Source organism: Drosophila eugracilis, unplaced genomic scaffold (genome assembly GCF_018153835.1).
Source record: "Drosophila eugracilis isolate 14026-0451.02 unplaced genomic scaffold, ASM1815383v1 contig_2154, whole genome shotgun sequence".
Classification (NCBI taxonomy): domain Eukaryota; kingdom Metazoa; phylum Arthropoda; class Insecta; order Diptera; family Drosophilidae; genus Drosophila; species Drosophila eugracilis.
In genome coordinates this window covers 7,713,443-7,949,056 of record NW_024573038.1, presented here as the reverse complement: position 1 = coordinate 7,949,056, position 235,614 = coordinate 7,713,443, and the positions used below count along the sequence as shown (strand labels likewise).

Genomic DNA, 235,614 nt, shown 5'->3' with positions numbered 1-235,614 from the left:
CAGCGCTGGGCAGGACAACTGATGCTCCTTGTCGTTGATCCGCTCGGCAAGTCCTTGGCAGCAGGGCCAAAAAAAAATCCAATTAAATGAAGTTCTTTTTTTCTAGTGTCCTTTCCTCTTTTCCAGCAATTTCATTGTGCTTTCACTAGCAGGGGGAAAGTGCATCAGCGATGAACAAGAAGCTTAATGCACAAATTCCCATTCTGACAATTCCATAATCCAAGGATTCAGCCAAATACAGTGGCAGCGAAAATTAATACGATAAGTAAATCACTTCACACCTGCAATTAGTCCTCTAAATGACATCGCTGGATTAGCGTGTAAGTCATGGTTCAAGGTGATTATAGAAAACCAATTGAGCAGGAAATATATTTGGTTGAAGAAGAGTAGTATTCTTATAATTTCATAGAATTTGTTTTTAAGTTGTGCAGTTAAAAAGACTAAAGCCTATAAAAGCAACAGTCCATATTTTGAAAATAACTTAACTCGTTGTGATATCATTTACCTAAAATGGAAGTAAAGTTATATTAAACTGCATAGATAATAAAGCAAAAACTACTATTTATTCGAGTCATGCTGAAATTCTGGCATTGACTAACACAATTAACATTTGTTTATAGATGCCGTTCATCAATTTGACTTTTCAAAATGGGATTACCGAATTTCCGGGATTTAATGTAATTACCAAATTACCATCCATCAATTGTCGCTAATTTTGCAGAGATTTTTGTCAAATATGGTCCACTGCCGGGTGGGGCCGTCATGGCATTCATTATCATTGACCGGAGGAAATAGACTATCGATTTGCTGCCCCTTTCCCGAATTTCCACTTGCTGAGATTAATTGAGCATAAATTTTTACTATGCTTCGTTGGAGTTGCGTGAATTGTGAAAAATGTAAAGCGAGAAGGGATGCGGGGTGTCCTTGAGAAATGTTTAATAGACTTTTAAGTCATTTTTTGTTGCCCGTATAAAGGGTCCCAACTAGGAAGCTCCTTAAGGACCTCCTTCTGAAGGACCCAGTCCGCTAACTGCTGTCACCTGCCGGCAATCACGGTCATTAATCACGATTATTTCGAACTGAAATCGTCGAAGGACCCACAGTCTGTTCGCAATATATATATATATACCCCTCAGTTCGACGCTATTACTCACATTAATAAGTAATTATTTTAACTTGCCTGGCACAATTTCATCGTTTCGAATTGCTAGGAGATGGTGGAGTGAGGTGTGCCGAATCTGGGCCACGATGTGATGGGATTTGCCATATTTGATGGCCAAATTTTCACACTTCGACACGCACGGAGCACGGTTCATTTAGTCAATACTTGATGCGAATTTAGTTGCGATATTAACATACATAGTTAATCTTTATTTAAATTGAAGAATAACATTTTCATATTAGCTTATCTTTTATTATTTTACTCATTTAGTGATAGTTTGAAATTTTTAAAAATAATAAAAGAAAAAGTTTTGTAAAGTTCCAAGACCCTGCCATGCGACGTGCCCAAATGCTATGCTTGATAAACAGAAACACTTTAATCCCCATTAGATGGTCCCCAGTCCGGAGTCTGGATGGAATCCCCGGGAGGTTCTCTGGTCACCCCAGCGATTAAAACTTTCTGCGGCTGCCCCTGTTTCTGTTTCAGTTTCAGTTTTGTGCTTCTGTTTCTGATTCTGGCCCTGACTTCGGCAGGCCCACAAACAGTTGGCCAAGTCGAAAGTTTCTTCTCTGTGGTTAATTCGTTTTTATTTTCAATGGGCTGTGCGATTGTTTAACCGAAAGCCTCAAAACCAACTGGCGCCAGTCTGTCCCGCTGTCCACTTTCCCATCCTGGCCACAACAAGTGAGATGTCAATCAATAGTTCTGCAGCAAATGGATATGGAAGCTGAGGAACTTTCCCCGCCGGAATGAATGTGTCTCCCCAAAACAATAAAAAGAAAGTCAGATGTGTGTCTACCCTTCCACCTACCCGTATGTCACGAAGCAATTTTTTCAGCCAGACAGTCAAGGAACTTTAACCTTTTTTTTTGTAGTTCTTACTGGCCACGCGATTTACTCAATTTTAAATCACATACTGAAATCTTTAAAAAATATTTATATATTACCATATATGGCTATTTTTATTTAGTCTTATTCATATATTTTTTATAATATATTTTAAGAGCTTTTTGAGAATTAAAATTAAATATTTAATATATTTAATTTTTATTAAATCAATAAAGAAATAGGCTTTGAGATTGATTGCCCGACTTCATTTCATTAAATTGTTTCTTTTTTTTGACTTCATTAAATTTAGATGCATATTTAAATGTTTTTTTTTAGTGCACAAACATATAAGTGTTAATGTATAAAAAATATGTATTAAATATGTTGTTTATTTATATGAAAATTGAACATAAAAACGTGTTCACAATCATAATTATTCATTACTGCCCCTTCCTTACAAAAAGTCAATGAAATTCAATTTATCAAAAAAAATCATGCAAAATGCAAAATAGGCCCAAAAAGTTAACGCTTTCCCTGGACATTTACAGACAAAAATACACCTATTTATCTACAGAAATGGTTTTGTGTGATAGAAAATCAATTTTCTGGGGCAGCTGAATCGCCTTAGGACAGTGAGTGAAAGGTGTATGAGATTGTGCATTGTCCTGCATGAGATATCTTGCAACTGCCGCCCCGGAAACTAACTTTCTTGCATCAGAAAAACTACTGAAATGCGTAAACAATGAGAGTTATGGAGAGGCCATGTGTGTGTGAGGCAAAAGAAAAAATCCCTTAAAATAATGGAAAACAGCTCACGTATCCGCAGTCTTGGCCAACATGCCGTGCGTTTTGCACAACCTTTTCTCGCAAGAAGAGTCAACAAATGCAAACCGACCTCTGGGGTCTTGAAGTCTGGAAGTCCTGAAGTCCAGGTAGCAGGACAATGGACTTGCAGCCATACATACAAATTGCATTTTGAGCGCGAGCTCGTGCTGCCTGCAACTGCAGAGCTAGTGAGGGGATAAATCTGGTACCTAAATATAAATTACATTTATTTTTCTATAAATTCGATTCAGTATGAGCAATTCTTTACCATTAACCTTTATTAACCCAAAAAAATGTTAGGGAATATGTAGATTTCACATTGTAAATATAATTTTTAGGTATTTATTTTCTTGACTCTGATCAAGGTACATAAAATAGTTATACATTCAACATCACTGATTTAATTTGGGTCAACGAACCAAGATGTCCATCAGCCGCCCGCCATTCTCCTCTTGAGTATACGGCCGTGTTAGCAGAACAATGCCAAAACTAGGAGTCCTGCGGCGCTTTGTCTTATGTTCTAAGCATCTGCAGCGCCGCCGACCGAGGTTATACCAAGGCGTTTTCAACCAGAAAAGGCGCTTAAAGAGCACAACCTTTGAAAAATTCCACAACTTAACCCAAGGACAAAACGAAGATATTCCTACATTGGCAGAGATAACAACCTTTTTTGCACTTTCTAGTTTTTAAAAATATTCGATAAAAAACGAATGAAATCAGATTATTTTATATAATACAAAATTATGAATGGTGAATGAAAGCTAATGTCCAAGTCCATTTTAATAGTTTTATTATACCAGATCAATATAAACTCCAATAGCGGTTTGATCATAGCTATTGTATTTAATGTGACAAAAGAAAATTATTTACGTGCAATTTAAATTACCCGCCCAGATAGCTTTACCAACACTGGCTCGATCATTAGTGTACTAAAATCGCACTAACGCTTGACATTTACGGTCACATTGTCAAGAGCATCGATAGACGCAGAAAGTGCCGATAGTTCGATATTGCCATCCCTACCATTTACGACGTGTTGACCGGGAAAAAATCAAACGAAGCCAGCAATTGCTTTCGAACCGCGATCCGCCAAACACGTAAAACAGTGAATATTAGCTAAGTCAAAGTGAGCGTAACCAAACAAGGAAACTTAATTCCAACGCTCCTGTGACGCAAAATGCTATAGAAATTAAAAGTCAAATGAATTGTGTACAAAACTGTGTGTGTGCGTGTAATTTGAACGTCAATTTGTTCATGATAAAATTTGCCTGCGTTCATTTGTCATATGTGTGTGTCGTCGTTAAGCATATGAGGAGCCTTTAACTGTGTGCGTGTGTGTCGGTGTAGCGTCAAGCATAAGAAAGCAGCACAAAACGACAGTAACAACAACAACAACAGCGACGCTTGGCGAAAGAGAAAAACAAAGAGAAGATCAAAAGCAGACTCCATTTTACAAGGCGAAGAAAGGAATAAAAAGGAACACGAGATGGCCACTTTCCATATCCACCAAGATATAAGCAACAAGGAGAATCCGGGTAACTTGATTACAGCCGGAGTCAAAAACGCCAAGCAACCGCTGGCCGTAATTGGGAAATCGGAGAAGAATGCGCTTGCGCCGCGGGCAAACTTTGCCGTACTCAATGGCAACAACAACAATGTGCCGCGTCCGTCCGGGAAAGTGGTAAGTACCGTTCCCCGTTTTCCCGTAACTATAGTCTAATTCCAATGCAGCTGCTGTTTCTTTTTTTATTATGGTGGTGGTGGGATCTTCACATAACTGCGCCTGTGCGTGTGTGTTAGTGCGCGCTTAGTGGTGGTGGTTTCCTCTCCTTTTCCCACTTCTTTTCCTTTTTTTTTTGATTACTCTTTTTAGATAATCTTTGCTAATTATTCGCGCCTAACCTAGAAAGTAAACTAACCTAGAAAATGGCACAAAGCCTTGCAATTGCGCGCCTTTTTCAAACAAATGCAACAACAAATCAGCGGTGTAAAGGGGAGAGCAATAGCAAATGCAATTACCCACGCACATACATACACACACAAACACATTATGGGAAGCCAGGGTAAGGCGCGCAACTACATAGAAGGATCATTTTATGGAAAAAGGAAGGGGACAATTATTAACACTTACTTCATCCACACACTGAGAAAAATTTTGTTTTGCATTAATTGGTTTTATGGCTTACATATTCTTATGCTGTTTTAGTATGCTTTAAAAATATATTTCTTAAATACGAAAAAAATAATATTAATAATTAAAGAATAAAACCATTTTTTCGTTTGTTAAATCATTTCAGCAAGTTTTCCGTGACGTAAAGAACCACAATAACGATGAAAATGTGGGTAAGAAATCAAATGTGGTCCCGGTGGTGGAGCAGTTCAAAACCTTCTCCGTATACGAGGATAACTGTGACACCCAGGTTGTACCATCTGGGAAATCGCTGGCATCTGCAGCCGATAAAGAAAATCAACATGCTGCCATTAGATTGTAAGTTTCCATTGCTTTTCTTAATTTTCTGTTTCACAGAAAAAATGTGTCTTTAAAAATGCCTTACAGCGATGCGGGGGAAAAGGTGGTTTTAACCTACGATCTGGATTCCACGCCAATGTCCGTAACGGATGTCCTATCACCTATGTCCGTGGACCGTTCCATTCTCGGTGTCATTCAGTCGAATGATAGTAATGACCCGATCACGGGTGCTACGCCAGGTGGACAAGTGAAAGAGCTGCCGCCGCGAAATGATCGCCAGCGGTTCTTCGAAGTGGTCCAGTACCAGATGGATATACTGGAAAACTTCAGAGTGAGCGAGGTAAGTCCTTATCAACATGTTTTACATATTTTCATTGAAATTTAAAACTTATCATTATTATTAACTTTAAAATGTGTCTGAAAGATCCATAAATGCATTTTAAGGCAAACATTTAAGATGGTAGGGAGGTATTGCTTTAGAAATACTATTTTAAAGCAAATGCAGACAAGATTTTTGTCGTGATAGGAAAACCCAAGATAAAACGATAAGAAAAACGAGCCTGGTAGGGATTCTCCCCTTGAATTGTTTGCTTTTTCGTTATGTTTTTTGTGTATTACCCCCTGTCAATTCCTGTGCCATGTGCATTTCATATTTGTGTGCAGACACTGTCGTAGTTTCTCTGTTCACCAAGAGAAGGAGGAGGAGGGGTAAGAGAACAGGAAGACGGACCCTGTCGCACCCTAAAGTGGCGTTCCCTTCACGCAACGATGCCTGTTTCTGGGTCCGTAGGTTCTAGTTCCCTTTTCTTCCCCCTGCTCGTCGGCACATGTTTATCGGGCGGGAAACGCTCGCCGGCATCTCATCCTTCGTTGCTATTATTGACTCCTACTTTTTCTCGTTTTTCACTTTTTCTTAGGACGCACGTAGAGCTGTCTGCACTAATGGAATTTGACTTTCAGCTAATTGCTGTTGTTTTGCTTCTTTCGTGCTAGTCAAAGGCAAAAATTCTCTTGAATATAGTGGACACGTTCTGCTCCGATTCTGTTTGGCTAGCGTTGGAAATATTTTTAGCACATTAATTTTTTCTTTATATAGTTTAATTTACAAAACCAATGGCATTATACGTTTTTATAATTTGTATTTATTTGAATTTTTGTGCGTTGAACATGAAACATTAGAATTTATCTGTAAGTACTTCCAACGAAGAAATGTACTGAATACGTTTGGAAAATTGCTTCACATTGAAGCTTGTAAGGCAGCTTCCCAATCGCATAGAGGTCATTATTCTTCAAACCGATTAATAGGGAACAAGAAGTTGATGAATCTAACGTGAGTTCTTGTTGAACTGATCGTAGAAATCATCAGAAACGGCATTACTCAAGCTCACAAGAGCATCCTTACGTTGCTGATCTTGTTCCACGGCCAGCTTGGAATTAGCACGCATAAGTTCATCGAATTCCTCCTTGCGGCGGCGATCGTCCTCGATCTGACCGAGCACCAGGGTGCGATCCATATTGATGGCATATTGCTCCCATTGTTTATCCATCATCTGAGCTTCTGTCTTGCGCTGCGTGGCCAAACGAAGCTGTTGTTCCTGTCCCAAACGGAATATACGAAGCTCTTCTGGTGTCATTCCGCGGTACATAAAGGCAATCTTCTTGTTCGGATCGGTACGCGATTGGGCCACATCCGGATTTTCAGTAAGCATATCGCTGGAAAGCATATTGTAGATTTCGGCCATGTCATCGTCGCGTTTTTCTTGTTTTTCCCGTTCACGTTCTAGTTGCTTCTGCTTGGCCATGTTAATGTTGAACTGACGCACACGATGGATCACCTGGTTTCGCATCTGCTGATCAGACTTGGCCATCTCCTGGAGATGTTTGTCCCGACAACCGACATTATCCATCAGCATATTATCGGCCAGCTTACGAGCATCCTCTGCCTTCTTTCGTTCCTGCACTTGCTGATCTAGCCAGGCACGTTGCTGTTCCCGCTGACGTAACTTCCGTTCAGTATTGTACAGATCCTCGCCTTGGAATATCTGTGCACTAGATACGCCAAGCGTGATGTCATTGTCGGCAACTCGGGTTGGACGTGCCTTCTTTAGGAAATCCGGATCGTTCAGATCGAATTCGCGACGCTGCTCCTTGCGTTGATAGCGACAGCGATAATAGTTTAGATCCGAATCCACTACACGCTGCTTTTTCTCTAGTTCCTTTTCCTGAGCGGTTATCAGGCGCTTTTGCAGCTGTTCCTGCTCTTCGAACTTCTTGTCGCAGTCTATCTGCTCGGCTCGCTGTTTCTTTTTCTCAAGAATTTGGCGATCCAGCATTTCAATATCAAGCTAATAGATATGGAATAAATCAGGAAATCTGCTTATCGATCCTTTTGATGAGTTCTTACCCCGTAGAGCCGCTGCTTGGCATTGAAGATGCGCAGTTTACGTTCCTCCTCGTACTGCTCCCGCTTTTGCAACTTCATCGCCTCGTCGAGATCCTGTTTCGTGCATATTCCGATTTTGAGCGTCATCCTGTCTGTTTTATATAAAATATATTTTTATGTTCTATAAATCCGTTTGATATGTAAGAACTGAAAAATGTCTGCCACCTCCTGAAGGTAAAAAGTGAATATTTTGTGTGAGTTCCGGTTGAGTTTCCTTGCCTGGTTGCTGGGTGCTTTGTTTATTGTTTGTCTCTACTAAATACCACTTGTACAGTCTGACTTTCTGGGTGCAAAACGAGTTGCCTTTAAAACTTATTGATTTTATATATAGTTATATGGTCAACCTTCCCTTTTACTTACATTCTCCGTACTTGAAAATAAAACCAATTTACTTACCCATTTTCATACCAATTTAAAACAAAATGGTCTTAACCTTTTCTCCAATTTCGCCAGCCATGGCGCTTGACGTGTCCAATAATCGTTAAAGCGGCCATTAAATAAACACCTAATGTACATATTGGCCACATAGGCGTTTTGGCAAAGATTTTCACGTTTGAACTGTGAATTCTGATGCGACTCACGTACCACGAAATAACCAATAAACAAATAAAAATTGGTAAACTTCCCTCGCTTTTGCTGGCCACTTCTCCCATGGGATTCGCTAAATTTGACTGGATTAAATTTGGATCCCAGTGTGGGTCATCGAGTTTAGACATATTTGTTACCATTTAGGCTTTAAACCGAATAATTTTTAAATATTTATAAAGGAAAAAATAAATTACATTTAAGAGAAGTTTAATAGTTGCTTATTTTAAATTTTTGCCAAAAGCAAATAAAATTCAAAAAATAATATAATGTTTAGTGAGAGACATCAAGCGTTACCCAATCGTTTAGAAATCTATAAGCGATAACCACCGTAATGCTTAACGAAAGAATTAGTATCCGTGGCTAAGCAAAGTTAGCTTAAGAAATTCTTTATAAGTTGCTAATTTGTTGTCACACCTATTATTTGCATTTTGTAGAAGAAACATCGCCCGAAGCCAATGTATATGCGCAGGCAGAAGGACATCAGTCACAATATGCGGTCCATCCTAATAGACTGGCTTGTGGAGGTTTCGGAGGAGTATAAACTAGACACGGAGACACTGTACCTTTCTGTCTTTTATTTGGATCGCTTCTTGAGCCTGATGGCGGTGGTGCGCTCCAAGTTACAGTTGGTGGGCACAGCAGCCATGTATATTGCCGCGTAAGTATATTTGGTAAACTTCCTTACGCATATTTTTTCTTCTTGGAGGTATTCAATTACCTAATAATTAAATATTTCATTTTTCAGTAAATACGAGGAGATCTATCCCCCAGAGGTGGGTGAGTTTGTCTTTCTCACCGACGACAGCTACACCAAGGCGCAAGTGCTGCGTATGGAGCAGGTCATCCTGAAGATTCTCTCCTTTGATCTGTGCACACCGACTGCCTATGTCTTTATCAACACGTACGCGGTGCTGTGCGACATGCCCGATAGGCTAAAGTTTTTGACCCTGGTATGTCCCTATAAAAAAACAAGTACCAACTACTTTCCTAAATCAATTCCAAACGCATATATAGTACATATCTGAACTGTCGCTAATGGAGGGAGAAACCTACTTGCAATATTTGCCCTCACTGATGTCGTCTGCTTCGTTGGCATTGGCGCGTCATATTCTGGGCATGGAGATGTGGACGCCACAACTGGAGGAGATCACCACCTACAAGATAGAGGACCTGAAAACCGTTGTTTTGCAGCTATGTCACACCCACAAAACGGCGAAGGAGCTCAACACTCAGGCCATGCGGGAAAAGTACAATAGAGACACGTGAGTATTCAATTAAAACAACGAAATTATACCATTTGTAAATATTGTATTTTCTAACAGGTACAAGAAGGTTGCTATGATCGAATCTATTGAGATGAGCCAGGACGACTTCGATCAGCTCTGTCAGGCTTACAACGCCAAGCAAAACGAGAAACAGCAGCAGCTGGTTAAGAATTCTAAATCTAACGTGAATTTGTTTTATGAGTTTTAAGTGTTTTTGAACCTCTGCCATGGTCAAATTGTATTTTAGTTTGTACTATTTCGTAGTTTTAGATTTAAATGTACACAATGGAGGAATAGCAGTTCGGTGCCACAGAACAAATTGTATGCATAGCTCGGCATTTGTTGGTCATTTTGGCAAGCTCCCGTAGAACGTATTGGACAATTTTATATGTAAGCCATATGAAAGATTAGTTGCCAACTAAGTACGTAAACTTTTCACACCAGCATTCACGACGTCTGAGCTTGCCACGCCAAGCGTGAGCAGTAAGAAACGCGGTAGTCTTAAAAAACTAACCGCCAAACAAAGAGCTAAACGAAAATGAGAAACTCACCCGGCTATTGGATCTTTTATATTTTACGTTACAATTTCATAATCTGTTCTCCTATGTATTTTTATGTATTTATAAATTGAAACATATGGATGTATACAATGTGTCTTTAGTAGGAACAGCTAGTATGGATAATTATTTTACCTAAACATATTTATAAACTAACTATTAGTCCATGAATGTTCTGTGAACCACGAAACAAATACATTTGTCAATTTTACAAAAGACACATAAGCCGCCTACCAAACACCCAAACTAATAGAGAACACCCAATAGCAGCATAGCCGATCTATACGATCTGATCCAAATGGCAGACACCAATTTGTTGTTAAACTCGTGTATTCATATTAATCTTATGACGCTTACTAAATATGTACTAAACTTAGTCTAATCCGTCATGTCAGTAGGTGGATTGATGTTGCTGAGAGCATAAACCGGGCGCTAGCTAAATGCAGAAACCGAATTGACGACGTGTCCTACGTTAACATAACTTTTATGATTTTACTAACTATTCAATGTAATTCGATAATAGCATTGCCGAGTGTGTCGTGCTCGCAAGCCCTATATTCCATATACCTATTGTATTCAATAAAATTGTGAAAGACATGCACAACAAAAAAAATCTGCGAACAATACTCTTGGTTTAATATTCATTTAATCTATGCGAAATATGGGGTGTTATGCCGGGCTTTCCCTTCTGCTTTTTGGGATCAATAAAACCGAAATAAAATAAATACATTTTTAGATCCAGAATCGACTCGCTTTTTCTTCAACACATGTGTTTATTATAACAAATCATAAAAAAGAGCTTCAACATTCAGCATTGATTCGCTTTGCGTTCAATCACATCGATATAGAGCCGCAATTTCGGAGGAGTTGTGGGGATTTAGATGAGCTGGTATGGAGCAACAGATAAACACGGAAAATAACATAACCGAAATGCAAATTTTTTGTTCGTTCCATAAGTTTACTAGTAAGCGAAACGTGTATCGGGATGGTAGCCAAGCTTGTCCAGAGCCGGATTGCAGGCAAAGTTGATCATGGGCGGTGGGCCACACAGCAGTACAATAGTATCGTCCTTAGCGGGAAGCAAATGGGCAGCAATCATGTCCTCATTTATGAAGCCAACGCTATATGGCCAACCTAGATTAAAAATATTAAAAAAGATATTGTTAAAAATTGATTTCCAAAGTTAACAGTATCTAAGTAAGACCTGCTGCACCCAATCTCTCCCACTGTTATGACATTGTGAAATGAGAGCAAAACAGAGGGATAGTATCTAGTTATGTCAGCTGGAGCTAATCCTAATAGCTAAACCGCTGCTCGGCCCGATGGCCAAGTCGCTCCAAGCCCGGAATACACGTATAATTGACCATTGGTGGTGGACCACACAGCAGGCACAACGTGTCCTCAGCCGGCGGATAGAGATGCTGCTGCATCATATCGTCGTTCACATGACCAGTGTTGTAGGACCAAGCTACGAACCGCGCGTTTCCCGTTCGCGGTATCCGTTTGAGAGCAGCATGGGACGAGGGGCGGACACAAGATTCTTAACATAATAGATGCTTTGTCTAAATAATTCTCCATATGCTGATGAGGATGCTGAATGCGAATGAGCCTGTCCCGGATGGTTGAATATCAAGTCAGAATGACAATTTGGTAATTAATGAATTAGTCTACAAAGATCCTAATCTTTAATAAATATCGTGCTATTCACGATGATACAAATCGGAACTGTTAATTTAATGGAACTCTCACGGATTAGAATAATAAATTAGATAAGGCTTCTAAACAAACAGAGAAATTTAGTCGAAGAACGAAAAATTTTGTTTGGTTTGCTATGTACATGTATCTAATAGTCGATGATGTTCTAAATTAACGATTAATTGCAAACTGCCCTGAAACACAACTATTTCCTATCCAAAATTTAACAATTTGAAAGCCATTTTAAAGTCTGAATAAAATGATACGTCCTGATGAGCGCGATCATGTGGTATATGCAGTTTTAGCCATGCTAGGGCAGCAACTCACCTTCTCCGGCCTTATCGACTGTGTACCAGACCTTGAACTGGTCGGGATGTTTCTGGGCAAGTTCGTCCAGTTCACCGCGCAGCAGAATGTCCTTTTCGCTCTTTAAAGAAGAAAATATCAAAATATTAAAATGTGAGTCCACCAATAGTTCATTTTTATCACATACTTGATTGGCGAACAGCAACGCCAGTTCAGTCTTGTCCTTATCGCTGCGCTTGAGCACTTCTCTGGCCAGTTGGAGCATTGGAGTAATGCCAGTGCCGCCGGCAATCATGTTCACCCGCTTGGCGGTCACATGCTTGGGCGGATCCTTTCGCAACTTCTTAATGGAGAATGTGCCGTTGCCGAGATACTGTAGTCGTCCAGAGGGACCGCGGAACGAGATCTTGTCGCCCAATTCCAGCTGTTCAAGGTGCTGTGTCATCTTGCCACCGGCAGGGAATTTCGGATGAGAATCCTTGAAGTAAACCTTTACCACTAGGTCGACATAGCCCACATCCTCATCGGATGAGATGGGTGTGTATGGACGAATGACAAGCTCATTATCGATAGTAGCAATCAAATGGATGTGTTGCCCAACGGGCAGACCAAGAACATGCTGCTTAGAGGGCAATCCAAAACGGAACCGCCTGGTGTCGTGGCTTAGATTTTCCTTCTCGATGAGGGGCAGTAGGTATTTGTCATTGGGATCAACCAGAGTGCGCAGGCGAGCCGTGCGATTGGGTTCCCGACGTGGCTTTGTGGACTTTTTGTTTAGCAGATAATGCACTATCAAGGCTCCAGCGACTACGGCAACCACGCCCACGGCTATTGGCACAAACTGCAAAAGAAAATCAAAAGGAAAGATTAGGTAAAAACCATTAGATTAACGGTAAATATAATAATATATAAGTGATAATTCAATCAATCTATCAACATAATTTCTCTCTAACGAAAAATCTTGTTTTGAATTTTAAAACAACCCAGGAAGTTGACCCTTAGGTGGTTTTCGTTTCGCTGATTGGAAACATTTTTCAATGGAACTTTTTGCGTTTTGATTGTAAATATAGCTTAAACGATTAATCTTTCAGATTTAGAACATATTATAATTTACAGCTTTTTATAGATTGCGTTAAAAAACTTGTTTACGTAAGTAAAATGTAAATGCCCATTTGAGATCGTGGGAAAGGGAAAAATGCATGGGAAAGAAAGGAAATGAAGGTATTAAATGAAATATGATAATTACAAAAAAGGTTTTAGGCTTTAGGGATACATTGAGATCTTTTCTTTATAATGTGATTACTTAATGAGTGAGGTAAAACTTAGTATTATTATTAGTATTTAAATGGCCTGATTTTGAAAAGATCACGATGGCTAGTGGAAACTGCCGCCAGAGATAACAAAACTCCAAAAACAAAAACCACAGAAATCTGAGGCAGAGATTTTTTGTATTTGAAACCGATATTCGTGACTGCAAAGCCTTTTTAAAACCGGCGGCTAATTGGGGTTACTAGCTTGAAGCACCAAACTTTGGCCCCGTATCACAGTCGACCTTGAGTTATACATATGTATATTTTTTGCTATGGCAACTAATCCAAAACTTATTAGTCACGACGTCACAAACATTGCTTAGATAAACAGAGAGCCGGAATCGTAAAAGAGAAATGTAAGCTGGCAAAGAGAAAGCTTTCACTTGAACTTACATCAAATTCCGTCATTTTATTACAAAACACTTGTTGTAAAAAGGCTAATTTGTTATTTGAATTGCACACCGAACTTGAAAGCAAGCGAAAACGTGCGACCGCGTGCCGCCGCTTCCAATTTCCAATTGAAATGAAGTGAAGTCGTCGCGTGAAAGAGATGCCTCTCTCTTTTATTCTCTCTGCGATTAAGATGCACAGTCAGCACGAGTCAGCACAGTGACTGTCGAAAGTATAGAGTGACTGGTTTTAGCAGCAGTTAAAAAGATCACAGCTAAGGTGGTTGTTAATAAAAAACTACTTTAACTAATTAGCAAACGAACAAGCCGAATGACAATTAGTCATCATCTATTACATGCTTGTAAGTTTATTTTTAATGAAAAAATCGAGTTGGAATCATAACTGTGTTGAGAAAATTGAAATGTTTCAGCGGCATATCAAAAAGAGAGTTCAGATACGTCTACATACATTAAGAGAGCCAGAGCAAACGCCAGTAAATAAAAATCTACCTGAGTGTGTTTTAACTGCGTACATCTGTACACATTTGTGCATACATATATTTTATTGATTACGAGAAAAAGAGTAATGTGGAATGGCAGAGTTATGGTTTAAGAGTGTTTGGGTGGGTGTTTGACTAGTTGCAACAGCTGATTTTCGCTCTCTATGAACTTGACATTGTACTTAATCTTTGGAATAGGATTCACGCGGAGATTGCATCACAAAAAAAACTGACGGCATCGCTTTTTTTGTCTCTTGGGCTGGGGTTTGGTGTGTAATGCCTGCGCTTCGAACACCTCAAAACTGAATCCTCCGCCAGAATTTAGACGTAGAATAGCCGCCTTGTTACCGCAGCGATAACAATAGTTGGGCGCAGACCAAATGGTCACAAGCTTTTGACCAAAATGCCATCGAAAGCCATCCTGGGCCAACTGATGAGACCTGCATATGAGAGAGATTCCATTGCTTCGGCTAAACTTTTCTACCACATCGCCACCAAAGAGTTGTCCATGTCCCCGTGGCGAGGCAATCCATCCGTTTGCTTCCTGGGGGTCACTCCAAAGGAGGTCAGCAATGCAGCCGCTTGGCGGTATCTCATGGCAGCGATCTAGCTTATGGAACTCATCCAACTGTCTAATGTCCGGCGACAGGCCGCCATGAACACAAAATGTTTGCTCATCAATGATCGCTGCCAGGGGCAAGAGATCAAATACACGGCAGCACATATTCCATACATTAGGAGATCCATACTGGGCCAGGCACTCCTCATAGAACCCGTACGATCGTGTGGCACTGCGGCATTCATGATTGCCCCTAAGCAGGCTCACTTGCTTGGGATTTTGGACTTTGAGAGCAGCCAAGAGTATGAAAGTCTCCAGACTATTCTTGCCTCGATCTACCAGGTCACCCAGGAACAGATAGCGATGTTGCTGGACCGATCCGCCTAGGTCCAGTAAGTGCAGCAGGTCCTGGAACTGCCCATGAATGTCGCCGCAAACGATCTGCGGACTCTGCAGGCTCAGCAGGTTGGCCTCGCTGGCGAGCAACTCACTCAGGGATCGGCATAGCTGGCGCACCTCCAACTCCTTTGGCAGACGGACGGGAACCTTTCGAAGATTGGCCACCAGACGATCAGCATCACTCATCTCCTCAGGTCACTAGGCAGACATCATATCTATTCTTAAACCGGCGACGTCACTAGCCAATAGTGATGGGAAAGAAACTGTTTTTGGTTATTATAGAAGCCATTCTAAACAATGTACAAAATATTTGTATACCGGGTAAAAATAAGAGCCTCATTAGATATGAATGAATATTTTAATTTAATTATTCATCTTATTAATGTTTACCAAAAATAGGTACAACTAGAATAATAATATCTTATTAACTAACGTATATAGTTAAATGTACCAAAACTGGCATAGCAAAATAAGTACCTAGTTTGCATCTTGGTAAAGAAACGAAGTTTTAGATAAATAAAATCGCTTCTTTAGTTAGTTCCCATCACTGTTGGCTAACAATTAAAGCAAAAGGAAAGCCACAGGGACGTTTGGTCAAGAGAAAAACAAAAGATCAGCACTGACAATTATGAAATGGCAGATGGGAAGAACAAGAAGATAGTGGAAAAAGATTGGGGTGGCGAGGCAGAGGATGCAAAACGGGAGTTATGTAAAAACACCAGTGAATGGATTTAATTGCAATTAACTTACATTGCTCTCGATGAGACGGGCCATGGCCAACGGAAAATCAATGCAGTCGCGGCTCAAATCCCTTATATAATCCGCGAAATGCACTTATTTAATATCTACCACCGAAATGCCGACTAAACTAATATGCAGACTAAACGGCGAGATAGTGAAAGCAATGTTTTCTTTTCCACGCACTCTCAGTGGCCGAAAGAGAGCGTTGAGATTCCCTTCCGTTCTCTTTATGAATTTTCTCCTCTCTGGAACTGAACTAAAATAAAAATCCCTAAGGAATAGTTACTTAACATAAAAAGTAAATGTACTTACACATTATACACATGAGTGGCAATACAAAATTTCTACAGCCACAAAAGAAATGAACTACAATTTTAATAACAATTTCTTTAGCTCCAAACAAAGCCGCAATTCCAGGGCTGCCAAACTGTATTGGATGAAGACAAAAAATCGGGAAATAAAACCGAACACTGATGTTAATCGAGTGCCATCGTGATTGGTATGTAAACTAAGAACCCATTTCCTCCCACTTTCCGAAAAATATTTCTAAATGAAATGTAATTATATGTAGTATGAATTTGTTAAATTTGTTTCCTATATAATAGCAATAATTCTCCTAAAAATATTATTCGATTAGATTTAGGAATATCCCTATTACCATAATTGTGATCGATACTAATCGTACACCGATATGTGTACATCGCTTTTGGTGTGTCAGCATTAAGAACTCATTTCCTCTTTCTTTCCAAATTTTGACGGCAAACGGTCGAGATGGCGTAAGTAAAATCTTTAAAAATTACAAACATCTTAAATTTTGTAAAATGTATTGGACCTAAGGGCCTTAGATTAAAGTTCAACGAGCCCAAACTAAATAGTTTTGGCAATCAGAAACCAGCTTTTTAGACCTTTTTCCATGTCCATATCAGTTTGGAAATGATTGCAAAAGAAAATGTGATTTTTGTGCTAAATATGCAACTAATATGTGGGCTGTCATCATTTGCGCATTAGTTCGACAGTTACTCTAATATTTTAAGTGAATAGTGCAGTTTTCCTTAGAATTATGGTTAATAATAAAAAAAATTTTAATTTAATCTTGCAGATCGAAAGTTTCGCGTGATACGCTGTACGAAGGCGTCAATGGACTCCTTGATGCTTCGGCTAAGAAGAAGCGCGGTTTCCTTGAGACTGTGGAGCTGCAAATCGGCCTGAAGAACTACGATCCCCAGAAGGACAAGCGTTTCTCCGGCACCGTCAAGTACGTTGGCTGAATCACCTGCGCACGTGTTTGTTGACAATTTCCTTCGGGAATAGAGTCCACCACGGCATCAGGTAGTCGAGCACATGTGGCTGCCACATCTCGGCGGACCTGCACTCAGGGTCTTAAAAATTTGAGTAGGTCTCCAGCAATGGACACCGCCCCCCCTTTTTAATCATAACGAAAACGTGCTCCCATGTGTGAGCCTTGTAAGTTTTCCCTTCGTCCCTGCCCCTTTTCCTTTAATTTTATATTTTGAAACCTTATATAATAAGATATTATTTTTCTTGTTATTCATTAGGTTGAAGCACATTCCCCGTCCCAAGATGAAGGTGTGCATCCTTGGCGATCAGCAGCATTGCGATGAGGCTAAGGCCAACAACGTCGATTTCATGGATGCCGAGGCCCTGAAGAAACTGAACAAGAACAAGAAGCTGGTGAAGAAGCTGGCCAAGTCCTATGATGCCTTCCTGGCCTCCGAATCGTTGATTAAGCAGATTCCCCGTCTGCTTGGCCCTGGCTTGAACAAGGCCGGCAAGTTCCCTGCCCTGCTGTCGCATCAGGAGTCTATGATCGGCAAGATCGAGGAAGTCAAGTCGACCATTAAGTTCCAGATGAAGAAGGTTCTGTGCTTGTCCGTCGCCGTCGGTCATGTTGGCATGAAGTCGGACGAGCTGGCCCAAAATATCAACCTGTCGATTAACTTCTTGGTGTCGCTGCTGAAGAAGAACTGGCAGAACGTGCGCTCTCTGCACGTCAAGTCCTCCATGGGCCCACCCCAGCGTCTGTACTAAATAACGCTGCGTTTATTTTTTAACATCTTAAAATAAATGAGACCTTACATTTTTATAATGTAACTAAATTTGTATTTATAATTGAAATTATTTAGATTTCAGTTGAGCTTATAGTTCTGGCTAGAAAATCTCGCACTTCTAGTGCAGCACGTGAATCTGCGTCCTTGTTATTTGTATCTGTTAGCGGCTCTGCCCGGAACTTGGACACATCCACTGAATTTCCCCACTCCAGCATGTGAGGTTCGCTAAGTTCCTCTAGTAAATTATGCAGCACGGCGGCTGCCGTGATGATACAGGAAGCAGTGTGAAAGCTAATGTCTAACGGCTGGCTAAGAAAACTCCAACGCGACATGAGTCGATGTAGGGCGCAGTCACTCGACTCCTGTAGATGCTCGGCTACCTCGTTGAAGTCGTGTTCATGCGGGGCAATCGGATCGGCATAGCGCTGCAGTAGCCAAGGACGTAGAGGATAATTTTGGTATAGCGGAGCCAAAACAAAAGCCGGAATCTGGCGGGTATTTATGCGGAACTTCGGCAGGGAGGAGAGAGTATTGGGTGTGTTTGAAAACATGGGAACCAGTGCAGACCGCAAGCCACATCCCAATTGCAGTTCCCGGAAGAGCATCCGATCGTCTAGCAGATACTCCATGCGCAACACCGAGTGCTTGGCATCGCCATTGGCCCTGATGGGAATGGAGCAAACGCCCAGAACGCCGACAAGGGCGGCGGGCATGTTGCTGTCGCGATGAAAGCCTTCTGCCACATTGTTGCAGTCCACTGGGTGCTGCGGCAACTGGCGAAGCGCTCGGCCCAATGTAGACATTACGGAGTTGCAGAAGACCTTGAGGCACTTAATGGTCCTTGGACGGGGTAGCGAAAACCGCTCGGCAATCAAGGATAGCCGCTCACCGCTGGCCAGGAAGAACAAGGCCAAAGCCACGCACTTTTCGGGCGAAATGGCAGGCAATCGTCTAGCCAGTTCATCCGCAGTCCGGAGAGTGGGAGCCAACTGCTTGCACAGGGTCTCGAAGGTTTCCCGGGTCACGTGAAGTGTGTTAAGGAACTCCTCCTCGCTTAACTCTGGTATCACATGCTCAAAGAAATGGGAATCGAAACTGGGAATGTCTGCCTGCTTGTCAGATTCCTCTTTGTGTTCTACCTCTTCATCGCTAGCCTCGGAGTCCATTTGTTCGTTGTTGGAATGCTTCAGGCGCAGCATAGCGTACATCTGCAGATAGTTCGAATGCATCTCCATCATCTGTCGCATGAAAAAGGAGCGCAGCATCTTAAAGCGCCGCCTGGCCCTCTGCTGTGACCTCCGTCTGTGGGTAACCACCGTGGTTTGGACATGCTGTAAATGCAAGCGAATCAGCCGGGCCATCTTCTCCTTGCGACATTGCAGATCATCGCTTTTGCTGCTTTTCAACTTGACCAGGGCCTTGTTTAAATTGCAATTGATTAATTCTAATTCCGCGTCCATTCTTATGAGATTTTTGCTCATATTAGGGATGAGATGAAGTCGTGCCGTCATTAGGGATGAGCAAAATTTACTGTCACGAAGTTTAAATACTCAACAATTGTGAAAAGTGATTTGTGTCCGTGCTCTGATAAAAATATCGGTCACTATATTAACAAGCCCCGTATATTTCGGGGATTTTGATATTTTGTAAAAATGAAAAAGGTAAACTATTTAAAAACTTTAATTGCATTAACATTTGATAATACGGTAAATCTGGCGTAACTCTAACCACAACATTAAACTTATCTTTTAAACTTCATATTCACGTAAAGTAGCGTTAGAGAGGTATTCAAAATATTGAAATGCAGATTGGGAGTGTGAATATCAAATATAAATTGAGAATTTCCAATTCTTTGTTTTTTCCATTTTTATCTCAATAAATATAAGAGGTATTAAATAAAAAACTCTTATAAAATTCTGTAATAAGAATAATACCGTAGTTGCACGGATATACAGTAGTATTTAAAAATTCGTTTTATTGAGTAATAACTTTAGAATCAATATTGCGCTTCAGTATAAAAGAAGTCCAGAAGCTTTTAACTTAAATTACTTATATCAATCTTAAACCCAAGTCCATTAAAATTTTGTGATTTTTTTGCAACTATAATAATGTTATTTTTGGCTGTTTTATAATCCTCTGGAATTCTCGATCCACAGATGGTTTTCAGAAGTCTGCGACCGTTTAAATAGTTAGCGTAAATTTTTACATTATCCAGATCACAATTGGTTTCTGAGCCCATGTCGAATTCTAAAAGGTAAACAGTTAGTATTTAAAGGTAAAAATATAATGAAACATTAGTTCACCCGGGAAACTAAATCGCAGAGTACCGCCTGGGGGTACAGATATATTCCAAGTGCATAGTGAACTGTTTCGACCTTCATAGGGGGGATTTTCCAGGTAACTAGCTGTTGAGCCACCGACAGCTAGTTGACCACCACATCCGCTGGGGAACTGGTTGCTAGTGGAAAAGTAGAAGAACTTAAGAGCAGAAACTCCAAGGCTATCTAGGCGCAATTCGTTGGTTGTCGTAATCCGTGCTATGTTTTCCCATTGAGTCTCCGAGGTGGTAAAAATAGTTTTGTTTGAACTTAGATCCGTCACCTTTATGGGTATATATTAAAACTATTTAATGAATCCAAAGGAGTGACAGTGACCAACTTACATTAAAATATTTATGACCTGGAGAGTCAAACAGTATAGAAAATATGTACAGTGTAATACTGTAACCTTTTGGAACTTTTATATATTCTGTGCAGTTTGTCAGAGAATTGGTATCAACCACTTGACTCAATTCCGTGTAGTTTCGATTGCAGTCTGCAATAAAAAATGTTTAATAATTTGCCAAAAGGTATTTAACAAGTTTTTTTCGTACTTGATTTTCGTCGTATGATAACCTCAAACCCTTGGGATTCCTCCAATAAAGCACTATGGAAGGTCAGTTGCAGGTTGGATTCATCGATAGCTTCAATCATCTTGAAGCTTTTATCGTACTGACCGCAATAATATCTGGTGAACTGTAAAAAGATTAAGGCTTTATGCAATTATCAGCATCAATAATCTTATTCTATATTACGTAAGGCTTGGACAGTTTCAAGTAGTCTTCGCATTTCCCAGTCCGCTGAGATACTTCCTTAAGCCGAAGCTTCTGGAAATCTATTTCCACATCTCCTTTTCCTTTAATTGTCCAAACACAGTGAAAACTTCCCTCGAAGCTCTTTGTCCTGTTGTCGTACTGCAGACCCAATGTAATGGTCTATAGCCAAAAAATAAGATTACAATGTAAAAGATTATTTTAAATTTTAAAACAAAGTTTTACCTCATTCAATTGCATGTCGTACTCCGTTTGACCGCATACAGTTCGCTCCATTTGCAGGATCAGCTCGAAACTGATGTTTTTATTGGATGATCTGGTCTTGGCACTCAGCTGGAAAGCCATGTCCGAATAGGAACTGAACACCTTGGCCCTGTTCGAGTCCATAGTGGTTCCATAGTACCTACCGAGACTCTGTTCTTCCGCACCCTCGCTGTCATGGATCTCTAAGTAGCTGCAGGTGCTACAGGCTGCGTCGTTAAGTTTTAGCTCACGCACCTCTAAGGATATTCGGTAATCCGAAGGAACTCTGGCCTGGAAGTAGCACATCAGCGCTTCAGTGGCATTGATCGTGTATTGGCGCATGAAGTTCGTGCGTGGCGTTTCCAAGTCAAGCGAGACCTGCTCGTTGCAATTAGGTGTAAAGCGTACACTGGCCAGAAAACCTCGGTAACTATTGGAGCTGTCTGTAGATAGGGTAATCAGTGCCTCGTTACTGTTCACCATGATAGTAGGTGGACTTGTCAGGTTGCCGCAAAGCAGATCTGTCCTCTGCTCCTTGATGGCAATTTTACCACGATAAATCCTTACGCTGTCGAATGCACAGTTTGCATTATTCTCCATATCAAAGTATTTAAACTCTATAACAATGGCATGCTGTGGCGGTGCGGTAACCCTCCATTCACATTTCTGATCATGGGCGTAAACACCGGATTCTTCACCCTGCGGCGGACGCAAAGTAAAGGGCTTACTGTGGTTCCCACCACATCCAATTAGATGATATTGTAGCTCAAACCAACGTGACAGTGGGGAAGTATATTGCAGGCGAACTCTTCCGTAACCATTAACCTCGAATTCCGGACAGAATTGGCCGATTCTCTCCTCCACATCTCCATCGCCTCGGCGATAGGCCTGGAAGTAAGATCTGCTGCATACAAACTTTGCCCATGTTCGTCCTGGTTTGGGCTTTACACTGACCACCAGTTGGTGCTCGCCATTCGTGAAAATTGTGTAGCTGCAGTTAAACTGCTGTCCACGGATAGCCGCCCAATCGGGGCTGCTAAGGGTTTGGATTTCTGTTTCTGCCTGGAGTACTGCATCACAACTAGGTGATACTTGGAAACTGAAACCATCCCCCGTAATATTCGAATTAGTTCGGAATATCACACGCATTCGGTGGGATGGCACTAGAATATCGTTGGCAGCTTGTCTGCCACATAGACTGGTCACTTCTATAAAATCTCCCGTCGTCCGATCGTAACGCTCAACAGTCAATCGATCGTCCGTGCAATTGGGTGAGGTCACAATGAAGATTCGTTTCAGGAAATGTATTTTCAGGGATAGTCCATCATTGGTGGCAAATTCCCATATGCGCCCTTTGCTTTGCAGGTAATCTTTGCTCTCAACTGTCACTGGTGGCGATGGTCGATTGTCAACGCGTATTACATTGCCATTAGAGACGGGTCTACGTGCTTGCAGGGTGAACTTGCTGCGCTCAAGGAATCGTGTTTCCGAATGGTAGAGTATCTTTGAGAACGTCCGCTCCAGCAAAGTGCTATTCATAGTCATACCCCGACAAATACGACCAACTTCCACTTGTCCACTGAAGATCACAATGTACTCCCGATCGCAACGGTCGGTTAGAGTTACATTACCCTCCAACATATACCCATTACTATTGCTCAAGGTCCAAAGACACTCAAGTTCACCGTAATCCTCATTGAGGATATTCAGAAGTTCAGGGGACTCAATGGTAATTCCCTCAGCGGCCTCCAACCGGCCACCGCAATTGTGTCGCCGATATGTTGCCCGGAATCGTTGCAATTTAACGTTTTTGCTATTCAGAAGCGTTATTCGTCCAGCTGTGGTTGCCATAGATACAAAACTATTTGTGACATTGGCGTACATAGCCTTAATCGAACTTCTGAGGACATCATCTCTAAAAACAATTGCTGGACCCCCAATTGTTTGGAATAGATACTCTTCGATCTTAAAGGTAAGCGTTGTACTTGCAGTACCCACAAATTGGATTGTACAATGGTAGTTGGGCAGCTGGAGGAGAGTTTGTATGGATAGTGATCCCGATGCTTGATCGCCAATATTAGGTGGGCAGACCGTTGCTTCATTGGAGCTGTATCGAGCTCTCAGTGCGGTGGTACTTAAATCCAACTGATTAGCCGACACAACGACGAGCATATAATTGTCTGTGGAGGTAATGATTCCACTACCATTGTACCCATCGATCCGGAATTCGGTGATCTTGGAGAGTGAGTTGGCGTCATTGTAAAAGGCGAAGTGTGCAATATTTCTTAAATGCGTTCGTAGTCTTACAGATCTGTAATATATGGTTTAATACATTTTAAAATATTATTAATTTAGATCAAAGTTGGAATTTTTGTTTGATATATACGAGTATTACTCACTGGCTTGTGGTGTTCCGATTGACAACACGCATATCAGCAAGATTAAGAAGATTCAATCGCACCCGCTGTCCCTTTGGTACGTTTATAGTTATCCGACAAAATCTCATCCAGGTTGTCTCTGGCATTGGTGGAATCACAATGTCCCCTTCAACACCATTTACATCCCTCGAACAAGATCCGAGAACCCGCTGATATGTTAATTTGAAGCCCCGATATTTATTTACATTATGAATTGCTACGAAGCGTATGGTAGCCGCATTGGTATTAAGGGTGACGATAGTGGGTGTTACTGTACTGCCATCTAAAACCAATAGCTCTTGGGTTGGGTCAGCGAAGTCTACGATTTCCAGGCGATCGCTAGTGCTCTTTGAAGAATTCCCATTTGGATTGTACGGCAGGTGAAGATCCGTGATGTTTAATTTTATGAAAGTTTCCTTAGGCAAACGAATGCTGTACTCGCACACAGACGGCTTGGGATATCCGCCCAGATGTGGATAATTCTCCGAATTGAAGGACCCAGACGAACCGCTGAACTGACCTCCACATGTGCTCAGTGATAGGTTTAATCGGAAACCTCCATTGGGTTCATTGAGCTGCGACTGATAGTGTACAAGGAGCGAGCTGCCGGAAGTGCGAAGCGTGGCGTGGGGCTTGCGGCATGTGCGTAATAAGAGACGGGCCAGGTTAGTGGAGCCATCAAAGAACTCCACGTTCTCTTTGTCGCACATCCGAGAACTCAACTCGAATTCATCGAAATTGACTGCTATGGACTCACCCATCGGTGCGAGGACCAACCACGTACACTCTGAATGCGGATGCGGTAGATACGGATATCCCGGCGACGTTACCACAAACTTTGGAGCATTCTGGGTCAATTGAATTTCTCCATTACATTCATTAAACTCTCGGTAAGTCAGAGTCCAAAGGCATCCGTCGTTAGTACTTTTACTGCCGAGATAGTATTTTATGTAGGCATGCGAGCTGCTCGTCCGGAATGCTATCTTCCTTATATCCCTTTGGTTGCCGAACTTACTATGTTGTAGCAATGGCGAATGTTCATCTAATCCATCGTAAATAAAACCGTACTGGCGACAGGTGGAAGAAGGAGGACCATCATAATTTATGGTAATGTCGATTAATCGACCTGGGCGAACATCGATGTGCCAGGCGCATTCTCCACCCTCTTTCATCTGGGGAATCGTGCCGACTGTTCCCGTCATGTTTGAGCCACACGATGAGCGAAGTCTTGCCAAAAATCCAGTACCATTAATGGATACATCACTATGGAACTGCAATCTCAGATTTGGCGTTCCGTGAATTGGTCGATTCGGAGTCTTTGATTTCTGGCAAGTGCGAACCTCGTCATTCCAGTGTTGAAGGTCATGTGAACTCTGAATTTTAAGATAGTCGGCTGCACAATCGTTGAAGTTCTCCAAATCCGCTTGAAAATAGTATGCAGTGATATGTTGTGAAGGATCCTCTGGCTTAATGGTCCATTCGCAATCTAAATAGGGAACGTAGCCTTGCGGATATCCCGGCGAACTTATTTCAATTATGGCAATGTCGCTTAACGTTAATTCCTGTATACACTCCTTGGATGACAGGGTAACGTTACCCTCTACTAGATCGCTATCGAGCACGTGCCACTTTAGTCGAAAATAACTTAGTTCTGTATTAATCGTTTTTAAGTAGACAACATTACTGCTCGAGGTGAACGTCGAGGGACTGGCATCTATATTTACTGCCAAAGCGTTATCATCATAGCCATTATAAAGCTGAAAAATTATATTAAAATATTGACATAATATTAATTCATAAAAACTAGTTGAACTATTATGAATTGCACTTACTGAAAGACCTGAAATATATTCCTCAAACTGCAATACCAAAACGTTTCCGCGCTCTGCGAAAATGCGCCAGCTGAAGGGCTCATCCTCGCCCCTAACAAAAAGCGGTGGAGCAGGCTCAATCGTCCCATTGGTACGCATTGTAATTTCAACATTGTGCACTGCAAATAGTTAATATTATATATTTTTTTGATTCTTATAAAAATCACTTACAATAATTCCAACGTAATCGGAAACCACCGGCAGTGTTGCCCGGTCTGCTACGGAATTTTATCCAAAGCTCAGATTGCTCCACCAAAAAACTCTCTGGTAATTTCTTGTCGCAGAACAAACCCAAAAGATGACCCTGGGCGCCAGAGCGTAGTTCTAGGAAGTCCTCGTTGCAGTGCTCGGAGTGGACTATGTCCATGGCTTCAAAATTAATTTCCAAAACATTTCCAGGCTTTGTCTTGATGGACCAGACGCACTCTATGTTGGATGGATAACTGTCCGGGTAGTTTGGCGAACTGAGGCTGCCACGGGCGGATGTGATATTACCACCACACGAGTTCTCAAAAGTACTGAAATGGGCCTGCAGCCTAATACCTGCGGTGAGGATGCGCACATTGTTGGCGGGCACAATCAAATTGACAGGATGATCCCGGCATAACTGGTAGAGCACAACCTGATCGTTGTCGTTGAGCAGTTTAAGACTCTCTGTGCAATTGCCAGAAGGTTGGGTACATTTTGGACATTCTAGTTGGTTTATATGAAGACTCAGTTTGCTGCCCTCGGGCGAAGATATCAGCCAGTTGCAGTCCTCGTCTAGGCGGGATTGTATATAACCCTCTCCGGAATAAAGTGGACCACCACACTGACGCGCAAAATACATGGCGAACCGACCCCAAGTTCCGGCCTGGGACTTAAACCGAACACGCAGTTTCTTTCCATGAACTAAGCGAATCATTGGTGAATCTTCGCCACAGGCCCTCTCCAGGAATCGTTCACTCCCGTCCGCCTCCAGCTTTGTTAGTTCAACAAAACTAAGCGAGCAGTTCGCTGAGTCCGTGAGGTTGAACTGATCAAAACGCGTCCTGATACCATAGCCATTTGTTACCTAGAACACAGGGGGTTATGTTAAATGCTATTATTTGTTATCAAAAATATACTTATATATGTTCTTAAAAGCATATTCGAATAATCTGGGGTATATCTGATAATTTTGTATAAAACTTAGTTTGAGAAAGTACCATTTTGTTCTCTAATTATCTTACCTCCACAGTCCATACACACTCTATATTAAGTGTGTTATTCGGGACATTGCTACTATCTACTAGATTATGGAAGTCGGGAGAAGCTATGACTCCGCTGCTGGCGCTTAAGTATCCCCCACAACTGGCTGGCACCTGGACGTAACTGGCCTTGAAGTACTTCTTAGCCTGTGCAGAAGTGCTGATAAAGCGCACAACCAGCTCATTACCTGGCGAGGTAAAGGTTTGCGTTTGCGTCTCCTCGTGGCAACTCTGGTACAGTACTACAGAGGAATTAAATCCACTTGGTGCGATTACGAGGAGCCTAGATTCCGAGTCGCTGCACTCAATCTGGGATGTCTCGAAGTAGACCTCATGAAGCAGAAGACGGATTTGGCTGCCCTCGGCCGCTGATATGACCCAAACGCAGTCCATGTCCACGCTGAAGGGAGCTTTTGGCGATTCAAAGTTTCTGCCCATTTCGTGGAAATGTTCTCCACATCCTAAACGTTTGTACTCGGCACGGAATCCTTGCTCCTCAATCGAATAATCGCTTGTGAATCTAAGGAGGAAACGATTACCAGCCGAGGTGATTGGGGTCAAAGCCTCGTTGGTGCAAAGATGCTGCTCGCTGAGCTTTTGGTCGTCCATCATGTCCACAACGTTTATGTAGTCTATATTACATCCTTCTGTGCTCTCCAAAGTCAGATGTGAGAAGACGAGCTGTAAGTGATTTGTCCGTCCACCAGCTCGAATATCCCATTCGCAATTCAAATTTGGCGGGTAGTTGTCAGGAAAATTGGGTGATTCGATGGCACCCTGCAGACCTTCCAGCCGAACTCGACAAACTGTTTGATAGTTCAGTATAAAGTCAGTGCCGTCGGGGGCTTCTTTACCCACATCGTAACGGATAAGGACTCGATTACCGGTGGACAGCATCGGTTCACTAATCGTTCTGTTACAGCGAATAACCATTGGAATGCTGGCGGTGGAAGGGCCATCGTATATGGTTAGTTGGCCACTACAGAGACGCTCGTCGCTGCTTTCAAGCCCTAGACTCACTCTGGATCCCTCGGCGACGACAATCTGCCAGTCGCAGGCGAGAACACCACTACTACCCTCTATTATATGCGGTGAATGAATGCTACCCGTGGACGAGGTCAGCTTGCCACCACATCCTTCTCCGATTTGCTGCCAGTTTAGAAGGAATCCATCTAACTCAAGAGAGTAATCTGAATTGTATTTAAGGTATAGGGCATTGCCAAATGAGGGCAGCCTGCTCGGAATGTTTTTCCCGCAATATCGTCCAATTAGCGGCGATGTTTCAGAATCGCCATTTCTAAATCAAAAACATAAAACAATAAATTTGCGATTTCTTACACAATAAATTAGTTAGTTCACCTAATTTCTAGCCAGTCTGATTGACAAGTACCGTCGTATTCAGTGTCTTCCATCGTAAAGTTATGCACCACTAATTCCAGGCGATGGCCAAATGGAGCTTTTATGATCCACTCACATTTTTGGGATGCTCCATACTTTTTTGGCCAATTTGGAGACTTTATGTAGCCAAAACGTCCTGTGTATGTTCCTCCACAACTATCTGATTGATAAAAACACAATAATTAAGTTTGTTAGTTATATAACAGAAAGAGGTTATATATTAGATGTATTATTTATATATTTAATGGTATATAATCTTACCTGGATCAATAATTTCAAATTTAATGATATAAAATCCATAACCCTGATCTGTAACAAAGTTTATTGTCAAAAGATCACCATCGAAAACGTCGCTCATGCTCGCTGAATAGCTATAACGATTGTATATTTTATATATATGTTTATGAATTTTAAGATAAAATGTTTCCAATTATAAGATAAACACGTACCTATTTAACAATGTTCCTGGGCTTGTACTATTGTCATATATGAATATATTTCCGTTGGAAAGTAATTTATGAACAGAAATTCGTTTTCGTCCTGGCATGTCAATAAACCACTGACAGAATTTGGTGCGTCTAACGTGACTTCTGCCGGGCTCATTAAGAAATCCGCCGCAACGGATTGGCAAAAAATTATATTCCAATCGCATTCCTCGGCCACTACCTGACCCTCGGAAGACCACGCTTGCCTTATTGGCATGTGACAATAGGACCAGATTTTCTGTTGACTTTACAATATGCCGCTTTTCTTCGCGTGATAAATATACCTAAAAAGATTTTAACTTCGTAAAAAGGTTTTAAAAGTTATGAAAATATTACGCTCACATCCAAATAAGATGTTTCATTTTCATTATTGGCTGTGCCCAGAGATAAGTCTGTGACTTTAATTTGAGCCGCCGTATTAACCGGCCCAGTCAAGTTGTATGTGCAGGTCATGTCACCGGGATATAAGCCCGGATAGTTAGGGGTACTAATGATTCCCTGGGAATTTACAAAGCTACCAGTACACTCTGCAAAATAATTTTAAATATTATTATTATTTCAAAATTTTGTATATACTAAAAAAAAGGGAAAATTAGAATAAATTACGAATTAATGATTGCGTAATGGGTAAAATACTGTGGGTGGGAAAAAGTAAGGTGAACTAAGTATGACTTACCTCTCGAATAAGTTAATTCAAAACTTCTTCTTAGCGTCACACCACTCAACCTGTATTTATAGCGCACTAGAATCGTATTTCCCGTGGATATCAGCGGCTCCAGTTCGCGTTCTTCTGCTTCACGGCAGATTGTTTGCATTAGCGGCGAATCTGGTGTTCTTCCGTCAAAAACCTCGATCTTCTGAAAGTAACAGGACTTCACAAGATGTACACTATCGAACACCAGCTTCACTTGAGTCCCCCGGGGCTGTTCAATTAGATAAGAACAGACATCGCTGTCCATGTCAACTATAATGTGTCCGTGGGGCTCCGTGAAAATTCCTCCGCATCCCGGCTTTCCCGGTATCACCTCGTAGTGCACCTGAAAGGAGCTATCCGAACGAAATTCGTTTGTATGGAAGTCCAGGCGCAGGCTATTGGAAAAGCTATACAACGGCAGAGGCTGGATGGTTTCACAGGTTCGCAGCAGCTGGCGATTTGAGTCGGAAACAATAAGGGTATTATCCTTGTCGCTACAATTGCGACCGGTTGGTTGACTACTTCCCAGAGATATATCGTAGAACCGAAGGACTAGTCTAGTGCCAAAAGAGGCCGTCAGTTGCCAGCGACAGTCGAGTCCGGGTCGAGCCTGACCTGGATAGCCGGGAGATCGCAGTACGCCAGTTTGTGCCAATGTCAGGTTAATAGTTTCCCCGCATGAGAATGGAAGAGAGTTCCAGATTACATGGAATCCCTTTCCCTGTGTCTCGTTGTCGGATCGGAACCAGAAAAAGGCCTGCTCCTGCGTGGTAATGATACTACCATTTGTGAGAGGCAAACGAGAACCACAGAAGCGGCCAATCATACGTGTCTTTAATGCGTTGCCATCGTGCAGCTGTAAAAAGTCAGCGGTGCAGTCGGTACTGTCCTGAAGCTCAAACTGAGTGAAGGTTAAGTTTAGCACCATATTTGGAGATCTGGTGCGTATAATAAAAGGGCAACGTTCGTTCGCTTGGTAGTCACCTTCGGCTGTGTTGGGCGGGTAATGCAGTTGGCCAGAATCTCCAAGGATTGTGCTTCCACAAAAGAAACGATGATGGGAACATGTGGTGCCTGTGTAGCTGGCTGGGCAAACGCATTGATACGCATTATTCGGCAACAGTCGACAGGTTCCACCATTTAGGCAGGGACTTGGGTGGCATGCATCTGACGAGTTGCACACGGCGCCCATATAACCAGGTTGACAAATGCAAGTAGTACCCCGTCCATTCTGAATGCAAGTGCCATTGTTCTTGCACGGATGCTGGTCACAAGGCAACCGGTTAGAGTCTGTGGTACATCCGTCGGCACCGTAACCATGTCCAAAACTGCCCAGAGGACAGGTGCAAACCACCGCATCGGATATGTACTCGCACTTGGCTAGAGGATGACAAATCCGCTCGTTGTCGCAAGAGTTAGAATTAGATGCTGTACATGTCCGTCCGTCGCCTAGCCAACCTGGGGGACAGCGGCCACATCGATGTGAACCCTCCGTGTTGGTGCAGGTCACGCGTGGCTGCTGGCTACATCCACCATTATCATCTTGGGCGCACTCGTCTATATCTCGGCAAAAGCGTCCGTCACCCGTGTACCCCGGTGGACAAGGTCCGCAGCGAAAGCTTCCAGGTAAATTGATGCACTTATCGTGGCAAGGATTCACGCGTGGCTCACACTCGTCTACATCCCGGGTGCAGGCACTTGGACTGGCGCTAGTCACATTTGTATCTGCCCATGTCCATCCTTGATCACAAATGCACACATAGCCAGCGGAATTGGAAGCCTGAATGCAGGTGCCGTGATCACCGCATAGTTCGTGGGATCCACTGCCCCAGCAGGAATTGTGCTTGAGGCGACAGTGGGTTCCGGAAAACCCATTCCGGCAAACGCACCTAAAATAAGGAATCGAAGAAACATTCAGATGCGCTGAACTTTTCCACTTACCTGTAGCTCCCGGGTGTGTTTATGCATTGCCCATTGTTCACACAGCCATCCAGATCTGTGCCGGCTAAGGTAAGACATTCGTTTACATCTTCCTCACAAGTTTCGCCCTAATTTAGAAAGAATCTACTAATTACTTTTTTGTTATTATCATATTTAATAGTTTCAAAATTTTTAAATTAAAAGTACTCAAAAAATATACATGGAATCATAGAATTTATTATCATATCCGGATTTTCTTTGCTTGTGAAAATACGCCCCCAATGTCTGAGGAGACGCCCCCGCGTACTCACTTGCCAACCCGCAGTGCATTCACACTGGAATCCCTTGTACGCATCGTGGCAGTATCCGCCGTTCTGGCATGGACTCGATTTACACTCATTTTTAGCCAGATTCGCGGATAGGGTCAGCAGAATTCCTGTAACGCGTTCTACACGTTGCAATTGTCGTCGCAGGATGCGTACATCAAGTCCATTCCGTCTCGTTGAGTTCCTCCCATTTAAGACCCGTCTCTGAATCCGCGTCATCATGCGCTCCACATCCCTGAATTGATCCTTGACGACCTCCATCGAGAGGGGTTCCCTTTGAGCCGCCGCCTGGCGATCGGCAATAATCTTTTTCCGCCGTCGGAGCACAGTCATCATGTCCAAATCATTGATTGTTACGGTGGCCGATTCGCCCATTAATCTCAGGGTAACATTTTGATCCCTGCCTGCCGCGAGAAGCAGATTATCGTTTGATTGTCTTACGAGCTGAGCACGGTGCTCCAGATTATCACGAGATCCTTTCGAGGAAAAGACTTGCAAGCACAGCACCAGAAAAAATATATAATTTACTGGCTTAAAACGCATATTTCTTCATTTCGTTAATCACAAGGTCACTATTTAAACTTTTTGGTTGAATACTTCAATGTTTAACTTCACGGATAGTTTGGAAACGATTCGAACCACACGGCAGGCAATGTCCACGGATACTGGTACCAGACAGAGTTTGGGATCGCATTTTATACTACCAAAAAGTGGGCGTCTACGATACTGGTATGATCTATGGGAAATCATTTCTATTGATGAATCGCAGCTATCGATGTTATTTAGATCGCTTCTAACCTTATAACATTATTGAAAATCAAAATGTAGACTTAAGATTTATTTAGCCAAGTCTTAAGGGTAAATAATTTGAATGCGGAACTTCGTTTTAAAAGTTATATAGCTTACAAAATTAAAGATTTATTTTATTATTATTTTATTTCCTCGGATTCCGAAATCATTTTTCCTATCCTGTTATTTTAAAAGAAGGACGATAAATTCGGTTAAGAATTATACTTAGTTATGTTTGTACATATACTAATCACCCTTCTATCATTTTTATAAAATCTCTCTGACTCCTCGATCTAATTATATTGACCTATGAATGGGTGCATGATTACATTTCACTGATAACAAATGTTTTCTATAGCTAAAGGCAATTAAACAACGAATTTCGTTTCCAAGCCGAATATTAGTTTTAATTAACTAATTTCGGCAGCCGAACTTCAGAGGTTCTATGGTGTAATGGTTAGCACTCTGGACTTTGAATCCAGCGATCCGAGTTCAAATCTCGGTAGAACCTGATATGGAAATATTTTATTTTATCCTTTTTTTTTTCTTTTTTTTATCATAAATAATAATATTATAAAAATAATTTATAATATTTAAGGTATATAAATGTTAAGTTTGTTGATTGCTTTAAAAAATCTTAAAAGGATTATACACGTGTATTATAAAAACTGTAAAAGTAATTGTCAGGCAAAAGTGAGATTATATCAAACCTATTTTTAATATTAAAAAAAATTTTAATAAGCCTACTTTTCTGATAGTTATAGTTTGATTTATTAGTCTTTTTACAATATTTGCAGATAACTTTCAAATTGCATAAAACTGAAATGGAATCAAAACCTAATAGACAATGACCTTCACAGCAATTTGCAAAATGTTTGAAATTATCAGATAAGCAGATACATTTGTATCTGAATGGCGCTTTATTTGTATATGTCCTAAGTAAATACGCCTCCATGACAACGCAAGTGAAAGCAAATTAAATCAATTTAGTTAAAACGAAAGCCAGCCGTAATGTACATATTTGCTTGTGAGGGATACATAAATACATATAGGCATATATACTATTTATAAGTGAAAAACAAAAATCAGCTGCTTGCAGTGCGAGCCCCCAACTAGGGGCGACTTGTTTCCATGTCTGTCTACGTCGACTGGTTGCTGTCATTTAGTCGAGAGCGAGTCGTCGAACGGATCTGGACACCAGCCAGCCGGAAAATATATATTCGCGAATATTAAAGATATATATAAACTAGCGGCATTATGTCAATTATCTCAAAAATATCAATTATTCGAGGAGGTAATATATATTTATTTATGAATTTTAATCACTAATGTTAAGCCTGTTGAAAATACTTATATATATTAAACTTATTATTAAATATGAATCCCTACTTTATAAATTCATTTAGCAAAAAACTTGTGATTTATAAATACTTCAACATATTTGTTTAGAAATATGTATAAAACGTATATTCTATATAAAGCATGTGCATTCATACATATGGTACTAGTAGTATTTAAAAAGTGAATTATTGAAAAATTTTAGTTACTAGACCTTAAACAATGTTAAATTGTTTCAATTTTTACCATACTTTAGTGGGGGGACGTCATTATAGTGCTGTTGCTCAGACTCAGCTGAGGGAGATATTAGGCACCCAGCTGGCTGGGATCAAGGAAGCGGGCACCTTTAAGGCAGAAAGAATCATCACATCTTCGCAGAGCACCCAGATAACAGTAGAAGGCAGCGATAAGAAGATACTTAACTTCTGTGCCAACAACTATCTTGGGCTGGCGGTAAGGTTAAAAATTACAAGTCTATTGGTATTAATTGGTATTAAGTTCTTTTGACCAACAGAACAATCCGGAGATCGTGAAGCACAGCCAGCAGCTGCTGGAGCAGTATGGCGCTGGCCTGAGCTCGGTGCGTTTCATTTGCGGTACCCAGGATATACACAAGCAGTTGGAGAAGAAGATAGCCCAGTTTCATGGACGTGAGGATACTATTTTGTATGCTTCCTGCTTTGACGCCAATGCGGGGATCTTTGAGGCCATACTGACGCCGGAGGATGCAGTGTTTTCTGATGAACTAAACCACGCCTCGATCATCGATGGTATCCGGTTGTGCAAGGCCAAGAAGCAGCGCTACAGGCACCGGGATTTAAAGGATTTGGAGGATCAATTGAAGGCGAGTGATGCCCGGCTTAAGCTTATCGCCACCGATGGTGTATTTTCCATGGATGGAAACATCGCACCTTTGGCAAAAATTGTTGAGTTGGGCAAAAAGTACAATGCCCTGGTGTTTGTGGATGAGTGCCATGCAACGGGGTTCTTTGGCGACACAGGGCGAGGAACCGAAGAGTACGCCAATGTGATGGGTGAGGTGGACATAATCAACTCTACCCTGGGTAAGGCTCTAGGTGGAGCTTCCGGTGGTTATACTACAGGTCCCGCCGAGCTCATCTCGTTTCTGCGACAGAAATCCAGGCCATATCTCTTCTCCAATACCCTACCGCCAGCAGTTGTGGCGGTTGGTTTAAAGGTCATGGATATGCTACTCCAATCCAGCGAACTAACCCAGCGCGTTCAGAGTAACACTCAGCGTTTCCGGAAGGCTATGACCAAGGCTGGATTTACCATAGCTGGCGAGAATCATCCCATCTCCCCCGTTATGTTGGGAGATGCTCGCCTGGCCACCAAGTTTGCGGATGAGATGCTGAGTAAGTTGATATCTTCCCTTTAATCAACATATTTCTATAGTATATTCAATTTGAAATTGAAATCCAGCACGTGGCATCTATGTCATCGGCTTTAGCTACCCAGTGGTGCCTCAAGGAAAGGCCCGAATCCGCGTTCAAATCTCCGCTGCCCATACTGAAGCTGAAATCGATCGAGCCATTGATGCATTCATTGAAGTTGGTCGCTCTCTGAAAGTAATCCAGTAAACTACAAGGAAAAGAATATTGCCAATTATTCCAAGTCCAATTTTGCATTTACATTAAAACCCTGCATTTATCTATTAAATATTATAGCTTGGATTCTTTTAATTTAATATTTAAGAAAGGGCTTGATCTCTGTTCTCTGCTTTATTTGGTTCATAATATTAACTAAAGACCATTTACTAAGTAAATAATAGACTGTAGCAGTTGGGTTTAACTTAAGCTTAGATTGCACGATAGAAGTCAGATAAATGCACTCGGCAACTGAACAGAGCACAAACATAAAAATCAATAACAAATAATTCGAGTCGAGTAACAAATAAACGTAAAAAAAATTAACGAAAATATGGGGTGGTACAACCAAGTCTCTTAAAGCATGTGGCATATACTAAAATGGAATCGAATAGTTCAGTTCTGAAAATGTCTAAATAGTTAATATGCCAATACTTTAAGTTGGCCCAAACCAAAAGGAAACTTTTACAAAGCGCGAAATGTGAATAGATTCGGCTAGGATTATCGAGGTGTACATATTGCGATGACTATGAAATACTTTGGTTAGTGTTGTGCTTGCATGATAAATGGTTATTAGATGCAATTCGATTCGATTCGAGTCGTTTGTGATTATTTGTTGACCAGGCCGCGTGCCTTGGGGTAAGCCGAAGCCGGCTTCTTTGCCGGTAAACGGCCCGTGGGCGGACGTCGGTTGGAGTCCAAATTGGAGGCGGCACTTGGCAATCCTCGGCTCGACTTAATGTTTCGGACATTGGGAATGGAGCTACCCACGACTGTGCTAGCACCAGGACCAGCTCCTACGTTGGCATTAGCATTGATTATGTTCTCTAGACGGCTGCGCAGTGAATTTGTGTGTGAGTCCACAATGTCGATATCATCTCCACCTGTTTGCATAGCTTGGGCGAGAACCGCTTGAAGCGAGGCCGACACCTTGGGCGTACGATACTCCTGTGTAGTGCGGCACGGCATTTCCAGTTCGTAGTTCACAATGTTCTCGCTCTTAAAACGCAGGGAGCTCGGTGCATTCGATTTGGCTTCCTGCAGAGCGTACTCGGAGGTAGGCCTTCTGCGCTGTGGATGTGACACCGGTCGCTTGCTGCTAAATTTTCCATCTCCACCAGGTGGTGTGGGCAACGACATCGAGGAAAACTTCCATTCCTCTTGTTCCTCGTCGTACTTGGCCTGCGTGTAAAGGCGCTGCTTTACTTCGATGGGCACAAAGTTGTCAATTATTAGCAGCTGGCGCTTTAACTCCTTGACCAGCTCGTTCTGAGCCATCTCGAGTTCTCTAAGGTCCTGGTTGTGGTCGGACTTACAGTCGTTGAGTTCCTGCTGCAGCGCCAAATACTTTGCATAGCACTTGGAGAGCTTTCGCTTTTTAAGCTCGACCTCTTGCTCGAGTGAAACGTTCCGTTCGCGAATCTCCAGCGTTGTCTCCTCCTGCAGTTCCAATTGCTGTTGGATCTCGATTTCGCGCTTCTTGCGTTCCGCGATCTCCACCAACTTCTTCTCTAGTTCAATTTGTCGTTCACTGTATGTGTCTAGCAAGTTTTTGCCACCGCGCACCAGTTGACCTTCTAGTTCGGCAAGTTTGGCCGCCAGTTTTGAGTTTTCCACACGCTCTCGTTCCAGTTCCTCGTTTGACTTGGCCACCTCGGCCTCGTTTTCCTTGTCCGACTCGGATTCTGTGCCCTCGGGATCGCTTTCCTCTTCAACCGGCTGTTCAATGGTGGAAACCTGGAGGGAATCGGACAATTCCTTGGACACAGGTTCTTTTTTGGGCTTCTTGACGCGCTGCTTTTTGGCCGTGACCTGCTTCTCGCTGCGTTGCTGCTGTTGTGGAGCAATAAGACGTTTTAATCGCTCTATTTCCGCTTGGTACTCCTTCAATTTAGCGTCTTGCGGATCCTCATTCTTGATTGGCTGGTTCTGGATGGACTTGGCTCGAGAGGCGTAGCGTAAGGTGGTAAGCGTTTCATTGTAATTGTAGTTCGAAGGTCCGATGTTGGCAATCATAATAGTCTTGGAATTGCCGCCTAGCGAATCCTGCAACAATCGGGTCAACTTGGAGTCACGATACGGAACGTGCGGCGAACTCTCGGCCAAGGCGGAGATAACGTTGCCCAAAGAGGACAGTGCCAGGTTGATTTTACTGGCTTCCTTCAGGCGTTCTGCTGACGCTCCAGTCTTTGACTGCCTCTCGCTACCTGCCAAATCTATAAGATTCAGTTTGCCCACCTTAATTGTGTTAGTCTCTGTATCGCACATTTCGATTTTGATCATAAAAATTGCATGTGATCTGGAAGAAAAATGTATATTTTAGATTTTTCTAAGTTCTAGTTATAGTTGTTACTCACCTTGAACTATGCTCATTCATATTGGTGAATCCCACGGTGCGGTTCTTGTTGCCCACCTGCATCACTTTGACCATGTCGTCGACACTTTTGCAGTTGATGGCATGCAGGTTGGGTACATAAACGCCTGATCCCCGCTCCCGAACTTCCAAGTGCTTGGAATTTGGCTTCAGAAGATCGCGCAGCTCCTCCATGTAGATTTCTAGGTAGGATACATCCACCAGAAACTGAAAATTTTCAGTGCGATTGATGTGTAGCCAGATCTGTTCGAAGGTTCGGGGTATGATGCCCATAAGTTCATCATTTCCACGCACACCCTCCATGGTGAATGTTTTGCCGGTGCCCGTCTGTCCGTAGGCGAAAATGCAACCATTGAATCCCTCCAGAACGGAACTGACCAAAGGAAACACGACCTCGTGGTAAAGAGTCGTTTGCGAGGCACTCGCATCATAGGCAGCATCGTAGGTGAACACCTTGCGCTGCTCTTTGTTGGCATCCACTACATTCTGCAGCTCTACAACTCCCCTGTTTGGATATACGTTAACCACTTCCGGGGATCCCTCCGAGCGTTCCCTGTTGCTCATGGGCCTACATCTGACCACCACTTGTACGCACTCATTGGGCGTCTGGCTGCTGCCAGTTCCAGGTCTCCTGGTCTTGGCACTCATCTTCAAGTTTTCCTTGATTTCTGTATTTATAAGTGTGGTGACTCAGGCCGCCTCCCCCTCAAAAAAAGTCGAGTAGCTGTGGAGACCAAAAACAAATGACGAATAAAATCAATAATTTCCTCCTGACGCAACCATCGATTTTTTCGTTTCGTTGCCAGTTCTTTAGCAGTAGTCTTCAATTTTTTTGTCACTTCAGTTATAGGGGATTACGATTTGGCAATCAACTATTGTTACCTGTTATTTTGAAGCCAATTACTTCACCTTGAATTCGCCTTTTTTTGTCTCAGCTGCGGTTAACAAAACTCAAACATTTAGTGTGCCCAGGTGGACTTACTAAGTAACCACCAAATGTAAGCTACACACTAGAAATAATGGCAAATAGGCGCGAAATTTAAAAGTTACTAAGCAGGGTTTTCTTTCTGGAAATCTTGTTTTTGTAATACAAACACCTTTCAATGTGTACCATATCTTGTTCATATTGCTATAACATCTATATAGCATAGTGAAAGTCCGCCATGCGCGCTATTTTGGTTGTGTTATATTAGGTATTTTTTTTTATTTTGTTAAAAATATTTTTATTTAGTATATTTGCTCAAAAATTACGTTTACTTGTTTTTGATTTGCTAGATTTGCTAGAATCAGTTTCTCCCCGTTTCCGTTTATTTAAAGGATTTCGGGGATCGTAAGCGTCGTACCAATCGTCACCCTTTTTGTTGGCATCTTTTGCCAAAACTGGAGCCGTACTGTTGAAGTTTAAGGTGTGCGACAGCCAGTCGTCGCCGATAATTTCTTGTTCAACCGAACGATCATCCACATCCTTGACTTCGGGCTCACAATCATCCGAGTTTGACTTTTGCTTCAGATTGTCCAATTTTGTGCGAAATTTGGAGAGTAAGCTCAGCGTAAAAGCCTCCCTAAAAAAGTTAAAGCCGTTCTTAAGTTTTAATGGTCATGAAAAGACTGACTATTACGCACCTTGACTGCCCTTTAGGTTGAAGTTTAGTTTTGGCCGTATACTTCTCCTTAGACTCTATAAAATCGTTAATGTAATGGTTTTCGCTGGACCCCTTTATTTCGGTCGATTTTGTTGGTTTTTCCTGACCGAGAACTAGTTTATCTTTGCTTTGCTTATCCATTTGATATTGCTTTTTAAGGGAGGCGATTTCTTCTCTGATCTTGGATCTAAAATGCATTTTTTAAATAAATTGGCCATTATCATGTTAATATTACAATATATCTTACTTTTCTTCTAAGACTTTCCGACTTTGTTCCTGCTCGCGTGTCATCAGAACATCCTCTTCGTCCTCAGAATCAGTCTTTTCTTGAATAGGCTTCGTTTTTTTTTCCGGACGATTTTTTGTATGCTTAGAAAGTTTCATTTTGATTACATCCGAACTGGCAGGGGTTGGTTTATCGGTGTCAATATCTTCAAGGCAATCGTCCGACAAGGGCTCCTCGATTTCGATCTTTTCACCTTTTGGGGCTTTAGGTACGCGTATAGGTTCTTTGCTCAGTTTTGGATCATCTGTTACGTCGTGCAGGGATTTGGCTTTACCGGCGTTCTTTTTTACATAAACGTTGGTCTCCTCCTCATCACCCTCGGCTTCTTCACCAAATGAAAGCAGGCCGAAGTTTCTGAAAAATATTTAAAAAGGTTAGTCATAGCCTCCTAACACGAATTGCAGCCGAACCAAATGAATTATATATGGTTACGTTTAAATAAAATTATTATTAGAATAAAAAAGTAAATAGGAACGATATCATACTTCACTCCTTGTCGTTCCTTTTTGCTCTTTTTGCTTTTAGTAGACGGCTTAGCTAAAACGCGAGGTACAATGTCATCGAAGGGATTTGAGAGGACCTCCGTGGAAACAATGCGATGTGCGTGCATGGGTCGTTCCTGGTGGTCAACGATGCCCTCTTCCAGCTTGAGCATATTGTAGATGGTGTCACCAGTGATCTTTCCGAATAGTGTATTCTTATTCTGCAACTCCGGCGTGGGTGCAAATGTGAAAAAAAACTGGGAGGCATTGTCATCCTTCCCGGAATTGGCCATACCCACGAGACCACGACGTGTGTACCGAAGTCGGGAGTGAAACTCATCCTTAAAGGGCTGCCCGTAGATGGACTCGCCACCGGTACCATCTCCATTTGGATCGCCTCCCTGGACAATAAATCCCTTAACCAGGCGGTGGAACTCGGTGTTCTTGTAGTATCCCTCTAAACAAAGTTGGATGAAGTTTCGGCAAGCCTTTGGACACTCGCGAGCCCACAACTCGATGTCGATGTCACCCACGGTGGTTTTCAAGAGTACCTTTCCCGTTGTGGGCGGCTCTTGGATGTAAATATTGCTCATTTCTGCCAAATATTAAAAATGTTTAATTTTTGTCAAAACAAGACTGTTACCGATAACCCCAGTATTGTTATTTGAAACAACAATCGATGACTTTCTCGGTGTTGGTAAACGCGAATACGCAAATATTTTATATTAAATAAAAACTTTTATGATATATTTTTATTATATTTATTATAACTTTTTTTAAATAACTGGAATTTTTTTGTTCACATGACAACAAGATTTAAACATTATAATAATTGTAAAGGCAAATTAAAGCATTTTAAATGTTAAAGGTAAATAATAAGAAATTTGTTTTCGATGTTGATTTGAATGTATGTAAAAGATTTTCACATATAAATTTATTGAATTATTAATTATTATGTATTTAATACTCCTTAAAAAATAATAGAGGCATTGAGCGTTTTTTTCTTTTAGTAAAATTTTAATAATTATTAATTAGGAACATTAAATGAACATTAAAATGGAATAATGTTTTCTATTATGGGCGTTACATTTTAAACTCAAACTTAATAGACCGACCATATTTTTAAATTAACTTTTTTCGATAACGTTGCTGTAGACATTTAAAATTGGTCACTAGGCAACCGTTGCATTGGTGTTTATAGACTTTTACCGTAACGCTCATTTTTCATTGCCTTTATCATGAATTTTAACGACGATCCTCTGGCGGAGCTGCTGAGTGATAATAGCCTGGATAATGACAACTTTTTCGACACTCCTGGTGGAAATCACAAAAAGCCTGCCAAAATGGGAAAGCCCAAAGGAAAGCTCGAGGATTTGTTTGGCATTCAGGAGGAGACGGAGGCGGATGTGCAGGGGCAGGGGTCAGGAGCTAGGAACAAGCCCAACGCTACCAGCACGCCAAGAATTGTTAAGCAGAAGCCTTCAATATCACTAGATGATGGCGATATTGCCGAGGATGATGACTTGGGTTTTGATCCCAAGCGACCAAAGAGCGGAGGCGCTAAAAGAAGTTTGTTTGATGACCTGCTAACCAGTAATCCAGAGCCCAAGAAGAATATCTTTGACGAGATTCTGGCGGGAGATGCCGGCAAACGTCCTGCAACAGCAAAGCCATCGATGTCCCGCCAATCTACGGACACAACCACGGATAACTCGCAGGCAAGACCCAAGACTTCGACAGGAAGAAGAAGTTCCGCGCAATCGGCCACCATTAATATTAATGCCGATCCTTTGGGACTTTTTGGCAGGGATACGAATGCCACCGTTTCGGGTATGTCTACGCCCGTTTCCCGAAAGCGGGGAACCACCGCGGATTGGTTAGGTCTTGAGCAGGATCAGGAGCAGGAACAGCAACCCATCACGCCTAAGCCCCAGACACCTAAAAAACAGCCCTCCAATGAGGATCCGCCGAAAAGTACAGCAGATATACTTCGCCTTCCCGACTCCGATGAGAACGAAATGGAGCAGGAACCAGAAATGCCTGTCGTGTCCGCTTCATCCGGCGTGACTGCTTCCACCCAGAATATTCTGATGTTGAGCAATCTTAATCTGGAAAGCAATCACAAATTCAATGCCTTGCAACAACAGGAGGCGCAATTGGTTATTGCCGCGCAAATGAAGAACCAGGAGAGAACACTACTAGAAATGCAGCGTCGCCAGGAGAACCAGGATCAAAAGTTCCAGGCCCTAATCCAACAACAACTGCAGCGTCAGCAACAAATGGAGGAGCACATCAAGGGGCAACAGGAACGGATCAATATGCACATTCAGCTGATGATGTCACAGCCTGTGCGTGTTCAGGAATTGGTCTCCAACCCCGCGCCCGTGGATAAACTAGAACCAGAAACAAAGAAAGACAACAAGGCAGCGAGCCAGGAGCAGGAACAGTTGCTCCTACTCGAAATGGATGCCAAGAGGAATCTGCTGGAGAAACAGCGACTAGATGAGCTGGTGGCCAACATGAAGGTTAACTATGAGCAGGAAATCGAAATGATAGACACCTCTTATAAGTAAAATTTAAAATAATATTATTTTCTAAAACAATTAAATATTAATATTTTCAGAAAACAAATAAAGGTACTGGAGGATCACTTGTCCGCCGTAGAGGATCGTCTCAAGCTAGAGAACACTGAACTGCGACAGTACTATACCGACAAACTAGAGAAACAAAAGGAGGACTATGTGGAACAGATCTCCAACCTAAGGCAGGATCACGAGGATGAGGTGCGCAAGCTGCGGCAATCCCATGAAATGGACCTTGAGGGGATTCGTCAGGCAAAAATGCTAGAGTTCTCAGCGGTACAGGATCATGGTAACTATCTGGAGACGCTTCGTTTGGCCTCCAGCAATCTTCAAGAGCTTCGTAACGAGATGACTGGCAACCATGAAAAAGAGCGACAGTTGGAGGCACGGGAACGTCGATTGGCCGATCAGGAAAGGCGTTTAAAGATCGACGAGGAGACGGCCGACGAGGAGAAGCGCCGCCTGATGGAATTAGTTAGTACACTGGAACTGCAGCTTGGTCGTCTGTCCAAGGACTCTGCCGAGGAAAACTGGCAGTTGCGCCAGCGAATGTCCAGCTTGGAAGCGGAACGCAAGGCTTTCGAGCGCGAAAAGGACTTCCATCGCGAGCAAATAAAGCGGGACGAAAAGCGTGTTGAGGAATTGAAAACCCTTCAGCTAGCCGAGACTGAGCGATTGCACCACGATCTCCAGCAGGAGCGCAATCAACTCGCAGTGGAACGCCAGCAAATTGAATTAAAACAGCAACTTCATGAACAAGGCGACCTGGATAAGGATCGCCGGGAATTGGAGGCCCAATTGCAGGTGGCCCGCGAGGCCATTCGACGGGCGGATGAGGAGCGGGACCGCTGCAATAAACTCCAGCGTGAAGTGGAGCAACGCAAGCGCCTCCTTGTGGATAAGGAGAACGCCTTGAATGTTAAGGAGGACGAACTGGGTCAGGCCACCGGCGCCTATCGCCTGGCCACAAGTCGCACACATATGGCCGAGCACAAGGCTCGAGAGGCGGACCAGCTACTCCAGGCCAAGCTAAAAATAATGGGTAAACGGGCTCAAGATCTCGCCGAAAAGGAGGCCCAATTGGCCCAGGAACGAATGCTTTTGGCGCAGGATCGTATCACCCTGGTTAATCTGAAAAAGCAGATTCTACGCAGCAGGTGTGCCCTCTGCAAAATGGGTGCAGAGACAGCTGAACTCACTCTTCGAAGGGGCAATGGTAATGTTAATCCCCTGACAACAACCGATCTTCAACTGCCTCAAATGACGGCCAACAATGCGGAGCTCCTGCTGAAATTGTCTGCCCAAGAACCGGGACAGGCTCAAAGCGATATTGTGGATCGAATGCTGGACGAGAATATCGAGGCTTCCTACCGCAGGATGTATAATGTACCAACTAGCAGTTCTCTCGATGATCCCGACTATGGACTGAATTTGGTTGGTGGACTGGACGATGACTCCAAAGTGGCTATGGATAACGGCAGGAACCTGGATTTGGATGAGACATTTTTGTATAACTATAAATAGAACATTTATAATGAAAAATCCAACTATAAATCAAAGTGAAACGCATAATATAACATATACATATTTTTAAAGAAATATAAAAAGAAAATTGAACACTTGTTTCAGTTTTTACAATAAAAAATTATAGGATATGAATATAATTTGAACAAAAATTTAAATTAAGAGGACGTTAAATGAAACTTGGGTGAGTGTTCGGGACGCAAACCATTATAAGCAGTGGCATTAATCGATGGATGCCGAAAATTATCGAGTTTAGTTCCATCTTTACAGCTTGTTGCATTCCGTTTTCTTCGTGTTATTCGTGTGTGAAGTTGTCGCACAAAAAAATAAGCTTTTTAATGTAACTCAAACGATATGTTTAAAATTTGTGATAGTGTTAAATAATAATCTAAGGAAGGACCAAATTTGTTCAGTATTTTGGTGTTTTGCCTATTCCGTTTCTTGTCACTGTTTTCGTTCGTGTGTGTTTGTATGTTCGTTTCGTTTATGTGTGTGTGTCTGTGGGTGTAGGAGTGTAGGAGGAGAAACACCTCGCCTTCTAAAAACAACAAAAATTATTAGGAAAGTTACAACCATTCGGTAATTATAACGTACAGGCGTGGAAGCAAGTAAAAAGCAAGCGCCTTACCGGATGATTTTAATTCGTACTGCGGCAAGTAAAAAACGGAACCGAAAAGAAATCAGCGGAGGTGACACCCCAAAAAGCGAGTAAGTTGGCAATATGCGAATGAGAATAACAAAGAAGAAGACAAGTCTGCATATTTAATGACTATCTCCATTATCATCTACGTTTCCCCTTCTATCGAAGTTCGCTGTTTTAAAATCTTCTCTCTATGTTTCTCTCCAAAAAATTGATAATCAATTGAGTTGATTTGTTGTTCATAAATACTTAACTAACTTGTACTTGTTGTAATATATTGATTTACCTTAACCTTTGCGGCATATGCCTCAACCCCCGATCTGGTTTCTCTCTACCTCCCGGCCGTTCATTTCCTTGCCGGTTCGTATTTTCTTATCTTCCATTCCCTCTCCTTTTGCCATATACGCACACAGACAGATGTCGTTTGTGGGTGTGTTTATGTTGAACAGCTGTTTCCTATCTGCATACGCGAATGGTTTCAATGGGAAAAAATCGGAACGCTTCCCTTGCTGATATATATATTGCACATATGCATATATATATGTATGTAGATGCATATACGTGTAATCGGCATTCGCAGCATTCATTCACGCAAATTGATGCCGACGGTATTGTTTGTATTTATTTATTTATTTACAATTGCGCGCTCAATTGCGCCTTTTTGCGCCACTCGTCTGTATCGCAATCACAAATTGGAAACGATTGAAATTGGTTTATACATATATACATTGTACATTGTTGTACATATGTTGTTATTATGTAGTTTATATGTACATGTAATATATACGATAACAGAATAGAAATTTGTTGTTTACTTATCAGACTTTAATAGTGTTAGTACACGTCCCTACTTTATAAGTACAAAATTCGATATTTCCGGAAAACTTTCTAAGTTTTAGTTATTTAAAAACGTTGTTTGGAAATAAATTCTTAAAGAAAACTTCATCAGAAGGACCTTTTGAAAATTAGATTTGAAATTTAAAATAAGTTCTGTTAAAGAAATAATATACATATGTACATATTTAAACCGCAGTATTATCTTTTAAAATATGTATGTACATGTTTGATTGAGATAATGTTAGTGACGTTTAACAAAACTTTTTCAACGTTCAATATGTCTTTGTCTGGTTTATGAATCACTCAATTGGTACCTGGTACTCTTTTGGAACTATACATATAAGAATCTACCGTTTGGCACCACCACCTTTTCCAAAGGGGTGTTCCCCTCATCGAATGGCTTTTCACTTGTTTTTCTTCGTTTTAATTCTCATACCACTGCACTTTACACGGCATAATCACTTTTATCGCTGCCTGTTTGTTATCGCAGAGATAAGCGAGTCGAAAAAGCAAATACCTTTGTTCACCACGGGCATAACAAATAAGCATTGAAAGGGAAAATACTGAAAAAATATAACAAAATTTGAAAATATCTCATTTTCTGTGCTGGTTGCCATTTGCAGTTCAACGGTACGGACGCTTTAGAGGGGATAATGTCAAATCAGGCGCAGATCGACTACGACAAGCAGTTTCAGGATGACCTGGCCAAAGCGACCGCCTTGAGCCTGGAGCAGCATGCGCTCGACGACTACCGGCGTAACAAGAAGTACGGCTCCGGATCAGGTTATCAGCAAAGCTCATCCCATGCTGGACGGGATTACCAGGCGGCGCAGCGTAGTCTGAGCGTTAATCAGCCGCGACGTCACTCGGAGGTCCATCAGGTGGTCATCAGTCCGGGAAATGTGGAACGATCTCGCACTCCGCCTGCTCAGGGGTCTGATAATGATCTGATCTGCTTCGCTAGTCCCACCAGCAAGCAGCCGGAGAATAGCAGTCCGTTTGGCAAACTCATCGAGGATCTACAGCGAATGCATCCAACTAATCCGCAGTCGGCTCTTGTGCCCGTGGGACCTGTGGCGGCGGCATCGGTTCCAGCTCAATATGGCTATCCTCATCAGCAACATTCAGCCTCGGTGCAGCCTCCACCGTATGGCATGGTGGCAGGAGGAGGAGGAGCAGGCGCTTATGGTGACCTGCAGCTTGTACCCTACCAGCCCGCTGCCCAACAACAGAGGCCATTGAACAACGAGGAGATTCAGCGGCTGTACAGCATGCCGGCCCAAATGGCCGTTGCTCCGGTGCAGCAGCCCAACGCCTATTTGTATTATCCGGGAGCAGTTGTAACACCCTATACGGCACCAATAGTTCCCGGATCCGCTGCTTTTATGCCTCCGCAATATCCGTCACAGGGATATGGTTTTGGGAACGCTTACACACATATGGATTTGCGGCGCCCACAATCGCAACCAACTCCTCCAGCACCGCTACAGAGTCATCACAGTCAACCGTCCAATCATTCCGTTCCCAGTTCCGTGGATGCCAATGGAGTTGCCTTCCAAGCGCGTCGGCAAGTTCCCTCGACTGCCAGCATAAGCTCCAGTAGCCAAATTGGAAGCAATGGTCATTCCTCTGGCCCACGCAGGGGCAACGATTTAATAGACCTCAACCACGAGGATTAGTATGTATCACTAACGTACAAATAACGATTAGTTTCTATCTCTAACGTAATGTTTTTTCATATTTAGCTCTCGTGTGAGTGTGCTGGAAGCTTTCGATCCCCTGCTAAACGACAATACTGGTAAGCAACCGCAATGTTGTAATTAATGTGTAGCTTCCGGACCCTCGTCAAGATCCCCATAGATTTTTCGCACCGTAACTAAAGTTTGAAATTTAGTCTGAAACTGGAATGTTGCAACTTCATGCCAGAGAACTGTTCGTAATAAACCTAATTGGCATTATTGCATTCTCCTGATAACTTTATTAGGATTTTTACTTCAGCTTTTTTATCTAAGATATGGGATAAATTATTTTATTGAAGTTGAAGAGAAGCAATTTTAGTATTTTCTGGTTAAAATTCTACACATTATTGTTAATTTAAAAGTAGATGTAGATGAAAATTTATTGTAGTTTTGGCTGTAATGAAGTATCTAATTTACTAACAGTATTATTTGGAGAATATTTAGCTTAAAACCATTATTTGACCTCGTTAATTCTGGGTAGATACTAGCCTTTTTTAGTAGCAATTCGTCGCTCGCCTTTAGTTAAGAATTAAACTGAATGTTTTTGTTTCTCTATATTGCAGTGTCGAAAAAGTAATCCATTTTAATTGCAAAACCTCTACTACTATCAGTACTACTACTACCAAAAACTGCAAAAACAAAAAAAAACAACTACTTTACACCCACAACAACTACACCATCTAAAGGGTTTCGGGTCGGTTTGGTCCGTTTCGGAGGCAAAGACAAATTAGTGTCTATAGCAGCACATACTTAGAACCACCTAATTACATGCAAAAATACTAATGTTAAATTAAACATATATGTGCCCTCATATCGAAATTTGTGCCTTCCGTTATCACCGGAATAACTTTGAAGACAGCTAACAAATCGGTGTCCAAAGTATCGCATCGTAACATTAGTGCATAATATTTGGAATTGGTATTTTATATTTTTACTGCACTAATACCGATTAAGATGTACTGAATTTTTTTTTAAAAAGTTTAAAAGAATTTAACGACTGTCATTTGGATGAAAAGTGATCAGATGAGAAGATTTAGTCTCTTCGTTTTTTAAAAAATGTATTACGAAATGAACACATTGTGATTTGCTGCTACATATATCCATTAATACACATATATATACAAAAATAAATACATACATATGTTTAATTCTATCGTGTATCATTGTGAGAGAACAAATAAATAATTTTCTTAAACAAATTGTAGTCTGTGGTTGTTTTATTAATCGTTTAGTCGCTTGTCTCTAATTCTAATTCGCTTACCCGAATTAATAATGCCTGTTCACGCTTTACTAAATAATAATTGTCATTAGATTTGAAATTTTCAATCTTTTAAAGCATATGTATGTATTTATTTATTACATTCAGGGTTTAGTTGGGAATGTAACTAACTTGTTAAAGGGTATCTTTTTTATGCACTTATTCTGAATAATTTGTAATTAAATCATTGCTAATATTCTAATGCCGTCTGTCATTAAGTTTCTAAAGTATTTTGGGATGATTGACCACAAATGGAATCACCAAGGGCAAGGGCTTTTAAAATTACGAGGTCTTTTGAGAAGTAGCTTTCCCTTTTGTTGAAAATGAAACAGATGTAATGGCACTAGAAACGACAGATTGAGAATGAATATAAACAAAGCGATTTAAAAATACTCACATAGCTACAGTGGGCATTCGGTTGTTGAATTAGTTCATTTGATTCCTATGAAACAACTTTCTTTTCAAATAAAATACAACCTAAAATAAATAAAAAATATTTTGACAATTAACTTTAAACTTTAAATTATATATTTAACTAAGTACCAGGTTTTGGTTTTTCTTTTCTTTTTTTTTTAAATTAACTTAGAATTTAAATTGCTTTGATTTCCCTTCATAACAAATATCGATTACCCACTGTACTGGACCAGCGTGGGCGACGTATGACAGCAATCACAATTAGCTATTAGCGATGGTAGTCGCCTCGCTGTCCGACGGATTTGTTAGCGTAGATTTGCGAAGCGTTCTCGCTTTGCCAGTGGTGCTAGTTTGTCCGATCCACATTGCTCTGCTTATTGGGCTCTTTGGGGCCGTCTCATTTATTTTTGGCCACTCGATGTGATGTGCCCGGACTCTCGCAATAGTAGGCCTCGGGTCTCGAGCATATTTGCATAACTACTGGCGAAATTCGGAACGGGGTCTGGGAACTGGATTTGAACCGGAACTGATCATGCACTCGCTACTTGCAGGAAACGACAGCGCTTCTGACAGCACCTCATACTATGCGGAATACGATCCCTTTGACTTTCTGTACAGCGGCGATGCGGGAACCCAATATTCCGATCCAATGTACGAGGCGGTCAATAGGTGGGACAAAACTGCGGCAACTGTGAGTCCGAACGTCGGTTTTATCGGTTGGCGGCAAGATTTTCTAAACCAGCCATCTACATCTTCCTCGTGTTATGGAGATGCGCCACCGGAGGAGAGCGTAAAGGTGTCGGAGAACGGATCCGGTAGTATATCCCCTCCTCCACCGTTGCCGCCAAGGAACCAGCAGCTATATGAATCAAATCAAGCACCTGTGCCGGCCTCGAAGCCTTATCAATCTTCTCAACTGACGGATAGTTATACCTCAAGCATTCCGGCCAATGTGGTTCTAGATCGACGGAAAACCTGTACGCGTTTGTACGAAGTGATCAGTGACCAGCGTACGGATGATCCCGAGCTTCTGGAGTTTTATCATATGGTCAAGGAGCTTCGGGCACGTTACCCACACGACGATACGCTCACTAACGTGGGCCATGTGGTGGCGGCTGAGTTTAATTACCACTACATGATGGACACCAGCATCAAGGTGATTGTGCATCCGGCTCTGAACACTCTCCAATCAAATGTTATGGCCTCCTCCTTGGCCAAGGAACAGGTGAAAGGCTATGGAATGCCAGTTACATTCACCTGTGACAGTAAGTTTGATTTTAAGTAGCATAAAGGCGTATCTGATTTTTGAATTCTTCCAATAGTTGATTCAGTCGTGGCACAGGTGGTGGCTCAGGCATTGGCAATGCTGGAGGGACAAGTCAAAGGGACTGTCACAGATTACGCAGTCAAGGTTGGTATGCTTAAATATAGCGAAATTTACCAAGTCTAACTACAATTTACTCACTTACAGCCCATTGGTCTCTTAGAGTGGCTGGCACCCACCTCAAAACTTAGTCAGCTCGAGTGCGTGCATAATAGTTTCCAGTTGGAGAAGGACGTACATTTGGGTCTATGCCTAAGTACGGCGGCTAACATGCAGGCGATTGCACGAACAGAGCGGGATGATGAACACGATGCCGCTCTGCTACCGGAACAGTTGCTGCCCAACGAGGTCGTCCCGATTGTGACTTACGACAACATGATGATACTCATTGAGACCTTAGAGATGGAGATCGACAAGCTCGAGTCGGCGGCAGATGGAGTGCCTGGACGAAGTGTCGTGAGCTGTTCGGGAGTCGTGCAGGCTGTGAAGGCCATTTGCGCCCTGCTCGGTTCAATCGACACAATGGAAATTGCAAGATGCGTCAACGATCTAAAGCGCATCTGCGAAGTGGAGCAAAAGAAGTACTCTACGGGTGCTAGTAATCCGGAGATTGTTAGTGACTATGGTGATTACGCTCAAGTTGTTCTCCGACCACGGTCAATGCTGGAGCAAATCAAGGTCAAGTGCAATGAGCTGCGAGATGCCGTGCAGGAGCTGGTTGAGCTCTACGCAAATGTGTTCCGGGTTGCATTCTCCGTTAAGACACCGGATTACTCTACAAGTAAGTAGCTGATTGATTTGACTGAATGTAATATCTTAATCGAAATGTTAACTCTTACAGCTCCCATACCCATCTCTTGTGTGTCCAAACCAATTGTGGTCTGCATCAACTGCCTACATAGGCCACCGCCTAACTGGAAGTTTGACGATTACTCTCTGTGCGTTCAGATTGTTTATGGAACACGTCTGCTGTCCAAGCCAAATGTCTTGACCTGTTCGAATGATACGAGTGGAGGCCTGTTCCCTCGTCTTAACTTTAGCGCCTGGCTGACTTTTGATCAACATCCCATTTGCACCTTGCCCAGGGAGGCCAGGATCACGTTTGTCTTGTATGGCAAACAAGCGGCCAGCGAAGGCGAACCAAATGCGGAACAAAATGGAGAGAGGCGTCAGGTTACCACTGAGCTGGGATGGTGTTCCATTCAGCTGTTTGACTTCAAGCGTGTGATGATATGCGGCCCTTACCTGCTGTCCTTATGGCCCCCAACCACTGATAAGATGCTGGGACCAGCCCCGGCGAGAGGTTGTCACCCGCATCCCGACTTTTGTCCTGTTCTGAGCATTGAGGTTCCTCCATATGGAGGTCGTATTGAGTTTCCCGAGCATCAGGAGATACCAAAACCTGCACCGCAGTGAGTATTAGTAGTTTTAGGGAGGGAATAAAGTAATGGGATATTACCTCATAATCTTTCCCAGCTATGATTTTGCCTCGTTGGATGCTAATCTGCAAGAGGAGTTGCTGGATACTGCAGAGTTGGGTTATACAGGAGCCACTGAGCGACGTGAGGTGTTCTGGGAGAAACGACTCTATCTGCAGAACTATCCAAATGCCCTGCCTAAGGTTCTTCATGCCGCCCACAGTTGGGATTACGCCAATCTAATCGATCTGCATGCCCTGCTTCATTCCTGGGCACCATTGTCGCCTTTGCAATCCTTGGAGTTACTGCTACCCCGATATCCGGATGCCAAGGTTCGCGAAAAGGCCGTGGAGTGGATCTCCAAGCTCCCCAATGACCAGCTAGTGGACTTCCTGCCTCAATTAGTGCAAAGCTTAAAGCATGATACTTATGAAGGCTCGGCAATGGCTCGATTTTTGCTATCCAAGTGCCTGGAGTCACCTCGCTTCGCTCATCACATGTACTGGCTTCTCGTGCACAGTCTACCGGATGATCCACATAACTCCATTGGAGCCGCAATGGTGGATCAGGAGTGCGACGAGTCACAGGTGACTCAGGCACGATATTATCGCCGCAACAAAATGATGCTGCGCGCTCTGATGGCTATTTGCGGAGAAAAGATGCTGCAGCGGTTCATGTATCAGCATCGAATGTGTCAGGTATGATTAAATTATTAAAAGGAAATTGTTTGAAAAAGATCTTTAAAATATCTATAATAATATTTTCAGAAACTTACCACTATAGCGGAGTCTGTCAAAGAGGCTAAGGAGTCTATGAGGCAAAAGAGTTTGGCAGCAGGCATGGACGAGGTACATCAGGATTTGCTGGAGAAGCCCACATGCCTGCCCTTGGGACCAGAACTGGAAGTAACTGGAGTGAGTGTGCGAAACTGCAGCTACTTCAACTCCAACACACTGCCTTTGAAGATTAACTTCGTAGGACCCGACGCCGAGTCCTTACCAGCTATCTTTAAGGTAACTTAACTGTATAAGCGATGAGAAGTATTATGTAATCTTACAAAAAAAATTATTTTTAGTGCGGAGATGATTTACAGCAAGATCAGTTGACCATTCAGCTGATTCGGATTATGAACAAAATGTGGTTGGCTGAACGTTTGGACCTAAAAATGGTCACCTTTAACTGTGTGCCTACGGGATACAAGAGTGGAATGATTGAGCTGGTCAACGAAGCAGAAACATTGAGGAAAATCCAAGTAGAATGCGGACTGACGGGGTCATTCAAGGATCGTCCAATTGCCGAGTGGTTGGGCAAGCAGAATCCCAGTCCGCTTGAGTATCAGAGTGCTGTGCGAAATTTCACTTTATCTTGTGCTGGATATAGTGTAGCTACCTATGTGCTGGGCATCTGTGATCGGCACAATGACAACATAATGCTGAAGACTTCGGGACATTTGTTCCACATTGACTTTGGAAAGTTTCTTGGCGATGCCCAGATGTTTGGCAACTTCAAGAGGTATGGAAAATAAGTAGTTATTAAATATGAGTTATGATATAAAATATATTTACTATATTTACAGAGATCGCACTCCATTTGTCCTAACTTCCGATATGGCCTATGTCATAAATGGCGGAGACAAGCCCTCGACAGATTTTCATTATTTTGTGGACCTTTGTTGTCGTGCCTTCAATATTGTGCGGAAGAATGCTGATCTTCTCCTCCACACTCTGGCTCACATGGCAACAGCCGGGATGCCGGGAGTTAATTCCAATGCTGTGCAGTATGTGCGACGTGCCTTGCTGCCATCTCAATCAAATCCCGAGGCAGCTGCCACCTTTGCCAAGATGATCCAATCGTCGTTGAAGAGCTGGTTCACACAGTTCAATTTCTTCTTGCACAATCTGGCTCAGATGCGATTTACTCCGGATGAGGGAACCGGAGAACTACTGTCGTTTGTTCCTCGCAAATATACGTGAGTTTGTTTTATCATTTAGATAAATTATTATAATAATTATAATTTCACTCTGCAGGATGCAGCAGGATGGCCGTTTAAAAATTGTGAAGGTGGTGTGCTTTCAAAAGCACTATAGCATGGAGAAGTTCTATATGTACATTTTGGAAGTGACGCGACATGGACAGCCCGATCCCACACATTTGTTCCGCTCATATCGCGAGTTCACCGAGTTCCATCAGAAGTTATGCATGCACTTTCCTCTGGTCAAACTGCACAGGTGAGTGAATTATCCTTTTATAAGTTCTTTATTTTGTTTAATTAGAAAATAGATAATTCGTAATAGATTTTTATGAAATTAGTTCATTTCTTATCAATATCAACTCATTGTCAGACATAGTTACGTCCAATTGTTATCATGTGGCTTATGTTTACCTTCAGTTACTGACTTATATCTATCAAAAACTTTATCTAGACATTGAAGAATGAAAAACGCACTCGCTCTACTATCAATAATTGCAAAAAATGTACTTCAACAATTTTCATGTTGATTAATTTCCCCTTTAAGAGTTCCTTGGAATGTTTTTCAAATTTTGATCTTATCTTCAATGGCTTTCCTGCTATAATTTTATTATTATATATAGTCAACATTATATGGCAACTTAACAGCGATAGATATATGTACATAAATAGGTCATAGCCATTTGGCTAACATTAACATATAGAATACTGTATTTGCTAAGGAAGTCAGGAAGTGCGGCAGCTGGCCATCTTCGAATTAGGCTTCTGTATCGTTCCGAAGAGTGTTTACCCTCAGTGCCGCCGTCATGGAGCGGTGTTGGCTGATAGCACGTCCGAAGCCATCATCGTCATCGCTGTCTTCCTGAGAGACCTGGGACCCGAAAAGGCTGGGTACTACTCCATTATCTCTTGGTTCGAAAATTATAGAGCGTTGCATGGGGGTTGGTTGAGGCATTGGCTCATCCTCTTCAGACTCTTCACTCGATGTAACGACTTCGGCTGACTGGTAGTACCGAAGGTTATCCACATCAAAGCGGACTTTTAGTGATTTAAGATCACGCTTGGCAGGTTCTGGTACAGATCGGGCTCCATTCTCCCCATCGCTGTCACTGGAACTGGAGTTGGGTAGCTCTTCTGGTTGATAGCACGCCAGGGGAGGTGCATTCCCTCGAACATTAAGAGTACCTGATTTTGTGGCTCTGGGTGCAGGTTGAGGAACTGGACGCATTGATGGCACAGCCATCTCTTGGCATAAATCTTCAAAATTATTAATGCCAGTGCTTTGATTATTCTGATGTCCGGTTGTCTCCATGTCATTAACTTCCAGATCAGCGTATAGATCCTCTATACTACTTACATAATTGGCTTTTTTTGACCTTTGTTCCATTACCTCTGTATATTTGGGCAAGTTCTGACCGTTCTTTGCGTTATCCAACTGCATCAGGGATTCGTAATCGGGTAGATAGGGCATCCCAGGGTCGTAGGGCGGTGGATCTACTATGGGCACTGGCGGTTCTGGTTCGAAGATATCAAGTCTGGGTTCGATTAACTCTAGTTGGTGGAACAGACCCTCCACCTGTTCCACATTGTTTAATCTGAGGGTAGCCTCACTTAGCGTGGTCTCCACTGTGGGCAATTGCTCTAAGCCATTTGGATGCTGAGCCCAGTTAGGTTCTGGTACTGCCTCAACGGCGTCAAGGTTTGCAAAGTTTTCCCAATCCTCGTCGATATCCTTTCCAAATCCTGGAGGACTACTGGCTGCCGGCAGCTGCAGCTGATCCAAATCCAGGATGTCCGCCTCGTTCATTACGAATGAAGAACGTATCCGTACAAAATCACTATCGTGCTCACCTTGCGGTAACTCAAGGTCATCGAATAGAGCACTTTGGGAGTTGGGCTTTATATTAGGAGTCGTTTCTATTTCCGGACTACCCGCTATTATTTCCACCACAAAAGCTGAGTCTGCACTGGTAGGATCCTCAAAGGGATCAATTGGTCTCTGAGGTTCCAATTTCAGTTCTGGCTCTTCCTTGGGTATTGCTCCCCTGTGGACCACAGCTGTTACTGACATAGCTCCTCCCAGACCGTCATCAGGTGTCAATGGCTCTGGAACGGGATCTTCGGGAGTGAGTATTTCCGGTACATCATCCACTCTTTCAAACTTGACATAACGCCCACTGTTCTTGCTCTTCAGCTGGGTTGGTCTCGTGACCTCTGTCGTTGTTTTTACACTAAACAGATCATATTTTTCGGCGAAGTGATCGAAGTTGGGCATTCCAAGTTCGCTAGGAAGCTCTGAGACTGGATCGAGGGAGGATGGAGGCAGAGATTGGTCGGATGATGTAGCTGGAGGAGTGGTTTTTCGTGTTGTTAAAGCTTCAGTTGTGGTTTTTGGTAACGAAGCAGGCAGGGATTCTGGAATCTTTGATTGTGAAGCTACCGAAATGGTTTCGGAAAACATTTTTGATTGTATAGGAGGAGCAGGTGGCTTTCGGGTAGGTGGAGCGCTGAAGAGTTCATATCGTTCACTGTGCACCTCAAGGCGATGATCTCTTTGTGCCTGTGATCTCTCCCGGTAGGACACTTTTGTTCCTTCCGCTGTTCTTGTCTCCCTTGGACTGGCGCCATATAATTGCAGATTTGGAACACTGCCAGTTATGTAGTTGATTCCTTTGGAATAGGTAGAACATTTTAATAGTAGTAAAATATTTTCGATTGAATGATTTCTGTTTGCTATCTTCACCTGTCGCTGTTGATGCCGGTGGCCATGGGCTTTCGAATTCCTCGAGATTGCGACGTCGGAACACTCCATGCACAGCGGTATCGGTGCCGTTTACCTGTGGAAATTACAAAAATTGCATTTTATGGTATTGCGATATTCTGAATTATATTAACTTGGTTGCCCATCAGCTGTTTGGGGTAACTTTGATTTGTCAGTAAGGTAAAGTCAAAATATCTTACACATGACCACAGACACGCTAACTCAGACGAATATGAGAACACGTCCATGCGATAAGGTGTGATTTCACTCTTTGTTTCGAGCTGTGAAATTATAATTTCGATAAGCGATTCAGCCTTCTTGGCTTATTAAACCTGTTTTATTTAGAAGAGGAAGTTGAAAAGTACTCTCATAGTTTGAAATGTAATCATTAAGTAAGTTAAATATTAATGAGATTGTGATTGGAAACAAAGACAGGCATTCGACTTAAAATTCAGATCATAGCTTAGCTTTTTATGGTTTGAGTTCTTTAATATACACCTCAAATGAAGAACTCATTTCTAGCCAAGATTGAAGTAAAGTGAAAGCCAAATTCTTTTGCGATTTGCATTCCTCACGCCCCCATCGCTATCTTCGATCCAAAAACTTACACACTCTCTAAAATGATATAGTCACAACACCTGCGAATGTTTGTATTCGTATTTGCCCTGCCTTATCAGAACCACTCGTCGTCGGTGGATCTGTGTTCGTATAATACATATGAATATTGGTATGGGTTAAGCCAGTGGTGGTGTCGGTATCACATTAACCTTTATTAACTGCGTGCATCGGCTGTTAAGTTCTTTTGATTTGCATACGCACCTGTGACTCGAAAGCTGCGTAACGTGGCGCTGGCTGTTGATATTGCTGTGGTTGCTGTTGCACTTGTGATCGATCGAAAGTCAAACGCCGCCGGAAGCCAAAGATCTTGATACCCAGCAAGGCGCAAACTAAACCGATGAGCAACATGACCGAGGCGAGCATTGGGCCAACAACAACGGCCTGTTGACCTGTAAAAAAGTGGGGATTATTGGTTAGTAAAATATCCATGGATCTTTTGATGACCACCACCTACCTTGGCCCTCATTTTTAAGCTGGGCCATGTCTTCTTGTCTCACCAGCAAATCTGTTGGCTTGGCATTCTGACAAAACTCGATGGTTTTTCGCAGTACCCCCTTTGTTTTGGCCAAAAAAATATAATGAAACTTCACCACGTCGCTAATCAAACCGCTCTCGGCACCGCTCCCCAGCTCGCTCGTCGACTGATTGAGCGCTGACGTTGCCGCTACCGCTTTTGGCAGAGCGTTTCCCGCTTATCGAAGCGATTCGGCCCGATATCGTTTACTCGGTCCGCTCTTCTTTCACCCACAATATTGAGCTTACTCTCGATCTCTCTCTCTCTCCGGTTCTCTGTTTCTCTGATTTTGGTGAAATCAGTCTGCCTCATTCGTCGATTTATCAGCTATTAGCGGTGTTACCTCAGAGTCATGGACTTTGGGGGGAGACACTTTGCCAGCACTGATAAGTAATCACAAAAATGTGTACCATGATTTGTCAACGCACCACGACAAACCGCTGTCTACCTAAACACCATTAAATATAATAATAGCTTTTCGATTAAAAACTACTGAACCGTATCTAAGGCGATAATGGCCTCTATGTAATTATGGATAATCTGATATTGTTTACACTCAATTAAAAGCGATTTTATCGATTTGTTAGTATTAAATAGTTTTCTATAGGAGATTGTTGTCGTGGGTGTTGATATCTATGATCTATTTGATATTATTTATGGATATATATTTGTAAAAGTTTATATCATGATTTTTTAATGGTCACTTATACTTTCTTATACTATTTCTGAATCATTTTAGTTTACCTGCTGGTGTGCATGTGGGGCGTTCCAATATCAAATCTGTGGCAGAAAAACGACTTCCTCTGATACAGCGATTCCTGAAATCATTGTTCGACGCATCCGAGGAAATAGCGCATTCCGAGCTGGTTTATACATTCTTCCATCCTCTACTGCGCGACCAGCAGGAGGCCAAACTTGGAATGCCAAAGATTAAGGGTAAAGCTCTATTGGAAAAATGTAAATTTTAAATTGAAATAAATATATATATTGTTGTTGCAGAGGTGAAGCGACAACCGTCGCGGGATAATCCCAACGAGATTGGCCAAATTCGACTATCGCTGCAATATCAACGCGGCGTACTTACTGTGATGGTGAATGACATTAGATAATATATTGATGATAAATAAAGCTAAAGAAGGGTATACAATTTGCAGATACACCACGCCAAAGGGCTGCCCATGTTACAGGGCGGTCAGGAGCCCAACACCTATGTGAAGTGCTACCTAAAACCGGATCCCAAAAAGGAGACCAAACGCAAGACCAAAGTGGTGCGCAAGACCTGTGTACCCAGTTTCATGGAAACGGTAATAATAAGTTATTCTAGTTCTGTGAGAAATGTCTTAATAATTATATATCCATTTATTTATAGTTGGAATACCGAATGCCACTGAATATTATTCAAGAGCGTCGACTGCAGGTTACCGTCTGGTCACACGACACCCTGCAGGAAAACGAGCTGCTTGGAGGCTTCGAATTGGATCTGTCGAAGTATGATCTGCACCAGGAGCTCTGCGATTGGCATCGACTGGTTTCGGTGCCAAGAAACTGACCAGATATGAGAGATGACATCTAGTTGGGACACTCTGCCGCCTACCGACAATCAGGCCTAGGATTATGCAATACTTATATATATATGTTTGTGCCTGTCTCTTGATCGCAATAATACTTACCTACTCGAAGTGATTGTACATTCCATATACAAATATTATATATAACTTAACTGACAGTAGTAGTATTATTTCTATCAATTTGTGCCTCAAATGTAAATATTTTATACCAACTACACACGCAAAACAAAAACATTCTTTGGACATTTAAATGTAATCATAACTCTAAAGTTGAACTTTGCACGTATTTAGGTACTTTAATTGAATTTGGAATTATATTAGATTTTATTGTCAACTTGGGAATTCGTATATATTGGTAGTTGTTAGTTCGAAACATTCTGTTTCCGGGAGTAGTTGAAAAAAGTTCAGTATTATGGCTCAAGAACTATTTTTGCAATAGAGCTGTTAGAGATTATATATATAGCCCGATTCTTCAAATTTTTCAAATCAATTTATAGATGAAAGTCTCTCTGTCCACTCTAAAACTTACAAATTGTAACTCAGATTATGAAATTAAATTAAAACAACTGCAAGAAAATATAAAACTAAAATTTCTAATTCGAAATGAGTTACGCACATTTAAAAAAAAATAACTTACTTTTCACTAACTTGCTTTCAGTATCTCAATGAGATTGCGCCTATGTTTGGGTCTAAACTCAACTCTTAACTATTTTAAACAAATTTACAAAAAATAACTATCAGAGAGAACAAAAGAACTAAAAGTGTCTTAACAAATTAAACGAATATTGTAAAAAATATATATATAAGAGCATACACCGCAATCTACAGATTATATTTTTATATAAAGAAACATTTTAAAGCTACATCTGCCTGAGAATTTTAACTAGTACTTCGATTAAACACTTTATCTGTAATGTATCTAATGTTTTTTATAAAAAAAAAAATAACAAGGCTAAGAACAAATTCAAATTTGTTTGAGTGCTGAGGGTGTTGTAAAATTTGTAAACTGGTGTAATAATCATTTTTGGCACAAATATATAAGCATAAATTAATAAAGTCCTTGAAGTTTGATTTTAATAATGGGCCTTATAAAGAATTACTTTTCTGATCATAAACTTATAGCAAGTTGATTTTGTTTTTTTCCACTTAATAACAAGAAGCTGGCTTTGCCCTTTCTGTCCTAGTCCCGCCTAAACCTAAAGCGTTCAGATTTGAGAAATATATTTATAAAAATTCAAATTGTTCATCCCGTAACGACCGAAATGGCTGCCACCAACATGGAGAAGGGGGAGCTGATAAGCCAGGTGAAGCAGCAGATCGCTCTGGCCAATGCCCAAGAGATGCTCTCGAAGATGACGGAGAAATGCTTTAAGAAGTGCATCCAGAGGCCTGGTAAATCCCTGGACAACACCGAGCAGCGTTGCATTTCGCAGTGCATGGATCGCTTCATGGACGCCTGGAATCTGGTGTCGCGCACCTATGGCAATCGCCTGCAAAGGGAACAGTACAGGACAATGGACACGGTGGACATGACTAACTAGGAGATGATTTCCGGTCATCTTGTAATTAAAACGGATTTAATTTATTTCTCAATTTAATTTTGAGTCGTTTTTAATCGGATGTCAACGCGATTCTTAGAATGCTTATCGCTACTAAAGTGATAACCGGTGTGATTATATTGAATGCAACTGCATGTGAAGACCCCTTTTGAGGGTTTGGGGGTTGTCTTCTATGGGTGTAAAGCCATAGTCGCCAACTTGATATGTGCACTTTTCCTGATCGTTATCGTGTTTGGAATGGTCTCGTTAGCTAACGGATGAGCCAGTGCTCGGCTCACTGGCCCAAATGCAATTTGCACTGCGATGCTGGTTAACCAAGTACTGAAAAGTGTAGTTTCGAGACCACTCTAATCCATTGCAGCATTTCTCGCTGTATGCAAATTCATCTCAATTATCTTGCCAAATCGATAAAGCTTTTTTATTTTCCTGCTAGTTAGAGGCGTTTTGGTTTAGGTTTAAGTTATAACAATTTTTTAAAGCATTTTAAAGCTACTCAGAGACACTAAGATTAATTATATATTTTAGTTTTTATTAAAGAAAGTCGCAAAATTGGTAATTTATTGTTCTTTTTTTTTGGACAGTAGATTTATATTTAAATTAATAAATACTTACAGTATAATGATAAACGGAACAAATATTGATTTGTTTCTCAAACAAAATAGTTCGTTTTCCGCATATAAATACTCAAATTTGACATGATCATGATCACATTATCACAATTAGCATATTATAAATCAAAAGTCTGAAACAACAACCTAGACTTCCTTTTAAATAAACCAACTTAACCCACTTAAATCACAATTAACACTACCTTATGCATTTTTGTTGGTATTCCGAATTAAGCAACGAGACCTTGAAGAGAAGCTATCAAAAATCGCTGATATCAATGCCGGCAAACATACGGACATTGGAAATTACGGCGATTTTAGTGGGTACAGATGACCCCGTGCACTGGACACAAAAAAAAGTGCTGCAAGTAATTCAAAAATTAACAAAAAACGAAAAAAACGAAAAAATCAAAAATAATAAAAATGCAAAAGATAAAATGCGAATTCGTGGCCGAACTTATTGGCTCGAATACCAGAGGTAACAAAATCCAACACGGGATCTTTCCTCAACTAGGTACATTCGAAGCCACACAAGTTACGATAAGAGTGCGGGCCAAAACACTGCTATATGGTGACTCCATGCCCGGAGCTTGCTGCCGTCCAAAGCTTTCTATCAATCTAAAAATAGTTATACCGCCCACTTGTCCCACCGCCGCCCCTCCCAAAAAACACAACAACAACAACAACAGCAAGTGTGTCCCGGGGTTTTGAGTAATCATTGCAAGAATACGGGTACGATAACTGCTGAGACGGCACCTTATCTGAACAACTAATCGGAAATGTTGGACCGTGAAGGGACGTTGGGTGGGTGCGTTGTTGGGTATTAGTTGGGTGAAGGTGAATGAGTTGGGTTATGGCAGCCGTTACACTATCGCCCGCAGGTCTCCAACGGTCGACATTGGCGTCCGCCGAAGGTGAGCCAAGATAAAGGCTTGCTGACAGCCGCATTATGCGCCTAGATTATTAAGATTTTAGATTCAAACGAATGAGCTTTCTAAAGACAATATAACCGCTAATCACAAGCTTAATTAATCTTAGTTAGTTTATAAATCTTATTTGTGATGGTGATAATGGAAAATCTCTTTAAGTTAAAGAATGCGTAATAACCTTCTTAAGCTCTAACACTGAAAGCCAAAACAGAGTTAATAAAATGACTAAATGAACTTACAATTTTTGATTATAACAGTTATTGGGAATTCCAAATTGTGCCAAACCATTGTTATTTATAAAGAGGTTTGTTTTTAACTTCTTGGGTCGTAAAATGCTTACATCACATTCCGCAAACTATTTCCGAGTACATTAAGGGACATATGTAGCACTCGAAGATCATTAGTTCGTGTTTAATTTATTTAAAATACTTGTACCTTACTGTACTTTCTATAAACATTCCACTTCAGATTGCTTACTTGTTTTTCCGAGGAACTGAAAAGTATAAAATGCCAGAAATTAGACAGCCCCGTTTCATTTTTTTCAATGTGCTTTTAAAATGCAAGTCGGTGAGTAGTAAAGAAAGTGTTAAGCAAAATGGATAAATCAATAACAATTATTTACCAGTAAAAGTCCTTTGGGCTTTTCTATGGATCCTACCACAGGCCCTGGCAAAGGATTCCTGCGCAGGGCAATCGTTTGGATCCAGGGCTATTGACTCCAAAGATCCTCATTCGTATTATCTCTGCCTGGGATTCCTTGGGAGCATAAAAAGTTCGTGTGATAATGGAGACTTATTTAATTATGAAACGCAAGGATGTAAGTCAGCCGTAACTGCATTTAAAACCCAAAAAAAAAATGAAGCCAAAAAGGAAATTAACATTAAGCAAGATGTGAAAGTGGACAGACCTGTTATATTCAACATCTTTGGAAACTTTAATTTCTTTGCAAGCCTTTGGGGTAGCTCCCAGGAAACGACTCCTACACCCCTAGAATCCAGCCCACTTGCTCACGTGCATTTGTTACACAGCGCTGAGGAAGTTGAGGGTTTGTCTTTAAAAAATCCGCCCAGTTCTGCAAGTCAAAATGTTCCGCTAACATCAAATGATTCTCTTTCAAGTACTACTGAGAATATCATATCCAGTTCAGAAGCTTTAGGTTCCTCTCCTAAAAGTGATATAACAGAACCGTCTGAGTCGATATCTTCAACGATTTCGTCAAATGAAATATCCACGGAGGCGAATATTTCTAGTTCAGAGAGTCCAACCTCAACCGAACCACCTCCAGAAAATTCAACAGAAGTGAAAGAAAGTTCTTCTCCGAAAAGCCTACAAAGTTCTGAGAGTCCTTTGTCAACAGAATCTGAACCGGAAGCTTCTACCCAAGAAAGCAGTTCGAATCCTGCAGAAACTTCAACACCTGCTGATTTATCATCATCTGAATCTACATCAGATAGTTCGAAGCAGGAAATTAGCTCAAGCACAGAAAGTCCTTTGTCAACAGAAGCCTCCTTGGAAGATATAGTTATTGGCTCGGAAAGTTCTTTGCCTGTAGAATCGTCCACAGAGGTTATCGGCAGTTCAGATAATCCTTCCACAGAGTCTGTTCCAGAAAGTTCCACTGAAGAAAGCAACTCAAGTCCTCCAGAATCTCCAACAGGCTCTTCGGAGGATATATCCTCAACCGAGTCTACATCGGAAAGCTCTATACAGGAAAGTAGCCCGAGCTCTGAAAGTCCTTCGTCAACCGAAGCCTCATTGAAAGACATAATTGTAAGTTCGGAAAGTCCTTTTCCTGAAGAATCAACAACAGAGGTTCTTTCAAGCTCAGAGAATCTCTCGACAGAGTCTGATTCAGAAAGTTCTACTCAAGAAGGCGTCTCAAGTCCTGTAGAATCTTCAACAGGCGCCTCGGATGATTTATCTTCAACCGAGTTTACAACGGAAAGCTCTTCAGTGGAAAGTAGCTCAAAAACTGAAAGTCCCTTGTCAACAGAACCTTCCATAGATGATGTATTTGTAGAATCATCAACAGAGGTTATTTCAAGTTCAGATAATCCCTCAACGGGATCTGAACTAGAAGGTACATCCAGTACTGAAATTCCAGAATCTTCAACACTAGAATCCAGCTCTGAGAGTCCTTTGTCAACAGAAACTTCTATTGATGATATAAGCACGGAAAGTCCTTTGCCCACAGAATCATCAACTGAGATCAGTTCAAGTTCAGATAGCTTATCCATAGAATCCGAACCAGAAAGTTCCACTGAAGAAGCTAACTTAAGTTCTTTGCCTACAGAACCATCAACAGAGGCGGTAGAGCAGTCTTCGTCAACAGAATCTTCCCCAGAAAGTTCCACTGAAGAGAACAGCTCAAGTTCTGAAAACCCTACAGAACCATCAACAGGGGTAGCAGAGGAGTCTTCGTCAACAGAATCTTCTCCAGAAAGTTCTACTGAAGAAAACAGCTCAAGTACTGAAAACCCTACAGAACCATCAACAGGGGCAGCAGAGGAGTCTTCGTCAACAGAATCTTCTCCAGAAAGTTCCACTCAAGAAAACAGCTCAAGTACTGAAAACCCTACAGAACCATCAACAGGGGTGGCAGAGGAGTCTTCGACAACAGAATCTTCCCCAGAAAGTTCCACTCAAGAAAACAGCTCAAGTACTGAAAACCCTACAGAACCATCAACAGGGGTGGCAGAGGAGTCTTCGACAACAGAATCTTCCCCAGAAAGTTCCACTCAAGAAAACAGCTCAAGTACTGAAAACCCTACAGAACCATCAACCGGGGTAGCAGAGGAGTCTTCGTCAACAGAATCTTCTCCAGAAAGTTCTACTGAAGAAAACAGCTCAAGTACTGAAAACCCTACAGAACCATCAACAGGGGCAGCAGAGGAGTCTTCGTCAACAGAATCTTCTCCAGAAAGTTCCACTCAAGAAAACAGCTCAAGTACTGAAAACCCTACCGAAACATCAACAGGGGTGGCAGAGGAGTCTTCGTCAACAGAATCTTCCCCAGAAAGTTCCACTGAAGAGAACAGCTCAAGTTCTGAAAACCCTACAGAACCATCAACAGGGGTGGCAGAGGAGTCTTCGACAACAGAATCTTCCCCAGAAAGTTCCACTCAAGAAAACAGCTCAAGTACTGAAAACCCTACAGAACCATCAACAGGGGTGGCAGAGGAGTCTTCGACAACAGAATCTTCCCCAGAAAGTTCCACTCAAGAAAACAGCTCAAGTACTGAAAACCCTACAGAACCATCAACCGGGGTAGCAGAGGAGTCTTCGTCAACAGAATCTTCTCCAGAAAGTTCTACTGAAGAAAACAGCTCAAGTACTGAAAACCCTACAGAACCATCAACAGGGGCAGCAGAGGAGTCTTCGTCAACAGAATCTTCTCCAGAAAGTTCCACTCAAGAAAACAGCTCAAGTACTGAAAACCCTACAGAACCATCAACAGGGGCAGCAGAGGAGTCTTCGTCAACAGAATCTTCTCCAGAAAGTTCCACTCAAGAAAACAGCTCAAGTACTGAAAACCCTACAGAACCATCAACAGGGGTGGCAGAGGAGTCTTCGACAACAGAATCTTCTCCAGAAAGTACAACACAAGAAAGTAGCCAAAGTACTGAAAGCTCCTTATCCACAGAAGCAATAGTGGAGTCTTCGACAACAGAATCTTCCCCAGAAAGTACAACACAAGAAAGTAGCCAAGGTACTGAAAGCTCCTTGTCCACAGAACTATCCACAGAAGCAATAGTGGAGTCTTCGTCTACAGAATCTTCCCCAGAAAGTTCCACCCAAGAAAACCCGACTTCCGAGAATCCATCGACTTTAGAACCTTCAACAGCTACTCCTGACATCACAGAAGTTTCGTCTTCTACTGCTGCAAATCTTGAAAGTTCAACGGAAGAGAACATTTCTAGCACTGAGAGTTCTCCTCCAGAAAGTTCAACAGAGGATATTAACTCAAGTTCCGAGAGTCCCTCGACCTTGAATCCTTCTTCGGATACCACAACTGCGGAAAGTATATCAAGCTCTGAGAATCCAACAACCCAAGATTCTTCAACAGGTTCCACAGACGCGCCATCGACAGAACACCCACAAAGCTCGACCATAGATCCCTCACTGAAAACTACAACTGCGGGAAATATTCCTAGCTCCAAAAATCCATCCACAATTACACCTCCATGTACATCGAATCCATCCACAAATATTCCAGACAATCCACTTACCACAGAAGAATCACTTACTACCACGAAGAAAGATGGTGACTCCGGAAATAGTGGTTCCGAAAGCGGTATCTCGACAGAGCCATCTCCACAAAGTACAACAGAGCTAAATCTTTCTAGTTCCGAGAATCCCGTGAGCACAGAAGCTCCATTGGAAACTACAACGGATGGGAACACGTCCAGTTCCAAAGCGTCATCTACCAGTACGATTCCATGTACAGGAGTTCCAACTAGTCAAGGATCTACAAAGAAGCCATCGACAACAGAACCATCACCAGGTACCTCAGAGAAAGACGGAAACGCCGGAAACAGTGATTCCGAAAGCGGTGTCTCGACGACGACAGAAGCCTCCTTGGAAACTACAACGGATGGGAATATCTCTAGTCCCAAAGGGTCATCTACCAGCACGAGTCCATGTACAGGTGTTCCACCCGCGCAGAGTTCTACAAAGAACCCATCAATTTCAGTTCCAGAACAAGGATCAACCGCAAAACCTCCAACTGAAACGACCACGGGACACCAACAAGAAAGAACCGATTGCAGCAACTTGCCCAATGGAGTCTTCCTGAGAGACGCCCAGTCTTGCAATAAATATTATGTCTGCCTGAACGGTAAACCCATCCACGGCAATTGTCCCAGAAATCTGAACTTCGATATTAAGAGGAAAGTCTGTAATTTTCCCAGTTTAGTCGATTGCTCCGTCGATGAGCTCTTGGAACCTGTTACCAAGAAACCCTCGAGCACAGAATCATCTGCTGAATGCAAATCCCTGCCAAATGGCGCTTATGTTAGAGATTCGAAGTCCTGCAGTAGATTCTATGTTTGTGCTAATGGACGTGCTATATCTCGTCAATGTCCTCGGGGCTTACACTTTGATATGAAGTCAAAGTTCTGCAACTACCCAAGCCTGGTTCAGTGTTCAATAAATGAGGATCAGTCTAACAACCATACAGCATTACTAGCAGAAGGTGTCCCGGATTGCAGCAAAATCGAGGATGATACACGATTCGCTGACGTCAAGCAGTATAATAAGTACTATGTCTGCCTGAAGGGAAAGGCTGTTTTGCATTACTGCAGTCCAGGATATTGGTTCGACCGTCGTAGTCAGAAATGCATTGACCAACGGCTGGCGAAGGTTATTTAATCAGAGAAGATCTTAAAATATAAGTAACATGATCTTTAAACTAGTTATAGGAAATTGGTGAAAGGGTGATTAAATGTATGGTATATAATGGGTTGATGGGTAATATTTAATGTATCAAAATATCTTAGAGTGGTTACTGACTCAAAAGTTACAAGCAGACTCTAATACGACCTAGCCAGTTGAAGAGTACAAACTCGATCTGTCTAGGATTTATATTAACGAATAAACTACTTACAAACTATCTAACAATTTAACTTTAGTTGTATTTATTTTAACCTTTTTTTAGTCCAAAGGACACTTTTTACTTTGCAAACAAACAACTGGAGCTGTCAGAATTGCAGCTCGGATTAAAATTCCAGAAAGAGCCCGATTAAATGCGATTAAAAGCCAAGCCGCCTGTCCATTATAATTCCAGCCCAGCTATCTTGGTCTGTTTTCGCGTGGCAAAGGCCAGACAGCCGCTAATTTCTTTGTGCGGCGGAAGTGACGCCCGGCCACAAAGTTATCCCATTTAAATTTAATTACGAGATAAACGCATGTTTCTGATGTTTCTGATGTAGGCGCTTAGGCTCGAATGCGTCGGAAAGTAGGTAGCATGGTTGCTAGGCTCCTCCGGTTACCTTAAAGCCGTCTACGTCTACGCTCCGTCTCTGTGTATAATTAAATTGTCCAAGAATCAAGAAGGGGTGGGGACCCTTTGTGGGTGGCCCATGGCAGACTGACAGGCACTTTGCGTCACTGTCGTGAGGCGACAAATTACAGGACACGGCTCCTTTTGCGCGCCAACTCATCGATAGTAGAATTGAGGGTGGTGTGCTACCCCGAAATCGATTTGATTCCAAGGCAAGTCCAGACGGCAGACGCACAAGTCTCATGTTACACTTGCCATCTGATAAGAGCTCACGACACCACCCACCCATTTTTCAGCGACTTTTTAGCAAGCGTTTGAATAGAGGAACAAATAAACTGAATCTGCTCTAGCCTATGGTGTTAGATAGTAGGGTGTGTTGAAGTAAGATGTTCATGCGAGGTAATACGAACAGAGTACAGTTAGTTAGGACTTTCAAATAGTTATGGCTTAGAGATCTTACTGTGTTATGTTTAATAGATATATAAAACCGAAGATCTAAAAAGATTTGATTTATAAAGATACAACATTTCCCTATGAAGGCGCCAAATTCGATTACAGTAAACTGTGCCTAGATTCAACAAAGTAGAGCTAAGGGACAAGGTAACACAAAAATAGGGGGAGTTTTGCAAAGTGTGCTGAGAGAGAGAGCCAAAGAGCAAGCCGCAGGGGTGGTTGATTTTGGGTGGCAGGTTTTTTCTACCACCAAAGGCGCCGGCTTCAGTTCGCCTTCAACTTTGCTCCGTTTCGGTTGCCAAAATGATACGTTTAAAATCTCTGCGTTTCGCTAGTGCGTTCAAAATATAAACAAATACAAGTGCAAGCATTAATCTCGTGCTAGACAGTGAATTAGTAGTGGTACTTACCGTTACAATCAACTTTTTCCTTTGCTGAGCTAAAAAGCCAAAGCTGTCCACCCTTTTTTGGAGTCTCAGTGGAGCTGTGTAGCCATCTCGCTCGCACACGGCTTGGCAATCGATAAGCTTAACAGCAGTGCTGTCCACTTGCTGTTGGCTGTTAACTTTAGCTGCTAGCTTGCAGCAACGAGTGTTTGGAGGTAAAAGTTTAAGGCGAGACGCCAAAATAATCGCCATCGAATATCGAACGAGTCACAGTCGCAGTTGAAACGTTGAGTGAGAAGCTTTTCGTCGCGCTGTGCCAACCCGCAATTGTGTTAAATATACTATCGAAATCTGAATATTCAATATATGTACAAAACGATTGTTTCTTAAAATAGCCGCTTAATCTTCTGTACAATAACAAGTGCAAAGATCATTTGTGTACTTTTTAGTGATCAAACTTGATTGTGTGAGTAAAAATTATGGAAAAAACATGCTATTAATCAAAATGCGGCTGTCAGAAATTAAATAAAACTTTCTACAAGCAACTCAAGCCAAGTGCATAATAAATTCAGTTGCAATGTCGTAAAAAATGCCCAAAAAGGACGAGTATTGCGGATAGGCACCGCTTTCAGAGAAGCAGAAAAGCGGGAATGGTAACGGTAACGGGAATAGAAACAGGAACAGGATCGGGGGTTGCTGCTACTGCTGCTGCTGGCGTATTCCCTGTCCTGTGTTGAGGTCATTTGCACTCATTTGTCGCGAGGCCCGAAAAGGGGGTGGATTTTGGCTCGCCGGTTAATCTCATTCATCAGAGAGCCGCAAAACGGAGCCGTCAAGTTGAGTTTTACACATTTTACGCCCCCGACTGCGAGTACTACGAGCGAGTAGTATTCCTACACTCTCTTCGAGGGAGAGAGAGCGTATTTATCCTTTGCATTTTGAGCGCACAAGGACTTCTGTTAATGCTGTTATCTCACTCGCACGTATGGCGGTGCGGTGTGGTCGATGGCGAAGGTCCTTCACGCATATCCCTGGCATATATTCATATGTGTGAGTGTGCAGGAGTACATACTATAGCAGCAGGCGAATGTGTGAAAGTAGTGCCATCGAACACACAAACACACCAGCACACACACACACACTCACATATGCCAGGGTCAGGTCAGGAAGTGTGGTAATGGAGGATTATTCTGTTGCTTTCCCCCACTTTCTGCCCTGGTCCGTTTTGGATTTTCTAATTTATATTTTTTGTTCGACCAGGTCTTAGCCAAGGCTCACCGACAGGTGATTTATTTGTGTCCGCACTCCATAAAGCCCAGTAGTTTTCGCTCCAAACCGTAATCCCTGCCGCCACTCGAGGGACCCATATAAAGACAGTCAAGACTCCCTAACTGTTACCAAAGTGGGAAACGAAGTAAAATATGATTTACAGTAAAGGTTTCTTTTAATTTCTCTTAATTAAAAATATAGTAGAGATAGTCAGGGACTCATTTTCCTTCACTTTTTTCGAGTTAAGGAAAGTTATAGATTTTTTAATTTGGACCGTAGAGCGGGATAATGGTGCTGTGCCGTGGCGGTGGATACGCCACTCCAAGTCGCTGGACCAGCCAGGCGTATTAATCATTAGCCTGACCTCGACCCTTTCAAACCAACCCCTGAAAACCTCCCGCTTTTACCAGACCAAAGGAGAAAACAAGATGATGGGGCTGTCAGCTTATATGCTGCGCTGGGCACAAATGAGAAAACTGCCAACGGCTAAACATAAAAATAAATAAATAAATTTGATTGCGATTGCGGTTTCTTGTCTGGACTTGGACTTGGACATAGACATGGACATGGTCATGGGTATGGATTTCGCCTCGGGCTCGCCCCTGCCATTAATCTGTCAGTGGGATTTGGCCAAAAGGCAAATCGAGGGCTTTGATTTTTTGCGTACTTCGGCTTCCGATTGCTCTTGTCATCATTGTGGCTGCTTTTTTGCGTCTTGGGATTGTCTCAGCTGTCACTCGTTAGGGTTTCTTGTCAACACCCATCCTCTAAGCCATGTCCTCGGACCCATCTTACCCATATTCCTCCACTTTCACGGCTTGTCATCGCAATCGCCATGGCAGCGCAATCTCATGATTTGGCACTTTTGGAGGTTAAGGAAATGGGCAGCATGAGTGGCAGAGCGAAGGGTTTTCTTAACACTCCATTAAAGTTATTTGGGAAAAAAAGATTTGGGAAAACTTCGAAAACCTTTTTAAATCTATCTTAAAAAACAAAGTACTTAATATCAGCAGACAAATTAAATTTAAAGAAAATTAAACCCTTTTTGATTTTCACATAATGGAAAATTTAAATGCCAGGAACTATTGTAAAGTGATCCTGTAGACACATCATGGAAAACCCATAAAAGGACTAAATGCACCAGAAAATGACTTCAAAAATACACGCAAACATGTTCCGCACAAAAGAGCTAAGCGAAAGCGATGGCCAAAACAATGCGGCCTTCTCCTTGGCCCACCGAAAAAAAAAACAGAACCCCTTCTAGCCACTGAAATTACTCATTCGCCGTGGAGCACGACCGCACTCACACACAGTGACGTGTTTCTGTTCCCATTGTTTTTGTCGTCGTTGTTGTTGTTGTTGTTGCAGTCGCTGTTGGCAGCTCGGTTCCGTTTTCAGCAGACAAATATACATGCCCCGTGCAGACGTGAGTCAGACGCGGACGGAGACTGGCGGACACGGATGCGGACGGACATAGGCGGACAGGGACGAACGGACAGACAGGGGGAAAAGCGGTTGGCAAACATGCATGCACAATGAAAAATGTATGAACCAATCACATAGCCCTTATCAGGAATGCAGATTATTTCGTTATGGTTAAATATTTGTTTATATTTATCCTTTTTATAAGTTATTAACTAGATTGAAGTTAATATACTGCTAGAAGCTTTGGTATTATAAACATTTTTACAGATTACCCATCATAATCACATTTGTCAATTAAGCAAATCACTTTTTTTTCTCAGTGCAGGCAGGCAGAGTAAAATAAAAATGCGAAATCCGTTCGGATTCGTTGGCGGGTGCTGGCGAAGTGTTGCCAACATAAAACACTCCGCCGCCATAACGTAATTTCTTTTGTTTATAACGTCCTGCAGTTAATACATTTGCATTGTATGTGTTGCCGAGGTGTCGGTGAATGCTCCACCCCTCCCACACTCACACACACACACACACGCCCCAGGACAGCACAACAAATGGTATCCCTTCGAAAACTCCTCCACCTCCCTTTTTCGACCATTGTTGTTACTGCTTTCACTGCCCTTACTGCCAATGTTTTCCCTGCTACCGCTTTTGCCATATTTACTGAAAGCCAAAGTGAGCGTTTTTTGTATGCTTTTAACACGCTGTCCCGAAATGGTTCAGGTGTGGAGCGAACAGGATTTTCTGTCATGCATTCTGAATAAATATTTATAATGTACGAGTATGCAAAAGTCTGACGTTTATTTTCTGGAAATCTCTATAAAATATGGTACTTGCAAGCTTCAGATATTTTTATTAAGTTATAGGTTTTTTAAGTATGATAAAGCTAGTATAGCTAGTATAGCAAATTCATGACTAAAATGATCATTTTTCTATTAGGGAAAGTAAATTCCTTAACTCAATATCCTTTAACATATCTTATATATCCAGATAAATCAAGATGGACACCCCAGCTTAAAGTAATGTTTGTTTGCCATAAACAATATTATCCCTGCTATCTTACCATAATGGATCTAGAATTCAAACACCGGCCTCCAAACCTTCCATTCTTATTATCATCGCGTAAAAATCCTTTTGTTTTGCCATCCATAGAATATAGTATACATTAGGGCGCACTCGGGCATCAAAATCAAACAAAAGAAAATATATCCAGAAAATATATTCAGAAGTAAGGGGGAAAAAAAACTAAATAAAAAATCCCTACGAAAGTGGTCTCCAAAGCGATTTGACGATGAAACCCCACAGGGCCATTAATTGTATGTCGCCTAATTTTTCTTCACAGACACGTTGTGTTGGCCATTTTGACCATAGTTTCAGCTGTTGTTACTGTTATTGTTCCTGTGACTGTTGGCCATGTTTCCAGGGGAGCGACCAAAGCGGCTTTTGTTGCGTTGCAGCCTTCTTTGTGTTGGGAGTAGCTAGTGCTGGTAATTTATGCGGCTTCCTACATTTTCCACACTTCCTACACTTTCCTCCTCAAATTTTCCGCACACATTTTCACTATGAAACATAGAATGGTAGCCAAAAATTCCATTCAGCCAAGTCAAAATTATTCACTTTGATTTGTATTTTCGGAATTTGAAAATTGGCGGCGGTAATCAAAGCGTAAACTTTTTATTTCCCTTCACTGGAAAAGCATACGAAATTGCTGCTCGCTAACAGGCAAAAATGTATTCTCTAATGTCGTTTCGAAAGCGATTTTCTTAACTGCCCAGAAAATTGGTTGCCATGGTGGCCAGGACAATAACAAAAAATAAAAATACAAAAAGAAAAAAGAAGAAAAAGCAGCCATGGAAATACATGTTCTTCGCCTGGCACATCCAATTCTCCTCTTCCGTGCAGCTCCTCGTTTTTATGTGCAAGTGTGAATATTAGGTCACAGTCGTGTGTGTATGTGTGTATGTTTTTCCTGAAAAGCGAATCGCCACATAGTTGAATTTCCCCGGTTGGGTATTTTATTAATTGTACTTTTCCTTGCCCAACTTTTCTGTTGTTTGTGTTCAATGGTTTCGTGTTTGGTGGAAAGTTGTGATACCATTACATTGGACTTTAAGTGCTAGAATTTCTTTGATTTAATTAGTCTTTTCATTGGCTATTTTTAACATTTATTTTAGATTTAAGGTTTATAAAACTATTGGCTACTAACCTCTACTAATTAAAAGTATTTTCCCATTTCAAAACTAAACTTTAAAGTAATTTCTTCTACTTACCTTACTTACTGTACCTACTAACACAAATTCAACATATTGCCCTAAGGGGGTGGTAAAAATTATAAAAAAAAATTAAATATATCTTGGTCCCTGGCCGTACACAAAGCCACCCGTGGCGGGGAGATGCCAAGCGCAGGAAAAGTGGCTCACAAAAGCGGACAAAGTGAAAAGCTATAATCAGATTTAATTAAACACGAAATTGGAACGTTGGCTGGATGTCAGGCACGCCAGAATGTGTGTGACACGGTCAGTGGCCATGTCCTCTGATTTGGCTGCGGGTCCTAGTTCCCATCTACCATATATGTGAATATAAATATATATATATATATGGATTCCATGGATGTGAGTGGCCGTGATATATATGTTGCATTTTGTTTTTTTTTTCTTGTGCAGGCTGCCTCTGATTTCTCATTATTATTTCGCTTTATGTGGAGCAGCTGGCGACGATTTCTAAGTGTGATAAACTTGCAACCGAAGCCCCATGGCGTTTCGCCTTTCTCCATTCCTCCTCACGGATAAGGCACACAAAGTGGAGCAGCTGGGCAGTACTTGGGAATCCAAGCCAGCTCCTTAGTCGCCAGCCTGGTCGTGCAGTTGATGCTCATTACTTTTTAACACCCGCCCACACACACACGTCCTTTTTATTTTTTCTTTTTTTTTCGACTGGCATCTGCATGGGGCGACAATGTATTCATGGCCTGTGCTGCCATGATAAACCCATCCACACTGCGTATACGTAATATTTCACTTTGCATGCACTCTCAAGTGCGAGCAGCGACTGGATTCCCAGTGGCTAAATTTATGCATTGATTGCCACGATTTATGAGATATCTTCATGCATCCAAATATTGACCTATCGCATGGGCATTGTTGTATGGGATTAAGTTGGAAACCGGAGAAAGTTTGCAGTTAATCAACGAATCTAGAGATCAGACGATTTGAAGAAGCCTAACTACTCTTAACATTTAATATTTAAACCATTTTAGAATGTATTTTCACCAAAATACTTTAAAATGTTTCAAAAATATATAAATTATGTGAGGTATAAAGTACAAACTAAGCTAAATCAGTTTCTTAGCCCGGCAATATGTTTATTGGGATTTAACAAAATGAAAAATATGTACAATAAACTAACAGATAGAACGGAAAATTAATGTCAGCAGCCATTATCCATTATCCCGCGCTGGCCGCAAGCTGCTGCCAATTGCTTTCTCAATTTGTTCAGCCATCAAATGCCAATTTTTTGTTCTAACCAAATGCACTTTTTATTTTTCGTTTGCAGAGTGAAATTGGAACGCTGGCGAAAAACCCGTTAATCTCCAATGAGGCGACACTTTTGGGAGAAGGAAAATTCATAAATGAAAGCTTCTAATTGCCAGAGAATGAAAAACGCGACAAGAAATCAACGCGAACGAACAAAAGCAAAGCAAACTTTTTAGGCAGCCCGAAAGGCAGCAGCAGCGAAAGCCGCGAAAATTGAGCCAACGAAGCTCCGGCGATGCTGTTGATGCCCACATCCTGTGGGCCGGGGCCACCCATCGACCTCGGCCCCTCGCCCTCGTTCTCGTCCTCGCCCACCCACTACTCCTCCCGCTCCCGTACCACCAACCCACGACAAGCGGCAGATGATGGAGAACCAACGGTCCGACGGTCAGGGACCCTAACCCAAAGGCAAAGTTCGGGGTCGAGCATTCCCCAATGGTTGCTAATCCTCCTTGGACTCTTCGTCATTCTCGCCCAGACACCAAATGGCCAGGTGGCCGCCGAGAAGAGTAAACACTGTGAGTAGACCTTATTGAATGAAATAAGTTGGATTGCCTATGTATTATATTATATAACCACTTTCTTAGGAAGAGATAAGCTTAAAAGTTTTAATAGAAAAATCCATTTTGGTTTTTCCAATATATCTAAACTCGTACAAGGATATAATGGAATACATTATGTCACTTTACACGAGCATATGTTAGAAGTAAACATTAACAAGCCACCATAAACTTTGCTCGTCTTGTACAATGAAATCTGTCAACAGCTTAGTTTTATGCTTTTTCTGTGCGATTTCCTTTCCACGACAATAAAAATTTGTTTGAGCAAATGTAATAAAAGTGCATTTAAATGTTGTCGAACGGAAAGATCCCACAAAAAATGGGGAATCCTCGAACTATAAACACATACAGAACACCACGCACTCACGCAAATGTATATAAATTTATATATAAATACATATGTGGCAGGGCGATAACATTGTGTGGCAAAGCTCTTGTGGTAATTCATTCAAACAAAAAAAAAAAAAAGAAAAATACATTTTTACGATGCAATGTCAACGGGCACGCAGAAGTATTTACATGTGTACAAAAGCACGTGCGAAGGCATTTATTTGGAACAGAGTATTTATGTGGCTCTTGAAGGGAATAAAGTATTTGGGCTTACCAAAAAATTACATGACTTAATGTTTAACATAATCGTAGTCAATGCTAAACAAGATTTTATAGCTTAATATATGGAAATGATAAACCTTTTACAAGTAGAAATTTGGATTAAAAGTTTAGATTTCTGGCTTCGGACTTCTTAAATCTACGATCTAATGAAAAAACCTCTAAACTTACCTATTTCTTAAATAACATTGATAAAATTACATGAATCTCACCTTACATAAATGAAAGCCTTCAAAAATTGTAAACATATTAATAATAATACATACAAGAAGTGCCTTCAGGAAAGTAATTTTAACCTAACAAGCCTGATGTCGGAAATAGTCCGATTATGAACCGGTTGAGGGGGTGAACGTATATATATGGTTTCCCCGATACTGCTAAACAGAGAATGGCGACCAGCAATTGCCGACCCATGAAATGGAATTACTCGGGCGGAGCGACGCGACTTCCAGCAACAACTCCGTACCCGGCTTGTACCCGATGCAGTTTGCGTTCCGGCGACGAAAGTTGTTGGTGCAAATTATTTCCGTATTTTAGCATTAAATCATAATTAAAATTTGAAGTAAAACAACTTACATGCCAGCAATTGGGGGCGTCGCCAGCTTTTTTTGCGGAAAGTGGAGGGCGGAGTCTTCAGTTGCAGTTGCAGTGAAAAAAAGTTTGCTTGTCGAGGGCGCGCTGAAAAAGTTAGCTGCATACTTATTTGGGCCTGTTTCCGGTTTGCTGCTGACGCGACTGCCGTTTCCTTCGCGCTTCCTGCCCTTTTCTCTTCTTGGATGCATTGCAGCCTAATTGCAGCCTCAGCTGGAAAATGCCGGGTGACAAGTGTCGATGCTAACTAGGATTTGCTCTCTTACACAGTGAATTCACTTCAGTTTTGGGTAATTAGAAATTGGAATTTAATTTTAAACAAATTGTGTTAAAGAATTTCTAAAAAAGATAGACTTTCTAAAAATAATTTTGATTTTCTTTATATTTTATATTTAATAGAAAGGATTATAAACACTTTCTTAAACTTTCAATCCTATACCACGGTACCCCCGCTCTGATTTCGTTTTTCTTGCTCATTTCCGGGCGACGCTTAGCTGCACTCGCTGTTGCTTCTGTTCCTGCCCCTGCTCCTTCTCCTGCTCCTGATCCACTGCGCTTGCTGCTCCTTATTTGCTGTGGTCACACACCCAGACTCATACTCAAACTCAAACTCAGACACAAACGCGAACCGCAGGCGCTCCCCTTTTGCAGGCTGTCCCCAGCAGACTTGTGGCCCACGTGGCGTGTACTTAATTTCCCATGCTCATCGCTGGGGCGCGTTAACTTTTTTACCGGCCACATACTTACTGCCAGCTGCCCCTGTACAACTCCTGCTCCTGGGTCTTGCTCCTCCATGCCAACTCCTTTTATCCCTACTTATTACGCTGTCGAGCAGCATTGAAGACTTTTCAACTCGTTCAACAAAATTTTGCACAAAAGTTTCATAATTAATTTCATGTTAAGTGGCAATGGTAGAGTGGTAGGCGTGGGCGTGGTCCTACCAGCCCATGCCCTTTTATTCCATCAAGCTCCTTCCACAATTCGGTTTTCACCCCCGCCCATCCAAAAATTATCATCCTGGAATGGTGTCTTTAATTTGAATTGTCATTTCCTTTCTCTCTCTCGAAGCTCTCGAAGAAGGCACTTCTTCTGGTGTCGTCTGCCAGGCATCCGGTTGCTGGCCACGCCCACTCACTCCCACATCCCTTTACCGCCCTCAAATGCGGTCGCACGTTCAAGTTGATTAGCGTAACTTATAATGACTCGCACGAGGAGCGAGTCCAAAGGACCAAAACTTGTTGGGTCTCACTCAAATTCTATTTTGCCAAAAACACTTGCAAACGGTTACTTTTATAAGTAAATATATACCCAAAGCATATGTGTATATATATATTTGTATATAGTATATGTGTATAAAAGAGGTTTTTGGGGTTTTCCAGAGGCATTTGCAAGTGGTTTTCATAATTACTTTGTGTGAGCTCTTCATGGTATATGTACCAAAAACTTTGCGACTGTCACCGAACCGGAACTCCACTTTCACATGTTTGTCAGCTCTCTCCATTTACAATTATGTGTGCGATATTTGCTCGTAATTATATAACTTGGTATTTACAAGTATATTACTACGGGTTAAGGTATTTTGATAATTGGATTGCTCTCAATTTTGTCAAATTAGGCAAGTGGTTATTGAACTTGCTTGATGAATAATTTAGTTTGTTAAATCTTAAAATTAGTTTGTTATGACTTATGAGGAATATAATGTGCTATAACAATTTATGGACTTTCTCAGATATTTTTTAAAATAGAATTAAAAATCTTAGAAGTTACTTTTCCAATTTTAATGTGAACATTTTTATTGAATTTTCTTTTTAATGGCGAAAGTGCGTATGTTTTGACAAGGGACACTGACAGCTCGCACGTTTCTTTTTCTTTCATCATCCCCATTGTGCGATTCTTTGCAATAAAGCGAACATTATACAATTTTGAAAATATGTCACGTTGTTGGGATCCAGTTCCAGCTCCCCCTTCCTCTCTATATCTCCTGGAGTCCAACTCAAACAGAAGCTGATGGCCGACTGCCAATAAATTTGTGAGAAAAACAACTGTCGACGACGACGTCGACGAAGAAGTGGCATAAAACTTTTGCTCTTTGTGTGGCATAAATATGAATGAATGGATTTGGACTTGAGGCTTAGAAGGAATGGGAATGGCAGTGGGGACCAACTGGTCCACTGCGGTATATAGCCCCATTCCCCAACCTCGTTGCCTACATACAAATATTCCAAAATGAGTTTCAGGCGAGGCGAGTCCAATGCGGTCTTCCCACGTCAACGGTTGAGTTCACAAAGGCGAAAGGGCTGAGCAGCTGAGGGAAGCAGAAGGCAGGGCATAGGGACTTTCCATGGGCAATAAATTTTAATTTTCCCTAAATCCTTGCGCATACGAAATGAGATTTGTAACAAGCCGCAGCAATCATCTGGCGGAGATTTCTTTTCACTGCCTTGGAAAACTTCCCTAAGTGAGGAAATGATTGTCTGGCATATCTTGATTAATTGTGAGTGGCATTATTTGACTTAGATTCCCTAATGCCTAACCCCTTTATGTCGGATTTTAAATAAATTAACTTAAAGAATTTTTGAGGGATTTACTTTTAAAGCAACCATACTTAAGAAGTGCTTTTAGTCTACAGCCAATTCTTAAGAAAGTTTCATTTTGTCAAATTAAAAGAATTTTCAGATTAGAAAGGCATTAAACATTTGGATCTAACGTTTGTGAGGGCGGAGAATTTCCCTCTCCCATTTATTAGCTATATTAGCCGGTTATAGTTTGATTCAAGTTGGATGTAGCTATTATTAGCTGTAGGAGGTCTAGCCGTTAGAATGTAGCTAGCTAGAAAGGGATATTAAAGATGACCAGCCGACCGATTTCGATAAAGAGGAGGTATCGAAAATCACCATCAGAAAAACACATATCGAAAGCTCGGTCTCGACGATGCTCCAACAAAACCGTTTCACTTCGTCTCGATAAGCCCGGGGCTTGAAAACCCTAATGATCGACTGAAAAATACTCTTAGTGCACGCCCCATCATTCTCATATATGTAGTTTTGGAGGACCCTGGCCGGACTGGGTTTGTTGCTTTCTAAAAACAATATTAAATTTTAAAAGCAATACCTCCAAAGCTTGGCAACCTTTGACCTGCTTGCTCTCAATCCCCAGCTCCGCTAATAATAAATCTTTGCTGAGTGACGATGACTCAGCTGCTTAGCGATCCCTGGAGAGCGGGGACAGGGACAGGTCACAGTCAAATGCGCAGATAAATGTTTATGGAAGATAAATTGCAGCCAGCGGATAGAAATCAGGCAACGCATAATAAATTCCGTTTGTAGTCCGCAGCTTGGGGCGAAATTTCGAGAGGTTGAGAATTGGAGGGGGCCATTGGATTTTGCGAGGGAGCTATGCCAAATCGAGTATTGATGCGTTTGGCATCCCGCGGCATGGTGTCATTGCCAAAAAAGGCTCCAGCCACCGCCCCTCCCCCATTCCGGGCAACCGAAAACACCAAAAACACCGAACAATGAATTCGTTCGATGCGAATTGGTTTTGTGAAATTGTCCACGAACGTGGGCGGATCATTTATCAATATTTCCGCTCTGCTGCTAAAGTCGGAGTAGGTAATCGCTTATTATACGAAATCGGTCGATAAATGCAATACATATGTGCATGTGTGTGTGTGAGTGTGTCCCACTAACCCCACCAATACAATTTCCAAATTTAATTTATGTATTCCCACAGAGAAAAAAAGGAGAAAAATAATGCACATTCTGTCAATTGCTCAAATTGGGTTTGACAAATTGAATTTGGGGAATTTGGCAAACTGTGACCCATTTTTAATTGGCTTTAAAAGGTTTACTTTTTTTCTACCAATCAGTATTTATTGGTTTGTTCATGATATTTCCAATAAACTCATTGGTAAACTAATTTATTTCAAATTGATGAATGCTCTTTGCGGATTATAAAGTTTTATGGTGGCAACTTTGTAATTTTGTATTTTATTTAATTTATTTGTTACAGAATTTTACAAATAATTATACTGAGAGAAATGTTATTAAAAACCATAAAAATTTGTATGAATTTGGTTTACAAAATCAGAGTTTGTCAATACCTAACATTCTCTGATTTCATTTGGAAACCTTAAACTCAAATACCGAATCCACGAGTACATTGCATTGATGAATTCCGTAAGTCCTGGCGGAGCGTAGAGCGAAGGAAACGGGCCACAAAGGGGCATAAAATGAGTTGAACATTCCGGGCATTGTGCCTTCAGTTAAGCACATGAATCCCTTTTGTAATCAAATGCACAGAAAATTGTATTCTATTCAAGAAAAATCCACTGCGAGTCCCAAACCTCTTTCGTGTCCTCCTGATGGGCTTTGTATCGGCTGGGTTTTCTCGGGCAGGGACAGCAATATATATATATATATATCTGTGTCCTGTTTCCTTGGCCAAGTTTGTGTTTGTGTGAGTGCGCGTGATCCACTTAGGCATTGCACAGAGAATCCACGCGCCGGCAAAACAAAGCGGCGAAATTATCTTCCCGAGCTAAGATTCCTGTTGGGGCGGACCAGTGGGCGTGGCCGTTGGCTGAAAGAAAAATATTACAAGAAGCGCCTAGACAATAGCACCGAAAATAAGTAAACAACAATAATAATAAAAAAAAAACAAAACAAAATCAAGAAAAAATATACAAAAATAATAGAGAAAAGAAGCAGCAGCACCAACAATAGCGTAATAAACTAACGCTGGAGCTAAGCTCTCGCCGAGGAAAACTATGCAAAAAGTTTTCGCTTTGTTTCGCTGCCCCAGCAAAAATGGAATTAATAAAAAAGAAAAAATGATTTTCGAAAAATATTTAAGCCCCCTTATATAGGCCAGATAAGACCAACGGGGCTAGATGTCGGCAAAGGGCAGTGCGAAATTTAATTAACAATTTGTGAGGGCTAAAATAAACACAAAGCCTCGAGGGGTTTTTCCACGAACATAGCATATTCAGTGGGCTCATCTGGGTTTTACCTTCTTGCCCGGGCTTTTTTTTTTTGCCAGGAAATGATCTAGTCTCGGGATTGAGTAGACCTTCGATGGCTGCATGACAAGTTGAGAGCTTCAACTTGACAAGTTCTTAATGAAAAGTTGGAAAAGCGCACATAATTAAACTGCCCTTTGCAAGCGCAACTGCCAAAGTTTGTTCAATCAGGAAAAATAAAGATTCCAGGGTTCTTTGACCAATCATCGTGAAAGTTGAAGAAGAAAATCGGTTTTATTCCAAGAAATGGGTGTGGGATAAAGTTGATAAATTGCTAATGAAAAATTTAAGACTATAAATTAAAGATAAGATACTGTAACTAATATGTTAAAAATATATAAATAATAACTTAATTTTCTGAAATGTTATTTATTTTTTAATATTTTAAGCAAATTTACATTCCTCAACTCGATACTCTTTTTATGTAAACATTTTTTCGTCAAGTAACTTGTAACTAAAAGTTGAATGGTAGTTATTTGCCAGAACTTTTAAGTTTTACAATCAATTTTAATAATATTTCACTTAAAGTCACTTAAAAAGTCATAGCCATTGAAGCTGAACCGTGCCACGGGGGAGGAGGAGGAAAAGAAAAAACTGAAGTGAAATATAAATTCTGAAACTTTTGACTATTCAAACATTTTGACAAGCGACAATTCGCTTGATTATTGCCATGGAATGGAGGAGACTGCCAGACTTGGGTGAATCTTATCGTCTGGCCCATTTGAGCCATGTCCTTTTCGCCAAGCTCCTGTTTTGTGGCCGCCCGCCATTCCATTCCGCTTGCCCCATAGTTCCTTCATTAGTTTGGCACTTCATCTTGGCTACACGCTCGAGTGCCTCTGGTCTGAGGTTGCCACATTCTGAAATGTGACAAAAGTTTAATGATGCGTTTAAGTTGCACGTGGCATGCCCTTTGGCATCCACCGCGCATTCTCCCCAGGACTCTCTCAACTCTCGACAGCATGATTTGATGAGCCCTACGCATTGCAATGTTTGTTTGTTTGCCAGCCAGGGAGGAGCATTGGAAAAATTGCAGCTGTCAGCATGTTATTGATTTTTATCACGTAACTCCCAGACAAATTATGGTGTAGGTACTGTTTTCCACTTAACATCGATATATAGGTACCAAAACACAGAAACCCAATTTCCTCATTCCACTGATAGGGAGATGGAGTATTCAATTTAAAGAAAACGTCAATCTAACGATTATGAAAGCAGTTTAATAGGGGAGGATAAGGGTATTATATGAAATATTGATTGTGATTCTCTGTAATTTAATGAACTTTGTAAATAATGATGAACTAAACTCTTATGCCTGGTTAATTTCATCCACCTTGGAGTCCTCCAACTGCTTAAACTGAATGAGAATAACCAAATAAGTAGTCACAGCCGAAAAGATCTTAAAAAGCGTAGAGTTATCGATGGAGAAGAATCCGTAGGCTGTGAACTGCAGATCCTGCTTGATGCTCTTGGTAAGGAACTTGTCGATGAGGTTCTGGAACTGCTTACTCTTCCCATAAACTCTTGCAAGGATTTGTGCCGTACTATTAGCCTCGGATGCCAGGCAATCGCAGGCACTGCAAATCACAGCCATCGTGATGGTCTCAGCCAGAACCCAGGCGCAGGATAAACCCATGGTGTCAGCAACTACTGCCTTGGAACTGGATGAAATGGCAGTCAGGGTGGCAAAGGCCAGGTAACTCTGATTTGTCACAGTGTAGAATGAGAATCCGAAGTAAAATAACAAGGCCACTCCGGCCACGGAATTTATATTCTCGGTGATATAGCGGAATTTGCAGAGAACTTCTATAAGATTACTAAGCTCACGCCAGTTGTCCACATTACCAGTATCCTGGGTGCTGAATGTATCCAGTTTTCGGTTAAGAAATCCAATCCTTAAAGCCAAATTCTTCAGTAAAATCCTCAGATATATAGCAAATAGTGTGGAGTATAGCAACTGCAGGAAGTAGATGACGAGCAGAATGACCTGCTTTTTGGAGCCAATGCCATTGTGGTAATGAATATAGTAGAAGGCCACGGCAAGTACTCCCGCTGCTGCTGCGATGACCAGGATGGCCAATTTCCGGCAACTATAGTTCTCACAGAAACCACTGACCACAAGATACTCATCGATTTTGGCCACATCTCGCAGAGTTCGACAGTGACTGGATGCATTGTGCACACTGGACAAGACCATCATCGTATAACTGATGATGCAGAGTAGAGTTTCGATTGTCCTGTTGATTTCCTCGGTGTCACCTTGGGCACTGGCCACCAATCTGTACTCCCTGGAGGCGAATAGTACGTCGTCGCCGAATGTTACGGAGCTAATCAGTATAAGCAAGGCCACTAGACATCCATACCAGCGACCCAGTCTGCCCAAGCGGAAGCTCTCCTCGTCATCTCCACTGTAAAATGGCAGAAGGGCACAGATCTGCGACGGTCTGGCTATAGCTCGTATGTCCTGGAAGATCTTCATGGCGATGTGGGCTGCTCTTCAGAAGTTACTAAAATGAAAGGAGCTTTAGTTTAGTTTAATGCATTAGTTTGGGAGACGAAATGAAATATTACCTTTAATGAAAGAAAAATTGTTTTAATATTATGATAATGCAAGCATGTCAGAGGGAACATTAGTCCCGAAACGGTTTTCATTATAATTGTAGCCCATTTTGTAGCAGAACTCCCTGCATTAGCTTAGTATTAACTTGGTCACAACACCAATTTATTCGATCAAAATCTAACTGAGTATGACTGATGAGTATGGGCTAAGTAGTTCGCGTGGCAAAATTACAATCATTGGGTAATTACGAGCTAATGCGACCTGTCATAATTGTGGACTGACATAAATATCCGCGGAACTTAAAAGCCCAATGTCCAATGCGCCACGCAAATTGCCCAATTACTTTGACAAACCGCCGGAGGCGGACGAACGGGGCCTGATGAGCCACGTGAATGGATTGACGGACACACCGACATTTCCCCTGAGGGCGGGTGGCCAAAAGGAAACGTGTAGAGAGAGAGGATCCTGGGCCTCAATGGAGATTATCCTTATTATGCAAACGCCTTCGACGGATGAGCTGGATGGACAAAGTCGTCCAGGCGAAAGGCATTTACTTCAATTATTTCATTAAAGCAGCAGCAGCAACAGCAGCAGCGACAAATGTCTGGGGGCGTCATCTGCGACTCCTTGTGGCCATCGCCAGTGCCTCCAAGATGCCATCGAATTTCGGTGGCGCTAATGGAGCGTGTGAGTCCGGCACCAGATGTCGGAGCCAGCAGCTCCGGCTTAGTCAACTGGATAGAGCGTAGGTTGTGGGACAGTACACAGAGAAGAATTTTCTAGCAATTCAAGATTTAAAATTTAAATAAATTTGTTTTTAAAGAAACAACATTTAAAATCCTAAAAATATAAACCAGGTGAAAAGTAAATTTGGTAACTTACCTATCTTAACTTAACTTAACTTTTTGTAATTAGTCCCGTTTTTTCTCTCACCATATAGTTGCGAGGGCGATGACTTTACATGGACATTAAGGGTCACCCGGGGGCCAGTAAAATTCAATATCGGAGCACAGGAAATTCATTGTTTAACCTTTGTTGCTTAAATTGCTCAAATTCCTGCCATTAGTTTGACAAACGAGCCAGCGAAATTATTTTGTTGCAGCCAAGTTGCCGGGCACATCCGGAATGAAAGAGGGGGAGGGCTGGGGGTGAGGGCTGGGGGTAAGGGCTGGGGGATGATCGAAAACCGACCAGATTTCGGGCCAAAGTTTTTGCCACAGCACTGAGCACCGAGTACCGAGCACAGAAGCAGCAAAAACCAACTTTGACCCCCAGAAACCCCCTTCCGTTTCGAATCCAATCTCCACTATACAACTCACAACCCACACCCACGAAAACTTTCGTCCAATCCTCGCTTTGGGGCACGCACTAAGCTTGCCCCGGTTGCGGTTTCGTTACCTCCAGCCAGCCATTGTTGCCACAGCTCCTTGTGGCAACCACCATTTCAGCATTCTACCTTCTACCATCCGAAATCCAACATTCACGTTGGGCATCCTCCTCGGTTATTCCATTGCTGCAGATTTATTTGTGGTTTTGCATAATCACTGAAAATTAGTTTAAAATATTTACATTAAATTTGCATCCCGATGTCTGGGGATCCTGAGCTGCAGGAAATGCTAAGTATAAGCCCTTAAATGGGCATTAGCCTGATGTCGGGATGTTGGAGTTCAAGGAGAATTTCGAGGAGCCGGCTAATTAAATAAACCCCTTGATTAACTAGAATAAATTAAAATTCCAAAGTTATTGCAGGCAGTCGCTTAAGGGATTCTGATTTATTATGGATGCTTGTCGTACGTAAAGTATACGCAGCGTAGGCTGTGCTTGCTTAGATGCTTCTTTAACTCTTATCAAAATCTAATATAGTGATAGATTCAACTTTGATTATTTAAACCAAAAGAACCTGAATAAACTGCTAAAATAACTGCAAAAACTTTTCAAATTCAGCCGAATGAGGAGACTCTATGGCCGAAAAAGTTAAAACTGATTTAACCACTTTATTGAACTACCAACTAAAACATGAAGAGTCAATAAATATTGAAGTTCCTCTCGTATATTTTGTTTTTGTTTTCTTCTTTTTTTTATTTTTCAACCAAAACTTTTCCTCAGTCAGCGAAATATTTGCCAAAGCATCTTGGAAACTTCTTCTCTAATCACAGTTTGGCACAAAGTTAAATTCATCAAGTAAACTTATCGTTTGCAGTTGCAATATACCTGCCGGCGTATTTGCCATGCTCAGTGATTATCCTTGGGAATATCCTTCTGGGAAATGCTTTACCTGCAACACACTTGTTTACTTCTATCTACGAATATAATAATTCTCAGCGTGCAAGGCATTCAGCTTCGTTCTATATTTGTCGATGCTCTCAAGGTGTCGTCAATGGCGATGACTCGATGTATTCAAGGAGAAAATGGCATGAAGTTACACTCGAAGAAATAATATTCAAATGGCATAAGGTTTATTATCCCATTATGAATGATTATTTATTTATATAAGAAATATTCACTTTAAGCTAAAAACTTTAAAACGATGTCAATAAACACTTTGGTGTTGTGAGTTGGCCAATCGACTACCAATCGACTTATAACTACTTATCGATAACTTAAGTGCTGCCAGACTTCAATATATGTATTGGCTTAGCAATATGTAGCTAAATTAAATATAAAAAATAATCTTATATATAACTAAATTGAAAATATAAAAATTAAAAATGTTTTTAAGCACTCTTAGCACAGTCAATAAAAATGTAGAGTTTTTCCCAGTGCAACTAAGGATTCCTTTATTTGCGAAGGTCGGCTGATGCGTGTGACTGTGCCCCAAGGAAACGTGGCAGAAGCACAAAGTTAGAAAGCAGAGTAAACATCATTTCCCAGCCAGAGCCAACGAAGACAACTAGTGTCCCATGGACATGGAATGGAAGAAGAAAAAACTGCACTTGGAGTTGTGGGCCAAAACGCATTTAGGACCACCAAACACTTCCGGCATCCCTTTCGCCATTCTCGGCCGGAAGCATTAAGCTCCAGAATGGCTTCTTCTCCAGCAAGTGCCATTACCGATCCGATTCCAAGTGACGCGAGTTATGGTGACGACCCGCAACTTGGACGTTTGCAGATTGTTTGGCGAATTGCCTCTGGCAATAGAGGGATTTTAACCATCAAGATAGCAGTCAAGGAGCAGCAAATAGAAGTTACTAGGATGGCAGTTCCACAATTGTGTACATAAAAAGGGACTCTCAGCTCCTGGAAATCTTATGGCTTTATTAGTCGATTAATAACGCGAGAAACAAAGCTCTCAAATTAATTATTCAATTTTAATCCTTTTGCCTGTGACTCAGTCTCAGCAAATGATATTCCGACCAAGTAATCCCGGGCATTAACCAAAAAATTGGCTTTTTGTGGCAGATGAGGCTCAGCCAGTTTTTGGATTTGATATTTTCATGAACACCAGTCGACCAGATTGAGGATTTTTTTCTTATTTTTGTGCCATCTCCCTTTTGATGTGGGACACTCTCAGGATTTAAGCCTGGCATTATCCCTAATTTCGAAAATGCCGTTTTTCCTGTGTTTTTGTGCTGCCCAGCCATCAAAACTAAGCCATGCTCCCCGTCCGAGTTCTCATTCCAGATCCTAGTGGTTTTCCTCGCTCTGTTCCATGTCGTCGTTATCTGTTTTATGCCGCTTCCCATTTATTTTCCTCCGGTTTTCCCTGCAAATGCATAAACAAATTGAAGATAAACATACTTATGTGTGAATATCTCTATACGAAGGCACTGAAAGAAATTGAGATTATATTTGGAAAATAAGCTTAGAATTAAGTTAAAGACTCCAAAGAGAAAACATATGGGAATAAAATTTTAAGCTTTATAATAGTAATTTGCTTATTAACACTAACTTATTCTCAGTGCAGGCCCATGAAAATGCTGAACTTGAAGCATGTTGCAATTTCAGACAACAGATCCGCGATGCCGCCTCCTCTGGCAAATGGAGTTGTTTTCCCTGAAGCTGGCAGCAATTGTGTCAGAAATGCCTTAATTTATAGAAAATGTATCTGTTGGATGTGGAAAAGGGACTCCATCCCGGGGCTGCCATGAATGTCACATGGGTTTCAACGTCCTGCGCGGCTTTCGTTTGTCTTTCACTTCACACACAGACACACACACACCCATAGAAAGCTACGACAGCCCGAAGGCATCCACGATTTGCTTTACGCCCAACTACCACTCCCGCCAGCTCCAAACTCGAAAACTCCCACTCCTTTTGAATCCATCTATCTCGGTATATCTCTATTCTCCCCCGAGGGCCTCAGCGCAGATGCATGATAATCCCGATATGTACGTACATACGGGGGAGTAAACACAGCCAACTCTGCTCCACTCTACTCCATCCCATCGCAATCCTGTCCAGAAATGATTGAGGGATTTCTGGCCGCCTAGGAGCCAATGATAACGGAAACGGCAACCGAGCACTTTGCGCTCCATTTTCACTCCACACAACGTAATTGATATTTTACAATTGTCTCTGCCGGTTCATTTCCTTGTGCTTTTGTCCCTCTTCTCTGGGTTCCCCAGCGCCCCTTGTGCTTCATCCATATTTCTATGGCAAATTGTGCAGAAATTCTATTTCTATTTCTCACTTCAACCCCCGACCTCCGCCTCGTAGCCATTGCCATTGCCATATGGGATGCAGATGGAGGAGATACAGATGCACATGGATCTCGTTGCTGGCCCATTTGTCGCTGTCGATGTTCCACTCTCAGCTGAGTGAAATTATTCAACCGGCAGCAGCTGCAAGTGAATTTATCAGGACGCAGAGCTCCGATAACATAACTTCTGATATACATATTTGGGAGTGCAGCAGATATCTCATCCAACAGATTCCCAACAGAAAGTCATGTAATTTTTTATAACTATCTAATGTGGGTATGTGAAGTTTTTAGTATCTTGAAGCAATGGAGAACCTCTTCTACCTATCCAAGTTTTTTAATTTCCCGAATCTTTTTAATTGCAAATAACTTATGTTTCCTAAAATTTCCATTTTTTTTTACCACCAACCTTAATAAAAAACCCATTAGCCTGGCCAAATACAAACTGGCTCTTATGTTACGGTCATATTTTGTTGGTATCATGATTGTGAGCCATTACTTAACGCTAATCTGTTAATCCCTCGTTAAGGTCATGACTCGTAAGTTATTTTTCTCTTGTTTGTTTATTCACTAGAATGTTGAATGTTGAAACAAAGTAAGGAAGCTAGCGAAATAGCTAGGTGCCTCCGAAAAATTTCCACTACCGCCTGAAAAGCCACGGAAAATTACTTACCAAGTGGCTTGCGGCCAATTTGTGCAGGTGGCAAAGGAGGGGCGTTTCCACCACCCACCTTTACGCCACCAGCTCAGCTCTTTGCTACACTCGGCTATTTACTTTGCCGGAGATCAAAGCGAAATGTGTAACGAAATTGCCAATTACATATAAAGCAGGAAAAACTCTCTACCTAGTCAGGCAGTTGATTCTTTTTTTTTTTTGGTTGAGGAAATACACAAGGAAAAAAAGATAACTGTATGAGCTTAGTAATTAATAAAACAAATTATGAATTTTTGGTTTTAATATATAAATAATATCAAATTTTTGTAAAATATTTAGCAATGCTCCCTTTAAGCTCTTACTACCCTAATAAGTATGCTATAGTTTTTATAACCTAACAGCTCGACATTCACTATTCATTTTCCACTGTGCATTAAACCAATAGGGACTAAAACAAAGGGCAGCCAAGTCTGTCAGCAATTCAATCCAAATTGTGAATTCAATTTTGAAGTTGGCAACGCGGCGACGACAACATTTGTGACCGAAAATGAGGCATTCGCTGGGATCCAGGAGAGAGAGTTCACATGATGGCTCTTTTTGCCCATCCACCAGGCGTCTCCTTTGCTGGGCGTAAAACGAATTTGTAGTAAATTCCTTGGGCGTGCTCCTGCTCCTGACAAAGCTGAAACCATCTCCTCCCTACCCCGCATCTCAGCAAGCCCCGGATGCGGCGTCATCTTTTCGTGTGCGTTTTATTGGGGGGCGAAATTGAATTAGTGCGGCGGCGGGAGCGGAAGCGGTTGCTAGGCAGGAAATTGCCTGAAATCAGGCGCACGTAAGCTTAGGGAGGCCCCACTTAAACTCGCCCCTAGCTATGCCCACTTCTCTCTCTCACATACACATTATTGTGTTTCATTAAAAATCCGCCCCGATGTCCACATTGCTTTTACAGCAGGGTAGTGTATGTACGATGAGACGAGTCCGAGTCCCTGTTTCATTTGCATGCGGCGATGTCCTCTGGCCAACTGGCAGGAGCAGCTCCTCTGAATGGCTCTCGTTTCATGTTAATGCATTTGGCACTTAAGCGCCATAGTTTGCGCCATCAAACTAATTAAAAGTTGCTTAAATAATGCGATATTATTTTCGCATTGCCGCTTGTCTCCAGCTGGCTTCCCAATGACTTCCCGGCGCTCTTGTCCGTCGACGTCGTTTTGATTGAGCCGCGGCGCGGCAAATTAAAAGTTCAGCACGGAAACTGTCCCCTTGGACCATTCAAACTTATCACCAAAAGTGGCCCAATGTTGGAAAAGTTATTCGTAAAAGTAGATATTGTTACTTAGTGTGAGAGTGTTAGTGTCAGTGTAAAAGTGTGATTTTCTTCTTTATGGTACCGCTATATTCTAACACTATCAAATTTGTTAAAGTAATTTTAAATTAGTTAAATTTCAACAAATGGTAATAGAATGTAAAATTCGATCTTTTTGGTTTATTACGCGCTGGGCACACTGACAATCACCGTTATAACGTGACTATTTACTTAAAACAATTGTTTTCTTTGAGTAAGTTTGTATTATTATTCTTTTTGGATTTTTACTTTAACTAATAACATTCATGCTAAAGCCATTTTCACATTTTTGAAAACTTATTCCTTTGACCGTTTTATGAGTAGATTAGGTATTAACGTGTGCGTTGAATTTCTGATCAGGCATTATGCAAATCTACCGCATCTAGTTGCCAGTTTTCCAGTTGCCAAACTGCAGTCTGGAAAGGCATAATAAACGCAACTAGTGAGCTCGGGAACATGTGCAAGTAATACGCGAAGCGAAGCGTAAATGAATTTTTCATCCTTCCATTAAAATTTAAGTGCACATTTTCCGGCGCAGCGCACGAGACGCCGCAACGCCATTAAGCCAAAGGAAGTTGCCACCGGAGACGTCCTGCAGATTTCTGTGTGGCAGTGATGGGTTGCACGAGTAGGTGGGTTGAGTTGATCTTATATGTGGGTTATGGAAATATTAAAAAAGAAATAAATGTATATACATGTACAAAAGTGTGGTTCAAGAAGTTGCAAGTGAGAAATAAGGATTCATTTTATCGAAGTAGAGAAGTCACATAATTAAATAAAGATTGCAGAGACTATAGGATTATGGGATTTACATAAGTATGCATCTTAGTTTTGAAATACTTTATAATAAATATTATTTTTAATTAAAGTTATAATTGTTTCCATCCTTGCAGATTACATGCAGTCGCTGTGCAAGAACCACTTCCTCCAGCAACTGTATCGGAAAATCGATGGAGCCGTGCTCTGGTCACAGAACGAGAGAAATCTGGACTGCATCATCACCTTCCAGACTCACTCGGTCCTGCAGCGCTTCATGCTACGTTTCGATATGTTGCAGCTCGACTGCAACGATCACCTGCTAGTGTATGATGGAGCCCATGCCGTTGCCACACCAAAGGTGAGTCCATGAATCCCCCGTCCTCTTAGTCTGGTAATTATGCCAACATCGGAATCTGCCTTTAACGTATAAAAAAAGAACGCCTGCGGGTGCGATACGTGCCCCACATTTTTATTAGCAAAATTGCAGATTTGCATATGCAAATCGAAAAGGTAAAGTGAATCTGTTACACAGCATTTTACACTGATGTTAGTATATAAGGTTACATTAAGGGAATAACTCAATGATAAGAAGAAAATATATTTAGAAGAGTAAAGTATCTAAAGCTTGGAACCTGAAATTAACTGTAATCTTATTTCGATATTAAAACATAGTTTTATGTCGTTGAGAGTTCTGCTCTTCTAAAAGTAAGTTTAGACCTAAGAGTTTCTGAACCTCTACAGTACTTTAATACCAGTTTTTCCCTGGGTGCATCAGTGCAACGCCATCAGTTTATTGATTCGCCTGGAAATGGCTAATCACGTGAGTGAGTCGCCCAGCGCCGTGTGAACAATTAAATTGTGGCAGGAACGCAGTCTGATTTTGCTACTGGTGCAATCCATGTACATGGTGTATCGGATTCCTGGGAGGATAGGTTAACTATTGGGAGTGGATGTGGGAGGTAGATAGCACAGAGCTGTAATTATGTGCATATGTACGTGGACAGATTTGTGGAGATGGATGTTGGTGCACAGTAGATTGAATTATTACGAAGTGAACTGTGAAACAGGCAATTCAAATTAGAATCACTCATGGCAGAATGATATGTATGCAAATGTGCATATATGCTAAGTGAATTAAATGACGTTGCCTCTCCATTTTCGTAATCAAATAAGAGTCATTGATACTCTTGCAACATACGAGTATAGTGTGTCCAAATCAGATCAATACAAAAAGAAAAAAAGAAAACCAGAAAATGCCCGCCCACAGAAATATAAATATTTATTTATAGATTTTTGATTCGTTTGTTTAACCATCGGAAACAACGATGTGTTTACATGGGGCGGGTAATGTATATTTAATTTGTCCCAGCTGGGAGAAGATACTATCCAGGCCATCAGCGTGCATATTCATATATATATTTTCATACCCACCTTCATTATGGAATCATTTGCTAAGGTTCATACCGTAAAAAAGACTTCAACACCCTAATTTTCATACACTGAAACTTAAATTATGATTAGCATAATATATTCGGTTTATGTTTTTATTACTTTATAAAAAGTATTGAATTATGCATGAAAATGCACAGAACAGGAATGTTCTGACACATGTTCTTATTAATTTATTTAATTTAAACAATTACCTTATCTCAAAAGACAACTTAATTTTGATAATGTCTTGTAAAACTTTCCTTGAAATTGGCCAGGGAGAACAGAACCCATTGATGTATTCCCCTATCGATTACATGCCACATCCCTGGAGCTGCATCCCAAGATGGTTAAGTAACGTTTAAGGAATCCTGTGTCGCCACACATCCTTACATATATGTAAATATGCTCTGGCATCACATGTCGATAGTTAAGGCCAATCATTGCTTAGTTTGCGACACTCGAAGGCGGTTGGGTGGATAGTTGGTTGGATTGTTGGGTGGGAGTCTGTGGGCCTTATGAATCCACTGCAATTTGTTGGCTATAATGGGAGGAGAGGGAGGTAGTATCTGGAATGGGGGCGTGGCAGCCGCAGCCACCGCATTATCCAGATCACGTTGATGCCTCTGACATTTTAGGTTCAATCCCTGTGGGGCTTCCGCTCAGCCCAACATGGGATGCTCCACATACCCGGACACACATGCAGGCATAATTTTGTCGCTGCAACATTTGCAATGATGACAGCCAGCAAGGATGTCGTGTGGCAGGTTGGGGAAAATGGGTGGTTGGGTGTTTTTGTGCTGTTGGGAATGTGGGTGGCTTGGCTGCCACTGCGGCTGCAATGCGGCAACAGCTTCTGGTGCAGCTTCTTCTGCTGATAGCTCTGTGATTTTATCAGCAACAATTTCCATTTTTCATTCGCCACACCCTTCACTTTCCGCCCACTCACTGCATTATTTAATGCGGTCTGCGGGTTGGCTAAGGAGAGAGGGTAGAGGGTGTGGTAAAAAGGGAAAATGCAGGGGGCGGTACTGGTGGTTTGTGCAATGTGAGCCAAGGAAAGTGGCCACAAATAGAGCGCGCATAAGCCAAATCCTTTATTTGCCAAAGGAAGCTGCGACAGTGCCACTAAAAAAAAATGTGCATAAAAAATGTTCAACTAGAAAATTAGAAAAATGCCAGCCAAAGCCAACATCCCACCAACCCCCGCTTTCACCCGCTCTCTGGGGAAAACCTTGAAACTGTATGTGCCAAAGCTGAAAACAAAAATGTTTCAGCCGCTTTCTGTCGCCTGTGTGGCGCGCGACCCAATTTTCCTTCTACTGATGGTTCTAGTGGTGGCCCTCGTGGATCTAGGACTACTTGTCCGGAGCCACTGACACTGGGCCACTGCCAAAGCCCTGTCATTTTCTATGGTAAAGATTGAGTGCAACTGACATTTAGGTTGGTCAGATTAACAGGGTCACCGCTAAAATTTTAGCGAACTTCATATTTGAAGATATGAAAACAAGTACTAACTGAAAGCAAGAAATGTTTAAAATGTATGTGTCGCGGGACAAAAAATATCGATAGTCAGTGCACTTTTAGTTCAGTATTTGTGATTTTACGCTATGTTTGTAATTGGCCACACTGTTGTTGTGGTCTAAAGCTATGTTAAGTTTGGCGCCTCGGTAACTGCGATCGCCGATTCCAAGAGAGAAGGTAGGAAATATTGTGTTGTATTTACCCCAACAGACATCTGAACTCCACCTTAATACAAAGTAATCACATTAAATATGTTGAAATTTCCCAAATAAAACTCTGGTTATAACCTGTAACAAAAGCTGCAGCTAAAAAGCAAGTCGAAATGGCAACTGAAATTAGATCGTAAAGTAAGTCATTTTGTTGGTTTTTGCATGCCCCGAAATAAGAGTCATCTTCGAACATCATTGAGCGCTCCGCCGCCAACCAAGCCACGTCAATATCGATGGCAACAAAATTAACCTTAATTATGAGGGCTCAGTGCTTGAGATGGCAGTTCGTGTGACAGTTATTATCCAAGGACCAGGGCAACAGTGATTTGGAGCAGGTTCGCCTGCCCGCCTGGCCGTCTGGTCGCCTCGAAGAGAACCCATCGTAAATAAGTTAGCAGGCGAATGGAAGGCCATAAAAGCGAAAGTATCGTAAAATCGTTCTGCCAAATCAGCGAGGACGATGGCAAGGAGACCAACAACAAGCGAGCTCAACAGGCGCCATCACTCAATGGGCCGCAAAAGAGAGATGCGGAATCGGATGGGAAGAAGGAAAATGGGATTGGGATGGGGTCACAACCTTAAATCAAACAAGGTCAGCACGCACGTACGCCTTCATGGCCAAAACAACGAGAATGGATGAGGCACTGAATCACTAAAATCGCCTCATTTGGCCATTAGAAGGTTGCAATGCCGCCTGTCAAATTAAGAAACACTCATCGGCCATCCGAAGTAGTAATTTGTGGCCAGACGTGCTGTTGCAATAAATATATTTATTCTATTTTATGGATTAAATACATGTATCTTAATTAAATTAATCAAGCGAATTTATTGCATTGCAAGCTGCTGAGTGGATGAAGATAATTATAAGTAATTCTATTAAACTGATTCTTACATTTGGCAAACATATCTTTTTAAGCTAGGACTACTTTCCTCTATTTCTATTTTCCCTTCAAAATCACATTTTTAATAAGCCAGTATAAAGAGTACCCTTACCTATTCAGTCGACACCTAAAAGGTTGCGATAAGTACCTTGGCGATTATATATATTTGTCGAGTGACTTGTTTTGCAGTCCCTCTGTGCATATTTGAAGATGCAGAAGTTGGGAATCAGACGACTTGCGGTATTTGCCACCTAAGCAGCTTTGTAAGTTCCCGGCCATTTGGAGTGGAGCAAGAGTGTGCCTCGGCTAGGATTTATGAATATGACTTGAGCTGAAACCACTTTCCCTACTACAACAGCTTGCCACCAATCTAGTGACTCTAGCAAAGTGGCAAAAGTATGTAAATTTTATCCACGCTGGCCACAGCAAAGGCCAAAAAAGAGAAGAAAAAAAAACCATAGAAACGAATACAATTTTACGAATATGTAAATAGTTTTTGACAAAAGAAGTTGTCACTGCATCAAGTTGGGCGGTGGCCGCAAAAATTCAAAATTAAAATTTTCCAGCACACATAGACGCTGCTGACAAGCAGCACAAAGCGATGGCGGGGAAAAAGTGTCAGGGGGAGGTAGGTAAAATATGCCACAAAGCGCGGCACGTCGAAGATGCTGGAGCACACATGACGGGACGAGGGAGGACCAAGACCAGGACCAGGACGCTGTGTCAAGAAAGGCAGCCACAGCAAAGCCTACAAATGTTGGGGTATGTGGAGGGGTGTCCTGGGAGGACATTGATGAACACCCAGTGGAACTTTCATGAGCCAAAGCCAACAACATTACAAATTTACACAGCTGCGGGTGGGTGATGAAGTGGGATGGAGTGTGGGAGTGGGAGTGGGAGTAGGTAGTGGGTCCTGGTGATGAACCAGGCGACGTGACGCATACACGTGCCAAACGGAAGGGAAGTGGCAAGGACCTCAAAGGAGGCGGAGACATCATCATCATTTTACACTTTGCGGCATCGGCGGTGGCGCTGGTGCTGGCGAGGATGAGAATGTGAATGGCGATGGCGATAACGTGACCAACCAGCAGACGACAGTGTAAAAAGTTTGCCAAGCTCTGCAAATTAATTGCGGAATCAAATTAAATGCTTTTTGTAGCTCATCAATAAGACAATGCAATGGCTGGAAAATGGAAAAAGTTCAGGAATGTTTTGATAGGCAAAAAATATCTACATATCCAAGGATATCTTGATGTCAAACTGACTTCCTCTGAGGAAATCCATCTATTAATCTTGCCAATTTTGACAATCTTCTGCAAATAACATAATTTCGAAATTATCAAAATTGCCTTGATAATGGCAAAGGCTTAAAGTCTGATCCATATGAACAAGTTTATGAAAGGCATAACAACCATTTTATAGTTTTCTTAATCATTGAAAAGTTTTTAAAACATAAATTATATAAAAAACTTATAAAATCCAAAGTAGTCAAGTTTAGAAATGAATTTCCCAGTGTGATACTTGAATATTCATGGGTGTAAATTGGGCTTAATTTCCATTGTGCCACCCAGACTGTTGCACACTTGCATGCGGGCCCAAAAGGACAGGTGTCATGGGAGAGGAATGTGATGCCACTCGATGCCAACGACGCCTTCCTGCCCACCTTTCCCGCCTCATTGTCTGCGAAATGCAGTATGCTTTGCAGGTGCACATATGCTGATGGGAAATTAACCACAGAATCAGAGCACATCAATACGTGGCCCGCAGTTTAAGCGGGTTGCCTGCTCTGGTTCCTCATTCCAGACTCCTGATTCCCGATGTCAATTCATCAGTGGTTTCCGATTGAAATACGAAAAGTTGCTACTCAGCTCTCCTTTGCACTGCAGAAAAGCTTCTTTCATTTTTGTCGGCTTACGAATATATCCTTCAAAGTGAGTTGCAAGCTGCAAGAAGGAAAGAAATACTTAAAAAAAGTAATTATCGATTCTCCTTTCCATTTCAAAAATGGAAACAATCCATGTTATAATACCTCTTTTTTCAATTATTTCCCCTACAACATGACAGGCAATAAATAAGCCCACCTATAATCATAGCTAAATTCCGTGGCCCTCAGCCCTGCAATTACTTAGAACGTAAATCATTGCTAGCATTTGCATACGGCGATGGCTCGTTACTGTAATTGATGATAAACCAGCAAATACTAATTTGTGGATACTTTAACTTGCAGATTGACATCTCCTGTCGGAACACAAAGAACACCGTCAACGCGCTTCTGACGCGCACGAACTTTGTGACTCTGAAGTACGTGACCGATGGCTGGGGAACGGATGCCAATGGCTTCAAGTTGGTGATTACATCGGTGAAGGATCCCAGTAAGTGGAGGCCGTGCTCGTTGAGTCCGTGCAGATCCCATTACAAGACAATTTCCTTACAGAGCACACCTGCAAGGATTTCACCTGCGCCACCCGCGAGTTCTGCATTCATCCTGATCTCCTGTGCGACGGGATTAACCACTGTGGCGACAACTCCGACGAATCAGTGCAGAATCTCTGCCAGAGTGAGTATATTTTTGTATTTCCTTATGGACTTTACATTAACTTTCTTATGTTTCCTTAAAGGTGAGGCGAGCAGCACCGTTTTCGGGCTGGATATGACCTGGTTCGTCTTGATTGTCGTTGGAGTCCTGCTTGTCCTAAGTGCGCTCATCGTGGCAGTGGCCATTTGCGTGTGCCGGCGCCAGGATGAGAACGCCGCCAACCAAAACACCGCTCTCCAGGGTAAGTCTCAAATAGATGATTTGGGATACCCAGAATAACCAGTGCTTTTCCCTCAGTGCATCACACGGCCGACACGAACGGGTCGTCGAAGCATCTGCACTACCATGGCATCAGTGTCGGCGGGACACTGACGCGGGAGCACACACAACTGCCGACGTCGGGAAACTGGCATCACCCTGCGGGACCATCCGGGTACCACCGCACTCCACACAACTACTTGAAGATGGCCACCAAAGTCCGTCCCATTTGGTGCTTGGCAAATTCCGTCAATTAGGTCAAGATCTTTCGCACAATTCCGCCGGGCTCAGCCAGACGAACATCGCCGGAGCCGGCCATCCCAATGCCAACGCCGTCGGCGCTGCGCAGAAGGATGAATGGTTCGTCTAGGACCAGGCAAGGCATGGAAGGACCGATTGACTTGAGCACAATAATCTGTACTTTATTAAGTAAATTTATGGATATTTGCAGAGCATTAAATGAAGTGAGTATAATCAGTGTGACTAACTAGCATATTTATTAATTCCTTACCTTCTTTTCAGGACTGTAAGACTATATTTAACAACAATTAGTGTGGACATCACCGCGCAGGGTGTATTATAAAGAGATCTCTACTCGTACCCAAGCAGAATCTCGACCGCATTGGGCAGAACTTTGCTGTTCTGTCGGATAACCAATGCACTTGTAAATAGTTTATAAATATTATATATCATTTATGATTTAACTGATTAAAACTACAGGCTGGCTAACAAGATCCCTCAAATCCATATCCCCAAAAAGGAAACCAAAACAGAAAAAGTTCTTTTTTTTTTTATTTTGTGCAAGTATGTTGGCATTTATTTAGAGAATTATTGTATGTTTAGAAAGCAATTAGATTTGAATTCCATTAAACACTTAGTTTGCATAGCGGGTTGCGTTCAATAAGCACAGACAAAGATCCCTAAAAACTATTGTAAAACGAATCCGGAAGTAATCGCTGATTCCGAGAGGTTAACTAACATTTGAAAGATACAATCGTAAGCATTTAATTGAATTGTGAACAGAAACCGTAAGAAGTATTAAAGCTCAACAAGAATAACCGATAACTGTCATTAATATACAACTTCCGAATCTTACAAATTTGAGATAAATAACTGGCAGTGTTGGCCAGGGCGTTTTTACAAAAATTAAGCTGAATTCTAATCACAAAATGGACACAAGAAGATCAACCAAAACAAGGGATGTACATAAGTAGTCGACAATATACTTACAAACATTACAAAAAAAAAAAAAGAAAACCAAAAATCGAAACTTCTAACGCAAACTGTCATCTATACAATTTTTCACCTACCACTCTACTCACCATTGTCCACTTGGAAGTCTGAATTTGGCCGATCGATGATCATCATTCTTGGGGTATCCAGACATCCAGAGAGAGACTCCCAAAAGAAGCGAAAGAAACATTTCAGCGAGAGACTCATTCCTCATTAAAGAACCGAAAAAGAAAAACCAAATGCTAAACGGAAATATTCTGAGACATTAAGGACAATACAGTGAAATCTTTTGCTTTTGATACAACTAAATTGAGAACGTGACGAAACGTGGCATGCATTTTAACCTACAGAAGTGTCCGAATACAATTTTCTACAATCAACCAAAATGGAATTCTACACAAAATTAAACAACGTAACAATACATAAACAGAGTTGAAACATTTTGCTACAAAATCGAATGATAACGATCACATATATATATTACTATATTGACGACGATGTGTGTGTCAGGAAACATGATGATATTGTACGAGAGAGTAACTTGAGAAAAACCAAACTAAAAATGCTTCAAAATGATTGTAGTACTTCCCGCCGTTAATATTTTTTTAATATATCGTACATACTACAAATACAGATGCAAGTCTTAATAATAATACTTATACTAAGAAGCAATAAGTAAGAATTTTCCGCTGCTAAAAATTTGTCTTTCAAACTACTTCCATAGGCCCGGATAGTTTAATAGTTTTGTGGCTCCTCAATTTTCATTTCCCAGATAATAAATAATATCCCATTATCTCCTTTGCTAAAGCCAGAAAATAAAAACAAAAAAAAAATATATATCAAATTAAGTGCAAAATTAAACACTAATCGGAGTGGATGATCAATGCGATTAAGTCAAATTAAATTAGTTTTGTACTTAGCAGTAATTGAAAACCCGATAACTAAATTAACTAATCTTCTAGGCATAAATTGCGCTGAAAAAGTATCTATTCGTTTCGATCTTCTTTTGCCCCCTCTCTAATTTGTAAAACTACAAGCGTCTTATACTATATCATAAATTATAGGAAAATGGTATTATGATAAATTGAATTTTTAACCAAAATTATAAGCAAATTGTATTAGGCGTCAAATTTTAGAAGAGAAAATGAAAAAAACCAAAAGGCCAGTTAAGCTGAAGGAAACTCATTGAATAGAGTATATGTTATGTGTGTGTATGAGCTAAAGAAAAAGAAACCACATTCATACATGGCAACAAATTAATCTTAATTACTTAAAAACGATGATAATAAATGATACTAAATAATAATTAACTGAATAATCACAATGCTAATTTATGCAATACAGGAATATTGAATACTGAAAATTATGCGTCAATAAAACGTTTAGGCAAGATTGTATTGTAATATCTAATCGTAATTGTACTCGTAATCGCATGCCTACTCCCCACTGGTGAAAATCGGTTAGATCATGTCGTATAATGAGTGTAGTTAAAATATACATATTATATTTACCTAAAAATTACAATTGGGAATTCGAACTGGACTGGCAAGTCGATCGGGAATTACGATCCGAATAGTTTGTAGACCCAGCAACAGGTCGTTCCCGATGTTTTGTAAACGATAGTAACATGAAGGTTTGTGGTGGTGGTGGGGAGAGCTTTTCGTTTCCCAGTGTAAGTGTTAAAATGTGTTAAGATTACTTTTTTTTACCATCTACAGTCTCTAAATCTCGAAAAGACTTTGCCGCAATTAGTCTAACTCTACTTATTATATGTAAATGTACGGTACATGTGTGTATGTACCTAAGAATAATAGCGACACCGTAATCCGAAAATGACATTTTACACTCTCCGGCTTTATGATTGAAATTACTAACAAAACTTCTAAGTTCGGTAGGAAATCATATATACTTGCAGATGTAAATGAAATACTTTTTGTGTGAAGTGAGCCAAGGGTCTAAACTCCCTCAAAGGATAACTATGGGCTTAAAAGCTATTTAAGTATAGATTGACTAGGTATACACCCGAGAAGGAAGAGATATCCACGGACAGTAAATCGTAGTGCAAATGTTAGACGAAATTTTGCAATAGAGCCGATTTTGGATCGTTACTCCTCTAGGGAGTATCGAAAGCATTATTTTCCTGATTAAGTTATTGCACGCATTCGGAACAAACAGAACAAGTCCACAACTTTTAGAGTTATTGCCATTGGTTGAACAAGAATATATAAGTATGCATACCTAAAAGCGAGAAGAAATTAATGATTAACGATGAGATCAACATACTAACCCGAATCGAATGATTAAGCCTAAGTAAGGGATCGCGTAAAGTAATGCTTAGCTTTGTGTTAAATTGCTGTTGAATATAAATGTACTTGTACAATGATAATAATTACGATGGCATTGAACATATAGAAACACACAGATCATCAACAAGACACAACAAACAATAACAATGCAAGAAACAGAACCCAAATCCAAGAACAAACTAATTATAATAAAATAAAGAATATAAAACGTTAATTTAAGATTTCTTTAACAATCATCTCTCAAGCTGAAGTAAGTATAGAAGAAATTCCAAAAGACGATTAAAAAATTTTCAAAATGTTGGACTCAAGACGAATTTTTGATCATACGCTTAAAGAAATACAGACTAAAGGATTTAAGCCAAGATCTTGCAGAGCTATTTAACAAATGGAAATCTTAATACTCCCCTTCAGAAGTAAAAAATATATTTGCTGCTTAGACGGTAAACTCCTCTGATGAGGAGGCCTCTTTATCGGCATATAGGATCATCTCTAGTCCTCGCATCTTGCGCTTCCTCTCCTGCTCGCGTTTGCAGCGGATTTGGGCCAGGCAATTCAACGAGGAAATTACAAAACATGCGACCATGATAAAGGCGCAAAACTCAAAGACTCGAACTAGCACGCCCAGATATGCCAGGGAATCCGATTTGCCGTGGCCATGCATCTGCTGCTTGGTGGAGTGCAAAAGGTTCTGGATGATCTGCTGAAACTGGGGTCCAAGACAGGGTAAGTCGCCCAGACAGTCCACAAACTTGTTCACCAGATTCTCGGTAAGTGACGCGATGACGAACAACTGTTGTATGGTGGCTTTGACAAATGCCTTGCCAATTAGGGTGGCCACAAAGAACTTCCAAAATGGCACCAGGAAGTGACCGCAAGTGATACCAGCCAGATCGAACAAAGGATTGGGAATGCTGGCGCATAGTAGAATTCCCAGGAAGCCCACTTTTCGCATTACACGCTCCGTGAACAATTTTGCGCGATCCAAAACGTTGAGGTTACCGCTTTTTCGTTTGGCCGCCAATAACTTCTCCGCCTCCGCTCCGTCTAACTCTTTGCCAGAGAGCCGAGCTCTACGGGCCATAAAATATGGCGGCAACTCGCCTAGGGCCGTCCCGATTCCCCAGAGTAAGGCCTCCGGTCGGACCTTTGATAAAATTTCCCAGACATCTGGTATATTGTGCTTGTACGGCTCCTGTGGGCAAACCTTCATGTCTGGATAGGGTGGAGTGGGGAAGTCCAGAGTCTGACACTCGTAGGCGGCCAAAGTGACTGCTGCTAAGTGGGGACCCAGGTAGAGCAGAAAGGTGTGTAAGCCAGTGCCAAAGCCAACTGATGACAGAACACCCAGACCCAGCCAGTATACTACAAATCCAAATCTTTGCTGGCAGGAAATCACGAACTCCGCATGTGGTCCAGGCAGAATACAGAGTAAGCCTAATAGTAGCATAATGCCCATCAGCCACAGATTAAGCAGCTTGGCGGTAAAAGATAACAACAACTGGCAGGCCTCCATGGTTCCATACTTCAAAGTCTGCACAGGACGACGCCAAAGAACCAGAGACTTCCATTCCTTTTGGTCAAGGGCAATTTCATCCAAGGGATCCGCCTCCACGGCCAAGGAATCGATGTTGGATGTCATTGTTGCTCTTATTGTTTCAAAACTAGGAACTGAGCTATATCGTGTTTTGAACCTACGGCCCAGGAGATTTTGGTAAGAGTATTCTCCCATAGCAGCAAAGTCAACTTTGATTCTGTGTTGCTTTAATGAAATGAAATAAAATATTAAATTCTTAAAAATATTAATAATAATATAAAATATTAACATAGTTTTCATGACTTTTGAAAAATCTGTTGACATAAATATAGTATGTTAATTATGAGAAAGTAATTGATGGGCGATTAAGCTGTGCCCTGAAATCCTGAAGAGTTTTATTTTGCCAAAAATTCAAGGGACCTGGAGGCAATGGCTTTAGTCTACCCTCGAAATTATCGGTATTAGTAGCCTCCAAGTATTCATCCTCTGCCTGATATTTCAATTTACTGATCTGAGTAATGAAGCTCTCGATTTCAGAAGTCTCATGGGTTCCAACCGCCTCTTCCTTCAAAGTGAGTACCATCTTAGCCCTTCATAAGAGAATTGATAATATATAATAGTAAATAATTTAAATAGCAAAAACTCACATGCTCATAAAGTGCCATTCCTGAAGACGCAAATTGCCTACAAGAACTAAGAGATGCTGCAGTGGCAGGAGACGATTCCGTTGACGTGTACTAGTCACCTCCAATCGCCTAACTCTCATATTTTTTATCAAGAGATTGAGCGAATCTTGAAATATTATATAACACAGCAGCCATGAATCCAAAGCACTTGAGTTCTTATCTATGAGTCCAAGGTGGGCAGTAAGGGCTGCTGAACCTTTCTTCTTGAGGTTGTCATCGTTGAAAATATGCAATTGAATTACCGGTAGACAATGGACATAGCTTTCAATACGACATTCTAAGAGGTCAACTATAAGCTTCTCGATCTCGGAGTCTGGATATTTTGACGAAGTTGCAGGCTATGACATATAAGATAATTTAATTACAGTTGGAAAATAATATTAAAATATTGGCTCACCATTTTGTATTGCAAGAATACCTTCCAGATTCGATTGTTTGGAAGTACCACTTGCTCTGTTTTGATCAGTTGGCGAAACATAAAGTGCATATCGAAAGCATAAGAACTGGATAGCATAGAACTTTCAGGATGCGATTCCTGGATCGGTGTGGTTAATATCTCTATAATAGTATCATAGATAGCCGTATCAAAGTTTGAATATGGCAGCTGGCTGATATGGATTATGAGTATAGAGCAAACATAAAACTTTGCTCTCTTTAGGTCTACATTTGCACTTGACAATTCTTGAACGCAAAAGTCTTGTAGTTCCTGAACTACAGCGGATATCTTTGTGCCCAATTCGTTGTTCGGATCTTTGACCTCACTGTGTAACAAGACTAGCATTAAAGCCAAGCTCTCAGAGCCATAAAGATCTGAAATTCATATACATTATTCACCTGATCGTTCTTTAAAAAATGCCTTATCTTACTTATGTAGTCATTGTGTGTTCGTCTTTTAAGTGCAAGTTTAGCAAGAGGCTCATAAATGTCCATCACATGACGAACATGAAGCTTGTTAGCATTAAGAAGTGAATGTAGACGACGAACACTTTTGCCATATGCCGTCAATACCTCCTCTATTTCACGACCCGCTGAAGCCGTGTTCAACTGAGCTTGTAACTTAGCTTGTGCATCTCGTATAGCCCTAGATGCAGTATTGTGTATCTGTATGTTTCCTGTTGCATCCACAGAACGTGAGATATTTGAATAGAGTGCACGAAACTCGGTATCATTGAGTGTGTCATCGTTAAGAAAACTGTCCAGACAACAAGTCTCCAAGTTTATAAGCAACTGCAACGAGTACATTTATGTGTACAAAACACAGATGAAGAACATATTTAGGTCTCACCTGAACATCTCTCTCTGCTACAGATACATAATTGATCATACCATATATATTGTAGAGAACTGATCGTGTGCCAATTTGGCTTGATGAGCACTTTAGGATATAAGGCCAACAGCGCAGGAATTCGTTGACCTGGTCCTGAGCCTCTGGTATCAATGAGTACTCCGCCATATGTAGCTCAAAAAGGATACTTGCCGATTGGACAGCAATAAGACTCAACTCCATACGAACATTTGGTGCTGTAAGAACACAAGCGTAGAACTCGAACTCCTTTAATTCAGGGAAATGCTGAATAAGTGTCTTTAAATAGCGCGTAAGTTCATTGCGAAACTGTGGATAGTTGACATTTTTTCGTGGGTTATTTGGAATTTTTACGTAAGTCTCTAGTATGTGCTGCGCTATTTCCTTATCCTGATATCTCCGCCGGGATATTTTCATATAGAGCTCGGCTGTCAACGACGCAACTGAGGGATGAGTTAGTTGCATTCGCAACACTAGTTGGAGGAGGCCCTCGTTAAAACGGATTGAAAAACATCCAGTACTAGCTAGTTTGCTGTTAAAAGAAAGAAGCAATAAATCAGAGATGTTAGTCCTAAATAATATCTTAGGTTATAGGGACTATTATACCTTTGGAGGGTCATCAAATACTTTAAGATGGACAAGAGCAACTGCTTGGAATTGCTGTCACGAAGTTTTTCAAATTGCAGCACCACAAATTTGGGATCAATCAGCTCATTGGTAAACAAACGAAGGTAATGACTTTCGCTTTGGTCTGAGCTCTCGGCGAACTGGTTTATCATGGTATCTAAGAACTGATAAGCCTGGATATAACTGTCAGGCTCGGACATCTAAAAAGACATAGGTAATTTGTGTATTTGCTTTTAAATATAATGATATGACTCTTGCCACAACAGTCAGGATACAGTAGACAAAGTCCAGGGCGTAATGTTCGGCGCCGCAGAATGTTTTGTAGTGCTTACGAAAAATGGCCAGCATAGGTGGAACTACCACATGGCAGGTATCCTGATAGCTGAAATGGTTTAAATACAAATGACTTGATATTCTTAAATCTCCGTTTTGAACTAAACTAAACTATTAGTGTACATATATAATAACTATCATAAAGTATCGGTTCTATCTTAAAAGTGTGACTACTTCCACTTTTACTTACAATATGCCATAGCGAACGTCCACGGTGAGTGCAAGGCAAATTCCTTTAAGGCCCTGGAAATCTCCGTATTGGGGCAATAATTTAACCAGTCCGCCAAGAAAACTGAAAGCTATTAAAAGTTCTGGATCGGTAAGAACTTAGAACTTAACTACAAAAAAGAGAGATTATAACATACACATTCTGGCCAAAGGCTCGCAAAGAAATCGATCAACAGCGGTGCTGCTGCTGAGTTGCATGTTCTTGCACATGGCGTGCACCACCTTAATCCACTTCATAATCAGACTAAGGTAGCAGGATAATGGATGTGTCAGCTCATCGAACACAGATCCTTGGGAATATTGGGCCAAATGGTCTGCAATTTGGGCTAGCAACTTGGGTAGGCGATCGAAAAACTTATCCAATTTGTTCATCACATCTGGCACCGGATCAAAGATGTAGTTTGAATTTGCTTCGCGATACGGATGATCCTGAGTCTGGCTGAATTCCTCGACGGTCACGTTAAAATTGAGGCCGAGAGCTCGGAAGCAATGGCCAACAAACTGGTGTGATACCTTCACAATCCAGTTATCCGGATCAGCGGTCACGGCGTGCAAAAAAGCCATGAAAAATTCCGTGGCCACCGTCTAAATTAAATTTTTTACTTATTTAAAATACATAAATATTAACCCGCGTACTCACTTCTGTATCACCAACTGTAGAAATGGCAGTAACAAAATCCATTTTTGTTTTGTTAAGAAATAATGTGAATCAAACTTTTGTTTAATACTAAGAACCGTTGTTTCCTGTACTTACCAAGTATCGAATATTAACCTTCGATATTAGAAAGCGTTAAATGTCTATCGGACGCAATCGATATCAGGGTTCTATTCTATTCTATTTTTGATTCGAATTTGAGGTAGATCTTAGTTCAAACGTTTTATATAAACCAAAGAAAATAAACGAATTATTGAGATTTCCAACAAACATTTTATTGAGTAAATTTCCATAATTGTACATTATGATTTAGTAAAACTGAACGTATTGTACTAAATGCATATATTTACAGCGATGATGCACATGTATTACGATCGAAAATGTCTAACCTTCGAACAAAAAAATGCACTTATAATTGACATTTACATTATAAATATATTCATGTTTACTAATTAATTAAATTAAAAGTTTAGTTATGGTAAATACAGTGTACTTCGTGGGGGCCTATAGACTTTGGTGAAAAAAATGCGCCAAAAATGCAAATACTTTTAAATACGCCAACATTTGAAATGCGACAGATAGTTTTCACTCTTGCCTAGGGCAAAATGACACTGGATCAGGTGTTGGAGGCTATCGAATAGCCAATGTGGGACAGGCACTTTAGTGACCCCTCCGTTTCATCTATGACCTTAAAGTAGAGCCAGGTCTGGCAGCAGATCTTATCTTTTTGGTTTGAATGCTAGAATACGTCTTGTACTTAGAATCCCTGGATGTTCCACTCTGTTGCGCTAGTACTTCTTAAGTTGTTCATAGGTAATAAAAAATATGATGTTCCATGGTCCCATCCTAACCCAGGTGGGAATAAATCCTTTGTACAGTGCGGGGAGTCCTTCGTTTCTGATTGTCTGCACGGCGCAGTCAAGGCTCCCGCTATACAGCTTTGGTGTCGCAGCAGCTGTGACTACTCCGTTCATAGTTACGCTGACGTGCCGCTGGTTCATCAGGCGGGTCTGTAAAACGGAAGAGATTAATACCCGTTTAACTAACGCTTACACTCTACTTACCCGGATAACATCGATAGGGGTTGAAGCAATGGCACTGCCTAGGCTAGCAATAAAACTCGAGCTGCAATTTGAGTAATTTAGCTATTAAACCACACGCTGTGATCTTGGAAGCTTCGTTGCACTTACATGAAATGATTGGCCACGTGATCACCAAAAGCATTCATCAGCTGCAGCTTGCAAAAGTCATAGACTGGCAGCTCCACAGAGGCGATAACCACGGCGCGCTGAGCCGTCGGGCCAACACCCCGCCAGAGTCCTCGAATTCCTTCGTATTTGTATATCTCACCGAAGCATCCCATCAGCCCCTTGTGTTGACCCTTTCCGTGCACCTGCATCCTCACCTTTAGCACGTCCGTGGGATTGGCGATCGCCGAGGAGATAGCTCCAGCCGCTGCCGCGCATAGTACGTTGCTCCATACCCTCTCGCTGCCGTCCTCATTCGTCAGTAATCCGCGTTCGTTGGCCAATTTCTTTAAAGTGTAGTAGGTTCCGAACTTTATAGTGCCATAGGTCGCCTGCCTTAACACCGCTGGCCAAATGCTGCACAAAAAATATACATATATAGTAAATATATACTTTGTTGATATAATTTTCAATGAACTTTTTAATTGAACTGTGCCTTGGGATCAATATCAGATTCGAAGTCGAATGGATTAGCAGTCGGGCAAAGTTTTCCGACTGATTAAACATGCCGCCCCAACAAACGATTTATTTTTGGATTGACGTGAGTAAGCATTATCAATGGATGTCTCTTTATACAGTCTACTCTCAATTAAAATGAATGAGGCACATGTTAACGAGGAATTAAAAATGATTCTTTAAATTTAAATGATTTAATTAGTATTGAATCGGTTCTAACGATCACACAGCTTACAGCTTAAACTTTCAGAGTTTATATAAGAGGCAGTTATGAAATATTCAATCTGTAAGTTTTCATCGTATAGAGGCTTTACTGTACTCCAAGACCCTGCACTCAGTGAGCTCCCCAGCAGACGAACACGTGACTGTCACGTTTGGCGCGATAAGAATGGCATGATGAGCCCATGTTTTGACAACGTGCCAACAGGAGATCTCCCAAAGTTCTTACCCGGAATACAGGGCCCTGAGTCCCTCCTCCCGGGATATTTTCACAAAGGCATCAGTCATGCCGCGATATCGCAGCTGGGAGAATGTTTGGTCGATTTTCTGACCTTGGATTTGGAGGCGCGTCTTTGTAGTGTCGATAGGAAAGGTGCCTGCAATAAATAGTTTTGTTTACAAAAATTCGATTATTGTGATAAGAACTATATGCTGTCACACAAGTAATAGACGTCTCTTGGGGGCGTGACAACTAAGCCCTTTATTAGTTGTTTACCAAATTCTGCTGTGATTGAGGCAACACCGCCATAAACGAAAGGCCGCCAATCCTTCACTTCTCCCATTTCCGGCGCCGCACCTGTTGATGTCCGGAATCGAATCGAATTACACTGGCGCCTCGAACCACTCCACTCTCGCCACTTGTTGCGCAATAAATTAGATAACCAAACGTTTTTATTGAGATTCCATGAGTTAAATTCTTTAAGTTACCTTAAGTTTAGAGAACAGACAGGAACAACAACAACCTGGAGGCGTCAATGTGTGCCTGCATCTTTTGCCGTTTGAAATGACGAACATTTACGCATTTCCGTAAACTGGTCACACTTTTTGCGTTGAACTTAAAATCAGTTTAGCACTTTTCAAAACCTTGGTCGTTAACCTGGCTAAAATAACCGCTTTCTATTTGAATTTAAAAATATTAAGCTGTAAATATATTTAACATATTTTGAAAAATATATTATAAGTTTTTCATTTATGAATTTTAATTGTATATATGCATATATCATTTTCTTTATATATCTAATATCGTACATCTAAGCAATCACACATTAGTTTTATTGCGATTAACATATTTATTAAAGAACTGAATATGTTAATGTATTCATTTTATTAAATAAACTAGGTAAACAAATTGAATACTCCATGCCTACATATTTTATTCAAATATATTAATAAAATACCGATTAAAGATTAGCCAACGACAAATATTAATAGTAACGGTGCGAGAGTATCAAAACAAATCGTTCAACAGCTAACTGAAAAGTGGACCAAGAAATTTCGTCGCGCGACGAGCTTTAAATGAATATTTCATTCGCCGCCGGTAACAAGTTGAATTAGCAACGTCGATCTGGGAATTCCTAGTAGCCATACCATACCATGTCATGCCATAGCCCTGGCCCCGTGGTCCATCTGTGGGGATCCAGTGGTTCAGGTTCTCCGGCGGCGACCTTAGCTGGCATTTTGTGTTTGTTTTTTTCCGTTTTGTTTATTTCGCTGGCAAATTCGCATAATTATAGTTTTTTTTTCGGCAAACGAAACGAAAATTTGCTGTTGGTGTTTACTACGATTTTTCAATGTTTAATTCACGTCACTTGCCGCGAAACCGGATCGTGAAAGTTGGCGGCAAGATCGGCAGATCCAGTGGGTTAAACCCGCCAAATGGCCAAACAAAGCAAAACCAAGAATTTGCCAAATTGAATCTCTTCATTCCGAATCCGATTGTTAGTCTCAGACAGAAATGTAACTTAATCGTTTCTCAGTTTATTTCTCCGCTAAGAGACTTTTAGCAGCGGAGCATTAAAAGCCAAAAATGCGGAGGCGATCGCGTAAATTGACCGTTTCGAATGTGGGCAAATAAAATTAGCGGGCTTATTCAAGCACTTTTGAGTGCTATATCAGATTAATTGAAACAAAAATGCGTATTGGTACATTAGAGATTACAAAAGGCTTAAAACTTGCTCAGCAAGTTATGCAAATGTATTCAAACGGCTTCAAAATAAAGTAGATTAACGTCATTAGTTAAACGTGATCAATCGTTTCTCAGTGCTTAACTGAAAACAAATCGTGAAAAGGAATTTACACAGTGGAAATGGAGCTGTAAAATGCGTCGTTTTAGGCGCACATTGTTAGGCATCTCAAACTAGATAATTATTATCTTTCAAATAGTAATCTGGTCTTTTTTTATTACTCATTCGAATTAGTTTACTTAGTTGATACAAAATTAGAAAAATTCTTCCATTTACTTCAAAGAAGTAAAGAATAGGAATATTAAATAACTGAAAGCGTGCTAGTCGCTTTATTGATTAAATATTAAATCTTTCACGATATTTCACCCATTTGACCATATCAGTTGACAGCTTTAGGATCGTTCCATGTGTCTTGTTAGTCATTTGACTGGCATGCGGAAATTTCCCAAATAAGACATTCCCATATTTGATTTCATTTGTTTAAAATCGAAATTTTCGGGATATAATTCAGAAAGCTACCACCAAAATGGGGATGTAATACTTTACTCAAGAAGCAAAACCAATGACCTTGTTTCATAAAAGATTTTTAAATTGTATGTTAATTAGCAGGAATGCTTGGTGGATCTAATTAACTTAGTCATGGCATAACTAAATTAGTCGGAAACACTTCCTTATGTCTTTTATAAAGAAGTAGAAGTACCGCGCAAACAAAGAAATTAACAAAAATCTTGATCATCACGAGTCATGCCTGTTTTTTTGAAGACGGTATTAAGACAATAAAATTCGATTTAAATTCAGTCCCAAATCAAAGTTAATGACTACGTTGATTCTAGTCTAGATTCGAAATTAAATACCGTTCTGCTTTGGGTAGAAATTTAATGAATTTAAATTGATAATTTTATACAGAATAATATTAAAATAGTACAAGTTATGAGAAACCTGTAGGAATCCAATACTTGTGGGCTTTTCCAGACAATAACCATTGGTAAAACAAGCTAAGCACTTTCATTTAGATTGATGGCTAACTTTCCGAGGCGTTTCTAGTTCGACAGCCCCAATTTGGCAAATGGAATCCCAGATCAATCAGCTAATGGCTCTATCAGGTATTCCCCAAAACGGTGGGCGAGCGACGGAAAAGGGAATGAAATTTCTTTAATCCCAGACTCGATAAATTAATTTGACTTAAATTTGCATATTTAACACGATGGCTTTTGTTTACCGTTTTCGGGGAGTAAAAACCCCAAACATCGACCAACGAAATCCGCATACTAGCAGAAGCTAATTCGAATCGAGTCTGGCGCCAAAGAAATTGCCAGTAATCCATCAAGTTATTTGAGCTCCACGTCCGCTCCATGTGCTAATCGATATTAGGGAATGCTACGATGTCTACTATAGGTATGTAGGGGTATGTTTTTTTGTGATTCGCCTGATTGGCGTGAAGATTTTATTACACCTTTTGCCGTGGCTACTGTCGCCGTGGATATAGAGATAGCCGGACGGACCGGTCCAGTTCGAGTCTATTTTCCTATGCCCAATCTGCGTCGATTATGCAGGAATTTTGAGATGCGAAGACGACGTCTGTCGCGTCTCCAAGTCGCCACAGTAAATTCTGAGAATTTGTCAGATTTTATGTTAAATGACAACCCAATATTCGGCATCATAAATTCATTTTCAGTCGGGCCCACTCAAATTATTCCAAACAAGACTTGATTTTTATGCACAAATTATAACTATAAACTACCATATTAAATAGAACATTCGGGATTCATAGGAAATAATGTGAAATAAATATGTATTAAGAATATTATTAAATTGAAATTAGATTCCCAATCAGGATTTTATGGCTTCCATTCAAACATATTCTTAATATTTATGGGAAATCATCATAAATAAGAATAAATAAGAAATAACAAATACTGGCAATTATTATTAAAAAGCACTTTTAACCTTTTTATTTTAATGGCGAAGGACGAAAGTGGAGTGTTTTTGGTGTTATAACCACTTGTCCTCGGCCATCCAGTTATGGGCCAAAAACCTGTGCCATGATCCAGCAAAGTGAATGCTTACGATGGCCTGGGCCTGGGCCAGTGCTCATACATAATGCATCACACCCGATCGGCAATTAATCAACAATTAATTTTTATATAAATTGATCGTTTATTGGCTGAAGGCAGAAATTACCTGCTCGCTACCGTGTGCGCCGCTGGGCTCGAAGTGGAAAAAAAAGCCAATATTAATTACTAATTATGCGCGGCGTCAAAACAACAAAACTAAGGCACATAAATATTTAACGATTTGTCTTTGGCTTTAGTCACATACTAGGCAGAATGGTATTTATTTATATATAGAATGCTACTCTAGGGTACCGATGGACATGTGGCCCGTGGAGATGGCACGTAGGCCAAAATGTTGGCAATAAAATGAAAACGAATAAACAATAAATCAACCGCAAATCGGCCGCTTCGAATGGAATTTTTAGCATAGTTCATTGCTGGACGACCTTATCGCGATGCCCAGAGCCCTGTGTCAAGAAATCAGGAATACCATGGAATACGGTCAGTACGAGTCCGAGTCCAAGTCCGGCCATAATTAATAAATTCCAGCGTGCGCCGTCGAGTGATTCGGCAAGACGAGTCCCCCCAACAAACAAACAACAATATACGAAATACAAAATACAAAATACAAAACAAAAAAAACACAAATTGACGTCACGCTGGCCCCCCGATTTATTGGCGATCCTCGGCAAGTGCGACATAGGTATCAAGGCTTGCCGGTGGAAATGGAAACGGGTTAAACGGGTAAGCCGAGAGCTCGGACCCAGATCCCAAGATCTGAGCATCCCAAGCTTCCAAGCAACAAACACAAACAACGGGGTCTTAATCAAAAATGTTGGCTGGCTTCAAAACAACTCGAAGCAATTGGGCCGATCGAGAAGTTACAGAGATTTCCTGGGAAATATTTAAGTGGAAAATATTAAGATTTATTGGGAAAATACTTTTCAGGGTGCTATTAGGGTTAAAGTATAAGCAATTTTTTCACATTTTTGATAGTGACTTATACGAGCTTTCTTGAGTTTTCCATGAGTTAATTTGTTACTTCATTACTCATACGCAGTGTTGTATGTTTACAATTTTATTATATCTAAACTTTTAAACACACCCAGCTTCCTTGTGTATAGACTTATTGACAACACTGTGTACAGGTTTGTGGCTTGTAATAAAAGCACTAAAAAGTCGGGAAGCGACTAGTTTTCATTAAGAGTTACGCCTTCTGTTGGCCAAAAGGTGGCGGCCGGCGACAAGTTGGCGTCAGCCAAATGGGATAATAAGCACGGCAGCAGCAATTTAAATTTCCAAGCCACACCAGGTTCATCAACCTTCTCGGGAAATATATTTTCAATCCATTAGGGTTTCTGATTACAGTGTAGCTGTATATATATATAAGATATATAAGCATGGAGAATTCAGATCAAACATTCAGAATTCAGGTAAAGTGCTGTTGACACCAAAACTTTTATGAGATTTTTATTGCCAACTGTTTGGGTAAATTAACAAAATGTATTCATTACCCTAATTGAAATATATAATTTGTTAATTAAGAACAAATTTCGAGTAATTTTTCGATATTTTACTGAATTCGAAATTCAACTTATAACCATTATTAATTTCCAATAAGACACACATTAGCTTGTCTTTAATGAATCATTTGTTCTTTGAACTCCTACTCTCTATAAGTGAACGCCATTGTTGGCCATCAATATTGTTAACATTTTCCTTGAGCTCTTAGCACATCTTCAAAGCACCGACTTTGGCGTCAGTTCAACCAAATTTGGTAAGAACTCTTAACCGCATTTAGTAGAGATTCGCTCGGCTAGCAGGCCATTCGATGCGCCTCGACAATTGCTGGCTAAATGGGGCTCGGCCAGCTAAGAGGACTACCATTTATGAAGATCAGGGGTGGGCGACCCCACATTCCAATACTAGGCACACCCAGACCCGGCCCATTACCTGGCCAGACGACCATTTCGGGGAGGCCGGATAATTAATTACGCAAAAACTGCAAAATAATGCAGAACAATGGCCCGAGGGGTAAAAGCATTTCGCCAGTTCATGGTGATAGCTCTCCAAAGCCCCAAAAGCTGCTGAGTGGGACGGGGGCCATGAGATTTATGGCGATCGCCCAACTTCGGAATATCCCAAGCCCCCGCGACCAAAAAGAAAACATGTGCTTCGGCCAACTTGCGAGAGTCCGATCTGGAGAGATATTATAGCCCGACCGTGGTCTCTCGCCGCCTCTCGATTGCGAGTGACTTAAATATGGGTGCCCCCAGCGAGGTAGCTTCAGTTGGTGACTGAAACTCAGACCGTACACAGCTCTTCAGAAAAAAGAAACCCAAACACCTCAAGCTAAACGCGCAAAACATTCGCAAGTGAATAAAAATACGATAGTGGAATCGCATCCAATCGTATAGAATATTATCAACAATTTTTAAACAAACTAAAATAAACAAGAAAACTCAATTTCAAAATGCAAGTGGATAAAGTTTGTGCCACCATCGCGCTTTTCGCAATCTTCGCCAGCGTTGTGGACGCAGCAGTTTACTCCCAGCCCGCCATCTTCCATCCTGGTAAGGATACTTTTTAAAAATGTAGACATTTGTCTTTGATTTTGGATAGGTTTCTTAATAGTATCTTTATATCAAGAAAGCAAGAAGTCTTTACTTTTAGAAAAAAATCATTTAGAGGACATTAATTATTTTTTTTATGATATATTATCAGATATCACATTAGTGCCCATTTAAGTTAAAAGCATTTATCTACGAGTAAAAATGAAAACTATGACCCCATCAGTGTGTTAGAACAATAGGCTTGGCGACATTGAGAAAAACGTGAGCTTTCCATTAATGTTTCGATTAAATTGTAGGCGAATTGAAACGATTGAAAAATGCCATTAGCTGGATGCTTGTTTATGGAGTTTTCTAATTAAGTTTACAATAAATAGACGACCTTTTCCAGCCACGTAAAACAATAAAAACTGAACATTGATAGTGGTTAGCAAGCAATTTTGTGATTGATTTACGATTGTGGCGATGATTTTTCGAGGTCGAGGATTAGCTCATTCTCAAATAGAATTTCGAATTCGCAGATTAAGTTACTCGAAAGAACAATTTTTGGTGATCGACAGAACTTTGACGTCAGATGTCGGGCAGTATTTGTTTATGATTACGTTGTTGGACATGTGATTTATGGGCTGATATGTTTGTGATATTTCGGCTACTTTCGCTGACGTCAACAAACACAAATCAAAATGATAAACAAAAGAAAACAATCAAATCGAACAACGCAAAAGCCGAAAACGAAAACAACAAAAGCTGAAATCAGATGAAATTTGTCAAGTTATTGGCCCCTTTTTGGTTGTTTAGCAGATTCAGATTGAAGATACAGATACAGATACAGATACAAATAGAGATGGATAGATAGATGAATTTCGATTTTTGGGTTTTTCGCATTCGCCAAAAATTAGCATAAGAAATGTGCTGATGTGGTTATTATTCAAGCGCTCGACTAATTTGCATCGCTATGCGGATTTAAGTTAGAAAACTTATCGATTATCCCGTAGACAGATCGCCAGATATTTTCCAGCTGCTGAATTATTCATGCGTGAAGGTCGTCCGACGTCTTTGGCTGGGAATTTCTGGCATCATTGGCGACTGGCTCACTAATCTATAAGAAATTAGCGCCGACTGCTTAAAAATAGGCGATGAGTTCACGCGGCCTGCGATTAATTGCACAATTGGCCGGAATGCGTGTTCTTTTTGGCTCTTGGAGTGGTAAATTAATGGCGAGTGTCATTAATCAAACTTACCTTTCTATTCGGTAATTTATTTTTGAGCCCAACAACTCAACAATTCCCAGCCCCAGGCCAGTTCGTTATAAATAAAAGTACGAGTACGCCGTACGCTTCATCGCCATCTGTCAGCTCAACTCTGGGCGCTCGAGGTTTATTTTTAAAATATAAATAATAAATGGCAGTCCCGGGCTCAAATCGTAATGCCCCAACCGCAGGCTGTCCATAGCTCTTGTTTCTGATGTATTTATATCCCAGCGAGCACTGCGCCAATTTTCATGTTGAATGACTGTCAAGTTCGTGCCTTAAGTCTTTCGTTTGCCTTGCTTTTGCAAGTCATGAATAGTTACGAAAATAGGTCTCTCTTAAAGGGGATAAAATTTCCATTGAGTTATTAATGTCTTAAGTGGTAGAGAAGGAGGAGTCTGTACATATATGTTACTGATATTATTTAGGATATAAAAATATTTATTCTGTTATTGAAAATACTTTTTAAACTCTGCATTCTCCCCTTGAGCTGGTTTGTTTTTGTTTTTTTGTAACTTGACCTGAGATATGCATTGCACATATTTAAATTTCGATCAGACACAATCACGATTTATAGCCACTTCCTCATAAGCTCGCAAGACAGGGGACAGCGTATAAATAAATCGCAGTAACTACGACAGCTTCGGGGAAGCAACAAAGAAGACTGGCCACTTCCGCTTGCAGCGCAGTAAACTGAAAATAATTATTATATATTGCCATGGAATCTATTATTTTTCCATTAAGAAAAAAGAGAGAATTGATATTTAATTTTGTTTTGTTTCCCAACCTAATAATTTTTAAAGAATTAACACAATATTTGACTAGGAATAAGTAAATATAAATTACCTAAACAGAATTCTATTAATTCAAGTGTACTAAATCGAATCTTCCCTTTGTCTTACAGCTCATCCCGGCAAGTGCTTCGACAAGCTGACCCGCAAGGCCCTGCTGCCCGACAAGGAATACAAGCCGAAGGGCATCTGCGCGTCGATGACTTGCAGCCTGGAGGCCCGCGAGATCAGCATCGAGACCTGTCCCTATGTGGAGGCCCCTGGCTGCGAGGAGCTGCCCAGCGATCCCAACTGGCGGTTCCCCAAGTGCTGTCCGCAGTTCAAGTGCGTCGACTTTAAGACCGGCAAGGACTTCATCGTCTCCCTGTAGATCGGCTATAAATATATATCTACCCTATATAGCCGCAACTGAAACGTGATTTTACATGAAATGTATTCGTAGTTTTGTAATGATCAAAAGAGAGAAAGTGATAGTAAAAGAGAGAGAGAGAGAGAGAGAGCGAGCGACTGTGTGCGTGTGTGAAAAATTCTTAATTTATTTATTTTTATTTTGTAAATAACACATTATCTGCATAAATCCCACTTCCCTGTCATGTTTTCACGTGTTAACATAATTCAATTTGTTTTGATTTATTCAAAAGTCCCTGTATGCGATATTTGCAAGTATGACTAACAACCATCAACCAACTATGTTTAGTCCATAAGTTTTAAGCGAAATAATAAAAAAAAATTCAAATATGCAAATGTTTACTTTAACGTATTGGCTTGGAAACGTGATTGGTGATTGGCGAAGTCATGTCCAAAATTGAAGTTTATTTGCGCAGACCACCGGATTACGCGCTCAGCTTTTTTTGGACTTTGTCAATAAGCCATATGATTATAGCCGGCTGACTCATCGGCGGATCATTCGTTGGGCAAACATCGCACATGCCGCATTTGAAACGATCCGAGACCGAGCTCCAAATACGATCAAAAGTTTATTGCTCGGAGAGTCCAACGGTTTACCGACTTTGCGCCTGATCCGAATGCTAAGTTTATAGCCTGGTTTATTAGAGTCAACAGGAAATGCCGGGGCTTTAGCACTCCAGATGGCCAGCTGTGGATGTTACTCGTACAAAAATAGATTCAACTTAAAAAGAAAAGTTATTACAAATTTACTTCTTGATATGGTTTATGCTTAATCTCCTGTTTAATGATCTGCTTAATTTCTTACCTAAAAGTAAAGTTTCCCTTCTATTAAAAATAAATTGCTAAAGTTCAAAGTTAACAAACAAAAGCTTTATTTCAAATGATATAAAAGAGTCCTCAAGAATAAGAACATCGGCTCTAATGGTTTAATTCAACTAAATTTTAGATCTACTACTACTTTAGTATATAAAATCTATTTTAACATCATGTATATAATCTTTTATAAGATAAATTGCTATAAACTAAGTATTTGGATTATATTTACATATTAAAACAAATTATAAGTGAAAATATTTTAAAAATTGCGCCAAAGCAATACCCAACATTTTGCGTTGACCAACACCTTTTTGGCCAATTGTGTAGAATGGTCATACTCTAGCGGTTTTTATGGTATTCCTGAAAAATACCTCATAACAAGGGGCGTTGTTTCTTATATGTTTTATTATTTACGTTTGTGAATTGTCTTCTGTTAAGAAACACGCGATCGCTAGTTTATAATTAAATAAAATGCATTCCCAGACGAATCTCATTGCAGTGCTGCTACTGGTAGCTTTTATTCATGGAGGTAAGTGAGAAGTCCAGCCATTAAACAAAAAATTGCGTATGTGTAATCATTTGTGTAATTTTTTTCTGATAGGCTCTGCGATTTGGTGCTACCGCTGCACCTCAGCTACTCCTGGCTGTGCCGAGAAGTTTAATTGGCGGGGTATAGGATTCCTGGGCGAGCACTGCCCAGAACCCGACGATATTTGCGTCAAGGTGACAGAGCGCCGAGGCGGTAAGCGGAAATCCTTTGAATTTAACATGTGCCCTAAACGAAAATCTTTTACAGCCAGGGAAACGATCACCCGCGATTGCCTCAGTGCACTAAACTTCCGTAAGGACATTCCCGCCGACAAGTACGAGGGCTGCCGACCAGCCGCTCATGACGAGAAGTTGGCGAACTACGTCAACCACACGATTAAAGAGCACGACGTGCGAAGGGATTACTTCACTGACACCACGTTCTGCTTCTGCTTCCTGGATCATCGATGCAATGGTGCAACTGGCCTGCAGGTATCCGCTGTGATGGGCCTTCTCGCCCTCACTGCCCTATTCTTCCGTTAGAATTTTCCCAATAGTGAAGGGTTAAAGTGCCTTACTAATGCTAATACACTGAGCAACGACGAATCTCGTCTTACATTCCGTCCACACTTTTGTACAATTTTTGACACTGATTTACAATTTTTAGAGTCTTGTGTTTACTCAACTAATTAAATACATTTTACCATATTTATAAAAAGAAGTGAAAACGTTGCTTTAGAGGATCTCGATATTTTTGGGCGCCCGGTAATCGTATGCAGCTACCTCGGGATAGGCCGCCAGATGCTCCGAATAGACCTCTGCCAATCTTAGGCACTGCTCAACGGTCAATTCAAAGGAACGCAGCGTATCCTGGACTTCGGCGCGCTGGAATAGCTTTTGGGTGACCTCTTCACGGTTTTCTGGAGGCAGCAGTGTGCCAAAGCCACGCCTACAGTACTTCTGGCGCATGCTAAAAATGTGACGTACAACCCGCTCAACGAGACGAAATGGTAACTGCGTCTTGGGGCGCTTTAAGGGAATGAGCTTGACGACGCCTACGTCAACCTGGGGTTTCGGAACGAACGCCTTGCCCGGTATGGTAAATTTCATGATGGGCTCCGTCCACACCTGCGACATCACCGACAGTCGGCAGCGCTGCTCGCCGCCCACAGGGGCACAAATCCGATCTGCCACCTCCTGCTGGAAGGTCAAAGTCATGCATGTGTCGATGCGCCGAAAGGCCCCTCGTCTGGCTGCCAAATCTTCAAACCAATTGATTAGCAATCGCGTGGATATGGCGAACGGCAGATTGCCAATCAGATGAATACGCTGTGAGGTGTCTGGTATGTGCTGCTCCATGTTAAAGCGCAGAATATCATCGTAGTGGATGTCGAACTGTATATTTAGCGGACTGGCGCATTCCTTTAGGAGCTGCAAGGTTTCTCCAAAGCGGCGATCCTTCTCTACGAGAATCAAACGATCCGGCTGGCGGCGCAGAATGGAGCGGGTAATGCCGCCGGGACCGGGACCTACTTCAAGAACCAAATCCCTGGGATCAATACGTCCCGCCGACTTGACAATCTTGTCCGTTAGCCGCTCATCCATTAGGAAGTTTTGGCTTAGTTGTTTTCTGGCCTGCAGCCGGTATAGTTTTACAAGCTCACGAATTGTGGGCATTGGAGGCAGACGCATGCCGCTTTGGAGTACACGGGCAGTAGCTTGTGACATCTATTGGATAAGTGACATTAGAAATTGGACAAATAAGCTAAATCAAAATACACCCACCTTGTTGTGCAACGATCTCAAGGGTGTAAAACGGTGTGAAAATGAAGAAAACGCTTACGAACTAGAAGTAACTAATGGGAACTGAAGCTAAGAAGACACTTTTTTGGGCTCCTCGAAGTCGTCCAAGAACTTCTCCTGCTGCACCGAGAAGATGGAGTAGCCGTAGATTGCCAAAACAGAGACTCCCAATGCACCGGCGGTCAGGAGATTGTTGCGGCGGATCCGCTTTAGCTTTTGCACGCGGTCTAGATTCTGCTCTTCAATAAGCTTCATGAACTGCAACTGAGCTTTGTCCAGCTTCGGAGCGCTTTCCCCGTACTTGATCTTAGGTCCCTGCTCCGACGCCGACATTATAAACGCTGCTAAATGAGGTTTTATTCGTGTTTTCCTTGCCGATCTGAGAAATTATGAAATCAAATCTCTCACACGAATAGTGTGGCGACCGTTTCGTTGTGACAAAATACACCATTTTACTGAACTTTTATAAGCCGTTTCCACTGATACACATTTTAAACGGAAAAGGTTTCCATTGCACTCCTAACGGAATTACAAATTACTTTTAATATACATAAAAACAGACATAAAAGCTATAAATAGGTCATATATTATGGTCAAAAAGTTTTTTTTTATAACTTTTTGTTTTAAATACGCACATAATATTTAATAAGTTTAAGCTAAAAACTTATAAAAATCATAATTCAAAACTGATTATGTTAGTTTTTGACCATTTAAATATTCGGTTTGTATTTTGATAAACATTACCATAATTCATCGATCAGGCATCACTGTGAAACATAAAATATTAGATGGCACCGCTAGGGGGCATGTCTTATTTTGGCGCCCCCATGTACGGTCACTCTAGCTCTAGCTGCGCGGTTGCGTCCGTTACAACGAGTGCTTAGTTTAGTTTTCCTCTATTTGGAGCCCTGCGAAATTGACAGTTCACTTTCGTTAGTGGCTCGAGTGCGACGTGACGTGCGGCAGCGAAAAGCGCTTTTCCAGGCAGAGTGCGCCATTACTTACCTGCAAGTCAGCCACAGCAATTTCTCGGTAATTGCGTTGCAAAGTGCGTAATTAGAGCTTTGACGGAAAACTGCGTTTTTCGCAATTCCAGAACGTGCTCCAATTTCACTCGATTACTTACGTACGTAGATCCGTGAGTTGTAGTGATACCTAGGCTTCATGTGGTAACAAAAAGATTCACGACGATGACTTTAAAATGCGGAAATGAAAGTACAAATTCGGTTGCGTGTTTGGGAAACAGCTCTGAAAATTTTACGGCCAATAACAACAAAGGCAAAACAAACGCGTAATTGCAGAAATCAGCTGTGTACCTACGGACGAACCAGAGCCCCAGAAAGAGAGGGGGCACAACACTCCGTAACCCCCGCGGCCCCCATTTTCCCCTTCGCCATCGTCGATGAAAACCCAACAGCTGGTCGTAGAGGCCTCTCATTCGCGTTCTCTCTCTCTCATTCTGCTCTCCACTTGTTTTTGCCTTATACGGAGCAAGTTTTGTTTTTGTTTTGGTTTTTGTTCTACGCTTTTTATGAGAGATTCAATTTAGGCGAATGGAAAACTTAAATTTCCTATAGGTTTTCTATTTTCCGTTTAATTTAATGAATAAGTTTTTGATCTCATAGTTTAGAACTCATTCCTTCAACCATTATATATATATTTTTTGATTTTTGGTTTTTGTCTTAGAATTTTTGTATTCAGCATTTCATATCAATATCAATCAGGAATAAATTTTGTTGGTACATAACATGTGGAAATTGCAATTAATTATGAAATTCCCTCTTGCAGCTAAATCAAACGCGTTTCGTCAACCGCCGTCCGCTTAAACAGTAAAAAGTAAACAAACAATACAAATCTACAATCTCACGCGAAAAACAAAAACCGTAAAGCGGTCGTTCACAAATTAGTGCAACAAGAGAAAGGCACACCAAACCCAAAAGCAGATCCGTAAAAGATGGCATTCATTTCGAAAGATTTTCGGTCTCCGGGGGAAACTTGGATTAAAACCGATGGCGGCTGGGAGCGTTCCAAGGTGCTCGAGTGCGGCGGAAAGCGGAAGCGGTAAGTTTATGAATTTTCTAATCATCATAACACGCAACTTTTCACAAAAGGCCTTTGATTGTTGATGTCAAAATTATTTAAATAATTGAAGTTGCTGCTATTCCTGTTTTAAACTATTATAAATGATATTAGGGTTTTATATTAAAGTTTTCAAATCCAAAGTTATTGAATGATATAAAAGCTTATATTTTGCATCGATCTGAAAAAGTAAACACAGTTGATAATAATCAAAAACTACATTGTTTTATAGGAACTGCGATAAGATTAGACACATTTGATCACATTTGATCAAATTCAAGACGTAATTAAATGCGTATACCTTTAATCGACATTTATTAAACTGAAATTGTTGTGGCATTTGATTAGTCCTATTTCAAGTCACGTTTCTGTTAGCAAATATTATTCAAATCAGATTTCCGTGTTGATATATTAAAGTGTTCTTTACTTCCTTACAATATATACAAAACCTACTTGCAAAAATCTTATCTAAAAAGATAAAGATGTGCCTTGACATACTGTGGCCTCGACACAATTGTAATGACTTTTCTAGTAGTCGAATATGTCTTTATCTTAAGTCCTAGTCCATATATTTGTCATATTAGGTCATATTAAAGCTTCATTCTTATCGTTAAACCTTATAAATAACATTGACTATCATATCGCCGCATTGTCTGACCGTTTCAGTGCCAAAATCTTTAAATCATTCGGTTTAATAGATTCAAGTTTGGGCCCAATACCTAGTGGTGCCATTGAAGTTGGCCAAAGCAAACTGGCGAATAATTGTTGTGGCTCAGACAATGGAGTCCACTTCCCTTCGTTGGTCGAAATCAATGATTTCTCAAATTTAAGCCCCAGGCAGTAAAACGTCGTCAAATCTGTGACGCTACATATACTCAGTCTTATGTTTGTGTTTTATGCCCCTGAAGAGATGCATTTAAAGCTCCTCAATTCACGATGATTCCATCTCGATTTATTTAGAATGTCATGTGGAGCTAGTGATTACCCTAGTCTGCCTCAATTGAAAAGCCACATTTGATGCGGTGAGTCACTGCAAATTGCTGTGAAAGCAGCAGAAGTTCCACACTGATATCCGTATCTAGAGTGCTGCCATGGGTAGATGGGTTGGCTGGATTGTATCTCGGACATCTGATCGATTGCTCATTTGATTGATTGCTATTGTTCGCTCGAATGCAATTGGAAATTGCAAGTGGAACAAAAAGTTTTACAAACATTCAGACAATAGACTTTGAGAGTGAAAACGGGAACTGCGAAAAAGTTAGTGGTTTTTATGTTTGCTCAGAATAAGTTTAACTATAAAGGGTATACACTATACTTTTGGGAAAACCAGCATAAGGAAACCTCATCTACTTATTACAATGCATTGAATTTTTAACTTTTATTCATTTTTAATTTGACATGATGATGGATTTCCATTATGCATGTATTTATTGAAAATACTTGGGTCATGACTGACATATACCAAATCGATTCGAAGGGGATGTCGGGCGGAAAAAAGGGAGTTGGGAGGTCAAAAGTGGGCGGCAGTTGGCGGTGCAGAACCTTGAGCTTTTGGCGCCGTTGCAAGCTCTCTCACAATCCCATACTTTGGCCTAAACTTGACCGAGTTTCCCGCCTACGGTTATTAAATGCACGGCCAGCCCATGCATATGTATTCCTTGGGGTTTTTGAAAGTTTCCAAGGCTGATATTTCCCCGTCTGGCCGCCACTCAAAGTTATTCCATCGGGTCTTAATATGCATTTGGGTGCCCACCTTTGTCGAATTTCTAATTTTGGAATACTTTCAAGTTTCTGGGGACTTTATAGTTTTATACAGCTGCGTAGGGAAGGAATGGAATTAAAAAAAAAAGTTTCTGAAGCTACAAACTTAGGATTTGTGATATTTATTAGATCTTGGGTTTAAAAATAATCTCAATACGAAAATAGCTGTGTTATTATGTTGACCTCAACTGTGTATTCCTGCCCGACTAGATCACGAGTGGCGTTATTTCCGCATTTCTCCCATTTACGACTACTCGAAAGGCCAAAAATAACCGCCCCGTCCATGGATTTGGTGTTTTCTTTATGACTTGTCAAAAGTGCAATTCAAGTTCTCTCTATTTTCCCCTGACAACCACAGCATGTGCGTTATTTTAGTAGTTTTTACGATGCCTCTGTCTTATGTAACTCCACGGCTTATCTGAAAATAAGGCACGATTTTCGAGAGGTCAAAATGACTTCTAATCAGCATCCCAAGGTTTCGATTTTGACATTTTTCAATTGCGACGCCAATTTTCAAATTTCAATTAGAGTTCCAAAAAATAGTGGGAAGTAGAGCATTTTTATTTGTCTGACTTACGTGATTGAAATTGAGTTATATTGTATTACAATATAAATTTCCTAATAAATCGGTTTTACAAAGACTTATCGCCAAAAACTTGCGTGTGGATTCCGTAACCGTGTTAAGTACTCTTCGTTTCGAGCATTACCCAACTTTCTTTCTGGTCAATTAAAAATTCAAATGGTCGTCGCCCGGCACTGAACCCATTAGATAATGCCTGAAAAATAATAATTAGAAATGCCAGATTGCATGGAAAAGCGTATCCAAAGTGCACACACGGACGTGCCGACGACTTGGACTCCAAGACCGAGTCGGAGTTGGAGTCGGAATTGGACCCACTTTCACTGCACTCTTGGCTGCACATCTGCGGACCAACGATCGCCCGCTCGCTTTTTGATCGATTTTCCTTCCCGTCTTTCGCTCCTCTTTTCTTTATTTTCCCCCCCACTCCATCAAGATTCATGAGGTCGCGGAAAATGGCTTTACATATTACTGCACATACAGAAAATTCACTCGTGTGTACAGAGTTGCTTAAAAATGATTAATGGATTCGAAATTTGCAACGAGAAATGGGTATTTGCCGAAAGTTTGTATACCATTTTCTTGGATATTTTCACTTCTTAAATATTTCGAAAATATTAAATTAGCTTGAAGAAACAGAGAACTTTCCCTCAAAGCTTTGCCTATTTTATTTTAATTATTAAATTTGTATGAAGATCTGTTTAATTGATCTGCTTTTAGCTAAAGACTTTTAAAACTCTTAATTTTTTTAATTACGTTTGTTTCCTTTCTTCCACAAAATGCAACCAAGCCGCATGTTCACATGCCTAATTATATCTTTGGCAACCGATGATTATTTCCATGCCCAATGAGAGCGGACAGCTCATATGTGCTTTCCTCCAATTTCTGGCACTAAAATTAGAAGAATTCGAAGCACTTTGTGGCTTCTTTACTGCTCCTCAACTCCATTTCCCAATTATTTATGTCGAAAAAGGTCGCAAGCGTAAAAATAGAAAAGCGATTTTCCGCTGCATCTCGTAGTTTTTCCCGCTGCGCCTGCCAGTCAAAAAGGGCCCCGCTCACTCCGAATCATTTGTTTAATTCGCTTGGAGAAAGGTAAACGAACGCTTGATGGTGACGTCGTTGAGTGATTTATATGAATCACGTGGTCGTCGGCCGCGGATTTGGTCTGTTGGCTTTACTGCACGATGGCTGTGGGCAGGGCCGGAGTTTTGCATCTGGTCCGGAGATCCGGAGTAGGAGGGATCCAGGGAGCGCAAGAGCCGCTCGAACCCAAAGAGCAAGCACAACAATTTCATTGTTCGTCAGCTATTTATATACAGATCCGCGGATAATTGCACATTTATCTAAAAACACAGCCAGCGACAACATCACGATTTTCGAGCCAGAAAACGTAAGGCAAAAAATGTAATCAAAACACAATAATTGGCGTTGAAAATTGCAATAATAAAGTGTTGGCTGGGATGGTCTGATTTCTTTGTTTCTTTTATCTATTGTGAGTATTGCGAAGCCATTTAGTTTTTGTGGTGTTATCTTTCTGAAGGGTAATAAACACATGTCTACGCTAACGGTGGCAAAGACCACCAATGTTATTAAGTGTTAATATTTGATTAGATCTTAAATTTAAAGCAAAATAATTATAGTTTAATGCCCCTTAGACATTTTTGACGATAAACAACTTCCCAAAATAGTCATTTAAATTGGTTTTAAATCGTTTTAACACAAACATTGCATCCGGTTGTGTCACTCAAGTAAAATGCGAAAATACAATGCCAAAACTAGAAAAGAAAACCATAACAATAACAGATCACATAGCAGCAACACATGGGTGTACGAGGCACATGAGCATTCCCTCATTACGTATACGAAATGTTGGCCAATAAAAGCATTGACCTACTTTGGACCAGACCAACCCAACAGCAATGGTTCTCAGTTCTCAGTCCTCTGTCCTCGGCTCACGACACTCAACACTCGACTCTCGACTCGCTCAGCTGGGGGCCAGAAGCTTTTGTGCGTTTTCTTTTTCAATTTTCCAGTTCCACGTCCCACTTTCGTCCTGTCTTTGATTGTTCCTCTCCTTGGAGCTTCTTTTTTTATACAGCTTCTGTTGGGAATGTGAGTGGATTAGCCCACTGATTACGGACCTAGTTTCGTGGGCAAAATTAAATTTCGAGAAGGACACCCAAATGCACAGGGCAAGAGCCCGCCAACCAAATCGATGCGCCTTGACCATTTGTGGTTGTGGATTTGACGAGGACACGTCCTGTCCTTGGATGCCGTAAAATTGTTTTTGATTTCCCCCTGCCTAAACTGGGTCAAACTGTTCTCGTCTCTTGGGACTGCACTTTGTCTAATTGAAGTTTTCCCTTATAATTGCCTCGTAATTACATTTTCTTAGCTCGGGGTTTTTCAACAACTTTCAAAAGCTGCAAAATGTCGATGTTCAAGGTCGTTAATCGGTTTTACTTTAGCCTAATGTAATTTTATGTTGAATCTGTCTAGAAGATTGGCACATAAAAGTATCTAAAGTAAAATAGGAACGTTCTTAACTATATAGAGAGGTTCAACCGTGAATTTAATAAACTTTTCGGATATGCCAGATACATAAAGCTTATGTACACGATAACCATCTGCTAAACGCTTTCATTTCTTCTCAGCCAGCGGGTGACACCGAAATTTGTTCAAAATTGAATTGCAAATGTGTACAATTACACGAATTACGCGACCCAACGCTTGTAATTGCATTTAAACATGGCTAAAAACTTGACACTCGGCTGGGTTTCCTCTTCAAATTGCTTAATTTAATAACCGGACAGGGCCCGTAGATCAGATGGCGGGAAATTGGCCAGCTTCCGCCTCTTGAAAAGTGGCTAGCAAACGTTTAACACTTGTAAGCCCCCCCAAAACCAAATGTTAGTTGCAATTGCAGTCCAAGAGTTGGCATAACACACAACAACTGGACAAACAGGTTAATCCCCCAAGTTGAGGGGAGCGCCACACAGTTGCACCGAATCACTTCCGAAATGTTGCATTGACAATGGATTATCTGGCCTTACACTCCGGGAAGTTTTTAAAGATAATGTAAATGTTTTAGCTTTTAAATTTAATATTTCATCTAAAGGAAATGGTTTTTAAAAATATTTAAATTCACTTTAAAAATAATGGTTAATAAGTATTACATTTTAAAATCTCCCTTGCAGACACCATTCGGAGGGCAGTAGCAGCTACCAGGACGGCGACAGTTCGGAGGAGGACGCGGTTATGCCACCACATTACCACATCACAATTCGGTGTACCCGAGAGATAGCTGGGTTTAATGGTCTAAGCGAGGCTGTGAAGCGCCTGGATTTCAGACGATCGGTGCGCGACCGTAAAAGGTTCCACTATATTTGCGCCTTCCTTCTGCTCGTGTCCAACAAGGGCATTGCCAGTTTGCCGGGAAGTGCTCAGCGGCAGCTCCTTCAAATGGTGGAGGAGGTAGCCTCGCATGGTAAGTGATGACCTATCTAATCAATATAATTTACAGTACTTAATAAGATACTTACTTTTTACCAGTAAATGACAGCCAGCAGCATCCGAATGTGCTGCGCGGTCTCGCTCTGAAGCTGGAGCACATCGTCAGCCAGGAGAACCAGAAGTGCTGGGGCAAGCCACTGGGCAGCACCTACCTGTGGAAGGAGCACATGGCCACCATCAAGCGCATCCAGCGCGTCGCCAGCCAGATTGAAATCCGAGAGGTAAGTGCAAAGAAAAGACTTACTCCGTTCACAATCATCATGGAAATCTTATTTTAGCCTGATCCGGAGGCCAAGCCAAAACTGCACGAGCTGCCGGAGGAGTGTGTGCGGGAGATCATCCTGTGCATTGCCGACCATCGTGACCTGGAGTCAGCCGCCGAGGCTTGGGAGACCATGGCCAACCTGGTCTCCGAGCAACGAATCTGGCGCGAATTGACTCGCTTCCACTTTAACCAGCGTCAGATTCACACCATTCTAGACCTGGAAAAGTTCAAACAGATGGGGGATATCAAGGACTGGAAGCAGATTTATCACCAACTGCGTCGTACCTATGGCGTAAACGACGACTATCAGTTCGCCGAGGTGCTAGCCCTGTGCCGCTCCTGCTGTTGTCTCTTCTGGCCATCGGATGGGCACCCGTGCATCGTAGACCAGAGTCCGGACTACAAACAGCGGCTAGAGGAAGCCGGTGGACAGTTGGCCCTGGCCCAACCAGTGCCACCAGCCCAGTTTCTTAAGTACTTCTCGTTGTAAGCCGGCTGATCGGACCAAGGGAGAGAGATAGAGATAGATCGAAAGTATTTTTACGGAGGAGTGGACGGTGACCCAGTGGAAAGGTTGTTTGCCTGCCAATGAAAGTCTTTATGCGTGTGTTAAAGTTTTACCCTTGGAGAGAAGAGGAATGGATAGTTGAGGAGTGGATCAGAAAAAGCAAAGTGATAAAGAAATCCCTAATCTATAACTACATACCAATATAAGTGTGTATGTAAATCGCCAGGCTCGTTTCGATTGGTTTGCAGTTTGTCCAGATTAAGGTTCAGATTCTAGTTCAGCGTGGCTTCAGTTCAGTTCTTTGCCAACTTGTTGTATCATCACATCTGCGGTTAAATCACAGTCTGTGCAGGACCGAAGATTACTATTAGTTGTGTAGGATAAACGCGTGTCAGTTGCCAGGGTCCAATATTGGGTCGCTAATCTTTGAGGTCGGAGTGGTTATATAGACTTATTTAGGACACGCAAAACGAACTGCCACAAAAACGAGAATAAGCGATTATTTTTTGTCAAACTGATTATTGCAAAACGTGTATCGAGAAACTATTTTTAAAGTACCAGTATATATACATATATATATATATATTAATTACCGATTTGTTCATTTTAAAACAAACGAGGAATACACTTTTATGCATGACTTTTGAGCGATCTATTGTAGGTGTTAAGTGTAGTTTCTTTTACGTATATCAGCTGCTTTTGGTGCTAAATCTTATTATAAGTTCCAATCAAAGAAAATCAAATCAAACCCATTCTAGTTACCCCGTCCCCAGTGCGATCCGATTCCATTTGTAGTTCCGATTAGAAGACGTGGCGTGGCGGAAATAATGTGATGTTGCAGGAAGCAAAGCTAGAAACGAATACACCTACCTAACGATAACAAATCTTCAAGCGATTTGCCGCTAAGCAATGCTATATACAAATATTAGATATCGTCGCCAGTATAAGAGTAAATTTATGGAATGCCGACTCAGACAACAGACAACCTAACCCTAAGACAAATCGGAAGCCAAGTATTTTCCAAAAACCAAACAAAAAACACTCTTTATTGGCCAGGAAGTTCCGTGCTTGATGAAACAGAACAGATATATAGATAATGTTAATGTGTATAGATACCCTATAGTTGAAACCCCGATCCAAGCCTCACGATTTCCCTGTAAAATACCAGTTCGATCACATTAATTTTACTATAACTATTACTATTGTAAGTACGACAGTTTTAGCATTCTCAATCATTTGTTTGCAAACATTTCTACGCGAAATAAATCTCTCATTTTATGTTTAAAATAAACTTGCAAATATTTGTGGATCATTTGGATTGTTTAATTGGGAATATGAGTTTGGGACTATATTTATTGATGAATTTGTAAACAAATTTAAAATTTGGGCCCCATATGAGGTATCTATTGAACCAGAAGCCCTTTGATTACGAATAATAGTAGATATTGACCAAACATCCAGTTGCCAAGGGCGAAATAAATCTAAATTTACTTCATAATATTGACTGCGATACCAAGGAGTAGTCATAGTTCTCTCATATTTCCTGTTAAAAATGGAATTTATTTTCAAGAAAGAGCGACGCACCTTTGGTGCCCGCGTTAACTTCGAAGACAAAGATGATGTGGTGTTCAGCGAGAACTCGAATCCGGAGCTGGTTAAGAACTACATACTGCAGAACCCCGTGGACCGGGTGACGCAATACGCTGGACAAACCTCACTGAGTGTGGCCAATACGGAAAGGGCAACGTACAAGAGTACGGGCATTACACACAATGAAGGCGGATGGCCAAAGGACATTAATATGCACGATCCAGAGCAGACGGTCCGATACAAACGGAAAATCGAGAAGGACGAGAATTACATCACACAAGTGATGAACCTTACCAAGCCCATGGAGCACTACATTCATCAGAACAATGCCGTCAATATCTATGAGAACTATTTTGAGAACCTCGACCCAGCTCCTCTGCCCGAACCGTGTAAGTCGCGTACGGTCAATGTTTACCGAGACCCCAATCCCATCAAGGTGCCAGTAAAGCATCTGTCTTGGTCCCCGGATGGCGGCATCAAGATGGCCGTAAGCCACTGCGACATGCGTTTTCAGGGCGACAAGACCAACCAGAAATGCAATTCTTACATTTGGGAAGTGGAGAATCCTAACGAGCCCTTTCTCACATTGGAACCAAAAGTGCCTTGCGTTTGCCTAGAGTACAATCAGAAGGATCCAACTAGTCTCGTCAGTGGCATGTACAATGGTCAGGTGGCAGCATGGGACACACGACATGGAAAACATCCAGTCATGATCAGCGAACGGGAGGTGTGTCATCGAGATCCTGTTAACTCGGTGCTTTGGAACAACTCGAAGAGCGGCACCGAGTTCTTCTCCGGCGGCTCCGATGGTCAGGTGTTGTGGTGGGACACTCGAAAGCTAACCGAACCCCTTGACCGGCTTCTCATGGATCCGGTGAAGAGTGACGATCAGGATCTGTCTCGATCTTATGGGATATCAGTGTTAGAGTATGAGACCACCATACCCACCAGATTCATGGCGGGCACCGAGATGGGCATGCTCTTCTCCTGCAATCGCAAGGGCAAGACTCCCACGGAAAAAATTCAGATACGGGTATAGTCTTTATCCTTAAACGATTATAATTTCTAGAAATTGTTCCCTTCTAACAGATGATGTGCCATCTGGGGCCGGTGTATGCCATCACCAGGAATCCGGCCTTTGTTAAAAACTTCCTAACAGTGGGCGATTGGTGTGCCCGAATCTGGTCGGAGGATTGCAGGGAAAGCTCCATCATCTGGACCAAGAGCAGCAGCTCTATGTTGACCGATGGCGCTTGGAGCTATACCAAGTCAGTAATCACATGAAAAGGATATATTTAAATTATATTAACATGTAATGACTTAATATTACTCCCAGGGTTTCGCAGTTCTTCATTACCCGAATGGATGGGGTTTTAGATACATGGGATCTTCTGCAGCAACAGAATGAGCCGGTTCTCACAGTTAAGGTGTGCGATGAACCATTATATTGTGTCCGAACCAACGAGAACGGCAAGTTCGTGAGCTGTGGCAGCCAGTTAGGAGCCACTTTCCTTATTGAGGTCTCCGACAACATGGTGATGTCAGCCAAGAACGACAAACCACTTCTCACCGCTGTAAGATCAAAATTCAAACCAATATATGAACATTTTAACGATATATACCTTTTATAGATGTTTGAGCGAGAGAATCGTCGCGAGAAGATCCTGGAGGCCAAGTCCCGGGAAAGCAAGCTAAAGGTTAAGGCCAACCATGGTCAGGATCAGGCGGACACAATGATGATCAACGGAAAGGTCAATATGGCTCCATTCGAAGGAGCCTGCGAACAAGCCGCTTCGGAATACTTTGCGGCCGTGGAACAGGAACGCCAAAGGCGACTGCCCGGCGGAAAGCGTAGGTGAACGAAGGCGGTTTAAAATTTGTTTTCCATGGTTAGGGACTTCTTACTAATTTTTTATATTATTGTAATTACAGAGGATGCGGAGGAGGCTGATGTGTCCGAGGCAGAGAGCTCCAAACTGTAAATCTCGAATGGAAATTTACCATTTCACTGTTAAATCTAATAAATAGATGTTGTATTGAATATACATAACAAATTTTAATTAATTTAAAATTCTAACTTTTAAATTTAAATTTTGATGAAACCGTTCCGTTATTCAACACTGCCAAGTTTCAGCATTTATACAAATAGTTCTTTTTGGCGATCTAGTTCCATTTGGTTCACAAGTTCACGAACCAATTGGAAATTAAATCAGCTGTTGTCATTCGACATTCATTTCGCACGCGGGATTGAACATAAATTACTTGAACTTTTATAAAAGGCGTGTATTAATTAGAAACTGTAAGTAAAATGTAACAAAAAGCAAGGAAAAAGCAAATTGCAATACAAATTCATAGGGTTTAATAAAGGGAAAGCTAATCGAAGCAACAAATTGGCATCAGCTGTGCGAGTAAACGTGCCAGAATAACACTTTGCAACAAATTAAAGGTCTAAGGGCAAATCATTATCTATGTCAGTGATATAATAATTAATCAAAGAGGAAATAAACTATAAAGTGAATGTAAAAGGGAAATTAAAACGACTTTCGAATATTTCAAGTAGTGGTAATCAGCAGGGTCAGGTAGCAGTTGCAACCCGTTCCGTGTTGCATGGTGTGTGGCCTACGTGACTCAGAAACAGTTATCAATGGCGCAACACACACGGAAAGTTCAGTGACCAATTTTTGTGCAGCAGCCAAACACAAAACGCAACCCCTGAAGTTGAAACCATTCAGACAGTGTCTAACGTCCAACTGATAAAGGTATCGAACGTCCGAATCGTCAAGCTTGTGTGTTATATTAAATAATATTAATATTGTTAACTAAGCAAATAAAGCGGGTAAGAGAATAGGGTCATTCAGTGAACTTATTATTCGTTTTTGTTTTTAAAGTAAACATTCAGTTTAAAATAATATAGAAAATGCAAATATGTGCTTTGCTGTTTAATAAAGATTTATATATATTTCTCAAAATTAATCTTCAAAGGCGACTTAATTACTACGCCTTATCGTAATGTTCTACACTTAGTGTTTACTACATAGAACAGCAGTTTGTTGTGCTATGTTCTTGCCAATTGTTAATTCAGACCTTGGTGCCGCACCGATTTGAAAGTACCTGTTCAAAAGTGTTTCCCCAAGGTGGGACAAAACCATTAAGTGATTCATCCGCTTGACTTGGGTTAATTTTAAGAGTTCTGGTTTTGCTTTTCCGGTTCGATGCAATTCGAATTCGGGGGCCGGTCTTCGTCATCCCATTCCATTCCAGTCAGCAGTCACGTACGCCAGTCGAATCACCCAAATTCATTCAATGCGTTGTGGCTTTGTTTATTGTTTATTTGTCGAGCATATCAACGCAAAAACCTAAATATTAAAATTCAAATACATTATTTCAAATAATCAAAACGAAATCTTAACATAAACAAACCTTTTTAATTATTTGATAAGTCAATGCCAATGCGTTTTATTAATATTCTGAAGGTTAATTCAAAGAGGTGATTGGCTGTAGAATTCAAGTTTAGTTTAAAATATTTATAAATTAAATTTAAACACAACTTACAAATCCAGTTCTAAAATAATTAAAATAAGTTTGTAATGTTTGTTTACCTAATGAACATCAAGGCAAATTCAATCAGAACATTCTGAAAAAATTATTAATAAACTATTCTTTTTCAAAAATCAAATACTAATTTTCTGATTTAAACTCTATTCTTTAACAGTACCATGTTGGACGTGATCCAGCCAAGTAACAACCTCCCTTCCAGCGAGAGCACCGATGTGGTCGTGGTCCGGGCCAGGCCCAAGAAGGTGTTCAAGCCAAAGGCTCGGATCAATAGAATTCCCCAGGAGTTGCTCGATGATCCTTTGCTGCAGCAGGCCATTGATCGTCTGCCCTCAAATTACAACTTCGAGATGCACAAGACTATCTGGCGGATACGAGAGATGAAGGCCAAACGAGTGGCATTGCAACTGCCGGAGGGTCTGCTAATGTACGCAATGGTCATCAGCGACATCGTGGAGCGATTCACCAGCGCAGATACTGTGATTATGGGCGATGTGACTTATGGGGCTTGCTGCGTGGATGACTATACAGCCAAGGCATTGGGAGCAGATCTGCTGGTGCACTATGGTCACAGTTGCCTTATTCCCGTAGATCAGACATGTGGCATCAAGGTTCTGTACATTTTTGTGGACATCAAAATTGATCCACTGCACTTCCTTGATTCTGTAAAACTAAACTTCCGCCCGGAAGTGGGCCAAATAGCTTTGGTCAGCACAATACAGTTTGTAACCACGCTGCAAGCCGCATCCACAGAGCTCAAGGCAGCCGGCTATGATGTGATAGTACCCCAGGCCAAGCCACTTAGTCCCGGTGAGATTCTCGGCTGTACATCTCCTCAGTTGCCGGAAACAACGAAGATGATAATCTACCTTGGTGACGGGCGATTCCATCTGGAATCCGCCATGATTGCCAACCCGCTGTTAAATGTAACTATCTATTTTTTTTGGAAATCTTCCTGTTAAATTCTATAATGCTATTTAAACTTGTAGGCCTACAAATATGATCCTTATGAGAAAAAGTTTACTGTGGAAAAGTACGACCACACGGCCATGCAAAACATTCGCCTGGACGCTGTACAGCGAGCTAAGAAGGCACGCCGTATTGGCATCATTCTGGGAACACTTGGAAGACAGGGCAGTTCCAGAGTTCATCGGTTTTTGGAGAAGCGACTGCATGCTAAGGGCATTGAGACAACAACTCTATTGCTGTCGGAGATCTTCCCACAGAAATTGGCTCTTTTCGCTGACATCGACGCCTTCGTCCAGATTGCTTGTCCGCGACTTTCGATTGACTGGGGATCCGCCTTTACCCAGCCGCTGTTAAATCCCTATGAGCTCTCGGTAGTTTTAGGTGATGTGGAGTGGACGCCACACAACTCGTCTCCTCGCAACAATGCCTATCCGATGGACTTTTATGCTAGTGGCAGCCTGGGACCCTGGACTCCAAACTTTAAGCCCCCAGCGCTAGGGGAGTGTGAAAACAAACCCTCCGCCGATTGCTGCGGCCGTTGCACGCGGGCGGAACTGGAGAAAGACGATTCCGGCAAGGCCGCGGCTCTAGACGATCTTCTTGACTTCAAAAAAGGATAAACAATATGTTGTGTCATGCTTTGAACTGCCTACAAAGCCATCCATCTCAAGCGGTCAGCAAGGATCGTCTGCCCAAATATAATGCTACCTACTAATTTAGTTAGTACAAATTTTGTTTTTAAGTACTTACTTCTAGGGCTTATTTTGTGTTCATCACAGATACGTTCATAATTCTTATGTTCGCAATATCGTTTTTAGTTTAGTTTTTATCTATATTTTTAACAGAGATGCAATTGTTAAGCAAAGGCAACTATGTACACAATTTTTTAACATTAAAACAATGTTTAAAACGCCACATGAGTATTTAAATACAGCAAGGTTTTTTTGATATATTTGATTAAATAACAATTTTCTTTTAAATTTTGGTATGTCTAATTAAAAGAAGTGTAAAGTAAGAATGTCTGCAAAAAAACAGGTAACTATTTTTAGATTTGAGATCCCTTTAGGTTAGTTCTCTTAAATATGAAGATATAGTAGATTATATCAGGTAATCTTTAGCTGCTATAGAAAATACAATTTTTAAAGCTGTTTCTTCTTAACAACTTTAAACACTTATATGCCTTTTTAGAAGCTGCGGAAGGTGTTTAATAAATCAATTTCTCACCTAACAGTGATTTATCCAAAAAGATTTGAAAAAGTTTTGTTTTAAATTTCATTTTATTGCAAGAATATCACGTATATTTAAATTCTATATATACAATTTAAAAATTTGCTAAATTATTTACATTTGAACTAACAATTTTGATAAATTCTTTTTTATAATTGTCTATGATCGTATATACAATTGGTCTATTGAATTTTGCTAAAATTTGACTAAGGTTTTTATATACAATTGCACTACTTAAACTAAATTGGCTAACTAGGTATATACAATTGACACGATGTATATATACAATTGAACTAGGACATTAACTAAAATGTACAATTTGACTAAATAATTAACTAGAATTTACAATTTCTAAATTCGGCTAATTTGCTGACACCGCAAAGCTATTGAAGATTGCATCCTCGGAGTTGGTATTATTTTTTCGATGATCTCGCCATCTGATCTTCAGGTTCCGCAGAAATCCAGCGCCGGTCCCGTGGAGCTCCGCCAGAAGCTGTCGTCGGTCCGCGTTGGATGTTGTCGGTCGGAGAACATCGCTTGCAGTGCAGGTCGATCATAGTCGACCTCTGGTTTATATACTCCTCCAGGTAGGCAAATATTGTTATTTTAGGATAAGATTCCTTTGCCTATTGTAATGACTTTGACCTTGGCGAAAATTACCGCACCGCGATTACCCAAAAATTTCCTGGAAAGATAAACGCGAACACCTACCAAGTACCAGTACCCGCTGATTTTGTGGAAAGTGCTCAAGTTGATAGAAAGGAAAAAGGTGTGGGTAAGTAAGAAAGTAGGTAGCAAACAAATTTTCCTGAGTTTTACCTAAGAGAAATCGCCTGCTTGACATATGTTAAGTAGTTAAAATGGAAAATTTCACAAATGTATATATAAAAATTTATATTTTTTGTCATAAAAATTTAATATGTTTAAACCAAGAAAAAATTCAAAAATAAACAATATAAAAAATTTTGATTTGAAGGCATCATATTTATGTATCATACACAGTACATCACTAGTAATTTAAATTAATTAGATATTTATTCGATTCCCGAAACATATAATATATTTTACTTTTAAAAATATCTACAATTAATTATTATTTATAAAATTTTTAAAAACTAGTCAGTCGAATCATACTTTTCCATGTTGCACATCTTAAAAGTCTTTACTCATTCTGAGTTTTTTTCTAAAAAAAAAAAACAAGATTAGAAAAAGTTTAAATATTTGCTGGATGCGCTCCACCTTTCTGCTTGTAACATAGATTTCAAGTTGCTTCCCAGTGTTTCTTTGGACTTCTGATCTTTGAATTGTGGCCTTAAGATCTCGAATTTCTTCCATTAGCTTTTTGCGTTCGTCTTTGAGAAAAAAGACCTCGCGTTTAAGCGTACATCTAAATAATTAAAATTATTAAAATATACAATGTTCGATTTTTCATAACATTTTACACTTCATGCTCCAAGTGCTTCACGTAACTATCGCCATCTGAATCCATTATCTCCACATGATCGTTGGCATTTAATTGCGGGTTCATTGGATCCAGAATTTCCACTTCCAAGTGCCTGAGATCTTGAAGACTGTTGGCATCCTTGGGTAATTGAGAAAATGTTCTCCTTTCAGTTTTACTGATCACCTCCACTACATCATTGTCAACGCCTGGTGAACCACCTTCAAAGTCCTCAAAATCTGCAGTAAAGTCACATAGTTGGATTTCTATGGTTTCATGTGCTTCTGATAATGGAGTTTTCTCATCAGGCAATTCCAAACTTTCGATCTTCGCTGAAGAAACACTTTTAGAAACCTTTTTTTGGCCCCCATTCCTTTCCTTCGCCAACTTCTGGGGTCTATTTAGACTCGGAAATGAGCCGGGTTTTAATTTTGTTGGATTTTTACGGCTAAATCCAAGTTCGTACTGCATATTCCGCTCAAAATCCTCGGGAGCAAAGTGCTCATTGCAAATACAGGCTGTTTTTAAAAGAAATTCATTTATGAATTATTTACTCTTTAAACAATTGTTAATAAAATACCTGTGGAGGTGTTAATATTATCCCGCTGGCAAAAATCTATCCATTTTTGAAGTTGAGGGTCTTCTTTGGGGAAGTGAAAGTACCTCCATTTCTTTCTATTGCTATTGCGATTATTATTTCCGCAATTTCTCACAGCACAGCGCATTTAAACAATGTTTAATTCAATTTAAACAATTCGACGTAAGGAAGCAGCTGATTTGGGGCTGCAAAACTGTAGAAGTGGTCACGAATATACAGGTTTGAAACTTAACTAAATACAAGGATAAAATATAACATTATCCGAATCGATAACTCAGTTATTTGTGTACCGATTAATCAGCTGTTTTTTCAGTTTTAATCTCTTATTGGTTTGTTTTGATTTTCCTGACAAATTTGTGTTATTATGTTGAAGAGCAGTAATATAAATAGGTAAACTTAAAACAACTGTGTTATATTGTTCTCATAACTCATGTAATTCTAATTTTTAGTGTTCTCAATGAGCTTCCCGAGCAGTCAGCTAGGGATACCACATCTCAGTCATCGCCCAATGGAAACCCAAAAAAAGATGCGGAAACCTGTTGCTCCTCCGAGGATCAGGATGTTATGGGCAGTCTAGCGGCTTTGCAACTGTCTGCTGGCGTCCTGCAAATAGCAGAGCCACCACTGGAACACGTGCGTGCCCAGCTCAGGGAACTAATGTAAGTGATTTGGTTCAGCTTTTAAAGATTACTACATGGACATGGATCTTATTTCAGAGGAAGGCAAAATAAAATATACATTGACTTGTCCAAGGAAAAATACAAACTGGACTGTAGTGAAGTGGCCAGACTGAATGATATAGTAAGTGTAAAGAAGTATCAACAATTATAATTTTTGTAGATTTTGCTGTGATTTCAAAAAACTTTCTCTTAGTTGCTGTAAAGTGATAATAGATATAAAATAACAAATCATGTTAAAAAAAACAAAAAATATCCTAAATAATTGCACATTTTAGAAAGAAAGACACCTTAAAAAATTAAAAATCTTTTTGTAAAAAAGATTATACTGTTATTTTAGTTTTAAATAAAATATTTATTTAAGTAATAGTAAAGTCTATCTGTTATATCAAATTACATTATTCAGAAATCGTGATTGATCGTAAACGAAGTTGCCCAATATACCCACATTTTTTACCATCCATAATTCAGAATGTGAATTTCAGGCCAATTAGGGCCATTTTATAAGGCACAATACCATCGCATAGCTTATGGCATATATATGTATATATATACGAAAGCCAAGCTAATTAAGTTGGTCAAAATCTTATCAATGAGTGCAGTCAAATGTCTGTGATTACAATCTAATCTAAGACAAAGAGCCAACAAAGTAACTTGGCATTATAAAATACAAAGTAACTGGCTTAATAAGCATTTCCATTTATGCAGATGAGCGATGTAAAGCGGTACAAAGAAAAATTGACAAAGGTCAAGAAGGAAATGCAGGGCGTCTACCAGCGAACCAAAGAGTTGAAGGTGAGAAATGATTTAAGAACGAATAAAAAAAACCCAAAATAAAACAGTAAAGAGAGTAATCAAAAATGAAAACCGCTGTTGATTAAAACATTTATTAGCTTTAAATTGCTGATTACAGAAACGCGCCGCAAACGTGGCTGCCTGCAAGCAACGCGACTACCAGCGAAAACTCGAGAGGCTACAGCACGAAGAGTCGCTCATTGGCAGCCAGTAGAAGCAGTGGATCATTTACCACCTAACCTGGTGGATCTGGGATTTTACAAGCTCTACACCCCTGTAAAGGTGCATTTACATTGGGATTTCCGTTAACAACTAGCTAACTACTTAACACATATAACAGTTGAACAAAAGTTAAACCATTTGGATACATAATAATAATCATAATAATAATTGTATATGTATATAAGAGCTGGCTATCATGTGCCTGCGATAAGTCGGAAAACATTATATTGTATATTGTGTATAGTTTTAAGTAAATACTTAAGAGATTTCGCAAAAAAAAAAACCGCATGCACCCGGAGTAGGGGAAGCCAATGACTACGATACTCTTAGCTACAAATATTATTTATAAATATACAAATATGTTTAACATTAAGATGGTGTGGAGAAACATTAGTTGAACAATCACAGTGCCAAGGCATCGGCATATTTAAACTAAAAATTTACGATAAAGATTGGTCGTAACTACTACAACATGCAAACAACCAGCTGCTCTTGAAATTCTACAAATAATTAAGTTCTCACATTAATTTAAAAGGTAAATGAGGAAGAGTTTCGCTGACGCGACATGCACGTATATAGGTGGCGATCTGTGGGAGTGTGTGGTTACTAAGATAAGTTACTACTTAATTAAAGCACGTTTACAATACAGGTATTTCATCGATTCAACATGCAGCTTCGAGAGTAGAAATTATGTCGGAGTGGAGCTTTCAGTTGAACAGTAGAAGCGTGGCCTCTTGTTGACGCTGTTTAGCTGGTTCGTTGGTGACTGTTGGTGATTGGTGTTGTGGGTGGTGGATGCGGCCAATTACAAACATCGTTTAGCTAACTCTACTATACTCCTGTTCATTCAGCATGTGCATTGCATCTGTCGGTGCGAAATACTTGACAGTGCCTAAAAATATTCAGAAGAGTTAGTGAACATTTTGAATTTATCTTTTTTTTAAATATAAAAATAAATTGATAAATAAAGGAAAGGGGTGGAGTCTGATAAATACCCCAAAAAATATTACATACAAAAAGAGTTAGATTGTTAAGTTATATAATTGAAAAATTGTAGCTTATTCATTTGTTACTTTATTTTATTTTGCTTCTTAATAGTTGGTTTTAAAAAGGACTCCAAGTAGTTGCTTCTCTGCTCCACGAGAGAATGGAAAACCCAATTTATTTGTTCAATTTCAATTGACATACATTTAAAGTGAAAAAAAAATGATAAGATTATCATAGTTTCAGTTATATATTACAATACTTGCTTAATCAAGCGATAGTACTTTAAATTCATTTTGAGCTGTTTTTGTCTGTTATCAGTATTCAATCGTCAGCCTGTATTAAAATCTATGTTAGATATTAAGAAATATGCGGTGGTTTCCGGTTAGTAATAATATCGATTTCCTGTTTCATGGCATTTTAAGCACGTTTGCCAAATATAGGGATTGTACCTATCTACACTTCATTTTAAGGGTTAATACTTCTGGGAGCTAGCCTTTCGTTAGGTTATAAAAAATACTTCCGTTTACAAAAGATTGAGGAGTATCTTGGTTAGCATCAACTCAAATCGACTTCGCGAAACCCGTCGCCGTCTTTATTGTCAGTATTATTAGGCTTGTCTGTCTCCAAGGACGGTGCAGAAGGTGAGGCATTGGCAGAGGCGGAGGCGGAAGAGACCTTACCCTTACCATTTTCATCTATGTTGCTGTTGCGTTGCAAGTACAGTTGAATGGATACATGGATTACGAATATGATGAAGGCAGCTATTCCAAAGATCTCAAAGGTGGTACGGGCGGATACCGATTCGAAGAGCTGTCCACCAATTAGGCTGCCCATGGATACACCTACTCCTTCGAAAATCGCTCCAACAAGGCTCTGTTATAGAAAAGAATAAAATTAGCTATTGGATTTTGTACCCGGACGGAGCAAACTCACCTGCATGGTAGCATCGGTTCCCGGAGGTGCTACAATGCTCGCATAGGAAGCCATTGTGGCGTAAAACAGACCGAAGGTCACCCCGTTCATCAGTTCGATGGGCAGAATGTACCAGGGATTTTGGAGCATCGAGTATAGAATAAATCGCACTCCAAATCCAAATAGCACCAAACTCATGGCGTTTACATGTCCAATCTTCTTAAGGATCCAACCGGACAAGAAGAAAAATGGCAGCTCGCCTCCAAAGCACTGAATACCCATGACCAAGCCCTCAAGGGTCTTAATCGAGCTGTCACAACCTTCGAACATCTTGTCCAGCTCCTCCAGATAGATGAACAGGAAGTTCCAGATTAACGCTGTTCCAAGTCCAATAGCGACGCACCACAGGAAGAAGATGATGCAGCGCACCGAAAGAAACATTTGACCAACATCTTTCATAATGTTGGAGGACAAATGTGTTTGCGTGTGCTATGAAATGATTGAAGAAAAGTTATGTTCCGTGTTTCTTAATTGGTCAAGGATAAACTTACTCGCAACTTGGATGATGCGAACACATCGAAGCCCATGATAAGCAGTGCCATCCAGAAGACTGCCGTGTAGTTCTTGTTCACCTCACCCACGGACATGTGATCTACAAGGACGCCGGCCAACAGGGCAAAAACTCCCCAACCGAGGGAGCCGCACAGGCGCTGTTTTCCATATAGATGATGACGATCCCCTAGGATGCCGAAGCAGATAGCGTCACCAATACTTACTACCACTGCCATGCCTATCCAGCTGAAGATCAACAGCCCAAAGAACAACCAGAATTGCGGCATAGACATGGCACTACTTGTGTTAATCACAGCACTCTCCGCCAGTTGCTCCTTGAAGTAATCCTCATGGCAGTCTATTGTGCAATTGGCTTTGAAGTACTCTTTGTCCTTTGGGCAATAGAACGTGACATTTTCGCCGGCAATCTGTCCACGATCATGGGGAATTAGGAAGTACATGCAGCTGTTATCGTCCACAATGTCCTGCATGTGGATGCTGGTTTCGAAATCCATCTGAGGATTGGTGCGATTAGCGGCGCAGTTCTCCGTCTTGTTCTGCAACCAATCCTGACACGCAATGTCCCACATGAAAGGTTGAGCCTCGCAGTTCAAATGACAGTTCAGCGATTGATTCCCATAGTACCTTTCCAGGTTCCTTTCGACACACTCTCCGTAGTTGGAGCAGAATCTTACATTCGATACACCACTATGGCAATGGAACTCAACTTTGGGCAGCGGTTTCTCCATTCCCGGTACAAACATGATCAGGAAGAAGGCGATGCCAGTGAGTACCTGACCCCCCATGAAGAGGGATCGATGTTGATGGTACCTTCAGATGGGTTAGCAAATATTTGTTTATTATTATGACAAGCAAAACATGCATTAATAATTATAAGTACAAATTTAATTCACATAATCACCAAATAATCTATACTTTTTAATTAAAACGTCAAGTCAGTTTAATTACTTACTATTTCAAACTATTATGATAAGGTACTGTATGACAAAGCGTCGTAATTTAAACGCTAAAGTTATCGCTGATTTCTATAGACAAACTTAATTGTTACAAAAACAAATCGATTTTACTTGTATGTAAACCAATAAGCACATCTCCTATATTTATTACTCTAAAACAAAAAAAATTGTGTCTGTCTGAGTTTGGAAACGCGTTTAAAGCATTATCAGTTGCCAGTTGTACGAAAGGGAACCTTTGTATATTTGAATAACAAACTACTTAGATAAAGGATAATTTAAGTATAAGATAGGATCTTTTATTATATACATATCAGTTTCATAGATCATCTTACCGGTCTGCAATATAACCGAATAGGGGCTTCGCGAGCATTCCAATGATGGGCAGAATGGTGTACATGGTGCCCACAACCGCTGGGGAGTAACCCAGCTGGCCGGCTAGAGTCGGCATAAAGGGGACAACGGGAGCGGTACCTAGATAATAAAGCAGAAAAAAGCACTAGATTATCTTATAGACGCATTAGAGCTGATAACTTGATGAGCGAGTGGGTAGTTGGTGATATGCATATGGGCAGTTAAACATGATATTCAGTATACATGTCCAGTAGTGGGTGTTTCTCCCTCGATGATAAGCAAATTCTACAGCAAACAAGTCGAATTAATGTAGTCTAGTTCTAAAGTAAAAACAAAAAGTAAGAGTAAGCTTTAATTGCTGAAAGTGGTTTGGCTGTCAGAACGTCTTAACTTTTGACGACTTTCTGGGAGTGCCAGGTCAGTGGGCCATTGGAGCTGCCACTAAATCTTGTTTCTCAACCTTTGCCCACATCTGACAATTTGTTTGCCTAGAGGTTCTGCTTCAGCTTTTTGCTATGAAGTTTCAAGATAAAAATAACTTTGGAAAACCTTATCTCATGTCTGTGTTTGCATCTCCAAGAATACTCTACTATAGTACATTGTTATTATACCAATAAAAAAAATTAAGCACAAAAAGAGCTGGCACATAAAGTTATTTCCTTTTCTTTATATTATATATATTTTTTAGCTCTTTGTCTATTATATAAAGACTCCATTATTAAGCATGTAAAAATTACAATTAAAAATATATCTTTGGAAAATCTTTCCTTTCCTTTAATTAACCACCATTAGCCTTATCTGAACTACACAGAAATGATATGGGAGTCAATTCGAGCAATTAAAGTCAGATTGGAAATGGTATAATTCTGTTCCCAAGCGGACTTAATTCAAATAAAGTGTTCAATTAATTAGACCCCAGACATTTGTGTTCAGAATTTTCCATAAGGCCATCAAATTTTCAATTAATTGATTTGATTCTACATGAAGTTTTATTTATTTGTTGGATATAAACTGAAATAAATCGTAATTCCAGCGATTTAATTCAATAAAAACCATATTGGATGGTGATCTGAGGTTTGCTTTCGTGGCTATTCATAAATATTATGAGCAAACTTCTGTTTCTAAAACTATAACTTTAGGCTTAAAGATCCCTATCAAATCTAGAGATTCAGTTAATGTAATTACATGATGTGAACCCAATAAAATTGTGATTCTAATTAAAATCCATTAAAGTGCTGCATCATTCGATGAGAATCGCAACCCGAATCGGCCTGCATTAGCTTATCGCTAGTGTATTGGACTTTCTGATCGGTTTAGCTAGAGCTCAATTGTATTCTATTCCGGGTGTATTTCTTATCGCCAAACCTGCTGCTCTGAATATGTACATATGTGCTCAATGTGACGAAATCGAACGAAGAGATCAAAAGTTCGCAATTAGCTGGGAAACATTTAACCTACAGCACGTGCACGAAAAGCTTATCGGCTGATGTAAGCGATGCGCGGTACTTAAAATAATGGGTTTTTGGTGGGGGTTCCTATTTTTTAGGGGGTGTTTCTTACCGGCATTGAAGAGAAAGTAGTGAGCCTTCATGGGCAGTAGCTCCTTATCGATGGTGGCCTTCATTTTAGCGTAATTACGTTGACCCGCGGCACAAAGATCAATACTAAATGGCGTTTTATCGGTGCTAAACTAGCGCGTTTTCCAATTCATTCACAAAAAATGCGAGGGCAAGCGAAAAAAGCATGTGTCTCACTAATACAAGTAAAGTTGTTATTATTATTTATTATGCATGTGTTTGTGACCGGGAATCACGTTTCTTTTCCAATTGGAATCCGCTGCATGTGCGTTATTTGTTTCCCTTTTTTTTAAAAAAAAATCAAAACTTTTTTGCCCGTCAGCTAATTAGAATACCTGGGAACTTGTCGCATTTTTAGCCCGAATTAGAACACGAACCACGAGAAATCCGCAAAAATTAAGGGTTCCGGCTAGGCGGACATCCAAAACACGACTGATTGGAACCGCTGGCGTTTCGAGCCGAGTGTCAACATGTTTGTTTGCGTTTGCCGTCGTTTGTTTACGAATCCGCCTTATCTACGGCACACCAATTATTATAAACTGAATGCGATACGCCCACCGACGAACATGAAGAGGCGCCCGGTCAGTCGGTTTTATTAGCAACACTAAAATAAGCTTAAAAATAAACCTAAATTGCAAACACAGCTGATTGGACTGTTTAGGGATGGGAAATGGCCAAATCAGAGATGGAACTGCGAGGCACGCGAAACTCACGAGGACTCTTGCAAAATTTTAAATTAAAATTCTAATGAATTTCATGACTCACTTTTAATTGCCCCTTTATAACTCGAAAAAAGAAATAAATCAGAAACTCAAAAAAGATAAAATGGTAGATAAAATAATATCCTATACAGATATCAAATATTAAATATTTTGAATGCTAACAGATAAAAAAAAAGGTCTAAGTCTTCTTAATTTGACACGGTTAACACAAAATAATAATATATATGTATGTATAATCTCCTGCAAATTGATATGCTAAGTAGGTAATAAACTGGTCGTATAGTTTTCTGGTTAAGAAATATATTAAATTTTCTACATTTCCAAAGAATGAAAAAGGTGCGCCAATATAACTTAGAAATGTAAATATAAGCAAAACGTTTTCTTTATGCACATTTATATACGCATTTCATTTGTACAATTTCTCGTGAACTAATGGGTAACTTATAATTACAATGACTCTATGCGTGAGATGGGAAACTCGGGGAAAACGTGGTTAATTGCAGCCGCCCTTATTCATATATATGGCTGTAGTGCTGCTGGTATACGTGTATGTAGTTCTCCTTCTCCTGCGGCGTCATCTGCGCTATCAGGTTGTCATCCAGTTGGTCGAGTGGATGGGGTCGTCCTGAAACCAGCACAGTGGGAACATCGTCATCGTCCTCAGCGGAATCCGAGTTGATATAGTTGTCAAAGTCGACATCTGCTGTAAATACAAACAAAAAATGCATATTATTATAAGAACAGAAACCCAAAGGGTTTATTACAATTATTTTGACACTTACGAATCTTGGCATTGTCGATATCTTTCTCGTCGTCGCTGGAATCGCTTGAGTTGGCATTCGAAGACCCCACGCGCATGCCCTTCATATGTGGCTCCTTCTGGCCCGGCTGCTTCTCATGCTGCAGCAACACCGACATGATGTCCTCGTTCTCCTTGCGATTTCGACTTCCAGATCCGCTGGCAGTGTGCGTCGCGTCCCCCGATCCATCGGCACCATCCATGTCGGTTATCACAGTGCTCTCGGTCATCCAAATGGGTCTTGACTTGCGCTCAACCACGGCATCCGAAGTGTCGTCTCCGCCAATAGTGACGTCTACTCGCGTTTCTTCCACGGCGAAGCCTTGGTTTCTCGTTGCCTCACCCGACCACGCCAAGCCATCCGGACGCATTGCACTAGGTTTGTTCAGTCCTCGAATGGTATCGATATCCACGGGCTCCGGTTCGAGCACTTCCGGCGCCAGCTTTATGCCCTCCACCTCCCTAAGAAGATCGTAGAGAGGTTGCAGCTGCTCGTTAAAGTGTGCTAGCAGCAGGCGTGAATCTTTCTTGGGCAAGGCAGCGCTGTCCTCCTCCACGGAGCTGCCGCAGAAGGTGCAACGGAACTCCAGCGTAGCCATGTCGAACAGCTGGTCTGCCTCGAGATCCGTGAAAGTCTTGGAGCACGTGGAGCATTTGAAGCTGGCTCTACTAGTGGCATCACGCTCTTCCGTCTCCATACGCTTGCGCATCAGGTCCAGCTTATATTTGACGACGTTCACAAAAGTCTTGTAGTTGATAAAGTAGTAATTAACCTTCTGGGCTTTGCCATCCGGCCCCGTTTCCATTTTCAGTCGAATTTGGATGAACTTGTCGGTCCGCAGTGTGGTGATTCTGGCCCTTAGCTGTTTCTTTTCAAAACGCAGGAGCTCACCAATGTCGTCCTCTTTCATGCAGGGATTCCGCACCAACATGTCGATAATGAGGGCGTCCTCCAGGGAGTAGAATCCACGTACCACGAGGCGGGCCAGTTGCTTTAGACTGCTAGGCACCTCGGTCACGTAGCGCACCTCAGTTTTCGCTGGAGCTGCATTAGAGGCAGCCGCTGATGTCGACGACATCGTGCGTTTATCTGGCGAATCGATGGTCTATATAGAATTAATGATTCTTTTGACCTGGGTGCTCGACATGCGACTCACCAGTCTCTTAGACCCGGAACTCCGGGTAAAGAGCTATTTTCGGTTATTCACTGTTAGCGGCACGTCCAGTGATCTTCATCGGTTGTCCGGCAGTCATCTGATTCCAATTTTAGCGATTTTACCTGTTTTTCTCAGGCAAAAATGAGAATTTCGGCCGCCAAATTTGCAATAAAAACAAGACTGTCATCGATATTTTGAGGCGGTATTTCTCTAAGCCTATGGCCTTTAGTATATAGAGATGGAAAAGCATCGATAATGGAAATGCGTATATCAGAGCGAACATTTCTTTTTAGTAATGCCACACTTGAAGGTGAAAAACTCGGCTAAACAATTATCCCGTTTAAAAACTTTGTTTGCGCGCGCTTAACTTTCGACATCGCCACATTCAAATATTTTAAATTTTAAATTACGAAGTTTGGCCAATAGCTTAAGATTATAGAAAATAATATAATGCGAATTTAAAACTGCAAAGTGCTTAAATAACACATTCTATCCTATGGTCATGAACGTTTTATATAGATAAGCATTTTATTAAAGGTACATTTATAAATTGTGCTTAACGCTTTAAATTCATTTACAAATAATGTATAAATCATCAGTACATTTTGTGTTGTTATCATGTACATTACACATTGGCTTTATTGAGAGCTCCGGTTACGGGCGCTGTTTACTCTCAAATGGTTTTTGGGCGGACAAATAAGTGAAAATAAACCAACAAGTCGTTCTCTGGTCGCCTTTGTTTATCTGGCCGAAGTGGTTAATATTTCATGCTCCACTGTCTAGGGTCGTCTATTTTTTAATGCGAACTTCGCCTTACGTGCGAGTGCATTCCTGTGTAATCCTCCCCAGGACGACGCTCGCCCACACGAAAAAATATCCCTGGCTACATAAACAAAGCAGCCGCCGAGGGGGTAAACTTCTCCCAATGTTAGAGGTCGGGGGTGCAGACATCCCCTTGCGTGTTTATTTGGCTGCCAACACACTTCTGTTGTCCTCGATGAATGTCATGGATATAATTGGGCACACAATGCGAAGTCCGAATCAGCTGCTTCATGTTTACAAATGTAAATTCAACAGACAGAATGGAGTGAAATTAAGCGGACATATAGTAGGTATTTTATTAGAAATTCTATTTTGTATTTAAGAAGCTTTTAACAAGGTTTCTGGGCTTTTGGTTGAATTGATTTAAATTTGATTCTTTAAAATCTGCGCATATGCTTACAAGCTCAACAAGGTTTGGCCAATTTTTTTTAGGTTGCGGGCCAATAGACGGAGAAATTTTTCCGGATCTCTTTAAGATTTACATTTTAAAAAATGTAAGTGCTTTTGCCAAAAAAATATCAACAATTTTCCAGAACTTTGATAGACAGGTAAAAGTTAAATTAATTTTGCTACTTAAATTTTTAGGTCTTAGGTAAAATTGCATAATATTACTTTCCAAAAATGTATTTCGTAACTAATTTATAGTTGAAATTCCACATTTATTATCATTAACCAGAGAACCATTGATGATAAGTAGTTAAAACTATTTACAGTGCTAACTGCTGCACGTGAACGTGAGATGCCTGAATTCCGTGGAAAAGCCTTCTTCTAGAGGGTGGGTCACCCCGCAGAAACTCCACCTGAGCTTGTTTACCTTGCAGCCAAGTGCAGGGCGCAGACTCTGCGAGCAAATAGACATAGAAGTAGGAGCAAAGTGCTTGGGCGCTTTTCCGAGAAAACATTACCATTGAACCCCTAGAGCGCTACGTCCATGGGGAAAGCTTTTCCGCGTACGAAGGAGAGAGCAGTAACCAATGCGCAGGCTCTCTCTGGTTTTCATTGCGGGGAAAACAGAAACAGGCTTTCCCACTTTCGCTGTTGGCATCCGCCTGCAGTTTGAATTTTGAGTCGTGCGCGCTAACGCTCGTTTTCCTCGCTTTTCCGCTCGACATTTTTCCAACGGCGGCCACAATAATTACAGGCGACAAAAGCGTGCAAACGGTTCTTTTTTTGTTTTCGAACGTTTTACTGCAATTTCCTTCTCCGTCTGCGAGACGGTGGACTTTTTTGCGGCTTTGGTTTTTCCGTTCGCGTGTGTTTTCTTTCGGTATGTTTTTGTGTTTTTCGCTGCGAATACGGTAGCCAAAGGAAAGCCACGATAAAAACACAAAGGGAAATTGGGAAAACGCGGCGCCGCAACTTTTGCCAAATTGATTTTTATTGTGTGAGACGCAGAGTTCAAGTATTATATAAAGAATCAAGCAGGGAAAAGGTTGGTTTCTTAAACACCCAAAAAATTCAAATAATTTTCCAAATGAAGTTAAATATCTATAGAAAATATGAGAGGTTTACCTTAGTTAATGCAGTATTTTTGTTGGTTGGCACGTGAATGGCTATCTGCCAGTTTCACCCTCTGGTGTGGAAAATGTAGCGCTCACCCTCGAAAAATAGAGAGCCGGTTGCTAACCGCCCCCCAAGGGGGTTGGCGCCACCCATAGAGCAACCCCCACCACCCGTTCGTCTGTGATGTCATACCACCCACCGACGCCCAACAGCATAATCGCAATAATGGTCTTAGACATCCTGGCGCGTCCTCCTCTCACGAGCGCTTGATTGAGCTCATTGATTGCGGATTTCTTTATGGACTCCTTTGCATAACGCTCGATATCTGGAAAACTATATTCTTTATCACGGCTATATATGCATTATATACCATGTACTTACTGTGTATATAGACGGCCTACTCCACAAATCAGGTCAAAGTTGCATAGTGACCCAGAAACGAACACTGACGTACGGGGCATAGATATAAGTTGTGGGGGATCAAATCGTGACTGGGATTGGGATTCAGATTCCGTAAAACAATATTTAATGCCATCAGAATAACTTAATTGATGGCAGTTGGGATCTATGTGGCATATTGAAGGCATCCATATGCAACTTTATGAAATGCTTGTATCTGGCATTGAAACTTTTTTATTTCCAAGTGAATAAATTTCAAAGCTTTAGATTTCACAAATTTCTAAGGCTAATAAGAACCTTCAAATATTTTCTAAAATTCAAGTTAAATTTCAAGCATAAAATATCCTAAAATATTACGAAATAGCATTATCGAAACTATTAATTGTTGACTAATAGAATCCCAAGCAACCGCAACTCATTCGACAACTATCCAGAAGCAGTTTAGCCCCCACCAATATCCGTACGTGCAACATTTTTGCAGTCCTCGTGTTTTGTTCGCTTCATTCTTGTTACACATTTCCACAATTTCCCAGCTGATGAGAAGAACAACACTGAACTTGAGCGGGAAGCGGTGGAAAAATATTGACATTCGCTATTCGGGAGGGTTACTATTTCCTTTCAGTCTCCGTACTTTGTTTTGTTTTCATGCGGAGAATGGAGCAAGCGGGCGGATGGGGTGAAAATCGATATTGCTGCCCTGCCAGCACGCAGGCTTACGGATACGGGGCTTGGGCCTGGGCTTGGACACCCGGATCTGGGCAAAGTGCACGGGTAATGTGGAGCAGGCCCTGACACAGAGAGACGGGTGGCGGGTGGCGGGTGGCAGGCGGCGGCGGTTGGCTGGAAAATCCAATAAGCACGCGAACTCGAACTCGAACTCAAACCAACTCCAAAAATAGACATGGAGCCAAGCTGTGGAAAATGCGCACAAAGCGGAGGGCACACAAAAATGAAATACACTAGCAGGCAAACACAGCCACCCACTCGACAACCCCCAGAAAGCACTCGAACATACCCAGTAAAAAAGACCCATATTTACGGCTACACTCAGGGAAAAAGTAGTTTAGTTTGGTTATTAATATGAAGACCTTTTACAAAAGTTAAGAAACTTTAATTTTAGTGGAATTTTTAACTTAAATATGTCAATCTGAAAACAACCTTAAACAAAAACCAAAACATTATATTGAAGAGTAATAAATACATATAGAAACATTTTTCTCTGTGCATATGCGCCTCACCGTATGCTGCATATTTACTGCTGGCTCACCCAAAACAGAATTTCTCCAAATTTTAGTTGCACGACACGAGAGGCGTGGAAGGTGGGCTAGGCACTGCTGGGCGGGGAAATGCACTTTCCGGAATATTCATTAAATTACTTAGCTTGTAATTAAACATTTTTGGGCAGGGCAAGATGTGGGTCTGCATTTCCTTGCCAACTTGCTCTTGAAAGCTCAGTTAATTTAAACAATTTGGGTTTGACTAATTGGAAAGTAAAGTGTTTGCTCTAAAAGTGATGTTTAAAGATAGTTACAGGTGAAATATAGAACGAAGTGTGTTTTGTAGACAAAATTTATTCTAGCCAGCATTTATATAGTTCTAAACTTTAAGCGTTTAGATACAACATTCAAATAAATCAATAACTTTTTAAGTTCATGTAAAACTTAAAGAGATCCCTGCATAAAAACTATACTGTTTGCCAAAAAGGCCGATTTCGACCTTCAGATTGTTATAAAGATAGATAGAAATTATGAACTAGAATTTCGAAAGCAGTCATCAACAATTTAAGTAATTCAAACTCGACTTTATTAGCTTTTAACTATGATAGATGAAATACAATCTTTCTTATCCTTAATAATTACTCAAAACAAATTGTACCATATGCTTTTGTATTTGGGCAGCCTCAGAATATGGCTTAAATTAACAAAGTTGTGGGCAGAATATGATGTGACTCCCTGTCGCAGACACAGTGATTTGTAAAATTATCAAGGCAATTTTCACCCAACCGTTGGGACACTCGCTTCCACTCGAACCCAATTGAGAATCCGCCAGGGCCTCCTCCTTCCGTTTTCCACTTTTATTTCTGCTCCTTTGGCAAAGTCAAGGAGGATTGTGTAACTTGTAGCAGACGGAAAGGACCGAGGAAGCTTGCTTGGGTAATGCCAACTTTCGACTGTGTCGTGCACCAAATTTGTATTTGCATTTGTCGCACAATCAAATCTCAACAATAAAAACCAGCCACATTTTAAATGGGCCTCCACTTAAACCGAAGGTTGAATACTCTAATCGAGGTCTGTGCTTGGGTGGGAAATGGATGGAAACTTGATTTAGTAAGGATTGATAAAAAGTAGTTTTGTAAAATGAAATGTTGTAAATTTTAATATAACATAAATTCAATTACTGTAAGATTGTCAGCTGTAGAAGTATCTTTGATATGAATATTTCCCTAGCAAAAATACTTTTAAATAGGTCCGAACTTTCTGTCTGAGCACTGTAGGGAAACATTCCTCATTTAAGCCAACCGGAAGTGACAGAGAAAGCTCAGTCAATGTCTCTGCCACGCCTTCTGGGCGGTGAGATGACTGTCTTTTGTTTGGGCGCACGTCCAAACGGAAAGGCAACCGACGATTGCAAAGATTGGGCCAGAGTCCTCAGCTAGCTCATTCGGTGGCAAGGATGTTGTCGAAGGATGAAAGATGAAGGATGTTGATGCAGCCAGGCGGACCAACGATAAGCGCTCCACGTAGAAGGCGAAGGAGGTGGCTCACCTTGAAGCTTTAGAGTCCTTCTCTCAGAATCCGCGCATTTATGGCAATTAAATTTGTCCTCTTCAGAAAAAAGGCAACGTATCCCCTCGATAAGTCGATAAGTCGATAAGACAAGCTTTTAAGGTGGCCGCAGTTAATTGGGCATTTAAGTTTTTATTTATGTTCTTGACGATGAAAGAAAATGTTATCGATTTCAATGTCGATAAAAAATATGAATATTATTTTCATCTTTTATTAGGCAATTATCTTTAGGCTGGGTTAGGGATCTTTAAGTTTACGAGCTATTCTCAAAGTTATCGGTGATGACCATAATCCAATGGCTTTTTCCGAAAATCTACAAGGACCAAAGTTTCCGCCCAAAAATTTTGCAGGACTTATTACTTCCTGTCCGAAATCGCAATTCAAAAGGCAATGCACCTGGTGGGACATTACCTTGGCTTAGTTAGCTTGCAGTTGGAACATTGTTTGCCTTATCGGCGAACTTTTTTGCAGCCACAACAAGTCGCAAAATAAATCGAGGTCGGAGGTTACGGCTTGCACGCCAACCCGACGAAAGTGGGCCATAAATCTGTCCGGTTGTGGCCTTCTTTTTTATTTGGTCATGTCGTGTTGAGCCACGCGGAAGTGCCGCGTTTTTAACTTCGGGGCAAGTCTAAGTCTCGAGGAAACTATTGACAGGCTGTGACAAACCACAGTTGGCAGTTTCCCACAAATCATGTAATTGCAATGGGTCTTCGAGGAAATTTCTTAGAAGTTTAGTGGTTTCAGATTTAAGAGAATAAATATGTTGCATACTAAAAGAGTTTTTTTTATTGATTTAGCTATTGACAAGCAGTGTATCACACAGCCTTAAATAACTCACTCCTACTAAAACTAAGAATAGCAGGCTCTGAGTTAATCTTTCTCTTAATCTTACCCACGCATATATGACTTAACGAAGGCCACATTTGCGAGAAACGAGAAACGAGAAACCTGCCCATTAACCCTTTTGCATATCGGCTTACCTCGTTACAGGTGAAACTCGCTAATCGTCGGTGAAAAAGGTCAGCGAAGCACAGTGCAAACGGGATGTAAAGGATTAGCGAAGTACAAACAAGAAAGCGAGTGAAAAACGAAGGAGAGAGAGGACGAAGGGCTCCACTTTTCGAGACGGCTGTTTCCCAGGGAGGCAAGGTGAATCTGTTCCAGCACACGATGTCATCGATCTCGGCGCAGGGCGTGGTCGAGCGTGCCTCCGCCGAATTGTCGAAACGGATCAATGGGCTGGGGCTGCGGTCGAAGCACCACCACAGCAATACATCCAGTGGTGCTGGCGGTGGTGGTGGTGGTGGCGCAGGTGACCCTGCATCCCCAGCCGGAGCCACTTCCACACCAGCGGCATCTAGCGGAAAGACTTCGGTGATGGAGCGCGTAACGAACGCCCTATGCGGTGGTGGTAACTCAAATTCCAACTCAGGATCGAATAGCTCCAATAGCAACTCCTCTTCACCGGCTGCCGCTGCTTCTTCGCCCGCCAGCAACGCCAATCCTCCACAGACACCGGACAAACCCTCGCGGGGCAGTAGCCCCAGTCCCGGAGGAATCTCCATGACCGGTGGCCAGTCCCAGGTCCAGAATAGCTCCACACACCACCTCCTGCAACAGCAACAGCAGCAACAGCATATGCAACTGCAACAGTCCCAGCAGCAACATCTCCAGCTGCAGGCCTCTACGCTGATCAACTCCAATCACCATGTGATGGTGGGTCCTGCCCCGCCCACTGGCATGCCATTGGGGGCGCCACCCACGCCCACAGTAAAGTCCATTGCCAAGCAGATGAACATAACCATACCGGGAGGTGGAGTTAATCCAGGATCGCCCACATTTAGCACCATGGGCATGGTTGCCGCCCAGAAGGCGGCGGCCAGTGCTGGCGGTACACCGCTTCAGTTAAGAAAACAATTGCCCAATCCTCACCTGCACCATCCATATGGCAACATGGGCGTCAACCAGTCGCCTCTGATCATGCAACACCAGCTCCACCCGCCGCCTATCCATAGTATCGAACAGCTGATGCTGGACGATCGCTTTCTCAGTCGCTTCTTCCAGTATTTCTCGCCCTACGAGCGACGTGTTCTCGCCCAGGTGTGCGTCAAGTGGCGGGACACACTGTACCGGAGTCCGCGCTACTGGAGCGGCCTATTGCCTACGCTGCAGTGCCGCGAACTGCGTCTAATGCCCGCCTGTGATCGCGGCAAACTCTATAACTCGCTCATCCGCCGGGGATTCCATGCTCTGGGATTGGTCGGTGCCTCCGACGAGGATGCTCTGGATGTGGTACACTCATTTCCGCTAGCCTCCAAGCACGTCCATTCGCTAAGCTTACGCTGCTCCTCGATCAGCGATAGGGGATTGGAGACCCTACTCGACCACCTGCAGGTGAGTTTATAAATTTTTTAATTATTATATTAATTTTAATACGAAAAGTTGTATATAAATTTTGTAAAATTATTTATTTTTTATTTGATTAGAAGGTTGAATCACCCTTCTTATTATATCTAAAAACTGCCCACTTAAATCTTCTCCAAACGGTTATCCATCCCGAAACCAAACACTCATTAAGATATATCATTGATAAGATGTAACAGGGCAGACTGAAAAGTTGCCAAACTACTGGGGGGACCCTTCGCCCTTGAGATACAAGTACACACTTTATATGTGTAAACAAAATTCCCGTCTACACACATAAGCTGGAATAATGGGCTGTCGTTTGTTTAAAATGCAAGACAACTTGGCCCGAGGGCCGAGATGGCAATGTCCGGAAATCTGGCCCCAAAGGCCATACCAGAGCAACTGCTCCCAGCTCGCCATCCTTCTTTTTTTGGGGGGTTGCCCAGCTGCCCCATGCAAACGACTTTCATTTGGCTTGAACATCCGACTTGATTTGGTTTCTGTTTTTCTTTTTTTCCTTTGGACCCCCGACGGAGATGGGATCGGAAAATGTTGCAGAGAAAAAAATAAAGAGAGTGAGGAATATTTTGGTTGTGGGCGTTTTTGGCCAGCGGCAAGTTGACAGTGGTCAGTCCCGCTTTGGGCCACAACCGAAATAAATTCGCACACGAGTCTCTGAAATGAAAACTATTTGCATTTTATTTCGGGACTTGTTCCGCGCGCCAGAGAAATGAAACGTGTCAGAGCTGAAAGTGTGTCATCGCCTGGCAAAAAGACACCGACCAGAGACGATAGCCCCCTCCACCCAGTTCGTCACTCGACTGCCAACATAATGAATTGATGCGATCAATTTCAGATGCAAATCACATCAAAGCCCCGTCATAAATTTCATTTAATTTAGCCTATTATTTTGTTGCGCTAATTTGAGCGAAATTTGTGAGTAGCTCATTTGAAAGTACTCTCGCGGTGCATTCATAATTTCCACGCTCCGCCAGGTGAATCTTTTATGAGATGCACTCGGAATTGGGGGCCATTAGGTGTTTGTTTTGAACAGCAAATTCCACAAATTTATTTGAAGCAGAGCAGAAGTGCATTGGACTGATATTTTTCATGGAAATTGTTACTCAAATAAAGTGGTTTTCTAATAGAATTTGCAATGAATATAAATCAAGCACAAAATCTAATATACAGATTCCAGATTTCTATGTTAGCAAAGTTATTAAAAACAAACTAAATTGATCTGAAATAAAGTAATATAAAATGAATGGGAAGTTTTAACAAATCCCCTGATTACCACCACCTTTTCAGCTATTCTTTCTCAATAACTTTCCCAATCACACTACTCATCCTGGTTAGCCAGCATATCCCATTATTACCTTCCTGGTTATTCCACTCGTTTTGTCTTTATTACTGCCTTGCCACTCTGATTTCATCTGTTCTGTTGGTTTGCCAGGCTGGACTGCCTCAATAATCCCAAGGAACCCCAATCGAATTTGGACGAACAAGTGGGTAGCTTAATTGATGGCCAACTGTGGTGAGGGCCCTGGGCGAACTAATCCATTCATTTCATTTCATGGACCAATCCCGAGCAATCTGGGAACCTAATCCACCAGGGGCCCAGCATGGGTCACCGGAAATGGCCCAATCCCACACACACACACACACACACGCGCATGCACATAAGATCTGGGAAAATACAAACACTAACACACACATCTGCACAAACACTCAAGCGGAGCCAGTAAAGTGGATAATGTTGGTGAACTGAATGTGGCTGTGGCTGTGAATGTGAAAGTGGCCAAGTCCTCTATGCAGCAGCATTCTACATGAGTTTGCGGTCCTGTCAGCTCAGTCAGTCACACACTCATTGAGCTCACTGTTCCTACTCTCTTCTCGGGCTCTTATTCCCTTTGATTTTCCATATATTTGTGTGTGTTAGGGTGGTCCTCTGCTAGTCCTCTGCCAAGTCTTAATATTAAACTATTATTACAACAATTAGTAGTTCATTTTGTACAAATTAGTTTTGTAATGAAAGCAACATCAAGCTATGGGTGATAGGCCTAATTATTTTATGATATTGTGCCTTGAAGTTGAGTACTTTGATTAGAAAGGAAAATCAAAGGCTACACTGCGTATGAGTAATATGTTGCTGAGGGAAGTCACATCCAAAATTAACTTAAATATCATATTATTCAGACTAAATGTAGTAATTTGAACTACCAGACAGACACTATTGGTCCACCCTACATATGCTCACGTCACTTAGGACTCTGCTGATGTCAGAATTAATCCACTGCGAATGCATGTCATGTTTATGAGCCTAGTTCCATGGCCAGGGTGAGGGCTGCGAGATATCCAGATGGATGTGAGTTTGTGTGCCCAGGAAGCGCCAACAAATGGTTTGATTGCAAATTGTTGTCGCTGGCAATGTCAACAACAATGACACACTGGGGACATGTTGGGTTTGCCATGATGCGAAAGGATCAACCCGCCAATGGGCTCAGGAATTTGACCTTGGGGACTGACTTTGCGGAAAGTGCATGTGAGCTAACCATGCGGAATTTCCCCCAAATACCACAAAACTAAGCATTTCCCGGGAAAAGGGAAACAGAACAACATGCAACGCGCAAATTAATGCTAGTTACTGCTGCCGCTGCTACTGCTGCTGCTGCTACTGCTGCTGCTGCTGGTGAATGCGACGGAAATGCGGCGACTTTCCTGCATTCCTATACATATTTAATGGGAAATGCACTGCAGTCGCCTTTGGTGAATACGAATATATGCGATTTCCGCATTGGCTCTGTAAAGTTTCCACTTCAGGCTTCTGAGTAGGATTGGTAGAAGGGGAGAGCTGAGCTCGTTGAACCCAACCCCATTGACCCATAAAATTATGCTATGCTCTCTCACCTTTGGCCGTTTTTAATGGGAATTCCTCTTTGCCTCTGCCATTGCGAAATGAAATTGGCCAATTTATTTAAAATTCAAATTTCACCGCTCGTTTGAGGGATTACATTTTATTTAATGCTTTTGATATTCATAAAAATAAAGTTGTCTGCCATTTAAGTACATAAGCACGAAATGCAATTGTCGAATAAAATTAAACAGAATATTAAATTTGTGATAGACTAGCTGCCTGTTCTTTGGCGTCTATTTTTCTGGTAATAATAATCAGAAATATTTACAAAATAAAACAATATATATAAAACCATAACCATATTTTGTGATAATTTGAAATGCAGGCAATTTTTGTTATATTTATTTTTGTTTTTGGTAAAAGCCAGCCAGAAACTGTCATCGTTTCAAAGGAAAACCTCAGAAACCAAGGCAAAAACACTGAAAAACTTTATCCGGCTAAATAGTCACACATCCTGGCATGTGTGTGCCTCCATTAGCATTTCATTGTGGAACTCTCCTTGGCGCGGTTGACTTTTCCTATCGATTTTGACTCCAACCCCCAAGCACACACATGGCACCGAAAAAAGTTTTCCCTGTGTGTTTTGTATTTTGTGTGTGTATGGGTATGGTAGCCAGCCAAGGGGAAAAAGTTCCACAATTGTCCATAAAAACAAGGGAAACGAGGAAAAATCTAAACAACAACCGAGCATTTACCATTCATAATGAAGTCATGCCAAAAGGCTTGGCTCGTTGTTGGTCTTCCCTCGCTGATTGCTGGCAAAAGTTAACCGATGTACAGAATCCAATTACTGGCCGTGTATACTCAACACATCCGTAATTAGACCATTTAATTCGCTAATGAGCCAGGATCCCATCCTTTAATTTATGCATCGCTCCTTTTGGGCCACTAATAGGAACCTTAGATGCGATTAGGATTAGGTTTTAGGAAGGGTTTTGGGAACTTTTTCACCACTTTTCTAATTTGAATCGCTTGTACTGAGAAATCATTTATATCAACTTATCAGCAGAACTTATTAAATTTGTGAAGTTACATCATCTTAAGATAAGCCAAAGTACCTTTAAAAGGAATTCCTTTGATGTTGTTTCATAACATATTTTCCTGAATTTTATTTGCCCTTCGTGCTGGGAAAGTTAATGAGTGCAAAACGAACAGCGGATGGATTAATTTTGATTTATTACACGAACGGACTCACGGGGATTCGCATTTGGGATTTCTGATTAAATTGGTATCTTGCTGTTTTAGCTGTTTACGTTTCGTTATTTCTCAGGTTCTTCTCTTTTTTTTTGCGTCAACAATAGAAATAATTGTTGTTGTTCAGCCGGCGGGAGTGAGAGTTTCCACGCTTAATGCGTTTTGGTGTGTGACCATCCTTGGGATTTTCATTTTTATATCGCGCTTCCGGCTGCATTTGCTGTTTATCGCCTTTGTTTCCTTGTTTCCGGTTTGAGGGAAAGGGAAATGGGTTGGTCCCTCGATCGAGAAACCCAACGACAACAACAACAACAACAATGGCCCTGGTCTATATAACGACACAAAGTCTGCCACTCGAATCGAGATGTGTTATGTGTTTTTCTCGTTTTTACTTCCTCGACAATGTTTTGCTCTTGAAAAGGTCAAAGTTTATCCATTTATAGGATTTTAAATTGCTCGTATACGAGTGTAACGCATGGAGAAATTATTTTGAGCTAGGATAAAAGTTTTCCCAGTTTGTTGACTCGTAAATCTCGGCACCCAAAAAGTTCCTAGCACTGCAATTTAATTTAATTTCAATGGCAACCCACACCTTCTCCATAGCAGCCGCCAGGTGGCAGCAGTAATTTGTTGTGAATCTCTGCGGTCGGATTTTCCATTCAATTTTCCAGCATTCCCAGGGACTATGCAGTTTTTCAGTATGCAATTTTTCGTGTTTTGTTAACGGTCCACTGGATGATATACGAGTATAGGGTAAATGCAAAAACCAATTAGGTTTCTAGCTGCGGGACATTCTGGCCCAGCTAATTGCTTACATCTGTGAAAAAACTTAAAATTACTTTTGGGTCTCTGTAATTGCTTTGTCTTAAATTGCTTTCCCAAGAAGCATTTAATCGTTTAGCGGTTATTTTCATGGTCGTCAAGGAAAATTAAAATACGCTCTTAATTATGTGGCAATTTAAAATGTTCTTCGGCAGATACTTAACAAGTAAATTCACCTGAGACTCGTATGCCTCATTCAAAGTATTTATATAGAATTATATATGTTTTATGTAAATATATAAGTAACGAGGTATTTTCGTTTTGATATTTTTCACTCGCCTGCGATTGGCCTTTCTCATTTTCTGCTAGCCAAGTGTCAACGTTTATGAAAGCTGTGAAATGTCCAAAAGTATTTTAGAATTCATCCGACGGCAGATCGTAAAAACATTTGACGGTTTGATGACAGACCAGAAGGCACCCTTATAGACGAATATAGCAAATTTTTAGACAAGAGACAAGAGAATTGAAACAAATTTTTGGGAATTTTCTAAGTAATATCGAACGTTTCTCAGTCATGAAAAAAGGAATGTCGAATCTTCTTCAATATATTTGTGAATAATCAAGTTCATTGACATAGAAATCATTTAACATAGAAAAGTATTAGATTAATGTACAATTTTTGTTAAACTTTCAACATTCTTAGCAGATTTTTACATAAAAACTGTTCTTGAATTTATAAATGATTTTAAGAAAAACGAAGTATTAATAATTAAGTAAGCTTTTCTTTTAATACCTTTAAAACTGTTCTTGATAATAAAAAAAGTTACCAGCTTTTTTCCACTTTCGTTATCGTCTTCGTAGTTTATAATACTTTAACCCATTCAATTTGCAGAGTCTGTTCGAACTGGAGCTGGCTGGCTGCAACGAGGTGACCGAGGCGGGCTTGTGGGCGTGTCTAACGCCCCGAATCGTATCCCTGTCACTGGCGGACTGCATCAACATCGCGGACGAAGCGGTTGGTGCGGTGGCTCAGCTATTGCCCTCCCTCTACGAGTTCTCACTGCAGGCAAGTCCAGATTGATGACAATCTGCCACTCCTCCTCTGAGTGGCTTCTACTGGTCTACACCCACTACTACTCCACCTTCATCTCGTATCGAATTAATTGAATCTCCTTTCGGTCCCAACAGGCTTACCATGTCACGGATGCGGCACTCGGATATTTCTCGCCCAAACAGAGCCACAGCCTCAGCATCCTGCGACTGCAGTCGTGCTGGGAACTAACCAACCATGGCATCGTTAATATCGGTAAGCGACACTTTGCCCCCTGCCAATTAATCAAATAACATGTGGAACGAATAATATGAGTGGGCGGATCCAATTTGTCCCCGCAAACTGCAGAGGCAAAAAATAGTTTCACTTTTGCCATGGAATTACATTTTATTACTCAGTTTTTCTTCAAAATTAATCAAATTTAAAACTTAGTACGAGGTGTGTTCAAAAAGTAAGGTGACTCTTCAAATTTCGCGAATTTCAAATTTTTCGATTATCGAAACCTTTTAGAAGTTATACGAGGTGTGTTCAAAAAGTAAGGTGACTTTTCAAATTTCAAATTTTTCAAATTTTTCGATTATCTTCAGTTTTGGGAACAAGAAAAAGTCACATGGGGCCAAATCCGGTGAATATGGTGGCTGAGGCATTATTGTGGTGTTGTTTTTGGCCAAAAAATCCAAATCCTTTGATCCATATTTTTCGATAGCAAAAAATCGCCGAGCTCGCAAAACAACTTGTAACTTTACGCCTCTCACAACCAAACAAAAGAGGATGTTCCATTGAAACTTGGTACAGATGTTAGGGAAGAGTGTACCAATATAACAAAACAAAGAAATCGATAATCGAAAAATTTGAAATTCGCGAAATTTGAAGAGCCACCTTACTTTTTGAACACACCGCGTAGGTAGTAGGAAGACATAAGCAAATTTACATTTGAATAAAATTGCAACAAATTCATCAGAATCAGATAACATAATTTGATTATTTTTAAAGCCCTGACAGAATTATTAAATTTTATTTTCCGTGTTTGTGAAAAATGAGAAAAACTTTCGCTACGCCACACAATCAGAATGGTTGAGCGATGCTAAAAGCCATTGCCATCGGTCAGTAATGTTTAATTCAGAAATGTGGATAACTGAATGGGCGCATGTAATGATGTACCTCACATCCGTTCTGATAGTGATCCGAAAAAACTGTGCAGGATATCCACCGGGAGTGTGCCAATGGGCACCGGAGTTGTAAAAGAAATGAGAACATTGTAAATGGAAAATGCCCCCGTGTTGGGGTATTCCTCATGGGTTTGTCCTGCTTCCGAAAAGTTGGAAGTCTTTGGGCCCTCGTCATCATGTCTAAACATTGCACTCAACTAATTGAAACTTTTTGTGGGACACTTTTTGTGCGATGCTGTTTCCTGGCCAAACTGAGTAAGCAGCTATTTTTACATCCTTTGACGTCACATCGCCAAAGAACCCTTTTCACTGGCAATTTGGCAGGGTCCGGTCCCAAAAAGAGGTCCACTTTTTGGCCAACATTGCTGCAACTGGCGATAGGAAATAGAAAGCAAACAAGAAATATGAAAACTTTTATTCCACAACCGTAAAATGGTGACGGAAAAAGAAAGTTTAAATTAAAATGTCCCTGAACCAGTGGATTACAAACAAATGCTAAATAAAATGGGTTGATGGTTAAACAAATCAATAAATAAATAAGTCAATAAAGTGCAGAAATAACAGATAAAGTGCAGATAATAATAACAGAAAATGTATAAGTGATGAGGGAAATAAATTTTTATATAAATATTAAACAAATGTCATAAATCATTTAGCAAACAAACCTTTAAAAACCTTTACTTTTGGTACTTCCTTGAAAAACTTTAACAGAGAATTTTCCACAAAAACAAAAGTTTTATAAACTTCAAGAAACCAAGAAAAATAACTCACATAAATGAACTTTACCTACCGCCATTATTCTTTATTAGAAGCAGTATCTGTAAATATTATATGCCGCGAAAACTTCGATTAAGAATGTATTTTCCCCCCCCGGCAGAGCGACTACAAAGTGCGTCATTTTCTTAGAACACATCCTCAGGATAAACTTGGCCATAAACCACTTTAATTGATGGCCACATTGCCTGGCAGCTGAGCAGTTTTAAGGCGTGCTTAGGGGCTTTTTGAGGTGCCTGAACGTAAACTCATTTAATATGCGATCGACAGGGCTGGCAAGCATAAACTCTAGCCACTTGAGCAGCAGGGTTAAAGGGTCGACGAGAGGGGTTTAGCACTTTTTGCTTTGCCTATGCACGCTGCTTTGACCTTTGACGACGCCCACCTGAGTCCTGAGCTCCAGGAGCTTCCACTTCAGTCTGTTTTGCTTGCTGGGGTTTGAGTTTTTTCGGGGGAAAACTTTGCAATCAATTTCATGGCACGTCATTTTCTTTTCCAACCCCAGCCCTTCTGCCTGCCCTTCACAATCAACAAAGGCAACGGGAAGCTTTTACTCTATCCTCGTCATACATTGCGCCACAAATTAAGCTGCAGGTTGCTGCAGGCGCCCAGGTTGATGGCTTCCCTTGGCTGGATTTCCCTGTCCCCCCGACTCCCCTCTTAGTTTTTCCTTTTCCTTGGCATTTTCCAACTCCTACGGCTTCAGCAGTTAACCAGCCAGATTTCTGGCTCCAGAGCTGCGCATCGAAATCGAATTATTGCAGTTCACTGATCATCGATGCGGCTGCAATCGCAGGTTTTCCTCAGAGGATATGGTGGCTGGCATTATGACACTGATTTACACAGATACACCGAGGAAAAATGCAACTCAATTAAGGAATAAATACTATAAATACGAAATTAAGATCTGTAAACTTTTAAAACTCATCAAAGAAGGCAATAAATCTCTTCTTCTAACCCAAAAGAGCTGAAAAATAAACAAGTTTTAGAGCTTTGGGAATGTTTATAAAATATTAAAAGACATGCAAACAAGCATGAGCATATTTTGTGCTTTGGCAAACAGTTTGATGGATGAAGGAGCATTAAAAGTCCAAAAAGCCAGTAACAGAAGTATAAAAAGCATATTACACATCCGCCCCGTATTACAAAGATTGGCTTCGTATTTTTGTATGTCTGTGTGTGTCTGTCTGTGTTTCTGTTTTGTGTTTGTATAGGGTGGTGGTGGGTGGTGGGTTGTTGGCTGTTCGTGGCTTACGATTCGTGAGGACATAAGCAAATAGGCGCCATATTTAATGGCGGCATTTTGTATAAATTGCAGGCCCAATCATAAACTGTTTGCCCAGCAAGCATAAACAAGCCAGCAAAAAAGTTCAAATCAAAAGGCAGGAATAAATTTAAACCTGCATTTATTTATTTTACGATTTAATTTAAGTGACCGCATTCCGGAAATACATGTTTAATTAATGGCCATTGAAAGGCCTCCGAAAACCCTTAACACTCAACTCCCGAAAGGCATTTAAATCATTTTTTTTTATTTTCACATAATTAATGCAGTCTTTTCGAATATTCCGTTGGTGAATGCAAAATTCCTGTTGGTCTTTACTTTTTAAGGGCAGAAATAGTGCTGAATTTAATATTTTTTTTGTATTTCATTTAAAGAAACCTTTTAAAGAACACAGAGAAGTTAAGCATTCGGGAATTCTAAAACATTCTCATAATCATTTTAAACTACAACATTAAAATCTAGTTTTATGGCCCGACTGAGGCAATATGGTCTCCAAAGTTTACCTTAAGTTTAGAACTCACATTTAAAGCGCAACCTTGTACAGTTAGCATTAACTTGCAGTCTAAATCGTTGTCAGAAGTTAGCTAAGCCCGTTCACAGTTTTCAGTTTTCCGTTGAACTTTTCGCCCCGTCGGTGGCAAAACTTTTAATAACAACTCCCAGTCCGTTTCCTCTGCCCGGCGGCCATGAAAACTGCTGAGACAGGGGTGAAGGGGGCGAAAACGGCTGTGCCGGTGGGTGCTTATCACAACATCGAGAAGCCATTTAGCTAATTGCATTTGGCATCTAATTGAATTGGGCCCGGCACCATGTTCAAGACTCGCTCAGAGGAGTGATGGCTCCACTCACTGGAGACACCGAGGGCTGAAAGGCTCAATCCACTTGGCTGGCACACGGCCAGCCCTGTTTTTAGGATCCATGTCAACACTGGGGGAAAGTAATATGACTTCTAAATGAAAGTCTGCATTATATAAAGTCTTTTTTAAGCATAGTTTCTAGACCAAATTCAAAGATCTGTGTTACTTTTCCAAACTTGTCATGGCAAGTTACCATCTACCATTTCGTGAACTATTTTCTCTCCGTGAATGCTTTCTTTTTTGGCTCGGGATATGTGGCTGAACCTTTAGTGTTGGTACTTCGGGATTTGAATGTGAGGTGACACATCATTTGGCACGCAATCCGTCCCGCAGGCGGAACCGGAAGAGCGAATGGCTGACTGGTTGGCTGAGTGACTGAGTGACTGAATGACTGACTGGCACATTGACAGGACGCCCTTGTTGGCCGCTTTGTTAATTGCCGGCGAGGTCGTTCAACCGGGCGTATGCGTGATTTATGAGTACGCACGTGAGCCACAGCGAACATCGCAAATACGAATTGCGAATTGCGAGTGGCGAAATGTAAGCGAAACAATGAACAAGTTAATCTGCCATTAATTAACAGTGTCAACAGAAATGCCGCCTTTCATTTAGCAGAGTCCGAGCGAAGAAATAATGAATCGAGGCAACTACAAAAACTTGTCGGGCGACAAATCAAATTCCTCTACCTGGGCCACCAAGCTTTTCATTCAAAGTGAAAAGCGTCCGCAGCTGATGAGGAAAACAGGGGCGTAATCAAAAGATGGACGGGTGAAAAATTTGATATTATTAAGGCATAGGTTTAGGGTATTATGCCATGTCTTAGTAGAAGATTTCCAATGGTCATAAAATAATAAATTCATTGAGATGATAAGCCTTAAGACCTTAAACATCTTTAAACCCTCCCTGTTAACATCACAAGTTTGCGAAATTGTGAAAAATATATGTATATATAATAAGACTCCCCCGAGACGTTCCTAGAAGAGACGCCCCTTGATTGCCAAAATGGCTGAGTGGTGGCTTGTTGGGTGATTTTCTGGGTACACTGCTAATGAAGTGGTTGCGGTTCGTTTCGCGCCTGAACAATTGCAGTTGTCGACGCGAAAGCGACATGTCCATCAATTTCACCGCAAACTGCACTTCCCAAGAGCCAGCATCCACCCCCTGATTCTTGTTAACCAAACCCAAAAATTCAAAAAGGGGTTTGCCAGCCAATCTGTTTGTCTGCCTTTTGTGAATGCTCATGGCGAAAGTGCAGTGGGATGCAGGCCAACAAAAGGCAGAGCTATATTTTCTTATATTAGTTTGGGAAATCTCATGAATATAATAAGAGTAGTAGAAGAAAATGTCCAAAAAGGTTTTTTGGCAATATTAAAGTCTTTACAGATTTCAGTGAGTAACATTTTCTGTTAACACACAAAGACCTTTCCAATGTTAATAATGTTAAACTTGTTAGTATGTTTAGTTGTTGGAATTTCTGTACTTACCTTCTGCCTTATTTTCTTACCCTCTTTGCTTTTGGCAGAGACAACATTCCTCGCTCGCCGAGGCATCGAATTCATCTTATTCAGCCAGCAGCATCGTCGCCAGCTGTCCGCCCCGAGAACCAAAAAATTGATAAACATCCCCGGTTTTTCAAGGGACCAAGGGTGTAGTTGAAATTCCGTAGCTTCCCCTTAGCCACCTTACGTCCATCTAATCCTAGTCGCGTTTGGGTCTGGGAACCACCCGAAATCCACTGCTGCTGATGGGCGTCCGTCGGGTGTCGTGTTTATTTAATTACATTTGCATTTTCAAGGCGCTCGTTGTTGCTCCTCCTGTGTGTGTTTTCTGCTCTCTCTCTTCCTCTCTCTCCCTAAACAATTTTTAATTAACTTTATTTTTATAAAAGCTCTTTGGGGGGCGATGGCATCGTTGTCCCCCGGCACGCATTGTCCCTCCTGCAATGGGTATTTGGCCAAATTGTCAATCAATTGTCAGCTGGCTTTGACCATGAACTTGACGTAATTCGCACAAACTTGTGAGATTCAAAAGAGTGCAGCTATATAGAAAGTGCATTCTCTTGGTTCTGAGTTTATTAAATGCAGCTTATTGTCAAATAAATTTTGAGCTTTGATTTAATTTGCTATTCAAAAGGCTTTTACTGAGGGAAATAAATAACTAATAGAACTGACATAAGCAGGCCTTTAAAACCAATAAAATATAAAATGCACACAGATTGCTTTGAAGTGCAAAATGTCAGATAGCAGATGGAGGGCAAGGACAAACTTGTTTTGCACTCTCATTCCACCCCAAGATTTCCCAACAATTTCCATTACATATAGCATATATATATAGTATATACGCATATAACGTCAACTTGAATGCAAACATGCAAGTTCAAAGTTGAGGGCCAGGCCACAAGGAACATAATTGCTGGCTTATATAATACGATTTGAGAGGCTGCCACATGCAGAAAGTTTAACGGCAAAAAGGGTTGCAATGGCAAAGGGAAAACCCCTGTGCGGGGGTGGGTGAGAGTGGTTGGGCGAGTGAAATTCAATTTTAATTGCATTTGATGTCAGCCGAGACAGGCGCACGCACTCGGAATTACGGCGGAAATAGTTGCACGCAATGACGCACGCCGGAAAATCAAAGGAAATGGGGAAAATTACCAGCTGCCAATGCATTAAGGCCCACACACAATATCCACAGGGGGCCATCATCAAGCTGCTGATTTTCATGTTGACGATGTTGTCACTTTGCCGACAGCTGGGCCCTAAACAGGCCACCAAGTCTCTATTTATACTGGCCATTATATCTATATATATATATATATAGAGAGAGAGTAGTATATAGGCGCCCATTTGCAGGGTTGGAATACTGCCTCCATAGGATCCTGGAGAAAGTGACACATCTGTGGGTACTTTCTGTCACTTTCACTGGACAGCAAGGAAAGTGTCAAGTGAAATTATACACAAAAGTCAAACTTTGGGACTTGACAAGCTTCTTGCTTAGTTGGGCATTAATTTCTTCTTTTCATATATGTAAATTTGAGTAGATTAAAAGGGTGTCTATTATTAGTTGTAGTTTATTTAGTGTAAGTGGCCACTTGATAGGCACTCTAAAGAAAACTTGGAAGAATGTGTTCAGTTTCCCTTTAAAGAGGAGTTTTGTTCGTTTCAATGACTTTTTTCTTATGTGAGAAATATTTCTATTATTTATCTAGTATATAGTACAAAATCCTGGCATATCCCAACAAATTCCAGTTAATAACAACTTTCTGGTAAAAATCCCTTTTAGCCAAAACACAGCAATTAGCTCTGGAATAATAAAAAAGCAAAACATGGCCAAAACAAAGTCAAACACAACCGCTGCAACAATTCTCAGCAATTAAAAAGAAATCCTTTAGCCAAACTGGAGCAGCTTAACTTTAACTGGGTAGGAGTAATTGACGTCATTAAAGTTTTCAGTGGAAATGCTCAAGAAGCAGAGCGGAAAAGTGGACGAACAGACAACAGGGCACGAAACTGGGTTAACAATTTTCCTCTTTTTTTTTCCTTTGCCTTCGCTGCTGCTGTTGAAAATGCCAGGAAAAGATGTGAGCCGCCAAGTCACAAGGGAAAGCTCTAGAAAAGGAGAACTCCGGCCCACTGCCAATCAAATTCGCCACACACGACACACGGTGACCCGCGCCATGTGAAGTGCGTGGAAAATGCAAGAAAATGTGGGAAAACGGAGGAAAACTACGCTTACAGACAGAGAAATGTGATATACATGTATATATATACAAGCAAGGATTCAGCACACGGGGACCATTAGCCGACATTCCTGCTGAGCGGTTTTAATGCATTTTTAATAAAGAAAGAGAAGTTCCAAATAAGACTCAGTGGGTCAATTGGGTTTTAAGAAATGAATTATTAAATCAAATAAGTTCATTCATAATTCATAGGACAGCTAATAATTTCACAAATTATAAAGCTATTGAAGGTAATTAATTATATTTTCAATCATGAAATATATATTAGTATAGCAGGGCATTATTAATCATTTATTTTATGGGATGGGGAGCATCATAAATTATGTATCATGAATCGCTGCCAATTAAGTTTAAACAAGCTACGAAACTAGTTTATGTCTTACAAGCTGAGGAATGATTTAAGCACTTTTAGGTATTAAAGCAGCTAAAGGAAGATAAGCTGCTTTCCAACTAATACCATTTCTCTCTGTTTATAGTAAATAAATTCAATGAAAGAAAAATTCAATCTCCCCCCAAAATAGTAATCTCAATTACCGGTTTGACAAGCAATCCTAGCCGAAAGTACAGAGAACAACATTATTTCTGATTGAAACTATTCGCCGACAGTGAATTCTGTCAGACTGCCAAAGCAATCGTAATTGTGGCTAAATTTTGTTTTCGACGATTTCGCTGTGGCACGCTTTCAATTATTTATTTTTCTCTTTTGCTGTTTGGCAAATTTGTATTCTATCATTTGCATAAATTAGTGTACAATTTATGATTATAACAAGACAGATAAAATAGAAACGTATATAGTACAATGAAAACATAACGTTTGAATTTATCATCAGAAAAATAAATGTTTTCAAGGCTGCAATTGTTAGATTATATAGGAAGATTTATATTTTACATCTTTGCCAAGTAAAATCTTTAAGCTACCTTAAATTTTGGTAGTTACAGTCGTTAGAGGTGCAAGCTCTGTGGAATATGTATAGGTAAGGAACAGGTTGGCTCCTCAACTTATGCAATAAATATTAGTAAATAATGCAATAGATTGGCCAGGCCTTACCTGGATGTCCTGCCTGCTGCAGTCAGTCTTTGAGCTTACGAGTATTATCATATATATCCAGCATTAACGACATTAAAATTCCAAAAAGTGTATTTCTTGAAAATAATTCACGATGCACTGCATCCTCCTGGAGAACAGGTAGCACCAATCCCATCAGACCACTTGCAATCACTTTACTTACACAAACACACACACTATAAAACGACTCGACTGATACGTGGGTGGTTATCAAGACCCTAGTCATGTAGTAAAGAGCTAAAACAAGCTCGTAACTGTTAGGTCATCAGAATGCGAGAAGTTTTAATTAACAGTAGGTTAACAATTTAGTTTTAGTTAACAGTAGGTTAACATATCTTTGCCGTTAACATGCAAATTCGTATTAACATTGCCGTTAACATTAAAATATTAAGATCATGTTAACTATCTGTTAGAATTAAAATTTTCCGTTGCCTTTTTAATTATTTAAAACTTGCAGGTAAAATTTAAAAAAAAACGTTAAAACTGAATTAAAACGGAATAATTCCCAAATTTAATATTTTTTAGGTTAAAAAGTCGTCTTTTGGTTTCTGAAAACCGCTAGCTTTAATTTTCTTAGCCTCTTGAATTATTACAACCCGCTGACTTCTTGAAAACCCCGACCTCCGACCTCCAAGAGGAGCTAATCTGCTATTGCGCAACCTCATCGCAATTCGCGGTAGTTCAAGACACCCACACCTCAACTTTCCGCCCACTTCCTTCCCGCGTTTTCCATGGCAACTGTAATGAGGGGGGAAGCCTAATGAGGCCTGCACGTTTCGAACATTATTTGCCTATGCGAAAGGACTGAACTCGCGAGTACCCCGACCCCTGACCCGTAGCACGACCTTTCCCTGCTCATTTACGCATTCATTGTTTGGCCTCAAAGTTTGCCGGTAATTGACAGGCCACTTAAACCCTAAAGCGGTTAAGCTGAAGCTCTCCCTGCAGCCCGGGAAATTGGGTAAGATTTACTTTATCACTGCAGCCTTAGCTGAATCTTCATTGCGGAAGAACTTAAGCCAACTACAAACTTGGTATCTCAGTATTAAAGGATTTCCCAAGCAGTTGATTAACTTTCCTTCTATGTTTTTTAATTTAAAGTTTAAAGATTGAACTATTAAATAAGATCATCTTACTAATGCTCACTTTATTACAAACTTTCGGGAAATATCCATTAATTTATTAATTCTAGAGCTGTAAAGAACTTAACCTTCAGGAATCTTTCCTTTAACTTTATCAAAGACTTTTAGGAATGTAACATTTACTTAAAGACTTCTTATTTATGCCTGAAATAACTTAAAACAAACAATTCAAATATTTACAAAGTGTTTATTGACGTGGAAATCAGATTCGAGTCAAAGTATCTGAACAATGGAATATTTATTGTTAACTTCCTGTTGCCGCAGTCCCTTTGAGAGCATTTCATTTGTTAGAAAACCATTTTGAATATTAAATTCCAAGCGAAACTGACTTTGGTATGTTTCGATTAAGCAGAAGCTGATTTAGCTGAAATGCTTTCATCCTGCTGCTGTTCCTGCTGCTGCTTTATTTAATATACTCGTAAAAGTTTTGTTGCCACAGTGAAATTTCATGGCATTTCCCCCCCCACCAGCTCGTCCTTTTGCCCGACTCTCAAGTAATTGGCATAATGACTGCCATCTACATCCACTGCCACTGGCAGCAATCTGAACTTAAACTTTAAGCAGCTCTGTTGGCTTGAATGAGTTTCAATTTCCTTGGCTGCAGCCTGAAATCAGCTTAAATTATTGATTTAAGTTTAAGTGATTAAAGTTTAACTTAAAAGTTCATTTCTTAACACCTTCGATGAATAGTAAAGCTTGACATTCTTTCTAATATTTGTTTTTTATTTTCATTATACATTTCATTATTGCGTATGCGAATTATTTGCATCACGCATACGCAACGTTGTATTGGAAAACTTTGAGCAAATGCAATTTACCCTATCGACCCTAAACGAGGCAATTTGAAAAATCAGCAATCATCAAATGAATGTCATAAACAAATGCTAACCGTTATGTGAGCATAACTTTCCACATGTGAACGTGAAATAACCAAAAAAATCAATAAAAATCGTTGGCACGCCAATGGAGGAGAATGAATGAGAGCCAGCCATGACAAAAGCCATAAGCTGCCAATAAACATGGAATTTGTGAGTTTTCCCAGTCCCGAGACAGAAGTTGTTTCCAAAAAAAAAAAAACTGGAACTGGCAAGGATTCTTTTTTAATGAAAACCAACAAAAGTTCACAGAAAAGTATACAAAAATATAGGTTTTCTCGTTTTTCAATCGAAACCTTATGGTCGGAAACTTTTTGTTAATGAGCAAATCAAATTTGAACTGTCAACGACAAAAGTAAAAATTTTTGTTCGTGTGTTTTTTCTTGCATGTGTATGGAAAATGGGAAAAGTAGAGCTTTTGAATGTGTCAGAGCGAGCTGGGGAAAACAGAAACTGAGGCTGAATGCCAAACGAGCCTCGCATAAACGTCGCTAGTTGTTATGGGAAATGTAAATGTATCTCATGGATACACAAGTTACAAGTTGTTTGCCCGACATGTTTGGCTACCCCGCCCCATTCCCATGTCCTTCTATTGACACTTGTCTCTGTCTCAACGAGTGTGCGTGTGTGCTGGAATGGGAATATAAACCCACGATTTGGGACACTATTTCTGAAGCCCTGCCTTGTCAAGCGCGAATTCCCATTTCCATATCAAGCAGCCAGGTGGACTTTTCCCTGCTCCCATTACCTCGCCTCGGCTCTCGTAATCCGCCGGAAATTCCCAGAAAATGAACCCAATTTATTCATAGAACGAATGAATCATTTTCCAACTTTGGCGGCTAGTAATTTGATTTTCCCTACCTATCGCACAGCCAAAAATGAATGCGAAAGTTAATAATGAGATGGATCCTGAAATGTTTAAAGTTAAATTCTATTTATGTGATAGAATAACCCTAGTATTTTACGTTTTTTATTTCCGTCGACCTATTAGGTAATCTGCAACTCTTCCTTGAACTCAACAAGGTAATCGCTTCGAGATTAACTTATATTTACTTTGGCATTCAATTTGCTTATCAATAAAATGTGTAAAGCATTCACAGACAGTCTGAAATAAAGTCAACTGTTTTTATATATAAAAACATTTATTTAAAATATTTATAGTTAAGTTTTATAAACTGCTTTTCTATTACAAGCTCTGGTGTTAGGAAGAAAACGTAAATCAGGGTAATTTTTAAATGAAAAGTAAAAACAGGAAAATCATTTACAAACCATTCTTCAAAAGTCTTTACAAATATGTTCACATTTATTTTAACTTCTTTAGTTTTCTATTCACATATTTTCTAGATTGATATGATATCAAAAGTCAAATTTCACAACACGATAATAATTCAAGGATCAGATCTTTATAGTTCTTTTATCATTTATATTCACACAAATCCATATATTATATTCACTAGTTCCCTGATTTAGCTGCTTTTTGCTGCAATTTCATGATTTGTGATCGCAAAAACGAGTAATCCTGGTGAGCGGCTCCTTTTAGGCCATACAATTACCCGTTAGTGTCGGTCACAAAACGAAACTGCAACACAGGATTTGGAACTCTTGATAATTAGTTGGACCCTGAGGTGATTAGGAATTTGTTTCGGATGGGGATTTGAATTTAAAAATCACGAGATGGATGCGCGTCGATGGAGCGCTGATAACGAAATGAATTTCAACGTTGATTGCAGGCGTGATAAATAAGCGCCGACGACTCCTCAGGCGATCTGGTTGATCTGAGGGGCTTCTAACGCTAATGCCCATGCTCTGAATTCGCTCTGAGTGTAATTCAATCGATGTCACTCTGGCTCCGATCATTATCGATCACAGTTCACCCCTTTCCGCCCGGGATTATCCCAATCCCTATTGCATTGTGGTCTGCCTGTGTCGCCGGCGGCTCTTAATCACAGTTTCCATCACGAACACCCGACTAAGTGCATCGTTACTGTATCTACGTCTGTGCCTGGTATAAATACACATACGTACAGTCAAGCCAGTCAGTACACGAACTTTTCTTATCAGAAGACACGAATTTAGTTTTAGTTTCTGGGTTTCATTATTAATAAAATATTAAATTAAAATTAAAATTCGGACAGAAATATTTACAATACATTTTATTAGCTTGTATTTCACCTTATTGAATCTCTACTGTCTGCGCTAGATGTTTGTGTGCACAGAGGCGCCTTTGTCGTTGGATGTTTTTGCGGTTTTTAGCTTTTGGGGCGTCGCCGTTGCCATTGTGGATTGGATTGTACTGCATCCACCGCTTGATAGATACAATTACAGTTAGCTCCTTGAGGAGCTGCGTTGCCTGGCAACTTGGCCAAGAGCTCTCACCCCACAAACGTTAGCCAAGTTGGTCGTCAGCGTTACGGTTATTGTCACTGCTGTGGCTTCTCGACAAATATACCACCCACCGTCGCCCCCTCAATTACGCCTGAATATGCATTAGCAATGGATTTGCAATTCCTTTGCTTTGCCAATATAAACTCAGATGAAAGGGGATTTCCTCGGATGCTACAATTTCTTAAACGGGCGCAAGTATACGGAGTGGGGCAATGCAAACTTATTACAAATCAGATACCATATCAGCACATTCAAATTGAATTGGCAAATTCGGTTAGTACTTTGTTTAAAGAATGCTTTTTAAGGTATCTTTGAGGCGGTTAAGTATTTGAAGCTGGAAATTTTTTTTAAAACGTCTTTGACATTAGTAAAAATAAAACCTAATATTATAATCAAATAGCTGTCTTATTTACTTAATAGTTATTTTAAATTACGGTCTCATTTTGTTAAAACAGAAATTCGTTATCATTAATAAGAAATTTAAAAACTAAAGTTATCACAACTATTTAATCCATATTTTGAACATAATTCTCCCTGGCCTATTCATTTTCTTTCACCAATCCTTTTTTTCATTTATGTCCCTTTCCAAACTCTCCAAAACTCCGCTGGAAAAATAATAAAAAAAGATTCTCTTTATACTGAGTGCATAAAAGCTTCGTTTGAGCTAAGTTAGTCAATAGAAAAGTCGAGCACAGCGAGCTGGTTGTGTTAATTTTTCATAGGCCCCCCATTCAGTTTTGTGTTTGCGTTAGTTTTCCATTTGGCTTAGAAGCTAGTATCGCGGTTATCTTCGTGCGGATTCGCTCGTTGGCGCATATTTTTTGTAATTCAAATCGCTTTTCGTATGCCTTGTGGTTTTTTGGTCAGAAGCCAAACAAGAGGAGCGCTCTACTGCTCCTAGAAAGTATCTAAGTTTCTGAGTGTATGGGGGTAACCAAAGTGGGCCACATACCCACCCACATTTCTGTGCATATGTGAGTGCACTGGAAGAAAAAAGGGAACTTAGTACTTTTCTAGATACACTTCTCACTTAAGAGCCAGTTAGGATAATTTAAGAAAGCCTGTATACTTTGTACTCTGAAAATAGTTCAATATTTTTCTCTCAGTGAGTCTGAGGTGATATGGAGTGACTCTAAGTGAATACAAAGCGGCTTACTCGACCGGACCCTGCATTTTTCGACTTCTTTCAACTTTGAGAAAGGGATGAAGTGCTTGGGGATGGGAAATGGGGCGGTGTTGGGAGTTTCCCGCAAACATACACACGCATTATATTGCCCTGGAGTTTGTTTTCTTTGGGTGCTTTATCTTTGTTTACGCAGCCGCCGCACGTGTCGTCCTCTTGGGCTCCAAATACAGTCACCCCTCCCACCACTTCTGGCCAAGGGAATATGCCTAATTCCCATTAGCAAAGTCTAAGCGGCTTACGAACGGTAATTGCAGTTGTGTGAGCTACCGTTACTAAATATAACTTATACATTACCCACTATCGGTTATCCATAATCAGCAGGCACAGTTAACTCTTTGACTTTCCGGGAAAATATTTAGATTGATGTCATCCAGCCAAAGGAATATGATTTATTTGTTTGTGGTTTGTCGAACAATCGATTAGAAATGAGGAAAATAAACATAAGCAAGGTTTGGGCAATATATAGGGTTACTAGACAAATCAAGAAGATACATATCCTGTCATTAACAGAATTCCAATGTGTATGACACTTAAACATTTGTGTTAGGACTATCTGCTGGAAATTTAGTTTCAGGAATTATTCCAATAATTGTTAAAGTTATTTAAACTGAGCAGCTACCATTCTACCATTAGTTGTATGTTAAATTCGGCATTTTCTTGTTTTTACGCGCAGGGCACACTAACACGCACTGATCGGACACACACAGCTAAATCCCGCGCTCTCATGGTTGTTGTCTCGGATCTCACTCCAAATTGAACTTTTACTTCAAGCTTAACAATAAACCGCTATTTACTGGAAACAGTTGTTTTCCTTGAAACCTATTAAAAATGTTTTAGAAATTTAAAAACATTAAAATTTCCTTTAAAGTAAAAAAGTATCTGGCTTAATATACTACTTTAATTCTTCCCAAACAATCCTCACATACTCCAACCTAAGCTGTAAGAAACAGGGTTAGTGCCTTTATCCACAGAAAGGACACCTAATCCCTGATTCGCAAGGAGAATTGAGCAGAGAAACAGAAGCAGCACAAACATTTCAGAAAATGACACTGCAAAATGTGGAACAGAGCAAACTGATGTCGACATAAATGGGACGAGCTGAGACAAACTGCCTTAGTTTAAGTAGAACAGTACAGCAGTTGATGCTGTGGGCTTTAAATAGCCCTTGTAATTAGATACATGACACATTAGTCTATGCCTATCTTAAGACTGAATAGAGCTTAGCAACAAATCTGGAGCAAGTCAGTTGTACATATGTAAATAGGTTCTTGCTGCCTCATCTTATGAATAACGACAAATTATAATAGCATTATGTGGCTTTCAATCTCACATTTCCAGACATTTTATGTTAACATCATTTTGTTTTTTATAAATTAACCTATTTATTCCTATTAAAGTCCAACAAATAAGGTTATTAGATAAAAGATTACTATTAGTTTGCTTAGAGTAAGTACATCCTTACCTTTTTAGAGCAAAAGACGGATAATGAAATCTTGATGTTAAAGTCTCAAATATGTATTTAAAGTGGGCCAACTCCAGGCACCAATAGCAAAACATTAGCGGTGCAACCATACTTATATTCGAATTCCAGAGGACTCATTTCCTGGGACGTGATCCCCGGGAAGTGGAGCATCTGCAGCCGGCTACGTGAGCCGAATGCCTTTGTTCCTTTTAGAGCCCCAGCTGATGCCCAAAACTAATGCCAAACTCTGTCCAACTCTTCTACCAATTGCAGTGCACTCCCTGCCGCATCTCACGGTGCTGAGCCTTTCCGGATGCAGCAAACTGACAGACGATGGAGTAGAGTTGATTGCCGAGAATCTGCAGAAGCTGCGCGCCCTGGACCTGTCCTGGTGTCCCCGCATTACGGACGCCTCGCTCGAGTATATCGCCTGTGATCTGAACCAGCTGGAGGAGCTGACTCTGGATAGGTGAGTAAGATTACATGCAGGGCACAAGGTCGCCGCACTTCATTGCCCTTTGCCAGCTGGTTTCGTAATTATTCATGAGTAAAATTCAATTTCCGTCGCCGAGTAGCTGAACCTCATCTCCGGCGGCAACCATTAGTCGTCGAAAACTGCAGAAAGTTGCACTTAAACAAAGTTCTTTTTAAACTTACAACGTTTTAAAAGTTATTTCTAGCTTGACTTAGAACCTTTGAACTTATTTATGAATATAATTAATAGGATTCATAAAAGTCTAGAAATCGAAAATTATGTTTAATAATGCCATCTTTATAATATAAAAGAATATTTTAATAGTTTTTTTAAGTGTTGGTTTTTTTTTTTATATATAACGAATTCTGCAATCTGATTTTGCTCAGTTTCAGGCAGTTAACTCGTAATAAAACTGCTTCTGCAAAAATGTCTTCCATAAATATTGCTGAACATAATGCTTACGCACATATGGATATATGTTAAGTATATATAACCATTCCATATCCGTGCCCGGGGTCGTATATATGTATATGTAGTATATGGAGCCTTTAAGTCTTTTGCCTGATAATACATTTTAATTTCTTTGCTTCTTTATGCAATTATATGAATATATGACAAGTATTTCATTTTAATTGCCAAAAAATAATTTATTTGCATTAAATGAAAAATCAGATTGTTTTCTATCTGTTTATTCAACATGAAGCATTCGAAATTATAAAAATATAATTGAAACTCAGTCAATTATTCAAGTTTTTAAGCTTTAAGTACATAAATTAAAGTTAAGTACTTTAAAATGGCAAAATCTATATATTTTTTGACATATGTATAAAAATGAGAGGAAATATTTTTCATTTTAATTCCTGTTATTGATTAGAGTTGACAACACTAGCGATCCATTCTGTGTGTCTCATAACATTTGTGTAAACGTAAACATCGTTCATCGAATAACTGACCATACCGAAAAGGGCAAGCCAATCTCTTCCCGAATACATCAGCTTTTTGCCAACTATGTCAGCAGAAAATCCATAATTCTGTAATTCCGTAATTCCGGGAGAAGCCTCAACACAAAACTGATTTGATTCGATTCCGAAACATCCTTCGGTTTTAAGAAGTTCAACATTATGCTCACGAACGGTCTTGCGGTCATAAGCATTCGTTGGAGCAAATATGGTAAAAGGCGGGTTAGATTCCGCCTCCTCTTGATGCCTTTTTTGGGCAAGCATACAGATTGGTTTTATTCCACCTGCAATATGAAATTTATCAGTCAACGGTTTTAAATTAACGAAAAATAATGATACCTATATTCACCGGTTTCTTCAATTTGATCAATGCTATATCATTTTTTTGATCGTCTGTATACTGGGGATGCTTAAATATTGATTCAACTAAAACAGATCTATATAAAGTTCTATTTATTGACGCCGGACTCACAGATATGCTAAAATAAATTATAAATTTCACAAAACATATTATTAACGGTGTTATAGCTACTTACGTGTCTTTAGGCAAGGAGCTGGCAGTTACAATAACAAATTCTACAAATTTAAAGAGATTATGGGTTAGAATTAATATACAAATCGATCGGAATATATCTTTCAGTTTGGTAGAGTAGAGATATTTAGAGATGGATACGTACTGTCCGTAATGAACACACCACTGGTGGCGCGACTCGATCCAGAAATCAACGCCAGTAAGTACGAAGTTATTGAATCACCACCGCAATCGCTATACAACCACAAATCAGATTTCCTACGAATTGGAGTTTCTGAACCTTTATTGGGCACCCTTGTATCTGGCTGGGTGTTTGTCTCAGGTACGTCCTTTGTATTATATCTATTTATAGTTGCTGCAATCCAGTCCACATTGCTGGTTATGTCTGTGAAAGATCTTGGCTTATTGCAGTTTCCATTGCCTGCGATCCCAAACTGAACTTCGAGAGTGGTATTTTTGTTTATTTTGACACTGGTAGTCAACGGGTTGCCGGAATAGCTCCCGCAGTGTTGTGTTGTGTTTTTTTCACCAGCGCAAATCGGATATAAGCTTGAATTACTATTACACTCGTTTGTATTTAGGCGATAGTATATGTTTCCTAGAAGGTAGTCACCTTCCGAGGGATTACTTTTTGGTGCCCAGTCAAAAACTTTGAATGATCGTATCGGTTCAAGGAATCTTCTAACATTCGGATCCGTAACTATACAAATTGGGTGAACTTGGGCTACAAATTAAAAAAAAAAATTATATACTCGTAAATTAATCGTCAAATATTAGACATACCATTGAAGGCATCGGTGTTTGACAACTTAAGCAGTCCGATGTCATTCGATTGGTGTAAATAAACTTGGGAGACTGATACATACTTATCGGTAAGCTGTGGTGTACTGTATGCTCCTAATTTTACATATCTATAAGAAAAACATTTAAGTTTACATCAGTATAACATCATTTTAAAATAAAGTGAAGTTACATATATATGTAAGTCTGTTTTTGAATCGATTTTAAAAAGACACAAATTCTAGTTCATCAGTTGATGGCAAAGGAAAATTATGATCAATTTTATTATTTATATCTATAGATTATACTTACAGGCTTGCTTGGTTATTAGTGCACTGAGCAGTGGTTAACACAAAGCCTGAAAAACATTAATTTTTATCAGGAAACTCCAAGAATTTTGTATATATGTATGTATGTATACGAACGACTATGAATCAGCGTGCCACCACACAGAAAATGTGTGTCATTTCTGATGGCTGCCATCCAAGCAGCAGCTTGTAATCCCGCCTTGTTGCTATTTATGTCGATTCCAAGTCCGCAGGAATTATCCAGAAGCTGAGAAACAGCCTGGTGGCCAAGAAGCAAAGCCACCAAGGGAATCCAAGCGAAATACGTCTTCATCTTACGAGAGCTATGCTAAGAATGAAACACAATAAAATACAAATATCAGTTCTTGTTTCTTATCAAGGTTAAGCTTTCTGAACCTTCTAATCTTTTATTCTTTGGAAATTCTGTACAATAATACTAGGAAGTGCTCAATTACTCAGTTTGTTAAATATAATTATGAATGGCATTGTTCTGTCACTTTTCAGATGCGTTCATATAACGGACATTGGCGTGGGATATATCTCGACGATGCTATCGCTGACCGCCCTCTTCCTCCGCTGGTGCTCTCAAGTTCGGGATTTTGGGCTTCAGCATCTGTGCTCTATGCGGAACCTTCAGGTGCTATCCCTGGCGGGCTGCCCGCTACTTACCTCTTCCGGTCTGTCCAGCCTGATCCAGTTGAGGCATCTACAGGAACTGGAATTAACCAACTGCCCGGGAGCGTCGCACGAACTGTTCGACTATCTGAAGGAGCATTTGCCCCGCTGCCTGATCATTGAATAATCGGATAGGTGGATATGGATAGGGATCCCTGAAGCTTACGGTGCACTAGTTTCGGTTTGGTTTTGGTTCGATACGGCTAACCATTCGAGTATGCTAATTTGGTACACTTAACCTCCAGTCGGCAAGTTCCTCGCGTGCTATGTGACTTTAACTTTCCGTCAACATTGTACTCTATCCCTTATAGTTTTTATGATTTCTGCTGTGATTTGATACGGAACTTAGTTAAGTTGATCTGTTTAAGACGATGATGTACCACAAAAGACCCGAAGATGATATTTATTTACATGCAATACAATATGTCTAATATACATAAATATATATTTATATTTATATTTATAAATATACATTATTTATATTATTGTAGTTTTTAACGAACGTTTTATTTACTCTTCTCGCTGTAACTAAACATACAGTCTACGTGTAAATTACTGAAAAATGAAACAACCAACTCAAAAAAAAAATTAAAAACAAAACATTGCGCCCAAAAGACGAACAAACAACAAATAGATACTACAAAATACAAAAATAAAAAACAAAGTGAATCAAAATATGCAATTAACTTACATTAGTTCAAAGAAGCAAAACAACAAAAAAAATGAAAATTCGAAAATATTTACGAATATAGCGAAAACGTGCAAAAGTTGCCGCCAGCTTTAGATTGAAATTGCAATTGAAATTTACAAAATCCTAGACTTTTGCATCCCCTGACCAGTGAAACCTTACTTCGATTGTACCATATGACTAATCTGTAATTAACTTACGGCTACTGAAAGTATTTTAAGCAAGGTGTCGGTGACAGAAAGCACGCTACCAATGAAGTCAATATTTAACACAATGTTTAGCAAATTGTTGTCAAATTGCGAATCGCAATTTCGAATCATAAACAATCGACTTCTAGCCGTCAAAGATACTCTATATATCTAGCTTATGTTATAGAGCTGCTCTCCTCATTAAGTAAAGCCCTCACTCAAATCTAATGTAAATGCTTTGTTTTTAAATCCAGTGTGAGAGAGTTGCATCATGAACATTAAGAAAATGGAGATTGAAAACTGCAGTCTTAAAACAACAACACAACTCTACAAGTACATGATAAAATAAATAAATGGTAAAATGAATTTAAATGTGTTTTTATCATAACTTAGTTCGAAATCAGGCTTTGTAATCAACCATTCATAACTTTTTCCATTAAAAACGAGTTCTTATAAATAGTAACAGTTGAGTTAGTACATCTGCGTCATTCTTCACAGGCGCCTTCGCCGTCCTCGTCGTTGTCATACTCTTCGTCTTCCTCTTCGTCCTGTTCTTCGTCCTTGCCCTGCTGATCCCACCAGGAGAGCACGCCCAGGCCGGATTCGTTAATGGCACCCTAGAAAATAAACATAAATTATTAAATTTAAAATACTACAGAGAAAACTCCGAGCTTACAATAAGCCTGTACGGTGTCTTCGTTTCCTGTGATGCAGCTGATGCAGCAGAGGATGTACTGGCTGCCTGCTGTGACTGAGCTTCTGCTTTAGGCGGTCCAATTGGTGATGTTTCCTCAAAGATCTCGCGTGATACACGAAACTTGATGGGCTCGCCCACATCCATGAAGAGATCGTGCTTTTCGCCGTCCTCTAATGGATATTCCCAGACCCAGGCCTGTTCGGCCTCATCAAAACGGGAGGGATGCTGAAGGGCGGCATGTGGGATAAGGATGTCGTCAAAAAAGACCAGTGTCACGTGGACGCCTTCTCGGCTGCATTTTCGTATCTTTCCGGTGATTACGGTGCCTACCATTGGTCGGAAGACGACGTACCGGAAAAGCACCTCGGTATGTGATGAACCGTCGCCAGGCAGTATTATCGAGTCTTTCAAAGAAACAATATCCTTCAGGGCAATGCACAGGCCAACATTAAGAAGGACCTAAAGAAAAAAAATCGTATAATTAGGATCTCCCAAGTGATTTACACTTTATGCACCTTATTGGCCAGCTTGCGGTCGATTTCGTCACGCACGGCGTCCTCCAACTTCAGATGAAACTGGTCCGGCGCGATCCGTACATTATCCTTCAGCTCCGCCAGCACGAACATGTCGGCCAATTGTTAAGATATAAAATTCAAAACTTTTGGTCGTTTATTGTTTTGAATGAGAATTTTTGTTGTCTTGCCATGTGTAGGTATAGTATGACCACATGCATATAGACAAGTAAGTATTATAAATACTAAAATCAAATACCAAAAATAATTTAAAACAAGAACTTATATTGGTTGCCTATTACGCCCGCAAATATTTTATAATTAATTTTTCTAATAACATATAAATAATATAATATAAGCTAACATTTTCTTACTTTTTTATTTAGAGAAATTCAACTAAATATCTCGTATACGTATCCCTAGAAAATACCAAAACAATGTCAGCGCATCTCAGTGAATGGCAATTTCAACACGTGCGGTTTCTTGGACATATTTGTGAAATTTTTGAACTTGCGGTGGACCGAAATTTCGCCAGCTTAGAAAGCTTTTGCAATATAAAAAGAACAAACTTTTATAATTATTACTTACTGCAGGCTCTGCAATGAACGACGAACAGCATAAGTACAGCGACGCCGAGGAAGACGAAGAAGACCTGCGAAATGTAAGAAAATAATTATCAATTTGCAACAATGTATTCTTAAATCAACTTTTGTCGCAGTCCGAATGGGTAAACGATTTCAAGACCCTCACAGTGAAGGACGAGATATTTAAGGACATAAAGCTAACGCCTAAGGATGCCAGCGATGACCTGGCGCAAGTTATAGAAGCCTCGAACGATGAGGAGGAAGCGGAAGACGATGAGGCAGAGGATTATGATGAGGATGACTACGACGACGTGGGCGATGACTACGATACGTATGAGGAGGCTTACACTGGCTTCAACAAGGTCCATGTCCAGCCACAGCTGACAAACGCCGGCGGAGGTGCTTCTGGCGGAGGATCTGGAGGAGGATCTGGTGGCACACAACGTTTAAGCAGCTACCAGCCCAATGAAAAGCTGCTCCGGCGTTACTCCGCCCGCATAAACGTAGAGAAGTATGATCCCACCACCAATATGAGTGCTCAAGCGGCCAACCGACTGGTGAACTTCGATCGACGCGAGCGGACGCAGGTGCGTGACAAACACGACCGTGCCACCGCGGAGCAGGTGATGGATCCACGCACTCGGATGATACTTTTCAAACTGCTGAATCGTGGTCTGATACAGGAGATCAACGGATGCATTTCGACCGGCAAAGAAGCAAACGTTTACCATGCTGTTTCGAAAAATGGCGAAGAGGAGTTTGCTATAAAGATCTATAAGACGTCCATTCTAGTCTTTAAGGATCGCGACAAGTATGTGTCTGGTGAGTTCCGTTTCCGTCACGGGTACTGCAAGCACAACCCACGAAAAATGGTGCGCACTTGGGCTGAGAAAGAGATGCGAAACTACTTGAGGATGCGCAACGCCGGTGTTCCAGTGCCGGAGCCGATCCTGCTACGCTCACATGTCCTGGTCATGCGCTTCTGTGGTCGTGACGGCTGGCCCGCCCCAAAGCTAAAGGATGTTGAGATAAGCACCTCGAAGGCACGCGAGTTGTACAGGGATTGCGTGGTCATAATGTGGCGCATATACAATCAATGCCGTCTCGTACACGCTGATCTTTCTGAATTCAACATTCTGCTGCAGGATGGGCAGCTGGTTATTATCGACGTGAGCCAGTCAGTGGAACACGATCATCCCCATTCCTTCGACTTCCTTCGCAAAGACTGCACTAACATCTCAGAGTTTTTCCGCAAACGGGCGGTAGCGACGATGACTGTGAAGGAACTGTTTGATTTTATTACTGACCAGACTATCACTGCCGAAAACATGGAGGAGTGCCTGGAGCGCATTTCGGAGCGGATCAAGGATCGTGACTTTGACGCTATATCGGCTCAGGAGAAGATCGACGAGGCCGTGTGGCAGAACACCTACATTCCCAAACGGTTAGACGAGGTAAGTTTTCCTAGTGAGTTCCTAATCGAAAGCCACATTACTATTACAAAATTCTTTTATAGGTTCGTCACTTTGAGCGGGATGTGGCTAAGGCCAAGCAGGGTGTGCAACAAAATCTGATCTACGGTAAGATTACCGGACTAACTTCGGATTTGGATGTGCAACAGCAGCCAGACGTTCTGGAATCTAAAACGGGTAAAGATGAGGAAGGTGGTGACGCCCAGACAAGCGGCAGCGAAGACGAGGGATCGCAGGATAACGACAACGAAGATGATGGTAGCCGCTTTAAGAATTCCGCAAGACCACGCGAGGAGTCTCCGGATAGTAAGAAGGCGCGCAAGAAGGCCGTAAAAGATGCGAAAGCAGAACAGCGAAAAGTTAAAGTCAAAAAGCATGTGAAAAAACGCAAGGAGAAAATGGGCAGCATGAAGAAATAGTACTAAATCTATTTAGTTTAGCAGTGATTTTAAGTTATTATTATTTCATTAACATTGTGTTATTTACGTGCATCGTAAAAAATGCAATGGTTCAAGCAAGATTGCTAACATGATTTGAATAATTACAATATTGAGTAATTGAGTTAGAATAATTTCTCTATTGTAAATACTGTACCAATTGGCTGTGGAATTGACACAGCAATAATAATATTATTAAACCAACATGTAAAATACGCGGTTGTTAACTTGTTCATCAGTATTGCACTTCGTTTAATAGTAATAACTGCTTTGGAAGTTCCGCCTAATTAGCTTTACTATTTGCTTTTATGAATGGGGATCTAACGTCAACGACCAGTTTACTTACATATTTCAGTCTCTCTTAAGAAGAGAGAGAAGCACCCGTGAAGGGGTATGAAATTGTAAATTAGTTTAGGCCACTTAAGGATTAAAAATGATACGGATTGATTTAATAGACTCTGGTACTTGCAAACGCAATGTTGCTGCGAATAGTCGTCTTATATTGGAGCTTGTCATCTAAAACGTTCGCAGATTCCTCGGTGAAGCCACTGCGTTACAATCTGACAATCCTCACGCACTTGAATGGCGGAGGTGCTCAGAACCAATATGAGGGGATCGTTTCTATTGATATAGAAGCAATAAAATACACTCGCAACATATATTTAAACTCCAAAGACTTAAACATGTTTAAGGAAAAAACATGGTTACTGCGATGGGCCAGCGGAAGAAGAATCAGTGCAGTTGAGCTTAGGAAAAACGCCAAAAAGCCCGACGAGATTATTTTAATCATGGAGCACCCCCTTAAACTTGGCGAGAAATACACTCTTCACATATTTTTCATGGGCGGACTAAATCGTCCGCAGCGTTACGGCTACTTTTCCGGTTATTACGATAAAACACCACGAGTGTTTTTCTCTGTGACACACTTGGAGCCGGACTATGCCCACACCGCGTTTCCCTGCTTTAATAACCCAAGCCAGCGGGCCACTTTCAACATAACTATGGTGCATCACAAGAAATTCGTTGCTCTCAGCAATATGCCAGCCATAATGACAACTCCACAGTAAGAAAATCGGATGAGAACAAAACATTGGGGTACATAATAACAACTTTTGCATAAACTTTCAGTGAGGATATTACGGATTATGTGTGGACAACATTCATGGGTTCACCGCCGATGTCTACCAACCAGATAATGTGGACTTTACATCAGCTTGAGAAAATTTCCAGTAGTCTTACGGCTTCAGGAGAGAATGTCACCGTCTGGGCGCGGTCTCACTTAAAGCAGAAGTTGGAGAAGGTGGCTGAAATGACTCCCAATCTGCTTAGCAACTTTGAGACCCTGTTTGCCCATCCAATGCCTAAAGATCCCGATTGGGGTGGCAAATACGATTATGTAGTGCTGCCGGGGTATTCGGAAGTGTATAGCGGCAAGGGTCTAATAGTGATCGACGAGGATGAGATAGATCCGATCAAATCATCATTTGATAATATGCAGGAAATGCTGGCGGAGCTGTTAGCGCGGCAGTGGAACGGAGTACTAGCAAGCACATCCGACAAGGATGGAACATATGTGCGCGATGGCATTAACAACTATCTGGCATATCAGGCGGAAGGCATGCAAGTCAACGGCTCCCATAACATGACCCATTTTTTAAATACGCGTCAGGATGTTTTGTATTATGATTCCCTAGCCGACACGAAGTCCATTGTAACTGATGTGAGGGATCCTGGACACCAAAGGTTGCGCAAGCACAAGATATGCCTACTCACCCACATGGTTAAAGTGGCTTTTGGCGAAAAGGTATTTTATGAAGGACTTAAGGAATTCTTTCAACGGTATGCCAAATCCTCCACTACGACCGAGCAGCTGTTGGAGGAGTTGCAACGAGTGGCCCGCCGATATCATCAATTGCCCATCGGTGTCGTTCTGACCACTGTAATGGAGTCATGGCTTAAGCAACCAGGATACCCGTTACTTACCGTCCTGCGCAATGACGAGGATAACAAGGTGACAATCACCCAGAGCCGCTATTATCAGAGCAAACTGAGCGTCAGTTCCAAAAACTGCTGGTGGGTGCCAGTCATCTATATCGGCAAGAACTATACACTCTCCCAGTTGGAGTGGCTTGGCTGTAGCAAGAATAAGGCCGATGAAATGCATCTGAAATATGTCATTGAACCGAAAGATTGGCTACTGTTGAACGTCGATGCTGCAGTGCCTCTTCGAGTCCTCTACGATCTTTATAACTGGCGGCTAATCAGTGGGGCACTGAACGAAAATTTTTCACAAATCCCCGAGCTCAGTCGTGCTCAGTTGGTCGATGATGCCCTTAATTTAGCCTGGTCCGGCCAATTGCCGTATAATGCGAGCCTTAACTTAGTCTCGTACCTTTCAGAGGAAACCAGTGTTGTTGTATGGCAAACAGCACTTATCAGTTTGGAGAAGCTGCAGAGTATCATGAGAATGAGTACGGGCTATCGTATTTTTAAGGTGAAATACATAATATTTACCCAGTTGACAATATTTGATGAATCTTAACATTACAGATTTTCATGCATACACTAATTGAACCAAGTTTTAAAGCTACTTTCACAACGTCTTCATCATCGAAAGCCAGGACAGACAGTGAAACATCGACAAACACTGAATCCCCGGAAAACGAAAAAAGTCCAAGGAATAATATCATAATGGAAGTACCATTGAAAACGATCATGTACCGGCTAGCATGCCAGTACGAAATCAAAGAATGTTTGACAGACGCACAACAGCTATTTCAGTCGGCGATGGACCAAAAATCCATATCCTCCATACCCGAGGGACTACGTGAAACCGTACTCTGCATGGGCATCCGCAAGGGCTTGGAGGACCATTGGGTAATTGTACGGGACATGTTGTTCGAAGCAACGGATGAAAACGAGAAGCGTGTCCTTTTGAATTCTCTTAGCTGCACCACAGAGTATTGGGCGATGCAGAAGTTGCTCAGATGGACCCTCGACGAGGATAAGATTCCAAAATCAATGAAAGTTGGTCTCATGGCCGCCGTAATGCGCACTGACCTGGGTTTCTATGTGGGTAATCAGTTTTTGATCGATAACATGGAGAAAATTCTGCGTCGGTGAGTATGGTAAGGATTACTGTCAAGACAACTCAGTATTTGTGTTAACTTACTTTCCAGCTACGCCAACAATGACCTCAAGTTGTTTCTGAAACCGTTTATCAATGCGGTAACTACAGAAAATGATCTTACAGCTCTACAAAATCTTCTGAAAAATAAGTTACCGTCCTCAATGACAACTAGCATAGCGTCCATGCTAGAGCCTGCCACGGACAAGACGAATTGGCGGAAGTATCACTACTATGATCTTCTTAAAGGCATTCGAGGTATCACTATGGAAGATGACCCAAATAAGAATTCTTTATGGGATTCGGCTTAAGGAGAGTCTTCTAGACATAACACATTTCAAAATATGCAACAGATAATGTTTAATATCCAAGACAGTTTTTATTCTTGTAAAATTCTAATAAAAATCACTTTAACCACGAAAATTATATAAAATTAACCTCCTATTTCCAAAAAATGTCGGTAGTGTCAGGTTAATTTCTTATTATCATATACAACTTTTCATAAAATATATTAACTTAATTTCGATCTTCAGGTAACTTTTTTTTTTCTCAAAATAGACCACATTCAAAAGACTGCATCAGCGATCAATATGTTTGCAAATTTTTTTGGCTTTGCCTTATGTAAATCGAATCCTAATTTAACACTATCTTATGGTTATGTTAACGTTTGTCCTTTTAGTGGAATGGTGCATATGTGCATATGTACAGGGAGTATCTATCTGTCTGTTTAAAATCGAACATCACAGCATTGACATTGGCTATAACTAGGGAGTAAGATTCATCTGGAGTATTGGTATGAAAATCAGGCATAGCATCGCTTTCGCAGACTAATGTACATAATCACTCGGAAGAATAGCATCAGCATAGCCAGTATTCCGAACTGGTGAAACATTGAAACTTTCTCCACATCTAAAAACTTGAGAAGTACCCGAGGATCACTGAAGTGGCAATATATTTCATCGCAATCAAGTTCCTCTCGTTGGAAACCAAATACGGCTAGAACTAACGAAACTACGCCAACGCGAATATAGCTGAACTTCATCAGCAGTTGCATTCCGGCCGGGATCCGCGGTGCAAAGTCAAATCCGTAGACCGCCAAGCCCATCAAAGGTGCTATTATCATTGGACCCACCACACTGCCGTTCTGCAATGTGAAGAGAATAGGTAGGTTTTAGCCGAAAAGTATACTTCAAAAGGGGGTAAAATTTATAAGGTAATACTAACCGTTATGCTAAAGGTAGCTCCAATGGCCAGGCCCATGCCCTCAGCAACTAAGGAGATCATCAAACCCACAGCTACAAAAATACCAAATCGCCAGAACTGTTGAGGCAATCCGGACATCCAGTATGTGACCGCCATGAAGGTAATGTTAAGTAGCACCTGAAGTGGCAGACGCGACACCGTCAACGCCATATAGTACGGTGTTAAAGTATACCAACGGTTGAAGGTCTCCTTCTTGACCACCTTTACCTCAGCAGGATCTTTAGGACAAATCAAGATTTATAAGGATGCTTAGAGACAGAAACTGAATATACTTACAGCTCAGAATGGGCACCATCACCTGGGTGTATACAATCATAAGGACAGCACCAATGCAGAATTTCAGATGATCAAACATCCGACCACCTTGGTTACCCAACTGGAAGAATATCAGGCCAAAGAACAAACCGCACAACAAATGGTGGAACAACTGAATGGTCAGGGCCAAACGTGCCCGTGTTATCCGCAACAGCATAACCCGCATAAGAACCATAAACTGCCGAACTGCAGATATATCCCTCCGATCCGTATGGAGACGCTTTGAGAAGGCTCTCACTTGTTCCAACAGAGCACTGGTGCCTCCTATTAAAGATCCATCCGTTGAGGCCGCACTGCCGGCAAAAAACGACGGCAAGAATGGACGCTTCTGCTGTTCCACAAACATGGTGGTTATTGCCTGCTGTGATGCCAGCGACGCACCCAATTGATCGGACTGACTGGCCACATAGATTAGTTTGCCATTCTCAGTGAGCTCACTGAGAGCTGGGACCAGATGTCCATCCTCGGCATCGACCAGCTCGATAACTGCAATAGAATTTCAGAACTAATAATCCATTAGGATTTTAACACATTTATAGACTTACTGTAATCGGAGGGACTGTAATGTCTTGGACAGTCGAGCTGAGCAAGTCGCAAAAAGGGAATGGTGGCTCTGGGACTGCCTTGGTAGACACATTGGCCTTTTGCCAGAACGTAGATGCTATCAAAGTAATTATAGATCGTCGCCGAAGGTTGATGGATGGTACATACGATGGTGCGACCCTCGTAGGCCATCGCCTGCAGCAATCGGATGCACTGGGCCGCTGTTACTTCATCCAGCCCACTGGTTGGCTCATCCAAGAAGAAGATATTTGGATTGTCCACCAACTCCAGGGCTATGGACAAGCGCTTTCGCTCACCACCGCTCAGCTTTTCTGCAGTGACATTACGCCGATGATTCAAGTGGAGATTCTCTAGGATGTCTGTCATGATTTCTGCCTTTTTGTGACGATGTTTTAACTTAAGATCACAGGCGAGATTCATTAGCTCCTCGACGGTTAGCAGAGTCTGGTGGTGGTCGTCCTGAGTGATATAGCAGGCATTGTCCCTCTTAATCTTTATGCTTCCAGTGACTCCATTCCGCCTGAAAATGATCAAAATACGTTGTATTATGAATTTCCCTTGTGATTCTAATTACTATTTAATTCTATAAATAATTAACACCATCTCTACTTAACCTTTCCTAAACAATTACCTCCACAGTACAGCTTCATGACTGTGCAGATTCTTAAACTCTATTTAAGACCGAAATTTTCCACTAAATTTCGAGGAAGCATCAGTTTTCAGCAAACTTCTAACATTTATTTTGAAGGCGAAGGTTGTTTCGGTCCAGACTGGCATCATATTACTGGAGACATTAGTTTGCTTGCCACTAGACCCCAAACCCTACAGAACCCCGTTGTCATTTCGCATTTGAGTCACAATCAAGTCAGCAAGATCATGGCTATAATCACCGGTCTGCTTAGCATAGAACCGGTTCAGTTTTGGCTTAGCAAATGATATATGTGTGGGACAGTCGATCTTGGGAAGTCGCAGGAAGGGAATGGTGGATCTTTTTTACACTTGAACCCGAATGACGTTCAGTTCAGAACATAACGTCAAATGCAGTCGTATCTGGTATCTGGTTTGGCTTAATGTTCTCACCTGAAACCCGAAATCGCATTAAGCAAACTGCTTTTACCGGCTCCCGAGGGTCCCATGATGGCCGAGAGCTGCCCGTTCCGGAAACTCCCGCTGACTCCGTTCAGAATTCGACGTTCTCCGGTCACGCGCCCTAAAAATAAGTTATATTATATATTTAAAAGGATAATGTTTTAAATCGTTTTATTTTTAAATACTATTATTTAAATTTAAATTGTTTACTAAGGCAAAAATATGCTAAACACCTTCAAAAATTATCAACATTCTGAATGAATCACAGAAAAACAAAAACATCTGTGTTTAATGTATTCTGTCTATTACGTAGAAACGCTCAAATTTCAGGTTTATCTGGACGTATTTGATTATCAAATAAAATAATAGAGTTGCGGAATGAATTAAATTAAATAAATCAAGTTCCCTTTCTTATTGATCTTAAATTATCAACTGGAAAGTTTTCCTAGCTAAGAATAACAGAGATCTTTAAATATAGCTTGAGAACCCAGAAAATTATTAATATATTTTCCCATGTCATGGGTTGGAAACGGAAAGATACCGTGGATAACAAATGATGGACTTGAAATGATTACATGACTGGCAAAAGTGGAACCTGCTTCCGCCCTCTGTCTGGTTGCCGAATTCCATGGCTGCTTTACCTGTGAACCCTCAATTATATCCACACGTGCATAAATTATTCCAATTAAAATTCCACTTAGGTGTGGAAAAATTCATAACAACAGGAACAATTTGAAAGGCAAAGATCGTTGGTCGAAAAATACACATTTTTCCCAGTTTCTCAGCCATTATTCACTATCGCAGTACGAACCTGACCTGCATTTTTCACGAGCCAGTCTCAATGCACCAATGCGTTAATATAGGCCAATGCCACCGCCGTTCTTATCAGCACTGCAGCTGTACTCTATTATTTAATATTACCGAAGGTTGCAATCGAATAGCTCAAGCAAAAATTGATTCTTTAGCTTGCCATTTCCTTGGGTAGATGGTACAACGTGGCGGATTGTTGATGACAAAGATTGATAAGTTCTTGACATCAGGGTGTCAAGCTGATGAAATATTTAAATTGTACAATATATTACAGTAAGTTTTTGCCATGGTAAACAGCCGGAAGTTAAACGGAGACATTATGTATAATCTTATCAAAAAATGCAATAAATTTAAATTCTTATGTCAATTTCTGATTTAAAGTACATTGATTTTTATTAATCAGATTATAAGCGTCTAGTCACTCAGTGATTGATTTAGACTTTGGTAAATAATTAAAATAGCATCTCAGGTATAGGTCATGAATTTGTATAAGACTAGAAAGAAGTTGATAATAAGTTATTTACATATTTTGCTCGTTGCAAGTAATTTCTAACAATAATAACCTTGTACTAAAAAGGATACTTTTCCTCGTTATTTCGATTATCAAAACTAGAACTCTTAGTTTTCCTGACTACTGAAACCATATATGTAATTGAGAAACATGATATTTACATATTTGACCCAGTTTTGATAGTGCTGGCTGTCAATTAACATTCATTGCACAACCGAATCGCGGTTCGCGAACCAATTTAAGAAGGTCACTGACAAGTTGGAGTCTGTCGCAAATCCTATTATCAGAAAGTGTTGTTTACCAAGTGACCGGTCTCCATATCAATTAGCTTCATATCAATTAAACGCTGCCGTTTGGGCACGCCCCTACATCTTTTTGGCCAACACGTTCTGAGCACGCGCAGCGGTCAAAACCAAAAATAAAAAATACATATAAAAACCGAAAAAAATATTGCCAGCAAATCCATGGAATAATCAACAGTACGTTGGCTTGGCTGATTTATCGGACAGCTCCCCCTCCTCAAACAGCGGGAAACCGCTGCTCCCACGATGCTACGTGAGTCACATAATGAGGCGTGACAATTCGTTGGGAAAATTATCTTTCGGACGATAATATGAAAAACCGATTAGTGGTTGTTCAACGCACAGAATCTATATCATTGTAATGAGTTCAGCTAACAGATCGACATTATTTAGGATTGGTTTTTAGAAAACATAACTACGCATTTAATATAATAAAATATAACTAGTCATAGCAAATAATAAACCCTACCTTCTTTATGGGGAACACCTTTTTTCCAGTATCAGTAAACAATTTTCCCAAATTCGTAATCTACATTTCAGATTTCCCTTTCAGTTCAGGTCATAAATGAAACTGCGCCTCGAACAAGCACATTCCGTTAACTAGCAGAACGAATCTCTGAATTTTAGCCAGATCGTTTGACGAGTGTGGAGGAGTGAAGTGCACTGCTCCCTGGGACCAGTTAGCTAATTGATGCAATTGAATCGCCTGCACTTAATTAAAGCAATTTCATTAGCATGTCTATTGTGCTTGGCCTGATAAATACTACTTTTAATGCAACACTCACTCCCTTTAATGTGATCTTTGATCGTTTCTAACAACTGGCCCAGCAAACCCTTCTGAAACATTAAAGTTATATAATAATGCCTGGGAATACCTGCCAGTACTTATTCAACTACAAAAAGGGCCGCCCTTGGAATAATTGATTCTATACGAATAATGTGGAAAGGTTGTTTTTAACCGCATTTTTTAGTTAGGTGAAAACTAATTATTTTTAATTGGTTTTACCGCCCTGCAATTAGTATCAGTACCGTAATTAATAGTTTGGTAAATCTAAATACATAAGTAAGCCAATAAAATTTGCAAAGCTACGAAACGAATAATCCATATTTTAAGATCCAGCGGTGATAACCATTTCTAATTTAAATCCAGAAGTAGAGTTGCATTCAGTTTAATTGACAACCCAATAGAAAAACCCACTGGATAGACCCGGACATTGACTCGCTGACTAATCCAAAATAGTGCCCTGGGGACTTGAAATGGAAAAGCGCGCACTATATATCGCGAAATAGAAAACTACAAAATAAAAAAAAGAAAAACAAAAACGTGTCCGAGCTCTATGACTTTTTGGAGGGGAAAAATTATTCAATCAATGTTGGGCAATTTTCGCTTTTCCCTGTGCGCCAAGCCAACATAATAATGCTGTTGTGGCTGCAATTGTTGCTGCTTCTAGTGCCGATCATGATGTGACGATGATGATGATGACGATGATGATGGGGCTAATGATGAGGTTGTTGATGTTTTTGTCGCTGCCTTTGGTCGGCCAACAACTACTGTAGTTTCCATTGATGCGGGACACATCGAGGAAGTCGCAATGTATCTACGATGTGTGAATATACATATGTATATATAATACATATGTATGTGCGGAGATAAATATGTACTCAAAATATTAAGCCCACATACTGATTTCTGGGTACATGTTTGTTCGTACAGTGCGTTCCAGTGCAATGATTCTCGTTAAAGTACAATATTTGCTTGACCTACTGGAGAAAATAACATTAATAATTTAGATCTCATTACCTCTTCTAGTGGTTCTTAAGTTTAAAATTAATACAAAAAAATACTTAATTTTAATTTCAGAATTCTTGCACATTTATGCTTGACACTGTTTGCATGTTTATCGTTCATTATTATATTCCACATAGCGACGACATTTGGCGACATCTCGCTGTTGGCTGTTAGTTGCACGTTGCACATGGCGTATGAGCAATAATTAATCACCAGTCGTACTTGAGGTTGACTCTGCAATGAGGAAGCTCAACTTCAAGCCACTGGTATTAGCTAAAACTAAAATATTGGTGAGTAGATTCACAAGCATTTCCTCTTCTCTCAAAATCATGCCAAAAACACTCACTCACTTACATGAAAATGAAATGGAAATGCCCCTTAGCCATCGCACTTGTTACAGACTGAATTTGTAATCGCAATTGAAATTGCACGACTACATTTCCAAGGGCATATCGAAACTTTCTAGATTTTTGATTATATTAGTGTCTTTTTTTGATATGTTACTGGAAAATAGCACTCCAACATCCGGTATTGAGTGAATAATTGAAAACACTTTCCTGTCCCTATGGGCGGCTGGCTATATTATATGGAAGCAAGTGTTAGCTCGAGTACCTTAAGATTTATGTATATAATATGCCAGCTGAGTTTCTTGATTAGTTTTTATAGTAATTATATTATCCACATTTTTTCTTAATATAACTTAAATATATTATTACTAGGCCAGCCATAAAAAGGGGTTTTTATTAAAGACAACTTATTAAAAATCAGCATGTCTGTCTGATTGCTTAAGCGTTTATTATTTATTAATACCTACGCCTGTTTAACATAAACGCCTTTGAAATCTGACCAAGGTATATCTTGTTGATATTACCTAAGAGGATAACATTAACATTACTATTTAACATTACTACATAAAACTAATTCTCTCCCTCCTTGTACAAAGTATTCAATTTGAAAAGAGATCCCATTCCGGTAGCCGACAGTTTTAATTCCATTCATTCGGTTCAATCAACCAGAATGAACTTGACGGTCTGCCAAATGCATAATATTATCCAATCCATTTCATTCTGTGTCAATGGCATGCATGGCCAGAGAATCGGCACTTAAGTTTGAACTTTCGCCCAAAACGAGGAGGCATGGGCTGACCATAAACGTGTCCCAGAACGTAAAGTTTACGTCGTAAAGCATTTAAGCCAAGTGTGTCGAATGTAATTTCGAATAAAAAACCCTAAGCACAAAATGTAACAAGTTGTGCAATTGACATTAGAAATGAAGGCAAGGAAAAAGGGCAAAGGTCCAAGCTATATGGCCCCTACAATTATGGAGCACTTACCACTTGGCCAGACAACTACTTGACCATTACCTCCGCCGCCAAAGAAACATTGCACAGAGCACATAAAAACAAAGGCAACTGAGATGTTACTCGATGGCAAATAAAAATGTCTGCAACTGAAAAACACATTTCATACAAATATTTGGCATTTTGCAGACATTGGGTAATGGAGTCATATGAAGGACTAGTGTCGGTTATCACCTATTAACACTTTTATGTTATGCCTAAATATGAATTAACCTAATAAACTAAATAAGCTATAACTGCAGTCATTAACTGACATGGCAAGTGTGTCTAAAAGTTAAAGGTATAACGATTGGATAAGGTCTCGTGGAATTTCTTTTATAACAAAAATTGTCATGAATTTGCTATATTATTTACTCCTATTAAACTAAATCATTAATTCTTATTTATAAATATTCAAAAAGATTAGGTAACTAATGTTAAACCCGTTTCAGATCTCAGCAGCAAAGTTAATTGACAGATATGCTGTTTAGCTTAATTTAAACCTACTTAGTATGCAGTACTTAAAGGGAGAGTAGGTATTAACGCTTTGAATAATTCATACAAATTACATTCTTTTTGATTAAAACAAGTAATTGGCTTACTAAGTACATAGTAATTAGATATAGATTTAAGATTATATAACTTACAGAAGTTCTTTCGCTCCTTGACGGTGTAGAAAACATCTTGGAATTCCACGTCTTTGGACTGTTTGGCCAGTAGATTTTGCGACTGATCCATGGCGAACTTTTGATTTGTTTATCGTTATTTAATGCCGCTTTCAAAAACTCATATATTAATGAACGACGCGGGTGGCGCAGCAAAAGACGCGGGGGAAGGTTAGGGGCAAGTGTGGCTCCCCGGATTTTTGCAATGACGGATTCAGATACTCGTTCGCATCTAGATACGTGCGCCGGTTGCCGAATGTGTCATTACCTACCGCACCAAAGTCGGAATCGGAATGGGAATGGGTGCTGGATCTCTTTGCCGCCGCTTGCTTATTTATTTATATTTTTTTTACACTCTTCTTTTTGCTGCTGCTTTTATGCCAGCGTTGCGATTATTATTGTTGTGTTTTCTTTCTTTTTTTATGATTCTGGATTTTGATACTTTTTCCTCTTTATGCACGCATGGTCGTGTGATTGCAGATTTATTACCCGTTTTGTTTTGATCGCACTGGCGTCTTACGCGCTGCAAATAAAAATTAATCATTATAGATTTTGACATGTACATACATGCATATGTTTTACGAGTTTGTGTGTGGGAGAAGAAGCGTGTCAAACTTAAAAGAAACAAAAGTTTATATGACTTATCAGCATAGTGGCCTTGAATTTCAGCCCTGATAAACGTATCTTTGAGGTTTTTTATATTTGAACAATTGTTCTTTTTAATTAGTCACCATCTAACTTTGGGCTACAAAATATCCGAGGGTCATGGAGGTGTGTAGTCAAATAAGTAAAAATCATTCTCCAAGATCGATTAATAACGCAATATCACTTTCAGTTTATGTTTCTCACTATAAACATGAACTTGAATATGAAAATGATATGCTAATTGCAATGATCTTGTTGAAGTTCAAGTTGTTTGATTACCGACTCAGTCAATGACCCATAGGCCAATACTTACAGATAAACTAGTTGCTTAGTTAGTATACATATATAGACAGACATTTATTAATCTAAGTTAATCTGCTATTACAATAAGGTTGATTAACCTGACAAATCATTTTTAACACAAATTAATGTTAAATTGCGTTCACTAAACTGTTAATAAAATTACACATATTCTTTCGTTAATCATTCTGATAATGACCTTGACTTCTAGCCCTTACTGCGAATAGCCAACTTCACTATTTACCTACATATGTATGGTATATGCCATTCTCTCTGCAGAACCGGATTAATACCAGGTACAATTTTGCTTATATATGTCAAGGTATATAAAACTCAGAACCCACAATGATCCTAGGAAAAAACCCAAATGGGACATCAGAGTTCTCCAGAAAGCTTTACTGTCTCTCTTTATTAGCAGGGATGCATATCGTAAAAGAAGCATAAAGTGGAAAGAAGCAACTGATGATAGGCAGGCATACGACCAAGTAGTACCCATTGTCTATTGTTTAATTTTTTTCCCATAAATTATATTGAACTTATCTAATTTTTTTTAATTTTTTAAGAAAAGCAACGAGGGAATATAGGACAACACCTAGCTAGTAGCTACCTTTCTCTGCAGATAGTGCATTTCCCAGGGTATTCAATAATAAACCACTAACAAAGTCTTGATCGACGACCCCACTGGCAAAAGTGACAGGCGGATCACGAACGTTCCGCTTTCTGGGTGGAGCTGTGTTCATATCGCAGATTTATCACGTTTTCACAGTTGCAATTCGCTCCGCCCGCCAGCGATTAAATTAAACAATTACAGCTTACAGAAAATAATATTTAATTCTATTGACAGGCTCTCACAGTGGAAGCATCTTTGTCAGCGATTAATAAATGCACTTCATAACATCTGTCGGGGGATTAAATTATCTTATTTAAATGTAAATTAGCATGTATTTACTATTTATTAAAAGCATTCCAAGTAGCTTAGCAATGTGCTCCTGTTTGACAGGTAAACAGACTTTGAAAACAACCGAAAATTGGTCACCAAATTGGAATTGTTTTTGTCTTATTTACTTTTTTAATGCTTTTGGCGTCGTCCAGATATTCGGAATAAACTGGCGCCGTCTGGGTAAATGCAAGCCACAAAACCCGTTCTGGTTTCTAAAGAAGAAGCCTTTCGAGATCAGAACCTGGAATTCTGCAGGGTAGAATGCATCCCGAGAAACCACTAATTCGCAAACAAGGAAATAAACAAGGTGTTGATGAAAGATTGGCTAATTGAAAGCTTAAATATGCATGCCAATCTACAAACTCAGCAACTTATGCTAATTTCTTGTCTGCTGTCAGATTTATTTTCTATTCTATGTGGTGTATTCTGTGACGTCAGGTGGCAACAGAAGCACATCGATTTAGCTAGACTTTTAACCCCGAGACAGCTCATTTCGTATACAGAAGAGTTAGCTAATACATAGAGTTGAGGAAACCAAAAAAAAAAAAACAGCAATTAGATTCAAGCGAATCACTTAAATATAATTCGTCAATTCCTGACAGATAACTAATCATTAAAATGAGTCGAAATTTTTGAAAAAACCAGTCAGAAGTCAACCACAGAAAGCCCCGAATTTAATTTATATTCTTGGTAAGAATATACAAAAAATAAATAATTGATGTTACTTTGTATTTTTATATTGTTTTACTTGTATACAGAGTACTGAGTTGAATGCCTAAATAACCTTTTTAATTGATGTAAACCAAGTCATTCGGCCCATTAAGGGTGATACATTATAATTCAGTCTTCAATAATTCAATAATTATTGGCTTGTAACCACATCACGTAGAAGCGCAATCCATGCAATTCAGCGATCGACAAAGAAAAGCATGTACTTTGAGCCGTGTGGTTAATCACTTGTTTTTCTTAATTACTCATTGGAGTCATAGGTCAGTAAAGTCGAAATATAGATAGGAGTTTTCTTGAGAACCAAAGATATGAAATTTAAATTGCGGAAACGTATATTCAGTTAATTGGCCTGAGTGAGCACATGAATAATTATAATATAGAACAATTTAACCAACTTAACAAAAGCTAACTGCTTTTTCTTGATTTGCATGTCACGGATGTTATTTTTTAGTAGTATTATAATGACGATCGTTTTAAACTGAAGCTTTGGCAGCGTAGATCATCAATTAGGCCTGGGACACGTTTTTATTTGACATTTAAAATGGACATGAGTTTCTCACAACAGTTTAGTTAATATATTAAAATTATACGTCATTTATTGGACCATAAAGAGCTTTATTTAAATACGTTCTATTCCAGTTTAAAAATATTTTGAATCAGTAGTTCGAGGCATTTGTAAAGCAATTTTTTTGTATAAAATAAATAAGAACAACGCATTTATTTTTAATATAACACATAAGAAAAAACAACAAATCATAATCAGCTTTTAGAGTTCAACCATTATTGCAATTCAAGTTCCCCACACATTTTAAGATAAGCTACTAATATAGGAAATTCTATTAAGTGATAATTCGCATGTTGCTACTCCACAGCACGTCAACATTTGCATTTGGTTGCACATTTAAATTCGTAGTGTTTTGTGCTGAATCGCCAACACTTCTTCGTGTGCCATTGTTGTTGCACATCTGACTGGTCAGGCACAATGCAACAAAAGGCTCTCTTTTGTGGACAAAGCCAAAACAAAACAAACGAAACCTGAATGAAATCGACTTGTTCGCAAAAATAACTTTTATTGGCATATGCACTGCAGTTAGATTAAATAGCATTGATTTTTCTTGTTTATTCCTTACATTTAATTTTGTTGTATACTACTTTTGAAAATTTCTCCGCGGAATGTTTACTGGATTCGACCGAGGATAAAGCGACGCGAACTAATGTTATCGAAGAGCTGGCGAAAACGCGTCTGCTCTCGGCGGCGGAATGAAAACAACTGACGCTTGGTCAGCGCTTGGAGTCGCAGTCCAACGGGTTCCCCAAATACAAATGGTTAGTCGCAGTACGGAGAGGGATTTCATGGATCAGTAATTTAGCATATTCGCAAGACTAAACAACACATACAAATTTAATCAAATTAAAAATAATAATAAATTGATTTAAGGTATACATAAAAAAATATTATGATATAACTCAGAACCCTTAAATAAAATTGATAAATTAATATTTTTAAATGTATATTTTTAAACATTTCTGTATTTACATTTAACAGCAAATTAAAGATTTAGCAAACATATCAGCATGGAATTTAAAAACAACCTTAAATAGTAATATGGGTCAAAGTTTGTAAAAATACATGTAAAGCAATTTAAATTCCCTTCCAGACCGCGCCTAATTTATCGATAAGAAAGCTACAAATAACAAGCTTTAAAGGTGGTGCAAGCTCAAAAAACAAAATATACCAAGGCTTAAAAATATACCGTACAGTAGAAGATAACATTAAATCCTTCGTAATGCAACACTGGATATTTTAGGAAATGTCAGTTACTTTTATAATCTTTAAAATGGAATTTACCTAATTGGGCTGAACTGACATGACGGCCCCTCTTCGGATTAATTTCGCCTTGCAGTTGAGAGCATCAAATAACTTTATTGGCCATTCGGTATGGCGAATCAGATTCTTGTCATTTCACCAGGTGATAGGACAGACAGCCTTTCATGGTAACCAAGTTCATCGTGTGTATGTACAAAATAATTACTAAAATACAATTCTCGTTCTGGCCCGAGACGTCTTGACTAGGGTGAGGAGCTTTGATTTGCGGAAGGAACCTTCACTACACTAGCATTGGATATGCTACTATGATATCTGGCAGCATTGCGCCTTTCTAGCCATGTTCTGGCTCTCCCAATGTGTCTGCAAATATATAGATGAAAGATGGTGAGTGATGCGGCAGGACTACGGGTTTAGCATGTGAAATATGTTTAAAAAAGGTGTCTGAGAAAGTATATAATTGAGTGCCCAGGGGAGCCATTTAATCTGAACAACCGGGTTGTTTATTGCCATTGGTTTAACAAGTGAAGGATGCAAATTATCAAACTGAGCCAGTGGGGCCGCGGCTTTACAGATGATTGTTTTTCTGTTGCTGTGCGAAATGAAATAAAATAAAAAACGAAGAATAAAATCAAAATGGAATCAACAAATATCATCTTTTATGTTAGCTACAATGAACAAATAAAAGTTTAGTAGAATTTGAAACCTTAAAATATCTGAAATTTGCCATAACGAGCAACACAAAGTTGATGGCACTCAGGTTTTGGGTGAAAAAGTGATCCAATTCAGATAGCTGCTTCCAGTTTCTTGTTTTTTTTTCTTGGATTATATAACTTTATTAATTTCAATTTAAATACGAACAAGTCCCAAATAAGTAAACCGAAATAATTAGCAGCGAACAAATATCAAAGTGAGTTCTAAATTCTCTGACACATCTGGTGCAGGCGAATTTCCCTTGCAAATTGCTTCATTTTGGCATTTCAATAGGTATAGCTACTGTGTGTATAATTGATTGCTTTTCGAATTGATATTCAGTGATAATTTCCGTAATTGGGCTACGAGAGAGCATACTCGTATTACTCTCATTGTGACTCTCTTACTGCGCTTTGATTTACATTAAATACGCTTTAATCATGTTCAGCTGCTCCGTATTTCGTGATCGTGATCGTTGGAATGCAACGGGCTGGGTCGGGGGCTTTCGTACGTTCTAAGAGTGCTAAGGTTCAGTGGAAATTAGTTTACCCATTTACTGATTATGTCCTGTAATCGAAAAGAGCAGAGTGAGCGTTATGAAGTTCTTTAGCGTTTTGATAGCCATGGGAATTCCAAGTGGCGGTCCGTGCGCCCCACTCACCTTGACGTCATCCATCTCGTCATCGGAAGACGAGTGCGATAGTCCATTGTACGTCTTGAACGTCACATTCTTCATGAACGACTTGAGCAGGCTGGCGCTCAGCTGGCCAAACTTGTAGGGCACCACAGGATCGTAGTCGCCGTGCGCCTGGAAGATCGGTACTTCCTCGCTGTTCACCTTGGCTCCGGGGAACTGCTTGTGTAGCGGCAGCCAGCAGGACAAGGCAACCACACCGGCCAGCGGTTGGTCGTACGTCAGGGCTGAGTACAGCGCCAATGCTCCTCCCTGCGAGAATCCACCCAGGACAATCCGATTGGCCGGAATTCCAGCACTAATCTCTTTCTGTATCATTCCGTGCACATTGTCGCGGGCCGACTGAATGCCCGGTTCGTCCTCAGGCCCGCCGATGTCCAGGGTCTTCAGATCAAACCACGAGGGCATCCGGAATCCAGCATTTAACGAAACAGGCTGTGTGGGTGCCGTAGGGCAAATGACCTTCATGAAAGGTGGCCGAATGGCGGCCAAGGCGCTACTCCATCCATGGCTATAAGAGGACATGTTCATTAATATAGGTAAAACCATATGAATGTTTAATTAAAGGTCATAGTAATAGCACTCACGACTCGTGCAAATGGGTAAGAATTTCAAATTATTTTTTGTCAGCCTAATCTTTTTAGTTCCTGTTTTGAAGAAATTTATTAGCCAGTCAATTAAATAGAACACCTTTTAAATCAATTTATTTCAAGAAATTCTATTCCAATTGTGTATATTTATATTTGTGTATATTTTTTATGTTTAGTTCCATCGTAAAGTGGTGGCATAAATAAATAAATGTTTTGGAAATATGTATGTAACAGCGGTCTTATCTCAAAAATGCATTGCTTGATAAAGCCACTTAGCTATATTAAATCAACCATATAAGAAAATGTGCCCTTTTTTATGTAGACTTTTAATCATTAGTAATGGAGGAACCATATGGCTTAAAGAACTCTCTTTGGACTTGTAATCTCTTTGCCAATCAGAAATGGCCTCGCTGAAAGCGATTTGAAAATTAACTTTAAGAATTCATTATTTCTCTAAGGACTTCTAATCTACTTTTGGAATCTTTAAGCATTGGAGTATTTAATTTATGTATTCTCTGAGGGATTTAAATTTATTATTTTACCCTACAGAACAATAAGAACAAACCACCAAGCCACGCAATAATTTATACTTCAAACTTTTAAAAATTCCAGACTTTTCTGGGGCCCAATAACCTTTTATTAGAAAAATATTATTTTCGAAAAAAATTAGAATTTAATGGGAGACATTCCTATATAATCCCTAATGTAAGGAAGACAGATATTGGAATTCTGATGGAGTAGTCTTTAGTGCTATTATTTTGAATGCAGGTCATCCCACTTACCCGGTATCACCCAGGCCATGCATAAAGATCAGCTGGAATGTAAAGATAAGTTAGAAACCACTCTTCCGCAATGGGGACTATGCCGGAATACTAACCGTGGCGGTTTGCTTGACCGTGGCCTCGACAATGACCGGCGCAGACATGCCTGCTTTTCGGTTTAGCCTCTTTTGGGGACGAACTATTCCAGGTACTCTGCGATTTGCCGACTTGGCGCTGCTTTCGTCGCTTTTTTTTTGTTTTTTTGCTGTGTCAGCGGATTTCTGCAATGCGATGGAAACAAAAACACTATCAAGTTTGCGTTTTAGTTATGTCACGTTGTAAACGCAAAGCAAAATTAGTAATATTGATTTTACGATAGCAAAAAATGACAACACATCGCCGGCTAAGTAAAAGTTTCAGCTTATAATTACATATATTTGTTTGGCACTTGTTAATTGTACAAACAGCGCGGGGTAGACTCTAAATCATTTACCAGGTAATGCCGAGAGTTTCGTGTTAATTTGTTTAATTTCGCTCAACTACGACTAGCTGCTTTTCTAAAAGTTCCGAGTAAAGTGTCTAGTGTTACCAGAAGGCCGAAAGACCTATCCCGAAATAATAGTGCGACCACATTTTAAATCTAACGTAACGATAACAAGCGACACGGTCAGACAAAGACAAGAAATATAAAATACATCGAAATTGAAAACACAAATATTATCATTTAAACCATTTGAGCTCTGTTCTATTTTACGACTTTTTACGATTATTTTATTGATACTTATATCCCATTAAAAGTTATTAAAAATGAAAACAATGGTTAAGTCGGAGTCTTTTACTCTTAAAAACTGACAATCGATTAAATGCACTATGTGGATATGGAGGGGAATGGATTTTGCTTGGAAACGACCAGCTTGTTGTGAGCATGTGAGATGTAGCCCTTGATCTTTCCCTCGTAAATAAGATTGGCCACGATGCAGTGCGTTTCGTCTAGAGTAACATCGCTCAAGCCCACGAACTGCAGCGCCGAAAGGAAGTCAGACATGTCCAACTGGTGTGTTTCACGGATGACGGAAACCTTCTTAAATAGATTTCGGTATACGAGGAACTTGAGCTTCTCGACGAGCAAATAGATTCCACTTCTGATCAGCACCATCTCCTGATCCCTAACAATTTCATCGAAACGTTTCACGTTGCCCGCTTTGAGAGCCAAAGCAAGATCGTGGAATAGCAGGAGATCGTAGCGTTGCAGGAGAGATTTGCTTGGCAGATAACCCAGTAGCATTTTCACCGGTACTAAATATATGAGAATCAGCCGCTTATTGCTGGCGAAACGGTCCGGGCAGTTGCTGAAGGCATACGACAGATCCTGTACAGCTGCCTGGTAATTGGAGTCGAACATTGCCCTCCTGCCCACGAAATACTTGTAGGTTATCTGCTCGGGCAGCGGAAAGGAGTCCTTGAAAATGCAATTATCAATGGCACGGATGAGGGGCTTGCACAGATGAAGTTTGTTGATTCGAAAGTAGATCTTGAATAGCTGGTTCACCAGGTTCATCATGCCCAGTCGCTTAGTGTCTTCCTCGGAGGCGCGTCCATCGGCGGCGCAAACACGGAAACAGGCCATCATACAATCTGCGGCCTTCTCCAGCACGTGACCGGGTGTAAATCCTCGACAATGTTTCTCGCAGGCCTGTGCCAAGTACCTCAGATCTAGGCACACGCGGTACATCAATGGAAGGCACCAATTTTCATCCTTTAGTTGCTGCAAGAGCCTTACGACAGCGCCACAAGCTGCAGCCTGTTGAGTATAGGCCTCCATATAGCCAGGAGGCTCTTGTGCGAGATGATACAGCACCTTCAGGTGAGCGGACACCACTTCATCTAGTGGCGCCTTCAGGAAACGATTAACCAGCTTCTCCGGCTGAGCAATGTATAGGTTGTGGTTCTGGACGTGCACATCTCGTAGTGAAAGGTGCGTTCCCAAGGTTTCGCCATCACAATCCTGAGCGGCGTGCAAAACGCCGGATAAATAGTTATTTACTGTGCCAAACATTGTTTTTGTATACGGCAGGCGGTAATATTAGAGATAACAACTTGGAGATGGTACTATCGATAAATTCGATGGCTCGGTAACAATAATTATCAATACTATTTAGGTTTTAAAGATTATATTAAGCAAGCTGGTATATATCAATTAATATTTTATTACCAACCCTAACCATTTTATTTAATCTTAAATAGGTTTATACTAGTAATAATTTACTAATGTTTTCCTAAACTGCATAACTATATTTTTTTACCGCCAAATTGGCGCAAATTTTAAATTTGCTTATAATTTAAATTAAAATAGGAAACGACGTTAAATTAACATTATGCGAATGACTAAATTGATTTTAAATATATTTCAAATTTTCTATTTAATTTAGATAAATTTTTTTGAAAATTTCCCTTTGGCGAATCGATTATGTTTCGCGAAGGTCTCTTGCTTGCCCAAAAGTTTCTAAATTTAAACAATTTACGTACATATATATATGTCACTAGATTCGTTGTTTGTAGACAGTTTAACAGGCCTTTTAGTTTAGTTCATTTGGTAAATTACAAATTAAAGCTTTTGAAAAACAAGCGAGTATCATAAACTTATTTCACAAGGAGCCAAAGGACATTGGCGGTCAGCAAATCAGAATGTCGACGCCGAATTTTCTTTTGAGTAACGGTAAAAATATGCCTATGATTGGTCTTGGAACTTGGCGGGTGAGTGGTCGTAAATTTATTGTTATTAAATAATCGACTAGTAGAGTAATGCAGTTGCAATGTTCATTTCACGGTCAATGTCAAAGCTCTTGAAAGTTATCCAAAAGCTTTTGTTGCACATTACCTTTTCACGTGTTTTTTCTCCGTTTCAGAGCCCCCCGGAAGTCGTCACTCAGGCGGTGAAGGATGCCATCGATATAGGCTATCGTCATTTTGATTGCGCCCATATATATGGAAATGAAGCCCAAGTGGGCGCTGCTCTTCGAGAGAAAATTAATGAGGGCCTAGTGACACGGTAAGTAGTCAATTCATGCAACATATATCGAAATGAAATCGAAAAGTATAAATTTTGAAGGGATAATCTCTTCATCACGAGCAAACTCTGGAACACCTACCACAAGCCGGAGTTGGTAAGATCCGCCTGTGAGACAAGTATGAGAAACCTGGGAGTGGACTATCTGGATCTATACCTGATGCACTGGCCCATGGCCTATAAATCGGGCGATAATCTGTATCCCACTTGTCCGGATACAAATAAAGCCGTATCCGAAGATATTGACTACTTGGATACATGGCGGGCGATGGAGAATCTGGTGGATGAGGGACTATGCCATGCCATTGGTGTATCCAACTTTAATGAACAACAGATTACAAGGCTTTTGAGCTTTGCCAAGTTAAAGCCCGTGGTTTTACAGATTGAATGCCACCCGTACTTGAGTCAGAAGTCGTTGATTACTCTCTGCTATGACAATGCCATTGCTGTAACCGCTTACAGCTGCTTAGGATCAGGGCACACGCCATATGAAAAGCCCGGTGCATATCCACTGCTGCAGCACCCGACCATCTTGGCTATAGCTGAGAAATACGAAAGGACACCGGCACAGGTACAATTCTTTTTTATACCAACCAATTAAATTCTTATTTTTCCCCAAAATCCAGGTGCTCCTCCGATATCAGACACAGTCGGGTATCATTGTTATCCCGAGATCCGTGAGCAAGCAGCACATGATGGACAACTTTAAACGAATCTGGGATTTCGAACTGGCCGCCGACGATGCTAAGAGTATTCATGATTTGGATTGTAATGGTCGCTTTATGACCATGAAGGCGTAAGTTTTATTTGGAAGCAGAAATTCGTAATTTTTCATATAATATTTGTTTTGTCCATTTCTAGGGCCTATGGCCACCCCCATCATCCCTTTGAGCCGGTACATTCGAAATAGATGGCTATTAAAGGATGTTAAGTGTTTTTTTTTTACCAAAGATCACGGTTGCCTTTTCTGTTGATGGGTGTTCTTTTACTGCTGTAATCATCACCATTAAATAAGCAATCACCATAACTGGAATATGTAGTATATATACTTATAGAATCTCTGATTTAGTGATAATATAATAAAAATGTTTTGCTGTAAATTTCTGTCTAAGAATAACGTTTACTATCATGGCCGTTTCATGTAATATTAAAGACAATAGGAATAACAGAAATACGATTTTATATTAAAACATGAGCTAGAAACCATTGTCATGTTAAATTTATCAGAAATGTGGCTTTTTATTTTTATATACACTTTTATCATGCTATTTTTTGTTTAGAAACAAATTAAAATAGTAGCCACTGATCTGTCAAATCGTTTCAAATAATACAAATTCACTTTGCAATCACCAAAACATGAATGTTTTATTGAAAATTCAAATGGTTCGATCCACATTTGGATTTACATTAAGGAATTATGGAAAAGTCGAGCGATTTATGTGGTAATGTGTTCTATCAAAAGCGGAAATTATCCTTTAACCTAATATATATTTTCCTACCATTAGGTGTCAAAGGGAAATTGCTGGACTTCCCAAAGTGGTTTTCTCGAACGGAAATGAGATGCCCATAATTGGACTTGGAACCTGGGGTGTAGGTAGAATACTTAGTAACTGCACTAATCATAATTTATAACATTTGCATTTATACTTTTTGTTACATACAAATTTGTACCCAAATTTTAATTTTTAAACATAACTGATGATCACCCAGCTGTTTTTTTCGTTATAATAATGCAGCCCTATTCCGAAAGCTTTTTAGAATTTCGGACAAGCTTTCGGTCTTTATAAATGCGGCAATCAGCTGGGTGGAATCGTTCAGTTTGTAAAAAAGCGGCCATCAAGAGGTGCCCAATTGTATATTTTAAATATTTTTAAATCCTAACTAAGTAAACAAAAAGAAAGTGAAATGGCTGTACCGAATGTTAAATTCAACAACGGCAAGGAAATCCCAATCATTGGTCTGGGAACCTGGGGTGTAAGTAGAATACTTAGTAACTGCACTAATCAATTTATAACATTTGCAAAAATATTGCATTTGTATTTGTGGGTTCCGATAGCCGGGTAGTTTTCCGCTGCCCACGACTTCCCGGCTTTTTTTTGTCTACTGATGCTTAAAAAAATAGGGGATAAAATTAACACGCGTCATTTTGCTGATAGTTTGCCGGCTATATTTTGTCGGTCATTTTATTTATACATTCCCATACATCGAAATGTTATATATTTGTGTGGGTGTGTCGAATCTAACAGACTTGGTACAAAAATAACTTATATTTCATAGCGTTTATGCTAATTACTAGTACACTTTCACACAAACACAAAATGATATATGGTTTGAAGATCTTCACGACCTTTTTGCCAAGGTGACCCTTTTTACCTTCTTTTAACTGTGGAAACTTTTCGCAAATATTTGCCACATCACTACTTGATATTCCCCACAAAAATTCGAATATTTAGGGCACCTAGTTACTAAGTTCTGGAAGTATTACCAGCTAACAGTATTTGATAATTTCCTTATCTTAAGTGGGAGATTTCTTTACAAGATTGCTTCAGTTTTATAAGAAAGATTTTAAGAAATATGGGTATGGGTTTGTTCTGCGAATATTCATTAAAGACACGCCCCTCTTAATTCAAACCGTCAAGGTAATTACAATTTCTAATGGAAAAGCTGTATATTAGATTACGTTGGGAAAGTCGCTGATAAGCCGCGTTTAATTAGCAAGGGTATTATAAGGGTATTTTCTAATAGTTCTTATCTGCTTTAGTTTAGGTACACTATTTGTAGAACACAAATATAGGAGGCTTGCTACTCAACCCATAAATTATGTTGTGTCTAGTTTCCGTAATATTTACGCATTATGTCCAAATTAAATAAAACCTTTTCACCTTTTTGTGAAAGATTGCGCAAAATATAAATCATACATTTTTTATTAGATTTTAAAAAAGATGACATAAATAAAAATACATCCGTTTAGCATTTTCAGAAATAGTCCCTTATGAAATTCACGTGCTTAAGTCAAATATACATTTTAGTGCTCTGAACTATTTATGATATTTCTAAGTACAAGTTTAAGATGCCGGTAGCCAAGGGGGCTGATAAGTCAAGTGTCAGATAGGCAAACACATAAACTTTTGATTTCCTTATCACGCTCCTCCTAACTGAAACCTTGCTCGACAACGAATTGCGAAATTCCGTTTAGAGCTTCGAATGTTCTATGATGACGTACTGATGTATGATGTAGATAAGTTCTCAAAGACCTTTCTTTCCTATTCACTATATTACTTCCAAAAACTGTCTGCTGAAAGATTAGAAACCAGGAATATTATAGAAAAAAAAAATTTAATTCACCTTTAAATACAATAGGGGATCAATAAATATTAATTTCCCTTGACAATTTTGTTACCATATTTAATTCAATTTAATATAATATTATTTATTTTTGCTTCTAGAGTCCCAAGGGAGAAGTCACCGAGGCTGTAAAAATCGCCATCGATGCCGGATACAGGCACATTGACTGTGCCTACGTCTACCAAAATGAAGATGAGGTCGGAGATGGTGTTGAGGCCAAGATCAAAGAGGGCGTTGTCAAGCGGTAAGTCCAAATCATAATTCGTTTTTCTTAGGATTCTGGTATTAACTTTGTTATTTTTTAGTGAGGATCTGTTCATCACTAGCAAGCTGTGGAACACTTTCCATCGTCCGGATCTGGTCAAGTCAGCAGTTGAGAATACACTGAGTGCCCTAAAGCTGAAGTACCTTGATTTGTATCTTATCCACTGGCCGATGGGCTTCAAGGAGGGCTGCGAACTGTTCCCTTCCGATAAGGACGGTAAGACCCTGTACTCACCGGTCGATTATGTTGATACTTGGAAGGCCATGGAGAAGCTGGTGGAAGAAGGTCTGGTCAAGTCCATTGGTGTCTCTAACTTTAACAGGAAGCAGATTGAGCGCGTGCTTGAGGTGGCCAAAATCCCACCAGCAACCAACCAGATTGAGTGCCACCCATATCTGACCCAGAAGAAGCTGATCGATTTCTGCAAATCGAAGGATATTACGATCACCGCCTACAGTCCCCTGGGTTCCCCCAACCGCCCATGGGCCAAGCCTGGTGACCCGGTTATCCTGGAGGAGGCTAAGGTAAGTGTTCTCTTTTATGTTTATAAGGTTGTATTTATCTAAATTTTTATTTTACACTTTCAGATCAAGGAGATTGCTGCCAAGAAGAAGAAGACTCCTGGACAGATTCTCATCCGTTACCAGGTTCAGCGTGCCAACATCGTTATCCCCAAATCTGTGACCAAGGATCGCATTGAGTCTAACTTCCAAGTCTTTGACTTTGAGCTGACACCCGAGGAAATCCAAATCATCGAGAGCTTCGAGTGCAACGGTCGTCTGGTGCCCCTGCTCAAGTAAGTTGATCCCCTCTTTATTTATTTACATTATTTATGAAACCGGAGCTTAAATTTGTTTAATTCGAAACTGAAAGTGGATCATTTTCGGATTATATTTCGATATATATACGTCTTATGTTTCCTTTGATTCAAACTTTCTATAACTATTAAAAATCGCCTCTTTACTTATTTTTATTTAGTGAGGCTAGCCACAAGTACTATCCGTTTCACGATGAGTATTAGGCTATAAGAAATGGATATCTGCCAGTTATGAAGTAATGAAGAAGAATTCCTATAAATGAGAAATTATTCCTATTGAAAACTGAACCTGAAACTCGAACAAGAAAAAGATTCAAAAAGCGATCTACAGATCTATATAAACATGAACATGTGTTTAACGTATGTTTTCATAATTTTCAGCGAATACGTGTTTTTATTTCGATTATTTGTGTTTATTTAAGCTTGATTTAGTCTATTTTTTTATTAGTTTACCCTTTCCTGCTTGTGTTTTAACATACTTTATTTGCTTTGTTGTATAATTAAAACACATTTTGGAGCTTGAAAATAGTTTTAGTTTTTCACAGCTAACACAATGGTCCTAAAATATTATTTGCGTTTCAACAGCTCAAACTAGATGTTTACATAAAAACCCAATTATATAAAAAAAAGTAATAAATATTGAATTTTAATGTTTACAGCCACTTTGGTCACCCCCACCACCCTTTCGAGAAGGACGAATACTAATAGAAGGCACAGTGCACAGTTCAAACTTATAATTTCTTGCATAATCATTAAATCTTTAATCGTATGAATAAAAAAAAAAAAACAAAAATTACGTTTTGGCTTTCTTACACATTGTCTTCAACATTTTCGGAGTTCTGGCTGGTTAAATAAAGCTATTGTTCAAAAAATCGGTTAATGCACCTCTGACGTATAATTTTGACACGAGCGAACGTTTTACGTAAAGTCAAAATATCTAACAAGTGTTTAAGCCAAGCTAAGAACAAATATTTTGCACAGTTGTTTCTTTAATAGATATTTACTTTGACGTATAGTATAGTTCAGACAATTTGCTCAGTTTTTGTATATTTCATTAGGACAATAGAAGTACCAAATGTTCTTAAACAAATAAAATTTGCAAGCTAGACAAGCATCTACGCAAATAGCCAAAAAATAACAAGACCCCAAGCCCCAAGGTATAAAAGGTTTCGAAATTTAAATTTGGCCAACAGATCTAATTGATCCGACTCCCGGTTTTTTGGAGGATCATGCGCTTGTTTCTCGTCGCGCTTTTTGCCGCTTATCTAGCCCTCGCAGCGGCCCAATCCGAAACTAAATCAGTTACTGCGGTGGCCACCAAGGATATTAAGGCTCAGCCATGTTGTGAAAGTGTTCGACAAACTCTAATTGAAATTCGAAAGGATATACGCCTATGGCTGCTTGACAGACTTTTCGGAAAGTTGCTTCTTTTGCACGACGGAGAACTGCTCGGAAATCCAAATTATGTGAATTGTGCCAACGGAAAAAAACAACTAGCACTCTCCGATGAGAGTTCTAAAACAACAACACAAGGATCAAATCAAGACTCTGCTTTCAATGGAAGCTCTTCTAAGACTTTGTCCACAACCACCACTACAACCACCTCGTCTGATCCAGTCGAAGAAGCTACTAAAGGAACCTCTTCGAATGCTGCTGGAAACTCCAGCCAGTCCTCCTCCACGTCAACCACAACTACAACGACATCCTCTGATGACGGCCAATCCAGCAGCTCATCTGTCCCAGTCGTAGAAATCACTCAGGGATCGAATGGTGATGGAAACTCAACTAAGACCTCGTCCACAACCACCACTACAACCACCTCGTCTGATCCAGTCGTAGAAGCTACTGAAGGAACTTCCTCGAATGCTGATGGAAACTCCAGCCAGTCCTCCTCCACGACAACCACAACTACAACGACATCCTCTGATGACGGCCAATCCAACAGCTCTACCCCAGTCGTAGAAGTCACTCAGGGATCGAATGGTGATGGGAACTCAACTAAGACCTCGTCCACAACCACCACTACCACCACCTCGTCTGATCCAGTCGTAGAAGCTACTGAAGGAACTTCCTCGAATGCTGATGCAAACTCCAGCCAGTCCTCCTCCACGACAACCACAACTACAACGACATCCTCTGATGACGGCCAATCCACCAGCTCATCTGTCCCAGTCGTAGAAGTCACTCAGGGATCGAATGGTGATGGAAACTCTACTCAGACTTCGTCCACGACCACCACTACAACCACCTCGTCTGATCCGGTCGTAGAAGCTACTGAAGGAACCTCTTCGAATGCTGCTGGAAACTCCAGCCAGTCCTCCTCCACAACAACCACAACTACAACGACATCCTCTGATGACGGCCAATCCACCAGCTCATCCGTCCCTGTCGTAGAAGTCACTCAGGGATCGAATGGTGATGGAAACTCTACTCAGACTTCGTCCACACCCACCACTACAACCACCTCGTCTGATCCAGTCGTAGAAGCTACTGAAGGAACCTCTTCGAATGCTGCCGGAAACTCCAGCCAGTCCTCCACAACAACCACAACTACAACGACATCTTTTGATGACGGCCAATCCACCAGCTCATCTGTCCCAGTCGTAGAAGTCACTCAGGGATCGAATGGTGATGGAAACTCTACTCAGACTTCCTCCACAACCACCACTACAACCACCTCGTCTGATCCAGTCGTAGAAGCTACTGAAGGAACTTCCTCGAATGCTGCTGGAACCTCCAGCCAGTCCTCCTCCACGACAACCACAACTACAACGACATCCTCTGATGACGGCCAATCCACCAGCTCATCTGTCCCAGTCGTAGAAGTCACTCAGGGATCGAATGGTGATGGAAACTCTACTCAGACTTCGTCCACAACCACCACTACAACCACCTCGTCTGATCCAGTCGTAGAAGCTACTGAAGGAACTTCCTCGAATGCTGCTGGAACCTCCAGCCAGTCCTCCTCCACGACAACCACAACTACAACGACATCCTCTGATGACGGCCAATCCACCAGCTCATCTGTCCCAGTCGTAGAAGTCACTCAGGGATCGAATGGTGATGGAAACTCTACTCAGACTTCGTCCACAACCACCACTACAACCACCTCGTCTGATCCAGTCGTAGAAGCTACTGAAGGAACCTCTTCGAATGCTGCCGGAAACTCCAGCCAGTCCTCCACAACAACCACAACTACAACGACATCCTCTGATGACGGCCAATCCACCAGCTCATCTGTCCCAGTCGTAGAAGTCACTCAGGGATCGAATGGTGATGGAAACTCTACTCAGACTTCCTCCACAACCACCACTACCACCACCTCGTCTGATCCAGTCGTAGAAGCTACTGAAGGAACTTCCTCGAATGCTGATGGAAGCTCCAGCCAGTCCTCCTCCACGACAACCACAACTACAACGACATCCTCTGATGACGGCCAATCCACCAGCTCATCCGTCCCTGTCGTAGAAGTCACTCAGGGATCGAATGGTGATGGAAACTCTACTCAGACTTCGTCCACAACCACCACTACAACCACCTCGTCTGATCCAGTCGTAGAAGCTACTGAAGGAACCTCTTCGAATGCTGCCGGAAACTCCAGCCAGTCCTCCACAACAACCACAACTACAACGACATCTTTTGATGACGGCCAATCCACCAGCTCATCTGTCCCAGTCGTAGAAGTCACTCAGGGATCGAATGGTGATGGAAACTCTACTCAGACTTCCTCCACAACCACCACTACAACCACCTCGTCTGATCCAGTCGTAGAAGCTACTGAAGGAACTTCCTCGAATGCTGCTGGAACCTCCAGCCAGTCCTCCTCCACGACAACCACAACTACAACGACATCCTCTGATGACGGCCAATCCACCAGCTCATCTGTCCCAGTCGTAGAAGTCACTCAGGGATCGAATGGTGATGGAAACTCTACTCAGACTTCGTCCACAACCACCACTACAACCACCTCGTCTGATCCAGTCGTAGAAGCTACTGAAGGAACTTCCTCGAATGCTGCTGGAACCTCCAGCCAGTCCTCCTCCACGACAACCACAACTACAACGACATCCTCTGATGACGGCCAATCCACCAGCTCATCTGTCCCAGTCGTAGAAGTCACTCAGGGATCGAATGGTGATGGAAACTCTACTCAGACTTCGTCCACAACCACCACTACAACCACCTCGTCTGATCCAGTCGTAGAAGCTACTGAAGGAACCTCTTCGAATGCTGCCGGAAACTCCAGCCAGTCCTCCACAACAACCACAACTACAACGACATCCTCTGATGACGGCCAATACACCAGCTCATCTGTCCCAGTCGTAGAAGTCACTCAGGGATCGAATGGTGATGGAAACTCTACTCAGACTTCCTCCACAACCACCACTACCACCACCTCGTCTGATCCAGTCGTAGAAGCTACTGAAGGAACTTCCTCGAATGCTGATGGAAGCTCCAGCCAGTCCTCCTCCACGACAACCACAACTACAACGACATTCTCTGATGACGGCCAATCCACCAGCTCATCTGTCCCAGTCGTAGAAGTCACTCAGGGATCGAATGGTGATAGAAACTCTACTCAGACTTCGTCCACAACCCCCACTACAACCACCTCGTCTGATCCTGTCGTAGAAGCTACTGAAGGAACCTCTTCGAATGCTGCTGGAAACTCCAGCCAGTCCTCCTCCACAACAACCACAACTACAACGACATCCTCTGATGACGGCAAATCCACCAGCTCATCTGTCCCAGTCGTAGAAGTCACTCAGGGATCGAATGGTGATGGAAACTCTACTCAGACTTCGTCCACAACCACCACTACAACCACCTCGTCTGATCCAGTCGTAGAAGCTACTGAAGGAACCTCTTCGAATGCTGCTGGAAACTCCAGCCAGTCCTCCTCCATAACAACCACAACTACAACGACATCCTCTGATGACGGCCAATCCAGCAGCTCATCTGTCCCAGTCGTAGAAGCTACTGAAGGAACCTCTTCGAATGCTGCCGGAAACTCCAGCCAGTCCTCCACAACAACCACAGCTACAACGACATCCTCTGATGACGGCCAATCCACCAGCTCATCTGTCCCAGTCGTAGAAGTCACTCAGGGATCGAATGGTGATGGAAACTCTACTCAGACTTCCTCCACAACCACCACTACCACCACCTCGTCTGATCCAGTCGTAGAAGCTACCGAAGGAACTTCCTCGAATGCTGATGGAAACTCCAGCCAGTCCTCCTCCACGACAACCACAACTACAACGACATCCTCTGATGACGGCCAATCCAACAGCTCTACCCCAGTCGTAGAAGTCACTCAGGGATCGAATGGTGATGGAAACTCTACTCAGACTTCGTCCACAACCACCACTACAACCACCTCGTCTGATCCAGTCGTAGAAGTTACTGAAGGAACTTCCTCGAATGCTGATGCAAACTCCAGCCAGTCCTCCTCCACAACAACCACAACTACAACGACATCCTTTGATGACGGCCAATCCACCAGCTCATCTGTCCCAGTCGTAGAAGTCACTCAGGGATCGAATGGTGATGGAAACTCTACTCAGACTTCGTCCACAACCACCACTACAACCACCTCGTCTGATCCAGTCGTAGAAGCTACTGAAGGAACCTCTTCGAATGCTGCTGGAAACTCCAGCCAGTCCTCCTCCACAACAACCACAACTACAACGACATCCTCTGATGACGGCCAATCCACCAGCTCATCTGTCCCAGTCGTAGAAGTCACTCAGGGATCGAATGGTGATGGAAACTCTACTCAGACTTCGTCCACAACCAGCACTACAACCACCTCGTCTGATCCAGTCGTAGAAGCTACTGAAGGAACCTCTTCGAATGCTGCCGGAAACTCCAGCCAGTCCTCCACAACAACCACAACTACAACGACATCTTCTGATGACGGCCAATCCACCAGCTCATCTGTCCCAGTCGTAGAAGTCACTCAGGGATCGAATGGTGATGAAAACTCTACTCAGACTTCGTCCACAACCACCACTACAACCACCTCGTCTGATCCAGTTGTAGAAGCTACTGAAGGAACCTCTTTGAATGCTGCTGGAAACTCCAGCCAGTCCTCCTCCACGACAACCACAACTATAACGACATCCTCTGATGACGGCCAATCCACCAGCTCATCTGTCCCAGTCGTAGAAGTCACTCAGGGCTCGAATGGTGATAGAAACTCTACTCAGACCTCGTCCACAACCACCACTACAACCACCTCGTCTGATCCAGTCGTAGAAGCTACTGAAGGAACTTCTTCGAATGCTGCTGGAACCTCCAGCCAGTCCTCCTCCACGACAACCACAACTACAACGACATCCTCTGATGACGGCCAATCCAGCAGCTCATCTGTTCCAGTCGTAGAAGTCACTCAGGGATCGAATGGTGATGGAAACTCTACTCAGACTTCGTCCACAACCACCACTACAACCACCTCGTCTGATCCAGTTGTAGAAGCTACTGAAGGAACCTCTTTGAATGCTGCTGGAAACTCCAGCCAGTCCTCCTCCACAACAACCACAACTACAACGACATCCTCTGATGACGGCCAATCCACCAGCTCATCTGTCCCAGTCGTAGAAGTCACTCAGGGATCGAATGGTGATGAAAACTCTACTCAGACTTCGTCCACAACCACCACTACAACCACCTCGCCTGATCCAGTTGTAGAAGCTACTGAAGGAACCTCTTCGAATGCTGCTGGAAACTCCAGCCAGTCCTCCTCCACAACAACCACAACTACAACGACATCCTCTGATGACGGCCAATCCACCAGCTCATCTGTCCCAGTCGTAGAAGTCACTCAGGGATCGAATGGTGATGAAAACTCTACTCAGACTTCGTCCACAACCACCACTTCAACCACCTCGTCTGATCCTGTCGTAGAAGCTACTGAAGGAACTTCCTCGAATGCTGCTGGAAACTCCAGCCAGTCCTCCTCCACAACAACCACAACTACAACGACATCCTCTGATGACGGCAAATCCACCAACTCATCTGTCCCAGTCGTAGAAGTCACTCAGGGATCGAATGGTGATGGAAACTCTACTCAGACTTCGTTCACAACCACCACTACAACCACTTCGTCTGATCCAGTCGTAGAAGCTACTGAAGGAACTTCCTCGAATGCTAATGCAAACTCCAGCCAGTCCTCCTCCACGACAACCACAACTACAACGTCATCCGCTGATGACGGCCAATCCAGCAGCTCATCTGTCCCAGTCGTAGAAGTCACTCAGGGATTGAATGGTGATGGAAACTCTACTCAGACCTCGTCCACAAGCACCACTACAACCACCGCGTCTAATCCAGTCGTAAAAGCTACTGAAGGAACTTCTTCGAATGCTGCTGGAACCTCCAGCCAGTCCTCCTCCACGACAACCACAACTACAACGACATCCTCTGATGACGGCCAATCCAGCAGCTCATCTGTCCCAGTCGTAGAAGTCACTCAGGGATCGAATGGTGATGGAAACTCTACTCAGACCTCGTCCACAACCACCACTACAACCACCTCGTCTGATCCAGTCGAAGAAGCTATTGAAGGAACTTCCTCGAATGCTGATGCAAACTCCAGCCAGTCCTCCGCCACGACAACCACAACAACAACGACATCCTCTAATGACGGCCAATCCAGCAGCTCATCTGTCCCAGTCGTAGAAGTCACTCAGGGATCGAATGGTGATGGAAACTCTACTCAGACCTCGTCCACAACCACCACTACAACCACCTCGTCTGATCCAGTCGTAGAAGCTACTGAAGGAACTTCCTCGAATGCTGCTGGAGCCTCCAGCCAGTCCTCCTCCACGACAACCACAGCTACAACGACATCCTCTGATGACGGCCAATCCAGCAGCTCTACCCCAGTCGTAGAAGTCACTCAGGGATCTAATGGTGATGGGAACTCTTCTCAGACCTCGTCCGCAACCACCACTACAACCACCTTGTCTGATCCAGTCGAAGAAGCTATTGAAGGAACTTCCTCAAATGCTGATGCAAACTCCAGCCAGACCTCCTCCACGACAACCACAACTACAACGACATCCTCTGGTGACGGCCAATCCAGCAGCTCATCTGTCCCAGTCGTAGAAGTCACTCAGGGATCGAATGGTGATGGAAACTCTACTCAGACCTCGTCCACAACCACCACTACAACCACCTCGTCTGATCCAGTCGTAGAAGCTACTGAAGGAACCTCTTCGAATGCTGCTGGAACCTCCAGCCAGTCCTCCTCCACGACAACCATAACTACAACGACATCCTCTGATGACGGGCAATCCAGCAGCTCATCTGTCCCAGTCGTAGAAGTCACTCAGGGATCGAATGGTGATGGAAACTCAACTAAGACCTCGTCCACAACCACCACTACCAATACCTCGTCTTATCCAGTCGAAGAAGCTACTGAAGGAACTTCCTCGAATGCTGCTGGAACCTCCAGCCAGTCCTCCTCCACGACAACCACAACTACAACGACATCCTCTGATGACGGCCAATCCACCAGCTCATCTGTCCCAATCGAAGAAGTCACTCAGGGATCGAATGGTGATGGAAACTCTACTCAGACTTCGTTCACAACCACCACTACAACCACCTCGTCTGATCCAGTCGTAGAAGCTACTAAAGGAACCTCTTCGAATGCTGCTGGAAACTCCAGCCAGTCCTCCTCCACAACAACCACAACTACAACGACATCCTCTGATGTAGGCGAATCCAGCAGCTCTATCGGAGCGTCAGCGCCGGTTGTAAAAGTATCTCAGGGAGCTCAGGGTAATTCTGGTCAGTTATCCCCCTCAATCGGTAAATCCACTACATCATCCAGTAATGGAAGTGATCTACCAAGTGGCTCATCCTTAACAGTAGATCCCTGGAAAGTTGTGAAGGGCGGTAAATCAAGGTCTAGTTGGTCGAAAACCACAAAATCCTATTCGTCGAAAACAGGCAAGGTTCCCAAAGTAAATAGTAAACCAAAGACCAGCTCTAGCGAATCTACGACAACCATAACGACGAGCTCATCCTCTACGCCTCAGATCGGATACTCCTGGTCTAGTTCATCCAGGAAAACTTCAAACGGTGGCAGGTCTAAGAAATATTGGACGAAACGGTCGACCTCAACATCACGAAAAAATAGTTATTCTGCTGATGGAGCAGAATCGTCTGGCTCGGTAACTGATAATGCAGTTGATGCCATCCAAGGAAATGGATCAATCGATGATGCCAATTCTAGCCAGTCATCTACTAGTACAACAACTTCCTCAGCCAGTAGAAGCGATTCTTCTTTGCCTGTAGCAGATGCCAGTGTTGTCCCACAAGGCGGCAAATCCAGCTCAACCTCGAATAAAACTACTAAAACTTATTCTTCGAAGACTTCTAGGCTGCCTAGGTCAAAAGGACAATCAAACTCCAGTTCTAGCGAATCTACAACAACTGTAACGACAAGCTCTTTCTCGACACCACAGGTCAAACGGTCAACTTCTACTGTCACCTCCACCAATGGTAGTGATCAGTCCAGTTCAACTTTACCTGCTGTAGATGCCAATGTTGTAGTTAACGGTGGCAAATCTAGCTCAACCTTAACTAAAACCACAAAGTCTTATTCCTCAAAGAGCTCAAAAGTTCCCAAGTCTAATGGGCAATCAAGTTCCAGCTTTAGTGAAACCACAACAACCACAACGACAAGCTCTTCTTCGACCCCTAAGGTGAAGCGTTCCTGGTCGAGTTCATCAAAAAAATCTTCCAATGGTAAAAAATCAAGAAAGACTTCTTCGACTACGGCAACAACGACTTCTTCAGGCGATAGTGAAACCAGGACATCATCAGACCCCCTTGCAGAAATCACACAAGGTAGTCCTTTGAACGACGATGAAAGCTCAAATCAGGTCACCACAACAACGATTACCTCTGAAAGCCTAGTTGGCGCATCGTCTTCCCCTGTTGTTAAAGTAACAAAGAAAAGTTCCGTAAGTAAAAGAGGAAAAGTCACGAGATCTTCAACAACAACAACTACTACCACCACTAATGGTAGTGATCAGTCAAATACCGTGGCTCTTCCTGTCACCGTAGTATCTAATGGCGGAAAATCCACCTCAAAATCGTCTACGACAACTACTACAACGTCCACCAAAGGAAGTAAAACCTCTCTGCCCGAACATGGAGCCAGCATTTCGCTTAATGGCGGAAAGTCAAGCTCGACATCTTCAACGACAACCACAACAAAAACATCCACTAAGGGAAGTAAATTGTCAGATATCCTACCAGAAGTTGATGCCAGCATAGCGGTTAATGCCGATAAGTCAGACTCAACATTGACTAAAATTGCCAAGATCTTTCCAAAGATTGGAGTTTCTCTGAAGGGCGGAAAGTCAAGCTCAACATCGTCCACGAAGACTACAACAACATCGTCTGATATCCTTTCACTACCGAAAGTTGACGCGAGCATTTCGACTAATGGCGGAATCTCAGGATCAATATTGTCTAAGACCGAAAAGATTGGACTGTCTCTGCCTGAAATTGATGCAGGAATTTCACTTAATGGCGGAAAATCTAGCTCAACATCTACAACAACAACCACAACAACATCTACTAAAGGAAGTAAATTGTCAGATATCCAACCAGAAGTTGATGCCAGCATAGCGGTTAATGCCGATAAGTCAGACTCAACATTGACTAAAATTGCCAAGACCTTTCCAAAGATTGGAATTTCTCTGAAGGGCGGAAAGTCAAGCTCAACATCGTCCACGAAGACTACAACAACATCGTCTGATATCCTTTCACTACCGAAAGTTGACGCGAGCATTTCGACTAATGGCGGAATCTCAGGATCAATATTGTCTAAGACCGAAAAGATTGGACTGTCTCTGCCTGAAATTGATGCAGGAATTTCACTTAATGGCGGAAAATCTAGCTCAACATCTACAACAACAACCACAACAACATCTACTAAAGGAAGTAAATTGTCAGATATCCAACCAGAAGTTGATGCCAGCATAGCGGTTAATGCCGATAAGTCAGACTCAACATTGACTAAAATTGCCAAGACCTTTCCAAAGATTGGAATTTCTCTGAAGGGCGGAAAGTCAAGCTCAACATCGTCCACGAAGACTACAACAACATCGTCTGATATCCTTTCACTACCGAAAGTTGACGCGAGCATTTCGACTAATGGCGGAATCTCAGGATCAATATTGTCTAAGACCGAAAAGATTGGACTGTCTCTGCCTGAAATTGATGCAGGAATTTCACTTAATGGCGGAAAATCTAGCTCAACATCTACAACAACAACCACAACAACATCTACTAAAGGAAGTAAATTGTCAGATATCCTGCCGGAAGTTGATGTCAGCATAGCGGCTAATGGCGGAAAGTCTAGCTCGACATCCTCAACGACAACAACATCCACTAAGGGAAGTAAATCGTCAGATATCCTTTCGCTACCGGAAGTTGACGCAAGCATAGCGATTAATGGTGGAGTGTCAGGCTCAACTAAGATTATACCAAAGATTTCTCTTCCAAAAATTGATAGCGGAATTTCGCTCAATGGAAGAAAGTCAAGCTCAACATCCTCAACAACAACTACTTCAACATCGACCAAAGGAAGTAAACTGTCGGATACTCTGCCGGAAATTGATGCCAGCATAGCGTTTAATGGTGGAAAATCAAGCTCAGCATCGACTAAAACCTTAAAAACGTATATTTCAAACAACTCAGAAGTTCCCCAGTCAAGTGGGAAGTCTAGTTCTACTTCAAGCAAAACTACATCTACAACCATTACGACAAAAACATCATCGGAACCTAAAACTGAAACTAAATACTCCTGGTCTAGCTCGTCAAAGAAAACATCAAATCCCATTCGCTTGACTGTGCCTTCCATCAATGCAGGCATCTCTGTTGGCGGCGGAGACTCAACGAATTCTTGGTCGAAGCTGATTAAAAGAAGTACCACTGATGGTGAGACAAACCCCAGTGATGGTTCATCTCTTTCCGGTTCTATTATAGGTGCAGTCGAATCTCGAGGAGCACAATCCTGGTCCCAACGCTCAGGATTCCCCAGTGGCAGGTCTAGCGCCCAGGCATCTCCCGAAATTCAATTACGGCTATCCCGAGGCCAGACCATTAATGATGAACAGTCGCAGAACTTAAATTCCTGGAGGGCATCTCAAGACAACGGAATCGTGAATAATGGAGCCATATCCGTAAATGGCCAGAATTTGGCTGGATTGGAGAGTTCTAGTGACGCAACTACTATCCAAGGTGGCTCTGGGAGCGCAACCGGACAGTATCCCTACTGGTGGGGCAATGGACGTTGGGTGGGCGTTGGAGCCAGACCGAGCTGGCGATATGGATGGCGTCCATATGGAAGCGGATGGGGCGGTTGGAGCAATCAATATTAAAGTTGGTCTGTGTAAATGGATAAGGCCAGAATAAAGTGGCTTATGACTTTATAAGATTGTAAAATATATGCATACGAATATTATAAAATAGTTTTATTTTTGGGATAACGACAATTAAGTGTTAGGAAACATGTCAGCCATATATATTGGATATTAGTAATACCAATTTTTAACCAAAAATATCAGTTCAATAAATAATCTTTATTACTTTTTAAGGTAGTGCTTCTTCTTTTTTTCGGTTTTAAAACAAATTTATTGTATATTTAAACAATGAGAAGGATGTAAAATATTTATTCCGCATTTTTACATTGGATTCGTTGTGTATTTTTATTTATTGGAAAAGGAGAAATTAGAAAGAATTTTAGAAGAAAAAGTAAAATTTGTTTCCACTAGTGCTGCTGTTGAAAAACTTTATAAAATCCGTCCAGGACCATTGCGGGACTGAAGGAGATTCAGTCGAGGTTTCGGGGGCTTCAGTAGTTGTGGAACCTTGGGCGTTGGCGCATGATAATGCCACCAGTACCACCGCAAAAATAACAAATAAAACCTCTGCCTTCATGTTTCGGTAAAATACTCGTAGGGACTAAAATATTAATAAAGTGCTTTGGGGTTTTATACCATCTGAAAAAAGTCTAATGTTGATCTCCGACTGCAAATATTTGCGCATATGTTTTAAAGCTTAATTTCTAACGACGAAGAGTCACCAACCTGCGTGGTACATGTCTACGTAATAAACGGTTTTTGTTATTTTTTTTCAGTGAGCTATTTGAGAATTCGTTTATTTTTTATATGATTTAAAATCTTATTTCTCAACTGCGCTCTTAACTATAAAAACATAAGTATTTAAGAATTGTTCATTGACGTTACCTAAAATTGGTAAATATTTTAATATAGAAGTGAATACAAATAATTTTTAAATATTGATTTCTCAAAAGACACTTAAGTAAGGTTTAAGACAAGGTTTATAAGTTATAACATAAATTACTTTTAAAAAATCGCGCGCAAAAAATATCTAAACATTAGGGGTATTCTTGTAATAAAATGTCTTAAATACCAAATAAGTCTAAAATAATATTTTCATGTCGAAAAGCCGCGGTCACACTGGACAACGTGCACAAAATAAAAAATCGAATTACAGGATTATCAACAATCTAAAACCCCCGAAAAAGTTAGTAGATAGTGAGAAAGATCTTCTGCAAATCGCTTAATCATAATGATAAGAAGTAGCGGACTTTAATCGCGGAGTTTAGAGGCAACAACAATAAATGTGAGCAATAGCAAACACTGCTCACACACACACTTGCACAAACAGATGAAAATCTGGAAATTGTCATTTTCTATTTTTTTGTTCTGTAAAACCAAGCAGTCATCGATTTGTTGACACAATTAGAAACGAAATATTAAAGCACACATCTATCTTGAAATAACTCCGCATAGTTTTTTCTATACGGAAAAAAGAGAAACTCCGTTCAGTGGGTGAAAGGAACCACTGTGGTCGCATTTTCTGCGACGACATCTCGGGACAAAGAACACATAGTTTTACAAGAGTTGAGTGTGCAACGCGACGATTACGAATCCAAAGGTGTCTGTTAATGACGCTCGCTTTTCGCCCCCTCAAAAAAAGTATTAAGTTTATACGATAACTTGCAACAAAGGAGAAAACACGGCTAGGGACACAAAAATAACAACGCACCACCATGACAATCAAGCCAGTGAGCGCACCACCAAGTGCGAAACGCGTGGCTGGTAATGTGGATCCGGATAACAAGGAGGCCCAGGTGGTTGTGGTCGAACAGTCGGTGGTCAGTCAGACCCACAATCATACCCTTAGCCACAACCATCGCAACGTCGTCATCGACGGTCATGGACAGGTGAGTGGGGCAGCGTTATAAATTCCAACCTAGAGTTACCTATTGATTTGCTCCATTTTACCGCCTCCTTTTCAGAGTCCTCAGAGGCGTAGCGAAGTCTATGACGAACTGGCACGCACCCATCGCTGCAGCCCACACAAGAGGTAAGTTATAGCAATGAGCTTATTGGGTGTTCCACGCCCCTTACCAGCTGCATTTAATTGGTTTACTTGCCTAAGAGCTGCAAGAAAGGGGATTTTCCCTGCCTTTCTTGGTTCATGACCTATTATACAAAGTAAAGTAAGTAAAAGATTTTTAATGGGTCCTTCCGAAAGATTTCAAATTCTAGCGTGACCATGCAGTTTATTTTCTTCCTCTAAATATTTGGTAATAGTTGAACGATTTCTAAAAAGGAATATTTTTTATAAATGGGCATATGATTTTGTTTCAAAGTTTTTAATGAAAGTTTTAATGATTGTTAATCATTAAGTCTTTTTCAATTTTCTTTTGCATTTTTAGGAAAAACAGAAAGTTATGCCATTTTAATCCATGTTTTCTTTGTTGTCCTACTAACTTGTCACAGAATTGTAATACTTTTCTAAAGATATTCCTTGCAGCCTTAAAAAATATTTGTTCGAACTTTCAAGGGAAATTATAGTCATAGACTCTTGACAATCTAGATTTCACTTAGAAGTTTGATTTGAAACCTAAACTCGATAAAATGGTATAAAATCAATAGTTGGCGTTCAGTTTTTAAAAATCCTAAATTTGTATACAACTTTTATTTGGATTTTATCGTTAACGGGTTTCCCTCTTCCCCAGCACGCGTTCAAAACGTCGCGACCACCACGAAACTCACGCCCACCACTATAAACGCGATCGTCTTGAGCGTGAAAAATTAAACCATCCGGCGGCAGCGGCAAGCAGTGGAGGACCCGGCTCATCTGGCAACAAGTGCAATAGCCCACCGTTGGCTTCGACTTCTGGCAGTAGCAGTCCTTCAGCGGTGGGCAGGAACTCACCCGAACATTTGGGTCTAGGCTGCACCACTGTACCCAAAGTTCAGGTTCAGATGTCGCCTGCTGCCGGAGGAGATGACAATCTACTGAAATCAGCAGAGGAGACATCCGGCTATAACAGTGGCGATGAACACCGTCAGCCCAAGGAGCGCTTGATTCCAGTGGAGGAGTGGCAACGTCGCGATGTCGAGTTCGCGAAGTGCATGGAAGAACGCGGCTATGAACTGAAGCCTGTTGAGGAGGATGGTGCCTGCCTCTTTCGCTCCATCTCGCTGCAAATATATGGTGACGAGGAGATGCACGACGTGATCCGCCAACACACAATGGATTATATAGTAATGTTTATTTTTGCTGCACTTTAAAAATTATACTTAACAATGGTTACTAATGCAGCATGAGAATCGCGAGTATTTTGGTCAGTTTGTCACCGAGGACATCAACAGCTATATACAGCGCAAACGAGCTCGCGACGCTCATGGTAATCATATTGAGATCCAAGCCATATCTGAGATATACAGCCGCACTGTTGAAGTATACTGCTACCAGTCAAGTAAGTAGGCCATTTATGATCATTTCATTTGTACTATGAATATGCCTAAAACTTTTTTTTTTCTTTTTGCAGATCCTATTAATATCTTTAACTCAGAACAGTCGCAGGCAGGATATCCGCCTTTGCGTTTATCCTATCAGCGCGGCTCACACTACAATGCTATTTTAGATCCCTACAACGCCACCGTTGGCGTGGGCCTGGGCTTGGCTGGTTACAAGCCCGAGATCCAAACAAAAGAGGCAGTGCGCCTCAGTGAACAGTTGGAAATCGAACAGGTATGTAATAATAATATCGTATCTTAAATGCCATACTATTTTCAACCCTTCCAAATTGCAGACCATGTTTGAGGATAAGCTAAAAACAACAGACTGGGAGGCCACTAATGAAGCTATCGAGGAGCAAATAGCTCGCGAGTCCTATTTGCAGTGGTGCCGCGAGAATATGCAACGATCACGCAGCAGCAACGCAGCTGCAGGATCGGCTACATCTTCAACTGTTACTTCGGCGGAGGCCCTGACAGATTCTGATGCATCGCCCTCAAAATACTCGGTTTGTGGGGGCAGCGGCAGCAGTGGCAATCAGGCCGTATCTTTAACCAGCGGCAGTGGTGGTGATTCCGCGGCACCCGCGTTTTCCCTGTCGCCGAAAACGCTCAGTCAGTTTAGCCACAAGTTACCATCGGAAGTGAACGAACTGGGTGGCTACGAAAGCGATGCCACAGATATGAGTAGCACTAGCTCGGTGGGACACTGTGGTGGTAGCTCATCACCGAGCACAGCTTCTAGCCAACGTTCTGGAAAAGGATCAAAGACACAGCGGCGCACTACCACCCTCAGAAAGAAGCGACGCCACGAGACTCGCGAGACGCCTTTGGCTAGCATGAGGTTGGTGTTCGTGAAGGCTTGTAGTCCAGTTAACTGAGGTTTTACGTTCCTTCCTAACTTGCAGCGCCGAGGTTTTAGAGGCTCCGCTGAGAAAAAGTCCGAAGCGTGATTCAGTGCCGTCAGTGGCTCGCGCTAACACCCCGGAGGCTGAACAGCGCCCCTGCACCTCAAAGCAGTCTTCTCGATCGCCACAAAATGGTGGAGATGGGAAGTCGCCGATGGAGCAGAATTACTCCAGCTTCTACCAGGAATTGCTAGAAGCATCATACGCAAATGAGGGTAAGTTTTTACAGAGTAAGATTGTTGTTTGACGTGAAAGATAATATAATTTTAACTATTTATATTTATTTACGACAGGAGTTAACGAGAGCGAGATGCTACAGCAGGCCATCCAGATGTCCACACGCGATTACATGGAAGACCAAAAGCGCAAGTTTCTCTGTGGACCGTAGAGTGTGGCCCATAGACACGCTTCATTCTCTGTACAGTGATTTAGCAGTTCTTTTCGCAACGAAAACGAAACACAAAACTTACCAAAAAAAAAAAACAAAACGAAAAATACGCAGAAATTATCTACGATCTTGAATGTTGAAAAGTGAGCGTGAAACGACCTTGCAATTTGAGCAATGGGATTTGGGCCACTTCCGCTTTGACACATTTGCACTCTCACATAAAGCTATCCCTATAAATATTATAATACAAAACTATATTTTTAATAAGTCCTCGTTGTATAATCACTAGAACCCAAATTAAAAATCCATAAAGAGTTAATTATTGAATTTTTTTGATTTGATTGTGTATACAGCACAAATTTTGATAAGCTATCAGATCCATCCTGTCCGCTTTCCTACCGTGAATAAATATCCCCTCCATGCCACGTCCCTTTCCCCATAAAATTAATGCCTACTTTGTAATACATCATAATGTTAAGCTTAGTGAAGTACGCACGCATGGACAGTAAATCAAAATTGCTCGTACATAAAAACAAAAAACGATATAAAAGTAACACCCCGATATATATACATATACAGAATACAGATAATAATACGGATAATGCTAATGATTAATTATTTAATTGACTACAATAAATGGTGCATAATAATCGTAATTTATGAGTACTCTAAATAAAGCAAATAAATAACCCCAAAACATAAATTTCGCTGATGTTTTCGATTTTGTTTTCATCTGAAAAATAGAATATTGTAATAAATAAAATAACCGTTCTTCAGTTTAGATCAAATTATATATAATTTTACTGCATATTTACAAGGATTTGTGGGTTGATTTATCGGTGTAGCAAAAAGTTATACGTACATTCACAATTTTAGATTCGTTCCTACAATATAAGTGTAAATCTAAATTGCATTTGTTTACATATTATATAAATATATATAGTTCGCTGCCAGTAAACAGTACATCCATGTATTCGTACTGGCGTATGTACATTTGGACAGACATACAACATTGATTCTAATTGTAGAAAAATACATTTCACTAAAATACATTGCGTATAAAATTATTATTCCTTTGCACATTTGTCTTAAATTAGATTATGGAATGTTAGGGCGGACAAAGGCCTGGGACCGACCACTCTTTTCTTTATATTAACTATTGCCATTATTGAGAAAATTAACGTAAAGGCTACATGAGAGATCTTTTTGAAAAATCACATTTTAAATACTTGGTTAAAAACCTTACTAAGCAAACTTTTTGGTATGCCGAATTTTAGTGAATAAAAAGTTTATTTCTTTAAGATTTAGAGATCAGTGGAATTGACTGAGTCAAAAATAAACTACTAAGTAAATTTAAATGTATTTTAGTCTAATTCTAAATCATTTAATCCAAATACTTAAAGTTCTAACCCAGTTAGTGTGCTTTTGCTTGTGGAAGGTCCCCATTATCATCATCATCGTGGACTTACGATTAAAATTGTACAACGTTGAGGACGTTCCCATGGGGAAGTCCTCGAAGACATTAGCTAACATCCTCCTGTTTGTATTATCCGATTTGTGAGAGTCAATTAAATTGTGTGGACCGAGAGAGTTTTGTTTTTGAGCAGCCAAGCCCTTGCTGAGGGCTCAGATGAGACTAAATTGAATTTTGCTTTAACTGACTTTACAAAAATCATTTGGCTAATTTATCATTTGCTGCTGTTGCTGCTGCTGCTGCGAAGTCTGTTGCTGCGTTGTCTGTTGCTGCTGGGTGATCACAATGTGATGTTGCTGCTGTTGCTGCTGCTGCTGCTGTTGTTGCTGTTGCTGCTGCTGCTGCTGCTGTTGCTGTTGCAATTGTTGTTGCGCAGTGGCCAGTTGGTTGGCATGTTGCAGCGCCGCCGTAGTCGCTTCCGTTACCACTGGTTGCAACATACTGGTACCATTTTCACGACGCACATGACTATTCAACTCGGCTTTGACCCTGCGGGCAATGTGGGAGCGGGTGTGTTTGCGCAGATGATCCTTGCGGTAGAAGCCCTTGCCACATTCTCCGCATTGGTGGCGCTTCTCCCCCGAATGGATCACAAAATGCAGGCTCAGTTGCTCCTTCCGCTTGAAGGCTTTCAGGCAAACGGTGCAGATGTACGGTCTTTCCGGATTGTGCGACTGTTTGTGGCGGGTTAGGTGATCCTTGCGTTTCAGCGACGCTTGGCAAATGTCGCACACGTACCGCTTCTCCAGGTTGTGACCCACCAGGTGTACTTCAAGCAGTTCTGGTTCTGGATACGCCACATGACATTCGGGACACATGTACAGCGGACTGCCATCGAGTGCTGTTCCCAGGCGTATCTCTCCAGGTCGAAGTTTTGGTTTTCGGTCCTTGCTCCTCTTTTTGCGCTTCTTTTTCTTGCCGGAAGTGCCTCCAGATCCTCCTGTCGTTGTCGTAGTCGCCGTCGTCGCTGTCGCCGTGACCGCCGCTTGCGTCTGCACCTGCAACGTTGCCTGCTGCTGGGGCTGCAACGTCAATTGCTCCTGCTGAGGTATACTAATGGTTGTCGTGCCCAGGGTGTTGATCCCAATGGCTGGTCCCGTCTGCACCTGCAGTACCTGAAATGGAATGTTAATGTGTTAATTCCCTATCCTGAAGTATAGTTGTAGCTTATTTTGCTACTAACCACATTCTGTTGGTTCTCTTTCTTGATCGTCTCCGCGGAATACTTGAGGAAGTGGTGCAAAGACAGGGGCAGCGTGTTGGCTGGAAGATGCGAGAGGTAGTCGGCGACAGTGGTTCCTGGCGTCAAAGTCTGCCACGAGGTATTCTGGAGTACTGCAAACAAAATTATTTTTATTGATTTGATAAATTTTAAATTTCTGAAGGAAGTCCAATTATTCGATATTCTTACCTTGTTGCTGAAGGATGGCGTTGCACAGATCTTGGGTAAGTTCCTGTGGGGCAGTGACCTGTTGTTGTTGCATCTGCTGCTGTTGCTGCTGGCCGGAAGTTCCTGCCTGCAGGGCATCCGCTGTAGCACTCGTTGCCGTTGCACTTGCATATGCAACAGTTGCATATTGCGTCTGCTGTTGCTGCTGTTGTTGTTGCTGCTGCTGCTGTTGCTGGGAGGAAGCCACCAAGTGGCCATTGTACTTGTCACCCTGAAGCGCATCATCCTGGACTCCACGAAACTTGTTGTTGCCACTGGTACCTTGGCCGGATGTCATAGTGGCCTGTCCAAAATGGGCTACCTGTTGCTGCTGGTACCGATTGCTGCTACCGGAAGCATCCTGCTGCTGTTGCTGCTGCGGATTATTGGTGGCCGTTACAGTCACATCCGTTACGGCCGCCGTTACTGTGGAAACCAGCGGCGCCGTGCTCGTCGTGAACTGTGGCAGGCCGGGAATATTGCCGGGGAAGGTGTTGCCAAACGGGGTGAAGTTCATTGTGCGTTTGTTTAAGAGCTAGTCAGGGGATCCTGGGAGATTTGTTGGGATCTTGTGCGTTGAGAGTCAGGATACTGAAATGAAAGATATGTTAAGTTATTTTGATATATAATTTGAACAATATAAATAATTCTTACAGCACTGATTAACCAATAAATATAAAGTTGTATAATCAAGAGCGAAGAAAATTATTTTTAAAAGTTAACAAATTTTTATTTAGTGATACTTTCTGAGTTTCTGAGTCACAGAGAATGTCTAAAAATACTGCGAACCATAAAGAAAGGTATTCTGTCAAATAACTTTCCACCTCAAATAGTAAGCCACCTTGAAAATAACCAAAACTGTAAATCCTTGGATTCCCCAAAAATAGACCAACGAACGGTAACTAAAAACTGCAGCACAATTTAAGCTTAGAAGGCTTTTGAATAGAAAGTGAAAACACCGCTGCAGTTGTTGTTATTTTAGCTGACTTGCCG

General features: G+C 40.9%; 44 protein-coding genes and 1 non-coding gene across 67 annotated transcripts; 22 read left to right on the top strand and 23 right to left on the bottom strand.

Annotated features, from left to right (window-relative positions):
- Positions 1-3,847: 3,847 nt before the first annotated feature.
- On the top strand, positions 3,848-10,764 carry LOC108114431 (G2/mitotic-specific cyclin-A). The gene is made up of 7 exons (XM_017225422.1): positions 3,848-4,496; positions 5,113-5,303; positions 5,373-5,625; positions 8,751-8,974; positions 9,062-9,266; positions 9,331-9,578; positions 9,639-10,764. Exons 1-7 carry the CDS (start codon positions 4,302-4,304, stop codon positions 9,787-9,789), a joined length of 1,467 nt encoding a protein of 488 aa, XP_017080911.1. The 5' UTR covers positions 3,848-4,301; the 3' UTR covers positions 9,790-10,764.
- On the bottom strand, positions 6,408-8,358 carry LOC108114432 (RIB43A-like with coiled-coils protein 2). The gene is made up of 2 exons (XM_017225423.1): positions 7,690-8,358; positions 6,408-7,630 (listed from the first exon to the last, which is right to left on the bottom strand). Exons 1-2 carry the CDS (start codon positions 7,813-7,815, stop codon positions 6,611-6,613), a joined length of 1,146 nt encoding a protein of 381 aa, XP_017080912.1. The 5' UTR covers positions 7,816-8,358; the 3' UTR covers positions 6,408-6,610.
- A 123-nt stretch (positions 10,765-10,887) lies between the features above and the next one.
- Positions 10,888-16,159, bottom strand: LOC108114434 (NADH-cytochrome b5 reductase 3). 4 transcript variants are annotated; one of them, XR_001772749.1, is made up of 5 exons: positions 16,047-16,159; positions 12,327-12,980; positions 12,161-12,260; positions 11,343-11,606; positions 11,156-11,272 (listed from the first exon to the last, which is right to left on the bottom strand). XR_001772749.1 is itself a non-coding variant. In XM_017225425.2 (4 exons), exons 1-4 carry the CDS (start codon positions 16,068-16,070, stop codon positions 11,100-11,102), a joined length of 951 nt encoding a protein of 316 aa, XP_017080914.1. In that variant the 5' UTR covers positions 16,071-16,159; the 3' UTR covers positions 10,888-11,099. The 4 variants fall into 4 exon arrangements, 2 of the variants coding, with proteins under 2 accessions (XP_017080914.1, XP_017080915.1); XR_001772750.1 differs by lacking the exon at positions 16,047-16,159 and adding an exon at positions 13,843-13,971; XM_017225425.2 differs by lacking the exon at positions 11,343-11,606 and having other exon boundaries at positions 10,888-11,272.
- On the bottom strand, positions 14,058-16,070 carry LOC108114433 (serine/threonine-protein phosphatase 4 catalytic subunit). Its single transcript, XM_017225424.1, is given in 3 exon segments — positions 14,058-15,544; positions 15,547-15,559; positions 16,047-16,070. Coding segments are annotated over 3 exon segments (1,026 nt in total). The 3' UTR covers positions 14,058-14,555.
- A 570-nt stretch (positions 16,160-16,729) lies between the features above and the next one.
- Positions 16,730-18,149, top strand: LOC108114682 (60S ribosomal protein L10a-2). Of its 2 annotated transcripts, XM_017225771.2 has the most exons (3): positions 16,730-16,813; positions 17,137-17,292; positions 17,594-18,149. In XM_017225771.2, the coding sequence occupies exons 1-3, from the start codon at positions 16,809-16,811 to the stop codon at positions 18,084-18,086; spliced, it is 654 nt and encodes a 217-aa protein (XP_017081260.1). In that variant the 5' UTR covers positions 16,730-16,808; the 3' UTR covers positions 18,087-18,149. The 2 variants fall into 2 exon arrangements, with proteins under 2 accessions (XP_017081260.1, XP_017081261.1); XM_017225772.2 differs by lacking the exons at positions 16,730-16,813; positions 17,137-17,292 and adding an exon at positions 17,483-17,501.
- Positions 18,122-19,599, bottom strand: LOC108114681. The gene has a single exon (XM_017225770.1). The coding sequence runs from the start codon at positions 19,585-19,587 to the stop codon at positions 18,178-18,180; it is 1,410 nt and encodes a 469-aa protein (XP_017081259.1). The 5' UTR covers positions 19,588-19,599; the 3' UTR covers positions 18,122-18,177.
- Positions 19,600-20,056: 457 nt separating this feature from the next.
- Positions 20,057-32,433, bottom strand: LOC108114641 (cubilin homolog). The gene is made up of 17 exons (XM_017225710.1): positions 31,766-32,433; positions 31,476-31,582; positions 29,517-31,423; positions 29,183-29,367; positions 28,805-29,124; positions 28,617-28,726; positions 28,317-28,515; positions 26,940-28,254; positions 25,900-26,782; positions 25,690-25,847; positions 23,840-25,614; positions 21,423-23,751; positions 21,180-21,359; positions 20,979-21,120; positions 20,769-20,920; positions 20,410-20,707; positions 20,057-20,353 (listed from the first exon to the last, which is right to left on the bottom strand). The coding sequence occupies exons 1-17, from the start codon at positions 32,321-32,323 to the stop codon at positions 20,142-20,144; spliced, it is 10,830 nt and encodes a 3,609-aa protein (XP_017081199.1). The 5' UTR covers positions 32,324-32,433; the 3' UTR covers positions 20,057-20,141.
- Positions 32,434-33,008: 575 nt separating this feature from the next.
- Trnaq-uug lies at positions 33,009-33,080 on the top strand. The gene has a single exon. It is a non-coding gene; the product is annotated as a tRNA-Gln (tRNA).
- A 641-nt stretch (positions 33,081-33,721) lies between these two features.
- LOC108114585 (2-amino-3-ketobutyrate coenzyme A ligase, mitochondrial) lies at positions 33,722-35,589 on the top strand. Its single transcript, XM_017225640.2, has 4 exons — positions 33,722-33,863; positions 34,164-34,360; positions 34,422-35,283; positions 35,351-35,589. Exons 1-4 carry the CDS (start codon positions 33,827-33,829, stop codon positions 35,506-35,508), a joined length of 1,254 nt encoding a protein of 417 aa, XP_017081129.1. The 5' UTR covers positions 33,722-33,826; the 3' UTR covers positions 35,509-35,589.
- Positions 35,590-35,648: 59 nt separating this feature from the next.
- LOC108114584 (kinesin-like protein Klp68D) lies at positions 35,649-38,859 on the bottom strand. 2 transcript variants are annotated; one of them, XM_017225638.2, is made up of 3 exons: positions 38,771-38,859; positions 37,872-38,612; positions 35,649-37,813 (listed from the first exon to the last, which is right to left on the bottom strand). In XM_017225638.2, the coding sequence occupies exons 2-3, from the start codon at positions 38,534-38,536 to the stop codon at positions 36,124-36,126; spliced, it is 2,355 nt and encodes a 784-aa protein (XP_017081127.1). In that variant the 5' UTR covers positions 38,537-38,612; positions 38,771-38,859; the 3' UTR covers positions 35,649-36,123. The 2 variants fall into 2 exon arrangements, with proteins under 2 accessions (XP_017081127.1, XP_017081128.1); XM_017225639.2 differs by having other exon boundaries at positions 38,798-38,856.
- Positions 38,860-39,077: 218 nt separating this feature from the next.
- Positions 39,078-40,952, bottom strand: LOC108113954 (spliceosome-associated protein CWC27 homolog). The gene is made up of 4 exons (XM_017224667.2): positions 40,303-40,952; positions 39,779-40,171; positions 39,512-39,718; positions 39,078-39,450 (listed from the first exon to the last, which is right to left on the bottom strand). The coding sequence occupies exons 1-4, from the start codon at positions 40,890-40,892 to the stop codon at positions 39,129-39,131; spliced, it is 1,512 nt and encodes a 503-aa protein (XP_017080156.2). The 5' UTR covers positions 40,893-40,952; the 3' UTR covers positions 39,078-39,128.
- Positions 40,953-41,500: 548 nt separating this feature from the next.
- Positions 41,501-44,456, top strand: LOC108113994 (trichohyalin). Its single transcript, XM_017224739.1, has 2 exons — positions 41,501-42,868; positions 42,923-44,456. The coding sequence occupies exons 1-2, from the start codon at positions 41,538-41,540 to the stop codon at positions 44,403-44,405; spliced, it is 2,814 nt and encodes a 937-aa protein (XP_017080228.1). The 5' UTR covers positions 41,501-41,537; the 3' UTR covers positions 44,406-44,456.
- Positions 44,457-44,678: 222 nt separating this feature from the next.
- On the top strand, positions 44,679-59,617 carry LOC108114390 (phosphatidylinositol 4-phosphate 3-kinase C2 domain-containing subunit beta). 2 transcript variants are annotated; one of them, XM_017225357.2, is made up of 16 exons: positions 44,680-45,113; positions 46,506-47,560; positions 47,628-47,680; positions 49,845-50,558; positions 50,616-50,704; positions 50,765-51,398; positions 51,459-52,029; positions 52,094-52,733; positions 52,803-53,048; positions 53,111-53,547; positions 53,612-54,004; positions 54,063-54,263; positions 58,637-58,833; positions 58,897-58,988; positions 59,052-59,201; positions 59,267-59,617. In XM_017225357.2, the coding sequence occupies exons 2-16, from the start codon at positions 46,536-46,538 to the stop codon at positions 59,444-59,446; spliced, it is 5,622 nt and encodes a 1,873-aa protein (XP_017080846.1). In that variant the 5' UTR covers positions 44,680-45,113; positions 46,506-46,535; the 3' UTR covers positions 59,447-59,617. The 2 variants fall into 2 exon arrangements, with proteins under 2 accessions (XP_017080847.1, XP_017080846.1); XM_017225358.2 differs by lacking the exons at positions 49,845-50,558; positions 50,616-50,704; positions 50,765-51,398; ... (8 more) ...; positions 59,052-59,201; positions 59,267-59,617 and adding an exon at positions 48,185-48,820 and having other exon boundaries at positions 44,679-45,113.
- Positions 54,295-58,088, bottom strand: LOC108114391. 2 transcript variants are annotated; one of them, XM_017225361.1, is made up of 4 exons: positions 57,838-58,088; positions 57,585-57,772; positions 56,748-56,841; positions 54,295-56,674 (listed from the first exon to the last, which is right to left on the bottom strand). In XM_017225361.1, exons 1-4 carry the CDS (start codon positions 57,863-57,865, stop codon positions 54,762-54,764), a joined length of 2,223 nt encoding a protein of 740 aa, XP_017080850.1. In that variant the 5' UTR covers positions 57,866-58,088; the 3' UTR covers positions 54,295-54,761. The 2 variants fall into 2 exon arrangements, with proteins under 2 accessions (XP_017080850.1, XP_017080848.1); XM_017225359.2 differs by having other exon boundaries at positions 57,585-58,088.
- Positions 59,618-60,627: 1,010 nt separating the features above from the next.
- LOC108114392 (mitochondrial import inner membrane translocase subunit Tim13) lies at positions 60,628-61,058 on the top strand. The gene has a single exon (XM_017225362.2). The coding sequence runs from the start codon at positions 60,728-60,730 to the stop codon at positions 61,004-61,006; it is 279 nt and encodes a 92-aa protein (XP_017080851.1). The 5' UTR covers positions 60,628-60,727; the 3' UTR covers positions 61,007-61,058.
- Positions 61,059-62,485: 1,427 nt separating this feature from the next.
- On the top strand, positions 62,486-68,185 carry LOC108113923 (flocculation protein FLO11). Its single transcript, XM_041818371.1, has 3 exons — positions 62,486-62,546; positions 63,187-63,702; positions 63,934-68,185. The coding sequence occupies exons 1-3, from the start codon at positions 62,486-62,488 to the stop codon at positions 67,929-67,931; spliced, it is 4,575 nt and encodes a 1,524-aa protein (XP_041674305.1). The 3' UTR covers positions 67,932-68,185.
- Positions 68,186-69,283: 1,098 nt separating this feature from the next.
- Positions 69,284-102,949, top strand: LOC108114371. Of its 2 annotated transcripts, none has more exons than XM_017225323.2 (8): positions 69,284-69,616; positions 75,642-76,140; positions 92,495-92,718; positions 98,630-98,774; positions 98,837-98,959; positions 99,021-99,179; positions 99,236-99,660; positions 99,719-102,949. In XM_017225323.2, exons 2-7 carry the CDS (start codon positions 75,858-75,860, stop codon positions 99,451-99,453), a joined length of 1,152 nt encoding a protein of 383 aa, XP_017080812.1. In that variant the 5' UTR covers positions 69,284-69,616; positions 75,642-75,857; the 3' UTR covers positions 99,454-99,660; positions 99,719-102,949. The 2 variants fall into 2 exon arrangements, with proteins under 2 accessions (XP_017080812.1, XP_017080811.1); XM_017225322.2 differs by having other exon boundaries at positions 69,284-69,867.
- On the bottom strand, positions 83,183-84,914 carry LOC108114370 (gustatory receptor 68a). Its single transcript, XM_017225321.1, has one exon. It carries the CDS (start codon positions 84,879-84,881, stop codon positions 83,712-83,714), a length of 1,170 nt encoding a protein of 389 aa, XP_017080810.1. The 5' UTR covers positions 84,882-84,914; the 3' UTR covers positions 83,183-83,711.
- Positions 102,950-103,031: 82 nt separating the features above from the next.
- Positions 103,032-104,427, bottom strand: LOC108114369 (vacuole membrane protein 1). Its single transcript, XM_017225319.2, has one exon. It carries the CDS (start codon positions 104,372-104,374, stop codon positions 103,169-103,171), a length of 1,206 nt encoding a protein of 401 aa, XP_017080808.1. The 5' UTR covers positions 104,375-104,427; the 3' UTR covers positions 103,032-103,168.
- A 112-nt stretch (positions 104,428-104,539) lies between these two features.
- LOC108114010 lies at positions 104,540-108,172 on the bottom strand. The gene is made up of 10 exons (XM_017224757.1): positions 108,087-108,172; positions 107,584-108,031; positions 107,409-107,517; positions 107,144-107,267; positions 106,865-107,085; positions 106,241-106,790; positions 105,822-106,182; positions 105,353-105,765; positions 104,917-105,293; positions 104,540-104,859 (listed from the first exon to the last, which is right to left on the bottom strand). The coding sequence occupies exons 1-10, from the start codon at positions 108,126-108,128 to the stop codon at positions 104,610-104,612; spliced, it is 2,895 nt and encodes a 964-aa protein (XP_017080246.1). The 5' UTR covers positions 108,129-108,172; the 3' UTR covers positions 104,540-104,609.
- A 182-nt stretch (positions 108,173-108,354) lies between these two features.
- Positions 108,355-110,783, bottom strand: LOC108113941 (mitochondrial uncoupling protein Bmcp). Its single transcript, XM_017224651.1, has 6 exons — positions 110,732-110,783; positions 110,520-110,661; positions 110,253-110,400; positions 109,292-109,705; positions 109,166-109,226; positions 108,355-109,111 (listed from the first exon to the last, which is right to left on the bottom strand). The coding sequence occupies exons 2-6, from the start codon at positions 110,584-110,586 to the stop codon at positions 108,890-108,892; spliced, it is 912 nt and encodes a 303-aa protein (XP_017080140.1). The 5' UTR covers positions 110,587-110,661; positions 110,732-110,783; the 3' UTR covers positions 108,355-108,889.
- Positions 110,784-116,344: 5,561 nt separating this feature from the next.
- On the top strand, positions 116,345-119,396 carry LOC108113944. Its single transcript, XM_017224655.2, has 2 exons — positions 116,345-116,614; positions 118,766-119,396. The coding sequence occupies exons 1-2, from the start codon at positions 116,515-116,517 to the stop codon at positions 119,020-119,022; spliced, it is 357 nt and encodes a 118-aa protein (XP_017080144.1). The 5' UTR covers positions 116,345-116,514; the 3' UTR covers positions 119,023-119,396.
- An 841-nt stretch (positions 119,397-120,237) lies between these two features.
- Positions 120,238-121,125, top strand: LOC108114544. Its single transcript, XM_017225589.2, has 3 exons — positions 120,238-120,405; positions 120,478-120,618; positions 120,673-121,125. The coding sequence occupies exons 1-3, from the start codon at positions 120,348-120,350 to the stop codon at positions 120,945-120,947; spliced, it is 474 nt and encodes a 157-aa protein (XP_017081078.1). The 5' UTR covers positions 120,238-120,347; the 3' UTR covers positions 120,948-121,125.
- On the bottom strand, positions 121,058-122,132 carry LOC108114543 (dimethyladenosine transferase 1, mitochondrial). Its single transcript, XM_017225588.1, has one exon. It carries the CDS (start codon positions 122,130-122,132, stop codon positions 121,140-121,142), a length of 993 nt encoding a protein of 330 aa, XP_017081077.1. The 3' UTR covers positions 121,058-121,139.
- Positions 122,133-122,276: 144 nt separating this feature from the next.
- Positions 122,277-122,626, bottom strand: LOC108114545 (cytochrome c oxidase assembly factor 3, mitochondrial). Its single transcript, XM_017225590.2, has one exon. The coding sequence runs from the start codon at positions 122,538-122,540 to the stop codon at positions 122,277-122,279; it is 264 nt and encodes an 87-aa protein (XP_017081079.1). The 5' UTR covers positions 122,541-122,626.
- A 427-nt stretch (positions 122,627-123,053) lies between these two features.
- On the top strand, positions 123,054-132,228 carry LOC108114542 (F-box only protein 25). 3 transcript variants are annotated; one of them, XM_017225586.1, is made up of 5 exons: positions 123,054-123,239; positions 123,996-124,268; positions 129,828-130,117; positions 130,183-130,364; positions 130,422-132,228. In XM_017225586.1, the coding sequence occupies exons 2-5, from the start codon at positions 124,162-124,164 to the stop codon at positions 130,896-130,898; spliced, it is 1,056 nt and encodes a 351-aa protein (XP_017081075.1). In that variant the 5' UTR covers positions 123,054-123,239; positions 123,996-124,161; the 3' UTR covers positions 130,899-132,228. The 3 variants fall into 3 exon arrangements, with proteins under 3 accessions (XP_017081075.1, XP_017081076.1, XP_017081074.1); XM_017225587.1 differs by having other exon boundaries at positions 123,054-123,255; XM_017225585.1 differs by having other exon boundaries at positions 123,054-123,333.
- Positions 132,229-132,468: 240 nt separating this feature from the next.
- LOC108114065 (dynein intermediate chain 3, ciliary) lies at positions 132,469-134,510 on the top strand. Of its 2 annotated transcripts, none has more exons than XM_017224820.1 (5): positions 132,469-133,539; positions 133,596-133,774; positions 133,843-134,080; positions 134,138-134,361; positions 134,439-134,510. In XM_017224820.1, exons 1-5 carry the CDS (start codon positions 132,469-132,471, stop codon positions 134,455-134,457), a joined length of 1,731 nt encoding a protein of 576 aa, XP_017080309.1. In that variant the 3' UTR covers positions 134,458-134,510. The 2 variants fall into 2 exon arrangements, with proteins under 2 accessions (XP_017080309.1, XP_017080308.1); XM_017224819.1 differs by having other exon boundaries at positions 134,138-134,357; positions 134,439-134,488.
- A 190-nt stretch (positions 134,511-134,700) lies between these two features.
- Positions 134,701-137,945, top strand: LOC108114672 (2-(3-amino-3-carboxypropyl)histidine synthase subunit 1). Of its 2 annotated transcripts, none has more exons than XM_017225754.1 (3): positions 134,701-134,805; positions 136,219-136,987; positions 137,051-137,945. In XM_017225754.1, exons 2-3 carry the CDS (start codon positions 136,223-136,225, stop codon positions 137,648-137,650), a joined length of 1,365 nt encoding a protein of 454 aa, XP_017081243.1. In that variant the 5' UTR covers positions 134,701-134,805; positions 136,219-136,222; the 3' UTR covers positions 137,651-137,945. The 2 variants fall into 2 exon arrangements, with proteins under 2 accessions (XP_017081243.1, XP_017081244.1); XM_017225755.1 differs by lacking the exon at positions 134,701-134,805 and adding an exon at positions 135,218-135,342.
- Positions 137,946-139,310: 1,365 nt separating this feature from the next.
- LOC108114568 lies at positions 139,311-140,438 on the bottom strand. The gene is made up of 4 exons (XM_017225619.2): positions 140,279-140,438; positions 139,700-140,216; positions 139,497-139,644; positions 139,311-139,440 (listed from the first exon to the last, which is right to left on the bottom strand). The coding sequence occupies exons 1-4, from the start codon at positions 140,421-140,423 to the stop codon at positions 139,420-139,422; spliced, it is 831 nt and encodes a 276-aa protein (XP_017081108.1). The 5' UTR covers positions 140,424-140,438; the 3' UTR covers positions 139,311-139,419.
- A 127-nt stretch (positions 140,439-140,565) lies between these two features.
- Positions 140,566-142,363, top strand: LOC108114569 (biogenesis of lysosome-related organelles complex 1 subunit 6). Its single transcript, XM_017225620.2, has 5 exons — positions 140,566-140,686; positions 140,746-140,955; positions 141,013-141,097; positions 141,682-141,768; positions 141,887-142,363. The coding sequence occupies exons 1-5, from the start codon at positions 140,661-140,663 to the stop codon at positions 141,980-141,982; spliced, it is 504 nt and encodes a 167-aa protein (XP_017081109.1). The 5' UTR covers positions 140,566-140,660; the 3' UTR covers positions 141,983-142,363.
- Positions 141,845-148,004, bottom strand: LOC108114567 (major facilitator superfamily domain-containing protein 6). Of its 2 annotated transcripts, none has more exons than XM_017225618.2 (6): positions 147,330-148,003; positions 145,751-145,889; positions 144,441-145,272; positions 143,911-144,378; positions 143,664-143,850; positions 141,845-142,882 (listed from the first exon to the last, which is right to left on the bottom strand). In XM_017225618.2, the coding sequence occupies exons 1-6, from the start codon at positions 147,391-147,393 to the stop codon at positions 142,809-142,811; spliced, it is 1,764 nt and encodes a 587-aa protein (XP_017081107.1). In that variant the 5' UTR covers positions 147,394-148,003; the 3' UTR covers positions 141,845-142,808. The 2 variants fall into 2 exon arrangements, with proteins under 2 accessions (XP_017081107.1, XP_017081106.1); XM_017225617.2 differs by lacking the exon at positions 141,845-142,882 and having other exon boundaries at positions 143,133-143,850; positions 147,330-147,522; positions 147,682-148,004.
- Positions 148,005-148,349: 345 nt separating this feature from the next.
- Positions 148,350-150,228, bottom strand: LOC108114722 (general transcription factor IIE subunit 1). 3 transcript variants are annotated; one of them, XM_017225827.2, is made up of 3 exons: positions 150,025-150,228; positions 148,851-149,957; positions 148,350-148,771 (listed from the first exon to the last, which is right to left on the bottom strand). In XM_017225827.2, the coding sequence occupies exons 2-3, from the start codon at positions 149,944-149,946 to the stop codon at positions 148,578-148,580; spliced, it is 1,290 nt and encodes a 429-aa protein (XP_017081316.1). In that variant the 5' UTR covers positions 149,947-149,957; positions 150,025-150,228; the 3' UTR covers positions 148,350-148,577. The 3 variants fall into 3 exon arrangements, with proteins under 3 accessions (XP_017081316.1, XP_017081318.1, XP_017081317.1); XM_017225829.2 differs by having other exon boundaries at positions 148,350-148,768; XM_017225828.2 differs by having other exon boundaries at positions 148,851-150,228.
- A 1,696-nt stretch (positions 150,229-151,924) lies between these two features.
- LOC108114295 (F-box/LRR-repeat protein 16) lies at positions 151,925-184,772 on the top strand. Its single transcript, XM_017225197.2, has 6 exons — positions 151,925-152,278; positions 156,528-157,931; positions 163,706-163,879; positions 164,002-164,119; positions 180,075-180,270; positions 183,360-184,772. Exons 2-6 carry the CDS (start codon positions 156,708-156,710, stop codon positions 183,655-183,657), a joined length of 2,010 nt encoding a protein of 669 aa, XP_017080686.1. The 5' UTR covers positions 151,925-152,278; positions 156,528-156,707; the 3' UTR covers positions 183,658-184,772.
- On the bottom strand, positions 180,950-183,200 carry LOC108114298 (acrosin-like). The gene is made up of 7 exons (XM_017225201.1): positions 182,973-183,200; positions 182,860-182,905; positions 182,551-182,678; positions 181,913-182,491; positions 181,772-181,811; positions 181,575-181,714; positions 180,950-181,519 (listed from the first exon to the last, which is right to left on the bottom strand). The coding sequence occupies exons 1-7, from the start codon at positions 183,166-183,168 to the stop codon at positions 181,140-181,142; spliced, it is 1,509 nt and encodes a 502-aa protein (XP_017080690.1). The 5' UTR covers positions 183,169-183,200; the 3' UTR covers positions 180,950-181,139.
- Positions 184,769-185,824, bottom strand: LOC108114299 (DNA-directed RNA polymerase III subunit RPC8). Its single transcript, XM_017225202.1, has 3 exons — positions 185,619-185,824; positions 185,083-185,562; positions 184,769-185,023 (listed from the first exon to the last, which is right to left on the bottom strand). Exons 1-3 carry the CDS (start codon positions 185,727-185,729, stop codon positions 184,892-184,894), a joined length of 723 nt encoding a protein of 240 aa, XP_017080691.1. The 5' UTR covers positions 185,730-185,824; the 3' UTR covers positions 184,769-184,891.
- Positions 185,825-186,080: 256 nt separating this feature from the next.
- LOC108114297 (serine/threonine-protein kinase RIO1) lies at positions 186,081-188,323 on the top strand. Its single transcript, XM_017225200.2, has 3 exons — positions 186,081-186,276; positions 186,334-187,653; positions 187,716-188,323. Exons 1-3 carry the CDS (start codon positions 186,217-186,219, stop codon positions 188,088-188,090), a joined length of 1,755 nt encoding a protein of 584 aa, XP_017080689.1. The 5' UTR covers positions 186,081-186,216; the 3' UTR covers positions 188,091-188,323.
- Positions 188,324-188,542: 219 nt separating this feature from the next.
- On the top strand, positions 188,543-191,562 carry LOC108113922 (aminopeptidase Q). The gene is made up of 4 exons (XM_017224629.1): positions 188,543-189,171; positions 189,237-190,602; positions 190,659-191,227; positions 191,288-191,562. The coding sequence occupies exons 1-4, from the start codon at positions 188,585-188,587 to the stop codon at positions 191,544-191,546; spliced, it is 2,781 nt and encodes a 926-aa protein (XP_017080118.1). The 5' UTR covers positions 188,543-188,584; the 3' UTR covers positions 191,547-191,562.
- A 27-nt stretch (positions 191,563-191,589) lies between these two features.
- On the bottom strand, positions 191,590-203,846 carry LOC108114296 (ATP-binding cassette sub-family G member 1). Of its 2 annotated transcripts, XM_017225198.1 has the most exons (7): positions 203,627-203,846; positions 199,865-200,405; positions 194,458-194,587; positions 193,359-193,897; positions 192,775-193,299; positions 192,460-192,716; positions 191,590-192,379 (listed from the first exon to the last, which is right to left on the bottom strand). In XM_017225198.1, the coding sequence occupies exons 2-7, from the start codon at positions 199,953-199,955 to the stop codon at positions 192,038-192,040; spliced, it is 1,884 nt and encodes a 627-aa protein (XP_017080687.1). In that variant the 5' UTR covers positions 199,956-200,405; positions 203,627-203,846; the 3' UTR covers positions 191,590-192,037. The 2 variants fall into 2 exon arrangements, with proteins under 2 accessions (XP_017080687.1, XP_017080688.1); XM_017225199.2 differs by lacking the exons at positions 199,865-200,405; positions 203,627-203,846 and adding an exon at positions 196,559-196,575.
- A 144-nt stretch (positions 203,847-203,990) lies between these two features.
- Positions 203,991-207,683, bottom strand: LOC108114447 (acyl-protein thioesterase 1). Of its 5 annotated transcripts, none has more exons than XM_041818234.1 (6): positions 207,553-207,683; positions 207,176-207,340; positions 207,081-207,112; positions 205,676-206,219; positions 205,564-205,618; positions 203,991-204,684 (listed from the first exon to the last, which is right to left on the bottom strand). In XM_041818234.1, exons 2-5 carry the CDS (start codon positions 207,221-207,223, stop codon positions 205,568-205,570), a joined length of 675 nt encoding a protein of 224 aa, XP_041674168.1. In that variant the 5' UTR covers positions 207,224-207,340; positions 207,553-207,683; the 3' UTR covers positions 203,991-204,684; positions 205,564-205,567. The 5 variants fall into 5 exon arrangements, with proteins under 5 accessions (XP_041674168.1, XP_017080935.1, XP_041674169.1 ...); XM_017225446.2 differs by having other exon boundaries at positions 205,564-205,581; XM_041818235.1 differs by lacking the exon at positions 203,991-204,684 and adding an exon at positions 204,802-204,913.
- Positions 207,684-207,782: 99 nt separating this feature from the next.
- Positions 207,783-209,162, bottom strand: LOC108114444 (PCI domain-containing protein 2 homolog). The gene has a single exon (XM_041818232.1). It carries the CDS (start codon positions 209,113-209,115, stop codon positions 207,928-207,930), a length of 1,188 nt encoding a protein of 395 aa, XP_041674166.1. The 5' UTR covers positions 209,116-209,162; the 3' UTR covers positions 207,783-207,927.
- Positions 209,163-209,518: 356 nt separating this feature from the next.
- LOC108114445 (aldo-keto reductase family 1 member B1) lies at positions 209,519-211,481 on the top strand. Of its 2 annotated transcripts, XM_017225441.2 has the most exons (6): positions 209,519-209,652; positions 209,712-209,813; positions 209,966-210,108; positions 210,169-210,697; positions 210,753-210,922; positions 210,988-211,481. In XM_017225441.2, the coding sequence occupies exons 1-6, from the start codon at positions 209,527-209,529 to the stop codon at positions 211,034-211,036; spliced, it is 1,119 nt and encodes a 372-aa protein (XP_017080930.1). In that variant the 5' UTR covers positions 209,519-209,526; the 3' UTR covers positions 211,037-211,481. The 2 variants fall into 2 exon arrangements, with proteins under 2 accessions (XP_017080930.1, XP_017080931.1); XM_017225442.2 differs by having other exon boundaries at positions 209,520-209,813.
- Positions 211,482-211,934: 453 nt separating this feature from the next.
- Positions 211,935-215,349, top strand: LOC108114446 (aldo-keto reductase family 1 member B1). Of its 2 annotated transcripts, XM_017225445.2 has the most exons (6): positions 211,935-212,100; positions 213,573-213,715; positions 213,777-214,260; positions 214,324-214,532; positions 214,715-214,913; positions 215,213-215,349. In XM_017225445.2, the coding sequence occupies exons 1-5, from the start codon at positions 212,032-212,034 to the stop codon at positions 214,755-214,757; spliced, it is 948 nt and encodes a 315-aa protein (XP_017080934.1). In that variant the 5' UTR covers positions 211,935-212,031; the 3' UTR covers positions 214,758-214,913; positions 215,213-215,349. The 2 variants fall into 2 exon arrangements, with proteins under 2 accessions (XP_017080934.1, XP_017080933.1); XM_017225444.2 differs by lacking the exon at positions 214,715-214,913.
- Positions 215,350-215,690: 341 nt separating this feature from the next.
- On the top strand, positions 215,691-227,045 carry LOC108114736 (serine-rich adhesin for platelets). Its single transcript, XM_041818294.1, has 3 exons — positions 215,691-222,322; positions 222,491-223,803; positions 224,074-227,045. The coding sequence occupies exons 1-3, from the start codon at positions 215,783-215,785 to the stop codon at positions 226,961-226,963; spliced, it is 10,743 nt and encodes a 3,580-aa protein (XP_041674228.1). The 5' UTR covers positions 215,691-215,782; the 3' UTR covers positions 226,964-227,045.
- Positions 227,046-228,054: 1,009 nt separating this feature from the next.
- Positions 228,055-232,037, top strand: LOC108114657 (OTU domain-containing protein 5-B). The gene is made up of 8 exons (XM_017225731.2): positions 228,055-228,834; positions 228,910-228,977; positions 229,636-230,167; positions 230,226-230,382; positions 230,455-230,657; positions 230,719-231,266; positions 231,331-231,545; positions 231,624-232,037. The coding sequence occupies exons 1-8, from the start codon at positions 228,661-228,663 to the stop codon at positions 231,716-231,718; spliced, it is 1,992 nt and encodes a 663-aa protein (XP_017081220.1). The 5' UTR covers positions 228,055-228,660; the 3' UTR covers positions 231,719-232,037.
- A 508-nt stretch (positions 232,038-232,545) lies between these two features.
- Positions 232,546-235,138, bottom strand: LOC108114009 (transcription factor SPT20 homolog). The gene is made up of 3 exons (XM_017224756.1): positions 234,604-235,138; positions 234,376-234,527; positions 232,546-234,307 (listed from the first exon to the last, which is right to left on the bottom strand). Exons 1-3 carry the CDS (start codon positions 235,136-235,138, stop codon positions 233,399-233,401), a joined length of 1,596 nt encoding a protein of 531 aa, XP_017080245.1. The 3' UTR covers positions 232,546-233,398.
- Positions 235,139-235,614: the final 476 nt, after the last annotated feature.

Excerpts from the sequence above, each read along its gene's own strand:
- LOC108114431 (XM_017225422.1), top strand. The coding sequence starts at position 4,302 with ATGGCCACTTTCCATATCCACCAAGATATAAGCAACAAGGAGAATCCG. Across the intron at positions 5,304-5,372 it reads CAACATGCTGCCATTAGATT|CGATGCGGGGGAAAAGGTGG; the intron begins GTAAGTTTCCAT and ends AATGCCTTACAG. Across the intron at positions 9,579-9,638 it reads GAAAAGTACAATAGAGACAC|GTACAAGAAGGTTGCTATGA; the intron begins GTGAGTATTCAA and ends ATTTTCTAACAG.
- LOC108114432 (XM_017225423.1), bottom strand. The coding sequence starts at position 7,815 with ATGACGCTCAAAATCGGAATATGCACGAAACAGGATCTCGACGAGGCG. Across the intron at positions 7,631-7,689 it reads CCAAGCAGCGGCTCTACGGG|CTTGATATTGAAATGCTGGA; the intron begins GTAAGAACTCAT and ends CATATCTATTAG.
- LOC108114434 (XM_017225425.2), bottom strand. The coding sequence starts at position 16,070 with ATGGCCCGTCTCATCGAGAGCAAT. Across the intron at positions 12,261-12,326 it reads CGTTGCTGTTCGCCAATCAA|AGCGAAAAGGACATTCTGCT; the intron begins GTATGTGATAAA and ends TCTTCTTTAAAG. Across the intron at positions 11,273-12,160 it reads AGTCGATAAGGCCGGAGAAG|GTTGGCCATATAGCGTTGGC; the intron begins GTGAGTTGCTGC and ends TTTTTAATCTAG.
- LOC108114682 (XM_017225771.2), top strand. Across the intron at positions 17,293-17,593 it reads CGTTTCTCCGGCACCGTCAA|GTTGAAGCACATTCCCCGTC; the intron begins GTACGTTGGCTG and ends GTTATTCATTAG.
- LOC108114681 (XM_017225770.1), bottom strand. The coding sequence starts at position 19,587 with ATGAGCAAAAATCTCATAAGAATGGACGCGGAATTAGAATTAATCAAT.
- LOC108114641 (XM_017225710.1), bottom strand. The coding sequence starts at position 32,323 with ATGCGTTTTAAGCCAGTAAATTATATATTTTTTCTGGTGCTGTGCTTG. Across the intron at positions 28,255-28,316 it reads TCAGACTGGCTAGAAATTAG|AAATGGCGATTCTGAAACAT; the intron begins GTGAACTAACTA and ends TTTTTGATTTAG. Across the intron at positions 20,921-20,978 it reads TATCATACGACGAAAATCAA|ACTGCAATCGAAACTACACG; the intron begins GTACGAAAAAAA and ends TTTTTATTGCAG.
- LOC108114585 (XM_017225640.2), top strand. The coding sequence starts at position 33,827 with ATGTCAATTATCTCAAAAATATCAATTATTCGAGGAG. Across the intron at positions 33,864-34,163 it reads AATATCAATTATTCGAGGAG|TGGGGGGACGTCATTATAGT; the intron begins GTAATATATATT and ends ACCATACTTTAG. Across the intron at positions 34,361-34,421 it reads ACAACTATCTTGGGCTGGCG|AACAATCCGGAGATCGTGAA; the intron begins GTAAGGTTAAAA and ends TTTGACCAACAG.
- LOC108114584 (XM_017225638.2), bottom strand. The coding sequence starts at position 38,536 with ATGAGTGCCAAGACCAGGAGACCTGGAACTGGCAGCAGCCAGACGCCC. Across the intron at positions 37,814-37,871 it reads ATGAATGAGCATAGTTCAAG|ATCACATGCAATTTTTATGA; the intron begins GTGAGTAACAAC and ends TTTTTCTTCCAG.
- LOC108113954 (XM_017224667.2), bottom strand. The coding sequence starts at position 40,892 with ATGAGCAATATTTACATCCAAGAGCCGCCCACAACGGGAAAGGTACTC. Across the intron at positions 39,719-39,778 it reads CGGAAAGTCTTAGAAGAAAA|ATCCAAGATCAGAGAAGAAA; the intron begins GTAAGATATATT and ends AATGCATTTTAG. Across the intron at positions 39,451-39,511 it reads CAACCTAAAGGGCAGTCAAG|GGAGGCTTTTACGCTGAGCT; the intron begins GTGCGTAATAGT and ends TAACTTTTTTAG.
- LOC108113994 (XM_017224739.1), top strand. The coding sequence starts at position 41,538 with ATGAATTTTAACGACGATCCTCTGGCGGAGCTGCTGAGTGATAATAGC. Across the intron at positions 42,869-42,922 it reads ATGATAGACACCTCTTATAA|AAAACAAATAAAGGTACTGG; the intron begins GTAAAATTTAAA and ends TAATATTTTCAG.
- LOC108114390 (XM_017225357.2), top strand. The coding sequence starts at position 46,536 with ATGTCAAATCAGGCGCAGATCGACTACGACAAGCAGTTTCAGGATGAC. Across the intron at positions 50,559-50,615 it reads AGTTACATTCACCTGTGACA|TTGATTCAGTCGTGGCACAG; the intron begins GTAAGTTTGATT and ends TTCTTCCAATAG. Across the intron at positions 54,005-54,062 it reads TTTGTTCCTCGCAAATATAC|GATGCAGCAGGATGGCCGTT; the intron begins GTGAGTTTGTTT and ends TTCACTCTGCAG.
- LOC108114391 (XM_017225359.2), bottom strand. The coding sequence starts at position 57,812 with ATGGATATTTTACTAACCAATAATCCCCACTTTTTTACAGGTCAACAG. Across the intron at positions 56,842-57,584 it reads ACGCAGCTTTCGAGTCACAG|GTAAACGGCACCGATACCGC; the intron begins GTGCGTATGCAA and ends TAATTTCCACAG. Across the intron at positions 56,675-56,747 it reads ACCGGCATCAACAGCGACAG|GAATCAACTACATAACTGGC; the intron begins GTGAAGATAGCA and ends CCTATTCCAAAG.
- LOC108114392 (XM_017225362.2), top strand. The coding sequence starts at position 60,728 with ATGGCTGCCACCAACATGGAGAAGGGGGAGCTGATAAGCCAGGTGAAG.
- LOC108113923 (XM_041818371.1), top strand. The coding sequence starts at position 62,486 with ATGGCAGCCGTTACACTATCGCCCGCAGGTCTCCAACGGTCGACATTG. Across the intron at positions 62,547-63,186 it reads GACATTGGCGTCCGCCGAAG|TAAAAGTCCTTTGGGCTTTT; the intron begins GTGAGCCAAGAT and ends ATTATTTACCAG. Across the intron at positions 63,703-63,933 it reads TACTGAGAATATCATATCCA|CTTCTACCCAAGAAAGCAGT; the intron begins GTTCAGAAGCTT and ends CTGAACCGGAAG.
- LOC108114371 (XM_017225323.2), top strand. The coding sequence starts at position 75,858 with ATGCTGTTGATGCCCACATCCTGTGGGCCGGGGCCACCCATCGACCTC. Across the intron at positions 76,141-92,494 it reads CGCCGAGAAGAGTAAACACT|ATTACATGCAGTCGCTGTGC; the intron begins GTGAGTAGACCT and ends CCATCCTTGCAG. Across the intron at positions 92,719-98,629 it reads ATGCCGTTGCCACACCAAAG|ATTGACATCTCCTGTCGGAA; the intron begins GTGAGTCCATGA and ends TTTAACTTGCAG.
- LOC108114370 (XM_017225321.1), bottom strand. The coding sequence starts at position 84,881 with ATGAAGATCTTCCAGGACATACGAGCTATAGCCAGACCGTCGCAGATC.
- LOC108114369 (XM_017225319.2), bottom strand. The coding sequence starts at position 104,374 with ATGACATCCAACATCGATTCCTTGGCCGTGGAGGCGGATCCCTTGGAT.
- LOC108114010 (XM_017224757.1), bottom strand. The coding sequence starts at position 108,128 with ATGGATTTTGTTACTGCCATTTCTACAGTTGGTGATACAGAA. Across the intron at positions 107,268-107,408 it reads GACGTTCGCTATGGCATATT|CTATCAGGATACCTGCCATG; the intron begins GTAAGTAAAAGT and ends AAACCATTTCAG. Across the intron at positions 106,791-106,864 it reads TATTTGATGACCCTCCAAAG|CAAACTAGCTAGTACTGGAT; the intron begins GTATAATAGTCC and ends TTCTTTTAACAG.
- LOC108113941 (XM_017224651.1), bottom strand. The coding sequence starts at position 110,586 with ATGGGAGAAGTGAAGGATTGGCGGCCTTTCGTTTATGGCGGTGTTGCC. Across the intron at positions 109,706-110,252 it reads CTCAGGGCCCTGTATTCCGG|CATTTGGCCAGCGGTGTTAA; the intron begins GTAAGAACTTTG and ends TTTTTTGTGCAG. Across the intron at positions 109,112-109,165 it reads CCCCTATCGATGTTATCCGG|ACCCGCCTGATGAACCAGCG; the intron begins GTAAGTAGAGTG and ends TCCGTTTTACAG.
- LOC108113944 (XM_017224655.2), top strand. The coding sequence starts at position 116,515 with ATGCAAGTGGATAAAGTTTGTGCCACCATCGCGCTTTTCGCAATCTTC. Across the intron at positions 116,615-118,765 it reads GCCCGCCATCTTCCATCCTG|CTCATCCCGGCAAGTGCTTC; the intron begins GTAAGGATACTT and ends TTTGTCTTACAG.
- LOC108114544 (XM_017225589.2), top strand. The coding sequence starts at position 120,348 with ATGCATTCCCAGACGAATCTCATTGCAGTGCTGCTACTGGTAGCTTTT. Across the intron at positions 120,406-120,477 it reads GGTAGCTTTTATTCATGGAG|GCTCTGCGATTTGGTGCTAC; the intron begins GTAAGTGAGAAG and ends TTTTTCTGATAG. Across the intron at positions 120,619-120,672 it reads GGTGACAGAGCGCCGAGGCG|CCAGGGAAACGATCACCCGC; the intron begins GTAAGCGGAAAT and ends AATCTTTTACAG.
- LOC108114543 (XM_017225588.1), bottom strand. The coding sequence starts at position 122,132 with ATGTCACAAGCTACTGCCCGTGTACTCCAAAGCGGCATGCGTCTGCCT.
- LOC108114545 (XM_017225590.2), bottom strand. The coding sequence starts at position 122,540 with ATGTCGGCGTCGGAGCAGGGACCTAAGATCAAGTACGGGGAAAGCGCT.
- LOC108114542 (XM_017225586.1), top strand. The coding sequence starts at position 124,162 with ATGGCATTCATTTCGAAAGATTTTCGGTCTCCGGGGGAAACTTGGATT. Across the intron at positions 124,269-129,827 it reads TGCGGCGGAAAGCGGAAGCG|ACACCATTCGGAGGGCAGTA; the intron begins GTAAGTTTATGA and ends TCTCCCTTGCAG. Across the intron at positions 130,118-130,182 it reads GGAGGAGGTAGCCTCGCATG|TAAATGACAGCCAGCAGCAT; the intron begins GTAAGTGATGAC and ends ACTTTTTACCAG.
- LOC108114065 (XM_017224819.1), top strand. The coding sequence starts at position 132,469 with ATGGAATTTATTTTCAAGAAAGAGCGACGCACCTTTGGTGCCCGCGTT. Across the intron at positions 133,775-133,842 it reads GGCGCTTGGAGCTATACCAA|GGTTTCGCAGTTCTTCATTA; the intron begins GTCAGTAATCAC and ends TATTACTCCCAG. Across the intron at positions 134,358-134,438 it reads GCGACTGCCCGGCGGAAAGC|AGGATGCGGAGGAGGCTGAT; the intron begins GTAGGTGAACGA and ends TTGTAATTACAG.
- LOC108114672 (XM_017225754.1), top strand. The coding sequence starts at position 136,223 with ATGTTGGACGTGATCCAGCCAAGTAACAACCTCCCTTCCAGCGAGAGC. Across the intron at positions 136,988-137,050 it reads TTGCCAACCCGCTGTTAAAT|GCCTACAAATATGATCCTTA; the intron begins GTAACTATCTAT and ends TTAAACTTGTAG.
- LOC108114568 (XM_017225619.2), bottom strand. The coding sequence starts at position 140,423 with ATGCGCTGTGCTGTGAGAAATTGCGGAAATAATAATCGCAATAGCAAT. Across the intron at positions 139,645-139,699 it reads AAGCACTTGGAGCATGAAGT|ATGTACGCTTAAACGCGAGG; the intron begins GTAAAATGTTAT and ends TTAATTATTTAG. Across the intron at positions 139,441-139,496 it reads TCTATGTTACAAGCAGAAAG|AAAAAAACTCAGAATGAGTA; the intron begins GTGGAGCGCATC and ends TTTTTTTTTTAG.
- LOC108114569 (XM_017225620.2), top strand. The coding sequence starts at position 140,661 with ATGTTGAAGAGCAGTAATATAAATAG. Across the intron at positions 141,098-141,681 it reads TGGCCAGACTGAATGATATA|ATGAGCGATGTAAAGCGGTA; the intron begins GTAAGTGTAAAG and ends CCATTTATGCAG. Across the intron at positions 141,769-141,886 it reads AGCGAACCAAAGAGTTGAAG|AAACGCGCCGCAAACGTGGC; the intron begins GTGAGAAATGAT and ends TGCTGATTACAG.
- LOC108114567 (XM_017225617.2), bottom strand. The coding sequence starts at position 147,393 with ATGAAGGCCACCATCGATAAGGAGCTACTGCCCATGAAGGCTCACTAC. Across the intron at positions 145,273-145,750 it reads TTCGGTTATATTGCAGACCG|GTACCATCAACATCGATCCC; the intron begins GTAAGATGATCT and ends ACCCATCTGAAG. Across the intron at positions 144,379-144,440 it reads TCGCATCATCCAAGTTGCGA|CACACGCAAACACATTTGTC; the intron begins GTAAGTTTATCC and ends ATCATTTCATAG.
- LOC108114722 (XM_017225828.2), bottom strand. The coding sequence starts at position 149,946 with ATGTCGTCGACATCAGCGGCTGCCTCTAATGCAGCTCCAGCGAAAACT. Across the intron at positions 148,772-148,850 it reads TATCGACAATGCCAAGATTC|CAGATGTCGACTTTGACAAC; the intron begins GTAAGTGTCAAA and ends TTGTATTTACAG.
- LOC108114295 (XM_017225197.2), top strand. The coding sequence starts at position 156,708 with ATGTCATCGATCTCGGCGCAGGGCGTGGTCGAGCGTGCCTCCGCCGAA. Across the intron at positions 157,932-163,705 it reads CCCTACTCGACCACCTGCAG|AGTCTGTTCGAACTGGAGCT; the intron begins GTGAGTTTATAA and ends TTCAATTTGCAG. Across the intron at positions 164,120-180,074 it reads CCATGGCATCGTTAATATCG|TGCACTCCCTGCCGCATCTC; the intron begins GTAAGCGACACT and ends TACCAATTGCAG.
- LOC108114298 (XM_017225201.1), bottom strand. The coding sequence starts at position 183,168 with ATGAAGACGTATTTCGCTTGGATTCCCTTGGTGGCTTTGCTTCTTGGC. Across the intron at positions 182,906-182,972 it reads TGGCACGCTGATTCATAGTC|GCTTTGTGTTAACCACTGCT; the intron begins GTTCGTATACAT and ends AATGTTTTTCAG. Across the intron at positions 181,715-181,771 it reads AGCTCCTTGCCTAAAGACAC|CATATCTGTGAGTCCGGCGT; the intron begins GTAAGTAGCTAT and ends AATTTATTTTAG.
- LOC108114299 (XM_017225202.1), bottom strand. The coding sequence starts at position 185,729 with ATGTTCGTGCTGGCGGAGCTGAAGGATAATGTACGGATCGCGCCGGAC. Across the intron at positions 185,563-185,618 it reads ACCGCAAGCTGGCCAATAAG|GTCCTTCTTAATGTTGGCCT; the intron begins GTGCATAAAGTG and ends TTTTTTCTTTAG. Across the intron at positions 185,024-185,082 it reads AGACACCGTACAGGCTTATT|GGTGCCATTAACGAATCCGG; the intron begins GTAAGCTCGGAG and ends TTTATTTTCTAG.
- LOC108114297 (XM_017225200.2), top strand. The coding sequence starts at position 186,217 with ATGAACGACGAACAGCATAAGTACAGCGACGCCGAGGAAGACGAAGAA. Across the intron at positions 186,277-186,333 it reads ACGAAGAAGACCTGCGAAAT|TCCGAATGGGTAAACGATTT; the intron begins GTAAGAAAATAA and ends CTTTTGTCGCAG. Across the intron at positions 187,654-187,715 it reads TTCCCAAACGGTTAGACGAG|GTTCGTCACTTTGAGCGGGA; the intron begins GTAAGTTTTCCT and ends ATTCTTTTATAG.
- LOC108113922 (XM_017224629.1), top strand. The coding sequence starts at position 188,585 with ATGTTGCTGCGAATAGTCGTCTTATATTGGAGCTTGTCATCTAAAACG. Across the intron at positions 190,603-190,658 it reads CGGGCTATCGTATTTTTAAG|ATTTTCATGCATACACTAAT; the intron begins GTGAAATACATA and ends TTAACATTACAG. Across the intron at positions 191,228-191,287 it reads ATGGAGAAAATTCTGCGTCG|CTACGCCAACAATGACCTCA; the intron begins GTGAGTATGGTA and ends CTTACTTTCCAG.
- LOC108114296 (XM_017225198.1), bottom strand. The coding sequence starts at position 199,955 with ATGGATCAGTCGCAAAATCTACTGGCCAAACAGTCCAAAGACGTGGAA. Across the intron at positions 194,588-199,864 it reads CAAGGAGCGAAAGAACTTCT|GGCGCGTGACCGGAGAACGT; the intron begins GTAAGTTATATA and ends ACTTATTTTTAG. Across the intron at positions 192,380-192,459 it reads GAGCTACCTTTAGCATAACG|AACGGCAGTGTGGTGGGTCC; the intron begins GTTAGTATTACC and ends TTCACATTGCAG.
- LOC108114447 (XM_017225446.2), bottom strand. The coding sequence starts at position 207,223 with ATGTCTGCGCCGGTCATTGTCGAGGCCACGGTCAAGCAAACCGCCACG. Across the intron at positions 207,113-207,175 it reads CGGTCAAGCAAACCGCCACG|CTGATCTTTATGCATGGCCT; the intron begins GTTAGTATTCCG and ends TTTACATTCCAG. Across the intron at positions 206,220-207,080 it reads CATGGCCTGGGTGATACCGG|CCATGGATGGAGTAGCGCCT; the intron begins GTAAGTGGGATG and ends GTCCTCTTATAG.
- LOC108114444 (XM_041818232.1), bottom strand. The coding sequence starts at position 209,115 with ATGTTTGGCACAGTAAATAACTATTTATCCGGCGTTTTGCACGCCGCT.
- LOC108114445 (XM_017225441.2), top strand. The coding sequence starts at position 209,527 with ATGTTTCGCGAAGGTCTCTTGCTTGCCCAAAAGTTTCTAAATTTAAAC. Across the intron at positions 209,653-209,711 it reads CTTTTAGTTTAGTTCATTTG|GAGCCAAAGGACATTGGCGG; the intron begins GTAAATTACAAA and ends TTATTTCACAAG. Across the intron at positions 210,109-210,168 it reads AATGAGGGCCTAGTGACACG|GGATAATCTCTTCATCACGA; the intron begins GTAAGTAGTCAA and ends TAAATTTTGAAG.
- LOC108114446 (XM_017225444.2), top strand. The coding sequence starts at position 212,032 with ATGGCTGTACCGAATGTTAAATTCAACAACGGCAAGGAAATCCCAATC. Across the intron at positions 213,716-213,776 it reads AAAGAGGGCGTTGTCAAGCG|TGAGGATCTGTTCATCACTA; the intron begins GTAAGTCCAAAT and ends GTTATTTTTTAG. Across the intron at positions 214,261-214,323 it reads TTATCCTGGAGGAGGCTAAG|ATCAAGGAGATTGCTGCCAA; the intron begins GTAAGTGTTCTC and ends TTACACTTTCAG.
- LOC108114736 (XM_041818294.1), top strand. The coding sequence starts at position 215,783 with ATGCGCTTGTTTCTCGTCGCGCTTTTTGCCGCTTATCTAGCCCTCGCA. Across the intron at positions 222,323-222,490 it reads CCACCTCGTCTGATCCAGTC|ACCTCGTCCGCAACCACCAC; the intron begins GTAGAAGCTACT and ends AACTCTTCTCAG. Across the intron at positions 223,804-224,073 it reads GATGATGCCAATTCTAGCCA|TGATCAGTCCAGTTCAACTT; the intron begins GTCATCTACTAG and ends CACCAATGGTAG.
- LOC108114657 (XM_017225731.2), top strand. The coding sequence starts at position 228,661 with ATGACAATCAAGCCAGTGAGCGCACCACCAAGTGCGAAACGCGTGGCT. Across the intron at positions 228,978-229,635 it reads CGCTGCAGCCCACACAAGAG|CACGCGTTCAAAACGTCGCG; the intron begins GTAAGTTATAGC and ends CCTCTTCCCCAG. Across the intron at positions 231,546-231,623 it reads AGCATCATACGCAAATGAGG|GAGTTAACGAGAGCGAGATG; the intron begins GTAAGTTTTTAC and ends TATTTACGACAG.
- LOC108114009 (XM_017224756.1), bottom strand. The coding sequence starts at position 235,138 with ATGAACTTCACCCCGTTTGGCAACACCTTCCCCGGCAATATTCCCGGC. Across the intron at positions 234,528-234,603 it reads CGCCATCCTTCAGCAACAAG|TACTCCAGAATACCTCGTGG; the intron begins GTAAGAATATCG and ends TTTTGTTTGCAG. Across the intron at positions 234,308-234,375 it reads AAGAGAACCAACAGAATGTG|GTACTGCAGGTGCAGACGGG; the intron begins GTTAGTAGCAAA and ends ATTCCATTTCAG.